Source organism: Muscardinus avellanarius (assembly GCF_963383645.1).
Source record: "Muscardinus avellanarius genome assembly, chromosome: 14".
NCBI classification, from domain to species: Eukaryota; Metazoa; Chordata; class Mammalia; order Rodentia; family Gliridae; genus Muscardinus; species Muscardinus avellanarius.
In genome coordinates, this window is record NC_137800.1 from 47270322 (window position 1) to 47558679 (window position 288358).

General features: G+C 37.4%; 2 protein-coding genes across 2 annotated transcripts; one reads left to right on the forward strand and one right to left on the reverse strand.

Annotated features, from left to right (window-relative positions):
* Positions 1–37583: 37583 nt before the first annotated feature.
* Positions 37584–240758, forward strand: TNKS (tankyrase; the record flags this gene model as incomplete). Its single annotated transcript, XM_080710638.1, has 27 exons — positions 37584–38256; positions 55787–56011; positions 83354–83449; positions 135596–135632; positions 136398–136473; positions 160329–160423; positions 162094–162160; positions 162660–162846; positions 166336–166457; positions 167663–167754; positions 167848–167926; positions 180252–180423; positions 189070–189149; positions 197712–197857; positions 200183–200348; positions 201947–202166; positions 202458–202567; positions 209633–209821; positions 212933–213170; positions 214091–214173; positions 228936–229056; positions 230386–230483; positions 231745–231819; positions 232309–232414; positions 233209–233395; positions 236264–236420; positions 240672–240758. 27 exons carry the CDS (start codon positions 37584–37586, stop codon positions 240756–240758), a joined length of 3984 nt encoding a protein of 1327 aa, XP_080566764.1.
* Positions 240759–254125: 13367 nt separating this feature from the next.
* Positions 254126–267192, reverse strand: DUSP4 (dual specificity phosphatase 4; the record flags this gene model as incomplete). Its single annotated transcript, XM_080710578.1, has 4 exons — positions 254126–254511; positions 255037–255256; positions 256203–256348; positions 266808–267192. 4 exons carry the CDS (start codon positions 267190–267192, stop codon positions 254126–254128), a joined length of 1137 nt encoding a protein of 378 aa, XP_080566704.1.
* Positions 267193–288358: the final 21166 nt, after the last annotated feature.

The window sequence follows — 288358 nt, forward strand, 5'->3', positions numbered from 1 at the left end:
ACTCCCAGACCTTTTTTATATTTTATTTGGAAACAGGGTCTCACTAAGTTGCTGAAAGCCTCACTAAGTAGCTGAGGCTGGCTTTGAAGCCGTGCGATCGATCCTCCTGTCTCAGCCTCCCAAGCGTGGGGATTACAAGTCTGCACCACCACGCCCGGCTAATAAAAAATATTTAACAAAGAAAATCAGCAAAGTCAAAAGTTGGTTCTTTGAAAACACATTGTACAATAATAGATATTGAGTACAACTGATGAGAAACACAGAGAAAAGATACAAATTGCAGGTACTGAAATAATAAAATGGTATTAGTATACATTTAAAAATGTTTAAAGCTGCTGGGCATGGTGGCGCATGCTTGTCATCTCTGCGCTTGGGAGGCAGAGGCAGGAGGACCACGCAGGTTCGAAGCCAGCCTCGCTGGCTTAAGAGACCCTGTTTCCAAATGAAAATATAGAATAGGTCTGGGAGTGTAGCCCGGAGGGAGAAGGGTTTCCAGAAACCCTAGTACCACCAAAAAAAATGTTTAAAGCTGTGAAAATATTATGAACAACATTATGCCAACAAATTTCACAATTTAGACAAAATATGCACATTCATAGAGAAATACAATTTAATAAACTGACAGAAATATAAATTTAAAATTTCAGTCATATATCTTTATGATTTTTAAATTCTTTTATTGATGCATTGTAGTCATACATCTTAATGGGATAAAAGATTTGTGGAGACATATATGCACATATCACCCAATTAGCCCTTACCTGATCCCCACCCCATTCCTTCCCCAACCCTACTTCCCATGCTTGGCTTAGTGAAGTTTCCCTCTTCCCCCACCTTCCATCCCCTCATTTAGGTCACCTTATTTGCTCCTCTATAGGATCTCCTTCTTCATTTAGAGTTTGTCCTGTTACCCATTTCTCCCTAGCTTTCACATATTAGAGAAAGCATCTGATGTCTTATTTTTTGTGACTGACTAATTTCACTTAGCATAATGTCCTTTGGTTGCATCCATTTTCCTGTAAATAATGTGTGTTTTTAATTATGGCTGAGTAAATTTTAGTGTGTATATATTCCACAGTTTTGTAATTCATTCATCTGTTGATGGACATCTTGGCTAGTTCCATAATTGGCAATGGTGAAGTGTGCAGCTATGAACATAGATATGCATGCATTAGTTTGATAGTTTGGTTTCCTTTTTTTGGGTACATACCCAGAAGTGGTTTTGTTGGATTGAATGGTAAGTTTGTTCCCATTCTTCTGAGGATTCTTCATACTGTTTTCCAAAGTGGTTGCACTAATTTGCAACCCCACCAACAATGTTTTAGAGTTCCAACTTCTCCACATCCTTGGCAGAATTTGTTGTTGTTGTGTTTTGAATAATTGCCATTCTAGTTAAGGTTAGGTGCAATCTCAGGGTAGTTTTGTTTTGCATCTCTCTGAGTGCAAGTGATATTGAGCATTTTTTCATGCATTTATTGCCCATTTGAATTTCTTCTTTTGTGACGTGTCTACTTAATTTACTTGCCCATTTTTTGATTGGGTTATTTGTTTTAGTAGTACTAAGTTTCTTGAGTTCTCTATATATTCTAGATATTAGTCCTCTATCAGATGGCAAAAATCTTATCCCATTCTGTTGGCTCTCTGTTGAGGTTCTTGACAGTTTCCTTTGCTTTACAGAAGATTTTTAATTTCATGCAATCCCACGTAATTGATTCACCTTTTAGTTTCTTGTGCCTTTGGGGTCTTGTTGAGAAAGTTTTTACCTGAGCCTTTGTGTTGCAGTGTTGGACCTATGCCCTCTACAAGGAGCTTCAAGGTCCCTTGTCTAATTTCCGAGACTTTAATTCTTCTTGAATTGACTCTTGTACAGAGTAAGAAATTGGAATTTATTTCCATTTTTCTCTATATGGTTAACCAGTTTTGCCAGTACCATTTGTTGAACAGGCTATCTTTTTTTCAGTATATATTTTTGCCCCCTTGTCAAAAATCAATTGTCTGTAAGTGTGGATTTGTTTTTGAGTCTTCTCTTCTCCTCCATTGGTTTGTGTATCTGTTTGTGTGCCAGTAACATGCTGTTTTTATTACAATGGCTTTGTAGTATACCTTAAAGTCAGGTATTTTGATTCCTCCTACATGTTTTTTGTTGCTGAGAACTACTTTGGCTATTCTGGGTATTTTGTTGTCCAAATGAATTTAAAGACTGATTTTTCTATATCTGTGAGGAATGAATTTGGTAATTTAATGGACATTGCATTGAATCTGTAGATCACTTTTGGAAGTATGGCCATTTTGATGATATTTATTCTGCCTATCCATTAACATGGAAGATCTTTCCATCTTCTAATATCTTCTTCAATTTCTTTTTTCAGTGTTTTATAATTTTCTTTGTACATGTGTTATAACTTCCTTGGTTAAGTTTATTCCTAAGTATTTTATTTTTTTGTGGGAAATCTTGAGTGGAAGTGTTTTCTGAATTTCTTTCTCAGTGGATTTATGGTTGGTGTACAGAAAAACTTCTGATTTTTTACATTGATTTTGTATCCAGACACTTTGCTGAATTTGTTGATCAGTTCTATAAGTCTTTTGGTTGAGTTGGTTGGGTCTTCTAATATAGTATCATGTCATCTGCAAATAGTGAAAGTTTTCGTTCTTCTTTCCTATATGTACTCCTTTGATTTCCTTTTCTTGCCTTATTGCTCTGGATAGAGTCTCAAGATTTGAAGAGAAGTGGTAAAAATGGACATCCTTGTCTTGTTCCTGTTTTTAGGGGAAATTCTCAAAGTTTTTCCCCATTTAATATGATGTTGGCTGTGGGCTTAATGTGGATTGCCTTTATGATGTTGAGATATGTTCCTTCTGTTCTGATTCTCTGCAGTGCTTTTATCATAAATGGATGTTTGATTTTATCAAATGCTTTTTCAACATCTATTGAAATGATCATATGATTATTGTCTTTCATTCTGTTTATATGATGAATTACATGGATTAATTTCTGTATGTTGAATCAATGTTGCATCCCTGAGATGAACTCTACCTGGTCATGGTGTATGATTTTCTTTTTTTTTTTTAATTTTTAATTGGTGCACTGTATTCAAACATCATAGTGGGATACATACTTTTGTAGACATACATGCACACATTGCCCAGTCAGCCCCCACCCGATCCCCACCCCATTCTCTCCCTATCCCTCCCTCCCATGCTTGGCTTAGTGATTGACATCTAGTATTATAGCAATTTATCAAAAATTAAAAATGATAATCTCACATAACAGTTTCATTTTTCTGATACCAAGCTTTTGATGACTTAAAGATAACATTTCAATATTTATTTTTGCTTTCTTTCTTACCAGAGAATCTATTTTTTCTATTTTTTAGGTGAAACTATCATATATTTATATATTTATTTTTCAGAAAAAAAAATCTATCCTAATATGGAATATGGACTCTAGGTACCCACAACGATCTTGAAAAAGAACAAAGCTAGAAGATGTATATTTTCTGATTTCAAACCATATAAAGCTACAATAATTGAAACAGTGTAGTACTATTCTAAAGGCAGATATATAAACCATTGGAGTTAAATAAAAGCCTAGAGCTAAATTCTTCCCTATATTGTCAAGTTATTTTTGACAAGGTTTCCATGAACATTTGGTGGTGGGAATAATAATCTTTTAACTAAATATTGTTGAAAAATAATAATTACATGGAAAAGAATAAAATTGGACCCTTACCTAATCCCATATACAAATATTAACTCAAAATAGATAAAAGACCTAAATATAAATCTTAAGACTATAAACTTTTAGAAGAAAATCTGGGTCATAAAATCTCACAACATTGAAATTGGCAGTGATTTCTTGGTTATGATTTCAATGGCACAGGCAACAGAAGAGTATACAAACTCCCTAAAAATTAAAAAAACATATTGTATATCCAAAAACAATGTAAACAGAGTTAAAAGTTACTAATAGAATGGGATAAAATATTTCCAAATGCTATATCTGAAGGTATATTAATATTCCAACTAGAAATCCTAAAAATTAACAATAAAGGCAAACAATACCCTTTAGAGATAGGTAAAAGACTAACATAAATAATGAATCTCCACAGATAACCAATCTTAGTTGTCTGTTGGATGGAAAATCTTGTTTCTCTAGTTCTGATGTGTGTTACCTATTTCTTCTTTGTAGTTAATCTCTTTGAGTATTTTCTCTAGCGCTGGTTTTGAAGACATAAATTCCTTCAGTTTCTGTTTGTCATGGAAGCTTCTTATTTCTCCATCTAATTTGATAGAAAGTTTTGTTGGGTAGGAAATTTTTGGCTGGAAGTTGTTTTCTTTCAGAGTTTGGAATATGTTACTCCAAGCCCTTCTGGCTCTCATAACTTGGTTTGGGAAGTCTGGCGTGATTCTAATTGGTTTGCCTCTGAATGTCACTTGGCCCTTTGCTTTTGTTGCCTTTAAGATTCTCTGCTTGGCTTCCACATTGGTCATTTTGACAATTATGTGGCGTGGGGATCCTCTTCTCCGATCCTGTCTAAAGGGAGTTCTATAAGTTTCCTGGACCTGTGTATCGACCTCTTGCTCTATGTCTGGAAAATTTTCTGCTATTACTTCCTTGAAGAGATTGTTGAGCCCTTTGGTTTCACTTTCTTTTCCCTCCTCTATTCCAATTATTTTTAGGTTAGCTCTCTTAAAATGGGCCCATATTTCTTCAATGTCAGATTCCTGCTGTCGGATATTTTTTCCTAGATTAGAAACTATGCGTTCATTTTTGGAATGAACATCTTCTAAGAGCGAGATTCTGTTCTCCATGTGTTCTAATCGGTTGTTTGTGCTTTGAATTGAGGCCTTTACTTCATTGATTGCATCCTTTATCTCTTTTTGGCTCTCTCTGAGTTCTTTTCGAAGCACCTCTATTATTTCTACAGTTATTTTCCTGATTTGATCTTCTAGAAATCTCTGATTTTCAGTTTTACCGGGTTCTGATGTTGTGGGGTTGTGAGCATTCATTGCTCCAGTATTATTCCTCTTTCCCATGATTTCGGAAGTTTGTGCCTTCTCTGGGTTCTTCCCTTGGGTCACTATGACTTCACTTAAGGTGCTCTGGATCTTGAGTCAGTAGTATCTCAGACCCCACTACTCCTTTACTGGGTTGTATCACAGAGTCTCCGACCCAGAGAGTCGATAGAGGCTGCTTTAGACTGTGGGGGGTGCCAGGTTGCACGTTTTCCTATGGTGTGATATCACTGCCACCGCCCCTCTCCCACTGGGTCAAGTCTCAGTGAGTACAGTACTGGGATTTCTCCGCTGTGGCCCACAATTTGACTCACTGTTCTTGAGTACGCAGATGTAGCTCTACTGAATTCGGTGAATTCGGTGCTGTTGCCGCCGGTGGCAATATGGCGCCACTGCTACGCCTTCGGCTATGGGGCTGGCGTTTTTTTTTTTCTTGGTTTTGATTTCCACTCTGAATCCCTGCAGCGTGTGCTGAGCTCAGCCACTGGAAGCTTTAGATGCCCTCTGCGCCGAGAAATCCCACCTGGCTGTTCCGCAGTGGCTCCCCTCGGCTTGCTGTGGCCGTCCCGTGAATTCGCCGGTGCCGCCGGCAGTATGGCGCTGCTGCCGCGTCCTCAGGCCTGAAGCCACGTCCTCGGGCGTGAGGATCTCCTCTGTGGCTCTGTTCTCAGTCCGCTTTCTCTCTGGAGCCTGGTGGTTTTTTTTGTTTCTCTGGTGATGTTGTTTTCTGGCTTTGAAAGGCACTGATTTTGTGGTAATGGAGATTTATTGTTAGCGGGGCTCTTAAGCCCCGCTTTTTTCGGTCACCATCTTCCTTGATGTGGTTTTTGAATGCGTGTTTGCTAGTATTTTGGTTAGCAGTTTTGCATCCAAGTTCATCCAAGATATAGGCCTGTAGTTTCCCTTCCTTGAACTGTCTTTATTTGGTTTTGGTATTAATGTGATATTGGCTTCATAGAAGGTATTTGGGAGAGTCTCATTTTTATCTATTTCATGAAATTGATTGAGGGATATTGGGATTAGCTGTTCTATAAAGGTTTATAAAATTCACTTGGGAAAGCATCCGGTCCTGGGCTTTTCTTTGATAGTAAACTATTTATTGCTGTTTCAATGTCTTTGTTATTTGTAGGTTTAAAGTTTTTATATCTTCTTGATTCAATTTAGGGAGGTTGTATTTATCTAGAAAGTTTTCAATTTCCTCCAGATTTTCCATTTTTTTGGAGTATACTTTTTCAAAGTAGTTTCTGATAATCCTCTGAATTTCTACAAGGTCAGTAGTAATATCTTCTTTTTCATCTTATATTTGTAATTTGGGTTGATTATCTTTTTTTTTTAGTTAGGTTGGTTAGAGGTTTATCTATCTTGTTAATTTTTTCAAGAAACCATCTTTTGGTTTTGTTGATTTTCTGTATTTTTTTTTCTGTACTTCGTTTACTCCACTCTGATTTTAATAATTTCCTGTCTTCTACTGGCTTTGGGGTTAGATTGTTTCTGTTTTTCAAGGGCTTTGAGGTGTGTCGTTAGGTTATTTATTTGATGATTTTCTGTTGTTTTTTTTTAAATGTGAGCACTCAGTGCTATGAATTTTCCTCTTAATACTGCCTTCAAAGTGTCCCAGAGGTTTTGATATGTTCCATCTCTATTTTTGTTTGTTTCTAGAAATTTACTGATTTACCCATTACTTCTTCTATGACCCAGTCTTCATTTAGAAGTGTGGTGTTCAATCTCCACATGTTTACGTGATTTCTCTGGGTCTTCTTATAGTTGATTTCTAATTTCATTTCATTATGGTGATTTTGGTGCATGCTAGTCTAGATCTCTGTTGGGCATGGAGAGCTCAGCCGCCACTAGCAAGATGGTGCCTCTGTGGCACCCTCAGACATGAGGCTGGCAGGTTTCTTTCCTGGTGTTGATCTCCACTCTGGATTCCTGGAGGGCATGATAAGCTCGGCTGCTGGATGTTGTTGCTGGTCTTTGCACAGGAAGAACTGAGGAATTACAACCAACTGATCTGCAGCTGTTCACTTCAAGTCCTTGTTTTCCTTTCTGTCTCTGGAGTCTGGTGCTGTGAGGCAAGATGGCACCAGCCTGGTGCCTACTGCCACAAGGCAGGCAGGTTTTTTTTCTGCTCTTGGGTTGGTCTTCTAGTCTTCGTTTTCTCTGTCCCTTGTATTTATCATTTTTATTCCTCTACTGATAGTATTTTCTGACTTTGTAGAGCATTGTTTTTGAGGCAATGAAGATTGTGTGTCAGCAGGACTCTTAAGCACTGCTTCTCTCGATCACCATCTTCCCGCCAGTCAGTTATCTTTATAAATACTAAAAATGCCCTAAATAAATGAATAATAAATTATATATATATATATATATATATATATATATATATATATATCAATTTAAAAATTTTTCATTATAAAATGTTAATTCTTTTACAATAGATATATAAATTAAATGAGAGACAAATAGAAATTCCAGAAATATTATTTGTGTGAAAACTGAAAACTATTTTAAAGTTTATATTAAAGTGAAAAAATATAGAATACCCAAGACCATCCTGAAAAACAAAGATGGAGATTTATACTTCTATATATAAAGACTTACTATAAAACCATAGTAATAAAAACAGTATAGTATTGTCACAAGAATAAATAAATAGATAGTAGAAAACATCATCTCTGAATAGAGAATCCAGAAATAGATCCACAACAAATACAATTATGTCATTTATGACAAAAGTACAATGGTAAAAAGGATGATTTTTTAATAAATTAGGTCAACTGAATAAACATTTTAAAATAAACACTTTCTGATTTTTACCTCAAACATATAAAAAGTCAATTATCAATGATTTCAAATCTAACTGTAGCTGGGCGTGGTGGCACATGCTTATAATTCCAGCATTTGGGAGACTGAGAATGGAGGATTGTGGTTCACGGACAGCCTCAGGTACATAGTGAGGCCCTCTGCAACTCAGTGAGACCATTTCAAAATTAAAAACAAAAAATTGGGCAGAGGGTGTAGCTCGGAGGTCAAATGTCTCTGGGTTCCATCCCCAGACCTACAAAAAAAAAAAAAAAATCTAACTGTTCAAGGCCAACCTCAACCACTTAGTGATATTTTAAAATAAAAAATAATATGGGTGTCGTGGTGCAGACCTGTAATCCCAGTACTTGTCAGTCTGAAACAGTTAGATCACAGGTTAGAAGTCAGCCTCAGCAATGTAGTATGACTCTCATCAATCTAATTAGACCCTGTTTCAAAAACAAAAAAATTGGGGTGAGGGTGTAGCTCAGAGGCAGAATGCCCCTGGGTTCAATTCCCAGTACCAACAACAACAACAATAATAATTTTGTTTTTATTTATTTTTTGGGGGGGTGGTACTGGGGTTCCTGGAAAACCCTTCTCCGGGCTACATTCCAAGATCTCCTATTTTATATATTTTATTTGGAAACAGGGTCTCTTAAGCCAGCGAGGCTGGCTTCGAACCTGTGTGATCCTGTCTCCACCTCCCAAGTGCGGGGATTACAAACGTGCACCACCATGCCCGGCTAACAATAATAATTTTAGATGATAGAATATTTCCATAATGCTGCTACAAGATTTCTCAAGAGGATACAAAAATTACTGGCTATAAGAGAATGGATTTTAAATTCCACTAAAAATGCCGAGCGTGGTGGCACACGCTTGTAATCCCAGCATTTGGGAGGCTGAGACCAGAAGATTGCGGACAGCCTCAGCTACTTAGTGAGGCCCTTTGCAACTCAGTGAGACCTGGTTTCAAAATAAAGAATAAAAAATTGGGCAGGGGGTGTAGCTCGGAGGTCAAATGCCTCTGGGTTCCATTCCCAGACCCGCAAAATAAATAAATAAATAAATAAATAAATAAATAAATAAATAAATAAATAAATAAATAAAAATAAATAAATAAATTCCACTAAAATTAGAAAACTGTGTTCATCTAAATATAACATTAAGAAAGAAGGCAAGATACAGAATAGGAAAAAACATACATATATGAGCATGTAAAATTTCCTATATCCAACATAAATAAGCCCTAAATCAATATGGTGAAAATTGGATAAAAAACCTCAAGTACATAGCTAAGACTCCGATTGACCAATAAACACATAAAAAAAAATAGCTCAACATAAATAGTCAGCAAGGAACACAAGACCAAAATGAGTTGCCAGGTATACATCAACCAAAATGGCTAATGTAAAAATTGACCTAAGCTACCAAGTGTTGGTAAGGATGCAAAGCAAATGAACCTCACTCTTTGCTGCTAACAATTTAAATGGACCCAGCCACTTAGAAACTGTTTGGCAGTACTTTCCAAAGTTGAAGAGACACAGAACTTTATGACCAACATTTTTACTTCTAGATCCACATCTAACAATAGCAAGAATATTTATAGACGTATATCCCTAAAAGCCAAAAATAAGCATAACTCAAGATCTGACAAAGAAATAAATTGGAATAAAATGCATTAATAGGAATAAATCAACTAACATTATGTACACTAACACAGATAGACTTCATAAGCACAGTGGTAAGCAAAAAAGAAGCCATATGCAAGAAAAAGAAACCATACGTGATGTGAGTTGTTGTATTTAAATAAAGCTTAAAACAGAAAAAAGACTCATCACAAATAATAGAAGACAGGGGAAGGAAATGATTGGGGGCCCTATAGGGGTGCTAGTGATGGTGCATTTCTCAGTTGGGATATGGACACACAGGTAAGTTGATTTTGAAAAGTGAGCAATTTCACCTATAGTTTGTGTGCTTTTATGTTTGTATATGTCAATTAAAATTTACTTGAAAATTCATGTCTTACTGATAATGGGTCTTAGAAATCCATGAAATTTTGCTGGGCGTGGTGGCGCACGCTTGTAATCCCCACGTTTGGGAGGCAGAGACAGGAGGATCGCGCAGGTTCGAAGCCAGCCGCGCGCGCTGGCTTAGGAGACCCTGTTTCCAAATAAAAATGTAAAAATAGGTCTGGGAGTGTAGCCCGGAGGTAGAAGGGCTTCCAGAAACCCCAGTACCACCAAAAAAAAAAAAAAAATCCATGAAATTTTTAAATCTAATGGATTTTTAGATTTGGGATCAAAGGGGAATTTTTGACCTACCCTTAACAGGGAAGTGGATAGAAATGTGGCTGGAAAGAAAAATTCAAGACACATTATGAAGTTCTCTCAATGCAAAGCTTGAGAATTTACTCAAGAGACCAGATTCAAAATTTGAGAATTTATTCATCAGATGTGGTGGGGATAGAATGAGACAATATAATCAGATCCACATTTATAGAAAAATTCTTAGAGTAATAAGTTGGAAGGAAATGAATAATACAAAGGAAAACTTGTTAATATACTACCAAAATTATAAGGAAAAATGAAAACCTAATATAGAAAAGATACTGTATATTTTCCCCATCCTTGCCCATGTATGTCCTTTTATCTAGACTTGTTTGGTAAAAAAAAAAGAACAAATTATACAAATATTGATTATGGCCAGGCGTGGTGGCACATGCTTATAATCCCCATGCTTGGGAGGCAGAGACAGGAGGATCGTGCAGATTCAAAGCCAGCCTTGCTGGCTTAAGAGAACCTGTTTCCAAATAAAAAATATAAAATAGGTCTGGGAGTGTAGCCCGGAAGTAGAAGGGTTCCATCCTCAGTACCACCAATATATATATATATATATATATATATATATATATATATATATATATATATATATATCCTGGAAAGTTTTCATCTTTCCATCCCAGGATTATCTTCACTTTTGGTGGCTTATAGAAGGGCAAGACCCTATAGGAGTGATCAACATTTGTGTGTTGGGGGGTACTATGAATTAAACTCAGGGTCATTCAACCTCCAAACTATATCCCATCCCTTTTGTTTTGTTTTGTTTTGTTTTGTTTTGTTTTGTTTTGTTTGAAACAGGGTCTCTGCTCTCTAGGTGACTGAGGCTGGCCTTGAACCTACTTTTCTCCTGTACTAAGACTACAGGCATGTGCTATTATGTCTTTGTTTATCTCTCTGGCTTTCTGTCTCACACTTTTTCTGTCAGCTATTTCTTCTTGTCTCATTCTCTGGCTTCCTGTTTCACTTTCTTGCTTCCTGTCTCTCTTTCTTGTCATTTTCTCTGGCTTTCTGTCTCTCTCCCTCTGTCTTTTTGTTTCCATTTCTGTCTTCCTACTTCCAACTCTATCATCAGTTTCCCTCTCTGGGTTCCTGTTTCCCTTAGCTTCCTGTCTTACTTTCTCTCTTCCTTTCTTGCTCTCTATTTTCCTGTCTACCTTCTTGCTTTCTGCCATCTGCCTTCATGCTCCACTCCCTGGCTGTCTTGCTCTCTTTCTGTTTCTTCCTCTTGCTTTCTGTTTCCCTTCCTGGCATCCAGCTTTCAGTCTTGTTCAGTGGTCTCCTGTTTTGCTTTCTGGCTTCCTATTTCCCCCTCTTCCTTCCTGTCACTGGCTTCCTGTCTCATATTCTGACTCCTATGTTGTGTGCTAGCTTTCTATTGAAGTTAAATTTTTCTTACTGGTCCTTTGTCTTTGGAAAATCAATAAATGAAGCCCAAAGATTGATGAAGAGTAGGCATAGGAGTATAGAGTTTATCTTAAGCCATAAAATTGGAAGTATAACATCCTATCAGACTATGGAAAGCATCGAGGGTCGGCAAGACCTTTTGGCACTATCCAGGAGTCGCCCAGACTAAGTGCCAGCAATGGCATGCTACTAGTCCCCAATGATCACTCAAAACACAGCCACAGAGGAAGAGAGAACAGTAGAGCTCCAACACAGGGGAGGTGTCCTGAAAGAAGAGTTGCCACTGAAGGCTCTCTGGGGACAAGTACTTATTCAATTTTGTCCCTGATTGGTCTGATTTGGATCATGTCCAGTTTCAAACTTTCATTTACATCTTCACTCTAAATGGACCTTTTAAAATCTAGTTTCAATCCTTAATTTGAATCCCATCTATCTTCTAGTTTGGTGGTCTCGTTTTCTGGCACAAACTGGCTCTGCTCTTTTGGTGCTGCCTACTATTCTTCCTCTTAATTTCTCCTGGAATCTGCTAATACCTGTTGTTGTAAGAATTTGGTCTGCAGGAGGGGTTGAAGTTTCCTTCTGACTTGTCACCTGAGGTCCTTGTATCGAACTGTCCCTGTCTTGTTGTTGCTGTATACTTCAAACTTCCTATATTTCTAGGTCCTTGCCCTAAACTGTGCAGCCATTTCCAATTCCTCACTATTTTACTTTTCTACTTCTTGTCTCATGCTCTGACTTCCTGTCTTGTGCTCTGGCTTCCTGCTTCTACCTCTGGCTTCCTGTCTGACTCTCTGGGAACCTGGCTTGCTCTCTGGTTTCCTGTTTCACTCTCTTCTCTACCTTACTGTCTCCTCTTGATTCCTGTCTCATTTTATGTCTGTCTGTCTGTCTGTCTGTCTCTCTCGATTCCTTTCTCATTCTCTAGTTTTCTGCTAATATTATAGGGTAACCACCTAGACCACTCAGAGTTAGTTTAAGCTGAATAGAAAGTCTTTATTAGGTGGTTGCAACTACACTGCAGAATGTTTAGTTCTAAGTAAAAGCCATTTCTTAGGGCTTCTTTTGTACTTCAAAATCACAAGCTCAGTAGTAAAGAGTTTAGGATCTCACAGATATGGGCAATTCCCAACAGTTTCTTTCAGTGGGTGTGTAAGACAAGCAGAAAGTACAAAAACCAGAAACAGCATTGTGCAGGAGCTCAACAACCCATGTCTGTCCCTTCTATTGTCCACCTTTTGATCGTTTTAAGGACAGAAAGTTTCTAATGGCCTTTTTCTCTGCAGGTACAAGCTAAGCAGGAATTACAGAAACCAAACAGGCAGTTTTGCATGACTAGAAAGTACCTGGTGACAAACTTTAGTCCTCAATCTGATGAAAATTAATGTCTTGGGGTTACCTAGGGTAACATCATGGAGTTGCTAAAACTAAGGCCTAGGCTCACTGTATCACACTATGAAACAAATAAGGATTGGAAAATGATTTCTAAGACAAATAGAGTAGAAATGTATATTTCTTGCTTTTACTTAGAAAAGCAAGATATACACATTTAAGGGAAAATGTGGAGCATCTCCAGAGTGAGAAAGATGCACTTGGGGGTCCATGGCTTCTCTTTTATAGAAAACTTTCATAAGGGGTAGGTACTAGTACATTAATGAGAATGACATCAGTTCTATAGTCATAAGATGATTCAGGATGCTTTGGTTATCTCCCAATTCCTGCTGAGGCCTTTAAGAACATATCAGACTCTTGTTATTTTGATTGCAATGAAGCTGGGCTTGCAATCAGGACAAATCATTCAGATTGCAACATGACAAGTGGAACTCAGGGTCTGTGGTCAGAACACTTACTCTTGGGACTCCCTAAAGCCTTCCCTGGCTGCCTCCCAGGCTAAACAAGGTACCACACTTTATTATTCTATTTCTTGTCTGGTATCCTAACTTCCTGTTTGACTCTATCACTCCCTGGCTTTCTGTCTCCTTCCTTGGCTTTCTGCTTCCAATTCTGGCTTCATATTTTCCTTGCTGGTTTTCTATTTTCCTCTCTGGCTTTCTGTCTTGATTTCTCTCTTTCTCTTTCTGTTTTCTGTTTCCTTCTCTAGCATCTGGCTTCCCTTTCTGCCTTCTGTCTTGCTCTATGGGCTCCTTTTTTTTTTGCCTTCTGGCTTCTTGTCTCACTTCCTTTCTTATACTCTGGCTTCCTATCCCTGGTTGTCTGTCCCTGGCTCTTTGTTTCTAACTTCCTGGTTTGTGCTCTGATTTCCTGTTTCACTCTGGCTTCCCATGTTATGTTCTAGCTTTCCGCATCACTCTCTTGTGTTCTGTCTCACTTTTTTTTATTGGCCTTTTGGTTTCTCTCTCTTCTTTTCTCTCTTTCTGGCTTCTTGTTTTATTTCTAGTTTCTTGTTTCACTCTCATTCTCTTCCTTCTTTCTTTTTTTTTTTCTTTTTCTTTTTGTAATGGGGATCGATCTCAGAGGCATTCTTTCTCTGAGCTATACACCCAACCCTACTTAAGTTGCTGAGGCTGGTCTGAATCTGTTATCCTCTTGTATCAGTCCCCCAAAGTACTGGAATTATAGGCGTGCACCACCATACCTGGCTCTGTTTCACTCTCTTGCATAATTTCCCACTCTCCTCTTTATCTTTCTGTCTTACTCTCTGGCTTCCTGATCCCAGCTCTGGATTCTATTTCTCTCTCTGGATTCTTGTCTTACTCTCTTGCTTCCTATATTGCTCTCTATTCTCCTGTCTAATTTCCTGGCTTTCTGTTTCCTATGTCTTCCTGACTTCCCCCTTGCTTCTTGTCTCCTCAAACAGAAAAAAAAAATGAAAAGAGAGAAAGGAAGGAAGAAAGGAAGGAAGAAGGGAAGGAAGGAAGGGAGAGAGAGAGAATACTAAACAGTAAGAAGAAAAATATAGGGGATACATTAGCTTGTTCATGTTTTTATATGTAACAAGAGTGTTTCCTCCAGCCCTCTGGATATTATATATTCCCCCTGGTTTATAGACAGGCTATATATGCTCAAGGATCCAGTAAATAATCAAAACTCCTCTCCCCAAACTCCTCTCCCCAAACTCATCCTTTTTTACCACCTTTTTTCCCTCTCTTTTCTTGGGTCATTTTCTATGCTTTATATAAAGTATATAATATCAGGTTATATGGGGAAAAGAATAAATGCAGCAAGTCTCAACTGCCGTCCTTGGAAAAGCCTGTTTATGATATTGGCCCTTGACTGATTATCTAAGAATTTAGGTTTTAGAAGTGTTTTCAACATTAACAGTGAATCATAGTGATTCACTGCCTAAATTTTTTGTATGAACAATATGGTTTATACTTGTATTAATCAAGGTTCTCCAAAAAAACAGAATCAATAGTGTGTGTGTGTGTGTGTGTGTGTGTGTGTGTGTGTGTACTGGAATTATAGGTGTGCACCACCATACCTGGCTCTGTTTCACTCTCTTGCATCGTGTGTGTGTGTGTGTGTGTGTGTGTGTGGAGAGAGAGAGAAAGAGAGAGAGAGAGAGAGAGAGAGAGAGAGAGAGAGAGAGAGACTAAGTCTAAAATCCTCACAATGAACTGGCAGAATGGAGACCCTGGCAGAACCAATATTGCAGTTCAAGTCCAAAGGCCATCTGCTGGCTGCTTACTTAGGGAAGACCAGTCTTTGTTCCATTTAGACCATCAACTAACTAGATGCAATCTGCTCCACTCGCGAGTCCACCAAATTAAATGTAAATCTCATCCAAAAATAGCCACAAGAAGACATTCAGAATAATGCTTGTCTAAATATCCCAAGCACTGGATCCTAGCCAAGCATGTAAGTCTGAAAATTTGATACATTACAGCCAGGAATTCTCTATATGCTCATCCCCCAGTGGAGCCTGTAATTAGAGCTTCTCTGGTAGATAACATTTCACAAGTATAGTCACAACTTTTTGCTGTGGAAATTAAACATATCTTGAGTGATTTCATTGGGAGAAGACCCTTGGAAAGTTGTCACCTTCATCCCATGTGACTTTTTCCTTTGCTGATTTTGCTTTGGATCCTTTCGCTATAATTAATTGTAGTTGTGTGTGACTAAGTATTGAGTACCATGAGTTCTCCTAGTGAATCAAACCTGTGGATAGTCTTGGATATCCCCAAAAGAGAGTATGACAGGAATCTATCTTATCCCTTTCTTTCATACAAAAGGCATTAAAAGTAACTCACATACTGTATCAAAGAACATTATAATGACTAACATAACTAAAAAGAAAGCTTAAAAGAAAGTAATAATTATATAGTACATTGGAAACATAAAGTATTGCAAAAATATTAAAATTAATCTAGCAAAATTATATTTTTTCATTAATTCCAAAAGATATGTTTATAGATTTTCACAGAAAACAAAATTATGTATGTCTAGCAAGAACTGTTATAAACCATTTGAGTAGACATAGAATATTTTTAGTGAAAAGATAAGTACAAAGATCCATTAACTGAAGGGGAAAAATGCTTGGGAACTATTGAATGAAATTTCAAGACTAATAGGTTTTGAAATTAGTTTATTTGAATTATAAGGATATATTTCATGTAAAATGCTCTCTGAGTTTGGCTTAATAGGCACAATAATTAACTTCTGAAACTCAATAAAAATCTAAGAAATTTACCTTTGTTCAGCACTTGACAAATAAATCATGTTAATTACATATTCACATAGCCAATAATAATTCTTCTAACTCAAGCTAATAAGTTAAGACTTCTTTGAGATAATTTTTATAAATCATATTTATAAGATGACTTCTACTGGTCAAAAGCTTTGAGACTCTGTGGCGCTATGGAAACAGGGGTTTCCTAAGTCTTCAAGTCTTTATTAACATCCTTCTATGTACAGCTGTAGTAAGATAAATATTCCCAGCGCACTATCATATATCCAGACACAGTCTGCAGGGGTTGAATGTATTGGTAATATGGGACTAGAGTTTTAGATTTCTGGATGTACTGTGCTCCACTGTTGTACAGGAAGAAAGGCAATATATAAAACTCCTGGAAAAGTCACAGGAGATTAATCAGGTAAGGGCTAATTGGATGATGTGTGCATGTATGCCTCTACCATCTTGTACTCCATTAAGATGTATGACTACCGCATTATTATTATTATTCATAGCAGCATTATTCACAAGGGCCAATGTTGAGAAAACTCAAATGTCCATCAACAAAAGAATAAATAGACAGTATATAGATACATAGCCAACCTTAAAATGCAATGAAACTAACATACATTACAGTATGGATCAACTTAAATGCATTGTTCTAAATGAAATAAGCTGGTCAGTAAAGGAAAACACTTTATTTCAGTTATATAAAGTACCAATAATAGGCAAATTCATAAAAACAGGCAATAGTATAAGATTGGGTAAGAAATAATTTTTTAATGGGTCGAGGGTTTCTATTTGGAATGGTAAAAAAAATTTTTAAATCAATCATGGTGATAGTTGCATAACATAAAGAATGTATATAATGTTACAAAACTGTACAATAGAGATGCCTCTATTGGAAAAAAATACTATATTCAGAACTAAAATATTTGAATATGAGACCAAATCTATCAAATATGATCAACAGGAGCTAGAACAAATCAGATTACTTTGATAATTTTGTAATTATCAAGTTGAAGAATACATGTTTTCCAGCTGTAGACAATCAAATGAATACAGTAGGATCATTATTAAAACTAGCACCAGTGATATTCTGAGAAATTTTCATCCAGCATGAGAAAGCAGAATAAGATATTAATCTTCAACCACTTAAAAAATGGGAAGGCTTCTCTTCCTCTCTTTTCCTACCCAACATAATGCCATTCCAGTTTAAAACCTCAATTTCAGAAATCCAGTCTAGTTTAACAATGGAGAACTTACTGACTACAAAAAGCACTCAGCATTTATAATGGAATTGGCTGAAAATGAGTGGGAATTTTGATGTTAGCAGAAAGATGGGGGCCATATGGTGGAGGAACCTATGGTCCAAGAGGAAGTAAAGGAAGTGGGGGCTATCATAGGAGAGCTAATATGGAGCTTCATCTTGTTTTCAATGGTCTACATTTGTGAATGGGAGAGGATGAGAGTCGAGAAATAACAGAACAGCTTCAAGTAATAGAAATAACAATGTTAAAGAAATTCTTCTCAGCCATGCAGAAATATGCAAACATGGCAGAAGATATCAGCATATGCAGAGAACCATTTTGTATAGATTGGATTATTTAATAACATGACTTTACTGTGGAGGAAGCATTATTATACAAGTATTTTGAGCATATTATTAGCTTTTTTTTGGTACTGGGGATTGAGCCCAGGGACTTTCTACCTCAAAACTATACCCCAACCCTATTGTATTCTTTATTTTTGAAACAGAGTCTCACTAAGTTGCAGAGGCCCTCACTAAGTAGCTGAGGCTGGGGAAAAACCTTCATCCTCCTGTCTCAGCCTCCCAAGTATGGGGATTACAACTCACACCACCATGACGAGCTGTTTCTTAGCTTTTTAATTGTTTTTAATGGTCTTCATAAAAGAAATGTGGAAGCATTCCGTGTGTGTGTAGCATTCCGTGTGTGTGTGTGTGTGTGTGTGTGTGTGTGTGTGTGTGTGTGTGTGTATCTTACTGAAAATTGAATCCAGCGGCACTCTGCCTCTGAGCTCATTTTGAAATACATCCCCAGCCTTATTTTATATTTTGAAACAGGGTCTCACTAAGTTACTGAATCTGTAATCTTCCTGTTGCAGCCTCCTAAGTACAAAGTCTACAGGTCTGCAGTACCATACCTGGCCCTTTTTTGATAATATTAATTTTTTAAGTTCAGGTGACCTGTAAAATCTTTTTAAAGATTTTTCTCCAAGTTTTGAAAAGTAATTAGCCAGGATAATAGTATATAAGACATAACACTTTGCCTTTTAAGAATTTAAGTGTAGAGTTAAGAAGCTGCTATACATCTGTGATTTAATAGAGTATTTCTAAAAAAAATTAATTGGCCGGAGATGTTGGGAGGAGATTTCTGGAGTAGAGTCCTAATGTCCAGGCTGAAGACATGGACCAGCCCTACGTGACATGATGGATGCTTCCATTTTCTTAGCCTTAAAATAGAAATTTGGGCAATATTATTTTTGTGATCATTTCAAGTTCTAGCTTTTAATTTCTCTCCAGTGAATATTGTAATTTTCATTGCATTTATAAAAGCTCTAGCATTCCTGAAACAAAGGCAACAAGAATGTAAAATAAAAACCTTTTTTTTTTTTTGCCCCTTTGGCTATGCTAGTCACTACTTTTGAGAATATTAAGTATGTAACCAACTCAAAAGGGAGGATGGCTGGCATAATTTTTGTAACTATCTTTATATATCTTTCCATTTTATTTTCCAAATTGAGTAATTACACACAGGTAGGCCCAGAAGCAGGTGGTGCTGCCCAGTCAGGAAACATTTTTGCAGGACTGCCAGGGCTTGGCTATACAGCATGCTCAGAACTTCAGCAAGACCACACAGCTAGAGACACTCAAGACAGACTGGCCTTTCTCAATACAAAATACAGTGGAATCTGATCTTTCGCCACATTTGCTGACTGGCAGCAGCAGCTAGCAAAGAAGGAATTCATTGACAGGCATAAGCAGCCCCAAAAGTCTTAGAACACATTTAGAAAGCAGAAAGAAACCTTAGAAAAGACTGGACTTCTTAATATTTTTTTATGGAACTGGGGATTAAACTCAGGGGCATTCTACCTTCAAGCTATGACCCCAGCCCTATTTTTTATTCTCATTTTGAAACAGGGTCTTACTAAGTTGCAGAGGGCCTCACTAAGTAGCTGAGGCTGACTGAAAACCTGTACTCCTCCTGTCTCGGTCTCTCAAGTACTGGGATTACAAGCATGTGCCACCATACCCACCTCTGGACTTTTAGAAAATGAACAATTAGAGTCATAATTTGTATGTAAGCATGTGACATATTTCATTGTCACTGGCCAAGACCTTTGTATTTCAAAATGAAATTACAATGAGATATGTTATCACCAAACACTCCAAACACACTTATTTCTTACAGCACTAACTTGTAATAAGTCACAATAGGAAAAGAGTCTTTGCAGCTGACTCAGTGATATATGAAAATCACTGGCAATATAGAGTCAGTATGTCCTAAGAAAAGTAAAATAAGAAAGAAAATAGGAAGAGCACAGATGTTGAAGGCAAATAAACTGAGAGGAATGAGCCAGGGTACTCAAGGGGGATCCAGAGGCTACATTTGTTAAGGGTACTTACAGAAGCAGTATAGTATGAACTCAATAAATGGATGCTAATAGTATTCTTATTATATTATTATAATGTACTTCTAAAAGAAGTTCTTTTAATAAATCCTTATTTTAAATTATTTACATCTGTTTTGAGTCCACCTGTTTAGTAAGTACTTGAGTATTGCTAATAGCTAACAAGAGCCACTAGGCTTCCTATATTAAGTCATTTCTCTGTCAACATGGAGTTCCCCACCCTTTGTAGCTACTCTTCTTCAGACCTCCTCCACCTCTCTGTGCCTGAATAATGATGATAAGTTCTCTGATGTTAATAGAGACTTGATTTTAATCCAGCCAAATCAATAAAATCTTGCTATAATTAAAGTTAAGCACCTCTTTTTATGCTTCAGAAAAACCATAATGATGCTCTTGCTCTTTAGAAATGGTTGGTGAAGTCTATAGATTTTCAATAAGTTAAAATCTCCATAGGGACTTGTTTCCCAGAGGGCCAAAGGAAAAACAAAATACAGAGTTCTGTATTGGCAAGTGTTGCAAAGATAATTATCTACATTAGTCACTTTTATCTATTTTATTTATCAGCCTTCTTTTTCCAAATAACTAGAAAGGGAATGCAATACACCACTTTATGATAATGGAACAGATCCCTCCATGAGCTGTAAGTACACTTGAAATAATTCCAAGTGATACTTGTGTAGCTGCCAGCATATGTTCACATATTCAGTTCAAGTTAGGTGCTGAGATGACACATTGTAAAGATACAGGTCCCTGGGGATTCATAATATCTTCTTCTTGGGTGCTCTTGGATTGGCATGGAGCTTTTCCAAGGGGTTGTGGTGGGATTCTGGGCACTCTGTTCAGAGAGTACAAACAACTATGCAACATTCTGTCTCCAGAGCAACCAGAGTAACCTCCCTCCTGAACCCTAAGTTTATAATGCCATCCATTGCTCCCTATGTGTAAAGAGACAGAGTCATCAATGATGGTACTTAATGGACATATACTGTACCATGTGACTGATTAGTATTTATTGGAGGTCTTTGATGTTTTCAGTGTTATACAAAATAGAAGAGTTATTGCTACTGAATGTGTGATTCCATGAAGCCTTCAACATAGCAGAATTGTATTTGCAACCTTCTAGCCAGGGATGATATTCAAAATATTTAATAACCTGGATGTCCCAGCCACTAATTAGTCAAGAGGTCAGCTAACAACTGATAAAACTCCACTTCTGTTTTTCAGTTGAGCATCCGTTTTGCCTTTGTTGAATTCTTTAGAATCTAAGTGCATTGAGTTCTACCATAAATTGATTATAAACCCCAGCACCCAAATGAGAAGTCCAAGTCATATTGAGGCCTTTTATCCTAAATGTAAGGGAGTGTACTGAGGTAGATAGAATAGTATATGTAGGAGGAGAGAGAAAAAGAGAGAGAGAGAGAGAGAGAGAGAGAGGTAAAAATTTGATTTTATGACCCGTTTTGAACTGTAAATTCTCAAAAGGACAAAAATCTCCTATCAGAGACAGACAGTCCCATTATAGCAAAACTGAAATTCTTTTTTTTTTTTTTTTTTTTTTTTTTGCGGGTCTAGAGATGGGACCCAGGGGCATTTGACCTCCAAGCTACATTCCCTGCCCTATTTTTTTATTCTTTATTTTGAAACAGGGTTTCACTAAGTTGCAGAGGGCCTCACTAAGTAGCTGAGGCCGTCCACAAACCTCGATCTCCGGTCTTAGCCTCCCAAATGCTGGGATTACAAGTGAGCGCCACTGTGCCTGGTACAACACCGAAATTCTAATCATAGAAGATTTAACTTAATGTATATTTTGGCAGAACACTTTTAAGGAAGATATGGGATTCCATTGTTACAGAGAGAACCCATTCTTCATAAAGCAGATGTTTAGGCCAGTCTGATAAGTTCTGCTATACCAGAGGACAGAGCTATGCTGATGTCACATGAAACTAGGAGTACCCATTTCCTTCCTGAGCACCCAGAAACTCTAAGAAATGGTGGGTACAGCAGGAAACTGGAGATGGAGCCAACTCCTCCTTCCTGTGATGCTGTGTAGCCAAACTGTCCAGTACTCTGTGATACCCATAGTCATCCTCACTCAAAATCAGCTTTACATGTATAGTGTGCATGGAGCTTCAGGAAGGTGCAAGGAAAGTGTGGGATGGGTAAAATTTTAGTCTTTTGACAGAAAAATTACATAATGACATTCTTTCGCACTGTAGCTTACCAAGAAAAATTGGAAGACCCTAGAGTGAGCAGCATGGTAGAGGTGATTGTAAAGCAAAATCTGTTCTGGGCAGGACTTACTTCCTAAGTTAGGCATTACAAATATTGAAGGAGATGCTTTTTGGTTGCTCCCGCCTTCTCAGAAATAAAGGGACAGATGAGATTAAAAAGCTTCTCTGATCCCCTCCTCAATCATGGGGGTACAAATACATAATGGGAATAATATTCAAGGATTTGTGTGTTTGTGTGTACATGTGTATGGTGATGGGAATATGAACCCAGGGGAATTATACCTCCAAGCTGCATCCCCAGACAGATTTTTATTTTTATTTTGTATTTGAAACAGGTTCTAGTTAAGTTGCCTGAGAGCCTCGCTAAGTTGCTGAAACTGGGTTTGAACATGTAAGCTCCCTGTTTCAGCCTCCCAAGGACTGGACTACAGGCATGTGCCACCACATTCAGTTATTTTTTATTTATTTAAAAAGGTATTATTGACGAGATAGATAATGATGTCATTTTAGAGCATAATAATAGTCTAATTTTATAGCATACATTAACAAAATGGCAAAGTCATAAAAAATAGAATCTGTTTGAAAGTTACAATTGCCCCTTTGCAGCTTGAGCCCACATTAGAAGCTAGTAGTGAAAGAAGAAAAAAGTATTGGTTCTTTATTTTATGCCCTAGTTCTTTCTTTTTTCTACCTTGCCTGGTTATCTCTAGGACTAATTTTATATCAATGTGACTGGTCTAAAAGGATGACCAAATAGCTAATAAAACATGATTTCTGGGTCTGTCTTCAATGATGTTTCTGTCATCTCATTCTTAAGGGCCTAGATAGAACAGATAGAGGAATGGTGCATATTCATTCTTTTTCTCTCTTTCAATATTCCCCCTATACTTAACATTTAGATTGTCTAAATTATTCCACCCACTTCCTTGGTTGTCCAGCTTGCAGATGGCAGATTAAGGGACTTCTCAGCTTCCATAAACATGTAATCCAATCCCTGTAATAAAACTCTTTGTTTTATGTATATATATATTTATATATGTATATATACATACACACATATGGTTTATGTTATATATGACTTCTATATCTATATCTATATATCTATATCTATACCTCTATCTATCTATCTATCTATCTATCTATCTATCTATCTATCATCTATCTATATATCAATGTTTTTTCTGGAGAACTCTGACTAATGCAGTGCCTTGGATTCTGAAGTCTCCAGGATTAATGCAGGAGAGGGAGGAGATGTAAAAGACAGAAAAAGGATGCTTACTTTTTAATTTCCTAAGAGCATGCAAAATTTTTTAAACGAACTTACCCTGGGTAGGCTGAATGATCAAAAGTGGCTTCTTTTCTAGGGTGTATTGTGGATTCTTCAAAGGCCCTACTGATAATACTGGACTTGGTTTTCTGTGCTTTTCTGGAGACTGCCTGCTTTCATTTTCTTCCTTCATCTCTGGTAATATATGGATGGGTCTCCTACCTCTGAGTTAGTGCTTTTGAGAGATTGCAAAACAACGCCAGGTCAACTCTCTTCATCTCCCAGGTCATCTTCCTCCTCGTGAAAAATCTGCCCAACTTTAAGCCCCACCCCATCCCAGTGCAGCCCATTGCATCTCTTTCTGCTCTGCCACTACAAGTGAGTAGTCAAAGCCTTCACATTCACTTCCTAAATTGTGTAACAGATATTGCTCCACTGTCTGAAGTGTATTCCATGGTCACATATCAAGCCCACTGGATGGTATCTTAGAAGAGAGAGAAGGGGGGGCACTCCAACCCTCTCTCATGAGAGCTAGTACTCACAGTCCCCTGATAAAACTCTCCAGAGAAATTTCTTTTTCTATTCCACATCTTGAATTACTTTATGCCTCTAAAATGGGTGTCATGCTAGTTTGTTTATAGATATTTCCTTTGAAAACTGAAAGATTAGTAGAGCAATTTAATTGGTATGATAACCTTTCTTTATAGTATCTTGCTTACTCAGCCAAAATCCAAACTAAAAATCATGTTTCTAACATACCATTGTAGTTATCACTTGACTAAAAAGAAAACTAAACAGTAAAAATGAACTAGACACAGCAGTATTTGACTCTTCAACTGTAAATTTCATACTTATTTCTACTACTTGCCACTTATTATTTTATGGAGGTCCAAACAGTCCAGAAAATATCTTCCCATTTTAAAGTCACTCAATTAGCTACCTTAATTCCATTACAACCTTAAATCCATTTTGCCATGGAAGGTAGAATATGCATAGATCCTAAGAATTAGGATCTGCACGTCTTTGAGGTGATATTCTGCTAACCATTGGCCTTTAATAGGATGTAACAATAATTTGGCAATGTTCTACTATTTTCAGTCTTTGAGAAGTTGGATTTGTTGTTTTCCTTTCATGTGGTTGGTCCTTCTCACATATTTGTGATTCATGGTCTGAGGTGAACCTACTGTTGTACATTTCTTTTACAAACTTCCTGGACTTCAGGGATTTCAGAAACTGTGACTGTGTTTGTTTCTCTTAAGGTGGTCTTGGCAAAGCATTGGTTGTTTTCTGCACCATGGTAACACTGGTTTCTTAGCACTGTGGGGTAGAATCTTTTGAGAGAACTGTGTATAGTTTGAGATTGAGACTCTTTTGCTGTCTCTACCTCCTCCCCAACCTGACTATAGCCAGAAGGAACTATTTGTACTTTTCCAAATATGAGAGGCTCTTTCTGTCTCCAAACTTATTATACCTTTCTTGAAGATAATATAAAGCAAAAGTAAAAGCATGTACAAGAAATTGCTTTTGAGATAAATAGGAACCTGCTTACTGTTGGGTTGGCAAAATGATGGATGCCTTTTAGCTTATCTTTTTATATTCCATATCAGAGACCTTCTCCAGTTCTTAATAATAATTACAGCTAACATTTACATGGCATTTATTATGTGCTAGATGATGTTTTAGGTACTTGGTATATATTAATTTGTAGTGCTTATCAATATTCCCACCTTTCAGATGGGTTTACAGTTAAACGACTTGCTATCTCTGTCAAGATTCTCACTCCTATAGTCCAAAGTGACTGACCATATAATTTAGAGGAAGGAAGATTTATTTGCTCAGTTTCCTAAGATTCTGAGTTCAGTCCATGTGAGGCCAAGGCCTGATTCTCAGAGCATGGCAGTGGGAAGTGGAGAGAGGAAAGAACAAAACTCGGCTCTTCCATCATGTAGGCCAGAAGCAGAGAAAGTGCAGAAGGAGGAGAAACCATGTAAATCTCCAAGGCCACACCCCAGGGACCCCTCCTTAGCAACCAATTCCTGCTTCCAACATTGCTACTTTGTTTCCCTGAGCGCTGGGAGGACATTCTAAATTCAAACCATTACACTATACCCCTTTCCCTCTAGACCTCATGACTACCTCACAGTGCAAAATACATTTAGTCCATCTCCAAGAGTTCCCAGAGTCTTAACAGTCCCAATAGCACTCAAAGGTCCAAAGTTTCTTTTGAGGCTCAAGGTAACCTTTTGGCTGTGAGTCCTCATAAAAGAAGAAGAAGAAGAAGAAGAAGAAGAAGAAGAAGAAGAAGAAGAAGGAGAAGGAGAAGGAGAAGGAGAAGGAGAAGGAGAAGGAGAAGGAGAAGGAGAAGGAGAAGGAGAAGGAGAAGGAGAAGGAGAAGGAGAAGGAGAAGGAGAAGGAGAAGGAGAAGGAGAAGGAGAAGAAATAATTTACATGCATTCAATGTACAATGTCTTAAAGTAAATATTTGCATTCCAAAAGAGAGAAGTAATGCCATGGAAAGCTGGAATATTAAAAAAAAAAAAAAACAACCCAGCATTGCAAACCACCAGGGCAAGCTGAATTTGATCCTACAGCTCTATTTCTGAAATCCAGGGCACATACAGGTGAGATGCTATCCCCAAAGGGCATTAGCAGCCTCGGACCTGTGGCCTGGTTGATGGCAATTGGTGGCATAGTAGCTGTTCCAGCCTGGCTCCAGGATTCATAGCATGCGGCCTTTCCTTGCCGTCTTTCCACATCTCTGGCATTTTTAAATTGTGAGGGGTTTTCTTGCATCTTTGGCTTCACTCTCACAGCTTCATGAACATTGTCCCATTTAAGCCTGCTTGCAGGGACTCTGACCCTGCCACATGTTGCCTGGCTTCTCATACCTTTTTTTGAAATATTAGGGGAAGACTCCATGTCTCCTTTTTTTTTTCCTTTTCAATCAGAGTATCTTGGCCTGCCTTTATCTTGACCATGGCTGAGGCTGTCCTCATTATGGGTAGTTCTGGGCCTGCCTCCATCAAGGCCACAGAAAGGCCATCTGAGTGCCTTTCTTCAAAATGGCCGTTCTTGTTCCTATGGTTACAAACTGCACCTGACCTCATTCCTTTGTTTCTTTTTTTATTTTATTTTATTTATTATTATTATCATTTTTTTTTTTTTTTGGTGGTACTGGGGGTGGAACCCAGGGGCTTTTCTACCTCTGGGCTATACTCCCAGACCTATTTTATACTTTATTTGGGAACAGGGTCTCACTAAGTTGCTGAAAGCCTCACTAAATAGCTGAGGCTGGCTTTGAAACTGTGTGATTCTCCTGTCTCAGCCTCCCAAGCACTGGGATTACAAGCATGTGCCACCACACCTGGCTTTTTCTTTGTTTCCAATCAAGGCTTTGGACCAACCTTCAGCCATCTTACTTTATTCACAGTATCATCTTCCTGGTTCCCAGCTTTACATATGCCTCTCTAACTAAATTGCACATTTGGTTTCTGCTCCTGAAATTTGATTTACAATTTGCTGAATATGGATGTAAATATCCTAATGCAGTTTGGATATTTTGCTGTTTTGTGATTTTTTTTTTTTTTTTTTTTTGCCAGCTGAATCAGCCCATCATCTTTAAACTTGACCTCATGAAAATTTTCAGGACACAAGGCTAAATGCTGGTAAGTTCTTTGCTAGATTGTAATGCATGTGGCTTCTACTCCATTTTCCTATGAAGTCCTCTTTACCCTCTGAAATCTCCTAACCACAGTTTCTACCATCTGCTTTTCTAGCTACATTTTGGCCCTACTGAATTTCTCTCAAAAAACAGTTCCAAAGACACAAAACACATAGTCAGAATTAGATATATCAGCAAACCCACCCCTCCAATAACAATTTATGTCTTTGTCAGCATTATCACTGATATAATTCAAAAGGACTGACTATGGAATTTTGAGAAGATTCATTTGCTCCCAGTTTTTTTTAAAGATTCTGTGTTCAGTTCATGTGAATCCAAGGACAGAAGCTCAGGGCACAGTAGCAGAAGTAGAGCAAGGCAGGGGGAGGAGGAACCATGTAATCCCCAAAGCCATACCCCCAGGGACCTCTCCTTAGGAACCAAGCCCTGCTTCCAACATTGCTACCTTGTTTTCCTGAAAGCTGGGAGTACATTCTAAATCCAAACCATTATACTTGCTCTGGATTGTACAATGTTCTGAGCAACTCAATACCTAAACAAAAACCAAGTAAGAACCACAAGCAAGAGGAGACAGTGGGCAGAAGGCAGGGATCAATGTCTGAATATTGACTAGTGCTTCTCCCTGTCTCAGCCAGAAGTTTGGTTTGAGTCTTTCTGCTAGCAGGTCTTTGCCCAGTCTTTACCAGTAGTAAAGGAGTTACCTCCCAGTCAATGTGTGGTTAGTGGGTAGCCTCAAGTTCTAATTGGTAAGTTTCTGCACATACCTCACAATCTATTGGGTTGAGGTAGCATCAACCCTATTTTGGTTGGCCATACCTAAAGTCACATAAGCCATTACATCATTATATATGCCTTATTGGCTAGTTATGCCATTCCTTACTAATTCATTGAAGAACTCTTTCAGAACTTTTCTAAACATATTTATTACTTTGGGAGATAGCAGGAATGTATCTTATTTTCAAGTGGTGTTGCCATATATTAGGCTTTACTGGAGTATACATGTTTGATTTTAATTATTTTAAAGAAAAGTGCTCAGAGGGAACATCACTTAAGTCTTCAATTTTTTTTTTTTTTTACTGTACTGAGGATTGAACCCAGGAGAATTCTACTTCCAACCTACACCCCAAGTCCTAATTTTTTATCCTTTAATTTAAAATAGGTTCTCGCTAAATTGCAGAGGGCCTCCCTAAGTACCTGAGGCTGGCCAGAAACCTGCAATTCTCCTGTATCAGGCTTCCAAATAGTGGGACTATAAGCATGCTCCACCATGTGTGGCTGTCTTCTATGTTTTTTAGTGCAAAACCTTGTTTACTATTTCTTTAAGCACAGCAAAGCAGTTTTTATTCATCTGTGTTAAAATACAGGATGTAAAATATTTTAATTGTACACAGGTGGTGACAAAACTAAGATTCATATACATGTACTGGACACGCAGAACGTACTTTTTTTTTTTTTTTTGCAGGTCTGGGGACGGAACCCAGGGGCATTCAACCTCCGAGCTACACCCCCTGCCATATTTTTTATTCTTTATTTTGAAACTGGGTCTCACTGTTGCAGAGGGCCTCACTAAATAGCTGAGGCTGTCCTCAAACCGCAATCCTCCGGTCTCAGCCTCCCGAATGCTGGGATTACAAGCGTGCACCACCACACCCAGCTTCAGAACATACATTTTTAACTATTTTACACCACCTCTCTGCTGTGACCTAATACTTCACATTGAACTGACTCCTGCCCAGTATAAAAAAGCCAGAAAGAGAAAAATCCAAACTATCGGAGGGCAGGTAAAGATCATGGCAAGAGAAAATTCAAATTATCAGAGGGCAGGTTACAAATGTCTTGGGAGTACCATCCAGCAGACCCTGGTATGTAAGAGATAAAAGCAACTGAAAACTTCAATGAGAAGTTGCTAAGAAAGTGATAGAGGGGAACCTTGAATACAATATTTTTCTCTCTTCTGATAAATTATTTTCATTTTTGAAAAATAAAACTTCCTCTGATACAATACAGTATTATTGCAGTTGTCTACCTATGGCTTTACAAGAAAATATGTATGTGAATTTCTTGATAGAAGTTTAGCTAAGAGAATGCAACATTTTACAAAGTTTGGTACTTGGCACCATGGACACTTCTGACTTGAGAATAACTCATCTTCAACTAAGCACGGTGGTGCACACCTTGTACTTGGGAGGTTAAAACAGAAGGATTCCAGGTTCAAGGCCAGTTTCAGCAACTCAGAGACCATGTTTCAAAACAAAAAATTAAAAGAGTGAGGTTATAGCTCAGAGATAGAATGCCTATGGGCCAATCTCTAGTACCTCTACCCCCAAAAAGAGAGAGAAAAGGAAGAAAAAGAAAAGGAGGAAAAGGAAGAGGAGGAGGAAGAAGAAGAAAAAATGACTTGTCTTCTTCAAAACTAAAGAGATGACATGACTGACATGACACTGCCTTGGCTAAACTATAGCTCTGGCTTATTCTTGCAGAATCACTTAGAAGGCATTATACAAGGTATCAAAGAATAACTGAACTTTTGATATGAACTGCTACCAGTAAATCTGGATCTGAGATAGAGCTCAGGAAATTAAAGAGAATTAATAAATGGGATGACATTAAGTTAAAAAGTTTCTTCAAGCACAGGAAACTATCAAGAGTCTAAAGAGAGAAACTACAGAATGAGAGATCTTTGCCATCTGCTCCTCTGATAGAGGACTACTATCTAGCATATTCAAAGAACTTAACACTATAAATCCTTTAAAAATGAGCAATTGAAATAAATAGATTCTTCAAAAAAGAAGAAATAAAGAGCAGGGTGTGGTGACACACACCTGTAATTGCAGAACTTGGGAGGCTGAGACAAGAGGATCACAAGTAAAAGTCAGCTTCGGAAACTTAGTGAGAACCTGTTTCCTTGCCGGGCGTGGTGGCGCACGCTTGTAATCCCCGCGCTTGGGAGGCAGAGACAGGAGGATCGCGCAGGTTCGAAGCCAGCCGCGCGCGCTGGCTTAGGAGACCCTGTTTCCAAATGAAAATGTAAAAATAGGTCTGGGAGTGTAGCCCGGAGGTAAAAGGGCTTCCAGGAACCCCAGTACCACGAAAAAAAAAAAAAAAAAAAAAAAAGAGAACCTGTTTCCAAATAAAATATAAAAAATATGCCTGGGGGTATAGCCTGGAGGTAGAAGGCCCCTGGAATCCACCCCCAGTCTCTCTCTCTCTCTCTCTCCTCTCCCTCTCTCCCTCTACTCTCTCTCTCTCTCTCTCTCTCTCTCTCTCTCTCTCTCTCTCTCTCACACACACACACACACACACACACACACACAGAGAAAAAATACAAGTGGCTGAGAAATATATGAAAAAATTCAACATTTTTAGCAATCATGAAGATGCATATCAAAACCACACTGAGATTCTATGTAATCCAAATTAGAATGGTAATCATAAAAAATATGTATAACAATAATTGGTGGTGAGAATGTGGGGAAATAGAAACCCTTACATACTGCTGGTGGGGTTTCAAATGAGTGCAGCTGCTATGAAACTCAGTGTGGAGATTCCTAAGAAAACTTGGGATGGAACCACCATACGATCTAGTTATACTACTCTCAAAGGAATTCACATCAGAATATTATAGTGATGACTGCATTTTCATGTTTATAGCAACAAAATTCATAATAGCCAAATCAGGAACCAGCCATGTTATTCATCAACAGATGAATACATTACAAAAATTTATTTATTTATTTATTTATTTATTTACTTTTATTTTATTGGTGCACTGTATTCATACATCATAGTAGGATACATACTTTTGTAGACATACATGCACACTTTTCCCAGTCAGCCCCTACCCAATCCCCACCCCACTCTCTCCCTATCCCTCCCTCCCATGCTTGGCTTAGTAGTTGACATCTAGTATTATGGCAATTTATCTAAAATTAAAAATGATAATCTCACATAACAGTTTCATTTGTCTGATACCAAGCTTTTGATGACTTAAAGATAATATTTCAATATTTCTTTTTGCTTTCTTTCTTACCAGAGAATATTTTTTTCTATTTTTTAGGTGAAACTATCATATATTTATATATTTATTTTTCAGAAAAAAATCTATCCTAATATGGAATATAGAGTCTAGGTACCCAAAACGATCTTGAAAAAGAACAAAGCTAGAAGATATATATTTTCTGATTTCAAACCATATAAAGCTACAATAATTGAAACAGTGTAGTACTGTTCTAAAGGCAGATATATAAACCATTGGAGTTAAATACAAGCCTAGAGCTAAATTCTTCCCTATATTGTCAAGTTATTTTTGACAAGGTGTCCACGAACATTTGGTGGTGGAAATAATAATCTTTTAACTAAATATTGTTGAAAAATAATACTTACATGGAAAAGAATAAAATTGGACCCTTACCTAATCCCATATACAAGTATTAACTCAAAATAGATAAAAGACCTAAATATAAATCTTAAGACTATAAACTTTTAGAAGAAAATCTGGGTCATAAAATCTCACAACATTGAAATTGGCAGTGATTTCTTGGTTATGATTTCAATGGCACAGGCAACAGAAGAGTATACAAACTCCCTAAAAAATAAAAAAAATATTGTATATCCAAAGACAATGTAAACAGAGTTAAAAGTTACTAATAGAATGGGATAAAATATTTCCAAATGCTATATCTGAAGGTATATTAATATTCCAACTAGAAATCCTAAAAGTTCACAATAAAGCAAACAATACAATTTAGAGATAGGTATAAGACTAACATAAATAATGAATCTCCACAGATAACTAATCTTAGTTGTCTGTTGGATGGAAAATCTTGTTTCTCTGGTTCTGGTGTGTGTTACCTATTTCTTCTTTGTAGTTAATCTCTGAGTATTTTCTCTAGTGCTGGTTTTGAAGACATAAATTCCTTCAGTTTCTGTTTGTCATGGAAGCTTCTTATTTTTCCATCTAATTTGATAGAAAGTTTTGCTGGGTAGGAAATTTTTGGCTGGAAGTTGTTTTCTTTCAGAGTTTGGAATATGTTACTCCAAGCCCTTCTGGCTCTCATGACTTGGTTTGGGAAGTCTGGAGTGATTCTCATTGGTTTGCCTCTGAATGTCAGTTGGCCCTTTGTTTTTGTTGCCTTTAAGATTCTCTGCTTGGCTTCCACATTGGTCATTTTGACAATTATGTGGCGTGGGGATCCTCTTCTCCGATCCTGTCTAAAGGGAGTTCTATAAGTTTCCTGGACCTTTGTATCAACCTCTTGCTCTATGTTTGGAAAATTTTCTGCTATTACTTCTTTGAAGAGATTGTTGATCCCTTTGGTTTCACTTTCTTTTCCCTCCTCTATTCCAATTATTCTTAGGTTAGCTCTCTTAAAATGGGCCCATATTTCTTCAATATCAGATTCCTGCTGTCGGATATTTTTTTCTAGATTAGAAACTATGAGTTCATTTTTGGAGTGATCATCTTCTAAGAGCGAGATTCTGTTCTCCATGTGTTCTAATCGGTTGTTTGTGCTTTGAATTGAGGCCTTTACTTCATTGATTGCATCCTTTATCTCTTTTTGGCTCTCTCTGAGTTCTTTTCGAAGCACCTCTATTATTTCTACAGTTATTTTACTGATTTGATCTTCTAGAAATCTCTGATTTTCAGTTTTATCGGGTTCTGATGTTGTGGGGTTGTGGGCATTCATTGCTCCAGTATTATTCCTCTTTCCCATGATTTCCGATGTTTGTGCCTTCTCTGGGTTCTTCCCTTGGGTCACTATGACTTCCCTTAAGGTGTTCTGGATCTCTAGTCAGTAGTATCTCAGACTCCACTACTCCTTTTCTGGATTTTATCACAGAGTCTCCGACCCAGAGAGTCGATAGAGGCTGCTTTAGACTGTGGGGGGTGCCAGGTTGCACGTTCTCCTATGGTGTGATATCTCTGCCACCGCCCCTCCCCCACTGGGTCAAGTCCAGGGAGCACAGTACTGGGATTTCTCCTCTGTGGCCCGCAATTTGACTCACTGTTCTTGAGTATGCAGATGTAGCTGTACTGGCCTCGCTGAATTCGCTGCTGCTGCCGCTGGTGGCAATATGGCGCCACTGCTACGCCCTCGGCTATGGGGCTGGCGTTTTTCTTCTTGATTTTGATTTCTACTCTGAATCCCTGCAGCGTGTGCTGAGTTCGGCCACTGGGAGCTTTAGATGCTCTCTGCGCGGAGAAATCCCGCCTCTCTCTTCTGCAGTGGCTCACCTTGGCTTGCTGTAGCCGTCCCGTGAATTCGCCGGTGCCCCCGGCAGTATGGCGCTGCTGCCGCGTCTGCCGCGTCCTCGGGCGCGAGGCCAGTGTATCTCCTCTGTGGCTCTGTTCTCAGTCCGCTTTCTCTCTGGAGCCTGGTGATATTTTGTTTCACTGGTGATGGTGTTTTCTGGCTATGAAAGGCGCTGATTTTGTGGTAATGGAGATTTGTTGTTAGCGGGGCTCTTAAGCCCCACTTTTCTCGGTCGCCATCTTCCCGGAAGTCATCTACATTACAAAATTATGAGGTATACACACAATGGAATTCTACTCGGTCATAAAGAACAAAATTATTTTATTTACAGGAAAATGAATATATCTCATATTATTATTATTATTATTATTATTATTATTATTATTATTATTTTGTGATACTGGGGATTGAACCCAGGGCCATTCTACTTACAAGATAGACTCTCAGTCCTATTTTTTATTCTTTATTTTGAAACAGGGTATCACTAAGTTGTAGAGGGCCTTACTAAGTAGCTGAAGTTTTCCATGAACCTGCAATCCTCCTATCTCAGCCTCCCAGACACTGGGATTCCAAGCATGTGCCACCACACCTGGCTCTCAAGAATGTTATGCTAAGTGAGATTAATCAGTCACAGAAAGTGAGGGTCATATATACTTTTTCATATGTGAAAACTATGGAGAAATTGGGATACAAATGAATATTTTATCCCAGATAAAGAAGAAACCTCAGTGGGGTGATGGAAAGGGTCTAGAGGTGGGAGGGAGAATTGATGAAGGAAATACTTCTATTGACCCTATACATTTGTATATTGGTACATGTACAAAATTATCAATACCATCCTCAATATCATGTGCAGGTAAGATGAGGGAAAGGGGAGTAGCTGAAGGGAAGCTCACCAAGTGCTGTATGTATGTGTTTCCTATCACTATGAACTTCATTATGATGTGAGATTACAATGCACTAATAAAATTATATTTTTACAAATTCCTTTCTCATGCTAAATGGTCATTATTTATTCAAATTCCTATCTTTAGGAATCCTGATCTTTGTGGGGAGAAAGTTTCTAATATGGCTGTGAAAATTTTTTTGTTGTTGTTGTTGGTACTGGGGTTCCTGGAAACCCTTCTACCTCTGGGCTACACTCCCAGACATCTATTTTTTATATTTTTATTTGTAAACAGGGTCTCCTAAGCTAGCATGGCTGGCTTCAAACCTGAGTGATTCTCCTGTCTCTGCCTCCCAAGCACGGAGATTACAAGCGTGCACCTCCATGCCCTACCAGTTGTGACACTTTATGTACATCATGTAAGAGAATAGAACTAACATTCAAGGAGTATTTACATAACATCTAGGCTTTTTAATCCTCCTGACAATATTCAATATAAATATCAGTCCACTGGGTAGCCAGGCCACTACTGGGGCCGTCAAGAGTGGGATCGGTACTTGCAATGCGGCATGCACAGAGAAATATCGCAGAAAATAAAAACCAGATCCTTCCCCTAACCAGCAATAACTAGGAGGAAAGGGGCAACAGAAAGAGGTCAAGTTATAGAAAGGGCCCTATAGCGAAGCAATTAAGGTGACCAGTCAGAGGGTATGGAATAGGGGAGGATGGAGCCTCTTTAAAACTCAGGAGGTACATAAACAAATGTATCAAAGTTAATCACCAAACAAGCATGGGATAGAGGGAGGGGGAGGGAATGGAATGGGGGCTGGATGAGGGCTAATTGGATGATGTGTGCTTGTATATCCTCTGAAGTCTTGTTCCAATGTGATATATGATTACAATGCACCAATAAAAATAAATAAATAAATAATTTAAAAAAGAAAAAAATAAATTGAGACTGACAAAGCTATCAAGATTAGCCAACTAGTAGTTGTCAAAAATGTGATTCATGGCCAAGTTTGTTTGGCTCCAGACTTTGCTTTTTTTGATGCCTTCCACATGGAATTGGGTTTAACCACAGATTAGGTAATGATACCATATAAGCCTATAAATTTTATAAATATTTAATGTTAAGTACTTTTACTACTCTCCATTGAGAATGAAGAAAGTAATTTCCAATTGATTGAATGCATTTTGAAACATGGTTTACCAGTAGAGCCATTTCAAGAAATTACATCTTATTTTTTCTATCCACCGGAGATTTTATTTATTTTGTGCTGATAAACAGACAAAATAGATATGTTTTGAATTAACATTTCTTCTTTCTCTGATATTGTGTAACTAGTCATTGAGGGACCAGATGAGATATTCCTTATGCTTCTTATTCAGGAAGAAGGCCATATTCAAGGGAGCAAAAGATGTGTTATAGATATCTAATGTATCATGTTCAGTCACTTCCTAGCCCTCAATGCTTCTGGTCCTCTGCATTAAGAAGTTAGGATTCTGGAGAGTGAGGTTGATTTGACATTCTACTCTGAAGTCATCATGAGCAGTTTCCAAATCCTGAAGAAAAAGAAAAAACTTACTTTTTTAATGCTGGTCATGACTGTGGGAGTTAACGGAGCCTAATCTTTTGTTGTATGTTCCTTTCAAAATGCTCATATGATTGATCAGTATTCAAAAATCCAGAGTCGTGGGAAGCTGTGGATCCTAATGTACCTCACGGTATACAATGATGAATCAACAATGGAAGCCCATTGATGAAATACAGGTCAGAAGGAGATGAAATGACCAGTCTTTGCTTCCTTCTTCCAAAAAGTACTATATAAATCTAGTGGAAATGTTTTTGCACAAACTATATTATGGATATTAGTGGGTAAAAATACTTTTGCTACATTTTGGGGCTTGCCTACATTCTTTATTCTAAAACCACATAGCCTCAAAATAACTTTGTACTTGTTACTGTAAATACAAATTTTGTATATTGAAATTTTATTTATGATGTCTGAATGTTTTCCTCAAAATTTATAAATATTTGTAAATTAGACTGTCATATGTAATTACAAAGAAAAAACGATTCAAAACCAGGACAGTGTGTATTGTGGCCTGATTTCAGTTGCATTGCGTTTTCTTACCCAGCCATAATTTTTGTTAAGTGTCTACTACAAAAAGTGACACAAATTTATAAGAAATGTTGTTCTGTGGTCCCAGATTCAATGAAAATTAAATGCCACTCATCATATTGTTTCTGGTCTTATTGCATTTATATGATAGTCCCAAATAAACTCTCCCATATATTGAAATGGGAATAGTAACATCACACATTTAATAATGAATGCATAAAACAATTATTACTTTAATATTCTCATGATCCCTCTAAATCTTGATTTTTCTTAGGACACAATCTCCACCATTTTATTGGAATAATGCTGTTTGTGTTTATTTCCTCAAGTTCTGCTTTGCTCTTGAATAGTAGGTATGAAATAGAGACCTCACAGAGATTATACCATTTATGGATAAACTTCTTTATCTCTCTTTTTCTGGAACTCGTTTTTTCTGCCTCAACTTACAGACATGAGACACTATGCCCAGCTGATACACCCCTTTTGGTGACAGTCAAAAAACACAGTAGAGAGAAAAGGCAGTTGCTGAAAATAGCATTTGAAGGTGCATGATAGCAGTCAGGTTTTTAATTTGGGAGGAGAGGGGGAAGCTGAGTGCGAGGAATGGAGGGGAGGAGAGGCTAAGCTAAAAACATAAAAAGGGACTATATTAATAATTATTTGAATTCAAATTAGGGTGAGATGACGAGAGTGGTGGTACATGCTTGTAATCCCAGTACTTGGGAGGCTGAGACAGGCGGATCGCAGGTTAGTGGCCACCCTCAGAAACATAGTGAGGCCTTCCGCAAATTAGTGAGAGGCTGTTTCAAACTAAAAAATTAATTAGGGCTAGGGGTATAACTCAGAGGTAGAAAGCCCCCGAGTTCAATTCCAAGTACCGCCCCCAATAAAGAAAAGAAAAAAAAATTAAGGTGAGAAACAGAAGTACAGAAATAATAGTATAGGAAAAATATAATTTTAGGAGACTGGGAATAGAACGGAGGAGAGAAAGGCAAGCAGGCTGAAGATGGAAAATGCAGAAAGTTTCCATTTTGTGCAGAGGCAGGTTCTAGCTTTCAAATCTCTTCAGTCAGCGCGCCCAGGCGTCACAAAGCCCGCCCCTCAGCCACAAAGCCACGCCTCTTCCCTAGACTCTCTTGGAGCTTCCAATAAGTCCCACCTTCTTTTTGACCCCTCGCTCTCAGCCCAGGATCACTTCCTGTGCGCTGGATGCTGATTGGCTCAGAGGTCGGAAGTGAGGGCGGGCGGTGGGGCCGTTGCCGCAGTGACAGACCTGGGGGAGTCCGAAGATGGCGGCGTCGCGTCGCTCTCAGCATCATCACCACCATCATCAACAACAGCTCCAGCCCGCCCCAGGGGCTTCGGCACCGCCGCCGCCGCCTCCCCCCCCTCTCAGTCCCGGCTTGGCCCCGGGGACCACCTCAGCCTCCCCCACGGCCGGCGGCCTGGCCCCGTTCTCTTCCCCGCGGCACGGCCTGGCGCTGCCAGAGGGGGATGGCAGTAGGGATCCGCCCGACAGGCCCCGATCCCCGGACCCGGGTGACAGTAGCAGCTGTTGCAGTACCACCAGCACAATTTGTACTGTCGCGGCCGCTACTGTGGTCCCGGCGGCTTCTGCTTCATCTGCCGTTGGGGTCGCTTCCAACCCAGCCGGCGGTGGCAGTAATAATTCGCCGTCGTCCTCTTCTTCCCCGACTTCTTCCTCGTCTTCCTCTCCATCCTCCCCGGGATCGAGTTTGGCTGAAAGCCCCGACGCGGCCGGCGTTAGCACCACAGCAACCTTGGGGCCGGGGGCAGCGGGACCTGGGGCAGGGGTCCCGGCAGTGAGCGGGGCCCTGCGGGAACTGCTGGAGGCCTGTCGCAATGGGGACGTGTCCCGGGTAAAGAGGCTGGTGGACGCTGCCAACGTAAATGCAAAGGACATGGCCGGCCGGAAGTCTTCTCCCCTGCACTTCGCTGCAGGTCAGAGACTTTTGAATTGTTTATTAAGGGTTTTCGGGTGAGGGGCGAGTGGTCTGTCTAAGAAAAGAAAACAGGTTTTTACCAGGAGACAAAATGGGGGCGTGGTTATGGTTCTGCAATACCTCACCGGAAGACAAGAGGTTCCTTTCTTTAGGAAGTGTCTGGGTGACAGGGGCGTGGAAAGGGGATGTGTGCGTCCATTCTTAGTGATTTGCACAATGATACTTGTACTTCTTCCAAAACCCTCTGTAGAGATAGTCTTTGGTTATGGATATAAACTTTTTCAGTTCGGAGTACCTAGGAATAACGTTAGATTTGGCTTTAGAGTAGCCTTGTGTGCTAGTTTGTTTTTATAACAAGGTATGCCCCTCTAGAAAAGTCCAGACCAAATAAAGTTTAATGTGACTCAACAAGTGTTTGAAGATCTAAGTAGCCTTAGTATTCGAATGAAAGACATAAATAGTTTCTGGAATTTTTCCTTTTTAAGGCGTTTACAGTCTAGTTGGGGAGACCAAAATATGTTTATGTGAAATACCTGGGCGAAAAATTATGTGCTGATGGAAGAAGTACAGGCTTTAACACCACTATTGTGTAAAAGACAATGTAACTTAACTTAGTTGTTTCAGTTTTCTCTTAGGCAGTATTATGCTAAAGTTGTGTGACAATACAGTGAGAAGCATCTGGCTCATAATTTTTCCAAAAACAGAAAATAAATAATGCAGAGTTCAAAACTATGGACCCCACTTTTTTCTTTTTTTTTCTGTTATATTTTAAGTAAGTAGCATACTTTTAAAAACACTTAAGATAATTTATAAAATACAACGAAATGTAAAACGAAAATAAAGGACCATTATCTTACTGTCTACATACCTTTTATTCGTATTTTTTAAAAATAAAGGTAAAATTATATCCATTAGAAATATATAACAAGTGCATAGTTTATATATGCTTTATAAATTCAAATAAGGTAGATATAAAATGAAAAGGCACCCCTCCCCACACACCAAAGATAACACACCACAAATACCCTGTATTAAGTCTGTGAAGTTTCTTGCTACATTTTTAAGGTATGTCACTCCTTCAGTTTGTTCTGTTAATATTAAACCATATGTTTAGAATTTTACATATTTGTACCATAACTCAGCAGATACTGTTATCCTAATTTTACAGATGATAAAAGTGAGGGACATACTGTTAAAGTCCTGATTCACTTAGGAAGTAGTGAAACTTGAATGTAAATTCAAGATAGTTTGATTTTAGAGCTTATGAAATCAGCCTTAAACTATAATAACCTATATTTGGGTTTAGGTCACTTTTTTTTGAGTAATTGCAGTGCTGAGTTTCTAATTTTTGGAGTGTTTTGGAGTTATTTACAAGAGTAGCTTTCAAATATTTTTTAATGCAACCCATACTTAGAAATACATTTTCCAGCCGGGCATGGTGGCCCACGCTTGTAATCCCCGCGCTTGGGAGGCGGAGACAGGAGCCAGAGGATCGCACAAGTTCGAAGCCAGCCGCTTGGCTTAAGAGACCCTGTTTTCAAATAAAAATATAAAATAGGTATGGGAGTGTAGCCCGGAGATAGAAGGGCTTCCAGGAACCCCAGTACCACCACCACCAAAAAAAAAAAAAAAAGAAATACATTTTACATTGCCTTACATATGTGCAACTGAGAAGTCTCAGGAAACTATACTTTCCCTTACATATGGTTGTACTCTGATATTTTATATTGTATTTGATTTCATTTTTAGCAAACGCTTCTTGTGTTCCACTAATGGGTCATGACCAGTGGTATGAAAAACACAGGAAACATTTCATCCATTCTTTGTTTATAGATGTTACTCTTAGGAAAGTAGTGAATTGATTCATAAATAGGTTTTCATTTAACTGGATATTTACTCAAGAGTCTTGCTTATTTTAGATGAAGTAGCATTTCTTTTTCTTAGGCTAAATGAAGGATCTAATTCTGATTTTATAAGTCAACCAAAGTTTTTTATTTTCCAAATCTGACTTTTAACATGTTTTACAAGTCTTGTCTTTTCTTACAGTACTTTTTTTTTATAACTAATTACTAACAAATTATAATTAGTTATATTTATTTATATATAATTTACTTGTTTAGGATTAGTCACATAATGCTTGTCATCCAAATCACATGTCTTTTATTTGCTACAAATTACTTTTAATTCTTTTTTTTTTTTTTTTTTTTGGTGGTACTGGAAGCCCTTCTACCTCCAGCTACACTCGCAGACCTATTTTATACTTTTTTATATTTGGAAACAGTCTCCTAAGCCAGCAAGGCTGGCTTTGAAACTGCGGGATTGTCCTGTCTCGCCTCGCAAGCGCGGGGATTACAAGCATGTGCCACCACCCCAGCCAAATTACTTTTAATTTTGTTTTAGAGTTTTGTGTGTTTCCGGATAAGTTATTAGAATACAAACAGTATGTTGTAGTTATGAGAACCCAATCTTGAACTGACATTTTTAGAAAGTAGTTTAGCTTAGCTGTGGGAAACAGGCAAAACAATAATAAATTCTCCATGATATATATATATTTGGTACTTGGGATAGATCCCACGGGCATTCTACCTCCGAGCTATACCCCCAGCCCTATTTTTTATTCTTTATTTTTTGAAACAGGGTCTCACTAATTTGCGGAGGGCCTCACTAAGTAGCTGAGGCTGTCTGCAAACCCTGATCCTCAGGTATCAGCCTCCCTAATGCTGGGATTACAAGCGTGCGTCACCATGCCCGGCAAAATTTTTTACTTTAATATTTGTATGCATAAAATTCAAGTTTTGTTCAATCTTGTTTCTATCAGGTATAGGCTGAGCAGTCAAAAATAATTCCCAGTTGACTATTAGTTGGTTATTATGATAATCATTGAGTTGTCATGAATCAGCTGTTTTATATATAGGAAATTGGTACAATCCCTTGAATGGAAAAGTTTAAAAATTAAAGTTCAGCCAGGCATGGTTGAAGCACGCTTGTAATCCCTGCTTTTGGGAGGCTAAGACAGGAGGAATCAACAGGTTCAAAGCCAGCCTCAGCTACTTAGTGAGGCTCTTTGCAACTTAGTGAGACCCTGTTTCCAAATAAAATATAAAATAGGACTGGGAGTATAGCCCAGAGGTAGAAAGCTCCTGGGTTCTACCCCCAGTACCACCAAAAAAAGTTTATTTATTGCATAAATATTTTATTACTGATATATATTAAAGTATTTAATATTTAATCAGATTAGATATTGGTACAATTTTAGAGTAGCTGATAATTCTCACATTATGGAGCTTACAATGTACTGGGGAAGTTTAAAGAACAATTAACCAAATCCCACAAAGTGTGTAACCTAGAACAATAGGAAAAGAATCTTGTTCTGTCTTTTGGAGTGTGTGATGGGCCTGTTCTGGGTTTGGAACAATTAGGAAGTTTTTCTAGATAAAGAGATTTTCTTAAGCAGGAATTTAAAGGATGAGTTCAAGCTAGCTAAGCAAGTGTTGGAAGGATTAATAACTAATGCTTTTATTTCTACCTTAAAATGAATTTATAATTCGGTAGCATGAAGAAACTATATGATAACTTGAGGAATGATATTAAAACATTTAAATCCTTATGACTTTAGTTATATTACTGTAAGGATAACCATATTCTTTTCCAGCAGTAAGTTTAAAAAAGGGGCTCTATTGAAGTCATCTTGTTCATGATAAGAACACAATCTTCATTTCCATTGTTGATATAAGTTCTTAAAATACTATTTTTAATGTTTTCCAAAATACTGTGTTCTTAATGATCCTGTTTTTTTATTGTTGACTAGAGTTCATGAGACTTTCTTTTAAGATAAGACTCTTGACCTCAGCTTTCTATTGTTCAAAGTATAGCCCTTAGCTTTATAAATACTACCAATTAAGAGTGATACTATCTTCTTAGTACAGTTCCTGGTAGTGACATATTTTTCTACGGGATCAGTATACCTCTGAAGAGCTCTCATTTTATAGAAAAGTCCAGATGAGGGCCTTAAAAAACGATTTAAAAAAAATTTTTTTAGTGGCACTGGAGATTGAATTTAAAGGCATTCTACCTCTGAGATACCTGATTTTATTTCTTTTTAGGAAACAGTATTTCACAAAGTTGTGGAGTGCCTTGCTAAGTTTCTGAGGCTGGCTTCAAATGTGCAATTCTGTCTCAGCCTTCCTATAGCCTGCCCCACCAAGCCTGACTTTAAAAAAAGGTTTTTAACAAAGCATTAAATTCTGAGATTTCATAGTATTTAAATGAAAATATGGATGCCTGTTTTGTTTCCTTTTAATTTGGATGGTATCTACAATACACACTTAACCCTACAAAGAAATTGCTAAACTCATTCTTGACCTTGATTTTTCTGCATGGCCATGCTTGACTTTCCCTGCTCCCCCCTCACATTTTTTTCTCTTACTAGTAATAAACACAATGGGTAAGAAAATAAGTCAGAATTGGTGGATAAGAGAGTAATTCCGAATTTCAGTCCTGGAAGAAAATCTTTTGTCATTTTCATTAAGGTTTAAACTTAAACATTTTCTTAAAACCTTATACTTTCCTTAAGGAACCTTTCTAAAAAAGGGTTACAATGAACTTCTGGTTAGAACGATGCATCAAGTGTTTTTCTCTTTTGCCTTAATGATATCACGATTGGGAAACAAATGATTTAAAGAATAAATTAGACAGTTGTAAGACCAGATACATTTATCTCTAGTAGTGAAAAGTTGGTAACATGCAAACTGTTAAACAATAGAAAAATGTTTACATAAATTAAAATATTGCATAATTTCTAATACATTCTGTCTACATATTCTTTAATTATTTACCATATCTTTTAAAAATTCTATTTTATTGGTGCACTATAGTCTCACATCATGATGTGGATCATGGTGACAATGACATATATTCACACAGTGCTTTGTGCCCCCCCTACCCCCGACTTCTTTTCCCTCCCTCCCAATACAGGGTATCCAGGTTACCTATGTTATATTCACATGGATTCACATATTCGAATGTATCTTTTCCATTAATTAACCCAGCTTTCCTCACCTACCCCTCCTTTTGCTGAGGTTTCCCCTCCATTATCTGGAGTCCCTCTGTTATCCCTAATACTCCCTAGTCTAAGCATATTAGAGAAAACACTGGTCCCTTCTCTTTCTGTGCTTGGCTAATTTCACTTAACATAATGTTCTCCAGGTCTTTGGATCTTCTTGCAAATGACATGATTTTGTTCTTTATTTTTTAAATGCATGTCAACGTCAATTTTAGGAATGTGCAGGTGTTTTAAGTACTCTCATATGCATGTTATTATCTGGCATTTATGTTTAGTATTTAAAGATTTGATCTATGCAAATCTATATGCATGTACATTCACTGAGTTTTGGCAGATGCAAACACCTGTGTAACTCAAACCTTTAAAGTCATCATAATCTCAGAAAGTTCCCTTGTGCCCCTTACCTTAATTTTTTCTCTGGTTGTCTGCCTCCCAGACAACCCATTCTTTTTCTACTACAGATAAGAGTTGCATATTTTAGAAATCCATACAAATGGAATCATACAATATTTTCTCTTTTCTGAAGGATTTCTTTCACTTGGAATGTTTTTGATGATGTATCACATATCAGTAGTTGCTGTTTACTGAGTAGACTTCTTTACATTAATATGCTATAGTTTGTTTAACTCTTCCATTGATGGATCCTTAGGCTATTTTCATTTTGGTGATTATGAATAAAGTTATTATGAACTTCTTGAAAATTCTTTTTGTGGATATATATTTTCTTTCTCTTGGACAAATACCTAGTATTTAGACTCGCTGGGCCTTAGTATATGTCTAGAATGTTAGCAAGATTCAGTTCCTTGAAGGTTGCTGGACTGAGCTGTCATGCAGTTTCATAGGGCAGCTCATAGTATGGGAGTTGACTGGCAAGTGAGAGAACAAAGGGTAAAAAATTAGAATCCAGAGTTGTTTTAAAAATCTAACCTCAGAACATATTATTGCTTTTGTTGAATTTTATTGGAAGGGGCCTGGCGTGGTGTCGCACGCTTGTAATCCCAGCACTTGGGAGGCGGAGACAGGAGGATTGCGCAGGTTCGAAGCTAGCCATGCTGGCTTAAGAGACCCTGTTTAGCCTGGAGGTAGAAGAGTTTCCAGGAACCCCAGTACCACCACCACCACCAAAAAAAAAAAAGAAGGAAATTAGTAGGCCCAGCCCATGCTCAAGGAGAGGGAGTTACACAATCACCTGTTGCTGAATGACAGGGAAAAGTTTTTTTTTTTTTTTTTTTTTTTTTTTTTTCCAGTACTGGGGATGGAACCTAGGGGCATTGTACGTTTGAGCTACATCCCCAGCCCTATTTTTTAGTGTATTTATTTATTTGTTTATTTATTATTTTGCCGTACTGGGGATGGAAGCAGGGGCATTGTACCTTTGAGCTACACCCCCAGCCCCTAATATTTAGTCTCTTTATTTTTGAAGCAGGTTCTCATTCAGTTTTAAAGAGCCTTTCTAAATAGCTGAGGCTGTTGGAGAACCGCGATCCTCCAGTTTCCACCTCCCAAATGCTGGGATTACAATGTGTGCCACTGTGCCCAGCTGGGAAAAGTTTTGAGAAAGGAATTATTAGGTGGTTTTTGTCATTGTATGAAAATCAGAGTGTATTCATTCATAGGTTAGCCTAATACACATATAGGTAATATGATTTAGTGTAATGTTCCTATGCTACAAAGCTGTACAACATGATACTACAAATACTGTAGACAGTTATAACAAAATGGTAGGTTTTTGTGTATCTAAATAGAGATAATGTACAGTGAAAATACTATATAAAAGATTGTAAAAAATAGTTTGCCTGTATATGGCACTTACCATGAATGGAGCTTGCAGGACTGGAAATTGCTCTGGGTGAATTGGTGAGTGAGTATTGAGTGATTATGAAGGCCCAGCACATTACTACACACTACTGAAGGTTCTATTAACACTGTATACTTGGGGCTACATTAAATTTATATTTTTTCTTTCTTCAATGGTAAATTCACCTTAGCTTACTGTATTATCAACTTCATCAGTTTTTTATTCTTTTATAGTAACATTTAACTTTTAAGTTTTTGATTCTTTTGTAATAACAGCTAAAAACACAAGCACAGCTGTACAAAAATATTTTTATTCTTCATATCCTAATTCTATAAATTACTTTTTCTTTGCTTTATAAACTTTTGTTAAAAACCAGGATATAATTACATTTATCAGCCTAAGTCTACACCTGGATCATCATTATTACTATCTTTCACTTCCACCTCTTGACTCACTGGGAAGGTCCTCAGGGGCAGTGACGTGCATGTAACTGTCATCTCCTATGATAACAAGGCCTTCTTCTGTAGTGCCTCCTGAAGGACCTGACTGAGCTGTTTACATTTCCTTTTTTTTTTTTAAATAAGTAGGACTACACTCTAAAATAATGATAGAAGCATAATGTAGTAAGATTGTACATAATTGTGCTGTGGTTTTATGTGACTGACAGTGGATCATACAGAATCACTGTAGGATTGTTTGTATCATCACCACAAAACACATAAGTAATGTGTACTATACATTGTGTTGGCTATGACCTTTCCGCAGAAATTAATTTCAAGGAAAAAAATAAGGGTCTGAGATGTCAAGAGTAACTCCCCTTACCTCTTTTTCTCATATTAGACATGAACTCTGGTCTAGAACAGATGAGGACTCACAGCAAGGTTTACAATATTAAACAGTATTATCTCTTTTAGTAATTACATTTAAAATAAGAAACATTGTCATTTTATATGTTAGATTATGTCAGTATGTGACATTTCCTAGAAATCCTTAAACCAGAGACATTCTAATAAAAACATTTTTTTTTCTCAGTCTGTTTATGTAGAAGTCCTTTTGGTAACTTTATTTTAGTCACGTGCCTTCTTTTTCTCCTATAGGACATCTTCTTCCCCTCAATGAATTGAATAGATCACAGGCCAGATATACCTCAGACCTGAAGTGATTTTTTGAGTTTAGTGGTTAAAGAACTATATCTAGAGGATAGAAAGCTTATCATCAAGGATCATGCTGTGAACATATGTTAAAAATGGTATCTTAACACCTAGAAGAAGAAAAATAAGGAATGTAAATGATTGTGAGAAAGTATATTTTATTATAGTATTAGGATTTGGAATAAACCATCAGCCTTGTGATGAGATGAAGGGAAAAACTTTTACTTTTAAATAAATATATTTAATACTCTTCTTTTACTTTACAGACAAAGTAGTCTTTTGGGTAGTTAGTTATAGAATATACCAATATAATCAAAGAGAAGGATTCTTCTTACATTTTTATTTTTCTCTTTATTTCAGGGTCCTTAATGCTACTTTGCCCTGTTCTATTTTTTGACAGACAAACTCAGGAAATTAGGGAGTAGCCCTTATCTTGGGAGATTCAGTACCATGTGCTTTGCTTGAATGTCCAGTGTAAAATCAGTGTTGAAATTTAACTGCCACTGTAACAGTGTTAAGAGGTGGGATCTTTAACAGGTGATCAGTTTTGTTATCGTGGGAGCAGATTAATTACTTTGGGAGTGGGTTCCTAAAAAAGGATGAGTTCAGCCAATTTTCTTTCCCATCTTTTGTGCATGTGTGTTTGGTTGCCCTTCCTCCAGCTTTTATTTCCACCATATATTCCTCAGTAGATAATGCCCTTTGATAATGTTTTTCCCAGCTTCCAGAACTGAGCCAAATAAATTTCTGTTTATAATTTAAATTTTTATTGTTTATAATCATGGTATTTTGTTATAGCAACAGAAAATAGGCAAAGATACCATGTATCAGTAATGTGGATTCATTACCAGAATTGAGTAGGATTAGTCAAGATCAACAGGGGAACACTAGGACTAAGAAAAGCCTCCCCTGCTGGAATTTTGCTAATAAACAAATTAAACATGTACAAGAAAGAAACATTTAGAAATGGGTTTTTAATGAAGTATTTTGAATAAAAAACACTACAATCTTAAAAAAATGAGTAGGGTGTTTCTTAGGGATTTCTACTAAGGCCTATGTGTTCAGGATAACTAATTTTGGATTTAGGATAACTAATTTTTAAGAAATCATTTTAATTTCTAGTAATTGAAGAGAGTTTTGAGTGTTATGTTTTCCAGTGTTCATTCTTGACAAGGCTTCATCAGATTCCCAAGATTGCTTTTCCCATAGTGAGTTGCTGGCTTTTGTGGAAACTTGTTTTGCCTGTTTGTTCAGGTTACCTGTTCATAGAACTAAAGCAGCATTATCTTAATCTTTTTATTTATCTTTTGAAGCTGTTTTTTGAAGTGCATCAGCTCCTCATTCAGTTTGAACAATGAACTTTTTTTCTTTTAAATGATATGAAAAGGAGAAATAAAGTGATATAAAGTTTATTCTCCTTGGCCTTTTCAGTGTAACAGACTAGCTGGTCGGCTGCAAGTGTTTTTCCTTTGTCTGTTTGGACTTGCAACTTTTTTGTATGTGTGGTAGATTTGAAAAAAATATTTTATATATGGTAGATTTTATGTGTGGTAGATTGAAAAAATAAGATGACTTCCGTTAACTATAAGAAAAAACTGATAAAAAGGTGTTGTGAACTTACTGATTAGTCAAAAAATCTTAGCGCTGTAGCTTTCATATAATCGGTTACATTTGACATTCTCAATCATCTTATTTTAGTATGTTTTATCTTTCTCCCTTTCCAAGTGCTCAAGTTTTCTCATGTTGACTGTGGATTTTTTTTTAAAGAAATGACATGTAATTGCAGTTAATGAAAACACCTCAACTATTTTTTTTAAAATGTCTTGAGATGCCAAATTACGCTTTTCTTCTTTGCAGGACAATATTCTCATTTTGAAAAAAATATTCTTTTGAACTAATTTTTAGAGGGAGGCTAGTAAAACCTTGGTTTCTCCCCCAAAATAGTACCCATAAAAATAACAATAGAAAGGTGTAACTGTTACTGTATTGGAATATTATGAAAGCAGATTCAGAATATATAATAAAATAATTTTAATTTAGTTAATTGCTTATAAGTGTTTGCTGAGTGGGCTTTTAAAGTCAACAGTTGTGATTTCTGATGTTCTTTAATATTCCTGGAAGCCCTTCTACTTCCGGACTACTTAAGCCAGCGTGGCAGGCTTGGAACCTGCGCGATCCTCCTGTCTCAGTCTCCCAAGCGTGGGGATTACAAGCGTGCGACACCACGCCCGGCCATAAATAATGATTTTTATATGTTAGTTCACTTTATTATTGAGATCCAAGGTCATATAGCTGTGATAGACAAGATTTAAACCCAAATCTGATCATCTTAAGATCATTTGGTTTGTACCACTCAAATAGATGGTTAGTAGCTGGGTGTAGTGGCGCACACTTGTAATCCCAGCGCTTAGGAGGCTGAGACAGAAGGATCGCTCAGGTTTGAAGCCAGCCTCAGCTACTTAGTGAGGCTCTCAGCAATTTAGTGAGACCCTGTTTCCAAATAAAAAATATTTAAAAAATAGGTCTGGGAGTGTAGCCCAGAGGTAGAAAGCCTCTGGGTTCTATCCCCAGCAGCACCAAAAAAAAAAAAAAAGATGGTGAGTAGCAATAAGAAATAAAATCTGTATTTTGAGTTATTTTATAATTTTGCCAGTTATTGCTTTCCCAAATTAGTTTTCTAAAAGTAATCATACAGCCAGGCACGGTGGTGCACGCATGTAATTCCAGTATTTGGGAGGCTGAAATAGGAGGATCACGTGTTTTCAGCCAGCCTCAGCTATTTAGGCTCTCTGCAACTTAGTGTGACCTTGTTTCAAAATAAAGAATAAAAAATAGGGCTAGAGGTGTGTATCTCAGAGGTAAAATGCCTCTGGGTTCCATCCCCAGTATTTCAATAAAAAAAAAAGTAATCACAGAAAATTTGGAAAAGAATAAAAAAAAGCAGTTCATTATCTTAATCCTCCAATGTAGCGAATAGTGATTTTGGTATATTTCTCTTCAGTCCTTTAGGCATATAAGGAAAACATTTTAGTAAGTAAGGTATTAGAACATTTCTATTTATAGAATGTTGGGCTATCATATCTTTTTTCAGTTGCCTTATAAATATAAAAGTTGTGGTTGTAAGTAGTCTTTGAAGGAAGTGAAAAGATATTTTAGCAACTTTTAAAAAAAGACTATTTAAAATTGTTAAAATCTTGAAGATAAATTTTGCTATTATTTTTCTCATAGATAAAAACTAAAATTATTTGAAAAATTAGTAAAACACATGGTAGTCACAACAGTTTGAAACTACACAACAGTAATGAACTGTACACTTAAAATGGTTAAGATTGTAAATTCTGTGTAATGGATATTTTGTCAAAATTCACATATAAATGCAGGTGTCACTATTGGACATTTTATTTTGGTCTCTCTGTTCTCTTTAGAACTAATTTCTTAATATTACCAACATGAAATGTTAAGGATTCCCTTTTTATTTCTTCTGTCAATTCTCACTCTCCTTCCTTCCTTCCTTCCCTCCCTCCCTCTCTTTCTTTCCTTTCTTTCCTTCTTTCTTTTTTGTGGTACTGGGGATGGAACCCAGGGGCATTCTACCTCTGAGCAACACCCCAACCCTATTTTTTTATTCATTAGTTTGAAATAAGGTTTCACTTAGTTGCAGAGGTTCATACTAAGTAGCTGAAGCTGTCTACTAACTGCATCCTTCTGTCTCACCTCCCAAATGCTGGGATTACAAGCATGCGCCACCACATACGGCTCAATTCTCATATTTCTAAGACAACTGTAAGAATTCTCTGGCAGTGTAAAACTTAGCATTAAAGAAATGCTTATGGGAATTCAAATGAACTTCATGCAAACTCTCTTAATTACAGCCATGAGGAGAGTTCCATAGTGTATCGTCCACTTTGTACCTCATCCTTTGGTCTCCTGTTTCTAAGGGATCTGGCATGAGCCCTAAAGTGTTATAGTAGTTCCGTTGGTAGAACAGTAAACAGTACTGTAAGGAGCAAAATGATGAGAATAGCATTATTTTCTGTACTTAAGGAAGCTTATAGCCAAAATGCAGACTCTCAAAATTTATGGTTTCAGGACTTTTTTATACTCTTAAAAATATTGTAGTTCCCCTTTCTTCAGGTAATAGGTTTTAAGATCCCCAGTGGATGCCTGAAACTTCAGATAGTACTAAAACTGTGTGTACTATGTATATTCTTATACATATACACCTATGATAAACTTTATAAATTATGTATAGAAATAATATAGAATAAGATGAACAATTATAATACAGAACGATTATACTGTAATAAAAATTATGTGAATGTAATCTTTTTTCCTCAAAATGCTTTTTTTCTTAGAAAGTGGAGAAGTTTCACCTTTTCCCTTAAAGGAAGCACTTTATAGCTTCTTTTGGGGATATCTGAATTGCCAGCACCACTTCTCTTGCACCTATAGGCTCTTATTTCATACAAGAGCTGAGATACTTGAATAGTTTAGATGGCTACTGAGTGACGTTTTGGTGGTACTATATATAGCATGGATACTCTGGACAAAGGATGATTCACATCCCTGGGCAGGGCAGAGTAGATAGACATGAAATTTCATCAGAGTACTCAGAATGGTATACAATTTAAACTTTATGAAATGTTTCTGTAATTTTCCATTTAATATTTTCAAACCATGGTTGACTGTGGGTAACTGAAACTATGGGAAGCATAACATGATTATAAAGGGAATATTGTAATTTAATGATTTTCTGTTAATGTGGGTTAATGGAGGTTTATTACTCACATTAGAAAATAAACTTTGAAATTAAAGTTGAGAAATAAAAGTAATAAACTCCATTATTTTTTAGAGTAAATAAGACATTTAGTAAAGCAGAAGTATTTTCTGAAACAAAAACTAATGAGAAGAAAGGTATTGTTTTATACTTTGCAAGTCAGTTTAATGCCTGACTTGAGAGAAGACATATGAATTCTCATCTTTTACCTGTCATTATTATTGTGATATATTGTTTGGATTTAAATATATGAAGAAAATCCTGCTTCAAACAGGTACTGTAGTTGAAAAAGGAGTGTTTTAATAGCATTTTTGGATAGTTTTTTTTTTTTTTTTGAGGGGGAGAATACTATATTCAAGCTTGATTAAGTAGTAGTTTCCTAAAGGTCACATGCAATATGAAATTTGAGGCCTTATCACTGTATTTTTTCATATTTCAGCTATTTTAAAATCCACTGGCCTATTTTATAAAAATGGATCTTACATCTGTACATGTTTTGGTTATTTGGAAAACACTGGTTCACTAAGCTATACAAATCTTCCAAATGTTTATGATGGTTTGACTTAGGATTTTTCAATTTAATACTGGTGTTAAAGTGATATGCATTTAATAGAAACCAATCTTTCTTTGAATGTTGATCTTTTCCTGAGCTTGTGATACAATACTCTCTTGTGATGCTGGGCAGTGGCACAGGCCACAGCTCCCAGCCATCCACATGAGCATCAGTGCAAACAATAGATACTCTATAGTGTAATATGGTGCTAAGCTAGAATCTTCAGTAGGTCAGGTGTTTTAAGTGCATTTTTACGCACTGTTTTTTAAAACCTAGGATGGGTCTAATGGAATATAACTCCATTGTAAGTAGAAGAGCATCTGTAATCTAGAAGAAAATAAAAAACAGTGTAGAAATAGGAAAGGATTTCTTAAAAGATTCCATAGAAAATGCAAATCATATAGGGAAAGATTGCTGTAATTAAGTTAAAATTTAAAGTGTGTTGGAATCAAACACATTGTAAGCAGTTTAAAAACAAGCCATAAACAGAGAAAAATACTTATGGTGCTTATTACCAACACAAGGTTAGTGTTCAGAATAAATGAATAATTTTAACAAACAAAAAGATAACCAGTAAAAACTTGGCCTAAGACACTGAACTGATAGCTGACAAAAGGTGAAACTTGAATGATTAGTGAATGTGTGAAGAGATGTTTGTATCAATTTGAATGAAATATTTCGAAACTTCAAAAAATAATGACTTAAAGCTTAAGTAGGTTTATTCCCCGCTTGATTATTCTGAAGAGCACAGTATTGTTCTGTGTGAATATTTTTATAACTCTTTTTAGGTTTTCAAGGTTAAAAGAAAGAAGAGGAAAAGGACTGCCCCCCCCATATCTTCTCTTGCTAGGGAGAAAAATCTTTCAACAAACTTCTTGAATTGCCCTTTTATCATATTGACAGTCACTCACAGAGAAGAATGAAATCACCTGACTGGTTTAGAGTAATCAGAATTCATTCCGTGGATTGAATTTGCCCAATTTCACAGCAAAATCGAGTTTCTGTTGGTTAGGAAGAAGAGGGGATAATTGCCACAGTTACTGACCTTTAATTAATATCAGGTGAACCATATGCTACTGACCATGATGATCTGAATATGAAATTTCTAACAGCATGAAATGGGAAATATGTAACAATACAAAATATATGTCTAAAGATAATATTATTAATATATAAGTTTATGGGTCTAAAAACACATGGGGTACAAAATATAAGAATTTGCCAGATATAACAAACAAGTCTTCAAGGTTATAAGGATTTTGTACTAATACTTTCATACAATAATTAAGATGTGCTTTCATCTGATAGTAAAAAAATAAAAAGCAAGAAAATAAACATTTTATAATCATACTACCTCAGTTTAGTCTTTTTCTGTTCTTTTACATTTTATATAAATATATATATATATTCTGTTCTTTGTTACATATGTTTTTAATCTCAAAGACTACTTCATCTTTAAAATAACTTTCATGTTTTCAAACTTGTAACCTCCTTTTTTATATAGTTTATACTTCTTTTATATATATACTTTTATATAGTTTATGTACTTTTATATACTTTTATATAGTTTATACTTTTTATTGTAAAATATGTAAAATAAAATTTATTACCTTAATTGTTTTTATTATGTAAAATTCAGTGGCATTGAGTGTATTCACAAAGTTCAACAAGATGATTGATGTATTTTTTATAAGAAAAACATAATTTACTTAACAAAGCCTTGTTAGACATTTAAATTTTTTTAACTTGCAAGAAATAAGGCTCTGATATTCTTGATATAAAATCTTTGTTTATATATGAAAAATTTTTATGATAAAGTTTGGAAAGTAATGTTAAGTCAGTATATTTGCTTAGGCCTTTCTGTTATTGTTGAGCACAGTTCTATTTTACCAACTTCTCCCTAATATATGGAGATTTAATTTTATATTTTAGATCTAAAAGTTTAGCTGGGCGTGGTGGCGCACGCTTGTAATCCCAGCATTTGAGAGGCTGAGACCAGAGGATCTCGGTTTGCGGACAGCCTAAACTACTTAGTGAGGCCCTCTGCAATTCAATGAGACCCGGTTTCAAAATAAAGAATAAAAAATAGGGCAGGAGGTGTATGTAGCTTGGAAGTCGAATGCCCCTGGGTTCCACCCCCAGACCCGCCAAAAAAATAAATAAATAAAAAAAAGATCTCAAAGTTTTAGTAAAAAATAAACACTAATTCCCGTTTTGTTTCATAGTTATTATAATGAGTACCTTTTAAAGTACCAACATATAAGTTAAAACATCTTTTTTTGTTGTAGTGGGGATGGAACTCTGGGGCATTCTACCTCTGAGCTACATCCCCAGCTCTATTTTTTATTCTTTATTTTGAAACAGGGTCTCACTGAGTTGCATACGGCCTCACTAAGTAGTACCTGAGGCTGTTCGTGAACTGCAATCCTCCTGTCTCAGCCTCCCAAGTGCTGGGATTACAAGTGTGCGTCACCATGCCCAGCCAAAATATATCATATGTGAACTTTGATTATTAATGAAGACAGGAAATTAGTTGTCAAACACTGTTACTGTACTTGATAGGAAAAAATAAGCTTGTACTCAGGGTTTAAGTCCAATTAGGAAGGAGAATCATTTAGTCTTCCTGGGTAAGGAAAGTAAGTACTGGTAGAAGGAGTAAAGTTGTGATTTAGAGGGAGAAGGATATTAAAGTTAGAGAATCACAGAGAACCTAACATCTATACAGCTCCTCAGTTATTAACAAAACAAAAAACCCTGGTGGCATTGTGACAGTTACTTCATCACAGACCCCATATATTAGCTCTTCAGTTACTCACTCAAAATTGACCTTTTTCACCCAAAAATTTCAGCTTAATTTGAAGGATATTTTTCTTGGAACCTAATTCTGATATAGTGATATATGTCTTTGGAAACATATCTTTTACTTTGGAGACTAGCACTTTCCTGGAATAAATGTATTTCTATGAAGAATATATATTGAATCTTTTTCCATACTATTTTCCACTGGTTCTCATTCATTTAATGTATGCATAAAATAGAAGAAGATAAGATTCCTTCACTACCTTTTTATTTTAAATACCATTTGCTAATAATATTACCCAGTAATAGTATATTTTTTAGTAATACCTAGCCAATAAGACCTAATGATATAGAAAGTAGGAAAAAAATCATTTATAAATGTACTAGCTTGTAAAGGTACAAATGCTTATATGTGCAGTTTTCTTTTGTAATACATTGCAATGTAGCTTGCCATTTTGTCATTGTACTAAAATCACTCTAAAATTATCATTGGCCATTTTTTCCTTCTCTGTTGATCCCACTAAATCCTTATAATGCTGTTACACATCATGTTGCTGCTATTTCACTTCTTTGATGTTGTCTTTGGTATTTCTTACCATTCTAAGTGTTTGTCTGGTCCTTTCACTGCTTCAGATCCTATCTGCCTCTTCCCCCCTCTTCCTGTTCTGTCTAAAAAATGATGCTTCTTACCAGGGTTCTGTTTCTGTTTTCTCCAATGCATGGATTTCCACTTAATTGCCATATAGTTTTCTCAAACTCAATAAATCCAAGCTTGAATAGTTTCACTAAACTACTTATTTAGTTTGGCCACCATGCTCAATAATAGATATTCTGGCATCATTTTTCGTTCTTTCTTTTTAGTATTCCCTATAACCAAATTGTTACCACATATATTTCTATTATCTTTCAATTTCCCTCCAGTTTCTCTAATGTAATGGTGAATATTATGATTCATCGTAGAATCTGTTGATAGTAAAGGTAGTATTTAACCCTTACTTCATAAAATATAGAAATAGAAATGAGTTTTGTACATGTAATTTTGTTTCGGAAAACTTGAGGGCAAATTGACTGCTGTGGACAGGAGACTTGCCTCATTTTTTTTTTTTTTTTTTTATTTCTGGCACAGTTACCCAGCCATATAACAAGTGAAAAGAAAAAAAAAATTAATCAACTGCCAACTTCAAAGGAAGAGCTTTCTTAGTTTTGGTTCTGTAAAATGAGAGGATTATTTTTAACTGAGCTAATGTTTTTGTTTGGCTTTTTTTACTATAAAGTATAGTACTGAAGTGCATATTTGTTTATAGTATTAGAAGTATTCTAATGGATCTTTTACAAAATTGTAAATTTTTGCTCCTTTTATAAAATGTATATTTTTCTGTTCTTTATAGGTTTTGGAAGGAAGGATGTTGTAGAACACTTATTACAGATGGGTGCTAATGTCCATGCTCGTGATGATGGAGGCCTCATCCCACTCCATAATGCATGTTCTTTTGGCCATGCTGAGGTTGTGAGTCTGTTACTATGCCAAGGAGCTGATCCAAATGCTAGGGATAACTGGAACTATACACCTCTGCATGAAGCTGCTATCAAAGGGAAGATTGATGTCTGCATTGGTAAGTCTTATTTGATAAATCTAAATTGTAAGTTCAACCTGATATACAATTTTAAATAAAGGTTTGCTCTTGTTTTATTGTGGTGTATATACACACTCTCAGAATAGTTAGGTTCATTGCTTCATTTAGGATAATTTTTACCCATAAAAGGAAAGTAGATGGTAATCTAATGATCGTTAGGAATAAGATTGACAATATTAACTCCAAATATATGCCAGGTGGTGTGAAACTATTTTGATGGAACTGTCAAATTTAGTTAACTTTATAGTCTCTTTATCAAATGACTTCAAGTTTTCATTCCTTCATCAAGACCTGTTGTAAAGTACAAATTCTTATGAAACTGGATGACATATTTGGGGCCTGTAAGCTGATTCAGAGAGTTACTTAGTACTAAAGCAATAGCATTTTCTTTAAGTTGTTAATATTAAACATCAGCCATTTTACTAGTACTGGAAAGCTTTGAGTATGTAATTCGAATCCAATAAGTCAGCACATGTAAAATGTGTCATAGTCTACAGAGAAAGCAATTTCAAGAAAATTAAACTTTTCAACCATTTTAAGTATCTAAATTATATGAATGTATGTTCAGCCAGAATTTCTTTCTCACTATATGAGAAAATAAGTATAGTCAGTTTTTTATTTCATTTATGCTATATGAAATATATATATATATATATATATATATATATATATATATATGTGTGTGTGTGTGTGTGTGTGTGTGTGTGTGTGTCATTTTTAAAGATGTATTGGCAGTATCATTATTAAGACTTTCTTTTAATATTGACTACAAGGCATCTGGGAATGGTGGCACACTCCTATAATTTCAGGGTCTGGGATGCTGTGAAAGGAGGATCACAGGTTTCAAGATAGCCTCAAACCCTGCTTCTAAATAAAAAGTACAGTAGAGCTGTGGATATAGCTTGGAGGTAGAATGCCCCTGGGTTCAATTCCTGGTACTATCTTCCCATCATAAAAACTTTGTGAAACTCTCTGCAATGTAGCAAGACCCTGTTTCAAATTAAAAATTTAAAAAAGGATAGGGGTTTAGCTCAAAGGTAGAACACCTCTAGTTTCAATCCCAGTACCACAAAAATAAATAAGTAAATGAATAAATAAATGAAAAATAAGTAAAATATTCACATTGCAAAAATACACAAAATTATTCCCTTCTCATTGTTACCTATATTCAATGTATTTCCAGTTTATTCAAATTATTGCTTGCCTGACATATGACTTCTACATGGTAGTCTGTCCTTGACCTTTGTAACTTCCCTGTCCATTGACTTGGCCTCTTGGATGTCCTGCTCTTCAGTTCCTGGCATCTCCTGTCTTCAGCTGATTCTGTTTCCTCTCTTTGCTCTGATGTCTCTAACAGAAACTTATACCAAGTTCTTGCATCAGAGAACTCATCCAGCCTGCCTCCCCTAGTGTAGACTTGCTGCTTTGCTCTGTGGTAACCACACTGACTGATGGCTGTTTCCCTCAACCTGGACGCCATCAGTGGTACCTGCATTGACTGGCAGCTGTTCCCCCCACCTAGACGTCATCTGTGGTAACCACGCCGACTGACTGTTGCTGTTCCCTCCTCCTTGATGCCATGTGTGTTAACCATGCTGACTGACTGATGGCTCTTCCCCTTCCTAGATGTCATGTGTGGTAACAATGCCGACTGATGGCTATTCTCCCTCTTAGACGCCATGTGTGGTAACCATGCTGACTCACTGACTGATGGCTGTTTCTCCCTCCTAGGCGCCATGTGTAGTAACCATGCTGACTGACTGACCCTCTTCTCCCGACCTAGAGGCCATGTGTGATAACCACATTGACTGATGCTGTTACCCCCACCTAGACTTCAGCCTCCAAGCCCTCATGACCTCTGTGTCACCTGGTCACAGTCATTAGAGTTTTTTTGTTTTTTTTTTTTTTGAAACAGGGTCTAAGTTGCTGAGAGCCTCACTAAGTAGCTGAGGCTGGCTTTGAACCCGTGTGATCCTCCTGTCTTAGCCTCCCAAGCGCGGGGATTACAAGCATGCACCACCACGCCTGGCGTCATTAGAGTTTTTAGTCATGGAATTTACACCGTTTTTACCTCCTGAAAATACTTTTCTTTATAGATTTCAGTGTTCTATTTTTCTACCTCTATCTCTTTGAATTTTTCAGTTTATGAGTAATTTGATATCTTACTGAAATTGATGTTCATGGCTTCTCTTAATTCTCCTCCCAAAAGTCCTAAAAGAAAGTTCTCCTCCATCAGCTCCACTACAGGTCTCGGGGCTTACCATAAGAGAAGTGCTCCTCCATGGGCTTCTCTGAGGACTGGCCTGGGGGAAGGATCCTTTACAGCAGCCCAATCCCTGTGCCCTCAGATTTGTGCTGAGGAAGGGAGGGAGGCTCCTTTGAAGCTGTAATCAAAATGTAGGTGAGATACAGCTGTACTAAGCCCACCTGGGAATAGTGGCTAGATGACTATGCACTTGGGCTGACCTCAGGCTGATTATTTTCAAATCTTTGGCAGCAGATAATTTTGTCTAGTTTCCAGTCTGGGTCTTAGAAAGCGTGTCTCAGGTGTTTCTGTGAAGCAGATTCTTACTTGGATCACTCTATTAAAGAATTTGAAGTGTTGTCTTTTTCTTTTTAATTGAGTCTGATAGTTTTGAGAGATTAGTGCACAGAATTAATTTCCTAAGGTTTTTGTTTCACTGATGAAGGATGTGCTGGTCTGAGTATTTTAGGGGTAACACTGGTGCAGGTGGAGGAGAAGAGCAGTGATCTCAGCCTTCATCCTTCTATTCCCTCCTTGTATAGCAGCAGCTGCTGCAGCAGCAGCTGTGTTCCTCCTCCCGCCCACTCCTGCCTGCTGCAGCTGTGGTAAGGCTGGGTCTCGGCTCCACTTCCACATTTCACTTGAGGCACAATAAGAGTGCTGTCCACACTTCACTGGATTGAGAGGATAGACAAGTGTGTAGGAGATGCTCAGAAGAGCCCCTGAGCCAGGTGTGGTGGTGCATACCTGTAATTCTGGGGCTTGAGAGCCTGAGACAGGAGGACCCCAAATTCACAGCCAGCCTCATCCAGTTAGGGAGGACTTCAGCAACATAGTGAGACTTTATTTCAAATTAAAAGAGAAAATTGGAGACAAGATGATTCCAGGTTTTTGGCCATCCTAAGCTTCTGAGTGAAGCCCTCCACAGCATAGTGAGACCCTGTCTCAAAATTAAAAATGAGCCGAGTGTGGTGGTGCACATTTGTAATCCCAGCATTTGGGAGGCTGAGTCAAGGAGGATTTTGGTTTATGGACAGCAGTCTCAACTACTTAGTGAGGCCGTTTGCAACTCAGACACTGTTTCAAAAAAATAAAAAATAAAAAGTAGGGCCGGGGATGTAGCTCAGAGGTAGAATGCCTCTGGGTTTCATCACAGTACCCCCCCCCCCACACACACACTACATAAATAAATAAAAATAAAAAATGAAATAGTGCTTGGGGCGTAGCTCAGAGGCAGAATGCCCCTGGCCCCTGGCCCCTGGCCCCTGGCCCCTGGGTTCAATCCAGCCTCCCCACACACAAAGAGAGCATCTGGTAAGGTACAAATTTAATAATTAGTAATTGCTACTCTTTTTAAAATTTTTATTGGTGCACTGTATTCATACATCATAGTGGGATACAAAAAACTTTTGTAGACATACATGCACACATTGCCCAGTCAGCCCCCACCCGATCCCCACCCCATTCTCTCCCCATCCCTCCTTCCCATGCTTGGCTTAGTGGTTGACATCTAGTATTATAGCAATTTATCCAAAATTAAAAATGATAATCTCACATAACAGTTTCATTTGTCTGATACCAAGCTTTTGATGACTTAAAGATAACATTTCAATATTTCTTTTTGCTTTCTTTCTTACCAGAGAATATTTTTTTCTATTTTTTTAGGTGAAACTATCATATATTTATATATTTATTTTTCAGAAAAAAATCTATCCTGTATGAAATATGGATTCTAGATACCCAAAACGATCTTGAAAAAGAACAAAGCTAGAAGATATATATTTTCTGATTTCAAACCATATAAAGCTACAATAATTGAAACAGTGTAGTACTGTTCTAAAGGCAGATATATAAACCATTGGAGTTAAATACAAGCCTAAAGCTAAATTCTTCCCTATATTGTCAAGTTATTTTTGACAAGGTTTCCACGAACATTTGGTGGTGGAAATAATAATCTTTTAACTAAATATTGTTGAAAAATAATAATTACATGGAAAAGAATAAAATTGGACCCTTACCTAATCCCATATACAAGTATTAACTCAAAATAGATAAAAGACCTAAATATAAATCTTAATACTATAAACTTTTAGAAGAAAATCTGGGTCATAAAACCTCACAACATTGAAATTGGCAGTGATTTCTTGGATATGATTTCAATGGCACAGGCAACAGAAGAGTATACAAACTCCCTAAAAAATAAAAAAAAATTGTATATCCAAAGACAATGTAAACAGAGTTAAAAGTTACTGATAGAATGGGATAAAATATTTCCAAATGCTATATCTGAAGGTATATTAATATTCCAACTAGAAATCCTAAAAGTTCACAATAAAGCAAACAATACAATTTAGAGATAGGTATAAGACTAACATAAATAATGAATCTCCACAGATAACTAATCTTAGTTGTCTGTTGGATGGAAAATCTTGTTTCTCTGGTTCTGGTGTGTGTTACCTATTTCTTCTTTGTAGTTAATCTCTTTGAGTATTTTCTCTAGTGCTGGTTTTGAAGACATAAATTCCTTCAGTTTCTGTTTGTCATGGAAGCTTCTTATATTTCCATCTAATTTGATAGAAAGTTTTGCTGGGTAGGAAATTTTTGGCTGGAAGTTGTTTTCTTTCAGAGTTTGGAATATGTTACTCTAAGCCCTTCTGGCTCTCATGACTTGGTTTGGGAAGTCTGGAGTAATTCTAATTAAAGGGTTATAATGATGGACATTTATTATTTTTTTCTTTTCCTTTTTGACTGAGTAGTATACAATTTCTCTTCTGATTTTTTTTTTTTTTCGGTACCAGTGATGGAACTCAGGAGCATTGTACCTCCAAGCTATACCCCCAGTCCTATTTTTTTAGTCTTTTTATATTTGAAACAGGGTCTCACTGAGTTGCGAATGGCCTCACTAAGTACCTGAGGTTGTCCCCAAACCTCGATCCTCTGGTCTCCACTTCCCTAATGCTGGGATTACAAGCATATACTCTTATCCCCAGCTTCCTTTTCTGAGTTTGAAGATTTAAATATTAAGGGGAGGAATACAGAATTTGGTAGTATCAGATCTTCCTTCTGCTTATTGGCAGCAAGGATGGACTGTGGTCAGACACTTCATTAAATAATGTAGAACTTAATTACCTTTGAGTACAAAGATTAAGACACATGAAGGAATTATTCCAAGCAACTGAATTTTGATGTAGTATTGGCAGTGACTCTGTATTCTGTTGTTTTTTAGGATTGGACTGTTAGTCCAGTTTAAGGTAGACATTGATTTTTATGATTCCCACTGACTCCATGCTATTTCTATGTATTTTATACCCTCTACCCCATTCTCTCCTTTATACACTCTGATTCTCTTTGGTGACCTCTTTTGGTGCCTCAGGGAAAGGACAACTTGCTATCTACTGCAACAAATAATTCTACACATAAATAGGGGTGTATGGTTTTCTAACCCATGTAGGATTCTTACTGTTTGGGATACCCCAACTTTTATATCTAAGTAAGCTAAATGAAAAATAATAGCCCATTTTAGCAAGAAGGGAAGATGGTGAGAATAATTAGCATTTATTCATATATAATATTCATAATATATATATATAAATTTATGTATATATGAGACTATTAATCAAATAAACACCTAAATTTAAAATTTTTTTTCAGTGATTTAAAGTATAATATAGAAGAAACTTCATGAGTCCCCCCAAACCTAATTGATTTCAAAGTAAAGTTCCAAAGAAGGACCATGTTGGTAGCTGTAAATATCATTGGTAAAGAAATATCCATAAATACAGGGCAAAAATATTATTGTATAGAAATCATGAAGAAAAAGTAACTCCAGGAAATTCAATACTATTATTATTATTATTGTTATTATTATTATTATTATTATTATTATTAATTTTTGCAGTACTAGGGATGGATTTTAGGGGCATTATACCTCTAAGTTACATCCCCACCCAGGCCTATATTTTAATCTTTTCATTATTTTTCTTTCTTTCTTTTTTTTTTTTTTTTTTTTTGCAGTACTGGGGATGGAATCCAGGGGAATTGTACCTCTGAGCTACACCCCCAACCCTATTTTTTTTTTTTTTTGTCTTTTTTATTTTTTTGAAACAGGTCTCACTGAATTGAAAAGGGCCTCGCTAAGTAGCTCTGAGGCTGTCTGGGAACCAGGACTGGTTGAAAGTCAATATTATTTAAAAACTACATGATAGGGGTTCCAGATGGAAAAGAAAAAAGAATTAACGAGAGATCAGTAATAAATCAACAAATGATAAACAAGAAAACCCCATCCTGATGTTAAAAAGGCTTAAGGAGTTGCTGGACTAGTAAGATATAGAAGTTGTAATCTGAAGTTGTGTAGGAAAAGGGTTTGTCTGAGAGAGAGAAAAAAAAAAGGATGGTTAAAACACTTTGTTGAAGACTACTAGAAGAAAAGATTTAAACTGTAATTCCTTTGATACAGAGCAGTTCTTCATCTCCCCTCCCCCGGCTTAATTAATTAATTAATTTATTTATTTTATTTTTATTTTTTTAATTGGTGCATTGTAATCATATATCACATTGGAGTACAAGACTTGAGAGGATATACAAGCACACATCATCCAATTAGCCCTCATCCAGCCCCCATCCCATTCCCTCCCCCTCCCTCAATCCCATGCTTGTTTGGTGATTAACTTTGATACATTTGTTTATGTATCCTGCGTTTTAAAGAGGCTCCATCCTCCCCTATTCCATACCCTCTGATTGGTCACCTTAATTGCTTCACTATAGGGTCCTTTCTATAGCTTGACCTCTTTCTGTTGCCCCTTTCCTCCTAGTTATTGCTGATTAGGGGAAGCATCTGGTTTTTATTTTCTGCGATATTTCTCCGTGCATGCCGCATTGCAAGTACCGATCCCACTCTTGACGGCCCCAGTAGTGGCCTGGCTACCTGGTGGACTGATCCAGACCTCGCTGGCTCAAGCATTGGCATTGCCTCATGGAGGCCCCGATTCTGGTAGAGGTCATTGATTTGAAGGTTAACCTTGAAAGGTCTTCTAAGATGATAGGGGAAAAAAAAAAAACCATTGAATTCTAAATTATAAGAGAAAAATAAGTGACTGAGAAAACAGATGTTTATAGAAAAAGACAATGCAATTCCAATTCCTGGACTGATCCAGGCTTCATTGGCTCAAGCAGCAGCCTTGCCTCATGGGAGGCCCCAATTCTGGTCTCGCCAAATAAAACTCAGGTTCATTGAGTCAGTGTAATGTACCAATCTAGTTGAGATCTTGGTTAAAAATAAAAGTTAAAAAGAGTATTAGATTATATTGTCTAGTTTATATGTAATTTATAAATATTTTACATATGCGTATATGCATTTATGGATGAAATTAGTGGCAAATAACTCAGTTGACTGACTGGTTAATTTGTGGGCTGGTAAAAATGGAGTTATCAATAGGGAAGACTGCACTTAAGTAATTGAGGACCATTGTCGTCTGCAGTAAGAAAAATGAAATAGGAGTCAGGGGATCTGGAGACTACTCTCAGATTTCCCATTAGCAAGCACTTTAGTCTGAAGCAGATTACTCTCTGTGCCTTAATTGCTTTGTTTATTGAATGAAAATAATGAGATTGTTGTATGTTTACCTTGTTGGAAATTTATAAAGTTATAATGAGGTATTAGATAAATAGAAAGTGTTGTAGTTGTACTTTCAAAACTTTGTTCAGATTATAAGAAGTAATATGCTATATATGGTTAATCTTCTATATCTGTGCATTCTGGTTTTCATAGAGTCAACCAACTGCAGATTAGAAATGTTTGGGGGAAAAATTGCCTCTGTACTGAATATGTAGCTATTTTTTTCTAGTCATCATTTTTTAAACCATACAGTAAAACAATTATTTACATATCATTTACTTTGTATTTGGTATTTCAAATAATCTAGAGATAATTTAGAGAATATGGGAAACATAGGTTATATGTAAATGTTGTACTAATTTTATATGAGGGACTTTATCATCCTTGGATTTTGGTATTCTTTGTGGGAGGAGTATCTTGAAACCAAAACCCTGAGGATAGGGAGGACGACTATATGTAGTACACAAAATAATGGCCCAGAAATGTGTACATCTTAATTCCTGGCACCTGAGGATATGATAGTTCATATAACAAATAGGAATTCAGGTTGTAGATGGAAATATAGTTGCTAATCATTTAAAGGTCTGCTTCCCTCCTGTTGTTTGTGCTTTGGTGTCATATCTGAGTATGTTGCTAAATCCTAGGTCACAAGATCTAAAACTATAGTTTCTTGTAAAAGTTTTAGCTTTTATATTAACTGTTTGATCCATTTGGCATTAATATTTATATATATATCATGAAGGGTCAGATTTCATATAATTTACATAGCTATTCAATTTCCCTCTCATTCCTTGATAATCCTTATTTATTTCTGTAAGCTTTGGGTAATGTAGCCTTTTTGGTGTGATTCTACTTATTTGAATAATCTTTTCTTCTGAACTGATTTAGCTATGAAATTTGTCAGTTAACGTATCTACTTGGTGGTTCCTTTCTTCTTGAATGGTGCTCCCTTGTTTCTAGTGTATGGCTGCTGTGAAGAGGACTGCTGGGAGCACTGTTAATGTGTGTGTTGGTGTGAACATATTATTTCTTTTTTTTTTTTTTGATAGATTCCGAGGAGTGGGATTGCTGGGAGGAATTAATATTAAGTGTATGTTGAACTATAAAAGGAGCTGCAATTCTCTGATGACTGAACATGTCCAGCATATTTTCATGTAATTACTGTTATTTGTGTGTAGTCTTTTGCAAAGTTTCTGACCTGATCTTTTAACTGTTTTTTTTTTTTTTTTGTTATTGTTTATTTGTTTTTGGTTTTCTTCTTAATGAATTGTGAGGATTCTTCTTGTATTATGGCTCTGTTCTAAGTTAGATGGTATGTTTGTGAATGCTTTCAATCTGTTTTACTTTTTTTTTTTTTTTTGCGGGTCAGGGGATGGAACTCAAGGGCATATGACCTTGAAGCTATACCTCCTGCCCGAATTTTTATACTTTATTCTGAAACAGGGTGTCACTAAGTTGCAGAGGGCCTCATTAAGTAGCTGAGTCTGTCCGCGAACCTCGATCCTCTGGTCTCAGCCTCCTGAATGCTGGGATTACAAGTGTGCACCACCACGCCCGGCTTTTCATTTTCTTAATACTGTTTTTAAGCAAAGCTTTTTTTTTGGTGAAGCCTAAATTTATTAATTAAAATAGAAAAGATACTTGTTATTTCACCAACATGAAATAATGTCAGATTTCTATTTGGCAGTTATTGTTAGGTTAAAAGCAGTTTATATTAAACTAATACTATAGTTTTAATTATAGAAATGCAGAAGAGCAGTTTTTGGGTTGAGAGTCTGTTTGAAGTGCTTTGTAATACTTGTTTAAGATATGCCTTTAAAAGTAATCAGCTCTTCTATATGAAAAACTGAGTATATTATGTGACTCATCTTTAAGATTTAACATTAAAAGTTAGGTGAACTTTTTAATTAGAAAATAATTGCCTAAAATATGCACAATTATTTCCAAGATCCTATTGTTTGCCCTTACTATTAGAAAGATCTAAACTGTAGGGAAATAGTTTATTTTTAAATGGGTGGTTGCCTGAAATCTGTGCATAAATGAAGGCTCACCAACAGTTAATTTTTTTGTTTTTGTTTGTGCTTTCCTTTAATATCTGTGAGCATGGTGGGCATTATCTGCTTTTCCAGAATCAGAAGACACACTGACATCTTTGAACTATTTCTTCATGTTATTAGCTTTGATGGATTTTGTTATATCTTCCTATATGCTCACAACATTAAGAGACAAGAAATATGATATCAAAGACTGATCTTTATAGTTCTAGTATAGTCTAAACCTTCATTTCTCATTGACATCTAAATGTAGATGCCAGTCCTCTATCCACTGAATCTATTTACTTTCTAATGCAACCATATGACCAAGTTCCAGTCTCTTCAACTGAATTGATATGTGAGAACTTGAGCCAAGTCCTAAATTGGTTAACTGCCTTTTTTATATGCTCCCGTAGTAATCTGCTGAGATTTTACTTAGTTCTTCTTTTGAGATTGGCAGTTCTCTCTGGTAGGGAACTAATAAAAATCTTCACTCTTATAGTCTCATTGCTTATTATAGTACTTAATCATATATTCAAATATTTATGTAGTGACAAAACAATTCACAAGAAGGTATCTTGGTTCTGCATGACTTTTTTATTTTTTGCATTAGTCTCTACTATAGACAAGGAAGATGGATAACTTTTACTTTCCTGATATTTTGAGTTTAAAGTGATGTGAATTTACGGTATGTAAAATACTCCCATGTTTGTATACAAATACAAAACACATTTTACAATGACATATAAATTATATTTATATTATCTACCATTTGTCAAGTAAGTGCTTATTTTTCAAATATTATCAAATATTGATTCTAATCATTCCTTGACTTTTGGTTATAGTAGATTTTCTATAAAGAATAGGGAGTCAAGCCTTTTTTGTTGTTGTTGTGACTTATAGATTAAACCCTTGAGTTGCTTCTCAGAGGAGTTGAGGTGTAGGGAGGTAGAAAGGAAAAAGTAATGGTGGTAAGTTTACTCAAAATTGCTGTGGATAGATGATATTACTAATGGGTTTTCCCTTGAGACATCTCAAAGTACTTATCCAAGTAGCTTTTTAATATTTATGTACTCTACATGAGGCACATGGTTTAGATTGCCAGTGAAGAAAGGAGAAAGTTAGCTCCTGTGCCATGGTCTGTAAAGCCGATAAAAAGTCTTTAAAATAGAAATGTTTTCTGGATTAAAAACTGAAGTCTCCCTCTGCTTAGTGGGATTTATTGAGGAATACATTTTAAGCATAAAGTCATTTTGTAAGACTACCACATTGTTTTTTTTAATTTAGCTTTTTAACCACTTGATATTTAGCAAATTTAAAGTTGGAAAAGAAATTTTACCTATGCTGTGTCAAAAACCACCAAAAACAAATGAAAAAATCTGTTCACTAAAATTTAAACCAACTTCTAAAATAATATTCTGTCATAATTTCCTTATAACTCCTTTTTATATCTGTTATCTATAAAAATATATATTTTTTGGCACTTTTGTAAAAAAAATCTATTGGCTATTAGTATGTTTCTGTATCTTTTCTTCTCTCTTCCATTCTCTTCCTTTGGTCTATGTGTCTGTTTTTGTGCCAATAACATGCTGTTTTTATTGTAGCTTTGGTATTATTTGATGTCAGGAATTGTGATGCCTCATGCATGGTTCTTATTGCTGAGAATTGCTTTGGCTATTCTAGGTCTTTTGTTTTTCCATATTAAATTTATGATGGATTTCTCTAGCTCTGTACAGAGTGGAATTGTTTTTTTTTTTTTTTTTTTTGTTTTTTTGTTTTTTTTTTTTTTTTTGGTGGTACTGGGGTTCCTGGAAGCCCTTCTACCTCTGGACTACACTCCCAGACCTATTTTATATATCTGAAACAGGGTCTCTTACGTCAGCGCGGCTGGCTTCGAACCTGCGCAATCCTCCTGTCTCTGCCTCCCAAGCGCGGGGATTACAAGCGTGAGCCACCACGCCCGGCCAGGAATTGGTATTTTGATAGGGATTGCATTGACACTGTAGATCACTTTTGGTAGAATGGCCATTTTGATAATATTCTGCCTATCCAAGGAAATGGGAGATTTTCCATTTTCTAAGATTTTCAATTTTTTTCTTTAGTGTTTTATAATTTTCATTTTAGAGGTCTTTTTCCTTCTTGGTTAGATTTATTCCTAGATATTTTGTTGTTTTTGAGCTTATTGTGAATGGAATTGCTTTCTGGTGTACATGATTCTGACTTTGAAAGGCAAATGAAAATTTTCTCATTTGAATGACACAGGGTGTTTATTGGGTTCCTATTAAGTGCCACAAAACAAACTAGTCACACACACGCACGCACACAGTTGAATTTGCCAGTGGTGAAGTAACTTGCTCAAAGTCAGACCATAAACAAGTACAGAACAGTATTCTAAAACATAGGCTTGCCTGAATCCTGGGACAGTATTTGTTTTATTCTCTAAGGTTTTTAGGTAGCAAGAGATACACTGTTATTGTGATTCTTGTGTTTATTCCAACATCTGTGTTAGTCTTTTAATAAATTGGGGTTTGTATAAAAAAATGCTGATTCCAAATCAGTGTGTTATGGCTTGCTTTAATTTTTTATTGCAAAAAGGACATAGTTGATTTTAGATATAAAATCCTATAATATATACATCTAGAATAATGTGTATCTAAGTTATGGCACATGTGATTTTACCTTTCTTAAAAGTCTTGTTTTCCCTATTTGTAAAAAGACAATACTAGTAACAAAAGTCAATTGGAGATTTTTTATTATTATGAAATTTTGTGCCAAAGTTTTAACATTAAGATCAAAGGAAATGCATGTAACTTATTAAATCACCAATAGAATTTTCCTATGTAAATTCAGTAAGATTTTATTTTTTGGACTAATTTCTTAAGTGAGTTATTAAGTATTTTAATACTTGTTATGTTCATATGCGTATAAAGTTCTTATAATATGCTTATAATATTCATATTATAATTCATAATATTAATATGCTTATAATATTCATATGCTTATAATATTCTGGGAATTTAAAAATATTCCAATAACCCTATTATGCAGTTACTATTATTAACACCTGATTTACAGAAGAGGCTAGGGGCTCACAAAGAGATGGAAAAGCTAGATCCCTGAGGTCCCAGAACTAATGGTGGCAGTATTGGGACTCTAACCAGTATCTAGGCTCTAAGGCTCCAAAGAGAGTCTGGGCTCTTAATTATAGTTCTGCTCTTAACCTCAACTATGGTATGTTTCCATCAGTATATGAAGCCAACTTAGTAATAAGAATACTTGATTTTTTGAAAAAAATTTTGAGAAATCTTATTTTTTTCCTAGTAAGTACATGGAAAAAAGTTATAAATGAGTATTCATGTAATGAGGCACATAAAAATGAGTTGTTCACTGAGATGAAATTAAATAATTATCACAGGTATGTAGTTGTTTTTTTCTTTTTGCGGGTCTGGGGATGGAACCCAGAGGCATTTGACCTCTGAGTTACATCCCCTGCCCTATTTTTTATTCTTTATTTTGAAACAGGGTCTCACTAAGTTGCAGATAGCCTCACTAAGTAGCTGAGGCTGACTGTGAACTGCGATCCTTCAGTCTCAGCCTCCCTAATGCTAGGATTACAAGTGTGTGCCACCACGCCTGGCTGGTATGAAGTTTTAGATATTGATAAAATTCTGAATTTTTATCACTTTTGTATTAAAGACTTTCCACAAAAATACAACTAAAACCCTGATTCCACAGCCTCTTTTGCTCCTAGTGGACCACATGGTGTTGAACCAACACTCAGATTAATTGAAATTCATGTATTTATCTTCCCATGAGGATACTTTGAGAATATCCAGGCACCATGGTGAACCAGTAGCTTGTACCTTCAACTAAGAATTATGTGGTCCCAAAATGTCAATAGTTGCAAAGCAGAAAATCTCTTCTAGAGTAGCACTAGTCAATAGAAATATGTCAGATATATATGTAACTTAAAATTTTCTAGTACCACATTAAGTGGTGAAAAACAGGCATGGTGGCATAAACCTATAATCTCAGTACTTGGGAGGCTTGAGACAGGAAAACTGCAAGTTTGAGGGAGGTTGAGATGGAATTGCAGGTTTGAGGCCAGCCTTCTTAACTTAGGCCTTCAGCAACTAAGTAAGACCTTGTTTCAAAGTAAAAAATAAAATAGGGTTGGGGGTTAGCTTATAGGTAGAACTCCCCGGGGTTCAGTCCTTAGTATCGCGCGCGCACACACACACACACACACACACACACACACACACACATACACAGTGATATCAATTTAATAATATACTTCATTTAACAATGTATCTAGAACATTATTTTATTATGTAATGTTTATAAAACAATGAAATTTGTTTTTACATTTCAAGCTAAGTTTCTGAAATCTGGTATTTATTTTATACTTAAAGCATGTCTCAGTTAAATAAAAAAATTTCATGAGAAATACTAGATCTATATTTGGATTTTATAAAATTTGCTACTGAAAAAGTAGATTCACATACCTAATTCCTAGAAACCGAATCAACTATTAATTTTTAAATTTAAATGAGCCAAAATTAAGTGTAACTAAGAATTCAGATCATTAGGTTCTCTAGACACATTTCAAGGACTCAGTGATCAAATGTGGGCTGCCACATTGGATAGCATTACTCTAGATTACTGGGAGTTATTAATCATCTTATTTTGTGGGTAAAGAGATGAAGCTAAGATCACACAGCCATTTCTTCACCAGAAACCCAGCTTGATTCCCTGTTCATTATGCCAGAATGTTTATTCTTAAACTTCATTTTGGAAGATATTTATAAGTGGGTCACATTAGGCTGTATATTATGTAATGAGCTTTTCAGATTCCTCCAAGGGATATTAATTAAGAACTACATTATGATTTGAGACTATAATGCACTAATAAAAGTATAAAAAAGAAAGAAGCTTACTTCACTCTGAATGTCACTAATCATTCAATGCAAAAGACATCATTGAGCATCAAATAAATGTTTATCTCATGTTCTCAAGAGAAACTTCCGTATTAACATGAGCATGTTGAGAGAGAACAGAATTGATTGCTCTTTTGGTGTCATGAATTTAATCTACTTTATACAGTCAGTGTTTATTTCTATGAATGTTAAAATTGGAAGATTTTAAACAAATAATGTATTCAGAGGTTGAAATAGTTCTATAAAATATGGATCTTTATAATTGAAAAGAATTTTAAAAGAAAATTGAAGAGGAAGTAAAATATTTTAAGTGCAAAATTTCACAAATAATATTACAATTATTTTTTGATATGGCTAATCAGACCTAGACCTTGTTTGTCTTGGTTCTGGCATTGTATAGAAATCCTTTAGCACTTATTTAAAGTATTTTGAAAGTATGTAAATATAATTGATATCACCTAAATTAATTTTGTCCTAAGAAGAGAAATACAGTGGCTTTGCAGTATGAAATAATTGGTGGTTTTATGCAAGTATATGTGTAAACAATTGTAATTAGTGTAAATGATTATAATTGTAATTTTTGAAAAGCAGTTCTTAATTTTGATAAACAACAGTTTATTAGTCATTTCTTTTAAAGTTCAAGCTCTTTTTCTTCAGTCTGAAAAATCTTTGCATTTCCCAAGGACATAAATATTTTTCTTGATGTTTTAGCTACATTTAAGTATGTAGTACCTTCTGAGTTAGTGCTTATGCAAGAAGGTCAGAACTATTTCATGGTTTTGTTCTTTTCTATAAAGATAACCAGTTTGAGCATAATTTGTTTAATAGACTTTTTCATCATGAAATTATGCCTCCTTTGTTGAAATATCAGTTGGCTTTATATATGTTAGTGTATTTCTGTGCTATATTCTGTTCCATTGGTCTATTTCTGTGCTATATTCTGTTCCATTGGTCTACATATTGTTTTGATTCAAATGCAGTGGCATCTTGATTATTATAGATTTATAATCTTGAAATTATGTAGTGTGAGTCCAACTTTTCAGTACTACAATTTTCAATTTGGTTCTCAGAGTATCTGTTTGCTTCTAAAGGCCATATTTTTTCTTTAAAATTTTAAATATATTTTGTTTAATTATTTGAATTTATTTATATTATTACTGCTTTAAAATCTTTTTAAACTAAATCCAACCTCTGAGCTACCTTGGGTATAGTTTCTAGTGACTAACTCCTTACTAGATCATACTGTTTTTTATTTTTATATATCTCTTTAATGTGTTTCAGTAGTGGGCATTGTAATAACTGCAGTATTTATTTTCATTTTTTATCTTCCTCTGAAGAATTTTTATTCTTGTTTTAGTAGGTAATTTAATTGCTGATTCGAAATCACTCTGATCTTGTGGAGGTTTGGTTTTAAGTTTTGTTAATACAGATAAAGGAATAACCTAGTAGGGTTCACTGTCCATACTGTCTCCTTTACAGATCTTGCTTGTGTTTGGTTTGAGACTTTATTTGTACATGTCTAGACATAGGCAGAAATTCTCAAATGTTTAGTCTTTCCATTCCTTAAAGTCGTTGAACATTTCAAAGAACTTTTATTTGGGTCATATATACTTTATTAAAGATATGAAAAGTAATATCTTTAAAATTTTACTAATTTTCCTTAGCAAATAACAAACTCATTATCAGTTAGTATTTAATGAAAAATACTATATTTTCCTAAGTAAAAATGACAAGAGTAGGATTGTTTTACTTTTATGCAAATTTCCTTAATGAAAGCTGGATTTTCATATTTGCTTTTTGTGTACAATCTGTTCTGATATGTTTTTTGGGTTGAAATACACATGTGAAGAATATTCACATTTATAGTTGGAAAAGTGAAGAGCATATTAACCCTTTAAAATAATTGTGTATAGTCTTCAATGCTTTATTTTAAACTTGACAACAGTAGTTTTGTAATGGTTAATTGCAATGTGGAATCTGAAACAAAATAAGAAAACTTTTTGTACTCTGTAACATCATAATCCATTGTTTGTGTTGCATTTTGAGAGGATCTTGTATCTGTGTATGATTTTGTAAAAATTTCCAGTCATTATTTCAAAAATACTGGTTCACTGAGTCAGACAGATCAACCAATGCATTGACACATTTTATTTTGCTATATAAAAACTACATTTGTTCAATTTTCATACCAGTGTCACAGAATGATTATGAATTTGGAAGATCACACTCAAATAGGCAAATAAAAATATTAACAAAATTCTAATTTTTGTTTGAAGACTTATATTTTACAATTGACATTTGAATAGCATGTCTGCCAAATACCCAAGTCTGAATAACAGTTTTTCTGTCAGTTGTCTTTCTAATTAAAAATAATACTTCATGACTAAAAGTAGTTGGTTTAGCTTGCAATTCAAATAATCTCTTTAGTATGTTTCCTTGGAACAACCACTGTATTTTAATAGGCAGCAGCAGTCCATTCTAAATTTTCAGATAATATTTTTAAAAAATGTATCCAAGAGCCAGGTGTGGTGGCGCATGCTTGTAATCATCCCCGCGCTTGGGAGGTGGAGACAGGAGGATCGCGCAGGTTCGAAGCCAGCCGCGCTGGCTTAGGGGACCCTGTTTCCAAATAAAAATATTAAAATAAAAAATAGGTTTGGGAGTGTAGCCCAGAGGTAGAAGGGTTTCCAGGAACCCCAGTACCACCACCAAAAAAAAAAAAAAAAAAGAGACCCTGTTTCTGAATAAAAATATAAAAAAAATGGGTCTGGGAGTATAGCCTGGAGTTAAATGGGTTTCCAAGAACCCCAGTACCCCAAAAAAAAAAAAAAAAAAAAAAATGTATCCAAGACTCAAGATTTAACAAAATTAATCATTTTTATCACTTCACCAAGGACTTTCTACTGTGAAACTTATTCTCTCTCTTACTACAAATGTATGGTAATAAAGAATTTAATGATCATTAGTTTATTTTGGTAGTACCACTTTGATGTTTGTTAAGTTACCAGCAGTTTTAGCCTCCATTGCTTTTGTACTGCAAAATATTAACACAGTGCAAATATTAATACAGTGAAAAAAAGGAATAATGTTTTAATGTTATGAAAATAGTTTTAACCTTGTAGGCCCCAATTCTGCTCTAGGGAATGATGCTTATTTTTTAAGTATATTTTTATTGGTGCATTGTAGTCTCACATCATATTGTAGTTCATAGTGATAGGAACATAAACACACACAGCACTTGGTCAGTCCTGTCCTCACTCCCTCTCCATTTCCTCCCTTTCCCCCATACATGATATTGAAATTGGCATTGGTAATTTCACATATGTATATAACTTGAATAGAAATGTTTCCTTTATTGATCCTCCCTTAGGTCCCCTCCTTCACTCCAAGGAAGTTTCTCTTCCTACCCGAAGTCCCTCTTGTTTCCTGATTACTGCCCAGCTTCTACATATGAGAGAAAACATGTGTCCCTCACTTTCTGTGACTGGCTAATCTTATGATGCTTATTTTATTTTTTAATTTAAGGTCGCTTTGTAGCTGCACCAGGTGTGTTAATGAGTTTATAAATTGTCTTTACTTTATCAGGGCCAGAATGTCTTATCTCTCAGCACTATTCTTCTCCAGCACCTCTTGACTTACACCAACTGTGTAGTGCTGTCAACCCATAGCATCTACTAACTAGTAAGCCTCAGGTATTCTGTTCCAGGACTAGTTCACATCTACTTTATCCTTATGATGAGGCATAGCCCTTAATATGGGAGTAGAGTCTTTGTTACAGTACTTTTTATTTGGGAGGTGGACTGTTTTTTTTTTTTATTTATTGCTGTTATCTTACCCCATGAAACATTGGAAAGACAGTTTATATTTTTATAAATCAAAAATTGACTTCTGAATAATGGCAGCATTCACACATGCCTTCCTTCTGGATTGCTTTAGCTTTTCAGTTTTCTGCTGGTTTATCAGCTCTTAGATGATTTCAGAAAGTTGTATTTTTTAAAAAATCTTGTTCTGTTTACTGTTTACAACTTAAGGGAGGTCCAAATAAGTCACACCGCCATTACCAAAAACAACATTTGTATCATATAAATTCTAAGATCAGTAAGCCATACTGCTGTATAAGATAGCAATGATTATTTGAATTTTCATGTTTGCTATTAGTGGTAAATCAGCTCTTGATGGTTAAAATAATACATTAGCTTGGCTATTTGAATGCCATAACAAGTAAAGTGTATCCTGAATGAAAAGATAACGAGTTTGTAAAGTTATCTATAATATATAAATATGTACAGTATTATAATGGCATAATTAGTGCTATTAGTATTTTACGATTGGAATATTATACATGTTTTTGTAGAAGAGATTGAATATGTTTTCACTTCAGGATATATATTTCAGTTAAAAAAACAGTTCATCTCTTAAAGCCCATGTATGTTGGTGAAAATCCTGTACATTGAAGATCGTTGGTTAAAATTTGGTCATTTCATGTTTTGGTAGACAATTTTGTTTGCTTAAGAGTAGCTAAAGAACTAGATTCTTTGTGTTATTCATTTTTTAAACTCAATCTAATAAGTGAATATCTGTGTACTCTTAAAGAGTAAGATACTTATAACTACTTGGAAATCATCTTAATATAAACACAGCTTTTAAAAATATTGTTTGCATGTCATGAGGAACAACTTTGGACTCTTACTACAGTTTTAAATTCAGATAAATAGAAAATATATATATATATATATATATATATATATATATATATATATATATATATATATATATATTTGGTGGTACTGAGGGTGGAACCCAAGGCTTTCTACCTCTGAGCTATACTCCCAGGCCTATTTTATATTTTATTTGGAAACAGGGTCTCACTAAGTTGCTGAGAGCCTCACTAAGTAGCTGAGTCTGGCTTCAAACCTGTGCGATCCTCCTGTCTCAGCATGGGGATTACAAGTGTGCACCACCACGCCCTTGAAAAATTCACATTGTTTCTGTCTCTTCTGTTCTATCTTAATTCAGTTAATAATTTCTGTGGTTAAATACAGTTTATCATAATAGGTTTTTGTGTTTTTCCAGAAATTTGACAGATTGAGGTTTTACATAAATACAGAATATTTTCTTTTTATTTGCAGAAATTAAAATGATGCAAGTGCTTAAATCTAATAGTTTTAAAGAATGAAACAAAACAAGATGGCTAAAGTCATGCTTTTTAAATCTGGCTCACTGTAGCTGAATGTCTGTACAAGAAATGGGAAAAAATCACATGCCTTTTTTACCAAAGTACATTTTCAAATAATATAATTATCCTACCTTAGTTTGGATTATCTGTCTTTATACCAGCTGTTATATTTTTTTCCCATCCCTCTTACTTCAAACAGAGATAAAGGAAGTTGTGATTCATCAGAACAGCTGGAAATAGACTTTGGCTTTGAGGTTTGATAATATCCCAGTTACTTAAAGGTAGCATAAGGATAGAAGAGTTCCTATTCCCATCTCCTCACCAGCATTTGTTGTTGTTTGACTTCTTGATGATTTCCATTCTGATTTGGGTTAGATTGAACCTCAGTATAGCTTTGATTTGCATCTCCCTAACTCCTGGGTATCTTTCCAAAGGTACTGAAATCAGAATATTATAGTGATACATGAATATCCATGTTTATAGCAGCACAATTCACAGTAGCTAAATTATGGAACCAACCTAGGTATCCATCAACAGATGAATGGGTTACAAAATTATGGGACATAAACACAATGAAATCTACTTAGCAATCAAGAACAAAATAATGTCATTTTCAGAAAAATTGACTGACCTGGAGAATATTATGCTAAGTGAGATTAATCAGTTACAGAAAATAAAGAGTCATAAATTCTTTCATATGTAGAAGCTAGGGAGTGATGGGAATACTAGAGAGACTTCAGATAATGGAGGAGAAACCTCAGGGGAACTAGTGAGGTGGTCTAAAGGAAAGGGAGAGGGAAGATCAACAAAATAATAACTTCCTTTGGAATTATGTACATATGTGAGAATAACAGTGTCAATCTCAACACTCTGTGTGGGGAAGGGGTGGGTGTAAGGAGAAGGAGCTGGAGGAAAGCCTACCAAGTACTGTATGCATGTATGTCACCATCACTATGGAGTACATGATAAGACCAAAATATACCAATGAAAGTATAAAAAATAGCATAAGGAAATTTTGAATGGCCACAGTATTCTTGAATTTATGTACTAGATGTTATGCATATTTTAGGGGCTTTTTTCAAATCTTAATTTGTATATTTTGGGAACATTGTTTGTAATATTTGTACTATTTAAGAAGTATCTAATCAGGGAGTGGTGGCCCATGTGTGTATTCCTGAGTGGTGGCCCATGTGTGTATTCCCAGTGCTTGGAAAGTTGAGACAGGAAGATCATAGGTTCAAGACCAGCCTCAGAAACTTAGTAAGACTCTCAGTAACCTAGGGAGACCTTATTTTGGAAAGAAAAAATAAGAAAAACGAATTGGGGGATAGTTGGAAGATAAAATGCCTCTGGATTCAATCCCCAATACCACAGAATCTATTTTATATTAATGTGCTGTCAATATATATTGATGATTTTGTGTGTGTGTGTGTGTGTGTGTGTGTGTGTGTGTGTGTGTAAGTAACCCAGAGGCTTTCTATATCTGAGCTATACTCCCAGATCTATTTTATATTTTACTTGAAAAACAAAGTCTCACTAAGTTGCTGAAAGCCTCACTAAGTAGCTGAGGCTGGCTTTAAACCTCTGCGATCCTCCTGTCTCAGCCTCCCAAGCACGGGGATTACAAGCATGCGCCACCATGCCCAACTTGATGAAATTTTTATTGCATTGTGTATCAATACATTTCATTGTTCACTTTGATGAATTAGAACTTTGAAAGCAAATTTTGAAGCATCAGCATTGAGTTTTAGAGAACCATTTTAAGTATAGCCTAGCATTCTTAATAGCTGTCATTATTACCTTTGCCTGCATATATGCTATTTTTTCGGTGTTAGAAAATAGTCTCACACAAATCTCCTTTGAGAACAGTGTGAAATACCAGCAGTTGATGTTTGATTTGAGGACTTGCTTGGGGAGTAGTTCAGAACATTTTAGTCAGTACTAAGTTTCAGTGGTTATAGTCTCAACTTGTAGTTTTGTTGTTTTTTGTTAAAAGCATCAGGATAAATAAAATGTTTTAAAAAATAAAAAAAGATATCTAATACTTCAGGTTTTTGGCTATAACTCTGAAGGTATTATCTGAGAACAGAAGCCTCATCCTAGAAATCTATAGATCACCTACCCTTCTAGTGCAGATCCTTTACTTGCTAGGCCTGGGAACTAAAACCCAGAGATTTTTATGTGTATCCTGTCTCAGTGATTTTTCACAAATTATCTATAGTAGAGAACAAGAATTTTTCTCTCCAATGCATGGTAGATCAATATTTTATAAAATATAAATCTAAGTATAAATGGAAAAATAATTTTAATTGACATAGTTTTAAGTGCTTACCCGTGGTTTCTGTGTTTATATCATTGTAGATGGGTTACAAACAGTTCTGGGAGCAAAATAGTCCATGGCCCATACTTCATACAGTGGCCAGGGTCAGGAATCAGCACATTCTGGCTAATAGCCCAGACCACTTACCCTCTGCTTTTGTGTGGCCTGCAAGCTAAATATTGTTTTTGTATTTTAAAATTATTTTTTAAATAAAAATTCTTGACTACACATAAAAATGATATAAAATGCAAATTTCATCATCATTAAGATTTATTGGAATATAGCTGTGCTCATCTGTTTAAGTACTGTCTGGTTGCTTTTGTACTCTAATGGCAGGTCCAGTCAAGGCAGGGGTGAGTAGTTGAGACAGCAACCATATGGTCCACAGAACTTAAAATATTTACTATCTGGCTCTTTACAGAAAAGGTTCCCTCACTTCTACCCTAGAATGAAGCATATAATTTTTATTTTTAAAGTTGAGAGGCAAATAGGGTCTGTCTTTTAGAATGTGCTTTAAGTATATTATTTGTAGCTAATAGGTATTCCCAGACTTCAAGCTAAGATCCTTTGCATACCACTTCATTTCCTGAATTACTCCTCTTAGTAGTCTTGTAACCATTCATGAAAAGTTAGTAAGTTTAGACCCCTGCCTGGCGTGGTGGTGCACGCTTGTAATTCCCGCACTTGGGAGGCTGAGACAGGAGGATCGCACAGGTTCAAAGCCAGCCTCAGCTACTTAGTGAGGCTCTCAGCAACTTAGTGAGACCCTGTTTCCAAATAAAATATAAAAACGGTCTGGGAGTATAGCCCGGAGGTAGAAAGCCTTTGGGTTTCACCCCCAGTACCACCAAAAAAAAAAAAAAGACCCCTGCCAGTCTAATTGCAAATATCTTTACTTCTCCTAAAACTCTTAATTCTACCTTGTTTATCATTTTAACTCATAACTGATAAATTAAAGATAGTTAACTAGCTCTAACATAGATTTTGTTCTCAGTATCTGCTTCAGAAAATTTAATTGCTTCTTTTCTATGCAAGATTATTCTATAGTGGATGTGCCTATGTGTTCAGATCCAATGAAAGACATAGGTACGAACTCAAAATGTTTAGAAAACATTTACTGCAAATGAATTATTACTTTTTAAATTCTGTTTATATGGGGAACATATTGAAAATGGTATACATTTGACTGTGCTTGGTGCCCTCCTCCCGTTCCCTTTCCCCCACTCCCAACAATGAATGTCCAGGTTAACTATTCTATATTTATACTTTCACACATATTCGAAAGTAACTACTTCATTAATCAACCTCAGCCTTCTTCCTATCCTTCCGTTCTAGCTTTGCTGAGATTTCCCCTCCATTATCTGGAATGTCTCTGTTATTCCCAATGCTCCCTAGTTTGGGCATATTAGAGAAAACATATGTTCCTTCTCTTTCTGTGTTTGGCTGACTTCACTTAATATAATGTTCTCCAGGTCTTTTCATCTTCCTGCAAATGACATGATTTTGTTCTTCTTTATGGCTGAATAGAATTCCATTGTATATATTTCCCATAATTTTGCAATCCATTCAGCTGTTGATGGAGACTTAGATTGGTTCCATATTTTGGCTATTACGAATTGTGCTGCTATGAACATAGGTATGCGTATGTTACTGTAGTTCTCTGATTTCAACCCCTTTGGAAAAATACCCAGGAGTGGATCATATGATGGATCTATTCCCAGTTTTCTAAGGAATCTCCACACTGATCTCCTTAGTGGCTGAACTAGTTTGCACTCCCACCAACAGTGTAAAAGAGTTCATCTTTCCCCACATCCTCGCCAGCAGTTGTTATTTGATTTCTTTATGTTTGCCACTCTGATACAAAGTCACATAAAATAGCAGCTAAACTGTAATGGCAGATTTTTATTGCAAAACAGGAAAATTATAATGGGTAAAATACTGATTACAACAAGAAGGATTGGACTTTTAGTTGATTTTTTGAAGAGTAGCCAGGTTTTTAATACTTTCCTCTACCACTCATTAAAAGCTACATTATAAAAGTTATCATCATATAATTATCAAATTCTGCAAAATAAAAACTTTCCTTTACCTTCTGTTTAAAAATAGGTTCTAGGCTGGGCGTGGTGGTGCACGCTTGTAATCCTCGTGCTTGGGAGGTGGAAACAGAAGGATCCTGCAGGTTTGAAGCCAGCCTCTCTGGCTTAAGAGACCCTGTTTCCAAATAAAAAATATAAAACAGGTCTGGGAGTGTAGCCCGGAGGTAGAAGGGTTCTATCCCCAGTACCATCAAAAATAAAAATAAAAATAAATAATAAAAATAATAAAATAGGTTCTGAAGTTCCTGAAATATGCAATAAAAGTTACTTTTCTTCATTTCTTTTATTTTTGTGTGTGTATGTATGTGTGTGTGCGTGTGTGTGTGTGTGTGTGTGCGCACGTGTATGTGTGTGTATGTGTGTGTTTCTGGGGATTGAACCCAGAGGCATTCTATCACTGAGCTATACCTTCAGTCCTTTTTTAAAATTTAAAAACTGTCTCACTAAATTACTGGCCTCATTTTTAAGCTTTCATTTGATTCTTTATGGTAAAGATGTTTTATAAACCAAATCTTTACATTGGAATTTCTTCCTGGAATTAAAAAAAAAAGTGTGACTGTAAAAATCCTAAATCATGATGAAAGAGTATCTACAGTTTGATATTGAGGTACTTGCTATTTTATTTTACTTAACTCAGTTTATAAACACTTGGAAAACAATTATGTTCATTGCTTATATTCAAATGAAATAATAAGGACTGCAGATGTAGCTCAGTGGTAGAGTGTATACCTAATATTCAGGAGGCTTTTGGTTCAATCCCAGCAACCCCTCTTCCCCACCAAAAAGAGACAAATAACTCTCTTACCTGTGGTGGATATATTCCAAGACGCACAGTAAATGCCTGAAACCAAAGATAGCACTGAATCCTATATATTATCTATGATAAAACTTAATTTATAAATTGGGCACAGTTAACAGATTAACAATAATAATTAATATAGAATAATCATCACAATATACTGTAACAAAATCATTGAGAATGTAGTCTCTCTTGTAACTTTAGTTAGAAGTGTGGGGTAGCATAACTAGCATAAACTTTTTCCATCTTCAAAATTTCAAAGATAAAGTTGTTGTCATGGATTTTAATAACTTCAGCATATATATTTTTTCTTTCCTTTTAAGTTGAGAACCTTCACTTTACAACTTGTCTGTAGCTTGTCCAAATTACTAGCATCTTTACTCTTGAGCTTTGGTGCCATCATTAGGTAAAATAAGAGTTATGTGAACATAAGCGGTGCAGTACTATGACAGTTGATCTGATAACAGAGATAACTATTATGTGATTAATGGATAGGTAGTGTTTATAGTAGAAACATACATGGCAAGCACATGATTGACATCCCAAATGTATGAAGCAAGACAGTGTGAAGTCTCATCATCCTACTCAAAGTATAGCACACAGTTTAAAACTTAATAATTTTTTATTTTTTGTAATCTTTAATATTTTCTGACTATAGTTAACTGTAGGAAACTGAAACCATAGAAAGCAAACCTGCACATAAAGGGGGACTACCATATAGAAGGTCTTTGTAAGATCTTATTGTATCTTCTCAACTCCTGGCTAGTTTTAATATACCTAGTCTGAAACTACCCAAGATCTAAGATGAAAATTTGAGGCTAACCAGTGGGAGTGGCTGTAATTGAATTGTACTTATTTGAACAACTTTTTAATATATATAATGAATATTCCTAATCTGAAATACTTGAGGTTAGCATTGTTTCACATTTCAGGGTTCTTTTTCCAGATCTTATATTATTTGCATATTATATAATCCCAAGATTGGGATCCAGGTCCAGACATGAAATTTATGTTTTATATTACCATATGTATAGTCTAGAGGTGGTTTATATAATATTTTTAGTGAACTTGTGTTTTGACTTGGTCTCTTACATAAGGTCTGGTGTGGAATTTTCCACTGTGCAGTCATATAGGTACTCAAAAATTTTTGCATTTTAGACCACTTTGGATTTCATATTTTGGGACCAGGGGTCCTCAACTTATTAGTTTAATCATTGGTTGGATAGTATTACAACAGTAATTCTTCCCCCCAACCTCCACCACCACCCTACCACACACATACTCATACACCAAATGGGGCTGAGAAAGGATTTGGATTAATAGAATATTACATCAGGATTTTATTTAAACAATGATTCTCTCTTTTGTAGGAGCCTCCATATCTCAGAATTTTCTATAGCTACTTTCTACCCAAAATAGCATGTTACATTCATTTTTTAACTATATATAACTGATTGAGAGTGATTGAGTTTTTATTTCTAAATTATTTGATGGAAAGATGATTGTAGAAGACAGTTCTTTTTTTGCAGCTCGACTGCAGAGGACCATAGTTGCATGCATTACTATGTCTGTTAAACTTCTTGGAAGCACTCCAGTGTGTTACGGTTTCACATGTGAGCAATGAGCCATTAAAAGGCTTGCATAGTATTACAACTATTCTGAAGAGAGGAAGCATTTGGAAATTCAGCAGTAAAGCAGCAGCGGCAGCAGCAACAAGCAGCCACAGTGGTAGTAAAGATAGGACAGGTTCACAGTTAGCATATTTCAGAGTGAGTCAGTGAGCACATAGATTCCTATACTGCTGCCTTAAAGAGACAATCCAAAATCTGTATATGCGAGATTTTTCTAGTTTTATATTTATGATGTCAAGTCATGTGATAATACTGTACCATAAGTTACCAACTTCGCTTTACCCTAGAGAAGATCCTTTGTTGCAGTGTTTTTTTTTCTTTTTCTTGATCTTCCTTTTTATTTTTTCTTGAAAGAGAAAAAATTTGTGCAATGTATGTTTATGCCTACACCATGCCGAGGCGACACTTACCAGTAAATAATCTCTGTATCCCCGAGGTAAGATACTGTTTCTGCTTTCCCTGCACAGTGCTGCTGCAGCACGGAGCTGATCCAAACATTCGGAACACTGATGGGAAATCAGCCCTGGACCTGGCAGATCCTTCAGCAAAAGCAGTCCTTACAGGTAAGAAAATAGAGCTAACAAATTATTTATGGAACTACTAGCTTGATTTTATAAAATCTTCATGCACTGAATTTTTTCCACTGATGAAACTATATAAATGTATGTCATTACTATTTTATTATTTACTAGGCTTTTGTTTTATTAATTGCTGTGCTGTCATGAGCATAAGTAATAAAATTTCTTATTCTAGTAAGAATTACAGCATTAAATGTAACATATTATTCACTCATATTTTAGTCATCTGTATGGTTTGTATTATAATTTTCCTATACCACATCCTTTTGTACGTTTCCTTTTAAGACCTTCATTATTGAACAGACAAAGGCATTTGTATAACTATAAAAGAAGTTTTGATTGGTAAAACAACCTGCTGCCTTATTACTTGGATCTATAGTTAAATAAAATATGTTACTGATGTTTCCTCGCCTCCTGTTTATTATATTTTTATTAATTAATTAATTTTATTATATTTTACCATGACACCCAAGTTATTTTTAACTGGGGCAATATATTATCTCTCAACTTAAAAATGCAAATTTTTTTACTAAAGTGTCAGTTTTGTTTAAAGCAAATGCCAAGAATCAGCAATGAGAAAATGTTAGAACAGAAAGGACCTCTCAACAATATAGAAAATGATGTTATAACTGATAATGATCTTGAGCAACTGTTTTCATTGATCTTCATTCTCAAAATGCTGCATTGGATCTATTTTTGTTTTTATTCTTAGTAGTTGAGTCCTGCTGTCTTTGCCCTCTTTTACTTAACTGACCTTTGTAATTTGGAGCTTCTGTATCACTGCAGTGCTAACAGTATTGTTTTAGGTTGTGTGAAAAGTAAATGACTTTTAAGTACCTTTTCAATTTGCTTGGTTTGAAGACAATAAATCTTTTGTTTTCATTTAAGTTTTGGAATCCATGCTGTGCATTTTAACAAAGATTTTGAGGTGGATGGAAAATGTACAGGAAGCTTTGAAAATATATGGAATTTTCCTTAATTACTCTGCATGGAAAGACAACTTCCCACTGGGCTAAAATTAATATAATCACTGCTATATCAGAGCAATATGATCGTTCTCAATTAATATAATGTTAAGTAATTCATTTGCTGATTCAAAGTAATATGCACTAGAGAAATCTATTTAAATCAGCATAGGTAAGTAGAAATTTAAATATTAATATACAATTTTAAGTAATGAAATGAAAATTCATAGTATCAAGCTTCTTTAGTTTCGTTAGCCTTTCATTCTTTAACAAAGCCATGAGCAATAATAGCAGCTTTAATAGCAGCTTTAGAGTGGTCTGTGACCAATGGAGAAATAACAATTCATAGAAACCGAGGTTCAGTATGTTATAAATGCTGAGCAAGACTGTCTCTGTATCTCAGTGTCCTCTTTCTGACCTTTCTTCCTGTACAACTCTAAATGCCTGCCTGTCCATTTGTTAGATTCATTCAATGTATTGTTGCTTTTAGATCCACTAGAACTTTTTAAAATAAAAGTTTAAGTATAGGTTATTAACATAAGGATATATCTTCTAATTTGTAATGAATTTCAGGAAGATAATATTGGGAAAGAACTTTGGCATAGTCACACATAGAGACTGAAGATTCCTCGAGGATAGATACCATGACTATTCAAATTGATTTGAGCCGGGCGTGGTGGCGCATGCTTGTAATCCCTGCGCTTGGGAGGCGGAGACAGGAGGATTGCACAGGTTCGAAGCCAGTCTCTCTGGCTTAAGAGACCCTGTTTACAAATAAAAATATAAAAATAGGTCTGGGAGTGTAGCCCGGAGGTAGAAGGGCTTCCAGTAACCCCAGTATCGAAAAAAAAAAAAAAAGATATGAAAGCCATCTAGCACTATTAATTTGCTAGATAGAAAAATAGTAATTTCTTCTTGGTCATATTAATTTCATTAATTTTTGCTTTCAAGAATGTCTGCTCTTTGGAAAGGATATACAGCTTTTCAGATATTTAAAATAAAAACAAAGTCACAAAGTTTAGTAATAGTTTTGTTGGAAATATAAACTTGTTCTGTTTAACTTTTCATATTACATATTGCAATGCAGTTAACAGGTGAACTGTATTCCAAAATATTTTTCTACCCATATAGGTTCTTTACTAAGCAATTCTTTCCAGTAGAATTATGATGGACATATTCTTCTCAAGATTAAATTTAAAAGATTAATCAATTTTTTTCCCCAGTACTGTGGTTGGAACCCAGGGGCATTCTACCTCTGAGCGACACCTCCAGCCCTATTTTTTATTCTTTATTTTGAAACAGGGTTTCACTGAGTTCCAAAGGGCCTCACTAAGTAGCTGAGGCTGGCTTTGAACCTATGCAATCCTCTGGTCTTCGCCTCCCAAATGCTGGCAGTATAAGTGTGCTACCACGCCTGGCTTAATCAATTTTTAAAAGAGAAGTAAGCAGCTCAGTGGTAGAGCATTTACCTAATATGCATGGCAAGGCCCTGAGTTCAATCTCCAGCACCACAAAAACAAAAAGAGGAGAAATTTTTAAAGTAATGTCTTTATTTAAAGTAATTAGACATTATTCACATTACTTGAGAGAGAAGCTTTTGTTCTTAAATATTTTCTCTTTGAGAATTTACAGGTTGAAAATCTCTTTCCAACATTTTATTTATGTCACTACTTTGGCAAATTAGCTAAAATGATGTATAGGTATATCTCCTTCTTAAAATTAACAAAGTGAAAATATCTTTTAATAAAATATTTAAAAGTAAGTGCTTGGAAGCTGGGCATGGTGGTACATGTCTATAATTCCAATACTTGGGAGGCTGAGGCTTGCAGATTCAAGGCCAGTCTCAACAACTTAGCAGGACACTCAACAGCTTTAGTGAGACCCTGTTTAAAAAAAAAAAAAGTGCTTGGTTAATGCTCTCATACATAAAGAATTCATGGAGTTTTACAGAGTTGAACAAAACTAACAGTATGGCCTTAGTTTTGCCATGTAGTCACTTTGAATAGTGTTCTTAGATATTCAAAAGAGGATACTTAATTGGAGAGACTGATTACATTTTTTACTGACATACAGTTTAAGGGAATGTTACCTTTGGGGGATGGGTGTTGTTTGTTTTCATTTTGCTAGTGACTTTGATGTTCAAGGCAATAAACTGAAGAACTTGGAAATATTCGAGGTTTTGTTTGTGCAACTAAGTATATAAGAAGTCTAAACAGCTTATGTAAATTTTATTGAAGAGGATGTTTGCTATGCCATAATTATACATTTTTAAAAGTAACATATTCTTTCCTTGTTTCTGGTTATAAAAATATGTTCAGAAAATGGGTAAATAGGAAAAATACAAAAAGAAGAAAACATACTTTTACAACCTAGAAATAACATTAATACCTTACAGTCTTTTTCCCTGTGTATACATGCCTTACACTTTTTTTTCTTTAATAAATAGCCTCAAATGTTACATGGTAAAAAAAAAACATATATATATATATATGAATATTTCTAGAAGACATTAAGTGTTCTGCAAAATCAGTATATATATATATTTTTATTTTATTTATTTATTTTTTTTATTGCAGTACTAGGGGTGGAACCCAGTGGCATTCTACCTCTCAGCTATACCCCTAGCCCTATTTTTTAGTCTTTTAAGGTGGTTTTTTTTTGGTGGTACTGGGGGTGGAACCCAGAGGCTTTGTACCTTCTGGCTATACTCCCAGATCTATTTTTTATATTTTATTTGGAAACAGGATCTCACTAATTTGCTCATAGCCTTCCTAAGTAGCTGAGGCTGGCTTCGAACCTGTGAGATCCTCCTGTCTTAGCCTCCCAAGCGCCGGGATTACAAATGTGAGCCAGCACGACCCGGCTTAGTCTTTTTAGTTTTTGAAACAGGGTCTCACTGAGTTGCGAAGGGCCTTGCAAAGTAGTTGAGGCTGTCCGTGAACTGCCATCCTCCAGTCTCTGCCTCCCGAATACAGGGATTACAAGTGTGCGCTACCATGCTGGGCCTAATTTATAATTATTTTATAGTATTGTTCTGTGGATATATTTTAGATTTTTGAGTGAATCCACTAGTGTTTAACATTTAGGTAGGTTGTTGTCAGCTTTAATTCTTTGTAAATTTAGAATCACTTAATAATTTCACTGAAATTGTGCTTCTTTACCATATCAGTCTTTGCATACATATGTACACATGATGGATATCTCTATTCTTGGCTGAAGAATTTGAAGATTTGGAGAATGAGGAACATCCTTTTTAAATGGCTGCATTGTATGTGGTATTATTATGAACCATATTTAAGTTAAAGGTAATAAGCAAAGGAAGGATGGGCTAGGAAGGATACTTGTTAATTATGTAAAGGGGTTTTTCTAGACACAGAGAAGAATAGTGGGTAATAGTGGCAAGTGGAGTCAGACAAAGAAGTAAGAGCAGATTGAGATTGGCATTTAGGGAAGGATAGAAGACAAAGAATTTGTCATTGGCAGGACCAAGGATGACTGCAATGTAAACTGGGTGAGTTTAGATAATAAGTTTAGATAATAAGATTGGTAGTAGATTTAGGAAGAAAGATGTATTTACATAAGGTGGCTCAACAGTCAACTTTAACCTGAATTTCTTACACTTCTGAGGAAATCTATGATTGTTGGGCAGCCTCCCAGTCTCTGCAGAAGTAATCAGCTGTGACTCCAACTCTCAATATTGAGAAGTCTGGTCTGTTTCTGCAGAGGCTGATTTAGTAAATCAGCAAACTATGTCTAGAATCCTTATCCCCCCACCCTCACCACTTATTGTACAGATGCTTCTGCTTTTCAGAAAAGCCAGAATCTTTAAACTAATCAGTGAAGGCTTAGATGATCTGAATCGTACTTGGCTAGGTTTGACTGCTAGGGTTGTTATTTTCTTTTTCTCACATTTGCATCCAAACTGTTGGTAATTAGGTCTAACTGTACTTTCAGATTACTGATCCAACCATTTCTCATAATCATCATTGCTTTAGTCCTGGTCTGCAGTATCACCTGTCTTTCACGACAGCAGTGTCTTCACAGGTCTCTTTAGAGAACCTCATTCAATTCTCTTCACTGTAGCTGGGGTTGTCTTTCTAGTCCCTGTCCCTCAGTAAAATCCAAATTCTTTAACCATGACCTATCATGATTGTTCCTGCCTTGCATATCTCTGATTCTATATTCTCATTTGATCTCTGCTTCAGCTTTAGCTGGATGCTTGCTGTCTTTCAGACAGATGGAGCCCATTTCTGTGTCTGGGCTAACACATTCTGTTCACTGAAGTGAGCACTGTTTCAGGGTTTTACATGGCTCATCTGTTAAATATTGGCTTAGATTTACCTCAGAGAAGACTTCTTGTCCCCAGTCCCATTAACTTACTTTGTCTTCAAGGTGGACTTACTGATATCTAAAATTGCATTTTTTTGTTGTTAAATAGACACTAAGTCTGACTGGTAACTGAGAGCAGCATATTCTCCTAAAAATACTCATTAACTATTACTTGACATCTCATGCCATATTTTAATAAGTAAATAAGTTTCTTAATAAATATTATACTTTATAAATATTGAATTGCTTATAGTCATGTACCACTTCTTAAACCATAAGTGCATTAAAAAGATATTCTAATTGATAAAATGGATGGCAGTGTAGCTCAGCTGTAGAATGCCCCTGGGTTCCATCCCCACTAACACACACACACACACACACACACACACACTTACATTCTACCTTTAGTATTATAGCAAGGAAGTTAAAACTTATTGTTGTTTAAGTACAAGTGTGAAGCCAGGCATAGTGGCGCATGCTTGTAATCCCAGCATTTGGGAGGCTGAGATAGGAGGATCATGGTTTGAGGACAGCCTCAGCTACTTAGTGCAGCTTTTTGCAACTCAGTGAGACCCTGTTTCAAAAGAAAGAATAAGCCAGGTGTGGTGGCGCATGATTGTAATCCCAGCATTAGGGAGGCTGAGACTGGAGGATCGTGGTTCACGGACAATCTCAGCTACTTATTGAGGCCCTCTGCAACTCAGTGAGACCCGGTTTCAGAATAAAGAATAACAAATAGGGCAGGGGGTGTAGCTCGTTGGTCGAATGCCCCTAGGTTCCGTCTCCAGATCCACAAAAAAAAAAAGAAAGAAAGAAAGAAAGAATAAAACAATAGGGCTGGGGATGTCTCTTAGAGGTAGAATGCCTCTGGGGTCCATCTCCATTATCAAAAAAAAAAAGAAAAAGAAAAAAGAAAAGTATGAATATGCAACTTAAAGATATACTGAAAATGTTAATCCTTTAATTTTATGAAAAATTAGCTTGATCTGCTTATAATTTTGAATAGAATATGAATAGGACAATTTAAGGTTTTATTATTAAAAGGCTTCTGAAATTTTAAAAAGTGAAACTAATTTAGGAGTGGAATGTAGAATATCTTTTTTAAAAGATTATATCTGACATAGGGCACATTAATTAAAATTTAAAAGGTTATTTGAATCTTGAACAAACAGGTCAAAGGCATACGGCATTAATATCTTCTTTTTAGCACCTATTTGTTTAATAATTTATATCAAGTTTTTTATTACTTATAGCAAGCTATATGCTAAAAGTTAAGATAGCTTTATGTCAAATATAACAGTAATAATAGCTGATACTTCAAAATACTTCTGTGAACCAGGCAGTATTCTATTTTTTTTATATGAACTGTAATCACTTTATTTTTATGTTATTCACTAGTAATTTCTATAAGGATGGCATGTGGGAAGAGTATTATTCACATTTTTATTTTCTAATTTATTTTACTTGGATCTTTACAATTTCTAGATAAATAAACCTTAGCATTGATAATGAGGCAGACAATATTTATTTTTTATTTTAAGCTACAACCCCAGCCCTATTTTTTAATCTTTATTTTGAAACAGGGTCTCACTGAGTTGCAGAGGGCCTCACTTAAGTACCTAAGGCTGTCCGCAAACCATGATCCTCCTGTCTCAGCCTCCCGAATGCTGGGATTACAAGCGTGCGCCCCCCAGCCCGGCGTCCCACTCTGATTCTTTTTTTTTTTTTTTTTTAAAAAGAACAAAGCTAGAAGATATGTATTTTCTGATTTCAAACCATATAAATCTACAATAATTGAAACAGTGTAGTACTATTCTAAAGGCAGATATATAAACCATTGGAGTTAAATAAAAGCCTAGAACTAAATTCTTCCCTATATTGTCAAGTTATTTTTGACAAGGTTTCCACGAACATTTGGTGGTGGAAATATTAATCTTTTAACTAAATATTGTTAAAAAATAATAATTACATGGAAAAGAATACAATTGGACCCTTACCTAATCCCATATACAAATATTAACTCAAAATAGATAATAGACCTAAATATAAATCTTAAGACTATAAACTTTTAGGAGAAAATCTGGGTCATTAAAGCTCACTGCCGCCGGCAGTATGGTGCTGCTGCCTCGTCTGCCGCGTCCTCGGGCGTGAGGCCGGTTATCTCCTCGGTGGCTCTGTTCTCAGTCCGCTTTCTCTCTGGAGCCTGGTGACTTTTTGTTTCACTGGTGATGGTGTTTTTTGGCTATGAAAGGCGCTGATTTTGTGGTAATGGAGATTTGTTGTTAGCGGGGCTCTTAAGCCTTGCTTTTCTGGGTCACCATCTTCCCGGAAGTGGCAGTATTCTAAAGACATCAAATCTTCACAGTAAAGCTATAAGGTAGATATTATCGTTACATCATTTTTATAGATAGAGATGTTAAAATTACACAAGTTCACAGTTTTAAGAGGAATTGCTGAAACTTAATTTAAAGCATTGCCACTACAGATCTAGCGCTTTTACATATGCAGAATTTGTTTTTTTCTTTTTCTTTTTGTAATGGAGATTGAACCCAGGGGCGGGGCGTTATACTGAGCTATGCTCCCTAGCCCTTTCTTAATTAAAAAAATTTTTAATTAATTCTCTAATGTACATGATACACATTAACAAACATATCAAAGTCAATCACTAAGCCAAACATGAGAAGGAGGGAGGAGGGAGGAAATGGGGCGGGAATTGGGTAAGGGCTAATTGGGTGAAGTGTGCATGTATGCCTCTACCATCTTATACTCCATTAAGATGTATGACTACAATGCACCAATAAAAAATTAATAAAAATTAATAAATAAATCCATTAAGTACTGGGGATTGAAACCTTTGAGCTATAGCCCAAGCCCCATTCTACTTTTTGTTTTGAAATAGGGTCTTGCTAGGTTGCTGAGGCTGTCCTAGAACCTCAGTGCTCCTGTCTTAGCCTCCCAAGTACTGAGGTTACAGGTGTGTATCACTATTCCTGGCCCCTTTTCTCTTTTTTACTTTGAAACAGGGTCTCGCTGAGTTGCTAAGAGTTTTGCTAAGTTGATAAGGCTGGCCTCAAACTTAAGATCCTCCTGTCTTAACTAACTAAATACTGCGATTGTAGGTGTGTACTACTATGCCCAGCTTAGAATTAGATTTTTAAATCTATTTACATAGAAAGATGTGGTCTAATGCAAAAATAAAATCAGAACAGCCCACAAACTCAGAAGTGAAATCCTTTAATAAATAATAAAACTTATTAATATATTTCTCTACTTTATTTTTTTAAAGATTCTTCCTTTAAAAAGAAAACATACCTATTTAGTAGTATTTGTAAGATTCATCATTGCATTATTCATCATTGTATTGGTTTAATAAAATGAATTTGGTAATAAATTATTGAGCTTTTTAGATGCTCTTATCTTTGTTCTCTAGTCAGTAGGCTTTATTAATAGTCACTTGATACCTTAAAAATATTTAAAGCCCATGATGAAAATATAGTATTTAAAATATTTACACTATTTGTATGTCAGAGGAGCTCAAATAATGTAAATTGGCCAGGTCTTATATGAGTTATAGTTGGTAACATACATATATATATATATATGTGTGTGTGTGTGTGTGTGTGTGTGTGTGTGTGTAATGTATAAACACACTTATATATAAAAATTTCTAAATGTCTTAACTTTCTGTTTAGATCAAACCAACATGATATTCAATTCATGAAAATGATGTATTTGTGAAACATAATTGTTAATGTATACCATGAGAACAGTTGTCATTTTCTCTAGTAGAGTGTAGCAGCTGTTTAACATTTTCATTGCAGTTTGGATTAGAGCTTTACTACCATATTTCTACTATTTTAAATGTTTTTTTTAAATATTAGAAAATACATATTACTGTTAATATTTGAGATCTTAAAATAGCACATAAACGATTGGAATTCATTGAAGTTTGGTATTATAATAGTTACCAGCTCTCTTTGAAATTTAAATTTATTTGCTTTAAATTTATTTGGAAACAGAGTCTCTTAAGCCAGCACATGGCTGGCTTCGAACCTGTGTGATCTGCCTGTTTCTGTCTCCCAAGCCTAGGGAGATTACAAGCATGCGCCAACACGCCTGGTGCTCTCTTTGAAATTTTGATTAAGGTTTTCTTTTGATATAATTAAAGATTCACACTATCTCTTTCTATGTGATTTATTAATTTTATTTAAACTTTGGCTAAACTCTAAAATTGGCATAGCCCACTAGCAAATATTTTCCTAGTTCATCTAATTTAGAAGAACTAACTTTCAAAAACTTTCAAAAGTCACAAAACATATGGCATAAGGTTTTTATTATGTAAAAAAAGAGATATTATTGAGTGGGTAAATTAAGGGAATTTTAATAATCAGGATTAAGGAAGCACCATAGCTAATTTATGAGCATACTAGCCAGCATGGTGGACACGCTTTTAATCTCTACATTTGGAAGGCTGAGACAGGAGGATCAGGGTTCATGGCCAGCCTCAGTTACTTAGTGAGGCCTTTTGTAACTCAGTGAAACCCTGTTTCAAAATAAAGAATAAAAAACAGGGCTGGGGGGTATAGCTCAGAGGTAGAATGCCATTGGGTTCCATCCCCAGTAATGAAAAAGAAAAGAATACACATTCTGTTGGAGAACTTACTAATGGAATTGTTATAGGGACTTCAGAAAATGGAGGTTTCCCTCAGCAAAGCTGAACTGGAAGGGTAGGCGACAAAGAAGGTTGAGGGTGATTAATGGAGGAGCTACATTAGAATATGTGTTGTAAAAATAGCCGGGAAGATGGCGACCTAGAAAAGCGGGGCTTAAGAGCTCCGCTAACAACAAATATCCATTACCACAAAATCAGCGCCTTTCATAGCCAGAAAACAGCATCACCAGTGAAACAAAAAATCACCAGGCTCCAGAGAGAAAGCGGACTGAGAACAGAGCCACCGAGGAGATACACCGGCCTTGCGCCCAAGGACGCGGCAGACGCGGCAGAAGCGCCATACTGCCGGCGGCAGCGGCGAATTCACCAGACGGCCACAGCAAGCCGAGGTGAGCCACTGAGGAACAGCTAGGCGAGATTTCTCCGCGCAGAGAGCATCTACAGCTCCCAGTGGCCGAGCTCAGCACACGCTGCAGGGATTCAGAGTAGAAATCAAAATCAAAAAGAAAAACGCCAGCCCCACAGCCGAGGGCGTAGCAGCGGCGCCATATTGCTACCGGCGGCAGCAGCAGCGAACTCAGCGAGGCCAGTACAGCTACATCTGCGTACTCAAGAACAGTGAGTCAAATTGCGGGCCACAGAGGAGAAATCCCTGGGACTTGACCCAGTGGGGAAGGGGCGGTGGCCGAGATATCACACCATAGGAGAACGTGCAACCTGGCACCCCCCACAGTCTAAAGCAGCCTCTATCGACTCTCTGGGTCGGAGACTTTGTGATAAAACCCAGTAAAGGAGTAGTGGGGTCTGAGATACTACTGACTTGAGATCCAGAACACCTTAAGGGAAGTCATAGTGACCCAAGGGAAGAACCCAGAGAAGGCACAAACTTCCGAAATCATGGGAAAGAGGAATAATACTGGAGCAATTAATGCCCACAACCCCACAACATCAGAAACCGATAAAACTGAAAATCAGAGATTTCTAGAAGATCAAATCAGGAAAATAACTGTAGAAATAATAGAGGTGCTTCGAAAAGAACTCAGAGAGAGCCAAAAAGAGATAAAGGATGCAATTAATGAAGTAAAGGCCTCAATTCAAAGCACAAACAACCGATTAGAACACATGGAGAACAGAATCTCGCTCTTAGAAGATAAGCAATCCAAAAATGAAATCATAGTTTCTAATCTAGAAAAAAATATCCGACAGCAGGAATCTGATATTGAAGAAATATGGGCCCATTTTAAGAGAGCTAACCTAAGAATTATTGGAATAGAGGAGGGAAAAGAAAGTGAAACCAAAGGGATCAACAATCTCTTCAAGGAAGTAATAGCAGAAAATTTTCCAAACATAGAGCAAGAGGTTGATACAAAGGTCCAGGAAACTTATAGAACTCCCTTTAGACAGGATCGGAGAAGAGGATCCCCACGCCACATAATTGTCAAAATGACCAATGTGGAAGCCAAGCAGAGAATCTTAAAGGCAACAAAAGCAAAGGGCCAAGTGACATTCAGAGGCAAGCCAATTAGAATCACTCCAGACTTCCCAAACCAAGTTATGAGAGCCAGAAGGGCTTGGAGTAACATATTCCAAACTCTGAAAGAAAACAACTTCCAGCCAAAAATTTCCTACCCAGCAAAACTTTCTATCAAATTAGATGGAGAAATAAGAAGCTTCCATGACAAACAGAAACTGAAGGAATTTATGTCTTCAAAACCAGTGCTAGAGAAAATACTCAAAGAGATTAACTACAAAGAAGAAATAGGTAACACACACCAGAACCAGAGAAACAAGATTTTCCATCCAACAGACAACTAAGATTGGTTATCTGTGGAGATTCATTATTTATGTTAGTCTTTTACCTATCTCTAAAGGGTATTGTTTGCCTTTATTGTTGTTAATTTCTAGGATTTCTAGTTGGAATATTAATATACCTTCAGATATAGCATTTGGAAATATTTTATCCCATTCTATTAGTAACTGTTAACTCTGTTTACATTGTCTTTGGATATACAATATGTTTTTTACTTTTTAGGGAGTTTGTACACTCCTCTGTTGCCTGTGCCATTGAAATCATAACCAAGAAATCACTGCCAATTTCAATGTTGTAAGCTTTAATGACCCACATTTTCTCCTAAAAGTTTATAGTCTTAAGATTTATATTTAGGTCTATTATCTATTTTGAGTTAATATTTGTATATGGGATTAGGTAAGGGTCCAATTGTATTCTTTTCCATGTAATTATTATTTTTTAACAATATTTAGTTAAAAGATTTTTATTTCCACCACCAAATGTTCGTGGAAACCTTGTCAAAAATAACTTGACAATATAGGGAAGAATTTAGCTCTAGGCTTTTATTTAACTCCAATGGTTTATATATCTGCCTTTGGAATAGTACTGCACTGTTTCAATTATTGTAGCTTTATATGGTTTGAAATCAGAAAATGTATATCTTCTAGCTTTGTTCTTTTCGAGATCGTTTTGGGTACCTAGAGTCCATATTCCATATTAGGATAGATTTTTTCTGAAAAATAAATATATAAATATATGATAGTTTCACCTAAAAAAAATAGAAAAAAATATTCTCTGGTAAGAAAGAAAGTAAAAGGAAATATTGAAATGTTATCTTTAAGTCATCAAAAGCTTGGTATCAGACAAATGAAACTGTTACGTGAGATTATTTTTAATTTTGGATAATTTGCTATAATACTAGATGTCAACCACTAAGCCAAGCATGGGAAGGAGGGATGGGGAGGGAATGGGGTGGGGATCGGGTGGGGGCTGACTGGGCGATGTGTGCATGTATGTCTACAAAAGTTTGTATCCCACTATGATGTATGAATACAGTGCACCAATAAAATAAATTAAAAAAAAAAGAATATGTGTTGTAAAAGTATGAATGTAGCATGGTTAACCTGGACACTCATTGTTGGGTGGAGGGGAGGAGAAGTAGAGGTAGGAGAGGGTACCAAGCACAGTCTGAATGTATGCCATTTTTAATATGATCCACGTAAAAATTAAAAATTAAAAAAATCATCTTTTCCTGCTTTACTGTATACAGTGTTAGTGTCCCTCTATTATTCACTTATAAAAGAGAAAACTAGAGCAAGATATGATACAAAATGTATGTTGACCTAAAAACAAAAACCTCCTTTAAACAGGTACCTGCTTTTATTTTTATGTCTGATATTTCCAGGCAAAACTGTCCTAACACCTATATTTAACACCTTCTAGCATGCTATTTAAGCAGATGTCAGTGAAGGAAGGTGCTAGCTGGTAGTAAAAGGCAAACTGAATTATACCTATTTGCTCAGAAGCCATTTAGGGAAACCTTGTATAGTTTCTATTTTTTTTTTCAGTCACTGTACTAGTAATTGCTAGCTTCCATATGAAATATAATTTAGTCTTGTGAAATGTGTAGGTTAGCATTTCTTGTATGTTTAGGTTATATCTGGTACTGTGCTGTGTGTTTTACTATACTGTAAGAAATACTCCTTTTTTGAAGGCTTCTGAATTTTATGTGTTGCATTTCAAAGTGCGTATAGTGTACCATAAACTGATGTAAAATTACCCTATCTAGTATTTTTTAGAATTTCATGGTTTATATTTGATTTTCTTATCTACCAGAAATATTTTTTGACAGAAAGTTATATTTCTATACCTTATACTTTATTTTACTCCAGTGGTTATCCATTTGTTGAATATACTGTCAACACTTCTTTAAAATGTCATATTTATTACTTATAAATTAATGTTCTAAGCCCTATTCTGTTTCAGTGTTCTATTAGCACTGGTATAAAGATCTGTGTCATTTTAATAATTACAAATTTTGATATCAGAAGAGGAGGCTTTTTTCCATTTTTATTCTTTGTGGCTTTGTAGCAGGCAAAAACATTTAAAATCATTAACAGCTTCTTTAATTCACCTCTTTAAAAACTATTTTATTTAAAATGAAATTTAACTTATTATCTGGTCCTGATCTACCTATCTGACTTTGTTTAATGCTTTTTCTGCTGCTGCTTTCACTTCAGCGACAATATTTCTTTCTGTTACTGAAATTATTTTCTGTCTTAGGTTCTTTTGCTGTCTTCTCTATTCCTTAAGAGTGCTTGTTCCTTTGTTTCAATTGCTTTTTTCTCAAATTTTCACTTAACTTTCTTTTGATAGTTAAGTCTCGAAAATCACTACTTCTGACTCCTTACGTAAACTAAGCTCTTCCTGATTCCTCATATAAACTAGGATCTAGCCTCGCTGCCAGTCACCAGTTTATATCATCATATGTCACTGTCTGCAATTTCTTTTTATTGCCTGATTCACACATTTGTCTTCTAATACTAGAAGCTAGAAGTACTAGAGTGTAACTAGAGCAGACAATAACTATTAGGAAAGTTTTAACATCTATTACTTAATAGGTACTAGAAGAGAAATCTCACTTCTTTGTTCATAGTTATGTTCCTATCACTCAAAAAATATTTAAATAAATGATCATTCAGTATATAGGACTACTTTATTATATATAGACGAGGACTACTTTATTATATATAACAGCAAAACATGACACAACTAAAACCAGCATACCAGCAGTATTAAAAGGTAGATGAAATAGCTAGCTGTGTTGGTGCACACCTGTAGTTCTGATACTTGAGGCTGAGATAGGAGGATCACAGGTTCAAAGACTGCCTCAGCAACTTAGCAAGACTCTGTTTAAAAAACGTTAAAAAAAAAAAAAAAGGAAAGGCTAAGAATAGAATGCCTTTGGGTTTAATTCCTAGAACAAAAAAGAGGGGAGGAAGAGGGAGGACGAGAAGGGATTAATGATTTATTAGTCAAGTAAACTGTAGTTGATAGTAGGATTTGGAAAGATACTTTGATAAATCATCTTCTCTAGAGGCTTGTCGATTGGTTGATTCTTTTGTTTCTTAAATCTTGGCTGATTTGTCATTTCAGAATATGTTCTACTTTCACCTGCTATTAAATAAACAAACGTAATCTTTAGTTAATTATTTTTGTGGCACTGGATTAAACACAGGGACATTCCCTCTGAGCGTCTTGCTGGGTTGCTGAGAGTCTCGCTTAATTGCTGAGGCTGGCCTTGAGCTTGAGATCCTCCTGTCTCAACCTCCTAAGTACTAGAATTATAGGCATGTGCCACAATGCCCAACTTAAATTATTTTTGAAAAGAAATTCTCATCACATTAGTGGGGAGAAAACACCTTTTGTATATATGTAAAATGCTGGAGAAAATTTTCTGTCATAGAGTATACAATGTCTGACCTGTACTAGGATATCAACAATAGCTTTTGTTATTGAAGAAAAATTACAGATAATGAGTTAAGTACATTTATAAACATATCAAAGCCAATCACTAATCCAAACATGAGAAGGAGGGGGTAAGGGAATGGGCAGGAATTGGGTAAGGGCTAATTATGCCTCTACTATTTTATACTCCATTAAGATACACGACTATAATACATCAATAAAAATTAAAAATAAAGATTAATTGAAACAAAAAAGTTGAGTACAGACTGTATTCAAAATTATTGTCATGTGGATTCTGTAGTCCAGACAGAGTTACAATTCTAGGTCATGAAATAATCTATCAAGTAAGAAATTTTAAAACTTTTTTTTTTTTTTTTGGTGGTACTGGGGATGGAACTCTCCCAGACCTATTATATATTTTTATATTTTTTATTTGGAAACAGGGTCTCTTTTTATTTTTTGGTGGTACTGGGTTTCCTGGAAATCCTTCTACCTCCAGGCTACACTCCCAGACCTATTATATATTTTATTTGGAAACAGGGTCTCTTAAACCAGCGAGGCTGGCTTCGAACCTGCGCAATCCTCCTGTCTCCGCCTCCCAAGCACGGGGATTACAAGTGTGCACCACCACACCCAGTAAAACTTTTGTATTCTTTATTGACTGCTCTAGATACATTGTCAAACTTTTTAGAGTATTTTATAATATTATCCAGATAATCTTTATACTATCTAATGTGTAAAACCTTTTTGCTATGTTGTTTTTCTTCCTAATGAAGCAGTATAGACATCCTCATGAGCTTTTCTAAAAAATGTATTCATTCATTAATTTATTTTTAAACAAAATGCATTGATTGTGTTGATTCTCATTGAAACTTCATTTTTTCTTCTGACATTTTTAAGTTTTTGTTTTTTCAAACAGGTCCTCGCTAGGTTGCTGAGAGTCTCACTATGTTGCTAAAGGTCTTTTCCAATCTGCAATCCTCTTGTCTCAGCCTCTCAAGCACTGGGATTATAGGTGTGCACCACTATGCCCAGCTGAGGCTCTTATTTTAAGCTAGTTATTGACTAAGTAGTACAAGCCTCATGCCTCTAAATGTGTACATTTCAAATATTTCTTTTAATAGTTAACTAGTTCATAAAGCAGATTCCTTAACTTTACTAACATCCTAAATTTTTACATAGTAAGAATCCTTGTGTGCTTCTGCAGGGTGTCTGAACAGATGTTTCATGAAAAACCTTCCTCAGTGTCTGCTATCTTAATAGTGAGCCATTTTAGGGCGTTTTAGGCTAGACAAAAGATTGAGAACTAACAGTAACTGAGAACGATTCTGTTCTATGATATATGATTTTTGTGGGCATAGTTGGAGTTAGAGATTATAAAATGTATTAATGAAAAAGAAGTCATTCCTATGTGTTTTATAATTTGTTACCTAGTATAGTAGAAGAAAATTTGTGAAAAATTAAACTTGTTGATGCTTCTATCATTTGTACTTTAATTATATCTTTTCTGTCAAAGTAATATCTTGACTTGAGCTTCATTTTGTAAAACTGCAATTGTGTAACCTTTTATGTGCTTGTATTTCTGTAAAGATAGCATTTCCTGGAAATTGTGAGTACCAGCTCCTCTCTGAGTATCTCCTTCAGCCAACAGCATAAAGATTGTAAGGCTATATTCCCACCAATTAGAGCACAGCATATAAGCCCCCTCACCGTCTGCTGAAAATAAAATGCCTAGCAAGTTTCCTCCATGTTTTTCTTATACTTCTGACTTTACTGGTGTCAGGCATCCCTTGTTGCAAAAAGTAAAATTTGCCTTGCCCAGCTGCTTTTAAATACATATCTTTTTTTTTTTTATGATGCCATGTAAACTTACTTCTGACCGTATGAACAAACTATGTTGATAGCTTGTTTGTTTTTAAGTAGACAATTAGATATCACAATAAAAAGATAAATATTTTGCATTAAAATATTATAAGGGGATCTACCTTTTATTCACTCCAATCAATACAGTTTTAAGTTTTATTTCTCTGATCTAGTCTTGTTTAACTTTTTCTCTCCTATTTTTTAAATTTTGATCTTACTCCTTCAATCAGAAAAAAACTTTTCCAAAGCCAACAACAAAATCTGAAGATGGTTGGTTGATTTTTTTTTTCTAAGAAAAAGCAATATTTTTAAGAATTTCAACATGGATCCAGCTATAGAATTCAGATATAGTAGTTACCATAAAATGGCACCTGAAATGTCAGTGGTTTACTTATTTAGAAACTTGTTTACCAGAAAGAAAGGAGAAAAACAAATACATTAGCTTGTATCTTAAAAAGTAATCAACTCATAAAAATCTTTGACAAGGTTTTGGGTATATCATTAATGGCAGTTTTATTTGTTATTATTGTTAGCATCCATAGAAAACTATGGTTGTTTTTTTTTTTGTTTGTTTGTTTGTTTTGCGGGTCTGGGGATGGAACCCAGGGGCATTTAACCTTTGAGCTACACCCTTTGCCCTATTTTTTATTTTTATTTTTGAAACAGGATCTCACTAAGTTACGGAGTGCCTCACTAAGTAGCTGAGGCTGTTCGCGAACCGTGATCCTCTGGTCTCAGCCTCCCAAATGCTGAGATTACAAGCATGCACTACCATGCCCAGCTGAAAACTTAATATTAAATGATGAAACTTATAATTAGACCTTTGATAACTAAAAAGATGTCAGAATTCATATATTAAAAATACAATGAAATTTTAACAGATTATACTATTTAAATCAAATTCAACTCTGGCTTTTACCTCAAAATTACTTTTTAACCCACCGTATAATGCAGTTGACTTACTAAAATTGTATGAGTCACATGTCATGGCCAGTATCAAACTCCCTACCACTACTTCCCCAAATTTTTACTATTTTGAAGAATGTACAACTTAGTTTAAAAAATGGTAAAATTAATACCTACAATAGTAGCATTTTTTCAGAATTGTTTTATATATATTTTTTGTATATATTGTTTTTCACCTTTCTAAGCCATTTTAATAGTTACATGTAGACATTGTGCTTCATTCCTGAATATTTAGTATCTCTTAAGAACAAGGATATTAGCTATATAACCAGAGTAAAATTATTATTCTTAGGAAATTAATCATCAATATAATACTATCTAATTCACAGTGTATCTTCTTACTGATTTATAAAAACATTTATTCTGTGACCTTTTCCATCAATAACAGGTAATTTCATTTTTTTAAAGAGATTTTGAGCCCCTTACATCTTTTCATAGACACTTAAAAGTTGACATGTCAGTTTTTCTACCAGTGTTCTTAGTAGTTACTGGAAACTTTGCCCTTTAAAAAAAAATCTTTTTGGTTTAATGACTTTATTCCTATCCATATGTTTTTTTAAAGAGATAGTTGGATGCAGGTAATAATTTGAACATTGTGTGCTTTATGACGTGACATAAATGCATTTTGAAACTGTTTTAAAAGTTGTATGAAGCTAGGTGTGGTGGCACACGCTTATAATCCCAGTACTTGTGAGGCTGAGACAGGAGGATCGCAGGTTCATGGCCTCAGCAACCTTGGGAGGCCCTCTATAACTTAGTGAGACTCTGTTTCAAAATAAAAAAATGAAATAAGGCTGTGAGTGTAGCTGAGAGGTAGAATGCCTCTGGGTTCAATCACCAATACCACACACACACACACACACACACACACACACACACACACACACACAAATCATACCAAGACTTTTTAATTTCTCTTCCAAAAACATGATTCTCACATTCTTAAGAGTTTAAAGCATTGGTGATCCAGACTAGATTTTCTAACACTTTATGATTTTCAACCATAAAAATATGTAAGAAATAGTATGTCTATTATTGTACTTGAAAAGTATTGAAGCTCATCTAAGTTCTTAAATATAGGAGATAGGTTAAATAATCAGTGGTACATGGACATATGTTTTAGTCACCATTCTCACTGTAGTAATCTAAATCCCTGACACACAAAACTTAGAGGAATAAAGATTTATTGGAGCTAAGGGTTTCAGGGGTTCCAAAGGGCTGGCTCTGAAGTGTAAATATTAGTGGCTAGAAGAGAATGTACAGAGGAATATTGCTCTCCCACCATAGAGGCCTGAAGCAGAGGGAACAAGGAGAGGGATTGAGTGACTTATACAGTCCTCAAGGTTACACTCCCAGTGACCTACCTTCTCCAGCCCACACTGCTGTCTAAGTTTCCACCCAGTAAGTCCTTTCAGATTACCAATCCATCAATCTCTCCACTGATGTCTCTCCACTGATGAACCTTTAGGGTTCAGTTATTTGAACTCTGAACATTTTTGCATTGCTAATATGTGAGCTTTTCTAGGGGACATTCTCTATTCAAACCATAGCATCATGAGAGAGAATTTCATATATATAAAATAATGAATCGAGCTGGCTAAAGATATAGCTCAATAGTAGAGTGCTGGCCTAGTGTGCATAAAGCCCTGGGTTTGATCCCTAGCACCATAAAAAAAAGTTCTTTATGAACTAACTAATGTATTATTTCCCAGTATATGCCTTTCATTGAAACAAATATGCCATCCTTTTTATAACAAGCAATATGTCTATAGTAAGATCCAAGGAGGTTCCTAGGCCCCTGTCTCTGTAATGTCACCTCCCATATTATACTAGAATTATTCTGTGTGATGGATAGCATACAGTAGAGCTGACAGTATATCATTTCTATGTGGTCATAGAAGACTGTGGCTTTTGTCTTGGACTCTGTTTTCTCCTTTTTAAAAATTATTTGCTCTAGTGAAAGGAAATTACCATGTTGTGATTTGCCCTGTAGAAAAGCTCACAGAGGACGCTACTAAAGTCTATGGCCAAATTCCAGTGAGGAATTGAGGCCTACCAACAACCACATTGGAAGCAGATTTTCTAGCCTCAGTTAAGTCTTGAAATATTGTAGCCCTAGCCTACAGCATAATTGCAAACTTGGGAGAAATGCTGAGCAGTATCTTTTAGCCAACTACTTCCCAGATTCCTGATTCTCAGAAAATACATAAGATAATATTTGTTCTTTTAAGCTACCAAGCATTGAGGTAATTTGTTAGGTAGAGATAGGTTATAATGGTAGTGTGTGTGTGTGTTTGTCATTGGGGATTGAACCCAGGGCCTCACACATGCAAGGCAAGTATCCCACCACAGAACTGCCTTTTCTGCTCTCTTATTTTGTCCAGGCTGCCCTGGAGTTTGTGATCCTCCTGACTCAGCCTCCCAAGTAGCTGGGATTACAGGAGTATATCACGAAACCTGGCTGGGACTTTTTTTTTTTTTTAAAGATTTAACTCTGTCTTGTGTTTTTCAAAATGGACACAGAAAAAAGATAAACCAAAAAAATTCTGAAATTAGCCGGGCGTGGTGGCGCACACTTGTAATCCCCGCGCTTGGGAGGCAGAGACAGGAGGATGGCGCAGGTTCGAAGCTAGCCCCGCGCGCGCTGGCTTAGGAGACCCTGTTTCCAAATAAAAAATGTGAAAATAGGTCTGGGAGTGTAGCCCGGAGATAGAAGGGCTTCCAGGAACCCCAGTACCACAAAAAAAAAAAAAAAATTCTGAAATTATTAATGTACAAGGAAGGTGACGCTTCAGAAAGGAAAATGAAGGGGAGATAATACATTACCATTTTAGTATTATTTTAATTTACAGAAGCATGTCATTGCTCTACTTACTGGGAAAATAAGATTAAATCATGGATAAAAGAAAAAACCCCTGAAATTTGGATGCAAACAGAAATAAGCCATTCATGAGGAAAGCAATTCAATGGTCATGATGTACTTAAGCTTATCAAAGCCACACACTGCTGAGCATGGGATGGTAGGGAGGGTGCGGGAGTAGAATGGGTACTGGTGTGGAGGGTTCAATGAGTGCTGTGTGCATGTGTGCCTCTATTACCCTGAACTATATCAAGATGTATGAGTATGTATGATTAAAATGCACCAATTAAAAAAATTCTGTTTAAGTACTAGGTATTAAACCCAGAAGCATTCTACCTCTGAGCTACAACCTCAGCCCTATTTTGTTTTTATTTTTAAACAAGATCTCACTGAGTTGATGACAGCCTCACCTCCTGGCTGAGATTGTCCTAAAGCCTGTGGTCTTCCTGTCTCTGCCTCCTAAGTACTGGGGTTACAAGTGTGCACCACCACACCTGACTGTATTTCAAAAAGCCATGTTAGAGGAAAGAACTAATTCAAGTAACTTCTGATCACAATATTTTGAGTTTATACTTCCAGCACAGGCACTAGAAAACAAATCTTTGTTTTTAAGCTTTTTTAAAAAATTTTATATTTTAGTGTTATTTTGCACATGTCTGTGTGTTATAGGATTAAGCAAATGAGTGATGTTGAGAACTAGGGCTTTTCCAATGGAAGAGGAAATATGCAAATATAGAATGGTCAAAGACCAAGGAGAAACTTTGTGTTCTTGAAGTTGTAGGTAACAGAATCACTGGGTAGGGGTTGTAGTTCTCCACAGAAAAGACGCTTGAAGCAGAAAGAACCTTAACAATGAAGCACACTTACTTTCCAGATCTTGGTTTCTACATGTTCTATTTGCTAATTAAAGGCACTAGAACTGGGAGGTGGGGATGGGGGCTGAATTTTAGGGATAAGACAAAAATGGTATCAAATGAGTCTGGAATATCTTATTCTGAGAAGTAGGTGGGCAAATATTAAAAAACAAAAATCAGTAATGCATGCATGGCATAAGAGCATGGGCACTCTCTTAAAGAGGCTCTTCCTGACTAAACCTGGGATAATTTGACTATTGAAATGAATAATGATAGTAAAGGATTGTATAACCCAGTTGATAAAATAGATGTGTTTACACATCTAAATTTGAATGGGGATGGGGTCTTTCTTTACTGTCGAATGCCCACTGTAGAATGTGGAGGGACTATTATAGTTAGAAAATGAATTTGTAACTCTTATATGAAGACTGGTTAGGACAAGAAATGTTAGTGCACACTAAATCTCAAGGGCCTCATTTACATGGTTCCCAGCAAGTCTGTCCATAGATTTATTATTGGGAAAAACAGTAAACAGTGGAGAAATCTAACAATATCTTTTTGAGTAATCAAAATTAACATCACAATGATAATAAAATGAATTTTCTGTGCTGACAGATATACCTGAGAAGATATATGAAAGTATCCTTGGTTTTAGGATATAAACATTAAATATCTAAGGCAAGAAAAATGATGTATTACAATGTATCAACATATACATGTACATATATAGAGAGTGTATGTGTTTGTGTGTGTACATAGAGAGATGGAGAAAATGTAAAGCACATGGGCAAAGAGTAAATAGGAATCCTCTACTAATTTGGTAAATTTTCTCTGTGTTTCAAATTATTCCTAATAAAAAGTTTTTCAAAGTTGTCATTAAGCAAAAAAAAAAAAAACAGTTTGATTTATAAATTATATAGTCTATAATAGCTTCTCTGTTTTACAACTTTATCTTTTCCTTTGGATTATTATTGTTTAGGGAAAGCTCATCCTTTTTTTCTTTTCATTTTATTTTTAACCACATTGATGGTCTTTTCTGTTATCTCAAAAATAAATGATTGTTTCTTTTCTGTGAATGAAGTTAAAAATTCTCTTGCCTTATGTTAGGTTAGGACATTTTATGGGCATTATTATAACTGCTACTCCCCTTGTCTTCTCTGTTCTAAAGAAAACTGTTGGGTGTTAAATTTGTTGAAGTTATTTTGAAGCAAATGCTTATGTGTACTTTTTGTTTCATCTTTTCCACAATAGAATCAATGTTCCTTGTTGGGTGAGAATTCACTTCATTCTTTGAGGTTACATTACCTTAATTGGACACTAGATATATATTAAACAGTTCCCAGAAAGCTTTTAAACCAAATTAGCTTTCTCAGCATTGTGCATATGAATGTGGTATGTGGGTGAGCAATATATTTTCTTCTCAGGAAAAGGGTCAGGCTTACTTAAATATCAATAATTTAGAGTTTTGTAATCTTGTACATTTTATCATCAACCTCTGACAGTTTGGAATTACGAGATTTTTTTTTTTTTTTTAATGTGGACATTGGAAGTTATCTGAATTGACAGCCTGACAGCATGGAAAAGAATACAGTGAATCATGTGTAATTCTTTTTTAGTGAAAATAGAAAATGTATTTTCAATGACTATTAGCATCATTTTAAATATAAGAGTTTTATTTAAAAGCTTTTAGGAGATTAATTAGATAGGAAATAATATAGACAGACTGTCAATTGATCTGTAGATTATCAGAACTTTGTCCTCTCCTGTTTAATCATACTGCTTCTCTTTCTGAAAAGAGTTACACATTCTATTTACCGGTTTTTTATGTTCTTTCCCTCAGGCATTTTCTTTGTGGAGAAAAATTTATTGTTCTTTATAATTCTGGTTATATATTTTTGGCTCCAGTGTTTGGAAATTGGCCCAGGGTAAATTAAAAAGAATCTTTTTTCTCTTTTGATGTCCTAATCTTCCCATATGTTGTTTTTCTATTATTCTATTACCTTCCATTGCACTGAAAACAAATGATATATTGCTTATGGAAAGACATAAAAATGACTCTTGTTTTTAAGAAGTTATTAGAATGCCAAGGGCAATGACAGACAGACCTGGGAGAGTTATCTCTTTTCTAGAAGAGCAACAAATTTTGCAAGCTTGTTTGCAAAACAAGTTTTCTTTTTTCTTTTTATTTTAAAAACCTAATAAGGGAGAATAAAATAACCTCTTGCCTATACTCTTAATACACGAAAAACAAACATATCAAGTAGAAATATAATGATGATTTATAGAAGAAAAGGCTCTTGAGAAATAGAGAAGAGAAAGAAACTCAGTTTAAAATTGAAGCAGTTTATATAGGGTATTTTATACTTAATAGTATCATATCAAAAGTTTGTGATTTATTTGCTCCCATCTTTCAAGAATATATTTATATACACACCCTTCTTGATATTTGAATTCTTAGAGAATATTTGACAGCTTAAAGGAATAAGATTTCATAAAAAGTTCTTAGAAACTTCTATATTTTTTCTGTGATTACTTTAATTATGACTCCCATTTTATTGTTACTCTCAGTTAACGTTAACACTAGGCCAAAAAGTGTGTTGAAATGTGGGTGATACTTTTGATTTAGTGGGTTTTGGACTTTCTAATCCTAAAATCAGATAAATTAGAGAATGAAGACTTTATCATTTGGAGAAGAAAACAGCTTCAAAGAAGCAGATCATTCAGCTATATCCATAGATACTCACATACACATTACATGATTTTTTCCTCAAGACATAATATTATTGAATGTCAGTTTATATATTTAGTTTCTGAAAGAAAAGGAATGAAAAACTGTCCAAGCATTTTTTACTTTAGATTTTTATGTGATGCTTTTCAAAGAAAAATGATTAGATAAAAGTTAAGGTGAAATTTTTAACCAAAAAAAATAAAAACGATAATTTCCACAGAAATATTTAAAATGTGAAGTAGGAAATTCTTTTAAACATATTAAAAATGGTAAGAGCCAAAATGAGATTGGCATGTATAATGTAAAAAACAGGATGTGGATTTTCAAAAGCCTGGTAAAAAGAACATGAAAAAAAAAGAACTTTCTATAAACTTAAAAAGAGATGGAAATCGAGATGGGGAATGTTCTAAAAAGTTATCTTAGAAAGCAAAGTGAATAAAATCCTTAGGAAGCTATGTCAACTACAAGAAGACATAAACTTACAAAATGACCACCTTCCAATAGAGTTTTTCCTCAAAATATGTTTTATCCACTTCTATTCTTCATTTTCTTTCTGTGAACCTCAGTATTGCTAGACTTTTGTAATCATTGGCATTGTATGATGTATTTAAGTATCATTATCCTCTATTTTTTATATAGAGAAAGTTTGAAAATGATCATATGGATTCCTGGAGCTTAAATGCTTGGAAAAAAACTAGTTTGTCTATAAAAATAAATCTATCTAGTTTAAAAATAAATCTGTCTAGCCAGGCATCATGGCACACTTGTAATCCCAGAATTTGGAAGAATGAGACAGGAGGATCCAGGTTCGTGGCCAGCCTCAGCTACGTAGTGAGGCCCTTTGCAACTCAGTGAAACCCTGTTTCAAAATAAAGGATGGAAAATAGGGTTGAGGGTGTAGCCCAGAGATAGAATGGCTCTGGGTTTTATCCCCAGTACCACAGTAAATAAATAATAAATAAATAAATAAATAAATAAATAAATAAATCTACCTTTAATTGGTGTATGAAAACCAGTTAAAGTTTCAAGGAGCCCACATTTATAAACTGTAAGTTAAATTTGAGACTAGCTTACAAAAAGTTTGCATAGAAATGACTAGGATCTGAGAGTAGCTTTCTTATCATTTTGACCAGTCATTTCTCTATGGCTAAAAATGAAGCGTTTTTATTGAAATGATAAAGTTTTTTATTGAAAGTCACTTTAAAAATTATGACTTTGTACTTTTTTTTTTTTTTTAGTGCTGGGGATTGAACTTTACCACTGAGCTATACCTTATCCCCCAAAATGGATCCCCCACTTTCACCATATAATCTTGTATATAATCCCCATTTTTCTTTTTTGTTTTTATCTAAGTACTTTTCAGTGAGAGACTATAACATCTATGTTTTTGAGAGACAGTAACATATTATCTATGGTTTAGGAACTATTTATTGCAGTTCAGTAACTTTTATATTTATCCCTTTTTTAGTGAAATGAACTTAACCACTGAGGTTATTCTTTAGAAACTATGATAAATTCTTGGTGTCCTAGGGTCTTTTGCTTTGTGTTATGACTATGAGGGGGTGAAAGATTGTAGGGAAACCAAAGGGCTTTTTTGAGTACTGACAGTCACTGTACTTAGAATTTTCACTCTACTAGAATTTTTCATTCATTTTCCCCCAAGATATTCCTTAATGCATATATCTTCTAAATAGTGTAAAACCTGATGATATAAAAGACCAATCAGGAAAGCTCAAGAGCAGTGGGAAATAATCTTTTACTTATTCAGCGAAGCCTAATTTATAAAAAAAAAAAGAAAGAAAGAAAGAAAGCATAATGAACCTCTGTTCATAATGAACATCTTTTTGCAGCATTTGTAAACCCTTTAGCTGAAAAGTATATACTTGTTAAGAGGTTTCACTGGTAATTTTGGCATTCTTATATGTTGCTTTTTATCAAGGTTAAGTTTATCTGTAACTAAGGATATACTGTTTGAGTTACTTAATGAAGAATTGTTCACCCACAGCACTTTTGGTTTGACTGTATATACACTGAATTGGAAAGTAAATCACTGCCTCCACCCATTATAGTTAAGACTCAGCCTTCCGTTCTGTGGATAGTAAAGGTTGAGGATTAAATTATTATTTTTTTGTGTGTGTGTGGTACTGGGGTGCGACAGACTGGCTCAATCGGGAATAATAAATCCAGCACTGAATATGGCCACTGAGTCCGTTCGGGACCGAGTTTTCTCAGAAAGGTGGACAAAGGTTTAGGTGGTAGTTCTGCAGCCACTTATCTGCAGCGATTTTTTCCCCTTTTATGAAATAAACTCCTTTAAGTTCCTATTCACGGTGCTAAAAGTGGAGATTCCTCGCCGGGAAAAAATCTGAATTGATTGACACGGACAAATGCCTCTTGTGCAATTGACCACTTTATTCTAGACACAAGATTTTTTGTACTTCCCTATTTTCCCGTGATTCCCTAGTAGAAAAGTGCAAACACCCAAAATACAATAGTGAGATATACATGTAAATCACCAACCCTGAACAAGACAAAAGTAAGGCCTGTGACATCACAGGTCTTTGTGATTGAAATCAGTCCCATGACACTGCAGGTGGGTCTTGTGCTTCAAGTCAGCCCCTTTGGCCTTGCAGCTGCAGATACTTTTAGTGGGCAAATTCCAGAAGAGCAAAAGTCACACCCAAAATCACTTGAAGAATTCAGTTTTTAAGAGTTTTCTTTAACCCTTTCGGAACCTTTTATTCCTAGGGCTTAGTCCAATGTCCTTCTCTATCTAGCAACCTCCTTTGAGCTGCATGGGGATGAAGTCAGAGATTCCAGCTTTCATACATGTAGTTGGCGTAGGGAAATCTATGTATATTTGTGATGATTTAGAGGATTTCGATGAACGTCTGCTGGATTTTGTTTGCAGTACCATCTGCTGTCTGAACACTTCACCCTATTAAACACTTAGAATATATTTTAGTAGACAGGGCCCAAAAAACAACATGAAGTTTTACATCTGTCCTTTGTTCTGTCATAACTATTTTAACCAGGTGGTGCCTGTCTCCAGGCAGTGCTATCACTAGGTGCAAAGGTCAAGATTCCTCCTAGCCCTGGCTCTATTGTAATGATTAGAATGAATGTCAAAGATAGGGAGGAATTCTGCATTTGTAATTGCTGTAGCAGGAATGCTTCCACAGTATCTGCATTCTCACTAGATTTGCATCTATGAGCAAAGCCGAGGGTGTTTAGAGGCTTAGACAAATTACTAGAAGATTTTCCATGGACTCAGTTTCTCCCACAGTCCTGATCTTACATCACCGGAGCAATTCGTGTGGAAAGTTAAAAGAATCATTTCCAAAAGAATAGTAGTTATGAAAGAATATCTAAGAGTGGGGGAGTACTTTGGCCAGAGACAACACTTCCCCTTGGGGCTTTTCTTCCTTTAAGCTTAGCCAATTTCCTGCTTGGGAAATATCTTCATGCAGATGCCGAGGAAAAGGAAGTAATGGCGGTACTGGGGTTCTTGGAAACCCTTCTACCTCTGGGCTATATTCCTGGACCTATTTTATATTTTTATTTAGAAACAGGGTCTCTTAAGCCAGCGCAGCTGGCTTCAAACCTGTGTGATCCTCCTGTCTCTGCCTCCCAAGTGCGGGAATTACCAGTGGTCACCACCACGCCTGGTTGAGGATTAAATTTGACCTAGTAAGAATACTCTGAAGACAGGTTCATAATATTAAAAATTTAAAAAATTTGTGTTCTGTCAATTGGTAGAAATAAAATATTCCTTTTGGGAAATAGTACCAGGAACTGGCCTGACAATGCTAGGGTATGTGTTTTTCTTCCTTTTGAGCCTGAGTTATTTCATGGAATACCAACATCAATCTAGGTCACTTGAGACCATTATTAAGCGAAATAAATAAGATTACTTCATCATTTTGTCTAAGCATGGATAAAAAGTCATGTAGTCCACAGTATACCAAGCTTTTTTTTATCATGTGGTCAATCTGAACAATAGCAAATTACCCCCATTTTTAATTTACCTTTTCTAGAACAAATCTCTGCTTCCTTAGACTCTTTCTTCAAATCTCCCAACCATAGCCCATATGCTACAATAGGTTCCTTCTCATACAGCTTTACTGAACTGTCCCACTGTTAACCCACAGTGTGAGCTTTCCCTCACTGTAATAAGTAATAAGCCTGATTTTTTAGACCACAGTTATCTTACTGGTGGTCCAAGGCTGGATGGCATTGGCACTTAAAGATATTTCTTAAGATGCAGATCACCCCCCCCAACATTTAGGAATTGAATGCTGTGTGTGTGTGTGTGTGTGTGTGTGTGTGTGTGTTCAATTCAGTATGTTTATTTACACTTGAATGTCAGACATTTTGATAGTTAAACACATAAGGAAAAATGTATGTTCCTTTTTTCTAGGAAATTTCAAAGTGGGAACATTTAATGTATTTCTGTGATAATTAAAGTGAGTCTGGCTTATTTATGAACCTCTTCCCTTTAGGAACTGTAGTTATTTTTACCACATTATAACAAAGCACTTAAAATTTTGTTACTTTTGTATAGAATACAGAATATAAATGTAAAATTTAAGTTTTATATAGGATGCAAAATTTGAATTAGCCTAATACCATGACAAAACCTCAAATCTTGAAATTCTTTCACAAAATCTATAGTACCACAGAGTATTTTTAAATGTTTTTATTTTTGGTGGTACTGGTGTGGAACCCAGAGACTTTCTACCTTCGGGCTATACTCCCAGACCTATTTTATATTTAATTTGGAAACAGTGTCTCATTAAGTTGCTGAGAGACTCACTTAAGTAGTTGAGGCTGTCTTCGAACCTGTGCGATCCTTCTGTCTCAGATTACAGCGTGTGCCACCACGCCTGGCTTGCCACAGAGTATTTTTAATGTTATTTATCTATGCTTTAAAAAAAAAAATTGGAGAATGAGAATGGATTTTTCTTCCATGAGTTTTCTAAGGGAGTAATACGTAGAAATTTACTCTGCAGCTCAGTCATTATGATTTGCAGAGAAACATCTGATGGCCAGTTTTGGTGATATAATATGTACCTTTCCTAAAAGAACTTTGGGATTACTGTTAGTTCCATCTTTTACCCTAGGATATTGTCGTCTCCGATGTCATTTTCTGTAAGATGTAAATGTTTTTCTACAGTCTTTTTCATAAAAACTGTAGATTTCACACAAAGTGAAAAATAATAGCTTAAAGGTAGAATCTCCCTGGGTTCAATTCCCAGTGTCACTAAATAAATGAATAAATGAGTGGATAAATAAATAAAAGGCTGGGATTATTGCTGAGAGGCAAAATGTCCTTGAGTTCAATCCCTGGTACCAATACACATACATACATACATACATACATACATACATACACACCCAATCTGGGTATGCAGTTCAGTGCTAGTACACTTGCCTAGTATGTGTAAGACCCTGGTTTCAATCCACACTTCATTGGAGTACAGGTTAGATTTTAGTTTAAGAAGCTTTAGTTAAAAATATTGATCCTTTTTTTAACCTAATTTTTCAAGTCTTTTTCTGGAGATATTTAAAATCTCTACTTACAATGAATTATATCTTCAGTAAAACAAATATACCATCTCTTTATGGCATATAATATATATATATATATATATATATATGTATATATATGGTAAAGAAAGTATTACTAAATAGATATACATACTTCAGTATCATAAGTCATGTAGACTCAAATAAAAGCAGGAAATTATTTTACATTTCTTGGAGGACTAATATCATAATATCAACCTGACTAAAAGTATATAACACTAAGTGACCAATAAAAAGATAATATATACAGTGGGGATATATTAGACAAAGGGATGATTCGTGTTCTTGGTAGGATAAAACAGGATGGTTTAGGATTACTGTATGCTACTCAAAATGGCATAGAATTTAAAATTCATGAATTATTTCTGGAATGTTCTTTTTAATATTTTTGCATGACAGCTGACCCTGGGTATAACTGAAACCACAGAGAGTTAAACTGTGGATAAGGGAGAACTGTTATAATTCTCTAGCTCAATCTTAAATAAGTTTCTTAATTTCCAAGTAAGTTTATTACATCATTCTAAATTTTAATACTTTATGAGATCTTATACTTTGAACTGACATGCAGTGTCTTGTAACTTTCTCCAGTATCAGTTTTATCCTTTGATGGCCTATAAATAAAAATCCTTTTGTACTCTGGCAGTTCTTCAAGTATTGGAAGAAATTTACCAGGAAACTTAAAAACCCTTTTCTAGCTTTCTCTGAAAAGAAAAAGAAAGAATGAGAGGAAGGAAGGAAGAATAAAGGAAAGAAAGAAGTATATGTTTTAGTATTTTTATTGTACAGCACAAAATTTTGATTTTTTTTTTGTTGTTTGCTTTATATTTTAGGCACTACACATGTTCTGGTTGTGTAGGATGTTTCTGGTTTATTAGCATATGTTTTATTTTAATAAAAATCAACAGATTGGGGACTTTGTGTACGTGTTCATACTATACAGCATGGGTATAGACTTCTTTTTAAGCTTTAGGAGGGATCAGTGATATGTGAATTTTTGTGTGTGTGCTTTAGTAGCTGATGGCAAGAAGGAAACAAAGATACCTAAACTAGAGCATTAGTTAAATGTGGAAAACTCTTACTTCCTAAACTACTAAATACCAAAATATCAATATTGTGAACAAATTGAAAAAATAAAAGGGTTCTCTTGGAACTTAGCTTAAGTAAGTTATTACCTATTACAATCTCCAGGAGATGGTTTTAGCATTATATGATTGTCCCTTGGTTGTTTCTTGGTATCTTTTAAAGGTTGGTTATAAGACCTCTTCATGGGCCATACGTAGTGGTGCACGCTTGTAATCCCAGCACTTGGGAGGCTGAGACAGGAGGATCGCATAGTTTCAAAGCCAGTCTCAGCTACTTAGTGATGCCCTCAGCAACCTAGTAAAACCCCAATTTCATATAAAGTATAAAAATAGGTCTGGGAGTATAGCCTGAAGTTAGAAAAGCCTTTGGGGGGTTCCACCCTCAGTAACACACACACACACACACACACACACACACACACACACACACACACCTCTTCATGAATACCAAAATCCAAAATCTTTGGATGTTCAAGTTCTTTATATAAAACAGCATAATATTTGCATATAAAGTACGCATACCCTCCCATATACTTTAAATCATCTCTAGAGTCTTTAAAATAACGAGTATGATGGAAATGCTCTGTAAATTGTTGTTATATTGTATTGTGTAAGGAATCATGACCAAAAATGTCTGTACATGTGCAATGAAGACAGTTTCTTTTTTTGATCTTTAGTTAGTTTAAACTACAGATACTAAACCCACAGATATAGAGGGCTGTGTACAAGTTGAAACTGTAAAAGTCAACAATCAGCAAATTAGTATACATTCACACACACACACAATCATATTTTTATCTTCTTTCTAGATAAATGTACTTTGTTTTAGCAGTTTTGCATGATCCTAATCACTTGATGCCTACTGATGGATACAAAAGAGAGTGCTATTTGGTAGTTACTGAGAAAAGGTAGAGAAATCTTATTTTTCCCTTTTGTTTAGTGTGTTTATTCCATTTATTTTACACCATGCAATCTTAGGTAACCAAGAAGTAATTGGAAAGTGAAATGGAATAAATTCTTTTTTAATGTATTTTTGACACTGTTGAGCAAAAGTATTGAAAAATAAAATATTCTAAATGGAAAAAACATACAAAAAAATGTTAGAAAATACTAAGTGTCTTATGGATAGAAAACAACCAAGGTGTAATAACTGCTGAGTTCTTAGCTTCAATAACTTTGCAGGGACCTAATTATTCCTTCCTCTGTGCTCCAAACATAAGAAATCATTTGTTTTCTTATCTGACTTGAAGTTAGTGACCATATCACATATTCATTCTTATATTTTAAGAATACTTAGTGCATTTTATTGAATAAAAAGGAATATCCTTCTTTCTTAATTTCTCATTCCTAGAGTTACATATCTTTTTTTTTTTTTAAAGAATGTCTTATGTAAGGGGAAACTCCATTGAAACAACAGAGGGGTCTGTTTTATCTATGCTAGACCTGAGAATGAAAATATTAAAAGATTACAGAGAAAATTTCTTGGGAGAAAACAGTGTAGAATTAGGGTATACCTTTAGAAAATAATGCCATAGATAAAACAATAAATTTGATGTGGCAGTTTGAAATTGCTGAGTGTTATTATTTTAAGTCAGTGAATAAAAATATTATAACCACATACATATGCATTTTCTTTTTACTACAAAATCTAGTCAACTCTACTAGTCTATTTTCTGTTGCTGAGGATGAGTAATTTGTAACAAAAAGCAATTTATTTAGCTCACAGTTCTGAAGGTCCAGGAGCATGGCACCAGCTCCTGCTCAGCTCTGGTGAGGGCTTGGGGTATTTGACATCACAATGATAAGAATGCAAGTGAAAATGATCACCCAGCAAGACAGAAAGCCAGAGAGGTTCAGAGGTCAGGCTTGATCTTTGGTAATCCATTCTTGAGGGAACTTACTCTGAGAGACCAGCATTAGTGTTTTTCTAGGGCCATGTTCTCAATGACCTACTTAACCTTGTCTTAAAGATACCACCATCTCTCAGCATTGCTGTTCTGCAATCTAACTTCCAGTATATGAATCCTGGGGCGAGAAACCATAGTGTCATCAAAGCTAAATTTATTTCACTTGTCTCCAAGAAGGACATAATCCAAAAGAGTTTTGAGAAGTAATTTGGGGCAGTTATGACAGGCATCTATATGGTGTAAACTTGTATTAGATGTTTCTAAAGAAATAGAGCAGTATAAAAATCCAGAAATATTTGTTCAGGAGGCAAGAGGAATGAAGCCAGGTTGGTTATGTTATCATTTAGAAAGCAAGTAGAAAAAAGAATTGTTATTCACTTTTATACCTGCTATATGGCCATGCATAGGGACATTTTTAAAATATATTTTTATTTATGCATTGTAGTCAAACACCTTAATATAATAAAAAACTTGTGGAGATATTCATGTACACATCACCCAATTAGCCTTTTCCAATCCCCATCCCATTCCCTCCCCTCCCTCGTTCCCATGCTTGATTTAGTGGTTGACTTTGATATGTTTAAGAACATCATGTACTTTAAGGAGTTTCCATCTTCCCCTCTCCCATACCCTCAGATAGGTCACCTTAATTGCTCCTCCATAGGGGCACTTCTTCAACTAGAATTCCTCCTATTAGCCATTTATCCCTAGTTTTCCCATATTAGGGAAAGCATCTGATTTCTTATTTTTTTGTGACATTTCCCTGTAAACGCCTGGTCATGCTGGGCCTCCAACACGCCTGGAACATTTTTCTTACAGAGTATGTTGTTAGGAATTCCTAAAGTCGGGCGTGGTGGCCACACTTTGTAACCCCAGCATTCGAGAGGCTGAGACTAGGGGATCATGGTTCGGTGACAGCCTCAGCTACTTAGTGAGGCCCTCTGCAACTTAGTGAGACCCTGTTTCAAAATAAAGAATAAAAAATATGGCAGGGGGTGTAGCTCAGAGGTTGAATGCCTCTGGGTTCCATTTCCAGACCCATTAAAAAAAAAATTCCTTAATATGTGCAGCAGGAACAGTCTACTTTCTGATCTCTTCTGGGATGTTCTTCAAAAAATCACTTTTCTTGTGGTGGCGGGCGCCACACAGCCATCTTGCCTCTAATTCCACCATTTTCCACTCTCTCTCTTATATTTTAGATAGGAAGTCATGACTGGAAATGTCTCCATATTTTGTCCCAATTAGATATTAAACCGAAATCTGTTGTTCAGGGTTTCTCAGAGGAATACATGTCCTATTTGTCACTGCCAGCCGCCGCCGCCATCTTGGCCAGAAGTCCCATTGTTTTTTAAATGTAGCCTTGTCCATATCCTGTTAGAAACAGTCATCAGCAATGCAGATTTTCATTTTCCTATTATTTAACATAGTATGTAATAGACACTACTTGTTCCCTGTTCTTGCCATGAAAAGCTACTGCTGATTAGAAGTCTCTTGCATGAAGTGACTCATAATCAAAATGATTATTTTTAGCAGAAACGTATTATTCTATATTGTTGTTGTTGTTGTTGTTGTTGTTATTATAGATGTGATGCAGTCGGGGCAAAGGCCGAAAAGGCTTCTGCTTCTCCTTCTATGAGCATCTTTTATTTTTTATTGAGAGTTTAAACAAAGCATTTCTAAAAATTAAAGTTAAGTTTAGGGACAAGCATCCATGGGTTAGCTTTAGGGAGAGGCAGTCATGAGCTAGGTTTAGGGAGAGGCAAGGTGAAACATTTCTGGGAGAATCAGAGGTTGTCAAAGTCCACCTAGTGGTCCCATCTGGTCCAAGGAAGCTTGTCTGCGGACTATTTCGACTCAGTGTATACTACATACCTAGCTGACCCAGTCCAAAATGGTGACCTCATCACATGGGCTAAGATGGCTACCAACAATGTGCTAATCCTGCATTAATTTTATTTTTAATTTGTTACAAACTTAATGCTTTAAAATGCTGACTAATGTGCATATTAACCTTTATTAAGTTTCATAAAATTTTTATGTTGCAGGATTGGCAGATTTGTACAATAGGAAAAAATATGCAACAATTGACATGCATTTCATGAAACTATATGTAATTTGAGATAAATGTAAAGCTTAAAATGAACAAACTACATTATGTATGAAACATAGAAACATCTGTTTCCATTATGGCTTGTCATTGCTGATACATGGATATAAAATAATTGCAGCTATTAGAAGTCAGTAGGTAACCAGTAAGGATTCTAAGAACTCTCAAATATGTGTAATAGTAACTTACTACCTGTACACACTTCTTTGCTTTAGAGGGAAGTTTTCTCTTTAACTAAGAAATAAATATTTATTCCCAGTGTGTTTCTATCATGTCAGTAAGGTTCTGTATTTTTAGTATAGAGGGGGAGGGGAAATTTATTTGCATTATTTTTCTAATTATCTTCTAATAGCTTTCATCTTCTGTTACAAATTATTTAACACTGTCTTTAATACTCTCCAATTCTTCCAGTAATTGACTAATGTGGGCTAGCAGTTTCTATAGCTTTTTCCTACTGTGATTCCAACTTTCTAGAGACCCAGTAAAAATTTTAGGATAGTAAAATGAAATGCTACTTCTCTTTTCATTTAAATAAAAGCCACTTTATTATAGAGAAGAGTTAGTAGGGAATGGAAAAATATTTTTCAGAATCTATTAAGTATTAGTTCTTTTGATAATTCTTTCATAGGCATTAATGTAAAAGAGTTTTTTCTTCCTAATGATTCACATGAATAAGCATGCATTAGTAAATCATATACTTAAAAATTTAAACCATAGTTTTTGTCATCATCATCATTCTTATCTTTAATTTGGAGTTTCCTATAAGTCAAACACTATTACATGTTTTATTTCTATTATCCCTGACCCTCAGAGCAACCTCATAAAGTTAAAGTATTATCTTTTTCTTTTTAAAAACAAGATGTGAAACTCAGCAAAAAGTTAAATGATTTGATTAAACTCACATATGTGATAATAGTAGAGACAGGGTGCATTCAAAATACCTGGTTCTAAAGATGATGTCTTTGTTAGAACTCAAAAGTGATTCCCAAGACAGGTCCAAACCATACTTCTCCAAGGGACATGGGATGGAGGGTTTCATGGCCATGTACACATATAGTGCCCATCTTTTCATGAAAGTTAAATCTAGGAGAAGAAAATAAATAAACCAGATTGCTATAGTGAACAGTGAGGTAAAAAGAAGATAAAGGGAAGTAAACAAAGCACATTTTAAACATTCATGAATTAAATTATTATTATGTCAACCGGATCTGTTGGTTAAGGAAACTACGTAAAGTCAAAGATAAGTTTGATTTCAGTGTCTGATGGATCCATGTACTCAGTCTTTATCATGTATCTGATTGTCATTACATCTCCTTTTTTTTTGTGTGTGTGTGGTACTGGGGTTCCTGGAAGCCCTTCTACCTCCGGGCTACACTCCCAGACCTATATTATATTTTTGAAACAGGGTCTCTTATTCCACAGCGGCTGGCTTCGAACCTGCGCGATCCTCCTGTCTCTGCCTCCCAAGTGTGGGGATTACAAGCGTGTGCCACCACGCCTGGCTTTACATCTCCAATTTACCTACCTTAATTTGCCACCTGCTATCTTCTAGTTTCCCTGGAACCTGTTTCTTTCTCTTCCTGTTTTCTTCCCCTCTTCTGGTCTCTGTCCTTTCTCCACTGCCAAAATATGATAGCCTATATGTCTCTATTTTTTATTTGCATAGTGTTTGTTTTTTTAGCTCTTCATGTATTGAAGACTGTGGCCATTGGAAGTTCTGAGACTGCAACCCTTTCGCTCTTATTATAAGATGTGTGTGTGAGAAAGTGAGAGATTAAGATTTCCCAGTTGTGTCAGGAAAAACAAACAAAAAAACAAGAGGGACATTGGGAAGAAGAGAGACCTCACATAAATAGAGACTCCAGTGGGGGCACTCGAGGGGGTTTAGTGGAAGGAGGATGGGAGGAGATGTAATGAAGGTAACAGTTTAAATAATGCTGTGGCATTATTTGTACAAAATTATCATTACCAATCTCAGTGACGTGTATGGGGAAGGGGAGAGAGTAGGGTTGTATTTTGAAACATGCCAAGCATTGTGTGCATGTATATTCGTATTACACTATTCCTTATTTTGATGTATAATTATAATAAAAGAAATATGAAATAAAATTTACCAATAAAAGCATATTAAAATGTTTTGGAAAAAAAGATTTCTGAACAGTTTAGGTCAAATATACCTGGATCAATCAGTGGTCTGCAGGTGAAGTGTGACAGTTGGCCAGGACTAAAGTAGAGCACTGTGATTGGGAACACTACTAGAGCTATATAATCTGAGTAGAGGAGGAGCATTTCCCTAAAATATGGGTAAGTGAGATTACCAGAAGTTTGTAATAGCACTTAGGGTAACAAAAATAGCATGTCTACTGTGTTTCATATTTGTTTCTTTTTATTTTATTTTTTATTTTTTTGCGGGTCTGGGGTTGGAATTCAGGGGAATTTGGCCTCCGAGCTACACCCCCTGCCCAAGTTTTTAGTCTTTATTTTGAAACAGGGTCTCACTGTGTTGCAGAGGGCCTCACTAAGTAGCTGAGGCTGTCCACAAACCGCTATCCTCCAGTCTCGGCCTCCCAAATGCTGGGATTACAAGTGTGCACCACCACGCCCGGCCTATATTTGTTTCTGTTTTATTTTTTACCTGGTCCTTATAGCTAATAGTATATTTCTTATGTTTAATAAAATGCTTTAATCAAAAATTTTAATTTTAATTTCTTTTAACTAAAATGAGGTACAAATGTAGATACTTAGAATTTCAGTGTTAATGTTTAACTTTCAAAATATACAAATGTTTTTATTGATAAAGATTTTTTATTTTATTACTAACACAAAATATTAGAATATCATATTATTAGATGTTCAATGTTTAGTTTTTCAAACAGCTTATTTTCCAGAAGAAGATCTTTGCCATGTTAAATTTGCTTCCCAGGTTATAACCCTAGGTGATACATTTCATGTCTCTTACTAAAAAAAATTCCTATATCTTAGCAACTATTTAATAGTATAGCAGTATTGTACCCCATAAAGATATATGACTATAATGCACTAATAAATTTTTTTAATAAAGCCAGCATTCCATGTTGTGTAAAAGTCCTTAATCTGCCATTTATTTTATTGTAAGTACAATAATGCACCCCCATGTCTGCGCACTCATCCCTAGAACTTGAGAATATATGACTTATTGGCTAAAAGGAACTCAGCAGATGCAATTAAATTAGGAATCTTGAGATGGGGAGATTATCTTGAGATGTCTGGATAGATCCAATATAATCACAAGGTCTTTATGAGAAGAATAAAGGAGTGTCAGAAACCAAGATGTGACCACAGAATCTGAAGTCCTAGTGATATATGGCCACAAGCCAAGGAATATGAGCAGCCTTTAGAAACTAAAAATGTCAAGCAAATGAATTCTCTATTTTATACATATGACCTTTAGAATTTTAAGAGAATAAATTGGCGTTTAAAACTAAATTTCTGGTTATTTGTTACAACAGCAGTAGGAAATTAGTATTTAGTTGTGTGACCTTCTATTGTATAGTTCCCTCTCTGTAGAATATAGTGGTAATAGTAAAACAAAACCTCAAAGTATTAATTGAGGATTAAATGAGTTGACTCAAAGAAAGTATATCAAATACAGCTGGTCCTCAACTTACAATAGTTCAACTTAATGACTTTTCTGCTTTATGAGGGTACAAAATAAATATATACATTCAGTAGAAACTGTATTATGAATTTTTACCTTTTTCATGCTAATGATATGTTATAAGATACTTTGTGCTGGTATTGAGCAGTGGCAGCTTGCAGCTCCCAGTTATCCATATGATCATAATAGAAACTGTTGATAATCTACATAGTGGAGGTCAGGGATGGGGCTGAAATTTCAACTTTTCTATCACACAATTGCTTCTCCTGGAACCCCCATCCAGAAACTATGCAGGAGTTCCCATTACTCATTACCATACAGAATAGGATTTTATAAGCTACATGCCAGGAAAGAACAAAGACCAAATACAGATTCTCCTCCACTTATGTTCCATTCACCCATTTGTGTTGAAAATGTATTTAATATACCAGACCAACATGGAATATTGAACAGCTGACCAGCATCATGCGAGTATTTACTAAAAATTGCTAGCCTAGGAAAAGAGCAAAATTCAAAGTATGGTTTCTACTGAATGCATATCTCTTTGACACCATTGTAAAGTTGAAAAATCTAAAGTTGAGAAGTCTTAAGTCAGGAACCATCTGTCTATATTTCTTATTATAAATTACACTGTCATACTATGTGTATATATATATCACATAAAATTATAAACTGAACATAGAGAATTGAAGGTTAATTTAATAAAGATGAAATAGTAAAAAATTTATATATGTGCAATTCAAGTTCACATTTAAGTAACAAGTATATAACTGTAATATAACGAAAGTCATACTGTATAATCATAGAATTGGAAGATACCTTAAATTTAGAGCTTAGCTAATCTCATTAGCCCATCAAAATTCTATGCTGTGGTATTTCTTTTGCTATGTTCATATGAGAATCCTTTGCCATTAGTAGCTCACTGTTAGATATTGAGTCCTTAGAACTATTTCTGTCCTGTATTAAGCCAACTAGAGTGTCTTCTTTTGGGAACCACATTGTATAAAGCTAAATATTTTTCTTCATGAGAATGATTTCTGAAACACTGACAATAGTATTCAAGACCTTTCCTATTACCATCACCTCTACTACCTTAGACTTTTGTGCTCTAGGCTAAGTAGCTCTGTCTCTTTTTTGTTTTTAATTCTGCTGGTACAGTGTAATTTTCATTTGCTATTTGGAAATTTGTCACATTGATTCACTGACCTTCCTGTCAAACTACCTTTAGAATAGTTTTATTGAAGCTAGTTTTAAATCAGGTTTGTCTTTTTACACTTATATATTTGAACAGTTGACTTTTTGTTCAAAATTAGGGGAATAGAATTCCCCTATTAGAAATAGCAGGACATCTCATTTATCTTCATTTTAAATATTCATGTTCTTCATGGAGCACTTAGTCATCAAGTGCTAGTGTTTCATCATTCTTTATCCTAACCTGAGATTCCACAAGACCAGATTTTGGTTTTCTATTATCTATTAGCCAAACATTCCCCCCCACCCCCGCCCTCCATATAGCATTTCTTTTAAGCTGGTAGGAAGAAATGATGGATTTACCAGTTCTTTTTGTCTCTTGCCTAGTAGTATAAATGGTCTGTATTTTTTCTGGTGAAGTCACTCAATTCTACAAAATTGAGTAAAAATTATTAGTAGTTTGATGTTTTAGGCATAGTGTCAGTCACTTTTTGTCATATGCATTTGAGTAAGGTAGCCTTTAAAAAAATAATACTAAGCCATGCATGGTGGCAAACACTTATAATCCCAGCATTTGGGAGGCGGAGACCAGAGGATCGCAGTTTGCAGACAGCCTCAGCTACTTAGTGAGGCTCTTCACAACTCAGTGAGACCCTGTTTCAAAAATAAAAAGACAAATAAAGGGCGGGGCTGGGAGTGTAGCTCGGAGGTAGAATGCCCCTATGTTCCTTCCCCAATTCTGCTAATAAACAAACAAACAAACAAACAAATAAATAAACTAAAAAATAGGACTAGGAGTGTGGCTTAGAGGTAGAATGCCCCTGGGTTCGATCCCTGGTATCACAAAAAATATAAATAAATAAATATATAAATAATAAATAAAATAATACTGCCTTGTTGTCTTTACTGAGTAACACTGGTATTTTTCTCTGGATACTGAAGCATGTTGCAGATAGCTTTCAGTTCTTAATACTTATGAATTCTCGCCATTATTGCATGCATCTTTAAAAGATGCCTTTTTACATTATATTAGTCAGATCACTGTGTCTTTATCATTCCCAGAGTTTGCTTACCTCCAGAACTTTTTGATTGTTTTCCCCTCCCTAACTTCACCCCACCTCTCTTTTATACTATTCTTTTTTATTTTTTCTTCTTGCTACTTCCCTTTTTTATTGTCTTTCCTACCCATCACTCCACTCCTACTAAATACATGTGCAGAAGTTATATTCTGAATTTCTGAAGTTCCATGGACCTGTTCTCTCACTCAGAGCAAATTTATGTGATAACATTTTTTTCCTGTTTACCAATTACTTTTACTCCTGTAATCTTCCAGCTTACCATAGTATAGATGTGCATTGTCCGAAAACAGAAACTACTAATCATATCTGACCACTGAACAATGAGAAATAGGTTTAGTACCACATGTTGGAATAATTATATTTAGGGTATATTGGATTAAGTAAAATGTGTTATTAAATTAACTTATCCTGTTTTCTTAACTTATTTTAATGTAGCTAATCAGAAGTTTAATATTACATATGTGGTTTTCATTATTTTCCTATTGTGTAATATTTTTAGACATTAAAAGTTAAAATATAAGACTCGTGTGGTAGCGCACACTTGTAATCCAGCATTTGAGAGTCGGAGACAGGAGGATCAAGATTCGTGGACAGCCTCAGTTGCTTTTGAGGTTCTTTGTAACTCAGTTAGACCCTGTTTCAGAATAAAGAATTAAAAATAGGGCTGAGGGTATATCTCAGAGGTAGAATGACCCTGGGTTCCATCCCCAGTACTGCCAAAAATTAAAAAATGAAAATAAAATAAAATGTAAGGAGATTCATTAACAAAAAGAGAGAAATGAATTATGTAGTTAAAAATAAGAAAATGCATAGCATTTAAGGGCCTTTTGACATCAAAAGTTAAAATGTAAAGAGATTAAAACAAAGGGAAAGAGAGAAATAAATTATATAATAAAAATAATAAAATTAATAGCATTCAGAAGCCTGTTTGGATAGATATAAACATGCCTGCAAAGTTAGTTAGTCAGCCCAGAGAGCATTGCTGTTTATTGTACTGTCTTGTGGAAGTCCATGGCAATTGACCATGAGTTGCCAAGAAATGTTATATTTGGAATAATTCATTTTTGACTACTTAGAAGAGAATTATTTAAAATATTTCAGGAAGAAATTTTATCAAGAACATAGAAATTAAAATGCTAAATTAACAGTTATGTTGAAAACCTGGCTATCTAAAGTGATTTAGCCCTTCAGTGTTTTAAGAAAGTTAATTTTTAAATAGCATCTTTTTAGTAAAGCTACGTAACTATTTTTGTATGAGGTGTGTTGTTAAATTTATGGGGGTAAAAATAAATTCACCAAAGAATAGAAATACCAAATACTTTTAATATTTGAAAGATATATTTAAAGATACTTTTAAAATTTGTATTATTTTTATATTGTTATATTAAAATGATTGTTTTAAAAGTATATTTTATTAAAGCAATATCCAAATCTTATCTCTTCATTTAAGAGGCTGTTTTGTGTATTGTACTTGTAATCTCAGAACTGAGAGGATACATGGACAAAGGATATTGTGATTTAAGGGAGCCATACTCTTAAGATATAAAAAGAAAATTACTTTCTTGTAGTCCTTGCTCTTACCGGGATGCTTTGCCCTTTCAATGCATCACACTACTGAGTTCCTGAAGTTTTATGAGATACCTATGTGAGGATTGTCAGAACTTTGCTTCTTATGACAAATATAGTCCTAAGGAATTACAGGCTAATATGGAAATACATGTAACTGCTTTTTTGAATGATATAAGAACTATCTTATTTTTGTTGTGATTATTGTGTGTGATTGCATTTTTCTATAATTTTTTCCATCAACTTATAAAAGTCTCTGAAAGATATAACTTTGAAATTTTGGTTTTCTCAAGAAGCACTCATTATAGCTAGGCATAGTGGCACATGCCTGTAATCCCAGATAGTAAGGAGGCTAGAGGCAGGAGATCTGAAAGTTCAAGGCCAGCATGGGAAACATACCCAAGACCCTTTCTCAAAGAAAAATATAAAGGGTTGGGGGTGTAGCTCAGTGGTAAAGCAGCTGCCTAGTTTCAGGAGCCCTGGTGAGTGTAGTTGTGTTTTATCTCTTTTGCTGCACATGTTTTCCTAATTATTTTTTTCTTTTCTCCCAAAAGTATCGTGAAATCTCTTATTTGGGGTTACAAATAATTGAATTTCGTGATGCCTGATTAATGATATTATCATAGACATATTCTTTATTTAAGCTCTTAGTTTTATACAATTCTTTTATTAGCCTTTGAATTGCATAATTTATTCATTCATTTGAATAATACATATTCAATATTCATAATATGCTAAGCACAATATAACAGTAGTACCATAAGTTTTAAATCAGTAGGGGAAAGCGAGATGGAATTAGAGCTGTCACACCAGGAATGACCCCAAATCCACAGAATTTTCTATTCAGTTAGCAGGCTGCAGTACACATCTATTGCTACTGGGAGTTTAGTACCCATTTGAACATCATTGGTCAGGATTGTTGAGAAAAAATGTTGAAAACCATTTTTAGGAGGCTACAGAACTATGCTCTTAAAGTTTGGAAGATTTTTCATTGATCAGGGAGGGCTGTGTGTGTCTGTATATGTCTGTAAATAAAAGATCCACATCATAGAAATGATAGTTCCTAACCAATTTTGGATCATGGACCACCTTAAGTAGCTAACAAAAGTATCTTTAGACTCACTCCCTAAGGAGAAAATATTCCACATATTTAAATATAAACTCAGAATTGTTTTCCTGAAGTTACAATTTTTTTTACAGATGTGTTAAATTCAATGCAATTGCCAGAGGTTTAAAGCCTCTGACCTAACACATTGGTTATAAATATAATCCTAAAATGGTCTCAGCAAGATAGACTAGTTCGATATCCTGATAGTCTGTGTGATTGAGTTAAGTCCCAGAATAGCCAGCCAAGTCATTTTCCTAAAATGTTAAAACTATATAGTGGCAAAACTAGGACTGGAATCTGTTCCTTATGACAATATTTTTTTTATTGGAATGACATGCAGTGATTTCATGGAAGTTCTACATAAGCATGACCAAACATTTAAACAAATGGAGATGGATTGGAAGTTTGACATTTATCAGCATGAGCCAATCAGGAAAATGCAAGCAGTATTTGGAGAAAGTGAGTTGTACAGAATTTGTGGTATGTGTTGGGAAGGTGAGGTAGAATAGGGAACATTGTACAATAAAATTTAAAAATAAATTTAGTCTGTATTTTGAAGGGGTTTTGAATGTTAGGAGTTAAATATTATTTTGTAAGGTGAAAAACAAGGGACATACTATATTCTAATTTTTTAAGCAGCAGAATATACTAATTAAAGCAGAAATTAGTGTGGTTGCTACGAATTAAAATAGAAATATTAGGAATTAGTTATAAGGTTATTCTAGGAGGAAAAAGCCAGGGAAAATTACATAAATATGGCAGCAATAAGAATGAAAAAAAAAATTCCCGGGAGTGGTGGTACATACTTGTAATCCCATACTTAGGCTGAGACAGAAGGATTGCAGTTTCCCAGCCAGGCTCAGCTACTTAGTGAGGCTAAGGTAACTTAGGTGAGACCGTGTTTCAAACTAAAGAATAAAATGAATTGGGGGTTATCTTCTGATTCTCATTGCTAGGATAAACTTCATACTTTACTTATTTTTTATCCCACTTTATTCTAATAAAAATATTTCTCTTACCTTCTAATTTCCAGCTAAAAGAATGCATATATCTCACAATATAATACAATCTTAGGGGGGTAGTTTGTATTTATTTTTATGTCCCCAGTTTTAATAGTCACCTCTTGATATTAAAGGGGCTGGTTCCAGTCTTGTGTGTTTATGTATGTATGTATGTATGTATGTATGTATGTTTGTTTGTTTCCTGTGTTTCATAGTGATATGTTGTTTGGTAGTTAGTGGACTGGAGAGAACATAGGAAGTTTTGGAATGACATTAAAAAAAAAAAAGACCGAAAAGTGGTTTATTAGAGCAGAAGATGGCTTCTTTAAATAGTCATTAAAACACTATCAAATTGAGATGGGAATGTAGTTCAGGGGTAAAAATGCTTGCCCTAATATTCAAGAGGCCCTAGATTTCATCTGCAGCATCACATAACAACAACAAACACCTATGGCTCCAAAGTTGCATGGTCCAGTTAGTGTTTTTAACCATTCTGTCTCAGCACTATCAAGTAACACAGGCACTAGCCTAAAATATGACTAGTGTGCCTAAGGAATAAAATTTTATTTTATATAATTTTAATGTATTTAAAAGAAACCACATGGGAGTTGGGGATACTATATTGGTAAGTGTAGTTTAGACATTAAATTGGTTTTAAGCATAGTTGATGTTTAATGCTGGCTCATGTTACCTAGTTAAAAAGGTCAGAGTTGTAGGAGACAAGAGAAGAAAAGGAATTCCACCAGGAAAATCTGTTAAAGACCCAAATTAGCCGGCATGGTGGTGCATGCCTGTTATCCCAATATTTGGTAGGCTAAGACAGGAGGATCATGGGTTCAAAACCAGCCCCATCAACTTAGCAACCTAGCAAGACCATTTCAAAAAATAAATCAATAAAAAGGACTGGGGGTATAGCTCAGAGGCAGAATGCCCCTGGGTTCAATCATTTATGCCACAAAAAAAAGGGGGGGGGATTATTCTGTTTAGAAAGGATGTAGAGTGTTCAGTTTGAAGTTTGGCAATGATTCTAGACTTAACTGATGGTATGGAATTTGAAGCCAGTATGAAAATAAGTTGGAAGATTTGATAAGATTCCCAGGTACAGAGAAGACATTAAGAACTCTGGCCAGGTGTGGTGGCGCACACTTGTAATCCCAGTGCTTGGGAGGCAGAGACAGGAGGATCGCGCAGGTTCGAAGCCAGCCACGCTGGCTTTCAAGAGACCCTGTTTCCAAAAATAAAATAGGTCTGGGAGTGTAGCCCGGAGATAGAAGGGCTTCCAGGAACCCCAGTACCACCAAAACAAACAAACAAACAAAAACCCCCCCCAAAAAAAACAAAAAAAGAACTCTGCTAATTTTGCAGTTTTCCCCATCGTCCTGCAAATATTTATGAAAGATTCCATAGTGAAAACAATAATTCAAGTGTTCCAGGGGAGACTATGTTTACATGTAGTAGAATATCAGTCTGTCTGGAAATTTCTTTTGATGGAAGACCTTACTTTAACTTCTTTAGATTAGATTATGTCCTAGTGCTTTATCTAAATTCCTTCTACAATCACATAAATGGTTCTGAATTTTCAGTGTATTACAGAAAACACAATGGAATGATATGTCACCTAAATTAATATTTTATTCCCCCAGTAGGCTACTAGTTTGTCTACATAAGTCAATTTTTTATATTTCCTGGTAAATTGATAAAAGCTATTTATATTAGAATTATCAGTCCATGGTACTGGTTAGCACTTAGCAACACTAGGGTCCCTACATTAACTTAGTAATTGAGATTCTTGACCAAAGTCTTTATATAGCTCTTTCCCTGAGATGCCTAATACATTCAGAAATTAAAACATGCTATGGGAAATGTAAAATGGAATTGATCATTTGAATAGATCCAGAATGAATTTTCTTCATTCCTTTTCTCTTGGTCCAGTGGCCCAAGTTTAAAAGCTCATCTGAAAGTTCAAAAGCTTTAAAGTAGTTTGATGGGAAATTTGGTTTGTAATATGAATATCTTTCACCTGTTTAAAGTTAGTAATTGCTTTTTATTTTAAAAATTGTCTCCTGGCTATTACTTTATTCCTCTTCTCTTTTGTTGATACCACTTCATCCAAAACTCAGATTTGGGTAGTTTGGGCTCACATGAAATTGGGAGTGAGGTGATAGCAGAAGGGTGACTTTTGAATTACACTCCCCTGAATTTCATATAAAGCAAGATGTTACAAAAAAAAAAAAAAAGCTAAGAACTAATAGGTTTGTATTATCTGTGGCTTGGAAGTAAGGAAAAGAAAGGTCAGAACTCTTTATTGTTTTTGCTTTAAGAATTTCTCAGTCCATTTTCATAATCTTTCCATGGTCTTCAATCTCAACAAAACCAGATAATTCATTTTCTACAGAACGAAGTTTAGCTTGATCCTCTTATAGTGCTGAAATTGAGTAAAGTCAGTAGTCATGACTTCTATTTCATTTATGTAAGTTCTCTCCATTTTTATTCAAAAGTTAATTTTGCCTTTATAATAAGTAAAAAAGAAGTTGTTTCTAATGACTTCAAAGAAATATAAAGGAGAGGTTTTTGTAACCTTCATTCTTGTAACATAGCTTTTTAACATCAGCTTATATATCTGTATAGGTGTGTGTATCTTTGCATATATTATTTGACTAATAATGACAATTAGACTTCAGAAGATAAAATTCATACCTTGCTTATGTTTATCCCACTTTATTCTAATAAAAAATATTTTAAGCCATCTCTTTTCTCCATTCCTGAATGCTGTTATCTTGATTATAATTGTCTGGTTTGTTTTCTAGCTGATGTATTGCCAGTCTTTTTCTAGATGTTACTAAAGAATATAAATGCTCTATAGTGCATCATAGTCTCAGCTGGAATATTTTCAGTTTTTCAACCAAAATGAAACAGATCTAGTAGTTTGGCTGTTAAATAAATAGTTCATATTTATTGTCAGAGTGTCTGATGGGCTCTATATTTATTGTATTAGTTGTTCCTGAGAGGTAGCATTTGAAAAATGGCTTCAACTGTTTGTCGATTGTGGTCCTTGGGCACCAGATAGTGGATGTTGGAATGTATTGCAGAAAACCTGATTAAAGTACTAGGATCTCCAACATAAGAGTGAAAAGCCATTTGTAATACTCTGTTTGCTGCATTTATGTATTTGCTTTTGAAAGCTTTGGTTTATTGTCAGCTTATCCAGGAAGGAATAAAATTTTTGCAAAAGTGTGCCTTTTGGTAAAAATGTCAATAAGCTATGCATGATGAGACATTTATGAAGGTAGACTGATTTGAACTTTCAGGATCCCAAATACTTTGCAGTTTTATTACCTAGCTTATTGGAGTCATGTTTCACTTATGACTTAATTTCAGTAGTAGCTAATTCCAGTTCACAATGTAGATTTTTTTTTTTACTGTATATCAGAGAATTCATGCTTACTAAAAAATAAATTGGGTGAGAATTTATATTTCCTTCTCTAGCTATCTTCCACACCAACAAAAGTTTAACAGAGTATGGAAATGAATTATGTAATCACAAAACTTACAAATCATTAAATATACGTTACACTCCCCTTTTTACAATATTTCAGTACTTATTGCTTTCAAATAAAGTTCAAACTTTTTGCTTAGAGAGCTATTCAAAATCTATTTATTTTCTGCTTCATTCTTACCCCATTTCCCTGCAAGTGTCCTTTGCTTCTGGTTTGCAGAGCTACCATTTTCCTTCTCTGTGTGTGTGTGTGTGTGTGTGTGTGTGAGAGAGAGAGAGAGAGAGAGAGAGAGAGAGAGAGAGAGAGAGAGAGAGAGAGAGGCAGACAGACAGAGACAGGCAGATAGAAAGATAAACACAGACACACACACACTAGGCATTGAACCCAGAGATTTTCTACCTTTAAGCTACACCTCTGGCCCTAATTTTTTTTTTTTTTAATTTTAAATAATCTCACTAAGCACCAGGCGTGGTGGTGCACGCTTGTAATTCCATCATTCCGGAGGCTGAGACCAGAGGATTGCGGTTTGCAGGCAGCCTCAGCCACTTAGTGAGGCCCTCTACAACTTAGTGAGACTCTGTTTCAAAATAAAGAATAAGAAATAGGGCAAGGAGTATAGGTTGGAGGTTGAATGCCCCTGGGTTCCATCCCTAGACTCGGGGGCGGGGGGGGGAATCTCACTAAGTTATGGAAGGCCTTGTTAAGTTGCTAAGGCTAGTCTTGAACCTGCAATTCTCCTGTCTCAGCCTTCTAGGTACTGGGATTATAAGTATGCATCACCATGACTGGCTCTCTCCCTATTTTATTTTATTTTATTTATTTTTATTTTTTGGTGGTACTGAAGGTGGAACCCAGAGGCTTTCTAACTCCGAGCTGTATTCCCAGACCTATTTTCTATTTTATTTGGAAACAGGTTTCACTAAGTTGCTGAGAGCCTCACTAAGTAAGCAAGGCTGGCTTTGAATCTGAGCGATCCTCCTGTCTCAGCCTCCCAAGTGCGGGGATTACAAGTGTACGCCACCACGCCTGGCTTGGCTCTCTTTTCATTTCTTTTCCTATAATTGTTTCCCTTATTCACCCAAGGATCACATGTTCTTCCTTCAGACCTCTACTCAACTTTCACCTCTTCTTGAGGCTTCTTTCAACCACAACTACTCTGCCTCTTATTAATCTCATGTAGACAAGCTAGTAATCTCTCGGGATTTCATAAGAGTTTTTTCATACTCAAATCATATTTTTACTTATCTCCCTTAATTGATTGCTATTCTAGAGGTCAGAAATGGTAATGTCTTTTTTCTTTTAATCTGGCATGTAGATATTTCAAGTGAGAATGAATGAATGACTTTTATAGATATATTTCATAATTTTATTTACTTAGATATTTATTCTTTAGGTATTCAAATGTGTGGGTTATGCCACTTTCGTTACAAGGGCTTTTTAAAAATTACTTTCTAACTCCCATATTATTACTTAAAATGCTTGACTTCTATATTGCTACCTTAACTATTTAATAAAGGTAGATGTTTAGCTTTGAGCCTTATTTGCTAGGCTATAATAATGTGACTTTTACACTGGTAGTATTTAAAATATAAAATGTAATTTATTGGAAATTGGAAAGATCAACTCTATGATCATGAATTTATACATTCTAGCTTATTGATGTATATTTTTGAACCTATTTATTAATGTATAAAATTCACTTAGAAGAGAAAAGCTATGTAACTTTTCCTTACTTGAAAATGTCTGGTTATAGTTACTAGATTTGAACCTAATCCTCCTCCTCCTCCTCCTCCTCCTCCTCCTCCTCCTCCTCCTCCTCCTTCTTCTTCTTCTTCTTCTTCTTCTTCTTCTTCATATAGTTACTAGATTTGAACCTCCTCCTCCTCCTCCTCCTCCTCCTCCTCCTCCTCCTCCTCCTCCTCCTCCTCCTCCTCCTTCTTCTTCTTCTTCTTTTTGGTGGTAATGGGGTTCCTGGAAACCCTTCTACCTCCGGGCTACACTCCCAGACGGGGTCTCTTAAGCCAGCGTGACCCTCCTGTCTCTGACTCCCAAGCGCGGGGATTACAAGGGTACACCACCACACCTGGCGCTGAACCTAATCTTAATTCAAGAAACAAGACAAGGCCAGGCATGGTGGTGCATGCTTGTAATCCCAGTACTTGGAAGGAGGAGACAGGAGGATCGGGGTTCACTGCCAACCTCAGTTACTTTGAGGCCCTCTGCAACTTATTGATACCCTGTTTCAAAATAAAGAATTAGCCGGGCATGGTGGCACGCTTGTAATCCCCGCGCTTGGGAGGCGGAGACAGAAGGATTGCGCAGGTTCGAAGCCAGCCACGCTGGCGTAAGAGACCCTGTTTCAAAAATATAAAATAGGTCTGGGAGTGTAGCCCGGAGGTAGAAGGGCTTCCAGGAACCCCAGTACCACCAAAATAAATATATAAATAAATAAATAGAATTAAAAATAGGGCTGGGGGTGTAGCTCGGAGGTACAATGCCTCTGGGTTCAACTCCTAGCACCACACACACAAACACACACACACACACACACAAATGAATGAAAAACAGACAAGGCAAAATTAAATATAAAGAAAATCTGCTAATACTAGGTTATAGAATTTAAATCTTTGTTTGGTGGTCCTGAGATATCTTTATGGTATTTGCATCAATATAGTGCATTCTGTAACAAAATAAAAAAAAGTGAAGAACCTCATAGTTATATGTAAACCTTAAAAATAAGCTTATTTCTTATTAGAAGTAAAACTTTTATGTAATCTAAAATTTTTTCTTATATGTGAATTTAATATTTGTTTTTATATAATGATTTGCTAAGACATTGTATAATTGTTTATTTAATGACATAACAAATGGAGTCAGTGTTTTGTAGCTGAATCATAGTCCTGGCTGTTCTTTTTATTTACTGAATCAAGAAACAAATCCTGTCTTATTAAAATTTCTTGTCCTTTATTTGAGCTTGCAAAAGAAATTTGTAAGATCTTGAATAACTTATGATATTGGTTATGAAAGATTTTTAATATTTCTATTTTCAGTCTGTAACATATTGTGAAAATATAGAAAGAGGAAAACCTACCCACATCATGACATTTGGATATGTGCTCATTCTTAAGACTCTAACCTCTTTTTAAAAAATATATTATTAAGATTAGTTTGCTAAAATGGGAATTGAAGTTGGATAAAGTGTAAAGGTTAAAGCAAGTTAGAATATTATAGCCATTTTAAAATATATTCCCTGTTTTGGCTTTGGAGCACTGCCTCCAAGAGGTTCATAGCATTTGGTACGTAGTTCACGTATTTCTAGTCTACAGACCTTCTCTATCAAAGCAGAAATTTCGTGGTTTTGATATTTGCATTTTCTACTGCTATAAAGCTCAGTAATGGTAATTAATTAAAAACTTTCCGTGTCATTACAAATAAAACTGAGTCTTTTTAAAGACTGGTAATTTGTACCTTTAAAGAGCCACATTATTTTGCTTTTGTCTCAGAATGTATTATGCTTCCCAAGTATACTGTGACAGCCTGAATAGAAAAGGGGGGAGGGGACATTGTCTTCAGCTGGCATGCTGTTATCAGAGGGAATGTGTTTCTGGACATGAGATTTAGCATTCATTGGTTGTCTGAAGAAAGCTATTTCATTTGAGGATTGGACAAGAAGCTGCGTCAGTTTGCTGCCCGTCTCCAAGGCACTGGTGATGCTGCCTTCACAAGCTGGCGATCGTCACGGCTCCATCACCCAGCGGGGTGTGGACTCTCTTTTTCTGTTCTTCTCTATTTAATTCTCTATTTGCTGCCTACTGCATTTCTTAATCTGTCTTCTGCCAAATGCTAACAGCATGATATTTTGCAATCATCTAGGTGAATACAAGAAAGACGAACTCCTAGAAGCTGCTAGGTAAGTGATTCCATTCATTTTAAGTGGGTATAGTGCATTTAAAGGAAAGAATGGGGAGGAAAGGTGGAGGACTATAAAAATTATAACCTGTTATTGTCTTGCTTGAATTTTATGCAGTAATGTAGATAAGACCTGTACTAAACCTTAGAATGCTTGATTTTACATGATTAATATATAATGATAAAAATCTTTCACCATGATGAAAATTATAGGTTAATTTTATTTCAAACGTTGCGTTAAGCCACCTGCAAACCTTAGTTACCCAGCCTTTCAAATGATATTATTGGAGCATTACAATGCCTCTATCTTCTTTTTCTTCTGAAAATTTTCTAGTAAAGCTTGAATGAGGGCATTAAGTGTTAAAGCTTCATCTGTTTTGTTTTTTTTTTTGTTGTTGTTGTTGGTGGTGGTGGTGGTCATATATAGTTTAGTTAATTAGCTCTTTACAGTATTTTAATGTATTTTTAACTACAGTGTTTTAGTTTATTTATTAGAATAAAGTTTGTAAATAAGTAAATGACGTTATATAGCTAAATAAAACAAAATGTAGAAAGCTATACTATCCAAGATAGAGTACTAAAAGATGATTAACAGGTATTAGTTAGAAATATTTTAATTTAATTTAATATTGCAAAAGAGATTCATTGCAAATTATATAAATCAGAGCAAGCCCTTACTATTTGCCACTTTCTTATGAAAAATATTTATAAATAATCATAAGAAGCTCTATAATTTTATAGAAATTTACTTACTACCTTTTTATAGGAGTGGTAATGAAGAAAAACTAATGGCTTTACTGACGCCTCTAAATGTGAATTGCCATGCAAGTGATGGGCGAAAGGTAGGTTATTTAAAATATAATTTCCTTCAATAATTTCTTCTTGGTTTATACTGAAATTTTTTGAAGTAGGCATACATATGAATGTATCTATTTCTACATGAATATGTGTATATATATATATATATATATATGGCTATATTTATACTGGCATCTTTTGACTGTAAAATGAAAAGCTGCTCCGTTATTGGCAGTTGTAACATATCCATAGAGCCGGACCTTAAGAAAGCTTATTCTCTTAAATGTCAGACACAAAGTTGTCTCATGAAACTGTAGCATTGTCAGTGATTAATAATTAAAAACATAAATTGTTTTCTGTATATAATAATGGAAACTGGGAATATTTGTGTCCTATTTATTCTTTTTTATTAGTACATTGGAATGTTTTATTCGTTATTTGGCAGATATGTGTGCTAGATATCAACACTTTTCCACTAAAGCTAATGTTTTTTAGATCTATGAAACAGCTTTGCTTTTTAATTATTATTTTGATCGGCTGAGTTTTGATTGAGGCATACTGGAAGAAAATAGATTAAAAGAGGAATACTCTGCATTAGTATACATTTATCATAAATGTAAGGTAATGTGAAAAATGTATCGCTGGCAGCAGCAGCATCTGCATTGTCTTCTTGCTGTATATAGAGTGAAATGTAATCCTTTACAGCCTATGGTAATTGACTGTAAAGTTTTGCAATGATTTACCTAATAGACTGAAAACAAAGCATCCTATGGTACTATAAACTAGCAAAGATTTACTCAGTACAGTTGGTTACTTTGGGGAGGTGTTTCTAAATGGTAACTGCTCATTTTTCCTTCAGTTACAAAGTTGCTTTGGGGTTTTCACACTCTTGTGTATACTTTGAGATCCAGATTTTATTCAAATAAGTAGTTTTGTCTATACAAATAAATAGTTCATCTCAGTTGATAAAAGTGGCTTCTATCATTGCAGAAAAGGGCCATCTTATCTGCAGTAAGTACAGCTCTGGTGTTGAAATACAAATCATTTAGTGCTTAGCCTACTTCTGTTTTCCATAGCCATTTTAATACCATAGATTTTATGTGAAATTATTACAGCAATAATGAATTCTATCCCAGGTTCATTCTTTCATTCTTACCTATAATTGACAACTCCCTTTCAAGAAATTATAACTATTAAGAAGCATGATTGTTGATACCTAAGAAATGATCTCTTCTTTTGCTTCATCTCCTACATAAATGTATAGAACTTCATTATTTTTTCTTCTTTCCAGAGGAGGATACACTCGCTTTCTTTTAACTGGAACCAGTATATTCTTTCTCCAAATTCTATGGCTCCTCCTCTAAATTACTCTATGGCATTTGCCACAGGCTTCTTTAAATTTTAGTTATTCATACATATCTTTCTTCTTCTGTTAGTTGTCTTTGTAACTTGCACAGGACCAAGCCTGGCACTCTGCATGTAGCAGCAGCATAGACTATAACTCTCTTGTTCCCTGATAAACATCTGAGTGAGAAAATCATCTGGATCCTGCCATTTATAATATTAAATCAGAAGAATGTGAATGGGGATTTTTTTTTTTTTACTATTGCTAGTATTAGTCTACTTATTTCTAGGTAAATGTAACAAGAGAGAAATGTTTGTTTAAACATGTAGAACATTTTCTAAGAACATACCTCAGACATTACACTGAAGGATTCCCAACAGAAATAATGCAGTGACTTTCCAAAGTATGTTCTTATACTTTTTAGATTGTTTATCAAATTAAATTAGATAGAAAAGAATTATACTTAAGCATTTATTAGGTTTTATTGCCATACATATATCACAGGAAACCATTCACAGTTGTCATGTGTTGTGCAAGCTGCAAATAGCTTTATAATTTAAATCAAATGATATTCATATTTGGATTTTATACTAATGTATGATACTAAGTGATTTTAATTAAATCTGCCAGTTGTGGTAAGGCCACAAAATGGTGTTTTCAATGCTAGTGGAGATTGGGATAAAATTCTATAATTATAGCAATATTTTTATTTTTTGCAATAATATTAAAAAATACAGAAGAAAAATCTAGCTTCTAAATCATAATATTTCTCTCTCAAATATTTAGTTTTTTTAGACCATTTGCATGTGTTTATATAGAATTAGAAAGTGAGATTACATGTTAATGAGAGGATAAAGGTACTTTTTCATATCTAGTAAATTAGTCAAATATATAAAGTTTGACTTCTTCACTTTCATTTTAGAACATGTTGCAGGATCTAGTCCTTTATTAAGAGGTTTTCCAAAGGACTATTTTATTGCGGTACTCAGTTCTGTACTCTTAATTTTTACTACGTTTCTTGGTTTGTAAATTTCAAAAGTCCAGGAAAACTGGGTATAGTGGTAATCACCTGTAATCCCAGGTACTGAGGAGGCTGAGGCAGGAGGGTTGCAAATTTGAGGCTAGCCTGGCAACATGGTGATACTCTGTCTCAAAATAAAAAGGGGAGGGGATATAGCTCAATGGCAGAGCACCACCAGGTTCAATCCCAAGTTACCACCAAAGGGGGAAAAACAGGAAATATTAATTCTGTAATGTTTTGAGATAAGAAATGTTCCTTATACAGTGCTTTGTAGGTGGAGAATTTGCCTAGAGATATGTAGAGAATTGGGACTTGAGTATTTCTTTTTAATATAATGTGTGGGGCTATACAACAAGAATATAAATTTTAAATAGTCTCTTAATTCTATACTGTCACTTGGTGATTATCTAATTAGGTAATATGTAAGTGATTAATATTCTTATTTCTCACATAAATTTGTTATTTTACACATAGATTTCTGAAAATAGTTAAGTGCTAGTGAGATTTTATATACTTTATATTATTATTTATGCTTTTATATTTGTCAGAAGACAAAATTATAACAAATCTAGCTGAAAGATCTTATTTGCCTTTTTTGTGATTCTAGAAGTGGGCAACACCTCAATCTATAAAATTGAAAATATTTTATTGGGATTATCTGAGCAGAGGAAGTTGGCTTTATAGACAAAAAAGAGTTGAAGAAAACAGAAACGGACAAAAACCAGATTGGTCTTTTCAAAGTTACTTTTTTTTGTAAAGATTGAAGCAGAAGGGGCTTCTTACCATGCCAGCTAGAACTGGGCCTGTTTGGAAATTTGGCTTTTTTTTTCCCTCTTCTTCCTGATAAACAACCTCATTTCAACATGGCATGGACCTTCAATGTGAATAACTCCATTTTGGTTTGATTGATTTATTTTTTATTCTTTTTATTTTTTGTGGTACTGGTGTAGAACCCACCCCCAGCCTATACTCCTAGATCTTTATTTGGAAACAGAGTCCCACTAAGTTGGTGAGAGCTTCACTAAGTAGCCGAGGCTGGCTTTGAACCTGTGCGATCCCCTGTCTCAGCCTCCCAAGCACTGGAATTACAGGTGTGCACCACCATGCCTGGTTCTGGTTTGATTTATTAGACCTAATACAGGAGCTCAGTCCAAACCAGTATCTCCTATAAATTTTATTTAACATTTTTTGTGTAAATCAAAATTGAAGCGTGGCTTTTCTAGAAATTTTATTTTTTCCTAATAAGCAAAGGAAGAAAATTTTTGAAATATTTTGTTCTAAAATGCTACTTTCGTACAATTATATATTACATACTTTTTCTGATGGTTACTTTATAAATATACGGACATAGATAGAATTTACTCTTCTGTCTCTTGCTGTTAAGAGTAGCCATTACATCTCACAATTTCTAGTTACAGTGAAGCACAACCAGAATCTTTAAACAGATTGTTTCCTTTCTAGAATACCTTATTCTTCTTTTTCAACTTAATTTCCAGATCATGAATCTCTCTTTAGAATACTTTCTACCAATCCAGATGTTTTATTAACAGTTATTCAAATGTTCTGTTTTCACTTTATGTCTAAGCTTACAGTGAAAATATTCTCTTCTTTTTCATTAATTTTCATTAAGTCTTTCTTCTATAGCAAATAAAAATGAATATTTAAGTACATCTCAAATGTATTCCAGTACTCAACCTTCTTGATAGTTCTTTCTGTTCTTTTTTGTGTGTTATTCTTACTTCTTGCCTTTGTTTATTCCTTTCTAAAAACAGATGCCCTAAATTCATCTCTTCCATATCATAACAATTAATAGGTGGGAGTTAGGGATTATTGTACATGTTCTTAAATGGGAAGAATATATAAATTGCATATATCCACTATGCCTGTTACTACTTAGATTATGTGTCACAAGATATTGACAATAACTATTATTCAATGCTCTTTTATAAATTGTTCAATATAATTTCTAGTATTTTAGATTTCTTTTTCCTTCTTTCATTTATTCATTAAACCAAACTCAGTATCTAACATGTGTAGGTCATATGTCATAGAAGATAAAAATATTGTTAATAGTATTGTTCACAAGGAGTTCAAAACTGATAGAATGGTAAGGACTTATCAAGGACATTGAAGCTAAGGTGCTAAAAAGATAAAAAATATTTCTTGCTTGTAATCCTCGAGCTTGGGAGGCTGAGACAGGAGGATCACACAGGTTTGAAGCCAGCCTCAGCTACTTAGTGAGGCTCTCAGCAACTTAGTGAGACCCTGTTTCCAAATAAAATAGAAAATAGGTGTGGGAGTATAGCCCGGAGGTGGAAAGCTTCTGGGTTCCACCCCAGTACCACCACCAAAAAAAAAAAAAAAAAAAAAGATATTTCTTCTGCCATGATACAGTTATAAAGTATAAATTTAAGGTGAGATGATTTTGTGTTTTTATTTTTAAAGCATTAATATTTACATATGTATGTCTTTCTATTAAAAAAAACTTCAAATTTAGAACAGGCAATTGTAGGAACATGATTTAATTCTGAAAAATTAACTGAAAGCTTGTTTTAAATGTCATATTTCTGCTGTGTAAATATTTAATATAATTAATAATGAATAAGGCTGAAAATAGAGTTGTTTTATTTTTGTGGAGATGGAGCCCAGGGGCCTTCAACTTCTGAGCTACACCCCCTGCCCTAATTTTTGTTCATTATTTTGAAACTGGGTCTCATTAAGTTGCAGAGGGCCTTACTAAGTAGCTTAAGCTGTCCGGGAACCGTGATCCTCCAGTCTCAGCCTCCTGAATGCTGGGATTACAAGCGTGTGTCACCATGCCTGGCTTGAGTTAAGTGTTTAAAAAAGTATTTTCACATGGAAATCAGTCAAAAATAAAGTAGAATGTAGTGGTATACACTGAAGACATTGTGAAGAAACTTTGTGATGTGCTTGAAAGAGCAAATAGACTCTAAGGGCAAAGAGATTGGGTTCTATTCTTGGCTGTCTAGAATTTTCAATTTACTCATTTATAAATGAGGATAATCACACCAATTCCACAAGGCATTTGAGAAGATTGAGTAAAATAATGTGATCAATGTCCCTGGTAGTTTGTAGCACATAGAATTGCAGTTACTAAAATCCCTCCTTTTCTGATAAAAATTTTGAGTATTTAGAATATGTTTCCACTTAAAGTGTTCTTAGTCTAAGTTTTCCTGGTTGACATTTGGATAAAATAGGTTACCAATATTGTAGATTACCAAAGCAATCTAAAAAGTAATAAGTGAATTCATTTTTTTTTTAATCCTCGGCCTTCCCTTTTCCCAATTCAGTGTAACTTTTAATAGAGTTATTTAATGCTGGGCGTGGTGGCCTACACTTGTAATCCCCACACTTAGGAGGTGGAGACAGGAGGATCACGCAGGTTCGAAGCCAGCCTCGCTGGCTTAAGGGACCCTTTTTCCAGATAAAAATATAAAATAGGTCTGGGAGTGTAGCCCGGAGGTAGAAAGGTTTCCAGGAACCCTAGTACACCAAAAATAATAAATAAATAAATAAATAAGTAAATAAATAAATAAATAAAATTGTTTAAATTAGCAGCTTAAAAATTCAGAAATGTATTCTTGTGATATGTACTCACCCAAAATTAACATTTGGCTGAAATAATACTACAATATTAATTTAAGTCTCATAAAGTACCTTGAGTGAAGCACAATAAAGACAGGACTTTTGTAATATTTTGCATCTATATTTTAAGTTTATAGGTTGCATACATCTGTCCTTCTATAATATAAGTAGAATTTCTCGTAATTCTTGATCAGTAGCCCCCCCTCAATATAACTCCTCTAAATATCATGTTTTGAGCAGGATTTTAATAATCCTTATGTGGCATATTGTTACTTTGAAGACCCTTCAATGAACCATAGCTCTTATTACTCATGCCCTTGCCTAGTATCTGCTACACTGACTTTGATCTTAGTCTAGAGCTGCTTTGATGAATAAAATTAGGCAGAAGTGATGCTGTATTCTTTCCAGGACAAGCCCCTGAACTGTCCTGGCAGCTACTAGCTTCTCCAGTTTGGAATGCTCCTTCTTGGAACGAAGCTGCTGTGTTATGAGGCAGCTTAAATAGCATGTGGAGAGGTCCACGTGGAAGAAAATTGAGCCAGCAGATCCACTGAGCACACAGTTAGGTTGGTTCATGATTCTAGCTGTGTAGGTATCACAGGCATTTGAGCTTCCAATCCATCCTAGCACCATAGCTTCAGCCACATACCAGAACTGCCCAAGTAATTTGCCATAGTGGGGATGGGTTGCTATATAGTGACAGATAACTGAAATACCTGACTACCAGAAAATAAAACACAGTGCTTATTATCCAATAAACAAAAAAAAGATATCTTTTTTAGACAGATTGCTGAAAATGATGCTTTCGTAACTACTTTAAAGAATAAATGGGAATCTGTAAATATCAATATATATTCACTTCTTAAGATATGTTCCAGAGCTGAGCATGGTGGCACACGCTTTTAATGCCAGCATTTGGAAAGCTGAGACAGGATCGTGGTTCGAAGACAGCCTCATCTACTACTTAATGAGGCCCTTTGCAACTCAGTGAGACCCTTTTTCAAAATAAAGAATAAAAAATAGGGCTGAGAGTGTAGCTCAGAAGTAGAATATCCTGGACTCCATCCCCAGTAACACACACACACACACACACACACACACACACACACACACAAAAGATATGTTTCATTATTTTTAGTTTTTATCTTCTAATATTGCCCCACAGAAAAAAATAATAATAATTTCAGGTACATCTTTGGGGTCATAATATTTTGGGAAAAGCAGAAACTTAAAGTTGGACTAAATAGCATTTTAAATGTTATGAGCTATGCAGTTATGGCAAGTTTTTTTTTTTTGTATATTTGTCCTCAATTTTTTTCAATCCTAAAAGTTAAGGATTTGGGTTATATGAGCTCTAAACTACTTATAATTCTAACATTTTAAGACTGTAATTTATTTTATTACTTAATTTTCAGCCAATAGTATTAACTACCAGTAACACCAAGTTACATTGCTTACAGTCTGTAACATCACACTGGAGAAAACACTCATGATTTCTGGAATAAAGTTTATGTAGAGCCCTGTACCCTTGGAAGAAAGCATTAGCATTAGCTGGGGGCACATATCTTAGTGCCCTTTGTCATCCTCCTCATTCTTGCCAAATCTTGGTAGATAAATAGTCATACCATTTTAAGTTTCTAGCTTTTATGGACCTTAGTTTAGGCTTAACTTGGTATTAAAGAAGGTTAAAATGCATTAAGTCTGTATCATGGAACTTTTCAAGAACTTCAAGTTTAATTATATATAATCAAATAACTTCTTTAGCACATGCCTTGCTAAACAATGCATATCTTACTATAATGCAGAATTCCCTTTGCACATTTTTCTTAGCTACTTAAGTTGACATATATTGTATAATCTTTATGCTTGTATATATTCATTTTGTAACAATAAGTGCTTGAAGATGTATTTTTATTTTTTATTAGGGAATCAGTTCTACTAAAACAATCTCTATTTTTCAAGCATGACATTTTTGGTGGTAAGGATTATTAGTACCTGTGCCAACTATGCTCTTTCTCTTTTTGAGAAATAAGTTTTTTAGCAGAAAGGATTAGTGTTAAATAGTAAGTGGTAAACTTAGTTGTCCATTTTACGTTGATTTGGCTACTCTTAGCTTTGAATTCACCTGTACTCATTTCCAGTAGCATAAATTTTCTGCAGTTTTCCAGTTTCCTCATTGAGGTATAGGAAAGAAGTAAGTACTGAATCATTTGGCTATGAGTATAATTCATTAAGAAAATTTTATTTGGTTCAAGGCTCAGTGCCTAACTTCCTTATTCCCAGTACTTTGGAGGCTGAGATAGGAAGATCAGCCTGGGCAACTTAGCAAGACTCTTTCAAAGTTTAAAAAAAAAAAAATTAAGAGGTATGAGAATGTAGCTCAGTGGTAGAGAATTCATATATTCAATTTTCAGTACTATCTGTATAGATTATATATACATACACACACACATATATATGCCAAATTATAAAGTTAACATGTAAGCAACTTTTTAAAAATATAGTGCATTGTAATTATATATCATATTAAGGTTCAGAGTAAGAGGAACGGAGTCTAAGTTTAAAAAGATTTTTTTTCCTGCCTCTGCAAGTAAACCAAACTATCTTATTAAGGTAGGTGTGTGTGTGTGTGTGTGTGTGTGTGTGTGTGTGTGTGTGTGTGTGTTACTGAGGGTTGAACCCAGAGGCATTCTACCTCTGAGCTACACCCCCAGCCCTATTTTTTATTCTTTATTTTGAAACAGGGTCTCACTAAGTTGCAGAGGACCTCACTAAGTAACAGAGGCTGGTCTTGAACCTGCAATTCTCCTGTCTCTGCCTCCCAAGTGACTGAGATACAAGCATGTGCCACCTTGCCCAGATCAAAGTAGATTACAACTAAAGCAGTAACTGAAGAAATGTCCATCTGGCAGAGTGGCAAGGGTGAGGCCCAGGAAGAAGCAAGGTAGTTTGATGGTTATTGTTGACGTCCTAGTTCAGTTGAATGGAGTAGTAATGGTACTGTTTATTTTATGCTTTATAACTTACATGTTTTATGTATCAAATATTGAATGATAAAGATGATTTGAAATATTCCTGAAATTATTGATTTTTGTACTCTCTTGCTTAAACACACAATTCAGTTATTACCATTTAAAAGTAAAATATTGTAAAAAAAAAAAAAAGTTCTTAATCCTTTAACTAAAGGGTGAACCTTTCTGTGTAAAAAGCCTTGCTCCGGTGGAAAGAGAGTCTGATTTTAGGAAATACTTCCTGATGAGAAACAGCAAAAATAAAGGTAATTGTGGATTTAAGAAAGTTAATCATGGATTTAATGATTATGAAATTACCTGTAGCTTTTAACTATGAAGATGATTGTTTGGCCACAACATAAGCTATTAATTTCTTGAGCCAGGCATGGTGTTGCATGCTTGTAATCCCAGCATTTGGGAGGTTGAGACAGGAGATTGAGGTTTGAGGATAGCCTCAGCTACTACTTAGTGAGGCCCTTTGCAACACAGTGAGACCCTGTTTCAAATAAAGATTAAAAAATAGGGCTGGAGATGTAGCTTGGAGGTAAAATGCCTCTGGGTTCCATTCTCAGTACTGCAAAATAAAAAATAGAAAACTATTAATTTCTTAATTTGTTATGCATCAGTTACTTGGTATCATAGTTTGAACTTGCCATACTTAAGAAACTTGCCTGCTTAAGAAACAGGAATTTATTTCTCACATATTGGAGGTTGTATTCTAATATGAAGGTATAAGCATGTTTGGTTGCCAGTGAAGGCTGTCTTTCTGGCTGCATTCTTGCTTTTGGTTCACCTTGTAGAGAGAAAGCAAGCTCTGTAACTCATGAGGGCACTAATCCCATCATGAGATTCCCACCCTGATAACCTCATCTGAACTTCATTATCTCCCAAAGATCCTATCTCCAAGTATCATCCCATTGAAGATTAGAACTTCAACATATGAATTTAGGGAATATAATTATTTAGTCAGTAATACTTGATTATTTTATATCATTGCCTTTTAAATTTTATTTTAAAAATCATTCAAGAAGTCTACTTATCTCTCCTTTTCCTCCACTTAATTTCTCCTCATTTGTTTTCTCACTTGTTCAATTAAATTAAAATTGCAAATAAAATTTCAAAAAATATTAGACCTTCATAATATGCCTTTTTAAAAAATGTTCAGTAACTGGTAAAAGGCATTTTTCTGTTCTAAGAATGGCATAAGTAGTAAAACTTTAGAAACACAGTGTAAATAACATGGATAATCACTTGAAATGGATATTTGTGTAGCCAAACTAGTACATTTGAAAACAGATTCTCAATGTGAAATGTTTCATATTTTGATTTTCCTCCTGTAAAGATGTTTTAATTTTTAATAATAGTACGGTAATACTCTTTGAATACCATAAAAATGTCCATTAAATAATCTACTTTCAGAGAGGTTCAGTACCTGTTAAAACTGTGAAAAGGGCTGGGGCAGGAGATAGAAACTAGAGATTTCTGCCCCTGGTATCAATTATCTGTTTTACTTGTATGTGTGAATCCAGAATTACCAAGGACTTTACCACTGAATGAACTTTAAGGTTGTAGTATGTCTCCAAAGTCCTAGAGATCTTAACCACATTAATACCAGATAAAGGAATTTATCAGTCTCCTGTTTATTGTTAAAATGACTACCTAGTAGTAATCTAGGGTACAATGCTTCCTTCTACATTATCTATAAATGCCAATCCCAATCTTTGAAGTTTAGAAGTGAAAAACCTAAGATTGCGAATATTCAAAAAGAAATTCATGTAAAGTTTGGGTAGTATGAACATTTTTTTCTCTTAAACTGTGACACAAGCTGCTATCAGACCAGGAAACTTGTTTTCCATAAAGTCTACCAGCTGTTTCTCATTAAATAATGAAAAAAACTAATGGCATACCTTGAGAATACTAAGCATTTTTTTAAATATGCAAACTCTGTTCATTTGCATGTACACATTTCAGTTGTTTTACCAGTTCTGGAAGCTAAGGCTAGAAAAGAAGAACACAAATTATTGGTCATTGAAGAATCCCATGGAGTTTTAACAATGATAATGTTAAGTTAAAGTTAAATTAAGCTGGCACTCTGAGCTTTATTCTCACAAAGGTTACCCTATACAGTTGTCGTTGTTCTTTGTTTCCTTTCGCTTCCTTTTTTATCCCCCCCCCTTTTTTTCCCCTGTGGCACTGTTGAATGAACCCAGGGCTTAGCTACACTCTCACCCCTATTTTAGTTTTTATTTTTGAAACAAGGTCTCACTAAGTTGCTAAGGTTTTGGATTAGTGTAATATGAACTTAATACCCAGTTTAGGGTATCAAACTTTAAGAAAGCATATTGACTAACCAAAGGGTGACTAACCAAAAGGTAATCAAGGAAGGTAGTCGGGACATTATTCTTTATGAAGCCATTGAAGCAGCTGAAAGGGTTCAGTGCAAGAATAAACTGAATGACTCTCTCTTAGAACTGGGAAGCATATTTAATTAAATTTAATTAATTAATTAAAATTTTAATCCTAGGATTCTTAACCACTTTTAGCAGCTTCTTTTTTTAAAGAATCTCACAATTTGGGGGTGATTGTTCTATGGTCTGGTCACACTACCAATATTGATAGAATTCAATGCATGGTGACCTAGCCAGAACCAAGGAGATCCCTGCCCACCAATAGTAATTCTTTTTGCCACACAGGCATACTGGTTCATTTCTTAGCATCCTGTCTATAACCTGATCTCCCTGCCAGAGGAAAAAGAAGGAAGGTAAAATGAGAGTTCAGAACTCAGATTTCCTGGATTTGATCCCTGGATCTGCTATTAACTTTCTATTTTTTTTATTTCTTCATTTGTTCTATGGAGGTAATAGTTTCCAATCTGGGGAGTATGCTGTGTAAACAAGCCAATACAACTAATTTGCTTTGTAGTTTTTTATAGTAGCCTAAGAGTTTAAAAACTTCAAGAAGATTGTATGCTTTTCATTATGGTATTACTTAAAATATCCTTTCAAAGATGGGCCTCACCAGTGAGATATATTTACTTACATGGATTCATGCCCATATTGATTCTCTTTTGATTTGCTTAAATTCTGATCTAAGTATCACTGTGTCAAAGAGCTTCTTAGTTCTTTGCTCCTTAGCTTCTTAGCAGAAATTTAATAAAGCTCTGATTGTGTTTTTTTGTATTTTCCTAGGAATTTTGTCTTAATGGGGGATATAAAAGGGAAATACTGATCTATCTTAACTGAATAGTAGATCCAAATGAGATATATTTTGATATCATAGAGCAAAAATTAACCGGGTGTGGTGGTACATGCCTGTAATCCCAGTACTTGGGATGCTGAGACATGAGGATCACAGGCTCAAGGACAGCCTCAGCAAGTAGTGAGACTCAACAACTTAGCAAGACACTGTTTCAAAATAAAAAATAAAATAGGGCTGAGGGTGTAGCTCAGTGATAGAATGCCCCTGAAATAAATTCTCAGTAACACACACACACACACACACACACACACACACACACACACACGATAGAGCAAAAATTGATCTACTTAAATAACCATTTGTAGGCAATTGGCAAATAATTATGGTACAATCACACAATAGAAATACTATATAGTGATTACAAAGACAGACTTCTTTGGAGTAAATACTAAGAAGAAAAAAGAAAATTGCAGAAGAATATAATACAGTCCTATTTGCAGGACCAAAATAGCAACAACATGAACCTGAGGAGTCAGCACAGTAGCATGCACCTGTAATCCCAGCTGCTTTGAGAGACTGAGGCAGGAGGATTGCAAATTTGACACCAGCCTGAGCAACTTTGTGAGACCCTGTCTCAAAATAAAATAAAAATGCTGGGGCTGTATCTCAGCAGGTTTGAGGTCCTTGGTTTAATCCGAGTACTGCAAACAAAACAAAACAAAACCTCAAGACAAATATAGATTCATAGACATCAGGAAATCTTTCAAATGATACTTTAAAACTGTAAACAGTGATTACCTTTGAGGAAGTGTCATGTTGTACTATTTGAAGAAATGTAATTTTTTTTTTTTTTTGTGGTACAAAGGATTGAACCCAGGGGCATTCTACCTCCAAGCTATGCTTCGAGCCCTATTTTTTATTCTTTGGTTTGAAACAGTTCTACTAAATAGAGGAGAGCCTCACTAAGTAGCTGAGTCTGGCCAAAAAACTGTCATTCTCCTGTTTCAGCCTCCCAAGTACTGGGATTACTAGCCAGTAGCACCATACCCAGCTGAAATGTACTAATTTTAAAATTTAAAAAGAAGCTCTATTGAGGAAAAAATGTTAATAAGTATGAAGTAATTGCTACTTAAGACTAATTAAAACTGATAAAATGGTATATAGTACCTCATTTTTGAAGCCTTATTTTGAAGCATGTTTTAATGTCTGAAAAAAGGAACTTTTATGTGATAATGGCTTTTGTGTTCATTTATATTTATATATCATTTTCAAAGAGAAACGGGAGCTTAGGGATATATTATAATCCTATTTGTATGACAAAGCATTATAAAAATTATATAGATTATATCAGACTCATGAGTTCATAGAGCTAGTACTTGGAAAACTCATGGTTCATTGAGCAAATGTATCTCTAAAAGTAGACTATCCAAATATGTCAGCTGGTATGGTACTCAAAAGTACATAGTACTACACGTGAAATACTGTTGTCAGAAATTTCATTTGAAGAATGAAAGTTAAATTCCATTTTACAAGCAGTATCAATGTAGCTGTAAGTTAATCATACAAGAAAGAAAATAGATCATCTAGAACTTTCTTCAGCAAGTCTTTTTTTTTTTCTTCTTCTTATTAAGTTGTGTTTTGGTGACATTGGAGGATTGAAACCAGGGGTATGCTACCTCTGAATTTCAGCCCAGTTCCATTTTATTTTATTTTTTGAAATAGAGTATTGCTAAGTTGCTGAAGGCCTCACTAAGTTGCTAAAGTCCTTCTTTATCAGCCTTCCAAGTTCTAGTCCATGCCTGGCTTGACAGATTAGTTTTCTGAAAAACTGAAAAATAAGGATCGATGAAGACCATTGTAGATTCTAGAAACTTAAAGGTACAAAAACAAATGTATTGTTCTTGATTTCACAAACTTTTTTTTTTCTGTACTGGGGATGGAACCAAGGGGCATTCTACCTCCGAGCTCTACCCCCAGCCCTATTTCTTATTCTTTATTTTGAAACAGGGTCTCAATGAGTTGTAAAGGGCCTCACTAAGTAGCTGAGGCTGTCTGCGAACCACGATCCTCCTATCTCAGCCTCCCAAATGCTAAGATTACAAGCATACATCACCATGCTTGGCTGATAAAATTGATTTTTAAAAGACAATTTTTGAAACAGAAAATTTTAATATTGACATGGACATTAGGTAATAATAAGGTATTGCCTTATTATTATATTAATATTGAAGCTTTGAAAGAAAATTTTCATAACACTTAGAGACACCTATAGAATATACAGAGGTACATTGTCACAGTATCTTGAATTAGCCTCAGAATATTTCCAGAGGAAAAGTAAGACAAAAGAGATAGGAGAAGCCAGTGTAACAAAATCTTACTAATTAATGGTTGTTGAATCTAGCAGAAAAGTATGTAACTGTTTTGTGTGTGTAGGGGAGTATGTGCTGGGGATTGAACCTCGGGGCATTCTATTTCTTAACTACAGCCACAACCCTATTTTTATTTATTTGGAAACAGGGCCTTGCTAAAGTGCTAATGGCCTTGCTAAATTGCTGAGGCTAGCTTGAATCCTGCAATCCTCCTGTCTCAGCCTCCCAGTTACGGGGAATACAGGCACATTCCACCATACCTGTCATGGTGTTTTATACTTCTTAAACTTATTCTTAATAAAGCAAAGAGTTTTGTACTCGTAATCATCAAACAAGAGTCTGTTCAAGACTTTGAATAGTATACTTTATGCTGAGCTTGTGTAAAAATGAGAAAGACTACACTTGAGTCTTTTGAAGAAACAAAATTAACATATTTTATTATCTTTAAGCCAACTTTTCTTTATAGGATTCTTCTCCTAAGTTGGTAAAGGAATAGGTGCTCTTCAGCATGCAGATATACACATGCACACACGATTTTCTGACTCAGGGTGACTCTAGAAACAGAAGCTCATTAGCATTTACCCTGGCTAGTTGGATGGCTATCTCATTTTGCCTGACATAAGTGCGAAAGTCCTGGGCAAACAAGGACAAGTTGATCACCACAATTTGAAAAGCCTGAGAGAATTTTAATCTAGGACAAACAATCCTCATTTTAAAGAAAAACAAAAGACTACTATATATCATGGATTAGATAGCTGTCTGGTGACTTATAGTTTCACAGTTCCTGAGGAATACATTAGAAATCACATATGCCTGTGTTGAAATATCAGTATATCTTTTATACAGATTTGAAGTCAAAGTCATTATGTTGGATTATCCATGTTCTCTGTTTCTTTTAGTAATTTAAATCAGAAGTTGAAAATAATTTTTGTTAATTCCTTTTTAAAAAATACCCTACTATATATGAGGTTTGCTATGCTTTAGAAACATAAAATTAAGATATATTCTTTGTTGTTAGTGAATTTGTAGTGGATTAGAAGAGACAGACAAATAACTACTTTATTTTTCTAACAAGTATTACAGTAAAGTATTGTGGTAAGTTGTTTTAAGAACAATGTTGGCGTGTGTGTGTGTGTGTGTGTGTGTGTGTGTGTGTGTGCATTGCAAAAGTATTGTCCAACAGCAGAACAAGAGGAAAAGAGATCATTATTTGAAGTATTTTCAGTCTCATTTTAAAATCTTATTTAAGGAAAGAAACAAAGTTTATGCTTTATTTTTTAATTTTTGTTTTTTTTATTGGTACATTGTAATCATACATCTTAATGAAGTACAAGATGGTAGAGGCATACCTGCACATATCACTTACTTAGCCCTTCCCCAATTACCACCCCCATTCTCTCCTCCTCTCTCTCCTTCTCATGTTTGGCTTAGTGATTGACTTTGATATGTTTGTGAATAAACATCATGTACATTTTTCTCTTCCTCCATTTCACAACTCCCAATTAGTTCCCCTTATTTGCTCATCAGTGGTTTCTCCTGGATTTCCTTCCATGACCCTTTTTCTCCCTAACTCCCACATATTAGGGAGAGTATCCAATTTCTTCCTTTTTGTGACTGACTAATCTCACTTAGCATAATGTTCTCCAGTTCCATCCATTTTCCTGTAAATGATGTAATTTTGTTCTTTATGGCTGAGTAAAATCTATTTACTTTATAAAAATAGAATAATAAGTGTCTTAAAGTAATAACTTTTATGTATTATGCTTTTTGGTAAAAGTGTTATTGAGGTCTGGCTATTTTTTTTGTGTGACATTCAACTTGAAAAGCTTCTCCAGAATTATTAGAACAAGAAATCTGTTTCTCTGTACCCAGTAGTCATTTGTGACATGGCAATATATTTTTCCTGTTAAAATGTAAATACTAAAATTCCATTGGAATTGGATGTGTAATAATACATCTAGGCATATTGATAGTTGTCATGATTTCTTTGTTCAGTGTAAAGAGAGGTTGTAAATATTAAATGTTTAATTCTAGACATAACAAGATATAGATTTTCTAAAGTTAAATTGTGTACTTAGGATAATTTTTTACTTTTGACATGAATTCTCAGGAATATTTTTGCCTTTTGTTATTATAGTATTCGTTGGATTTATTAAGAAATGTGTGAAGTTTAAGTTAGAAAAGATTTTGTTACTAGCTTTTCATTTTGTTCCAAAGGTACTTCGCTTAGTATACTCTAATTATTAATGATTCGATCTATCTAATAATTATGGCATGTGAGCTATATATTGTGTAGAATACAGTAAACAAGAGTGTATAGAAAAGGATAAGGTCAGAAAGTGGGTAATATAGATTTTCTTGGCTTTCTAGGTCATTATAAAAATGCTTTTACTTACAGTGTGAGGGAGAACCACTGTGAGATTGTGATTAGAGAACTGGCCATAAAGTTTTCCCCCTGTCTTCAGTTTTAATTTTTTATGCCTTTATTGGTGCATTATAGTCTCATATCATAATGTAGACCTTTCTTCAGCGTATGTATTTGGCCCCTTTGTCAAAGATCATTAACTATAAATGTATGGGTTTGTTTCTCTGTCTTCTGTTCCATTTGTCTATGTGCCTGACCAATACCATGTTGTTTTAATTACAATAGCTCTGTAGTATAATTTGAAGTCAGGAATTGTGATGCTTCCTACATGGTTCTTATTGGTGAGAATTGCATTGGCTATTTTGGGTCTTTTGTTCCTCCATATGAAATTTATTACTGATTTTTCTAGGTTTCTGAGGAATGACATTGGTGTTTGGATAGGGATTGTACTGATTCTGTACATCACTTTTAGTAGAATGGCCATTTTTATGTTATTTATTCTGCCTATCTAAAAGTAAGGGAGATCTTTCCATCTTCCAAGGTCTTCTTCAATTTCTTTCTTTAGTGTGTTATAATTTTCATTGTAGAGGTCTTTTACCTCTTTGGTTAGGTTTATTTTTAGGTGTTTTATTGGTTTTGAGGTTATTGTGAATGGAATTGCTTTCTGTATTTCTTTCTCCATGGATTCATGGTTGGCAAATAGGAAAGGTACTGATTTCTTTAGGTTGATTTTGTATCCCAATACTTTACTTAATTGGCTGATCAGCTCCAGTAGTCTTTTGGATGAGCTTTTGGATCTTATATATAAAGGATCGTGTCATCTATAAAGATAATTTTTTTTAATTTGAATTCCTTTGATATACTTCTTCTGTCTTACTGCTCTGGCTTTTGTAAAGGAGTGGTGATAGTGGACATCCTAGTCTTGTTCCTGATGTTAAAGGGAATACTTGCATTTTTCCCTGTTCTATATGATGTTGGCTTTGGGGTTATTGTATATTGCTTTAATGATGTTGAGGTACATTCCTTTTATTCCAACTTTCTGCAATATTTTTGTTTTGTTTTTGTGGTACTGAGCATGGAACCCAAAGGCATTCTACCTCTGAGCTACACCCCCAGCCCTATTTTTTATTCCTTATTTTGAAACAGGTCTCACTGAGTTGCAAAGGACCTCATTAAGTATCTGGGGCTGTCCGCAAACTGGGATCCTCCTGTGTCAGCCTCCTAAATGCTGGGATTACAAGTTTGTGCCACCACACCCAACTTCTACAGTGTTTTTAACATGAATGGGTGTTGGGTCTTTTCGAATGTTTTTTCAGCATCTATTGATATGATCATGTGATTTTTTGTTGTTGTTCTCAGTTCTATTTATTTAAATAACATGTATCTTTTTTTATGTGGATCATATTGAAAATGGCATACATTCAGACTGTGCTTGGTGCTCTCTCCTCCTGCCACTTCCCTTTCCCCCCTCCCAAGAGTGAGTGTCCAGGTTAACCATACTACATTCATACTTTTATACATTTTCGAATGTAGTTCCTCCATTGATCAACCTCAATTTTCTTCCTCTCTTACCCTTTCATTCTAGCTTTGATGAGGTTTTCTCTCCATTATCTGGAGTTCCTCTCGTATTCCTAATACTCCCTAGTTTGGGCATATTAGAGAAAACATATGTTCCATAAGTTTGGGCATATTAGAGAACATATGTCCCTTCTCTTTCTGTGCTTGGCTGACCTCAGTTAACATAACCTTCCCCAGATCTTTTCATCTTCCTGCGAATGACATGATTTTGTTCTTCTTTATAGCTGAGTAGAATTCAATTGTGTGTATATCTCATAATTTTGCAGTCCATCTGTTGATGGAAACTTAACTTGGTTCCATATTTTGGCTATTATGAATTGTTCTGCTATGAACATGAATATGCATATGTTACTGTAGTTCTCTCATTTCAACCCCTTTGGAAAAATACCCAGGAAGATGTTCAGCATTATTAGCCATCAGGGAGATGCAAATCAAAACTACATTGAGATTTCATCTAATCCCAATCCGAGTGGCAAGCATAAAGAAATCAAATAACAAATGCTGGCGAGGAAGTAGGGAAAAGGGAACTCTTTTACACTGTTGGTGGGAGTGCAAACTAGTTCATCCGCTATAGAGATCAGTATCGAGATTCCTTAGAAAACTGGGAATGAATCCACCATATGATCCGCTATACCATTCCTGTGAATAACATGTATTGACTTGCATATATTGCACTAGCCTTGCTTTCCTGGGATGAAACCAACTTGGTCATGGTGTACAATTGTCTTGATAGGGCTTTATATGTGCAAAGCTAGTATTTTGTTTAGAATTTTACATATGGGTTTATTGATGATATTAGTCTGTCTGTAATTTTCTTTTCTTCAGATATCTTTATTTGATTTTGGTATTAATGTAATACTGGCCTCATAGAAGGAGTTTGGAAGAATACCATCTCTTTCAATTTTATGCAACAAGTTGTGGAGTATTGGGTTTAGTTTGTCTCTAAAAGTTTTTAAAACTTGGAAACCCATCTGGACCCAGGATTTTCTTTGATGGCAGAATTTTTAGTGCTTTTTCTATTTCTTTGCTTGCTATTGGTCAGTTTACATTTTCTGTATCTTCTTGGTTCAGTTTAGGTAGGTTTTATGTGCTTAGAAATTTGTCAATTTCTTCCATTTTTCCAGTTTATTGGAATATAAATTTCCAAAATAGTTTCTGATGATTCTCTGAATTTCCCCATCTCTGGTTATGTCTCCTTTTTTATTTCTGATTTTAATACTTTGAGTTGATTCTCTCTTTCTTTTGGTTAGGTTGGCTCAGGATTTGTCAATCTTGTTAATCGTTTCAAAAAACTAGCTTTTTGTTTTGTCAATCCTTTGTATTTTTTATTTTCTATTTTATTTATTTCTACTCCAGTGTTCATTATTTCCTGCCTTCTGCTGGCTTTGAGATTAGACTGTCGTTCTTAGGGTCTCCCTCAATCTTGTACACTACGTTGAATCACTGATTTTTATTTTCATTTCTCAAAATTATATACTTCCTTTGTTTTCTCTACCTTTTTTGTTTCCTCAGCTTTTGTCTTTTTTGACAAAAATAATTTGCATTTCATTTAGGGACTTGTTTTTGAGGAATAAGAATATCTCTAAGAGAAAAGTATTGTGCTTTTCTTAGTTACTACACTATTCCTAGAATTTAATATACTCTCAGATGCATGGTAGATGCTAAGATACTTTATATGAATGCCTGAACCTCTTCTTATCCTGTATTTATAACTCAAGGTCTCTGACATTACCACTATAGTATCATATAGACACTTTAAATTGTATATACCTAAATCTCCAATTCTTTCCCTTGGGGTTTCTTCTCTTCTCCTTTCCTTGGTTCTTTTCTTCATCATTGTCATGTTCAAACTGGAAAGTACTATATCCTTCAATATCTACATCAGTCAGTTATCATTCTATCAATTCTGCTTCCTAATTGTTTTTGAAACTCTTTACTGAGGTTCATTTTTTTCACAGCCACTTTATTTCAGATTTTCTATCACTTTCTGCCTTGTTAGTTAGAGCCTCCTAGTTTATCTGAATTAAATAAATTTCAAGCTTAAAAACTAAATATATAGCCGGGCGTGGTGGCGCACGCTTGTAATCCTCGCGCTTGGGAGGCAGAGACAGGAGGATCGCTCTGGTTCGGAGCCAGCCTCGCTGGCTTAAGAGATCCTGTTTCCACATAAAAAAAAAAGTAAAAAATAGGTCTGGGAGTGTAGCCCAAGGGAGTGTATCCCAGAGGTAGAAGGGCTTCCAGGAACCCCAGTACCACCAAAAAAAACCCCTAAAAACTAAATATATAACCATTTTTAAGCATTATAAACATTATAAATGGGAATCTGGAAATTCGATGATTTTTCTTACATTTTGCCCTTTAAAAAAATGATTCAGCCGGGCGTGGTGGCGCACGCTTGTAATCCCGCGCTTGGGAGGCGGAGACAGGAGGATCGCGCAGGTTCGAAGCCAGCCGCGCTGGTGTAAGAGACCCTGTCTCAAAAATATAAAATAGGTCTGGGAGTGTAGCCCAGAGGTAGAAGGGCTTCCAGGAACCCCAGAACCACCAAAAAAAAAAAAAAAAAAAGATTCATATGTGTATATTTTCATTCATTTAGGGAATTTGTTCATTTTCAGAAGTAAAATGCATTGAATCAATTCTATATGAATAAAATTATTTAAGACATTTTATTAAAAGAAAAATCTTGCTGGGTGTGGTGGCACATGCTTGTAATCTCAGTATTTGAGTGGCTGAGATACTAGGATCATGGTTCGTGGCCAGCCTCAGTTACTTAGGCCCTCTGCAACTTCGTGAGACCTTGTTTCAAAATAAAGAATAAGAAATAGGACTCAGGAATAGCCTGGAGGTAGAATGCCCCTGAGTTCCATCCCCAGTACCACAAAAGTGAGCCAAGATGGTGTAAAAAAGACTAGATTTACCTTTTTTCCAGAAATAGCTTTAAAAAAAAAAAAACAGACAAAATAGACAAAATATATAAAAAAAATAGTTTTCAGACATTGAGCATTAAGCAGTCCATGGCAATGATCCCTCAAAAAAGGCAACAAATTGCTAGGCGTGGTGAAGCACACTTGTAATCCCTGTGCTTGGGAGGCGGAGACAGGAGGATCGAGCAGGTTCAAAGCCAGCCTCCCTGGTTTAAGAGACCCTGTTTCCAAATAAAATATTAAATTTAAGTCTGGGAGTGTAGCCTGGTGGTAGAAGGGTTCCATCCCCAGTACCACTTAAAAAAAAAAAAAGGCAACAAATAAGGTGAGCTGCATATATTTGCTGTACTTTACCTCCTAGAAAGAATTCCCAGGTCTAAATGCAGATCTTGATGTGAGGAAAATGTGGGAGACCATGGTGGTGAACAAGCACAGGATCCCTTACAGTTTTCAGATAGGACTGATTAACACATATATGTGGAAACCTCTGAAGTGATTACAGTCCTGGGATTTTTGTTGCTGAAACAATGCAAGATATAAGACAGAGAAGCAGCAAAAATATCTTTGGAAAATGAAGATAAAGTAAGAGTATTAGAAGTAGTACACAAATTTTACTTCTTTTTTATATATGGTATTTTGTATTTTAAAAGTGTTTATGTATGTGCAAAAGCTTTATTTCCAGAAGTTATTGAGGTAGGATGGATGATTTTATTGCTATTTTACACATGAAGAAGCTGAGACACATAGTATGGCTTTCATATTCAGAATTCTCCTAATTTATTTCATCTCCTCATTGATAACTGTGTATTGTTTAAAATATTTTTAAACTTAAAGATTTTGAGAATACATAAAACTTATGGAATATTTCAAGAGAAGTAATAGCACAGTATGTAGTAATTCTTTTGTATCTTGAGATTTGGAATAGGTGATGAAAGTAAATTACAAGTCTTGTTAAATCTCAAGATACACTAAAAATGAAAGAGAATACATTAAAGTATATTAGAGCCTTATGAAAAACTATTATAGTATTTAAACTTTAAATGGACAAAGAGAAAATTATCATCATTGTAGAGTAGTTTTTAATTAAAATGAAGTTATTTTTGATTTTTTTAAAAACGATGGAAAGTTTGACTACTTTAATTTTTAAAATTTAGGAGAGAGCCTCTTAATAGCTTGGTTCATATTAAAATGTGGTAGGATTTAGTTAGGAAGAAACCATACTTTTCTCTTGTATTTATACTGTATTTGTGGTACAAAAAAATAGAAGATTAAAGCCACACATGGTGGCGCACGCTAGTAATCTCAGCATTCGGGAGGCTGAGACCAAAGGATCACGGTTCATGTACAGCCTCAGCTACTTAGTGAGGCCCTCTTCAACTTAGTGAGACCCTGTTTCAAGATAAAGAATTAAAAAATAGGGCAGGGGGTATAGCTCGGAGGTCGTATGCCCCTGGGTTCCATCCCTATACCCCCCCAAAAAAATAGAAGATTAAATACTACCTTTTCATATTTCATTACATTCATGTATTAAATTAGTTTTGAGCCATATTAAATGAATAATGCCCTTTTGGCTTCCACTCAAGTTTCTTCAAATCATTTTTTTGGGATGCTAATTCAGTCTTTCCTACTAAAGAAATTTTGCAAATTAGATCTTTAGATAACATAGATAACGTTTTATGATAGAATTGGGATTTAAAAGTTAAAAGTGTGGAAGGACAGGGACTTAAATGGAATAAAGAAGAATGTTTCCATTTATAACGAGAATGATTCCTGATATGACTTCCCAGGAGAAAAATAATGGTTCATATTGGAAAAAAAAAGAGGTAAACATAGGGTAGGTGTTGATCACTGAAGGCCTTGAGAAACAGCCATGAAACATAGATGGATGGTGTCTTAGTACATTTTTTGTTGCTAGAGCAAAATACCTGACTCTAGGTTATATAGAAAGACAAGATTATTTGGCTCATAATTCTTCTGGACAGAAGGTCCTAACACGAACAGTGGTATCCCATGGCAGAAGCATGAGTGTGTGTACGTGTGTATATGTATATGGAGAGGGGGTATTGAGACCACATGGAGAGAGAAGAAGAGATTGAGCTGAGACAGCCATACTTGCTTTATAATAGCCTGTTCTTTTGATAACGAATTCAGTCCATCCAGAGCAGTAAGTCATTTCTACAAAAAAAAAGTCTCCTCTTAAAGGCTCCATCATTTCTTGACTCTGTTGCATTGGGAACCAATGAGTTTTTGGTATAGACAGCCCAAATTTAAACCATAGCAGGTGGCCATAATGTTAGGATTTTCAGCCAAGTACAGTGAACTATGTCTCATCCAGGTATAAAATGTGGATTTGGGGCATTTCAACCTGATATTTTTTATTATTAACTTACGTAGTATTTAAATCTAAATAAACATGGATTAAATAGAAGTTTTATTTAAATCTAAAGAGATGTTTTGTTTTGTTTTGTTTTTTCCTTTTTAGTCTACTCCTTTACACCTAGCAGCGGGCTATAACAGAGTTCGGATAGTTCAACTTCTTCTTCAGCATGGTGCTGATGTTCATGCAAAAGATAAAGGGTAGGTATATTAATCTATTTCTTTTTAATGATTTATTGTATGGATTATTATGCTTTTTTTGATCAGATGGCATTCTAAAATTCTAAGCTCAAAGAAATCATATCCCATTCATTAAGAATGTTAACAACTTTGATTTCAGATTTTATTTTCATGTACTTATGAAGATTCTCATAATAATTTCCTAAATCAGTTAATTTTATTGCAGTTCTATTATTTGAAGCTAAATTTTATGTCATTGCAATAATTATTTTTCAACTCTTAAGTTGCATTTCAGAAAGATAAAACAAATTAAAATCTAATTTAATAGATTCTATAATCTATTAGTAGCATAGCTAATAGCATAGCTATCATATTCATCAGGTACTAAAGGGTTATCTCTGATTAATAAACCAAAATCATAACTACATAATATTCTAATTTGTAAGGGGAGGGGGATTCTGATGCAGTCTTAGACATCTAAACTGAGAAGACCCAGAAGGTCCTTATGAAGGTTGATATGGGCAGAGAAAGGCTGGGAACCAAGAAAGTAGTTATGTCGTTGATTTTATGAGTAGGTGAATTTTGGAAAACTTTGTGCCAGTTTCCTATCTGGCCTCTAGGGATATTTGAATATGGGCTTGCTATCCTATAGGAAGGGCTAACATTTCTCATTATCTCACCTTAAGATCTAAAAGGTAAATGACTACTCAAGCAAGGTAAATTATACTTTTGTTATTTACAACATAAAAAAGAGATGCCTTGAAGAGGGGTTTCTTTCATTTTATTATTATTATTATTATTATTATTATTATTATTATTATTATTATTATTATTTGGTGGTATCGGGGTTCCTGGAAGCCCTTCTACCTCCGGGCTACACTCCCAGACCTATTTTATACTTTTTTATTTAGAAACAGGGTCTCTTAAGCCAGCGCGGCTGGCTTCGAACCTGCGTGATCCTCCTGTCTCCACCTCCCAAGCGTGGGGATTACAAGCGTGCGCCACCACGCCCGGCGGTTTCTTTCATTTTTGCCCCCTTTTATGTTAGGAAAAAGAAATGAACTTGGTTCTTAAAGGCACTTATAAGAAGAAGAATTAATGCATTTATCTACTTTTCTCGGTGCTGTTTCTCCCTTGCCTGTACCACTTTTGTGCCATATGTGTATGGTCTCTCAATAGTTTAGGAACATAGATCCCTGATGCTTTTATACATATTTATTTTCCTGTACATGTTTAAAAACAGATGGGAAGTACACCACAAAAACGTTTCTGTTTTTACTCAGAATATTTTGATATGCAAGTTTCAAGTTTGGATATTTAATTTTTATTCAGGAAATCACCATGAAAATGAATTAAAATGTTAGCATTTAACTCACTACCAGTAAACATTTCTTGTAAATAATTGATATATAGGGCATACAATTATCAAATAGCATATAAGTATCTTTTACCTAACTGTTCTTCTTATTGATGTTTTTATCATTCTCTTTAAGGATTATACAGAAAATAAACTCAAAAAAATAAATATGAAAGATCCTAACATAGCCATGCTTTGAATTCTATATTAAGTATATTAAAATGTTTTAATATAATTTTGTTGAGATTCACTAGGTTTTGTTTCTGAGCACTTCATAGATAAGGGACGGTTTGATGTGTAGAATTTGTGTTTTCTTTTGCCTCTTTCCATCTAGTGGACTTGTGCCTCTTCATAACGCATGTTCCTATGGGCACTATGAAGTTACGGAACTACTGTTAAAGGTAAAAAAAAAAGCCAAAATATGCTTTTCTTTATACATGCCACTTTGTGTGTTTTTGAACAATAAGAGTTTTTCACTATTTGTATACTTTAATTGGTGCATTACAGTCTCGCATCATAATGTGGTTCATACTGATGGTGATGTACATGCACACAGCACTCGATGAGCTTTCCTAACTCCCTCCCCAACCCTCTTCCCTTATATGCAACTGAGATAGGCATTGGTATTCTTAAATATGTACAGAATGTCACTTGAAGTGACTCCTTCATTGATCCTTCCTCTTACTCCCCCGCTACTGGAGTTTCTCTACCATTATCTAAAATGCCTCTTATGAGAGGAAACATGTGGCTGGCTAATAATATTTTTAAATCTCTTAAAAACTGAAATTAAAACAATCACTTTTTTAAAGTTATAACTAAAATTATAGTGAAATAAATGCTTTCTGAGTTTGATTTCCCCAGTGAAGTGCTTTCTGATCTAAAACATTTTTCTTGATACAGCATGGAGCTTGTGTTAATGCTATGGATCTCTGGCAGTTCACCCCACTACACGAGGCTGCTTCTAAAAATCGTGTAGAGGTCTGCTCTTTGTTACTTAGCCATGGTGCTGATCCTACGTTAGTCAACTGTCATGGCAAAAGTGCTGTGGATATGGCTCCAACTCCTGAGCTTCGAGAGAGATTGACTTGTACGTATTTCTATCCTGGAATCAATATTGCTAGTTATAAATTGAAATATTTTACTTCTATTTAGTTTTTACAGCTAATATGTTGTCTAATTTAGATAAACCTTCCATGTTTACAAATTTACCTACAAGTTTATAATCCTCATTTCTAATTATATTTCATGAACTCAACAGGAATCTTAGATATATACAGTATATTTATATTTTTCAAGTTTAATTTTTATTCATATACTTAGGCTCTTTATTTTTAAATTATTTTTTATTTTTATGTGGATCATATTGAAAATGGCATACATTCAGATAGTTCTTGGCGCCCCCCCACCCACTTCCCTTTTCCCCCCACAATGAGTGTCCAGGTTGACCGTGCCACATTCATACCTTTACACATATTCAAATATAGCCCGTTTTTTTTTAGGCTAATAAGGATGAGTCAGTCAACCAGTATTTATTGAATACTTTCTACACATAGTAGTGTACAGACCAGAACAAACCTGTTAGCTCATAGAATTTATATTCATATATTGGCAGTAATACATGATATCTAACATCAAGCACTCATTTTTCCCCTAGCTCTGCAAAGTTGCACTATCCTATTTTTATATATTATGTGTGTCATGGCCAAAGAATAATCATTCACCCAAATGTGAGATAAGATTTATGATTTGATAGAGAAGATCTTCTCAAATGCTAAAATATATTACCCACATATATGTATATATGAATATATTTTTAAATAAATTTTTGTATTAGTTTTAGATATACAGAAATTTATGAAGGTAGTCTAGAGAGGGTTTATTTTTTTTTTTTTCCTTTGGTGGTACTGGGGTTCCTGGAAACCGTTCTACCCCTGGGCTACACTCCCAGACCTATTTTATATATATATTTTTAAAATTTGGAAACCAGGTCTCTTAAGCCAGAGAGCCTGGCTTCGAACCTGCGTGATCCTCCTATCTCTGCCTCCCAAGCACGGGGATTACAAACATTCGCCACCACACCTGGCTGTATAGAGTTTTCATATGCCCCATACCCAAGTTCTTGTATTATTAGCATTTTATATTAGTATGGTACATTTATCATAATTAGTAAGCCAATATTGATAACATTATTAACTAACGCCCATAATCTATTTAGATCCATCAGTTCTGCCTAAGGCCCTTTTCTGTCTAGAATCTCACCCAGTATGTCACATTACATATTGTTGTTATATCCAGTACTGATCTATATTTAATTCAACATGTGGGAATTTCAAGTTTTTTTTGCGTATAATTACAACTTTTTAATTTTTTTATTGGTGCACTATAGTTATACATCTTAATGGGTTAAAAGATGGTAGAGGCATACATGTACAAATCATTCATTTAGCATTTACCTGATTCCCTTCCCCCTCCCTGCTTCTCATGGTTGGCTCACCTATCTAATTTTTATTTTGTGTAGTGGTCTGTATTTTTTTCTTATATCTAGTATTCTAAATCAGAAACCTAGCTGGTGCACACTTGTAATCCCAGTGTTTGGAAGGCTGAAACAGGAGGATTGTGGTTCGCGGACAGCCTCAGCTACTTAGTGAGGCCCTTTGCAAATCAGCGAGACCCAGTTTCAAGATAAAGAATAAAAAATATGGCTGGGGGTTAATAATAATAATAATAATAATAATAATAATAATAATAATAATAAAATAGCTTGGAGGTAGAATGCCTCTGGCTTCCATCCCCAGTACTGCAAACAAACAAACAAACAAACAAAAAACAAACAGAAACCACCTAAGAAAATCTTTGCTAAGTGATAAGAAAAAAATGTAATAAAAATGGTGCTGGTATAATTTTATTTAAACAGGTTTTAAACTAGTTTATGTTAAATAGGAAGAAGTTGTTGCAATTTTTATCTTAAGTGGAAATTTAAATTTATTTTGGTTTTCAAATAAGTAACATCTTAGTGCTAGATGATGAGACTACCACAGTAAATAGGATATTGATGATATGTCTTGTGATAAAGCTAAATGCAATGCTGTGGACTTCAGCTCTTAGTTAGGAATCCTAACACAATAATGAGGAAGGTCAGGAAAAAAGTAAACTAAGACATTGAACAATGAGCAGTAATAAATAAGACATGCTGTATTATGCACAGGTGTCTATGTGTCTCTCCTATCTTTTGAGAGAAAAATGTGATGGGACTCTCAGAAGACATGAGAGAGGAAAAAGAAAAAGAAAATTGTTATGTAATATATTATCGTATACCACTTGCATCTTTTTCTTTTCTTTTTTGGTTAATAAGATGGTATATTAAAACGTAAACCAAATTTGTAAACTGGAAAATAAGACTGTGTGCTTAATAATGTGTGCTTAATAAAAAAAGATTGCTAAATTTTTATTTATATACTTAATTTAGATTTTTAAAATTTTTCTTAATTATGAAAATAATAGATGTCCCAGCATCCTATATATAGGACACCTATAAAATTAACCTTGATTTAAGTTTTTCTAAGTATTCTAAATATAGAACACCAAGACATAATTGATTAACAGCTCTTTGAAATTTTTTCAAACTGTAGTTTTCCCATATTTCAATTCTTCTTTCCTCTGTTAAATAGTCACTCTAAATTTCTATTTTTTTTCTTTTTTTCATTTTCTTGGTAGTACTGGAAATTGAATCCAGAGGCACTCTACTTCTGAGCTATATCCCCAGCCTATTTTATTTTTTAATTTGTTGCTAAGGCTGAATTCGAATCTATAATTCTCTTGCCTCAGCCTCGCAAGTACTGGGATTACAAATATGTGCCACCACACCTGGCTTATATGCCTTTTTTTTATTCCATTACTTGTATTCACTTGTGGTGGCAAGAATAGTAATATTACATAAAAATTAGATCAGCCTATCCTTTCTCTTTGGCTACGTGTGTGTGTGTGTGTGTGTGTGTGTGTGTGTGTGTGTGTGTGTGTGTGTTTGTGTGTGTGTTACTGGGGATGGAACCCAGGGGCATTCTATCTCCAAGTTATATAACCAGCCCTGTTTTTCATCCTTTATTTTGAAACAGGGTCTCACTAAATTGCAAAGGGCCTCACTAAGTAGCTGAGGCTGTCCTCAAACCCTGATCCCCTGTCTCAGCCTCCCAAATGCTGGGATTACAAGCTTTGCCACCACGCCCCGCTTGGCTACTCCTTAAGAGTCATAAAATCTTCCAGTGTATGTGTTCATCTATTATTTAACTGGCTTTCTTTTGGCAAATATTTACCTTGTCTATTTTAAAAAAACCTTGTTGTCATTAGTATTTCTGTATGTGAATATGTATGAACTTTAATAGTTTGAAACAGTCTTATTCCAGGGCATATATTTCAAAGTTTTTCATTAATCTACTTTCATCTTTTATATTATTATTGTCATTACTGGTTTTGATGAAGTACAGGAACATGTAAAGTTAATAATTTTCCTACTTATATATAATCATCCTAAGGATTTTTATACATTTAAATTTATTACATGACATTATTTTATTGACAGATGAATTTAAAGGTCATTCTTTACTACAAGCAGCCAGAGAAGCAGACCTAGCCAAGGTTAAAAAAACACTTGCTTTGGAAATCATTAATTTCAAACAGCCACAATCTCATGAAACAGCACTGGTAAGATTTTATTATTAATTCATTCCTTGGATCAGTAACAGTAGTGCAATCCCAAAATAATGCTTTTTATTTTAAAAACCTTCAAGTAACTTTACTATCTGGAATTCCAAAAATATAAATTTTAATGTTGGCTGCATAAATTTTTCAATTTGTTTATGAGAAGATTCTTTTCAGGGTTGAAAGAAGAGATATTTACCCTACCTTGATTTGGAAATTATTTTACCTCTGTGTTTACCCAATGATATTATAACAAATCTACCTTTGTGGCCAGTGCTTTCATAAAATGTAAGATGTGATCTTCCTAGTAGAACCTTCTTTGCTGTGTGTGTTGGCTAGATAAATACTTTTATATTTGTTTTCTGATGGACATTAAAGTGTGTTTTCAAAACTAATTATATTATTCTTTTGATTAGTTGTACTTAAATAATTGATTATATTCATGCTGAAAAATGGTGAGGTTATAGTTTATTCGAGAATATACCGATTTCCCTTAAAACTATTTATTATTTCTCAAAATTGCTTCAGGTTTATAACGTTCTTGCCAATAACTGGCCATATGTGCTTATTTATTCTCCTGTGGTTTGGGGAGTATATTAGTGGAAAAGTTTGAGAAGTACAGACTTGTATAGCTGTTATCCATATGAAGGCTTGAATAATATATGTTTCTGTAGCTTCAAGGAGGCGTGTTCCACTGCTTTTAATGGAATATATGCTGAATAATTATTTATTAGCTAAAATAAAAAATAAAGTATCTTAATGCCTAACTAAAAGCATAATTTCATATTGCTTTAAAGACTTATATTTTATACTTACAATGTTTAGAAAAGGAATATTGCTGGGCGTGGTGGCGCACACTTGTAATCCCAACATTCAGGAGGCTGAGACCAGAGGATTATGGTTCAAGGACAGCCTCAGCTACTTAGTGAGGCCCTCCGCAACTTAGTGAGACCCTGTTTCAAAATAAAGAGTAAAAGATAGGGCAGGGGTTGTTGCTAGGAGGTCGAATGCCATTGGGTTCCATCCCCAGACCTGCCCCCCCAAAAAAAAAAAAACAGAAAAAGAAAAGGAATACTCATTGTCTCATATGTATAATATTATGTTTGATGCTCTTTGAAATGCTAATGTTCTAAATGGTCAACAGATGCTATTTAATTCAGAAATGTACTTTTAAATAGTTTATTAACTTAGTTTTGTTTACTTTATAGCACTGTGCTGTGGCCTCCATGCATCCCAAACGAAAACAAGTGACAGAATTGTTACTTAGAAAAGGAGCAAATGTCAATGAAAAAAATAAAGAGTAAGTGCACTTACAGGAGTTATTCATTTCTTAAGGAGGAAATGCAGTAAAAGCTAGAGAGGAAATTACCTTTTCCTTTTCTCCTCGCCATAGTTTCATGACTCCCCTGCATGTTGCTGCAGAAAGAGCTCATAATGATGTCATGGAAGTTCTGCATAAACATGGAGCAAAGGTAAGGCACACACAGAAAGTAACTGCTTTTTAAAAAAGCTCTAGAAAATGTTCTATGACTTTGTTAAAAAATAGTATACATACTATCCATTATACTACATAATTTAAAAACATAAAAACGGAATTTTCTATCTTTTTTTAGGTAGAGTTTTAGGGATTTTTGTTGTTTTTCCTTTTGGGGTTTGTTGTTGGTGGCACTGTTTTTGTTATTGGTGTGTGTGTGTGTGTGTGTGTGTGTGTGTGTGTGTGTTATTGGTGTGTGTGTTTGTGTGTGTGTGTGTGTGTGTGTGTGTGTGGTACTAGAGGTTGAACCCAGAGCCATTCTACCTTTGAGCTATACCCCAAACCCTATTTTATTTTTATTTTTATTTTTATTTTATTTTGAAACTAAGTCTCACTAAGTTGTAGAGGACCTCACATTGTTGCTGAGGCTGGCCAGCAACGTGTGATCCTCCTGTCTCAGCCTCCAAAGTACTGGGATTACAAGTGTGCACCACCACATCTAGCTTTAGGTGTTTTTGGTATTTTATTTTTTTGTGTTACTGGAGATTGAACCCAGAGGTATTCTACCTCTGAGCTACACCCCAGCCCTGATTTTTATTCCTTATTTTGAAACAGGGTCTCACTACGTTGGGGAGGGTCTCACAAAGTAGCTTAGGCTGGTCACCACAAACCTGTGATCCTCCTGTCTCAGCCTCCAAGTTAGGTCGTGTGTGTGTGTATGTGTGTGTGTGTGTGTGTGTGTGTGTGTGTGTGTGTGTTTAACAGTTTAACATAGTAAAAACATTATAATTCAACACCTCCAAATAACTTAGCCAGAACATCAGGAAAGATGGAATTTTACTTGCAGAATTTTATTTAAAACCTTGGCATAATTATTAATCACATTAAAATAAACATTGTAACTGGGCATGTTGGCATACGCTTGTAATTCCAGCAATCGGAAGGCTGAGACCAGAGGATCGCGGTTCACAGACAGCTTTAGCTACTTAGTGAGGCCCTCTGAAAGTCAGTGAGACTCGGTTTCAAAATAAAGAATAAAACATAGGGAAGGGGGTGTAGCTCGGAGTTTGAATGCTCTTGGGTTCCATCCTCAAACCCACAAAATAAATAAATTAAACAAACAAACATACATACATTGTAGTTTAGTATGAACAATTAACAATGCATTTCTTTCATTAACTCCACACATCTATGTGAAATCTTTTCAGCTAATGTAGCCATTGGAATTTCCCTTCAGAATTGAACTCAGAATCACACTACCAAATTCCTGTATTTTAAAAATAGTTTTAAATAGAACCAAAAGATATTTGGTACCATAGCAATTAATTTTTTTTTAGTTTTAGTTATTTCATCTTTTTCCAGTTCTTTGTAATTTCTCTGCTACTATGAGTTTTATATGTATTTATAATATACTATTTTAGCTCATCTTGGTTATTTTACAAATGAACCATGTATATATACTTTGAAAGGATTCTCAAAACATTATTACTCACAGGGTATGTGATCCAAAAATTCATATATGACTGCTTTAAAAGGACATTTAATGCTTTTAATTAAAAAATCAAGATGAGCTAGAATAAAAGGAAATGGTTTTTACAGATTTATTACCTATTTTATACTGCTAATACATTATTACATAAATAATTTTGTCTTATTTTGCCAAGCTGAAAGTGCTAAGTGGGCGTTCTGCTATACTTACAAATACCATGTTTATCAGTGAACTATTTTTGTAAATATTTATGGCATTTATAATACTATTGAAAAATTATGAAAAATGCCCTTTGAGAAAAATATCTTTTTATTGTCTCCCTTTAAGTCATTTTATTTAAGAAAGATTAAATGAAAAATAACATTATTTTATAGCCTGTCTTAGTCAGCTTTGCTCTAGATTCATGGATCTGAATCTGTGTACCTGAGCACAGTCAATAACATCTTCGTTCATCTGTGGAGCAAGTATAATTTTAAATACCCTGGCAGTGATACAGAATGACTTCTAGCCTGGCATATTCTCCATAGTCTTTAGGAGAATTCTTGCTGTTGAATATTTAAAAATGCGAAATAATCATACTTTTAAGCCAAAGTAACAAACCAGTAAGTATGTTTACCATATCACCATGCTATAATATGCTGTCAGTCAGTTTCATATGCCCTATCAACTTCTTAGGGTGGTGCATCCAATGATTAATATGTTAGTAAAAACTTTTGGGCCCAGCTTTTGCTTGCTTAAAGTTTTCTTTCTGGGAAACTTGTCTATTTGATTTTCAAGCAACACATGATTTCTTTTTACTCTAGAAATAATACCTTTTGAATAAGCAGCATCACCCTTTAATTAAGATTCAGCCCTTTGACATGGCATGTACCACCCTATGTTTTCCCTTCCTCTTGAAGAGTAGGTTTCTCAGAATAAGGAAGAAGAATTGGGAAAGGAAAAATCACCATAAATAAATTTGTTTTACATAGAAAATCTTAGTAATATTTTTATAGATTGAAACATTTTTTAGGCCAGATGTTGATGATAAATATAAATTTCAGGTTCATTTTGTACTGTGCATGTTAAAGTAAATGTACTGAAGATATAACCTAGATGGGCATACTTTTGAATATGTAAACTTCCACTTTCTAGGTTTGCAACCTTCAATTAAATTTCTTGGAGCCTTGCAAAAATTTAGCAAGACTTATATGTCAAATCCGTTTATTTAGTTTTGATCCACCTCAATAAATATTAGCATGCAAAATGATCAAAATTGTTCTGCATACTGTGGAAAATTCCATTTTGGAGGCAAATACAGTTACTGAACGTGGTATAATCCTTAATGAATTTAATGATATTAGTAATGAAGAGGGAAGAAAACCTGAAAATCGTTTAGAAAGGATTTTTTTTTTTTTCTGTTACTGGGGACGGAACCCAGGGGCATTCTATCTCCAAGGTACACCACCAACCCTACTTTTTAATTCTGTACTTTGAATCAAAGTCTCACTAACTTTCAGAAGGCCTCACTAAATAGCTGAGGCTGTCCAGGAACCATGATCCTTTTGTCTCAGCTTCCCAAATGCTGGGATTGCAAGTGTGTACCACCACGCTCAGCTCTAGGAAGGAATTATTTTATGACCTATAAATGAATTAGTGTTAGAATGTAATTAGGAAATTATGGTACAAGTTGGGTGTAATGGCACACGCTTGTAACTTCAGTACTTGGGAGGCTGAGACAGGATTGCAAGTTTGCAGCCAGCCTCAGCTACTTAGTGAGGCCCTGTGCAACTTAGTGAGATTCTGTTTCAAAAAATAAAGAATAAAAAATAGAGCTGGGGATGTAGCTCAGAGGTAGAATGCCCTTGGGTTCAATCCCCCAGTATTGCAAAAAAAAGAAGTAGAAGGAGGAGGAGAAGGAGGAAGAGGAGGAGGAGGAGGGGGGGGGAGGGAAGAAAAGAAAAGAAAGAAATTTATGGTACAATTAATGGAAGTAAGAAAACCTGAAATACTGGTTTCTTATGCCTTCATAATTTTATACTTTTTGAAATGATAAAGGGACATTTGGGTACAAGCAGCTGCTGAAAATATAACATTCAAGTATAAAAAAGAATTTAAGATTAGAAAGCATGGAAAGATGAATTCAGAGTTAGAGAAATACTCATTAAGGATTCCCAATGTTTATAGATCAGTAATTCCTAGGAAGAGAAAACAGAAGGGTTTGTGATATTGTCTACAGAGTGCAGTGGAAATGTGAAGAAGCAACAGGTGATTAGTACTACAGAGAAATTAAAGCAGATGAGAAAACCTAATTTGGAATTTTTTTTTTTTTTTATGCAGGCTTTAGTAGCTTTTGAAAAAGGCGTTCTAGAGAGATAAAAGTAGAAGTTTAGCCGGTTGTGGTGGCGCACACTTGTAATTCACGTGCTTGGGAGGCAGAGACAGGAGGATTGCGCAGGTTCGAAGCTAGCCGCGCTGGCTTAACAGACCCTGATTCCAAATAAAAATAAAATAGGTCTGGGGGTGTAGCCCAGAGATAGAAGGGTTTCCAGGAACCTCAGTACCACCAAAAAAACAAACAAACAAACTCATTAAATGCCACTTACTTTTGTCCAAACATCATCTAACATACAATATAAATCATATATATATATATATACACACACTGATTCAACAGAATTAGCTTTTTAAGATTTTGGTAAGAGAGGTGATAGAGAGATAATATTTATCTTTAAGCAAAAGGTTTTCATTATGCCTATTACCTGTTCCCTAGCTTCTAATCTCTGTCCTCCAGGAATGAACCTGTTTCAGATTCCTATCTTTGGTTCATCTTTCATGGATCTATTAATGATTATTTTTTATTATTTTAACTTTCAACGTGTCCTGGTTTACAAGGAAAAAATACAGTGCTACTCTTGCTAAGGTAATATAGACCATTTCCAATTCTGAGGTTATTTGAAATCAAGCTTTAGATTGAGGCATACATATGTTTACAGTTAAGGAAAAGCTGTGATGTGAGTTGACAATAAATGCTGAAGTACAGAAGTCACAAAACAGCTCATGATTAATTACCTAATAGGTAACATGAACAATGATAGCTTTAAGCTTAGGCAAGAGTGATTAGTACAGCCTCAGAGTTAGGTGTTTGAGGTCTGAGTATGTACCTCACTGGTAGACCACTTGCCTAGGATGCACCAAGCCCTGGGTTTGATACCAGCACCTCAGCATCACAAAATAAAAATAAAATAGAAAATTAGGTGTTTGAGACTATTCGGTTCATTCTGTTAAGAATATGGAAGTATTTTCCTTGGGCATTTTCTTGTAATTTATAAAATTGTTTTGGATTTTTTTTCAACTCAGTATTGTTTTACTTCTCTTTTTTGCATTTTTATATACGTGTATGAAAAGTATATATGTATATGTACATATATACATATATATCTTCATGGAAACATATATACATATAGATAAATATATGGAGATATATACTTTTATTGATGCCTTATAGTCTAACATCATAATGTAGTTCACAATGATAGGGACATGCATGCTCATAGCACTTGGTGAGTGATACAAGATGAAATTGGGAGATTCTCTAAGAATATCACATTTCTTTTTTTTTTTTTTTTGCAAGCTTAAGCAAATTTTACTTTTACAAAGGTAAAAAGAAGGGACAGAGCTATAAAGCAGAACTATAAAGCACTGCATCAGAGAGAGGGAAACAGTAGAGTGCCTTGAAAGTAAGACACTGAAGTTTTTGAACATAGAACAGTTTTTATAAGATTTTATTATCTTCCATCCACTTAACCAGTAGTCTTTCTATCTCCTCCTGACCTAATGCAGGTGCAGGCCTACCCATTATCTCCAAGAGCAAGCCTTTGATATGATTATAAGGATTATCTCCCATCCTGATTGACCAATAGTCTTTTTACCTCCCCCTGACTTAATGTAAGTGCAGGCCCACCCATTATTTCCAAGTGCAAGCCTTTGTTATGACCAAGATGTGTTACTTGGTTAACAAAGTCAGGAGTCATGTGGTATATGTCCTCTTTGATGAAGGCCTGTTCCATCCTCCAGCGTCCTTATTTCTTAAATAAAATGAAAACTATAAAGAGAGAGAAGGAAGGAAGGAAGGAAGGAAGGAAGGAAGGAAGGAAGGAAGGAGCAGAAGAGGAGAGGGAGGGATGAAGTAAGTAAATAGTAAATAAGCTAGTTCTGTGTTTTGCCATTTTGTTTGAATAATAATGTTAGGTCCTATATATTTATCATTTTGATTTTATATAATTATACTCAATTTTTCATCTTCAAAAAATTGTTTTTGCTACTTAATGTACAAATAGATAACATCTCTAACTATGGGGAAAATCTCTAAATATGTTTTGCTTCCACAGCTGCCAGGTATCTGTTGACACCTTCTGAATATTTAACTCAAACAAATCATAAGTGTTTAATTACCACAGTTGAAATGTAATATTGAATGTAGCATTTTCCTTATTTGAGGTAGTTTTATACTTTAATGAAATGATCTCTTTAGATGAATGTGAAGAATTTATGTTGACATTCTTCATCATATTCTCTGGTAAAGATTATGATGGAGGAATTAGAACTGGGTCTAAAAAAGACTTAATCAGAAAAACTTATCTAACATTCTGAGATTTCTTTAGTAAGTATGTTTGTTGTTGGCTACAAGTAATACATATAATCAATTAAAGACATAGCCGGGATCGGAGCCAGCTGAGGGGTTAGGCCAGTGTCAGGGCCAGCGAGGCCAGAACCGGGGCCTCCCATGAGGCAAGGCCGCTGCTTGAGCCAGCGAGGTCTGGATCAGTACACTAGGTAGCCAGGCCACAACTGGGGCCATCAGGAGTGGGACCGGTATTTGCAACGCAGCATGCACAGAGAAATATCACAGAAAATTAAAACCAGATGCTTCCCCGAATCAACAATAACTAGGAGGAAAGGGTCAACAGGAAGTGGTCGAGCTATAGAAAGGGCCCTATAGTGAAGCAATTAAGGTGACCAATCAGAGGGTATGGAATAGGGGAGGATGGAGCCTCTTTCAAAACAGGAGGTACATAAACATGTATCAAAGTTAATCACCAAACAAGGATCAAGGGAGGGGGAGGGAATGGGATGGGGACTGGATGAGGGCTAATTGGATGATGTGATGTGTGCTTGTATATCCTCTCAAGTCTTATATTCCAATGTGATGTATGATTACAATGCACCAATAAAAATAAATTTTAAAAAAGACATATATTTTTATAAGGAAGAGATCAGTGCTAATTTATATCAAATACAACCCGTCAAGTATGTTTTAGGTCGATAGGAACTTATAAACCATAGTACATATATATGTGTGTATTTCATTTTAAAATTCTTAGAAGAATCCTTGTAAATGGTAATATTCATTGGGTTAGTTCGGCTTGAATGCCCATTTACGTACTTAATATTATATGTATAATATAATAATAATATATGTATAATAATATATGTATAATACTATATTTTCTGGCTTGTTTAAAAGTTTTATTCTTAAACATACAAAATATTTTAAATTTCTCATGCCTAATTTTGCTTTTATCTTAATGAAAAAGACAAAAAGCAAAATTTTTTCTATGTCAAAGGAACAAAAAATAATATCATTTCAGCCAGGTGTGGTGGTACACACTTGTGATCCCAGAACATGGGAGGCTGAGACAGGAGGATCGTAGGTTCATGGCCAGCCTCAACGACTTAGGCATTTTCACAATTTAGTGAGACCCTGTTTCAAAATAAAAAGTAAGGCTAGTAGCCAGGCCTGGTGGCACATGCTTTTAATTCCAGCATTTGGGAGGCTGACAGGAAGCTCTCGGTTCACAGACACCCTCAGCTACTGCTTAGGGAGGCCCTTTGCAATTCAGTGAGATCCTGTTTCAAAATAAATAATAAAAAATAGGTTTTCTATTTTTCTAGTTTTGGTATTCTCTTTGTTTCTTTGGTTGGAAGTTTTTTTTTCCAGGGTCTGGATCACATCATACCAGTCTTTTCTAGCATTCATGACTTGGGTTGTATAGGATGGGGTGGTTTTTATTGTTTTGCCTCTATATTTCACCCATTCTTTTGTTCTCACTGCTTTCAAGATTCTTTCCTTGGCCTTTCTGTTGGTTATTTTGATTATTACATGGCATGGGGAGGTCCTTCTTTCATCTTGTCTTAATGGTGTTCTATATGTCTCCTGAACGTGTAAGTCCAAGTCTCTTTTCATGTTTGGTAATTCTCTAAAATTATTTTTCTGAAGAGATTATGAATGCCCTTGGTCTGTACCTCTAGCCATTCTTCAGTGCCTTTTATCCATAAGTTAGGACATTTCATATTGTCCCATAGTTGTTGGATGTTTAGGTTTTGTTGCTGTAATGACTTCAGTATGCTGTTGACTGTGCTTTCAGTTTTGAATGAACTGTCTTCTAATTGTGATATTGTATTTTCCATTTCATCTAATCTTCCAGAATTTCTTTCTATTGCTGTCTTCATTTCATTTACTGGCTCATTTCATTCCAGACCTCTTTCTGATTCTTAGTGTCTCTATTTCCTCTTTCTTTTTCTGTACACTTGCTTTGAGGCCTTTCATTATATTTTAGATCAGGATTCGGAATTCTCCTTCTTGCATTTCTTATAGATCAATATTCATGATTTCCATTATTTCTTCACTATTCCTAGTTCTCATATTTTCAAGGTTCTCAGGCTTGTTTTTCTGATGTCTTGGCATCTTTTGTGGGTATTATGTCTAATCCAATCTTAGTAGTAAAAATTTAGAGGTGTCAGCAGGTAAACAGTGCTTTTTCTAATGGTGATGGTTGGGTAATAGGGGAGGAGCTGGGATTATGGGTACAGGAGTCAGGTAAGGTAGAGGATATGATTAGGTTGAGTAAGAATTTAAGTAGGATAAGGTAGTATTTGGTTGAGCATGAGAAAAGTTTAGATTGTTGGACTCTTGTAGTTAGTATTTACATATGGAGATATGAAATACCTTGAATATTAAACAAGGAAATACAGTAAGGGGAAAAAAGTTTTGGGAGAAGAGAATAGATAGGTTAGAGAGAGGAAATTTGTAGAAGGAATGGGGGAAAGGAGCAAACAAACACGAATGAAGTAACAAAGCAAGATACAAAAAGTAACAATTACACATCAACAACAACAACAAAAATAACCAAAAGGAAAAAAAGGGAATAAGATAGAAAAAAAATCATGGACAAAAATAAAATAAAAAGAACTAGCGACAGTGTGAGACAACAAAGCAAAACAAACAAACAAACAAAAAAAAACAAATAAAAGAAAGAAAAAAAATACTCCTACAAATTTACGAGTTTAGGGCTGGGCCTGTATATCTGTGTGTTTGATCACTGTGGTAGATTCTGGACTACATTCCAATGTCTCTTATTTGCTCTATACCCTATTGTCAGCTATTGAACCCACACTCTGGGTGTTTGCAACCCTCTCTGACCTCTGATAGCTTTGTATTTAGGTGTCAGGGCATTGGGTGTCACTGTTAATGAGTTCTTTGTAAGTCTAGGATTCTGTAATTTTCCAGCCTGTGGTCTACATCATCAGGCCTCTACTCTCCACCCTGGGCTCAGGCCTGTGCTTCCCTGTCCACACTGATCCTGCACTTCCCTTCTGACTGGGGCGGAGGGCATCCAGTGTAGTCTTGGAGTGACCCCCTGTGACTCTGTGCAGGTACCGTGCCTTGAGCACCTTTCTTGTATCTCTGGAGGGTCTAACTGGACTAGCCTGCCAGGTCCCATAGCTTCTCTGAGCAATCTTCCACCAAGTACTGAGTAAGCAAGCAGTTATCTGGCTGCCCTGCTCCAGGTCTCTGGAGGGCTTGCTGTGCCATGTGGTTGTCACCTCTGGTGAGCGCACAGGCTTTTGGGTCTTCTTCTGCATCCCTGAAATGTGATGTCGGGTCTTTGCTCACCGCTGAAGATGTTGGAGTTCTGTGGACACTTTCAAGCTCTTGGATTACTTTTTTTTATTATTATTATTTCTTTGGGCTACCACACCATTGTTGGCCATAGCTGGGAGTCACGATTTGGACCCACAACCCTGATGGCACCAGTGGCTGGGCCATGTCCACAGCAGGTCCATTGTACACTTAGGCTTTTTGCAGTAGATCTCGTATTTCCAAGTACTGGATTCTTTCCGCCATGGTGCCTTGTCTGGTTTGGTTTGTGAACTGTATTTATTTTGTTTATCAAGACGCTGCCTTCTCAGTCGTTGAACTCTATTTGTTTCAGCTACTGAGATGTGCTGCATCCTACAGTGGCCGTTTTGAATCTCTCCCCCTCTGTTTTTTTGGAATGAGCACTTTTATCACATTCTTTGACTTCTTTTAGTGCTTTAGCTTTGTGGCCTGTTAAAGCTCTATTTAGATATTCTCTTGTTGCTGATACTTCTTAGTGTTTTTTTTTCATTCCTTTTTTTTTCTTTTGGCACCCCAGATGGGACGCAAACCCACAATTCCTGGCTTAGGAGGCCAGTACCTTATCCCTTCTTAGTGTTTTAAAGAAGAATTATCATAACTTAAAAAATGCATATTTTTTGAAACAAAATATTTGTTTTACACTGATATATTAAATACTTCAAGGAAATTCAATTATTTGCAATACTAGAAAATAAAGTACCAACTATAGGGATGTTATTCATGTGTATCAATCATAAAGATGAGAAGATTATACTTTATTATATGAACAAGTTGTTGGTTTTTATAGTTATCAGTTAATCCTTACCAAATGTATTTTTTAGGTAAACTACAAGACTCCTTTTATAAATTAATCCAAATTACCATTTGTACACTATTCTATTTTTTATTCATTTGGAAGGCATGAAATTCCCCTGGGTGAGTGAGAAAGAAAACAAAAGTCTGCTCTTTTTTATTTTCTACTCAGTTCTGCCATATATATTTATAGAAAGACTATCTTCTTACACATAAAGTATTTTTAATGTTTAATGATTTGAGGGTTCTCTTACTATAATTGAATAATTTAATGTGTTTCTTACCTAATTTTCAGAAAAATATTAGTTTAGGATGTTTGAAATTTTAGGATTTTTCTCCTATGATGAAGAAGTAGCAAACATTTATAGAAAAGCTCTAGATTGGTGGCTTGTTTTTTCTACTGGTAAATGCTAATGGCTGTTCTTTTATATATATATGTATAAAGTTATTTTTTTGTTGGCAAATGTGAAATAAATATGTTGGTATTTCATAGTGAGTTTTATTAAAGACTATTTAGAATATAAATGAATCTGGTGGAGGCGGTTACTGGAAATGGAACCCAGGGACTTTCTACCTCCAGGCAATACTCCCAGACCTGTTTTATATTTTATTTGGAAACAGGGTCTCACCAAGTTGCTGAGAGTCTTGCCAAGTAGCTGAATCTGGCTTCAAACCTGCAATCTTCCTGTCTCTCCCTCCCAAGTACTGGGATTGCAAGTGTGGGCCACCAAGCTTGGCTAAATAAACCCATTTTTGGAACAGGTGTCATAGCTTTACTGGTAATGTTGAAAGACTGGAAACAGGGAAACTGATGGTCTTAGATTATTTTCCCCCCACTAGCCCGTTTGGGGCTGTATAGACGTTTTTAACAGCATATATTTAAGAATTTACTATGTTCTCATAACAAGAACTTTTCTAGAGGATCTAAGAAATCTATGTATTATAGTCCATATTCTCAATAACTTTAGTTAACTTGATTAAAAACTACCCAAATGTTATAATTTTAAAAATTCTTAAGTGCTAAACTGACATAGATGTTCAGAATGGCATTAATCATTGAGACTTCAGGAAATCAAAGACTTAGAGCAGGGGAGGTTTTTGTAAAAGGATTCTCGAAAAGAAGCAGCACATAAAATGAACATGGGCTTTGGTCTGACTAGAGTACAGAATGTTTATTGAGATATCCTAGAACATAAGTAATAGTTAGGTTTGGCTAAATTATGAATATGACCCCAAATTTTAATATTCTTAGTCTTAAAAATAGCTTAATTACTTTTTCTGTGCAAACTATTCAATACTTTAAAAATGAAACATTTGACCCGGGCGTGGTGGCACATGCTTGTAATTCCCCCGCTTGGGAGGCGGAGACAGGAGGATCATTCAGGTGTGAAGTCAGCTGCCCAGGCTTAAGAGACACTGTTTCCAAATAAAAATATATATAAATAGGTCTGGGAGTGTAGCCTGGAGGTAGAAGGGTTTCCAGGAACCCCAGTATGACCAATAAATAAATAAATAAATAAGAAACATTTGAATCTTCCAATCATTTTTCACTTAAATGTATATGTAAATAATTTTATATTTGGATTTGGTTCCCATCACCAGGATATCTCATTATGTACAGGAAAATATTCCAGAACACAAAAGAATTTGAAATCCAAAACACTTCTTATTCCAGGCATTTCAGATTAGGGATACTCAACCTATATAATAAGGCATTTCCTAAAATTAGAAAAGAAATATAATCAAATACTTTGATAATACTTGCTTTATATTTTGGGAACAAGTATGGTAAACCAATTAACTCAAGTGTATTTGATAAGTGTCTTCCATGAGGCAAGCAGTGAATGCTATACAAGAATCCCTGTTTGCACATACTTTACATTCTGATTATCAAGAGTGTAAGAAATTGAAGTGGAGAAGATGATCATTTAGGAAAGGAAAGGCTATATTATAAGAAGATATTTCTTTTACACCACTGAGCAAGTTAATATCTAATGCATTTTTCAAAAATATTTTCACAGTTGATTTTTCTCATAAAAGTGTATTTGCTAAGGTGTGAGTGGATGTTCAATTTCATATGCTCACCCAATTATTTTACAGATGAATGCACTAGATACCCTTGGTCAGACTGCTTTGCATAGAGCTGCCCTAGCTGGTCATCTGCAGACCTGCCGCCTCCTGCTGAGTTATGGCTCTGATCCCTCCATCATCTCCTTACAAGGCTTCACAGCAGCACAAATGGGAAATGAAGCAGTACAGCAAATTCTGAGTGGTGAGTTGAAATACAAATACACAGTGTACTTTATGCTTTCTATCCTGAAATACTCAAACTTCATGCAATTTGTTTTAAGCAGTTCTTTGAAACAGTCTTGTGGCCTGAATTCTTTTTTCCATAACTTTCCTTGTTTGAACTTTTGGACTTTCTTCTTCTCTTTTCTGGTGGATAAGGGAAGTGTCATGAGAAGGAGGCAAACACACTTTTAAATTGTTTTAATCTGAAATCAAAACTCTGACTCATGGGTGATTTGATCAAACATGACTTAAAACTATATAAACAGTGTGTAATTAGGGTAGCTCTAAAATCTATCAGAGAAAGAAAATTAAAAACCATTCTTATGGTAATGACCTTTAATTGTTTCTAATGTAAGTTTCTAATATTCGGACATATTTTTGTTGTTCTTATCTTCATTTACACTATTTTATGAAATGATCATCTTTTCCTGGCTTAAATATAATTACAAAATCTTATATGTCACAGTAAATTCCTAGTACACTGTGAGATATACTTTTTCCTACCTATAAACCAATAGATGTTAACTCTGTTAGGTACAATGCCATATATATATATATATATTTTTTTTTAAGTTGTACTGGGATTTTAACCCAGGTCTCATGAGTGCCAGGCAAGTGTTCTTTATACCACTGAGCAACACCCTTAGCCCTTTTTATTGTTTTTATTTTGAGACTGGAACTTGCTAAATTGTGGAGGCGGCCTCTAACTTGCAATCCTCTTGCTTCAGCGTCCTAAGTAGCTGGAATTACAGGCATGTACTACTAATTTCTTTACTATCCAGAAGTGAAATTCACAGATAATATGACCTAACTATATACAAATAGCTTTTCAAAAAAAAAAAAAACTATGAAAATGCCTCAACTAGCTGGGTGTGGTGGTGCATGCTTGTAATCTCCCCACACTTGATAGGCGGAGACAAGAGGATCACGCAGGTTCGAAGCCAGCCGCGCTGGCTTAAAAGACCCTGTTTCCAAAATAAAGAAAGTATAAAAATAGATCTGGCAGTGTAGCCCAGAGGAAGAAGGGCTTCCAGGAACCCCAGTACCACCAAACAAAACAAAACAAAACAAAACAAAACAAAAAACTCAACTATAAGGTGCAAAGAACAATTATAATAAAATAATTTATAATTATTATGTAGTAGCTTAGTCATTACTACACTAGATAACAAAAATTAATCCCACAAATTGCTAAAAGGCCCCAAGAATTACAGCACAGTTGGTAACCAGATACAGTCTAGTTGAGATTCTGCTATCAACTGAACATGGAACCTTCTATGACACCTGGAGATCCTAACAGGTGATACTGTTAAAGCCGGATCAGAGCTGATGGCAATGATTCTATTTCAATCTTAGATGGTAATCTGTAGACAATATAGGAAAACTCATATAGAGCATCTTCAGTATCAAAATGAGTAAGTTTTCCCTGAAGGAACTCAATTTTCCATTAGAGGATTTCAAGCTTCAACTATTAAATAATGGACTTTTTCTATTCTTTTCGTTTCTTTTTCTTTTCCTTTTTTTTTTTTTTTTTTTTTTTTGGTGGTACTGCGGATGGAACCCAGGCAGGGACATTGTACCTCTGACCTACACTCCTAGCCTATTTTTTTTTTTTAAACAAGGTCTTGGTAAGTTACAGACAGCCTAAGTAGCTAAGGCTGTCCGTGAGCCACGATCCTCCTGTCTGCACCCTGAGCAGTGGAATTACAAGCATGTGCCACCACACCTGGCTTAAATACAGGACTTTTACTTCCTCTTTCTATAGAGCAATGTAATATTTGCTTGAGGATCATATTGCTCTAACTAGGAAACATTCCTACCTTCTCAATAAATTCTAATATTTTTTTTTAATTGTGATTTTTAAAATATTTTTTAATTGGTGCATTATAGTTGTGCATTTTAATGGATTTCAAGATGGTAGAGGCATGTATGCATACACTTCCCTTACTCAATTTCCACCCCATTCCCTCCCATCTCCTTCCTTCTCATGTTTCACTTACAAATGACTTTGATATGTTTGTTAATGTACGTGATGTACATTATGGAATTTCCCTCTTCCCCTTCCCATCTCCCTCAATTAGGTCACCTTACTTGCTCATCTATGGTATTTCCTTCTTAGTTTAGAGTTTCTCCTATGACCCATTTTCTTCCTAGCTTCTACATATTTAGGAGACACTCCATTTCTTATTTTTTGTGACTGACTAATCTCACTTAGCATAATGTTCTCCAGTTCCATCCATTTCCCTGTAAATGACGTAACTTCCTTCTTTATGGGTGCATAAACTTCCATTGTGTACTTAGCCTATAATTTTGTAATCCATTCATCTGTTGATGCACATCTTGGCTGGTTCTATCATTTGGCAATGGTGAATTGTGCAACATAGATATGCATGCATTAGTTTAGTAGTTTGGTTTCCTTTCTTTTGAGTAGATACCCAGAAATTGTATTGCTAGATCATATGGAAAATTCATTCTCATTCTTCGGAAGATCATTTATACAGTTTTTCAAAGTGGTTGCACTAATTTGGAATCCCACCAACAGTGTCTTAGAGTTCTCACTTCACATCTTCACTAGCATTTGTTGTGTTTTGGATGATTGCCATTCTAATTGGAGTTAGGTGAAATCTCAGGGTAGTTTGGATTTACTTCTCTCTAATTGCTAATGATGTAGAGCATTTTTTCGTGCATTTATTGGCCATTTGAATTTCTTCTTTTGTGAAGTTTCTATTTAGTTCACTTTCCCATTTTTTTATTGGGTTATTTTTTTTCTTAGTGCTGAGTTTCTTGAGTCTGTATATTCTAAATATTAATCCTCTATTGGAGGATTATGTGGCAAAAAGCTCCCATATTGTTGGCTCTCTGTTGAGGTTCTTGATAGTTTTCTTTGCTGTATAGAAGCTATTCTGTTTAATTCAATCCCACATATTGATCTGCCTTTTAGTATCTTGTGCCTTTAAGGTCTTGTTGAAAAAGTTTTTACCTGTGCCTATGTGTTGCCATGTTGGACCTATTCCCTCTGCAAGGAGCCTCAATGTCTCTGGTCTAATTTCCAACTCTTTGGTCCATCTTGAATTGACTCTTGTACAGGGTGAGAAAGTGGGGTTTATTTCCATTTTTATGCATACAGTTAACCAATTTTGCCAACACCTTTTGTTGAACAGGCTATCATTTTTCCAGTGTATGTTTTTGTCCCCTTTGTCAAAAATCAATTGGCTATAAGTGTGCAGATTTGTTTCTGAGTCTTCTGTTCTGCTCCTGGGCCTATGTATTTGTTTTCAATTTTTGTTAAAATATCCAGTTTTTATTGTTTTTATTTTATATTTTCTACTGAAAATCATTTAACACTGAATTTTAAATTAGTTTTTGTAAGTTGTAACCATAAATCAGGAAAATATGGCCATTGCACCAATATTTCTAATAATATATAATTTTTAGAGATGGTTAACAAAATGGAGAAAAGTTTAGTAAATCAAGCACATTAGATCCACATAATGCTTTTTAAATGTCTTATAAATAAATGCAATTAGACTATATGACTTCTTCTAAAAGAAAACTATTGAATCATAAATGAAATATTTTTTTAATTTTGATTGTTCTGCTCTAAACATTGATTAGTAAAATTAAACGTAGTAATTATATGCTTAATTTAAGATACAGCAGAACTTTTTAGTTCAGTTTTTCATATTCTTTGTTGGTCTAGACAGATAATGTAAATAATAGAAATATATAATTAAATAGTACTCTTAAGAGGATTTTTATTCTTACATGGGAATTATTTCATGTCTGAAGGAGGATTTATTTTTTAAAGTAATACTTCTACCAGAATCATGTATTTTAGAGGAATGAGGAAACATGTGCCAGTTGAAAACTTTATTAAATTCATTAAGTCAATTCCAAGTTATATCTGTAATAACTTCTACAAGAATACTTCCAATCATATAGGATATGTGTTGTGGTTATTTTCTGAATTTATTTTAAAGATTTATTTAAATATACTTGCTAATATCATATTTAAGATCCACATTTCAAACTCATATCTTTAAGTCCTACTTTGTTTGCCTTTTTATATTAATAAAATTTAGTTTTTCTATTTATATTAGTTTATATAAATTTATATAAAATTATATTTATTATATATTTACATAAGTATATAATATATTCATATTCTACATATTCAGTCATTGCACATGACTAGAGGCTACCATATTAGAAAGAATAAATAAAACTATTTCTAATATCACAGAGTTCTTTTGGGCAGTGTTTTAGCCTATATCTTGACCTTTTAAGTACTTTGTATATTCTAGATAATTTCCTGAGCTTTGAAAGTTTCATTGAGGAAGTTCCTACCAGTACTTATATGTTGGAGTGTTGGGCCTATGCACTCCTCTAATAACTTCAAAGTTTCTGGTCAGAACTAAAATATTTGTTCAGAAATCTATAACCTTTGCATGACACCTTGTAACATGCAAAGGCTCAAAATGTGTCTCTGGTAATAAGGTAATGCATTTTTAAATCTGAAAGAGATTTCAAGGGAAACTAGCTCTATCTTCTTTTGTGGTACTGGGGATTGAAGCCAGGGGCATTCTACCTCCAAGCTAAAACACCGGCCCTTTTTTCTTATTTTATTTTTTATTTTTAAACAGGGTCTAACTAAGTTGTTGAAACTGGCTTTCAACCTACTATCCTCCTGCTCAGCCTCCTCAGGACTGGTATTGCAGGCATTCACCACTATACTCAATATTAGCTCTAACTTTTTAACTGCAAAAACTAAACTATTACATGATTTGTTCAAAGTTACCTACATTAGAGCCCAGCCTAAAATCCTTATCTCCTAGTGCTCAGTACCTTTGCATTACATGTGTATACTTATTATTATTATTATTATTATTATTATTATTATTATTTTATTGGTGCACTGTATTCATATATCATAATGGTATAAAGATAATAAAGACATACATGCACACATCACCCAGTTAGCCCCTACCCGATCCCCACCCCGTTCCCTCCCCATCCCTCCTTCCCATGCTTGGCTTAGTGGTTGACATCTAGTTTTATAGCAATTTATCCAATATTAACGATGATAATCTCACATAACACTTTCATTTGTCTGATACCAAGCTTTTGATGACTTAACGATAACATTTCAATATTTCTTTTTGCTTTCTTTCTTACCAGAGAATATTTTTTTCTTTTTTTTTTTTTAGGTGAAACGATCATACATTTATTTATTTATTTTTCAGAAAAAAAATCTATCCTAATATGGAATATGGACACTAGATACCCAAAACAATCTCAAGGAAGAACAAAGCTAGAAGATGTATATTTTTTGATTTCAAACCATATAAAGCTACAATAATTGAAACAGTGTAGTACTGTTCTAAAGGCAGATATATAAACCATTGGAGTTAAATAAAAGCCTAGAGATAAATTCTTCCATATATTGTCAAGTTATTTTTGACAAGGTTTCCACAAACATTTGGTGGAGGAAATAATAATCTTTTAACTAAATATTGTTGAAAAATAATAATTACATGAAAAAGAATAAAATTGGACCCTTACCTAACACCATATACAAATATTAACTCAAAATAGATAAAAGACCTAAATATTAATCTTAAGACTATAAACTTTTAGAAGAAAATCTGGGTCATTAAACCTCACAACATTGAAATTGGCAGTGATTTCTTGGATAGGATTTCAATGGCACAGGCAACAAAAGGGTAAACAAACTCCCTAAAAAATAAATAAATATTGTATATCCAAAGACAATGTAAACAAGGTTAAAAGTTACTGATAGAATGGGATAAAATATTTCCAAATGCTATATCTGAAGGTATATTAATATTCCAACTAGAAATCCTAAAAATTAGCAACAATAAAAGCAAAAAATACAATTTAGAGATAAGTAAAAGCCTAACATAAATAATGAATCTACACAGATAACCAATCTTAGTTGTCTGTTGGATGGAAAATCTTGTTTCTCTGGTTCTGGTGTGTGTTACCTATTTCTTCTTTGTAGTTAATCTCTTTGAGTATTTTCTCTAGCACTGGTTTTGAAGACATAAATTCCTTCAGTTTCTGTTTGTCGTGGAAGCTTCTTATTTTCCCATCTAATTTGATAGAAAGTTTTGCTGGGTAGGAAATTTTTGGCTGGAAGTTGTTTTCTTTCAGAGTTTGGAATATGTTACTCCAAGCCCTTCTGGCTCTCATGACTTGGTTTGGGAAGTCTGGAGTGATTCTAATTGGCTTGCCTCTGAATGTCACTTGGCCCTTTGCTTTTGTTGCCTTTAAGATTCTCTGCTTGGCTTCCACATTGGTCATTTTGACAATTATGTGGCGTGGGGATCCTCTTCTCCGATCCTGTCTAAAGGGAGTTCTATAAGTTTCCTGGACCTGTGTATCGACCTCTTGCTCTATGTTTGGAAAATTTTCTGCTATTACTTCCTTGAAGAGATTATTGATCCCTTTGGTTTCACCTTCTTTTCACTCCTCTATTCCAATTATTCTTAGGTTAGCTCTCTTAAAATGGGCCCATATTTCTTCAATGTCATATTCCTGCTGTTGGATATTTTTTTCTAGATTAGAAACTATGCGTTCATTTTTTGAATGATCATCTAAGAGCAAGATTCTATTCTTCATGTGGTCTAATCGGTTGTTTGTACTTTGAATTGAGGCCTTTATTTCATTGATTACATCCTTTATCTCTTTTTGGGTCTCTCTGAATTCTTTTTGAAACACCTCTATTATTTCTACAGTTATTTTCCTGATTTGATCTTCTAGAAACTTCTGAATTTCTGTTTTATCAAGCAAGTTCTGATGTTATGGGGTTGTGGGCATTCACTGCTCCATTGTTATTTCTCTTTCCCATGATTTCAGAAGTTTCTGCCTTCTCTGGGTTCTTCCCTGGGTCACTACAACTTCACTTAAGGTGCTCTGGATCTCGAGTCTGTGGTATCTCAGTTAGCACTACTCCTTTACTGGGTTGTATCACAGAGTCTCAGACCCAGGGAGTTAATCGAGGCTGCTTTTCACCATGGGGGGTGCCAGGTTGGGCGTCCTCCTATGGTGTGATATCTCTGCCACCACCACTCCCCCACTGGGTCACGTCCCTGGGAGTGCTGTACTGGTATTTCTTCTCTAGGGGCCACAATTTGACTCACTGTTGTTGAGTGCGCAGATGGAGGTGTAGTGGACTCAGTGAATTCACTGCTGCTGCCGCTGGTGGCAGTATGGCGCCGCTGCCACGCCCTCGGCCGTGAGTCTGGCATATTTCTTTTCTGTTTTTGAGGTCCATTCTGAGTCCCTGCAGGGTATGCTGAGGCCAGCCTCTGGGAGCTTTAGATGCTCCCTGCGCCAAGAAATCTGCCGAATTCCTCCCGGCTGATCTGCAGCGGCTCACCTCGGTTCGCTGTCCGCCGCTCCTCTCTGGAGCCTGGTGGGCTGTTGAGTGCGGTCGTTTGGAGCTGTCCATTGAGCTCGCCGCTACCGCCGGCAGTAAGGCGCTGCTGCCGCGTCCTCAGGCGTGAGGCCAGCCTATCTCCTCTGTGGCTCTGAGCTCTGTTCTGAGTCCCCCTCCTCTCTGGGGCCTGGTGTTGCAAGGGAAAATGGCATCTGCCGCTTTGCGCCGTGGCTTCAGCTGCAGCACTACGGTCTGGTTTCTTTCTGGTGTCTCATTTTTCCAGCCCTCTTTTTCTCTGTCACTTGTAATTACATTTTTTGTTTCTCTGCTGATGGTTTTTTCTGGCTATGGAAGGCGCTGATTTTGTGGTAATAGAGATTGGTTGTTAGCGGGGCTCGTAAGCCCCGCTTTTCTCCGTCACCCCATTTGTATACTTTTTATAAAAGTTTCAAAAAAAGAAAAAGTGCCATTTAATGTCCATAATCATATTTTGGGTAATAAATTATAAACTGTTTTCTTTAAAATTCTGTTTCATTTAGGCAAATGTGAAATGGGGTTTTTTTTGTTTATATTGAATCAATCAAAATACCTCATTTGTCAGTCAAACCCAGCTTAATTGATGTCATACTTTTCAAACATATAGTTTAAATTGTATTTCCCTGAAACCATTCAGTAAATATGAATTTAAGTGTCTTCAGGAGGCCTTTTTTGTTTACTGATTACATTTTTCTAAGATCATTTTGACTTCAGGAGTAATGCCTTATGTTTCATATTGATGGAATTGAAACTAAAAAGAAAAGTTAAACAATATGTAGTAAAAGTCAAGGGGCTTCCCTGGGTATACAAACAAATCTATGAAAAAACTTTGCTACAACACTTTACAAAACCAGTGTATCATAAAAATGTTTTTAATCTCCTGGTACTAGGTTTCCTCACTTCCCTTTGTCAAATTTTTAACCTGAAATTTTGATGGATAGCATAGGAGGGAGAGAGAAGAATTTATGTATATGAGAATTTATTTAAATTTAACAGAAGATGAAATAGGTATATAGAATGAAGTAAGAAAGCATTCATTTCTTCTCTGAAAAAGATTGTGGATACCCCTATATTTTATCTCAAAAATTACCAACCCTTTAATTTCTTTCTACTCAACAAATAACTTTTCCTTATCAATTGCCTTGTAATTTCCCAAAACTAACAGTAATTTTTCTTTCTTTTCCAAAGAGAGTACACCTATTCGTACTTCTGATGTCGACTACCGACTCCTAGAGGCATCAAAAGCTGGTGACCTGGAAACTGTGAAGGTAAGTCTGTTCCTTAAGTGTCAGAATGTCAGGGGTAGCACTGTTGAATTTTGCTATCCAGTTCATTTTTATATCTAAGTAAAACTACTCAAATTTTTTTTTTTTTTTTTTTTTTTTTTTTTGGTGGTACTGGGGTTCCTGGAAGCCCTTCTATCTCCGGGCTACACTCCCAGACCTATTTTTACATTTTTATTTGGAGACAGGGTCTCCTAAGCCAGCGCACGCGGCTAGCTTCGAACCTGCGCGATCCTCCTGTCTCTGCCTCCCAAGCGCGGGGATTACAAGCGTGCGCCACCACGCCCGGAAAACTACTCAAATATTTAAAAAAATTTTTTTTGATGGTCAGAGTAGATCTATAGACAAGATAAGTCTTTTTCCAAATGGTTTGTCAGTATATTCTTAATAGCAATTAAGCCACTAAAAAATAGAGATGAAAAGCTAGGGAGAAGATGGTTTATAGGACAAACTCAGACAAAGGAAGAAATACTATAGATGAGCAAATAAGGCAATTTAACTTAGGGAGATGGGAGGGGGGAAGAGGGAAATTCACAAACATATTAAAGATATACATTCACAAACATATCAAAATTAATCACTAAGCCAAACATGAGAAGGATGGAGGAGAGAGGGACTAGGATGGGATTTGAGTAAGGACTAAAAGTAGAGATAATATATAGATAGATAGACAGACTTTTTTCATCATTTTCTTCAGGTTACATTAAAGCACTTTTATTTTTACTTGTATTAATTAAACTGTAATTATTTGGGGCCACATTTATAAATATGTAAACAATTTCAAAGCACGGTTTTAGGATAACTTTTGAAAAGATATTGATCTTTTTTCCAGAGATTCTCTCATTTATTTTAGGAAGTCATTATTGTGTTCACTCACCCATTGGGGATTATTTATATGCAGAGGATAGATTTTCTCTTCTATGAGACTATTCTTATTGAGAAAATTTTATCACACTTTATTTGTGGCATAGAAACAAAGTATATTAATTTTTTCAAATATAAAATTGTATTCTAATATAATGACTTTTGTTTTTATTTTATATTTATTCATTTATTTATTTAGGTGGTACTGGGGTTCCTGAAAACCCTTCTACCTCCAGGCTACCCTCCCAGACTTATTTTATACTTTTTTTTAATTTGGAAGCAGAGTCTCTTAAGCCAGCGTGGCTGGGTTCGAACCTGTGTGATCCTCCTGTCATCACCTCCCAAGCACAGGGATTACAAGTGTGCACCACCACGCCCAGCTAATTTTTGTTTCTATATATCATTACTTGCAGAATAATAAATTTTAGTTATACTTGAAATGTTGAAAATTGAACTTGGGAGTCACGAAGGAGGTAAACACCAGCCGAGGTTTCAGAAAAGCTGCTTTAATCAAAACCTGGTATCTTCGGGGCGAAGTCAGCTGGCCACGGGGGAAGGGACCAATAAGCTACACCTTCGGAGAGTCATGGGTAGTCCCAGTCAGCTGGCTGAGTCACACGTGGTAGGGCAGAAGTGACTGTTTTAAGCGGAGGTTTTAGGGAGTGTGGCTTACAGTGTGGCAACGACAATTATCTAACGGCATCTGGTGCCTCACGATGCCTGGAGCCTGCAGCAAGATGCCTGGAGCCTGCGGCAAGATGCCTGGGATCTCGTGGCTCCTGGATTCTTTCAATATCTCCGCTCTGGCTTCTGGGGTTCCACCTCCTGTCCCCGCTGCAGGGTCACGTGGGGGAACCAAACCTATCATCCCAGCCTTTTGGTGATACTGGGCGGAGACCAAGTCCATAACTACTTCCTGCTATTCAGGGTGGGACGTCATTAGGGGCCCCTTGACCAGGAGATGTTGATTCATTCCGGAGTGGGCAGCGGGAGTTGATTAAAGGTTAACCTGGAAAGCTCAGTAATGCCCATTCGAATAAACTTTAACAATTGAGGAGCTATTAAAAGAAATGGCAAATCAGGAGAATCGGTTCCAGGAGGGGAAGGAGCTCAGCAGCTACTGGCTCTTGGAGCCCTTCCAGATATGAGTTAGATTGTCAGTATTGTGATTTTAGATTTTTGCTTAACCTGGTCAGAGTTTACACCTCCCTTTTTAGCAGTTTTCTTCATTAGACCAGAATCATTAATATAATAGTAACATTTTCCCTGAGAGAGACACACGCCACTCTTTTCAGCAGTGAGTGGGTATACGTCAGTCTGGTCAAATGCAAAGCATGCTATTGGATCAGGAGCATCAGTCACTGAATTTAGAAAGTTTATTACTTATGGCTGTCTGACATCCAGAGAGGGAGAGCACTGTACTTTGTAAACAAGTGGACCTGCTGAAATAAAAACATTTAAAGAGAATTATGCTGAGAAAAGTTGAGTTTCGTGGGCCCCAACACTGTACAAGAGAAGTTATCATGAGGCTATTGTAATGGAGCCCTTTTTAGCCAAGTAAGCTGATGCCAGTTGGGGTTCCCCAGCAGTTTGGCTACAGTATGTGTGGTGAGGATTACTGTAAAAGGTCCAGTCCACCATGGTTGGAGATGTTTCAGTTGGAGCGACTTGAGGAGGACTTGGTCCCCTGGCTTAAGGCCTTGGTTGCCAGGTGTGGAGCTGCTTTTCAGTCCCAGTTTGGGGAAAGATATCAGCCAGCATGTTCCCTAAGAAGGTGCCTGAGAAAAGATACATAAGGGAAATAGGAAGCCAAAGGAGGGGGATATGAAGGGAGAGTGTGATTAAGCAAAAAAGGGTGACCATACAGCAATCAAAGGGGCTCATGAAGGTGGGGCTTCAAGGGGGTGGCCCTCACACAGGCCAGAGCCAGTGGTAGGAGTTCAGGCCATGATACCCCCAGCTCCAAGGAAAGTTTTATAAGATGGTTTTTTTGTTTTGTTTTTTGGTGGTACTGGGGATGGAACCCTGGAGCCTTCTACCTCTGAGCTACACTCCCAAACCTATCTTATATATTTTTTTGGAAACAGGGTCTTTTAAGCCAGCTAAGGCTGGCTTCGAACCTGTGTGATCCTCCTGTCTCAGCCTCCCAAGCACGGGGATTACAAGCGTGTGCCACCACACCCAGCTTATAAGGTGGTTTTTAAGAATCCCATTCATTTTTTCTACCTTTCCTGGTGACTGCAGTTGATGTGGGATGTGGAGCTTCCAAGAAATGCCAAAGGTTGTGCCACCTGTTGAGTAACCTTAGAAATAAAAGCTGGTCCTTTAGCAGACTGTAAGGAATTAGGGAGTCCAAACCGAGGTATGATATGTCTGAACAAAGAACACTGCCCTCCAATGTTGGCTGTCTCATCCTTTGAGGGAAAAGCTTGTACCCACCCTGTTAGGGTATTGACTCTCATTTGGTGGGTAGGAAAAGAGAGGCAAAGGCCTCCTTGGGGAGAAACAGCAGCGCAAGTAGAACAGGAGGCACTGACTTTACTAATCAGTTGTTTCAGGGGAAGAGAGTAAAACAAGGGGCTTAGGAAATGCTTAAGCGCGTGTGGTCCCATGTGTAGGGAATTATGTATTAGGCTAATGACCTCTTCGGCCTGAGTCTCAGGCAGGGCAGTTTTGTCCTGTAAAAGCGGGCCTATAGTGTGTGGGCAGGAAAGCTTGCCATCAATCCCCTGTAATGAGATCAGAAAAGAAAAACTAGGACCTGAAAAGGATGGAAGAACTGGTTAGGCAACCAAAAATGAGATTGGCTCACCCTGTACCTTGAGAGTTACCCTGGGCTGGCAAGGATGATTGAGGTTGAGTAATATAGAAGCCTTCAGTCTTCATCCAGGCCATGTAGGGCCAGCGGTGGGGCCTGGTCTAGAAGGGTGGGCCCCCTGTGTTGAGGCTTACTGCTTATCCAAGGGCACTATTCCAGTGGCCTCCTGGCCACAAGCTTGGCATGGTCTGATTGGTGAGCATGGCCTTGTCGCACTTGAGGCAGGCTCCTGGAAGTAGTTGTCATTGCTGTCCTCCACCTTTTGGTGGCACTCGTTGCCCCATGGGCTGAGCTTCCTCTGTCAGACACAGGGCAGCTACAGGCCTCGGGCCTGCAAATCTGCCTTCTGGCGAAGTCAAAGTGTATGTTCCACCTCCACCTGTTCTTCTTGGGAATTAAAGACTTTGAATGCCATGTTCACCAAATCTCAGGCATTTGAGGACTGTCCTCAGCCTTTCTTAATTTTTTCTGAATATCAGGGGCTGATTGTCCGATAAAATAAGTTGCCAATACCAGGTATCCTGCCTCAGTAGATAGATCTAAGCAGGTATAGAGGGTAAAAGCCTCCTGAGTTTGTCCCTTAAGGGAGGATGACAGGGGGTAACGGAGCAGGTTAGAGTGGGAGGCTGTCCTGGGACAGAGTGGTGGCTGGGACAGTGAGGAGAGATCCTGTGGATCAGGGTCCTCAAAAAGCGGCGCCTGCACACAGCAGGGTCAGACACTGGCAGCCATGTGTCGCTACAAATGGTGACTGTGCTGGTGACTCAGCCAAATTGCAGGCTGGCGTGGGCCAAGATGGCGACCAAGTAATGTCACAGGTTGCAAATGTGTGACATCACAAGATGGTGACTGTGACGTCACCAAGTAGTGACTACCTGCCATCACAAAATGGTGGCTGACAGTAAAATGTCGGCTGAAGGGGGAGAGTGTCTGGAGGGACAGGAGTGCAGGAAAAAGAAAGCCTGGACACAAAAGACTTCCAACCATGTACCAGACCGATTACAAAAGTCTCAGGCCACCGCAACCCATTATCATATCGAGGCCAGACAGATGCTCAGGGCATAAGTCCTCCACTAGTTTGGAGGTTTGACTTCCTATGTCTGGTCAGTGGGCATAAACGAAGAACAGGAAACAGGCATCTCCATTTTCCCGATCAGTCATTTGGAAATAGGGGTTAAGAGATCAGGAAAGATGTCTCAATCCCTTTTCAAAACCGGAGGATGACCTGGTCATCTGGGGGACAATGGGTCACCATACACTTGGATTTTGGGGCCCCAGTAGACCAGCAGAGGACCCAAATCCTGAGCAGTGGCAAGAAGCCAGTACCCACTGACTAAGGAAAGGGGAAGGAGCTTACCTCGTTTGAAAGACCTCTGCAGGACTCAGGAGCATGGAGCTAGATCAGCAATGGTGGGTGTGCGTTCTCGGGGTGCACATAGGGGCGCCAGGCAGGCGGAGGTGCTGGCCAGCTCCAGCAGCTGTGGCCTTTGCCGGAGGTTCCGGCAGTGACAGAAGCTCCGAGCTGTAATGGCAGTGGCGGGCACATGGCTGGATGTTCCGGCAGCACCTGCACGGAGTCTGCATGGATTGTGGTGGCAGAGCTGGTGCTGGCGGTTGTCCAGCGGGCAGAAGTTCCTGCTGCAGCAGCTGTCAGAGGTTCTCGCCATGGCAGAAGCAGCAGTGGCGTGCAGAGCCATTCCTGCAGGCTGAGCGCCAGCCCAGGACCTCATGATCGAACAGCTGGTGGGTTAGAGAGTCCAGGGCTCAAAAAAGAGAGAAAAAAGAAGGAAAAAAATAATCCTTCTGGGTTTCTGCACCAAATGAAACGTTAAAAGTTGAGCTATGGTGTCACTTTGAAGGTAAACACCATCCAAGGATTCAGAAAAGCTGCTTTAATCAAAACCCGGCACCTTCGGGGCGAAGTCAGCCAGCCATGGTGAAGGGACCGACAAGCCAGGTGTCCAGATAGTCGCACATAGTCCTAGTTGGCTGACTGAGTCACACGTTGCAGGACGGAAATGTCTGTGTTTTTTTGTTTGTTTGTTGTTTTTTTGGTGGTACTGGGGTTCCTGGAAGCCCTTCTTCCTCCGGGCTACACTCCCAGACCTATTTTATATTTTTGAAACAGGGTCTCTTACGCCAGCACGGCGGGATGACAAGCGTGCGCCACCGCGCCCGGCAAATGTCTGTGTTTTAAGCGGGGATTTTGGGCGGTGAGGCTAACACTGTGGCAATGCTGATCTGGAGCCTCACTCATCTGGAGTCGGCCTCCTGGTGCCTGGGATCTCTTGGCACCTGGATTCTCACGATATCTCTGCTTCTGGCTTCTGGGGTTCCTCCTTCTGTCCCTGCTGCAGGGTCACATGGGGAAACCCAACCTATCAATAATTACAACTGGGGAGAAATTTTGAAATTATTAAAATTTTAAAACTAATATTTTTTAAGTATTTTATCATTTGAAATGTACCTTAATTTAAAAATTCTTAAAAATAACATGATTAGGATTTTTTATTATAGAATAGTCATCATTTGCATTGCTATATGTGCTTATTAGATTTAATATTCACATTTCAAATTTATTAATTTTATGTTTTGTATGTAATAAAATATATATTAGAGCTTTTAAATTTTCTATACAACATATTCATAATGAAAGCTAAGCTTATTTTTATCAATGGAGTGCAAGTGTCGAAAGAAAACAATGCGGTGCAAATTAAGTGAGAATTAGGCCTGGTAAATTGCTTTCCCAAGGGGTTTTAGAAAATATTAGAAAAAAGGGCTGTTTGCTGAGTGAACTAGTTGAAATTGTGAAAAGTAGGAAAGATGTAAAATTGCTTGGCATTCAAAAATAATTGAAATAAATTAGAAATTAAAGAACATTACAAATTAGAAAAGCAAACCTTTAGTAAGCAGGATGGGCTTTTTCTTTTGTAACCTTCCAAATGGGTTGTGTTTCATTTCCTGCTTTGTCCCTATTTTTTAATATTCTTTGTAAAAATAATGATTGTTTAGAATGTAAAAACCAGGAAAAAAGCAACATCAGGGAGCAGCTTCTTCAATCATGTAAGATTTCATAGCAGATAGTTGCTACCAATTTTTGCATTCTTTCTTGTGAGTATATATATAAATTTATTCATGTTCTTTTAATTATGTTCATTATTTCTGTTATTCATGTATTAATGTAGCTAAAGACAAGATTCTTTTTTACCTGGACACATGATAATGGCTTTAGATTTTAGATCTTGGTACATTTCTACGAAGAGTTGAGTTTATGGGCTCTCCTTTACTATCCAGACTTCCTCCTTTACTGTAAAATTATGCCACCAAACAGCTCTTGTTTTTAATCTTACTAGTGTAAATGTGCCTTGTTTTAGTTCATTTGTGCTACTATAACAAAATAACATAGATTAGGTAATTTATAAACTGTGAAGTTTTATATATCACTTTTAGAGGATGGGGAGCCCAAGATCTAGGCTTAAGCAGGCTGGTTCAGTTCTTGTGGGAAACTGTCTTTATGCTTCCAAGATTATACATTGTGACAACATTGCTTGGAGAAAACAAAGGCTGTATCTTTACCTGGCAGAAGGGCAAAACGAACAGAATGCTGTTTGTAGCCTCTTTATAAAGTCTTTACAATCATGAGAAAGAAGTCCTCATAACCAAATCACCTCCTTAAGGCTTCACCTCACAATACTGTCACATTGTAGATTAAGTTTCAACATGAATTTTGAAGGGACAAACTATAATACCCCTACTTGGTATATAATCAGAAAGAGTGATCTTTTAGATTCTGGGTTTCTTTGTGACAATAGCTTATAGTGGCAGAAATGATAGCAAGATTGAGCAAGGCCTTGAAAGCCGCCACCATCATATCCAAGAGAGCAGAGAAAATGCCACTGTGTTTCTGATTCATGGAACTTTTCTTCTCTTCATTACCTTTCATCTCATCACTTACCTACACTTGGATAATGAAAATAGTGAACAATGATACATGATTTGGCAAAGAGATCAAGAGATTAAAAATCAGTAAGACAGGGTTTGAGTCATCATTCTACCCCCTAACAACTATTTGAACAGTATGAGTCATTGAACTTCTCTGAGCCTTGTTTTATTAATTTGTAAAATGGAGCTAATCACCTTTACAGACAGGTAAAAATTCCCTCACAGAAAGAATATGGTGTTTTTTTAAACTGGAAAATGTTATTCATATATTATAATTGTGATTCACCTATCACAACTATGATGCAGCCTCTCATTCTTTTCTTTGCCTTCTACTATTTTGTAAACAAACATAATTGAGCTTATAATTCATATTGTGCTGAAACGACAGCATTCAAAGAGAATTACAAAGAGTTAGAGGAGATTTGGAGGATATCTTGGAAGGAGATGGAGGTAAAAGCCAAACCTTTCCATCAGTAAGACATTGGTGATTACATGTATTTGCTATAGAGGATTGAAGAATCAAATGAGTGATCCAAACAGAAAAATAACCCTGTAGTTCTGTAGTCAACCACAATTGGTCTTATTTGAGCAAACAATGACTACAAGAAAAGCAGTCTGAGGGAATTATGTCATACAAGGTGAAAAAGGAAGGCTTCATTTGAGGGATTTACATTTAATTGGGATTTGGGCCAGGAAGTGTTGGCAAAGAGTATACAGTATTCTGTATACAGTAAGAGTATCTGTAGTCAATGTAAAGATAAGCAGAGTGCTGATTTTAAACATAATTTATATTCTTTGGAAATATTCATTAGAAAATTAGAGTATATTCCATATGCTACACTATTTTAAAGAAAAATCTTTGAATAAATACTGATGTTCTTTTTTTCTTGTTTTATTTTGTGCCTGTGTATGCACCATAAAAGCAACTTTGCAGTCCTCAAAATGTGAATTGCAGAGATCTCGAGGGCCGCCATTCTACACCCTTACACTTTGCGGCAGGCTATAATCGAGTGTCTGTTGTGGAATACCTTCTACACCATGGTGCCGATGTCCATGCCAAAGACAAAGGGTATGTGTTACAGGTTAGATGGATGGAATTCATTTTCTTCATACTTTTATTTTGGTGGTGGTACTAGGGGTAGAACCCAGAGGCTTTCTACCTCCGGGCTATACTCCCAGACCTATTTTATACTTTATTTGGAAACAGGGTCTCACTAAGTTGCTGAGAGCCTCGCTAAGTAGCTGAGGTTGGCTTTGAACCTGTGCAATCCTCCTGTCTCAGCCTCTCAAGGACTGGGATTACAAGCGTGCATCACCATGCCCGGCGATTTTCTTCATATTTTATAAATATTTCTTTAATATTTTTGAAGTCTTCGATTTTTAGGCTATGGAAAGAACCTAGCAAGAACCTGTCTCAAAATAAAAAAGGTTAGGATGTAGAACATTACAGAGTTCAAACCTCAGCACCATACACACTAAAAGAAAGTTCTAGACCAGCCAGGCAGTAAAACCTCTTTAAAAAAAAAATTAATATGCCTTGTGTTTTTTGCTTAATTCATAAATTAAAACATAGAAATGTAGAGAAAGTGAAAATTTCATCAGCCTATCCCCTACAAATCCAACTTAAACATTTTTGTATGTAATTCTCCAGCTGTTTCAGATGTGTGATGCTTTTTAATAGAAATGATGATGATGCCATTCTATACTATATTCTATGCAGTTTACTTTTTTCATCCAGTATTATATCTTGAATATCTTTTCTTCTCGTCCCTTTATTTAGGATTTTATTAGTTTGATAAATTATTTGACTTTATCTAGACAAAACTTAAAACATCCATGGAAGAGAATTTTAATTGATATAAATGTCCATATTCTGAGTTAATTTGTATTTCAAAATAAGCAGCACCTTTCTGTACAATTACATAGCAGAGTGCTGCTGATTTAAACTGCACAATTTGGGCTTCAGTTAACCATTATGTGTTTATTTTTTCAGGGACATATCATACATGAATATTCAATAACAATATCACTGTCTCTTTCAAAATATTGTTGTGCCTTGGGACCAACCAACATTTGTTTCTATTTATTTAGCACCTGATATATTTCATCACAAAACCTTTTTTTTTTTTTTTTTCGCGTGTCTGGGGATGGAACCCAGGGGCATTCTACCTCCGAGCTACATCCCCTGCCCTACTTTTTATTCTTTATTTTGAGACAGGGTCTCACTAAGTTGCAGAGGGCCTCACTAAGTAGCTGAGGCTGTCCACAAACCATGATCCTCTAGTCACAGCCTCCCGAATGCTGGGATTACAAGCATGTGCCACCACACCTGGCTACAAAACTTTTTTTAAAAGACACTTGCTGTCTTGTTTTTGTCATGTCCTAAGTGCAACTTAAATTTATTCCTTTGATCAACCCTTTTTTATGGGGTATCTTTTTGTACTTTTAAAATGCCAGTTGTAAGCCGGGCGTGGTGACTCACACTTGTAATTCCCGCACTTGAGAGGCGGAGACAGGAGGATTGCGCAGGTTTTGGTTTAAGAGACCCTGTTTCCAAAAAAAAAAAAAAAAAATAGGTCTGGGAGTGTAGACCAGTGGTAGAAGGGTTTCTGGGAACCCCAGTACCACACACACACACACACACAAAAATGCCAGTTGTACCAGGCAAGGTGACATACCCCTATAATCCCAGTTCTTGGGAGGCTAAGACATGAGGATCGCAGGTTCAAGGCCAGCCTAGGGAACTTAGTGAGACTCTCAGCAACTTAACAGGACCTCGTTCCAAAATAAAAAATCTAATCAGAAATTAGAATCATTTCACAATCATTTGCTTATATGTTGAAGCAACTAGTTTTTTTTTTTTTTATCTGACTAGGATTTATAATCATTGTCATTATTTTTCTTCGTAACTACCTTTCTGCATTGTGAATATTCATTGTGAAATGAGAATTGCATTGTATAAGTAAGCATACAGTTTTCATTAGTAAAACCTAAATGTGGAGAGATGATAAAACCAAAATTGTGACTTAATTATTTCTGAAATTAATTTGTAAAATAGATCTTTATATTGCTAGTATGAAAATCTGAATTTAAAGTATTATAGTAACTTTATTCTATCAGTGTATTTTTATATGTATTTTAAGGATGATGACTGCTATGACATCTCCAAGAAAAGAAAAAAGCAAAGGTCTCTTCTTTTAAAGAGAACATTTTTAAAAATGTTAATTCTTATTTAGAAGTAGATTACTATATCTTAAAGACCAAAGAGGAATTATTTATCTTTAAGTGGATGTTCAGTAGTGTCAGTAACATAGAAAAATGCTGTTTTTATTGTAAGAAACATTTTAATTCAAAAATGTGTTTGGTGATTTTAAAAGAGTTTTCTTTTCCTTAGTGGCTTAGTGCCCCTTCATAACGCCTGCTCCTACGGACACTATGAGGTAGCTGAGCTTCTTGTGAGGCATGGGGCTTCTGTCAATGTAGCTGACTTATGGAAATTTACCCCTCTACATGAAGCAGCAGCTAAAGGAAAATATGAGATCTGCAAGCTCCTTTTAAAAGTATGTAGTTTTAAAATTATAAATATAATGTAACTATATTTATTCTTTGTTATTAATTGAAATTAAATCGGATCATTTTGTCCTATTAAGAATAAGAAAATGAACTGCTTTCATTTTCTCTTTAAGAGAGGAATATTTTAAGTGTAATATCATGATACCTCTAATAGTGCCTGATGTATCTCTCAATGGATTTAAGATAATTTCATCACAGTTCATCAAAATATGTTTTGGAGTTGATTTAGTTCCATTGCTTATATACTATTTACAGTATATGTTAGTGTTATAGAGAGCAACAAGTTTTTCACTTAAGTTGATTTTTTATTATTATTAACTAATTTATTTCTTAATATTAAACATTATTTAAATGTATATATATCTTCTAAGAATTTATTTAATATCACATTTTTATTAAAAATGTAAGTTAACCTTGACAGATGGATTTTGCGGATATGTATAAAATAGTAGAAACCAGTCATTGTATGAAACTAGTAATAATTTCCAGGTTTGTTGTTACAAGAAATAACTTCTATTTTCTTGCTTGAATTACCCCTGATTTCCATAGTGAGTCAACAGCAGTTTGTATCCGGCCTATAATAAAAATTCTTGACTTTTTTTCATAGGTATATAAATGATTAAACTTTTTAAATCTAAAGGTAATCTTAATACTTTTGTGCCTAATTCCATGATAGCTGATAAGACTTAATGATAATATAAAAATATTACCAAGCACCGTTTTTTCTACTCCTGGCATTTTAAGATTAAGTACTTTTTCTACCTATATGTCTTTTTTTTTATTATACCTACTAAATATCTTTTTTTGTGTGTGGTGCTGGTGATGGAACCTCCCAGGGGCCATTGTACCTCCAAGCTACACCTCCAGCCCTTTTTTTTTAGTTCTTTTATTTGTGAAACAGGGTCTCACTGAGTTGTGAAGGGCCTTGCTAAGTAGGTGAGGCTGTCCATGAACTGTCCTCTGGTCTCCGCCTCCCAAATGCTGAGATAACAGGCATGCACCACCACACCCAGGTCCTACTAAGTGTCTTTATGCAGTTAAAGTCTTATCAAAATTAATATTCAGACCATTTTTAAAAAGAAAAGGTTTCCAAAGACAATTTGAAGGGGCTGAGATGTAGCTCAGTGGTAGAACACTTGCCTAGCACGTGTAAGGCTCTGGGTTCAATTCCCAGCACTTCTGAAAAAAAAGAAAGAAAGAAAGAAAGAAAGAAAGAAAGAAAGAAAGAAAGAAAGAAAGAAAGAAAGAAAGAAAGAAAGAAAGAAAGAAAGAAAGAAAGAAAGGACAACTTGAAGTGTAAGAAAAAGTATACTCTATGAAGAATAAATGGTGTTCAGCACCCTCCCTACTTTACCATTATCATTGATCCTGAGGTTTTGATTAAGTAGTAGTTAAGAAGCTAATCCAGTATATTGCTTAGTAGGGCATTTGAATAATAAAGCAGGATGTGACTGCATATAGAATAGATATATATCCTCTTCAGATGAATGAAGGTGTAGTTAAATATGCACATACTACCTACCCAACCACTTACAGAAATATACTACAGAAAATACAAATCCAGTTTGATTTTCCTTCTTTATAGCATGGAGCAGATCCAACTAAAAAGAACAGAGATGGAAATACACCTCTAGATTTGGTAAAAGAAGGAGACACAGATATTCAGGATTTACTGAGAGGTGATGCTGCCTTGCTGGATGCTGCCAAGAAGGGCTGTCTGGCAAGAGTGCAAAAGCTCTGTACCCCAGAGAATATCAACTGTAGAGACACCCAGGGCAGAAATTCAACTCCTCTACACCTGGCAGGTAAGCAATAACAGTCTGTCCAAGTTCATTTGCTTATCTTAGATACCTAATACAGTTTACCGAAAGATGAAAAAAATGCTGAACATAAAGGGAACTACTTAGGAAGATACTTTTGATTGACATAATTTATGTAATTTCTTATTGTAAAGGCTATTTATTATGCCATTATAGTATTAGCTTTTGAAGCAAAAAGAATTAAAACATTAAAATTTTCTGATCCATATGCCTATATGCACATATCATTTCTTTTTATTTTTAACTGACATATATTTGCATTTTTTACTCTAATAGCAGGCTACAATAACTTGGAAGTAGCTGAATATCTTCTAGAGCATGGAGCCGATGTTAATGCCCAGGACAAGGGTGGTTTAATTCCTCTTCACAATGCAGCATCTTATGGGGTAAGCATTCTAAAGTTAAATTCTGGAAGTTTCCCTGGCACTTATTACTGTATTAAGTGTCTAATACACATTAAGTAAGTAGATATCAAGCCAACAACACAATTATAATCTTCTACTTAGGTTTTGTTTCACCTTCCCAGTTAAGCTTAACCATTATTTTGGCCAGCAACCATGGTTTTTTCTTAACACTTTTTTTTGTTCTCATTATTATGAAGAGGTTTTGGTCTCTCATTTTAAGTTATATTTTCTGTTTGATTCATGTTTTAGTTCTCCTTTACTTAGTTGTTCTTAATGGAAATTTTCCCTTCTCTGGGTCTGGAGTTTACTTTTTCCAGCTTAGTGTCATGAATTATTTTAGTTTATGTTTATCTTGGAAGATTTTTATGTCTCAATCAATTTTGAAAGATAACTTTGCAGCATATAGCTTTCTTTGTTGGAAGATATTTTTTCAGGGCTTGAAATTCATCATTTCAAGCTCTGCTGACATTTAGAGTTTGGGTTGAAAACTGTGGAGTGATTCCTAATAATTTAACTTTGAATGTGACCTTGCCTTTTTTTTTTTTAATGCTTTCCAGATTCTATTCTTGACCCATAAATGTTAGCCTTTTTTTTTTTTTTTTGGTGGTACTGGGTTCCTGAAAGTCCTTCTACCTCTGGTCTACACTCCCAGACCTATTTTATATTTTTGAAACAGGGTCTCTTAAGCCAGTGCGGCTGGCTTTGAACATGCATGATCCTCCTGTTTCCGCCTCCCAAGCGCGGGGATTACAAGCGTGCACCACCACACCCAGCTAATGTTAGTTGTTTTGATTAGGATGTGTTGTGAAGAGGTTGTTGTTGTTGTGTCTATTTTTGAGGTTCTGAATGTCTATTGTGTGTGAACGTTCATCTCATTTTTTAAGTTTGAAAAATTCTTTGATAGTCTCTGGAGACATTATCTGTGCCCTTGGTTTGTACCTCTATACCTTCTTCATCGTCCTTTATCCTTAGGTTTGGTCTTTTGGTTGTGTTCCATATTATCTAGCACTATAATATAGGCATATAATGGATGCTCAATATTTACAGACACAGATATTATTTATTAACTTTACCTCAAGTGGGATTAAAAGCTATAAAATCCAGGAGACTTCTCTATAGGCATGAAAATTATGGTAGCTTTTGTTTATCAGCAGCATCGTAAAAATGTTCATGTAAATAATTGAGCCATTGGTATTCATAGTTTCATAGTTTGAATGGCTAACTAAAACTCCCACAGTAAAAATTCAGAGTCATTCTTTTAACCACTTATGATTACAATATCTGTATCTCTACATAATCTGTAATCATTCTCTGAAAGAAAATTGTATTGTAATACCCTGGTACCATTTATCAGAACTCAAATGACTCAAAGTAACCAAGACCTACTCAGGCCTGATGCCTCATTGCAATAAGACCAAAGCAAGTGCTCACTTGCTTGTTTCCAAATGACCCTCTTGGGCAATGAAATTCCAACTAACCACCTTGATCTCCATATTCTCCCCACCCTTCTTTTCCCTTACCCTTTGTAATAGCCTTGTTTTCTAAGGCCCATTCTGCAAAGTCCAGTATTTAAGGGCGATGAGAAAATTGAAAGCTGAGTGGGAGTCTTGGATACCTTTTTTTTTTCTCCATGTAGTACTAGGTATTTAATCCAGGGGTATTCTGTCTCCTAGCCTTCTTTTATTTTTTATTTTTGAAACAGAGTCTCATTACATTGCTAAGGGGCTGGCTAAGTTGCTGAAGCTGGCCTCAAACCTGTGACCCTCCTATCTAAGCCTCTGAAATACTGAGATTACAGGCGTATACCACCATACCTTGAGGAATACTTTCAGTGAAAGCAAACAATCCACTTTTGAGTTGAACAAATAGGAAAGAAAATTACTTCCAAATATAAGTTCATTGAAAGTTAGAGTTAATAAATATATTATTGATACAGAAGTTTTATTGAAAGTATCATATTTAAAGTTTTCTTTCAAGTTGATTAATATTTCATTAAAATTGTCAAAATTTAAACTGGACCTGGTGGTGCACACTTGTAATCCCAGCATTTGGGAGGATAAGACAGGAGGATTGTGGTTCGCCGACAGCCTCAGCTACTTAGTGAGGCCCTTTGCAACTCAGTGAGACCCTGATTCAAAATAAAGAGTAAACAATAGGGCTGGAGGTATAGCTCAGAGGTAGAATGCCCCTTGGTTGCATCCCCAGTACTGCAAAAAATAATAATAATAATATCAGAATTTTCTTTTAGCCTTCATACACAAAGAATTCTCAATTTCACTGTACAACAGATATTTCTATTTGAAGCCTCATATGCTAAATATTGGTTGCTAACATACCACATATACATTTTTGTATAATTATTTTACCACTAAGTTATGTATGTCATTTGGAGACTTATTTGTAGCACTATCCTTCTCTCTATATTTTATTAATCCCTTTGCTAAACTTCAATTAAGAATTTATAAAACTGATGGGATTCATAGAACTTAAAGGAGAGTCTTTTATATTCAGTGTAAACCTTCTAATAAATAGAGATAAGTGGTGGCAGCAGAAATACAGTAACGATAGTATATAATAAAACTTGCATTATTAACCAGGTAGATTACAACTGGCCCCATACATTGTGGATATTGATACATTTTATCCCATTAGAGTCCTCTTACAATGTTCACAGCTGTCCCCAAAGATAAACAAAACTAAAATTTCTGTTAATAAAAGGGTAGATATGTTATCTGTAAATACATTTTATATTCTTTTTATTCATGCTATACACATACCTTATCTGAATATTTATATGGAAATATAGGACTCCATTCCACATTTGTTTGTTAGGATGGAAACATACTGGTTTTATTACATTCATCTCAGTGATAATTGAACTGGCTTGGCTTTGTAGTATATATGATACACTTGCCCTGAAAAAAATGATTTTGTGGAGTAGGTTTTTGCAATACTGCTTTGCAGTACTTCATCTGGAATAGAAGCATCTGTACTAAAAATAAAACAACTTGTAGAGCAAGTAGTTTTAGGTGCTACATTACCCAGTGATGTCTACTTAGATGGTTTCTCCCTACTACTATGTTGTTTTCAGCTTATCAGGAAAATGGCTCTTGTATGTTAGTGTAGCAAGTGCCTGTGGGCATCTGTGATGTCATGAAGAGATCTGAACTTGGGATTTGAACATTCAGGATATAGTCGTTCCTCTTCTTCCCAACAGCCTTCAACAAGTGCCTTAATCTTTCCTGTGTTTAGTTCTTTTAGTAGTAAAGGTTGGATGCTAAGACCATCTTTGCAGGTTTAAGTGTAATGTTTGAGACAGTGTGTGTAAAAAGTGCATTTTTTGACCTAAATTGTATATATGCAAGATAATACCACTGTCACAGCGTAACTTTCTTCCTGCAAGTGATATACTAAGCCAGTAAGAATAAGGGCTCTGTGTCAGTCTTATACCTCATACCTTAGAATAATCCATTTATTAGAAGTTGCAAGTATTGTGATAGTTTATATTAATGGTTATATGCCTTATTTTGTTTGGTGTTCTTTATATTTTAATGTCCTATATGTGCGTATATGTTTACACAGGACAGTTATTTTCTCTGCTATTCTATTACCACAGAGGTGTGTGGTGTCATTTTCTGTTGTAAGAGCAGATAAATTGCCTGGTTAATTTTCATTGTCAACATTTTCATTTTCCAGTGTTTTTCCTAAAATGTATAATATTTGAGGGAGTTCGTGACATCATTTTGCTAAAACCCAGTATAACTTAATTACTTTAGCTGGAACCCAAGCATGCAAGCATGTTCTCTTAACCTTACTTCCTACCTTTCTAAAATTAAATCAAAGCCTTCCTGATCTCATTAAGTTGCATTTGGCATTTAAAGTATTGTGTGTCTCAGCTAATTTCTGAAACCCTACTTAATTGGCTCTTTCTCCCAGAAACATTTTAATAGTTCAATTTCTTTTCTAGACCTCCCAGTTCAGTACTTTGCCCTTATATCGTGAATAGAACTGAGCTGCCACTTATTTACTGCATTTGTCAGCTTTAATTTTCAGTTACTATATTTGCTCTAGTGGTATAGCTACTTAAAAGAATTAAAGAAATTAACAATTGTGTTTTTAGTCTACTTGGGCAGTAATATACTCCTTCCTGTTCTTTGCTCTTTCAGACACAGGTCAGCAAATTTAACAAGCATGTAATTGGTTTTTTAAGCATAAACTATAAATTCAATGTAAAGAAAGTTTAGTAATAGATACCAGCTATATAATTTATTTTATACACACATGTATATACAAACAATTTTTCTTGAATATCTAATTTTGGAAGCCCATCCAAATTTGGTTACCAAATTATATTATTCTGCCATTAAACATAAAATAGAATAAAATCAATCATCAGGGACACAGTTTAAAGAGCTTTTAAACCCACTCTGGAAAACCTGAAATTTATTCCATGATTTTGAATTAACTTAACAAAATTTGCTTTTTTCAACATATATCCTTTTAATAAGGAATTAAATTATGGAGTTTTGTTCTAAGTGATTTTGATAGTAACACTGATAGTACCTCTATTTTTATCTTCTATCCTAGAAAGTCTAAAAATATTTAAACTATAAAATTAATTTTATAATGATCTTTTAATTCTAAAAGGATTATAAAACATAGCCTGTCCTCAGAAGCTCTGGTCTGATTATGCTACCCTCCTCCCTTCATATTTTCAGCAGTGGGAAGTTTTTCTGAGGAGCTGACTGACCTGTACTTTTCCTTAAGATAAATTTTCTTCATTTTGTTTTCTCAAATTTCATTTCCTAAAATAATTAAATATTTGTATTATATTTTTAAAAATTAAGTACTACCTTAGAAAAAGTGCCTGTTGAACTGGGCATGGTGATGCACACTTGTAATCCCAGCATTCAGAAGGCTGAGACAGGAGGATCATGGTTCGCGGACAGCCTCAGCTACTTAGTGAGGCCCTTTGCAACTTAGTGAGACCCTGCTTCAAAATAAAGAATACAAAATAGGTCTGGGGGTGTATCTTGGAGGTAGAATGCCCCTGGGTTTCATCTTCAGTACCACAAACAACAACAACAAAAAAGTTCTTTTTCAAAATGAGCATCTTCAGGGAAGAAGAAAAGACTGTAAGGAAGACATGAAATCATGATTGAAATCCTACTTTCTCCATCTCTTCCCATTCTCAAAAATGCCAGCCTCAGAAAGTTCAATGTATTGTTGTTGAGTAACAGCATGAGTTAGAAATGTATTCTCAGGACATAACTTGCTTCTTAATTTATTGTCAAAAGTAGCCATCTTATCAACAAGGAACACAAGTAATCATATTGCACAAAATGATAAAATATTGAAGTTAAAATGGACTTCAGAAATACTTTTTGGAATATAGCCAGGTGTGATGGTGCACACTTGTAACCCCAGTACTTGGGAGACTGAGCTAGAAGGATCAAAGGTTCAAGGACAGCCTTAGCAAACTACTGAGACTCTCATCAACCTAGTAAGACCAATTTTCAAAAAAAATAATAAAATACAGCTAGAGGCATAACTCAGACATAAAATGCCCCTGGGCTCAATCCCCAGTATCCTGCCCAGAAAAGAAATACATTGTGGTAGCCAGCCTAACATTTCTAAGTGTGTTTATAAAAATATACAAGTAACCTTTATAAAGATTTTGCTACATAGAACTCTTTTATTTGAGAAAATCTACTTTCTTTGGAATTTCTTCCTCCTTCATTTTAATTCTTCTAGTTACTTCCCTTTTGTCCCCTCTGATGACTCTTCTGACACTCTCTTTTACCAAAATATCGTTGTTCTCAAGAATCTATCCCTTTTGTAATTATTTTTATGTATTTTTTTTTAGTGAGTTCATTTATCAAGTTGCTACAGTTGTAAATTCAATATCCCATTTTATAATCTCCCCAGAGTTCCTACCCTCCAATGCCAGGCTCCTACTGGATGTTCAGCTCATGTCTGTTTATTGGCTGAGTGGGTAGAAGAAGGTAATTGAATAAATAAATGATGCCCTCTTATCTATGCTCCAACTTTTCTATCAAAACATTTATGCAGCATCATTTGTATGTTTTACCTCAAATATCTACCCCAAGTGAATTTTGCCTTTCTTTTTAGTTTCATAACTAAACTTTTGCTACCCAATGTCTACTAAAAGTTATACCTTTGCTTTTAATTTTCTAGGCCCCCCCAAAAAATGTAGGGTTTTTCAAAAGAAAAATTGACTTTTCTTTTTCCTTTGTCTTCAAATTCAGTTGTGAATTTGTTTTTCTAAGCCCAATTCGTTTCTCTTTAAGAATTAGCCCTAAGTTTTCATTTTCTGTAAGTATCACAATTAAGAGTTACATTCATGACCCTCATGCCCAGGTTGCTAGTGTGGCTGCTGTCACATTTTCTCAAAAGCTCTTGGATAAAAAAAAATTGAGAACCCATGAGATGGGTGTATTAATAAATAGATCTCACAGTAGGTTAGACAAGAAATGGGAAGTTTAAAACAGAAGCAAGGGGTATAGAATGCTTGTTTGAAAAGTTTAACAGATAGATTAAACCACTGATAGATAATCCAAGGACCTGGTATCAGGCACAAGTTCATTTTATATATTTGTTCTTATTTTTTCTTAAGGTAGACCTGAAAGTGATGGAAAGCTAAAATTTAAAAAATAAATAAAGCTCATGCAGAATCCAGGGTAAAAGAATAATTGTAGAGTTGAGATTTTTGGAGAAAGCAAGATTTTTGGAGAAAGCAATTTATCTATTGCTAAGAGATTGTTTTATAACACTTAGTAGTTTAAAATAATGATTTATTATTTCTCATGATACTGTACATTTACTTGATGGCTCGTATGTTTAACTCACCTGGGGTCACTAATGCTGGCAGAGGGATGAAGTAGTCTTATTTTTAAGAAGAAACTTCTATTTAGGTTAAGAATATAGATATGTAGAGTAAATTGTTAAATTAAAACAAGCAAACATAATGGAATTGTTTTAGACTGTCTCATTCCTAACTCTTTGCATCCTTTTGTTTTTCCTCAGCATGTTGACATAGCAGCATTACTGATAAAATACAACACATGTGTAAATGCAACGGATAAGTGGGCATTCACTCCTCTTCATGAAGCAGCCCAAAAAGGAAGGACACAGTTATGTGCCCTGCTCCTAGCACATGGTGCAGACCCAACAATGAAGAACCAAGAAGGTCAGACACCTTTAGACCTGGCAACAGTAAGTCCTCACTTCAGATATTCATAATTGTTCTTTATCATTTTAGAGATGACATACATTCTACAGTTTGATGGGTTTCCCTTTGGCAGGGTTTATTTTGCTTAAAGTAAGGACAATACTGGATTTTTTTTTAAGTTCACACTTCTATTAAATTATAATTTAAAATTCTGTTAAGATAAACTACACAGTAAATTGGATTATTAGTTGTTTTGTCTTATTTAACTTGTGAGATGGGGGGACATGAATCACAGGAAAACATTTCTAGCATGTATACTCAAAGAAGTACATTTAGTAAAATACCTTGTACCTTCCATATTCGGCATAGGATTGTAAAGTAACAGATATTTATGGTAATTTATCTTAGTCTATGAGATAGTCAAAGAAAATTTTACATATATAATTATAAAATGAAAAAGTAAATATACTGTTCAAGTATTTACAAAAGAAGAATTACATTTTTGTGATATTTAATTGCTAACATTAATCATTGTGTCTTTTTCCCTCCTTGAACTTTCTGAGAATCAGGGAATTACTTAATACTCACAATAATTTATGTTTTAACTGGAAATATTTTTCCAAATTATGTTCTTATTCATTTATCTATTACTAAGAGATTGTTTTGTAACAGTAGTAGTTTAAAATACTGATTTATTATTTCATGATTCTGTACATTCACTAGGAGGTTCTTATGTTTAACTCACCTGGAGTCACTAATGCAGCTGCTGCTTACACCTGGTGGTGGCTGAAGCAGGAACATAAAAATGTCTTCCCTCATATGCCTGGAGCCTTGGCAGAGGTGGCTATAAATGTGGAAGCACTCTTATCTGTCTCCACATGGTGTCTAATCACTAAGGTTTTTTTAAATTTTTTTATAGGAAAATTGGATCCTATGAGGGGAAAGGCAAAAAGCTGCCATTCCTCTTAATGGTGAATCCTAGAGACTACTGCCACTCCCATCAAATTCTGTTTTGCAAAGAAAATCATAACCAGCCCACATTTCAGGAATGAGGAAATAGCTTCTACTTTCTCTGAAGAGAATAGCAAAGATTGTGTAGCCCTCTTTAATCCACCATTGTCCTCCTTGTGGTCACAAATTATTTAGATTTTTTTATATGCATACTATATTCATACCTATCCCAAGAAGGGGCAGGTAGCTGTCACTCTTCCTTAGGGATTTTGAAGTTCAGTCAGGTGCATGTTATCATAGCCATCTACTCTGAAATCAGAGAATGGTCTTAATTAGAACCTACTTTGTCCCCAGGGAGTGGTTTTCTGGAACTTTTGGCTGTGCCCACTGAATCATCTACGCCTGCCACTAGAAATGACCAATATGGACAGCTGAATGGCTTTCCTAGCATACTTCTAGGAATTTGGGAACCCTGGGCCTGTCTTGACCTTGATCATTCTGTCCCTGTTAGTCTAAACTAGTACAATTCCTTTTGAGTTTCTTACCAAGTTATAGGCTACTCCACCAGGCAGAAGCCACACCAACAGCTTTTCATGGCAAGCCCCTGTCTAATCTGGATTCCAAGTCGGGTGCTATCTGGCAGTACCCTTAAGATTCTTAGAAATTCTTTCATCTCATGAAGAGTTCACAATTTCCCACCTTAAAGGTCTTGTTAAGCCTTTTAGGTAATATATCGATACCTCTGAATTGATTTTGACTCTGAAGCCATGTTTTATTGTTAGCACTCTGAGTTTGATCTTTTGTCTTCTTATTTTGAGAAACTTGTAGGTATATGACTGAAGATGATGCATAAGTTTATTTTTTACCCTAGCAAATCCTGAGTAGATATATTTCCTTAAGGTGAACTGAACAGTTACTTTCTTAGTTCATTTCTTTCTTTCTGTACTTTATTGTCAGGAAATAAAACAAGCCAGTTCAATTGGCAGTCAGCCTTCTTCCCGGAAATCTCCTGAGCCAAAGCCACATGTTTATTAGGTTCATTTTCCTTTCATAATAGCTCATGTCACTTTTGTCAGACATTCTAATGAACAGCAGCCCTCCTCTTTCTTAAGCCTTCAATAGCAATTACCTACCTTCTAGCTTCTACTAATAGTCACCATGCCACCCTTTGTGCCTCAGCTAGAGCCCTTTTTCTTACAGCAGCACCTACTTCTAGTTACCGATTTCTATGCCTTAGTATACATTAAAGAAAAAATTACCGCCACTGGGGCCTCCGAGGCCGGGATTGGAGCCTGCCGAGGGGTTAAGCCAGTGCCGGGGCCAGCGTCGGCATTGGAGCCTTCTGTGAGGCAAAGCCGCTGCTGAGGCCTCCAAGGCCAGGATTGGAGCCTGCCGAGGGGTTAGGCCAGTGCCGAGGCCAGCGAGACTGGGATCGGAGCCTGCCATGAGGCAAGGCCAGAGCTGGGGCCTCCGAGGCCTGGATCGGAGCCTGCCGAGGGTTTAGGCCGGTGCCGGGGCCAGCGGCCAACATCGGAGCCTTCTGTGAGGCAAGGCCACCACTGAGGCCTCCGAGGCTGGGATCGGAGCCAGCTGAGGGGTTAGGTCGGTGTCGGGGCCAGCGAGACCAGAATTGGGGCCTCCCATGAGGCACGGCCACTGCTTGAGCCAGCAAGGTCTAATTCGGTCCACCGGGTAGCCAGACCACTACTTGGGCCGTCAAGAGTGGGATCGGTACTTGCAACGTGGCATGCACAGAGAAATATCGCAGAAAATAAAAATCAGATGCTTCCCCTAATCAGCAATAACTAGGAGGAAAGGGGCAACAGGAAGAGGTTGAGCTATAGAAAGGGCCCTATAGTGAAGCAATTAAGGTGACCAATCAGAGGGTATGGAATAGGGGAGGATGGAGCCTCTTTAAAACACTGGAGGTACATAAACAAATGTATCAAAGTTAATCACCAAACAAGCATGGGATCTAGGGAGGGGGAGGGAATGGGATGGGGGCTGGATGAGGGCTAATTGGATGATGTGTGCTTGTATATCCTCTCAAGTCTTGTATTCCAATGTGATATATGATTACAGTGCACCAATAAAAATAAATTAAAAAATTAAAAAATAAAAGACTGGATTATAACAAAAGAATAAATTATAAAACTTTCATACTTAAACTTATATTATTTTTGTGTTTTCATTACTATTTTTAGGCTGACGATATCAGAGCTTTGCTGATAGATGCCATGCCCCCTGAGGCCTTACCCACCTGTTTTAAACCTCAGGCGACTGTAGTGAGTGCCTCTCTGATCTCACCAGCATCCACCCCTTCCTGCCTCTCTGCAGCTAGCAGCATAGATAACCTCACTGGCCCTTTAGCAGAGTTGGCAGTAGGAGGAGCCTCCAATGCAGGGGATGGTGCAGCTGGTACAGAAAGGAAGGAAGGAGAAGGTGAGTAAGCCCTGGGAATGCTTGCTTGTCAACACCCTCTTTTAATGGGACAAACTCATTAGCAGTTATTGAACACTTCACTTAATGATATCCTGTCTCTAATTTTTTACATATAGCATCTTATAAGAAATACCTAAGCAGAGCTTGATGGTGCACACTTTGTAATCTCAGTATTTGGGAGGCTGAGACAGGAGCATGGCAGGTTTGTGGCCAACCTCAGCTGCTTAGTGAGGCCCTCCACAACTTAGTAAGACCCCGTTTCAAAATAAAAAATAAATAGGACTGGGATATGACTTAGAGGTAGAAGGCCCCTAGGTTCAGTCCCAGTAGTACAAAAAAAAAAAAAAAAAAGACTGCCAAATTCTCTGGTATCTACATTGTTTTGTTCTTCTTTATGTACACCATATGTCCACTGCATATGTGTATATGTGTATAGTACATCCATTTCCCTCCATAGTATCTTTATGGAACTACTGAGTTATATGATTCAAATTATATCAGAAAACAACTGAGAAGTTATTTAAAGAATGAAAATTTTAAAAACACTACTACATTTGAATTTTTAATTCACTAGAAACATTATCCTATATGAAATAGCATTTTATAATATTAGAGTTATTTTATTAAAATGTTTTGTACTTATTATATAATATATAATTCAATTCTATATTCTAATTCTATATTTTGTTATTCTATTATATAAATACATTGATAAAGATAAAACACTCTGCTTTTACTTTTCAACCAAATTCAGAGATAACTTGGTTTGAATTAGATTTATGTATTCTGGATTATTTTATGCTATGTAAATTTATCTGCATGGCCAAGAGTGTCTGATAGCCATAGCTTTGAATAGATACTTATACTGCTTTATATTCATAAAATAATTTCTGAGAAATCTTAATGTGTTTTTGTTTTAGTTGCGGGTCTTGACATGAATATCAGTCAATTCCTAAAAACCCTTGGCCTTGAACACCTTCGTGATATCTTTGAAACAGAACAGGTAAATTCTTTTGTATGTATTTGAATATTTTAATTAAATATTAAGTTATTATTTTCATCTATCATTTCTTTTTTGCTTCTTAACAGCTAACCTAAAAACCATAAGTATTTCTATAGAAACCAGGGAAGCCCTATATTTTATACTTCTCCCCAAAATTGTTTAACAATTCAAAGTATTTCATTGTAATTTGTTTTCTCTTTATAAGCAGTCTTGTTCTATACTTTTTATCACCTGTCAAAACTTATATCATGAGAACTGCTAACATAGGTCAGTGGTAAAGCACTTGCCCAGCATGCACAGACCCTGGGCTCAATTCCAGCAACACACACACACACACACACACACACACACACACACACACACACACTAACCACACACAGAAAAATAAAAAAACTAAAACCATGGGACCACCTCAAAAGAATGTTTCCAAAGCTATCTTTGATTTTTTTTTTGTTTGTTTCTAAAATATATTGACATTTATTGACTCATTTCAATGTAGTTGTGTTTATCAACTAGGTTTCTTCTGGTTGCCCTGATGTTTTTTACATTGTATATTGAATTATTAACTTAATATTGCATCTTTTATTACCAGATGATAACTATCTGAGTTTAAGTTAACCATTATTGTACATAGAAATGTTAGAATGGGAAAGGTATTGAGAGATCATTAAATTATTCTCCCAGGTTCAGGAATCACCTTTTACAACCCATGTCAGTCCTCCAGGCAGGGAAGATAATGTGTTACAATTTGAGGAAAAGTAATAGAATTCTTAGAACATATAATATGCCAAGATAGGCCCCCCCCCAATGTTTAACCCATTTGTTTCAGATTTATGTTCACCCTGTTTTGCACAAAAGTTTGTTTCCTTAGAAATCTAAAATCAAAATACTGTTCAGGGTTGCACACCCTACATAGGCTTAAGAAAAGAAACCATTTCATGCCTCTTCTAGCATCCTTGACTTGCAGCCTTCTCCTTTATCTGTCTTTTCTGTGTTTCTCTTATAAGAACATCTGGCATTGAGTTTAGGGCCTACCTATATAATCCTGGATTATCTACTCATCTGAGATACTTAATTACATTTGAAAATAACCTTTATCCAAATAAGGTAACATTCACAGGTTCTGGGAAATAGAACATATACATCTCTTTCTTTTTTTTACTTTTTATTTATTTTTGTGTGTGTGTGGGTCTGGGGATGGAACCCAGGGGCATTCAACCTCTGAGCTATACCCCCTACCCTATTTTTTATTCTTATTTTGAAACAGGGTCTCACTAAGTTGCAGCGGGCCTCACTAAGTAGCTGAGGCTGTCTGCGAACCATGATCCTCAGGTCTCAGCCTCCCAAATACTGGGATTACAAGCATGCGCCACCATGCCTGGCTTTAGACATTTCTTTCTAAGGACCACCATTCAGCCCCCTACAATATAATATAGTCCTTCATATCATTTAAAAACCTAGTCAGTTTATCATAGACTTTATCCTTCCAAACTACCCACATCTTTAAAAAAAAAAAAATTCCCCTATTTTGGCATAAATATACTAACTTTTTTTTTTTTTTTTTTTTTTTTTTTTGCTGTACTGGTGATGGAACCCAGAAGCATTCTACCTCTGATCTACACCACCAGCCCTATTTTTTTTTAAGTCTTTAATTTGAAACAGGGTGTCACTGAGTTGCAAAGGGCCTCGCTAAATAGAAGCTGAGGCTCTCCGTGAACCCAGATCCTCCTTTCTCAGCCTCCCAGATGCTGGGATTACAAGCGTGCACCACTGAAAAAGTCTAGCTAACTTTTTCAGTTATTCTTTCTGAGACATTTTTTTTTTCCAAATTTTTCTCTGGCTTTTAGCCATTCTGGTTTTACTGTAGGCTTATAGTCCATTAGAAATTAAGCACCACAAGGTCTTTTTTTTTTTTTTTTTTTTTTTTTTTTTTTTTTTTTTTTTTTTGGTGGTACTGGGGGTTCTGGAAGCCCTTCTACCTCTGGGCTACACTCCCAGACCTATTTTTACATTTTTATTTGGAAACACGGTCTCCTAAGCCAGCGCACGAGGCTGGCTTCGAACCTGCGCGATCCTCCTGTCTCTGCCTCCCAAACACGAGGATTACAAGCGTGCGCCACCACGCCCGGCCACCCCAAGGTCTTTTTTCTTTTTCATATCATTTATACTGTTAAGATTTTCTCCTGCTTTTTTTTTTTTTACCATTTTAGTTAAATAATTTTTAAATATTTATTATGGCTTATCTGCATTGGACTAAAGACCTTGATTCTAATTATATCTTTCTTACTAGCTGTATTAAACTGATTTAAAAGATATTAAACCTATCATTTGCCTACCTGAAAAATATAATACTTGCAAATATCCAGATAGTTAAAATTCTTAGTCATATTTTGCATTTCATCACATGGGTCTTCTAAACAGAATGACTTAAAAAATGCTACAAGAATTTCCTTTTCTTACCATGTATGTGTTAATTCTCTAATTAAGAGATTTCTTATGAGATTATTGTAAAGAGTAAGAATTATTCTCTCTCATTTCCTTCTTGAAGTCATTTTAAAAGCATTATCCTCCACTATAGGTACATTACAGCTAAAGCCCTTTATCCCAAATCATATCCATAATTTTGAAAATTAAAAACATCTTTACTAAATAAACCAAAGGCCCTAATTCAAACAACTCCAGTTGGCTATGTAAAATTTTTCTTAGAACTTTAATTTCTACTCTTCTGTCAGTTTTCAGTTTTGTTCTGGGTATATGGTTTTTATTGATTTTCTTTTGATCAAAATGATTTCTGTATCTTTTTTAGTGGTATGTTTACTATGATATTTAACGTTTGTTACCTAGCATAGTTCCTTTCCTCTAAACCCATGATATACCTTTCTTTGTAATGAACTATGTTTTACTAAATTCTGACCTTATCATCAAGCAATCAAGTTTTATTTTTTATTACAGTTACAGCTATTATTTATCTAGCATTCAATTATAAAGTAATAAATTCAGTAACTCTTTCTATAACTTACCCTGAGAATTTTCAGACATTTTGTAGCAGGTCAGTAATATGTGATGATGGTCAAGATATTTGCATAGTAGGGGAGCACTGAGGGTACTCATCATGCCCTCTTAATTCATCTGTTTAGTTTAAGCTAGGGAATCATTCTGCTTCCTGAAACTTTTCAGAGCATCATAACCTTACTTTTGAAGATTTCACAGTTATTTTCTCAGAAGTCTCTAAAAATTGTCTTCTTTCACAGATATTTTACCAAGTTCTGGATTAAATAACATATACCTGTATTCCTTATAATCAATTAAACATAGTAGAAGTATAACTTTTGTTCTTTGTTTATAATGTAACTTCCTACCTAGAACACTTTTTCTAAGGGAAAAACAGATTTGATTTATGCTGCAATTCCTGGAACATAAATGTATCAACTAGAAGACTATGAATGTATTCATGGTCAACCTATATATATTTTCACCTAAATGACCATATAAATTTTATTTCAAATTATTGAAGACAAAGGGTTAGACTCATTGTGAACACATTTGTAAAGTTATTATTGCTGTCATTCTAGCCTGCCACTTTTTAAACCAAAGTAAATAAAAAGATTTTCAATTAAAACAAATTTTCTTTCCCTGATCTAGGTAAAATCAAATTTTAAAAGCAAGAGGCAGCCCTACCAGACCAGAAGTGACTTTTTTTATATGTAGGATGGTTTTAGTTTCTAAATGCCTAATCTTTATCCTAAAGATTAGGATCTTCATCCTAAATATTACAGTTATAATGTGTACTAGATATAAATAACTAGTCCAACAAACATGGCTTCCTGAATATAACTAAGTCAGGGCTTAAAAGAAGAGTGAGTTAGCGCTGGACGTGGTGGCACATGCTTGTAATCCCCGCACTTGGGATGCGGAGACAGGAAGATCATGCTGGTTCGAAGCCAGCCTTGCTGGCTTAAGAGACCCTGTTTCCAAATAAAAAAATATATAAAATAGTTCTGGGAGTGTAGCCCGGAGGTAGAAGGGTTTCCAGGAACCCCAGTACCACCCAAAAAAAAAAAAAAGAAAAAGAGTTATAGATAATATTCAGAAAGCTATTTCTAGTAGCTCATAGGGCTCTAAAAGCAATCCTGAAACCACATGTCTGAAATCCAACTAACTTGCTTTCCTTCCAACTTATTTTATTGATACAATAGTCTCATAGTCACCCCACTTAATTAAGATCCTTAATTACTTCCTTTTTCATTTTAAAAATCATTTCTCTTTACTAGTCTATTAGTTCTGTCATTGAAATTGCTCTTGGATTCATTCCACATTTTGTTCCAAGTTACCTTTCCTTCCAAGTCTGCCTTTCATGATACCACCAATGTCATACTCTTAAAATATAACTCTTTGATTATGTTACTCTGCTGAAAAGATTTCCCAGGGTCTTTTTGATACCACCTAAATACGGTTTCTTGATATGTAGAGCCCATTAACATCTGTTCTTTGCCTGCTACTCTGCCCTTTCTTCTTGATTCCTTTATACGCATTATATTCTAGCCATTTTGAACTATAGTACTTAGAATCCCGCAAATGTTCTCTATTCTCATAACTGACTTCCCCCTTGTACGTGTTATTACCTCTGTCTTAATCACCCTTCCCTTTTCCCCCTGCCTCATTAACTTCTGTTTCCTAGATGAATTATTACTTTCTCCTAAGAACCTTTCTTGACCTTTCTGTTTCTTCCCAGCCCTATTTGAAGCCCTAAGAAGGTTATCTTCACACAACTTCCCATAGAAATACCCCTAAAACAGTTACTAATCCTCTCCACATTTTTAACTTATTAATTAGGCCATTTATTCAACTTTCTGAACTATAGTGATTATTTAGAATTGAGTAAAATTTTTATTTTTTAGAAATATTTAACATAAAGCCAGGCATGGGTGGTGCGTGCTTATAATCCCAGTACTTGGGAGGCTGAGACAGGAGGATCGCAGATTCGCAGCCAGCCTCAGAAAACTTAGTGAGGCCATGTTTCAAAATAAGGAATAAAATAGGGGTGGGGGTATAGCTCAGAGGTAGAATGCCTCTGGGTTCAATCCCCAGTAAAACACACACACACACACACACACACACACACACACACACACACACACACAGGAAGAGAGAATGAGAGAGAAATATTTAGCATATAGAAGGTACTTATTAAACATTTTATATATAAATGAATGAAAATAAGTCATCAAAATTTCTTAGCCAGCTATTTAAGGCTTTCCAGTGCCACTGCCTGCTAATTTTGGAGGGGAAAAAGAATGGTATCATGTAAGTCAAAGCAACTAAATTTAATGTTTAGTTACTTTATCTGTCAGTCATCATTTTAAGAAATATGAACAGAGAACAAAGATATTGGGTGGCTATATGTCTTAGCTCATCTCATATTTGTCAAAGAGTGTTACATGTCAAACATATTGGACTTCTTTTTTCTTTTTTGTGGTGCTGTGAATGATCCCAGGGCCTCACACATGCTAAGAATGCACTCTTACCACTAAACTAAATCTGCCCTCTCAGTTCTTCTGTGTACTATCTTTATGATTTCTCTGAGGCTCATTTTTCTCATAAGGGTATTAACAGTACTTTCATAGATCATTGTGGGGGTTAAATGAGGTAAAAAAGACCTTCAAACTATACTTTATAGCAAGTACACAACAAATATTGGATGGATGGATACATGGCACTACAAGAATAGTGTATTTTTATCTACAGGTATATAAAGTAATGCTATTCCCATTTTGTTTTTCAGATTCTGAATGTTACTGTCTTTTGATTCCGTAGATACAACCTAACTTTGTTATATTTATTCTTTCTATTTGACTATAAGCATCAAATTGGCTAAATGTCAAGATAGTATAGATACATTAGTTATCTACTGCTGAATAGCAAAAATTATTCCAAAATCTCATGCCATAAAACAACCAGCATTTATTACACAGCTTCTGTGAGTCAAGAATCCAAACATGGCTTAGTTAGGTATCTTTGTCTCAAAGTCCCTCATGAAGTTACTGTCAAGCTGTCAGCTAGGTATGTCTGCAGTCTCGTCTGGAGATTCAACGGGCAATGGTGGAGATCGACTTCCAATCTCTCTCTCCTTGTTCACTATCCTTGATTCTTCACTTAAGGGCTTCTCCATAGGATGACCTTATAACAGGCATATTACTTATCTCTCACTGCTTGACAAATGACAACAAACTCAGAAGCTTACAAAAACATGTTTTGTGGAACAGGAATCTATGTGCAGCTTAGCTGTGTCTTTTGCTTCAGACTCTCGCACAAGACTACAAAGTATTAGCCAGGTCTGGTATCCCACCTAAAGACTAAACTGGGAAAGGATCCCCTTCTGAGTTACATGGTTAGCGGAAGGATTCAGTCCCTTACAGCCTGTTGGACTAAGGCCTCCGTTCCTCACTGTGTAGACCTAAGTGACATCTTTGTTTATCAAAGCCAGCAAAGGAGAAGTTCTACTAGTCAACATCCCATCACCATGGCTGTGTTTTCTTGGTTAGAAGCAAGTCACTAGCCAGGCACACCCTTCAGAGAAGGAGATTACACAAAAGTATTAATATAAGAAGGTGGGAGTCATGAATCTGTCTGGCACAACAGCTCACTTCGCCCCAGGTGAGCAGTCCATAGGAAAGAGCACCCACAACAAAAGCCACAATCTCTTAATGACCCAATGTAAAAGTAATCTGCCAGACTTGGTGGCACACACCTATAATCCTATTACTTAGGAGGCTAAGACAGGAGGATCACAGGTTGGAGGCCAGTCTCAGCAATAATGAAGCCTTCAACAATTTAGTGAGACCCCATTTCAAAATAAACAATGAAAAAAAGGGCTCAGGGTATGAAATAGAATGCCCCTAGATTCAATCCCCAGTACCACAAAAAAAGAAATTCCTTCATTTCTGCTATATTTGTAAGAAATGAACCAGTACATCTAGCCCATATTCAAGAAAACGGAAATTCAGTCAGAACACAAATTCTAGAAGATAAGGGCCTCCAGGAGCCATCTTAGAGGCTGCTTTGCATAGTAGGAATAGAGGCCTACTTTCCACACTGCTTTCTAATCTAAATGCCTTGGTATCATTCTATTGGGGGGTAGTGGTGATAGTAGTAGTTTGGACTGGGCTTTTTTTTAATTTTATGATTGAAACTCTTCAAAGAACATTGTTAAGAATAACACAGGGTTTTGTTTTGTTTTGTTCCAACCTAGTTTCTACTTCCTTCAGATATGCAGTATATGTGTCAATTCAGTAAAGAATTAGTAGTCTTTGAGTTGAAGTTGCCATATTTAAACTGAAGTTCAGAATATTTAGAAGAAAGCTAGGATATTGATAACATGGTTTACAAATTATATTAAAATCTTGTCTAGCTAAAAGTGTAAAAAAAAAAGAAAAAATATCCTCTGGTAAGAAAGAAAGCGAAAAGAAATACTGAAATGTTATCTCTAAGTGATCAAAAGTTTGATATCCTTTATTTTGTGAACAATTCTGTTTGAAAGATATATATTTCAGAATTGTTTTCTTTCTTTTTTTCTTTTTTTTGGTGGTACTGGGGGTAGAACCCAGGAGCTTTCTACCTCCGGGCTATACTCCCAGACCTATTTTATATTTTATTTGGAAACAGGGTCTCACTAAGTTGATGAGAGCCTCATTAAGTAGCTGAGGCTGGCTTTGCAATCTTCCTGGCTCAGCCTCTCAAGCGCGGTCCTGTCTCAGCCTCTCAAGCGCGGGGATTACTAGCGTGTGCCACCATGCCTGGCCAGAATTCCTTTTAAAAGCTCTACTAAAAACTTCCTTTGGGTGACTGAAAGTGAAATGTCCATTTTGTGCAATGGAGTAATTATTTCTTTTTTTTAATTTTTTATTGGTGCACTGTATTCATACATCATAATGGGATAAAAACTTGTGTAGACATACATGCACACATCGCCCAGTTAGCCCCTACCCAATCCCCACCCATTCCCTCCCCATTCCTCCTTCCCATGCTTGGCTTAGTGGTTGACATCTACTATTATAGCAATTTATCCAAAATTAACAATGATAATCTTACATAACAGATTCATCTGTCTGATATCAAACTTTGATCACTTAGAGATAACATTTCAGTATTTCTTTTTGCTTTTTTTCTTACCAGAGGATATATTTTTTTTAAGGTAAAACTATCATACGTTTATTTTTTTTTTCAGAAAAAGTCTATCCTAACATGAAATATGAACTCTAAATACCCAAAACAATCTCAAAAAAGAATAAAGCTAGAAGATGTACATTTTCTGATTTCAAACCTTATAGAGCTACAATAATTGAAACAGTGTAGTACTGCGATAAAGGCAGATATATAAGCAGTGGAGTAAAATAAAAAGTCTAGAAATAAATTCTTCCATATATGGTCAAGTTATTTTTGACAAGGTTTCCAAGAACATTTGGTGAAGGAAATAATAATCTTTTCACTAAATATTGTTGAAAAATAATAATTACATGAAAAATAATAAGATTGGACCCTTACCTAACACCATATACAAATATTAACTCAAACTAGATAAATGTAAATCTTAAGACTATAAACTTATAGAAGAAAACCTGGGTCATGACACTTCACAACACTGAAATTGGCAGTGATTTCTTGGATATGGATTCAGAGGCACAGGCAACAAAAGAATAAACAAATGTCCTAAAAAATAAAAAAATATTATACAATGTAAACAGAGTTAAAAGTTACTGATAGAATGGGATAAAATACTTCCAAATGCTATATCTGAAGGTATATTAATATTCCAAATAGAAATCCTAAAAATTAGCAACAATTAAAGCAAACAATACAATTTAGAAATACAATTTAGAAATAGGTAAAAGACTAAAATAAATAATGAATCTCCAAAGATGTTAACCAATAAACACATGAATATATTCTTCTTTGCTTAGTTGTTTGCTGGATGGAAAAATCTTGTTTCTCTGGTTCTGGTGTGTATTACCTATTTCTTCTTTGTAGTTAATCTCTTTGAGTATTTTCTCTAGCGCTGGTTTTGAAGACTAAATTCCTTCAGTTTCTGTTTGTTATGGAAGCTTCTTATTTCCCCGTCTAATTTGATAGATAGTTGTGCTGGGTAAGAATTTTTTGGCTGGAAGTTGTTTTCTCTCAGAGTTTGGAATATGTTACTCCAAGCCCTTCTGGCTTTCATGACTTGGTTTGGGAAATCTAGAGTGATTCTAATTGGTTTGCCTCTGAATGTCACTTGTCCCTTTGTTTTTGTTGCCTTTAAGATTCTCTGCTTGGCAGCCACATTGATCATTTTGACAATTATGTGGCATGGGGATCCTCTACTCCGATCCTGTCTAAAGGGAGTTCTATAAGTTTCCTGGACCTGTGTATTGACCTCTTGCTCTATGTTTGGAAAGTTTTCTGCTATTATTTCTTTGAAGAGATTATTGATCCCTTTGGTTTCACTTTCTTTTCCCTCCTCTATTCCGATTATTCTTAGGTTAGCTCTCTTAAATGGGCCCATATTTCTTCAGTGTCAGATTCCTGCTGTCTGATTTTTTTTTTCTAAGTTATAAATTATGCATTCATCTTTGGAGTGATCATCTTCTAGGAGCGAGATTCTATTTTCTATGTGGTCTAATGAGTTGTTTATACATTGAATTGAGGTCTTTACCTCAATGATTGCTTCCTTTATTTCTTTTAGTCTCTCTCTAAATTCTTTTCCAAAGTCCTGTATTCTTTCTACAGTTATATTCCTGATTTGATCTTCTGGAGATCTATGGATTTCTGTGCTATCAGGTTCTGATAATATGGGGTTTGGGGCTTTCATTGCTCTATTGTTGTTCCTCTTTCCCATGATTTCAGAATTTTGTGCCTTCCCTGGGTCATTACGACTTCAGTTAGGGTGCTCTGGATCTCAAGTCTGTGGTAATCCCAGCCACCACCTACTCCTTTACTGGGTTGTATCTCAAAGTCTAATACGCAGGAAGTTAATCAAGGCTGCACAAGACCATGCGGGTGCTGGGCTGGGCGTTTTCCCACAGGGAGCTTCGACTAGGTTGTGGTATCTCTGCCACCGCTACTCCTTCACTGGGTTGGACTGCAAAATATCCGACCCAAGGAGATTATCAAAGCTACGCAAGTCCCTGGGAGTACAGTACAGGGATTTCTCCTTTAGGGGCCACAATTACACTCACGGTTATTGTGTGCACAGATCTGGAGCTGTGGCGGGGCACGGTGAACTCACTGTTGCTGCTGGCAATGTGGCGCTGCTGTCACCCTCGGCCGTGAGGCTGGCACTGCTGGCAATATGGCGCCGCAGCCACACCCTCGGCCATGAGGCTGACATATTTCTTTTCTGGTTTTGAGCTCCGTTCTTAGTCCCTGGAAGGCGTGATGAGCTTGGCCACTGGGAGTTTTAGCCGTTCTTTGCTCTGAAAGAACTGCTGAATTACACCCGAATGATCCGTACCTGCTCACTTCAGCTCCTTGTTTACCTTTCGTCTCTGGAGCCTGGTGCTGTAAGGGTAGATGGCGCCGCCGCGGCTCTGCTGCCGCATTGAGGGCTTGATTTCTGGTCTCTGGTTGTTCTTCTAGTCTTTTATTTCTCTGTCCCTTGTGTTTACATTTTTTATTTCTCTACTGATGGTGTTTTCTGGCTATGAAAAGCTCTGATTTTGTGGCAACAGAGATTGAGTTTTAGCAGGACTCGTAAACACTGCTTTTCTCGGTCGCCATCTTCCCGGAAGTCAAGTAATTATTTCTTAAATGGCCACTTAGAAGCAATATAGTAAATTATTTTAGTGAGTGATATATGCTCATTGCACTGAGATGATCAGACTTATTATGTAATATTTCATTCTGATGATAAAAATTATCCAGTCTCCAGGCCTAATTTGTCAGTTTTAAAGCATAAAGGTAGAAAAATCTGAGCAGATTAAATATACATATGCGTGTATACATATATATATTTGAGTTATAAAAAATTTTCTATAAGATAATCTCTCAGTTTTCTGAGGTAAAAGAAAAATTAAATGTGAGTCTTAGCCAAGTGTGGTGATTCACACCTATAATCCCAGCTATTTGAATGACTGAAGCAGGAGAAATCACAATCAACTTAAACTCTGTCTCAAAATAAATAATAAAAGGCTGGGGGTGTAGCTCAGTGGTAAGGAATCCCTGGGTCAATACTTAGTACTACTGGGGCTAGGGAGCTAATCTCATAGATTGGTATTGTCTACAAATACTATCCTGGGAAGTTTCAGTTCTGCCCTCAAGCAATGTGGCTGTCCAAGGTTTCATCCTGTGCATTCAGAACACTGTCACTGGGTGGCAGTAGAGTCACAGTTACTTTTAGTCCTCTAAGGTATTAGTTAATTTTGAGCCAAATAATCATATCCATCTGCAGGGATGAATAACCAAAAATTAAAAACTGTTTTTAATAATAGACTGTGTATTAGAAGCAAGGATTAATTTTTTTTGTGTTACTGGGAGGTGGAACCCAGGGCCTTTCTACCTCTCGGCTACACCCCCAGCCCTATTTTATAATTTATTTGGAAACAGGGTCTCTCACTAAGTTGCGGAGAACCTCAATAAGTAGTTGAGGCTGAATTCAAACCTGTGCAATCCTCCTGTCTTAGCCTCCCAAGCACTGGGATTACAAGCATGTGCCACCATACCCAACAACAGCAAGGATTATTAAATCTAAAAATTTATGAGCTGAAAACCCATCTACTCTCTTTTCTTGTCCAAATTAGAATTTTTTTAATTTTTATTATTTTTTTATTGGTGCACTATAGTCTTACATCATAATGTAGATGATGTTGACAATAGCATAATTCACACAGTACTTGGTGCCCTCCCCTCCCTTCCCCTTTTCCCTTCCTCTCAGTAATGAGTGTCCAGGTTAATAATGTTATATTCACATGTATATACATTGTGTGTATTTCCCATAATTTTGTAATGCATTCATCTGTTGATAAAGACCTAAGTTGGTTCTATATTTTGGCTATTGCGAACTATGCTGCCATGAACATGGGCATGTATGCGTTACTGTAGTTCTGATTTTAATCCATTTGGAAAGATACCCAGTAGTGGTGTGGCTGGATCATATGGTGGATCCTTCCCAGTTTTCTAAAGAATCTCCACACAGATCTCCATAGTGGCTGAACTAGTTTGCACTCCCATCAACAATGTAAGGGTTCCTATTCCCCACATCTTCACCAGTATTTGTTATTATTTGACTTCTTTATGCTTGCCATACTAATTGTAGGTTTTTTTGTTTTTGTTTTTGTTTTGTTTTGTTTTTATTTGAGTGGTACTGGGGTTCCTGGAGACCCTTCTACTTCTGGGCTATATGCCCAGACCTATTATATATATATACTTTTTTTTTTTTTTTTTAATTTGGAAACAGGGTCTCTTAAGCCAGTGCGGCTGACTTCTAACCTGCACGATCCTCCTGTCTCCGCCTTCCAAGCACAGGGATTACAAGCGTGCGCCACCACGCCCTGCCTCTGATTGTAGTTTTGATTTGTATCTCCCTGATGGCTAATGATTTTCAACATTTTTTCATGTATCTATTGGCCATTTGTATCTCTTCTTTTGTGAAATGTCTATTCAATTCAATTGCCCATTTCTTGTAGACAAAGACTTTTGCTAGTGTAGAGTCTTTGAGCTCTTTGTATATTCTAGATATTAGCCCTCTATCAGAGGGGCAAATTAGAATTTTTATGTAGCTGCATAATGGTCAGTAATCTAACTTAATACTTCATATCTAAATCTCACTACTTTCTATGGCAGCCAATTTCTGGCTTGAATATTTCTTAGCACTGTAAAGTTTCTTACTTTTACCTAAAATCTGTTCACCTAAAATTGCTTGTTCCTTTTGACACTTCTGTTTATTGTACCAAGCACTTCTCCCTTTCCCTGCTCATTCTTTTCCACTATCTGCTGGATACTAGGATCTGAGATTTCCCCATTTTCAAGCTACTAATCCCTCCTACATGTTGAAGCAAGCAGAAAATGGTAGAATTTAATAATCAAAAAGAAGTATGGCAGAAATTGTTTTTATATTTTTAAAATATTGTGTCCTTCCTTTTTTGATTCCCTATTCACTAAAGGTAAATTAAGGAGTTTTTAATTTTTCTAATTTTTTTTATTGGTGCACTGTAGTCATAACATCTTAATGGGATAAAAGATGGTGGAGACATACATCCACATATCACCCAATTAGCCCTTACCCAATTCCAGCCCATTCCCTCCCCATCCCTCCTTCCCATGCTTGGCTTAGTGATTGACTTTGATATGTTTCTTTAAGTACCTCATGTGCTTTAGAGAGTTTCCCTCCCCCCACTTTTATCCCCTCAGTTAGGTTGCTTTATTTGCTCCTCTATAGAATCTCCTTCTTCATCTAGAGTTTCTCCTGTTACCCATTTCTCCCTAGCTTTCACATATTAGAAAAAGCATCCAATTTTTTATTTTTTGTAACTGATAATCTCACTTAGCATAATGTCCTCCAGTTCTGTCCATTTCCCTGTAAATGATGTAATTGTGTTTTTCTTTATAGCTGAGTAAAATTCCATTGTGTATATATCACACAGTTTTGTAATCCATTCATCTGTTAATGGACATCTTGGCTAGTTCCATAGTATGACTATGGTGAATTATGCAGCTATGAACATAGGTACACATGCATTAGTTTTTCAAGTAAGCAAAAGCTAAGGTTACCCAGGCAACTTTAAAAATATTATAAGGCAGTCGCTGCGGGAGCCGGCGGGCGCCATGTCCTCCGCGGGTCTTGCGGGCTTGTTGGGCTGCGTCCCGGCCACCGCGCGGAGAGCGGCAAGATCACCTCTTCTGTGTCAGTCTTTGAGGGCAAGGAGTTTGTCTCAAGAAGGACAGTCTGGGCCTGTCAAACAGTCTCTTAAGAAGCCAAAATTACCAGTAGGTCGTTTTGATGCACCAGAGGATTCCCATTTAGAGAAAGAACCACTCAAGAAATTTCCAGATGATGTTAATCCAGTTACCAAAGAAAAAGGTGGACCCAGGGGCCCAGAACCTACCCTAGATTGGGGACGAAAAGGACGTTGTATTGATTTTTAAGTCATATATTCTTTAACTTCAGTACCATTTTTTGAACATGTACATCTGAAATACTTATTTCTGATTATTTATATTCTTCTAATTTCTTATACCAATCTAATTTCTTTCCTTTTCATTCTTTTTTTCCCCCCTGAGCTGGGGATTAAACCCAGGGCCTTGCTAGGCAAGCACTCTACCAAAGGATAATTAGAGCTATAGACCTTTACTTCATTTTTTAATATAATCAATTGCTTATAAAGTGCATGTGTAAGTAAAACAATATTTAAATGAAAAAAAATATAAGGTTATGCTTATAAAGGAAACAAGTTGTTTGTTTGTTTGTTTGTTTTGTTTGTGGTTTTTTGCGGATCTGGGGATGGAATACAAGGGCATTCGACCTCCAAGATAAATGTCCTGCCCTATTTTTTATTCTATATAGGGTCTCACTAAGTTGCGAAGGGCCTCACTAAGTAGCTGAGGCTGTTGGTGAACTACGATCCTCCAGGCTCAGCCTCCTGAATGCTGGAATTACAAGCATGTGCCACCACACCCAGTTCAAACAAAAGTATTTTTAATTTGTATTATAATCATAGCATTGCAGACAAATAGAAGAAGTTGTGTCCTCTAAAGAACTGCTAAAGATTTAGAATCTTTTTTTTTTTTTCCAGATTACACTAGATGTGCTGGCTGATATGGGTCATGAAGAGTTGAAAGAAATCGGCATCAATGCATATGGACACCGTCACAAATTAATCAAAGGAGTAGAAAGACTTTTAGGTGGACAACAAGGTAAGCTATTCAGAAGAAAATTTCAGAAACTAGTGACACAAAATAAATGTCAGGGTTGGCATTTGAGCTTAGGCAGTCTGATCCTAAGGCATGGAATTGCTATAGTGTCTCCTGCTATCTCCATCTCAGTCATTGGTATCACACTCCTGCAAGCTAGAAAAATATGAGTTATTCTTCCTTCTTTTCCTATACTTCATATATTCAAAGTTTCTCAAGAATCTCTATACCTCAGCCATTCCCCACTACTCTCACCTTATCCAAGCCACCATAACCTCTCCCCCAGCTGTTACAAGCATTTTCCAGCTTACCTCCAACCATCACCTTTACCTTCCTCCACTATCTTCTCTAACCAGAGGACTATTCAAAATGAAGAATTGATCATATCACTCCATTGCTTACCCCCTTTTAATAGAAACCTGTTGTATTTACAATAAAAACCAAACACTAATAACCTAGCTTTTCATAATTGGATCTTTATTTCTTACCTCATCTTGAACTTTTCTTTATCCCTCACAACTATCAGCTATCTTTCTTTGTCATCCTTTACCATTACAAACTCTTTTCTTTGCCCTTCATGTTTATCAATTTTCTATTTATAAAAGTACATTTACTATACTAAAGCAAGGAAAGAGAAAGGAAGCAACTTCAATTAGTCAACCTGTAGAGTTGATAAAATTGCAAGAGTGACTTGAAACTAAAAGTTAGGAAGGGTTTTTTTGTTTTTTGGGGTTTTTTTTTTTTTTTTTGGTGGTACTGGGGTTCCTGGAAACCCTTCTCCGGGCTACACTCCCCTACCTATTTTTATATTTTTTTTATTTGGAAACAGGGACTCCTAAGCCAGCACAGCTGGCTTCGAACTTGTGTGATCCTCCTGTCTCTGCCTCTCAAGCATGGGGATTACAAGCGTGCACCACCCCGCCCGGCTCTATTTATATGTATTTTAAACTATCCATGCATTTAACAAAAATAATGTATTATAAAACTATTGTAAATGACCATTTCAAGGTTTTTGGAAAATGATTCTTAACTAATACATTGCAATTTCAGTGTGCATTTCTCTTTTGTGTCAGACATCTTCATGTATGTTCATGATTGAGTTCTGTTCAACAAATACTGATGTATACAGGGAGTTATATAAAATCCATCCACAAATATATCCACAAATATATTTTTCTTGGTTATTTTTTAAATAACCTTATGTATGAGGTTCAAATTAATAATAGTTTAGACTTATTCCCAAATGCCAGTTATTTATCACTAAGTTTTCCCTAAAATAGACCCTTAATAGTCTGAATTTTTTTCTTACATGTTAACTTCTCTCTCCTACAGGCACCAATCCTTATTTGACTTTTCACTGTGTAAATCAGGGAACTATTTTGCTAGATCTTGCTCCAGAAGATAAAGAATATCAGTCTGTAGAAGAAGAGGTAACGGACATCAAAAAATTTATAATTTTCTTTTCCTGAAACCTGTAGTTAAACCTATTTTTCCAGAAGACATAAGCTCATCTTCCCCTGCTTCGTGGTCACTTGCCTATTATTCAGTCTCCCTTAGTTATTGTAGTGAAATACTGCCAACATTAATAACGTCTTTGGATTAGAACTGTGCCACATTGCTTTCAGGTTATCGTTAAGCCTAAGGTATCTGATGTGTGGGGAAGATTTGTCTTTTTAAGCCCTAGAGTCTTTCTTGAAACTCATACAAGTAAGGATCCTATTAGAAGTATTTTCTTATATTAAAATGCTACCTGAGGATGATATGAAGTGAGAATCTTGCCTTGTAGTTAGCAAGTATCTTCTAATATTTAATTTTATTCAGTTATAAAGTAAAATTCTTTATTTTCACATATGCCTCAGAGATATGCCCATATAATTCTGCATCATATTTCTTTTCTCAGTAACTGTTATTTCAAGGCCATTTATAGGAAACTCTTGGGAAAATGATATGAAGATTCCCTCTCTACAGATGACTCATGCAGTAACTTCTTACCTATAATAAATGTCTAATTTCATTATTATAAGTTAGTTGCCCAATTCCATTATTATGCAAATTCCTAAACAGGAAAAGGTATGCACTTAAGTTTGCTTGCTTAAACACGGGGCATTCGACCTCCAGCTACACCCCGAGCCCTATTTTTTTTTTATTCTTTGTTTTGTTTTGTTTTGTTTGCGGGTCTGGGGATGGAACCCAGGGGCATCTGACCTCCAAGCTACACCCCCTGCCCTATTTTTTATTCTTTATTTTGAAACCGGATCTCACTGAGTTGCACAGGGCCTCACTAAGTAGCAGAGGCTGTCCGTGAACCGTGATCCTCCAGGTCTCAGCCTCCTGAATGCTGGGATTACAAGCATGCGCCACCACGCCCGGCTTATTCTTTGTTTTGAAACAGGGCCTCACTAAGTAGCTGAGGCTGTCCACAAACCACGATCCTCCTGTCTCAGCCTCCCGAATGCTGAGATTACAAGCGTGTGCTACCACACCAGCTTTATTTGCTTTTTAAATTAATGCTTATATTATTTCCATCCCTATGCTATTTATTATTGCCATCCCCATGCTATTTATTAGTACCGAGTTAGAATCATCAGTAGAAACCATATAGGAGAATTGAAATATTGAAAGCAACAGAAGGAATGTCTTTACAATTATACACCAGGGTACTCTTATTGATCTACCTATTTTGTTCTATAGATGCAGAGTACTATTCGAGAACACAGAGATGGTGGTAATGCTGGTGGTATCTTCAACAGATACAATGTCATTCGAGTAAGTTTAAAAGTTTTTATGGTAAAAATTGGATTACAAGGCTTTACCTGAAAATCAAAGTAAATGTTTTGAGATGAACAGAGTCTGTGGAGAAATAGCTTAACCCTGTGAGCTAAGACTTATGGAAATTATACTGATATACTTCAAAAATCCCCAGGGATTTTTTTTTAAGTACTGATTTACAGGTCCCCCATCTTATTAAATTCATTGATTCTAGAGAGGCCTCTAAGAATAACTCATTTATAAAAGAAAATAGAGGAAGAAAAAGTCTCTGTCATGAGTTTGAAATAACATACATTGTTTGGTACATAATAACAAAAACAGTAACAAAAGTGATGATAATAAAAGCTAGCATTTTAACTCAGTTTCACATTTCTTAATATCTTAGGTAAAAAAAATTTTGAGCACCTCCCTTTAAAGGAAAATATAGTTATTGTTTTAAATCATACTTATATTTTACTGATAATATTTTTTTCTTCATCCATAAAGATTCAAAAAGTTGTCAACAAGAAGTTAAGGGAACGATTTTGTCACAGACAAAAGGAAGTATCTGAAGAGAATCATAACCATCACAATGAGCGCATGCTATTTCACGGTGAGTAGTATGCAATAATTGTAGATGTCTCTATGAGCTTTTACAAAATTACTAAAATGAAAAAGCTATGTGATTAACTATATTATGGTTCTGTTATAGTGCCTTGGTTTTTTGTTTTTTTCAAATAATTGTTGGTTTTGGCTTTCTAATGCAATACTAACGTTAGAACAGGCTTTCCCAGATATATGTGCAATGAAAATAATTTATCTAAAATTAAGAGCCAGGTGTGGTGATGCACGCTTGTAATCTCAGCATTTGGGAAGCTGAGACAGGGATCACGGTTCAAGGACAGCCTCAACTACTACTTAGTGAGGCCCTTCACAACTCAGTGACACCCTGTTTCAAAATAAAGAATAAAAAATAGGGCTAGGGGGTGTGGCTCAGAGGTAGAATGCCCCTGGGTTCCATCCCTCGTACCGGGAAAAAAAAAAATGATAACTTATGTTGCAACTTGAGCCTCCTAGTAAAAGCATATTTTTGTTGTAGTTTAGTTTGTTTTTATTTATCACATGTAAGATTATATGTAAAATAGTTGGTATTTTCAGAGCCACATGCACTTTGCTCTCTAAATCTCATGTCATCTGCAAAATCCATGTAGTATCCTTGTTTGACGAACACTGAGAGTCACTAATAGGATTCTAACAGATTACAATAACTTGAATAAGTCATCTTAGAAAGTATACTTTTTATTTATGCATTATTAATAAACATTAATCTGCTGAGTGAAAATATGCAGCTAATTGAGATTCTAGAAAAGTACTAAAAGACTAATCTTTCTGTTTTTATATTTTTAGGTTCTCCTTTCATTAATGCTATTATTCATAAAGGATTTGATGAACGACATGCATACATAGGAGGAATGTTTGGAGCTGGGATTTATTTTGCTGAAAACTCCTCAAAAAGCAACCAGTATGTTTATGGGATTGGAGGAGGAACAGGCTGCCCCACGCACAAAGACAGGTCATGTTATATATGTCACAGGTGAGAATCCTGCCTTTAGGGTAATGGTTGCCACCCTCAACTAATCAAATTAGTTTCATGGGTGCTGCAGAAACCAAGGGTTATCCTCAGTTTCATTTCCTAGCAAAATGGATAGCCTTAGAGGTTGGGTAGAACCAGCTAACTACCTTCTGTCCTAATGGGAGCAATGATGGGAAAATTGATACCAGTGGTATAAACCAGATACATCTGTACCAATCACAGGTTGTAATGAAATTCCCTGCATCTGGGCTTTTCCCCTGGAGTTCACATGCCTTGTTTCATAATCAGAATAAGAAAATGCTAAGAATTATTTCTATGAACAAAGAACCTTTAGTTCTGATCACATATGCACTAAGACACACAACTTCTGTGTGCAAATAGACTGTTTGCTTCTGATGTTGCTAATGATATTCACTTTAAGGCAGCTTATATACTTTGAAAAATCCCACTTCAAAAATCAACTTAGGGCCGGGCGTGGTGGCACACGCTTGTAATCCCCGCACTTGGGAGGCAGAGGAGACAGGATCGCACTGGTTCGAAGCCAGCCGTGCTGGCTTAAGAGACCCTGTTTCCAAAAAAAAAAAAAAAAAAAAATAGGTCTAGGAGTGTAACCCGGAGGTAGAAGGGTTTCCAAGAACCCCAGTACCACCAAAATAAATAAAAATAAAAATAAAAAATCCATATAACCTTGAAATTCCTTATAGCCATTGACATTAAAATTTCTCTCTCTGTTGTGTTATGAAAAATAAAATTCTACTCACCATCAGTTCTAAGATGGATGCCAGATGTTCCAAAGGAAGCTTCTTTCCATAAGGACTTCTGTGGTTAAGAACACACAGCAATTACTTAAAATACATACCATGCAGAAGTCATGGCATGCAGAATTAGATCGCTTTAAACATACTAAGCAATAAATGTGAACCTAGATTAACAGTCATGCATTAAAATTAAACAAACAAGTTTATGCCTTTAGCTAAGATTTTTTAGAAAACAGCCCGAAGCAAAACTATGTGATTAGTACTTTAATGTCAAGTGCAATCCCAAGGAAGCAAGAATGAGGTCACAGAAAGGTGCAAGGTGGAAGAAGCAGGCAGAGAAAACATAGTGATATATATATATATGGGGAGCTAGCTAACCAAAGTTTTATAACAAGTACAATTGATTGCTCAGCCCATGAGACAACTTCAGAGAAGGTATATGAACTACAGAGTAGTAATAATACCAGTAAGAGACAAGGATGAATTTATCTACTGGCTCTTGGCATTGGCCAACATTTACCTCCCTGGGCACTGGAACCCCTGCATTTTTGGTAACTACATTATGCACCACATTTCATAAGGCAGGCAGGTGAGCAGACATGCACTGGCAAACTCCACCTGCCCATACATAGCCTACAGCCTCTGAGGCTGGCTGGTAGGTTTTGCCTCTTCTGTTTCACTGAGAACAGGAAAGCCCTGGGTCAAGAACAGAAAGCCAGAAGCCAGGCCTCTCAGGTCAAGTATTGTCACATAAAAGAGCATTCACAGATTCTAATGACATCATATCACTGCCACAATGAAGAAATAGAACTCTTTAAAAAGCTAATTGCTAATGTGGAAAAAGACCCTTTACTCTGGGCCCTAAAAGAGAATACAGTTGATACTAAGCCAGTATCCTAGAGGACTATCAATGTCATTCAACTAAAAGCCAATCCAGGCAAGACCCAGTTATTCTAGGTCCAGCACAAATTTTACTTGACTCAAAATGAAATCTCCAAATGGTCATAATACAAAGATTATACTCTATTACTAAAAACTAACTATTTGGTTGAATGTAATGATCTCACTAAGTTGCTGAGGCTGGTCTCAAATTCACAATCTTCCTTTCTCAGACTCCTAAGTACTACACCGCCATGCCCAGCTGTGACTTTTTCTTTAAAGGGCTAGATAATTATTTTAGGCTTTACAGGTCATATGATCCTGTCACTGTGACTCAATTCTGTCCTTGTAATGTTACCAAAGTCAGTCATTGATAATATGTAAATGAACACATGGCTTTGTTCTAGTAAAATTATATTTACAAAACAGGTAGCAGAATGGATTTGACCCAAGGGCTATAGTGTATATAATATTCTTTCTTTACAATCAACATTTCTTAATCCTCTGTGACATTTTAATATCTCTCCCAATTAAGTTTCACTAGGTTAGTATGATCTCTAGCCATATGCTTAAGCTAAGTGTTTTTGTTAATGACTCTGTGGGGCACTTGGGGATAATAGGGAGTAAACTCAAGGCATTCTACCTTTGACTTGCACCTCAGCCCTGTTTTATATTTTATTTTGAAACAGGGTCTCACTGTGTTTCTGGAGGCCTTGCTAAGTTGCTGAGGCTGGCCTTGAACATGTCCTCCTGCTGTCTCAGCTTCCCAAGTACTGGGATTACAAATGTGCATCAGTATGCCTGCCCATGATTCTCTTTTATTACCACTACTTAGCTCATCCAAGTTTTTACTTTTTCCCCATAATGAATAAATCCATTCTTAATTTCAGGTGCTGTTTCCATCTGCTTCTTTCCCTACTTTCTACCTATTCATTCATGCAAAACTCAGTTTCTCTCGTATTTCCTTCTTTCCATTAGACAACTTTATATCAGGTCTTTTCTGTGATTAATTCCTAAGTCACACCAAAATTACTTTATAACTATTGAGTCTGGTAATTGTGTATAGTAAATCAGTAAATCAATGCCCATCTCATTTCTACCTCTAAATTCAATAATGACATAAATTAGCTTTGCCTTGTGTTAAATTTTTAAAAAATTAATAAACTTAACAGTTTTATTATTATAAGATTTATCACTTCCTTCAAAGCATTCCTTTCCCTTTTTTCTTTAGACAAATGCTTTTCTGTAGAGTGACCCTTGGAAAATCCTTTCTGCAGTTCAGCACCATGAAAATGGCCCATGCCCCTCCAGGACATCACTCAGTTATTGGTAGACCAAGTGTCAATGGGCTGGCATATGCTGAATATGTCATCTACAGAGGAGAACAGGTATGTTACTCATCAGACAAGCATAATCAAGTTACTAAATGTGTCAATACGGAATATAGAGACCACAAAACATTTTAGAAAATCTTTTAAGGAAATACCCATCTGATAGAATTAATCACTTAAGATATAAAATGAAGATATCACAGAGATTTTTTGACATCAGTATTGCACAGAGAATCTACCTGTCAGCTAAGTAATAATGTAAACAAAGGCATCTAAAATAAAGGCTCTTCTGAATTGATGCCCTGTATTGCTTTATGCTCCAACATGGCAGTGAGGAACTAAAAGCAATTGCCATTTAATGAGTCTAAATGGATGTACTTACCATGGGCTGGCCACCAGAATGGAATCTCCATAATCTGATCATAGTATTATAATGTTTTGAGTCATAAAATTACAGTAGTTTTAATTTTGTCAATTGTTTTGAGCTCCAAAATAAAATGAAAAAGAGTATATATACACACATACATACATATGTATGTGGGAAAAACATAGAGAAATATATACATATAAAAAAGACTTTAGATTTTTTTATTTTTTGGTGTTTTGTTGTTGTTGTTTTGTTTTGTTTTGTTTTTGAGGTACTGAGGATGGAACCCAGGGGCATTCTACCTCCAAGCTACACTCCCAGCCCTATTTTTTTAATTCTTTATTTTGAAACAGGGTCTCACTCAGTTGCAGAGAACCTTACTAAGTAGCTGAGGCTGGCTACGAACTGTGATCCTCCTGTCTCAGCCTCTCAAATGCTGGGATTACTAGCTTGCACCACCACACCTGGCTTCTTTCTGGAATTTTTAAACCAGTCCTTAACTCTTACAGTACTGCTAAACGTCTTCCAGTGTGTTTAAAAACAAAAACGAATTTTTTTTAATCTTAACTGAATTTCAAGTGGATATCATGACTACTGAGGGAGAAGAGAAAAATAAGATAACTAAATACACATAACCTATTACTACATGCCACCTGTCTTGGGCAAAACAGGGTATGTAGTATGGGGAACAATTGCAAAGAAATCCTATATTCCTTTTAATAATTCTATTGATTACAATAGTATAACCAAAACTATTAAACTCTTTCATGTATATTGTAGGATTGATTGAGCAAATAATGTATTGATTTGGGGAGCTTCAGTTTTCACTGTAGAAATAGACTTAAAAATATGGAATTGGGAGAAGGTTAAAAAAAAAATGCCAAGCATGGTGGTGCATGTTTGTAATCCCAGCATTTGGGAGGCTGAGACAGGAGGATGTGGTTCTCAGACAGCTTCAGCTACTTAGTGAGGCCCTTTGCAACTCAAGTGAGACCCTGTTTCAAATAAAGAATAAAAAATAGGGCTTGGGATGTACTTTGGAGGTATTATGCCCCTGGGTTTTATCCCCAGTACCGCCAAAAAAAAAAAAAAAAAGATCCTATAAGAGATGGACTGAAGTTATAGATGTTGATATGAACTTGGTGTCTAATATATGTATCTATGTTCCTGTTTATAAATATGTATGTTTGGGTTTGTGTGTAAGCATAAATGTAAGTTCATGTGTGTATATGAGTATATATGTACATCTATGTCTTATCTCTATCTGCTGAAAGCAAATAAACAAAATAGCAGTAAACAAAACTGGAGCATAGTTCTTGATCTTTTATACCATTCCCAGGTAAAAGAAATCACGGTTTCTTGAAGAAACAGCTAGTTCCAAGGCTAGAGCAAAATTAGGTACAAGGTGACCTTCAAATATCTTGTTATGCCTGGAAGTAACGAAGTACTCAAAAAAACATAGGGAAATGTCATAAGGGCATAGAATCCAGCATGAGAAACCCCCTCTGCCAAATCTGATACAATTTAAACACCAAAATAAGTACAGTAATGAATTTTAAACTTTTTTTTTTTCAGTACTGAGGATGGAACCCAGAAGCATTCTGTCTCCGAGTTACAGCCCCAGCCCTATTTTTTACTCTTTATTTTGAAACAGGGTCTCACTGAATTGAAAAGGGCCTCACTAAGTAGCTAAGGCCGGCCACGAACTGTGATCCTCCTGTCTCAGCCTCCCAAATGCTGGGATTACAAGCGTGTGCCACCACGCCAGGCTAATGAAAATTTTAAACAACCTAAATATTCAACAAATTAGAATGACTAAATAATTTTAACCTAAACATATACTTCTTATTTAAAAATGTGTTTTTATAGTATATACTAAACATAAAATCAACCAAAACATAAGAATAGTTATTACTTTATATTGAGATTATAGGTAATTTTAGTTTTTTACCGTTTATTTAAAAATATATTGTAGGTTGTCTATAGTAAATATTTCTTTCATATTTGGGTTGAACGAAATAATGAGTACTTAGAAAATGTTTTAAGTTCTCTTTTCTGAAATGTATTGATCATTCAGCCATTTTCCAAGTAAAATTCCACTTGCTAACTTGTTTAGATTCTCTTGCTCTAAGAATTTTTGAGAATAATGTAGTATACAGATCTTCTTGGAAAGGGAAAAAAAAGTGTCCTGTAAAGTGAAACTCACTCAGCATTTGTTTTATTTCAGGGAAAACACACTTGTGTTTTTTGGTTTTTAAATACTTGCCAAAACTTTTTACAAGGCACTTTTGAATGATAAGAATAATGGCGACAATAATATTAATAGTAATAACCAAACATTGGATTTCTACTATGCTAAACCTATCCTAAGACCCTTTGTATTTAATTCTCACAAAAAATCCTAGCATGGTTACTTCTCACATTCAGAAAGAAAGAAGGCTGAAACACAGATATATAACAATTTCTACCACCCTAAGAGTGAGTTGTATTCATTATAAAGAAATTCAGACTGAGTTCTTGTTGTTTTGGTGGCACTGGGGATTAAACCCAGGGGCATTCTAACTCCAAGCTACAGCCCCAGCCCTATTTTATTCCTGTATTTTGAAACAGGGTCTCACTAAGTTGCAGAAGACCTCACTAAGTAGCTGAGGCTAACCACAAACTTGTAATCCTGCTATCTCAGCCTCCCAAGTACTGGAATTATAAGCATATGCCACCATGGCTGGCTTTTGGCACATACTTAAAATTGCAGCTACTTGGAAGGCAAAGGTGAGAAGATGGTGAGTTCCAGGATAGCCTATACAACATAATGCACCCTCTACCTCATATTTAAAAGGGGGGGGGGATCAGTATATCTACCCCAACTTTATTCTTGTGTTTTAAATGTTAGTCCAGTTTTTTTTTAATCTTTCATGCTTTTTATAATCTTAGTCTATATGTGTATACAAGTAATTTGTAGGTCAGAATTCAACAAATTATTTGGGGACCCTAAAGCACTTTGCCTACCAAGGAGCATTATTTTGAAGTACTGAGTCTAGCTTTATCATCAGTCTATATTTAGGGTTGAGGAACTCCTACCTAGTATATATATATAGGTTTTGTGCTCCCCTCTCTCTACTTGCTGTCTTCATAGGGATTTCTGTTTAAGATTTTTAGCAACTTTCTCTGGTCAGCCTTCCTTTACCTGCTCCCACCAAGAAGCACTCTTTCCATTCTAGCCTCTGAACTTTTTTTGTTATATTTATTGCAAGAAAGAAGAAATAAAGAGAACAAGCAGTCGGTGAGGCATGTCTAAATCTGAGCCATTGTCTTTCTTATGAAAGATGCTTTTACTGAGGTTAACAATGATGACCAAGCTGTTGCCTCTAGATTATTGGTGACTCAACACATTTCACCCCTACTCTTCCAAGCTCAGTGGTTTTCTATTATTAATTTGAACTCTATTCAGCAAAATTGTTCTTCTTTCATTTAGCAAACTTATTGGCCACAATATGTGGTAGCACTATACCTAAAGTGAAGAAGACAGATAGTTGTACTGTGTCATATCTTTGTTTCCTTGTTTATAGTACATGGCTTTCTAATAAGTGATGAATTCAGTGTAGCTAATTTACATATTCAAAGTAGAAATTAGGGGTTAGGGGTTTGGTTCAACAGTGGACTGCTTGCCTTGGCATGTTAGGTTCAATCCCCAGCACACACACAAAAAGTAGAAGTAACATCCAAACAATTTTTTAGATTGTAGAATTTATACATGTTTTTGTACTTATAAGTAGGCACCTCCCAATTGTGGAGACACCTATTATTATACTGGATTTTGCAGGCTTCTAGGTCTGTATAGAATATTGTTTAGGATCAGTAGCCTCTGAGGCTTCCACATTAAGTAAGATGTTAATGTTTCACCTACCTAGAGAATGAATTGTTTCTGTTCTTGTCCTTTCTAGGCATATCCAGAGTATCTCATCACATACCAGATCATGAAGCCAGAAGCTCCTTCACAGACCGCAACAGCCGCAGAACAGAAGACCTAGTGAATGCCCACTGCTAAAGGCCAAATTGGATTTGAACCTGGGACTGGATTACTGTGGATTGTTCCCAACAACAACAACAACAACAAATCAAGATTCTATAAATCTCCGACAGCCTAGAAATAAGCTGTTTGTCTTATAAAGCATTGCTATAGTGATGAATATAGTATGAGTAAGTGATACATACTCAACTGCTACTGTTCCCTTTGAGGAAATGTTTACAGGGGCGGCCTTTTACCATATCTCAGGCTCATTTTCATTGCAGTTAATCCATTTCTAAAGCAAGATTTCTTTGATCTAGACTTAGAAATGGAAGAATAGCAAATATAACCAATACTGTTGCAAATGTTCACAGTTCACACACTACATTTGCTTTGTTAGGTATGGCACATGTATATAGCAAATATACAACTATGACAGGCTTGTTTTAAATTTTTTTCCAAATGTGCATCATTGACGCTGGGTTTTTTAATTCTGTTTTTGTTTTATTTTGTTTTGTTTACTTTAAAGATGAGCCAGAGCCTTCCTGAGGATATTTTGCACACAAAGTCACACTGAGTAAAATCATTAACAATACAGCCTGAGCTTCTGGCTGAACAAGATTTGTTTCCATGTTTTTGTCATTGTTTAATTTTGTATCAGTGCTCCTTATTAACATCAATTGAGATGAAAAATGAAAACATCAAGGTTAGTTTTCTTTTATGAATGAACCCATCTTACAAGGGAGCTCCCAAATTGAGAGAAGTCAAAGCTAGGGATGGCCACTTGGCTCTTTCTGATACAAGCCTGCAGCAAGTTTGTTTCAGACCATGCTGCAAATTCCAAAAGAGCCCTTTTGGGGACATGTGTGAATGAGGAGACTTCTGTTCCAGGTGAGCACCGGTGAGGCTGAGAAGGAAGAGAAGCACTAAAAACAATGAGGAGCATGTGGTTTTGTATCATGGTAGCCCAGAAGGATGGACAGGCCTCCCCGAGGAATAATACTTCACTTTAATCTGTACCACCAAAATTGTCGCCCCCCCCCAAATTAGCAGCTGCCTTATTTCCAAAGTCAGTGGAATTATTGTACTTCACTAGAGTCCCAAAAATTATTATTTTATTGTCTCGTTAGTTTAGAAAGCTAGGATTTGTTCTGTGTAGTTAGATAGATGAACATAAATACGAGAATTGTTTTTAACTGTGGATTTGGGATTTATTTTCAGTAGCATGCTTCAAATGGTTTATAAAGATCCCTACACTAAATTTTTGAACCATTTCTTCAAACTTCTTAATATATTTAGACAAGGAGGACAAAATTAAAACCAAAGCCCTTTCAGTTATTTTTTTAAGTGAAGATGATAAATACCATACTGTTCTCTTTATGAAAGTAAAGTACTGCTTATTTTAATGAACATTTGCCAAGTACACATTGACACTTACAAAAAATTGTCTTATAGTTCTTACACTTGCCCTGTTTACCTTAACTGAATATTGAATTGAGTGCATTACTTTATTTACTTGAGCTGGTGTGTGTGCATCTATTCAGCTTTGGAGCAAAGAAGCAAAAGTAATATAAACATGGTACAAAAAGTGCAAAAACAGTGTGACACAGCTTGCCATTTTAGTTTAAAATCCTGACAACTAATTTGGTTTCTGTTATTTTTTTAATGCAACCTAATTAAGCTGTGATCTTTAATCTCCAGAGGTGATGTAAGATGGTTACATGCAAAAATTCCAGCAATACACTTTTGAGGGGAAGAGGCTTGAGTCTAATTTGAATTTGTAGCTCAGTCTTGCATGGGTACTCAACATTTAATTAAGAATTAACCTCAGTTCCTTCTATCAAAGTTTCAGTTACCCAAGCTGGGTGTTTGTGTCTTGCTATGTGTTTGATAGCACTAGACGTCCATAAAAAGCTTCAAATTTGATGTGCATTAAGGGTTTGTTTTTTTTTTTTTTATCCTTTCCTCTTTCTTTATTCCCTGTGTATAGCAAAGGGTTGAAGAAATTGCCATCTGTGTAGTTTTCAGTAGCTGTGAAGGGTGTATTACTTGCCCCCCATCTCCATCATAGTCTAACTGGTAAACACAGGTGTGATTTTAATTAAGAGTTGATATGGCTTCATTAAAAATGTAAAACACTATCCATCTGTGCTTTATGTTGTGTCATTCCCATCACACTAAATAGATTGATGGATGTGTGAGTCTTAAACTTGGACCTCACACTTGAGAAGGGGAACTGCAGTGTTAAACTGCCCATGTTCCATGTCTGGTGTTCCATGTGCCAAGGAAAGGTGCTATGTAGGGAGGACATTTGCAGTGTTTCTGGTCTTGTAGTCATTCCAGTATGCAGTAGTTCTTGAAAGAATGTGTATGTGTTATTTGCTAAAGAGAGAGGGCTAATGGATGTATCACAGGAGTCAAGTACATTTTTTAGAACTTGAAAGCCAGAAGTCCATGAGTGTACTCAAATGTTGGCAAAAATCAGTTGTGTTTGGAATTTTCCACTCCTTGCTCTGGGAAAAACTCTCTGGAATATAACAGCATGGGATTAATTTAATCCAAAATATATTTAATTTCTTGTATATTCATTCAGTATTTAGAAACACTAGCAAGTTTGGGACACCCTGAAATGCCCTCCTCCCTTGCAGAGTGATACCTCTGTTTTCTAAACCAAATGCAAGAGAGAATCCAGACATCACCAGCTTTGCCAGAGTTTGAATCAAAAGGCTTCTCTAGATCTAATGGTTCCAGTGTAGCAGGTTTGGGCTAAAAATACTTAATCCAAGCATAAATTAAGTGTACTTGGCTTTTCTAGTCTGAAACTAAAAATAGCTCCTAAAATTTCTTGACCCCACTCATCTTTCTTCTTTCTTCATCTTGGTTCTTACAAAAGGAATCTAGGTACCTCTCTGTTTTCATATCACAACCAGAATTGGTTAGGGCTCATACTCTCTGCTTAGATGATTCTGCCACTTTGATAACAAATGACAGCATGGAACCCAGAGTTCAATTCTATGCAAAATATTAGTAGTACAACCAAGATTCTTTTCTTTTTCCTTCTTAGAGCTTAGAATTTCTAGCTCTTTAAACAACATAAGTAGTAGAATAAATAATACTGGTATATTTTCTTGAAATAGCATCCTGTGTTCCTTTGAGCTCGATGTTAGTGATCTCCCCTTGCTCTCAAATTAGCAAAGTGCATGGAAGTATACAGAGAAACTCCTGAATATGACAAACAGTAATATATATATATAAACATTTTATTATCATTGAAATTATGCAAAATATAAATTTTTTGTTAATGCTGGAAAGCAGTGTTAGAATGCAATAAGCTACGTAGAGTTTTCTCTGTTTCATTATCTTTCCCAGTTTCATAAAGGGTTATTGGACATTTTTAAAACATGTGCATTATCTGGATTTCTATAAATGGCCTTGCAAACAGACATGGTATACATTTTTAAGCACTTTCCCCCAGTGTGTCCACATCCCATTCTATTTATCTATGATAAATAGCCTTCTTGCTCTGTTTTCTGTCAACATGATGATCTTGCACAGAGCTATATAGACTTTAGCCATTCAGCAAATATTCAAAACTGACATTAAAATAGGGTTTCATGTGTCAGAAATTAAAGACTAAAGAAAAGTTTTATGTCAAATCAATGACAAAGAATTAAAAATAATTGTGAAAGTAATATTTGAGCTATTGTTAGATGCATCTAGCATATAAAAAGGAAATGCATTAAAAAATACACTCTGAAAAATGAGGCTTCTTCAGGCAACTTGTGCATTCTGCAATTAGGAGGCAATTAATCTTAAGAAAGCCTTAACTATGGTAGAAACTTTTTTACCTTTTATAATTCTAATAAACCATTATAATTCATTTTCTTAGTGTTTGAAAGGTATCTGTGAGCCAGGCATATCTCCATGTATTTCATCCCTGTTGGCCTATTTTATGAGAGTACATTTCATCATCTCGCATACAGTGGAGCTGATGCAGTCAATCTATTCCAATGCCTCTGCATCTGAATTCCTCAGCTGCCAGATTTCCTGCTTTGAGAAATGTTAGAAAAACTTTAAAGCCTGTTATCTGTAACAACTGTGATACCTTATACAATTTGAGTGATATGCAAGCTGTTTTTTAAATCATTTTGAAATATAAACTGATGTATTATACTAAAACCCCATAGGAAGCTGAAGATTTTATATTCTCTAAGACCAAATACAGACATGGTATGACCAACTTTAAACTTCTGCCTAGACTCTAGCCTCCTGTGAAATAGCACTCACACTGTGGAGACGTTTTTGATTCTTCATTCTTCCACCTTCTCTTTTCTGCTTTACATTTCGCTTCTCATGTCCACACCCGCCCAACCACCATCCTTTCAGTGAGTTTTCTCTCCTGCTCCAGAATTCAGATTGTTGTGTTGTTTATTACCTGTCTACCCACTTCCACAGGCAGCCCTGATACCCTTGGTTGATTGAGAGCCTTTGCAGAGAAATGCAGGTAAGCCTTGGTAGTGGCATGTCCCTCACACACTTGCTCATCTCTCTGAGTTCAGGGTGAGAAGCTAGAAAACACTATGATGAAAATAGGTTAGAAGGGAACCAAAATGATTGGGGCAAAGAGCCTAGACCTAGAAGGCATCTTGACCATACACCATTATGTTCACTACACAAAACACATAAACTCCATGTGCATGTAATACTGCTTCTGCTCCCATTGCTTTAAGCTCATCTCTGTGATAGTAATATTTGTCTTCAATACCTACAAAACTGAAAAGGTACTTTGGTCAACAAGGTTTCTCAAACACATACAAAACCAGCTTTGAGGAAATCTAGAATGTTTCCTGGCAAAAGCATCTGGAGTAGTAATTGTATATTCTCATTGTGATGTTAGTCTGTGTAAGTAACCACTGTAGTGCCCTTTGGTTTTTTATTGGTGTTGTTTTTATTTTTAGTTTCTTAGTGATCCACCAGTAGCAGAAAATTCCAACCTCTGCCCCTTCTTGCATTTGTCTATTCATAGGATTGTCAGATAAAATTCAAGATGCTTAGTTAAAGTTGAATTTCAGACAGTTTTTTACTTAAGTATGTTTCGTGAAATATTTGGTATATCCTGACAGTAGGAAAAAGTATTTGTTATTTATCTGAAACTCAGATTTAACTGAGCACCCTTGTTTTTGGCTTTATTTTACTAAATCTGGCAACTCTACCAGTTTGGTCATGAAAAGTCACTTACGGCATGTAAATTCTTCCAGTCTCCATTTTCTTTTGCCTGGAATGGAAGACCTTTTTTCTCTTACCCTCTATTTCCAAAAGAGGACATCAAGGAACTTTAACATGCCTCCATGGTAGGTTTCTATTTAAAACATCTTTGTGATTATATTTAACCTGTAATTGTGCTTTGGCTTAATGTCTAACTTACAGTACTTGTAACTGATTAATATTCAATAAAACCATTTTTAAAGTATATCGTGTGTGGGTAGGAGTTAGCTCTTATGTGTTTCTAGCTTGCTGTCTGTTCATTTTAGCCTGGCCAGCCTCAACACAAATGGCCTACAACTTTAGATCAGAGTTCACATAACAGCTCCCTTTTCTTTTCTAGATCTGGGTTCTTGATGACTTATCTTCATCTCTAAGCCTATGTGGGAGTTGCAGGAGAATAGCAGTGGCTGAAGAAATAGTTTCCTTTTAGAAAACCTCTCTTAAAGGGCTCTGGAGTCAGACCTTACCCCAATTCCCAGGGAAGCTCATGCCTCCACCCACTTGCCTCTCAGGGACTCCCTCTGTCCACCCTCATTTTGGAGGAAGAAGCAGGGAAGAACACCTATAATATACAATGATAAATACTTTGTGCCATGGTAAATACTAAAGATGCAGAAGAGGAAAGACATTTTCCACTTTTCCCTCTTGTCTCCATACCTAATGATCCATTAAGTAACAAATGTGATGCTAATATTTTATCCATAACCTCTTTGCCAGTGGGATTGTCAGAAACAACGAGGCTTGGAAATTGAATAACTATACAGATAAGCCAGATGTCTTATGTACATTGTCTACTAATTGCACAACACTATATTTTCTTTCTTTTTTTTTGGGGGGGGGGTTCTGGGGATGGAACCCAGGGGCATGTGACCTCCAAGCTACATTCCCTGCCCTATTTTTTTTTATTATTATTCTTTATGTTGAATCAGGGTTTCACTAAGTTGCGGAGGGCCTCACTAAGTAGCTGAGGCTGTCCACAAACCGTGATCCTCTGGTCTCAGCCTCCCAAATGCTGGGATTACAAGCATGCGCCACCACGCCCGGCTACAACACTATAAACTCACCTTTTAATCCCCATTTTACGGATGAAATAATTTGTTTTTTTTATCTCCCAGAATACTTTCCACTATAAAACTAAATACCAGTTGCTATATACTAATTCCTGACTATGTATGGAGTTTAGGTGCAAAGGTAGGGATGAAAATGCAGGATTGACACCACTCTATGATTTTATGTCATCAGTGTCTCATGAGAAGATCAAACTAAATGCCTGTAGACCCAGGTGTTCTCGCCTTTGGTTATTGTGTTTGAAAATAAAAATTATCTTGGACTAGGGATGTAGCTCAGTGGTACAATATTTGCCTAGCAAATGGCCCTATGTTTGATCTGCAAGGAAAGGAGGGAAGGAGGGAAGCGATGGTCTGAATTATGTACAGAGAGCAACTAGAATATAAAATAATAAACAACTTAGAATTTCAACAACTTGGTTTGCTTCATTGTACAGAGGTATCTCTTTTTATACCTTGAACCACTGTGGGTGGTAGCTTAGTCAAAGTGGAGAGGGTAAAGTTAAATCTCATGCTGGACTGGATTTATTTTCTAAAGGAAATTAATTACATTTCCTATTTACTTGTAAACCTTTATCATTTAGCTTGGTTAACTTTTCCTCCTTTTGTGAACATAAAATAGCACAAAAGGCCTCTGTGGTAAAGGAGCACCTGATTCTATACTGTAAGTAACAAAGGAAAGAGGTTATCCGGTCGCACCAAGTTAGGACCTAACTGACAGGTTTTCTGGTTGGCATCTGCTTTGAAAGCCTGTCAGAAAAAATGGGAGAGAAGTGGGGTATATGTCTTCATTTTGACCGATTTCCACCTGTCCTGTAATGCTAATAAAAAGCCTCAAGATAACAGGAATGTGTTCATTTTGTTAATAGGATTCTTCCCATACTTCCCCTGGCCAAGAACTGATTTGTAAAGTAAGCCTATTCATCTTTATTTTCTTAATTCTGCTCTCAAGTCAGCAGTAATACAAAGTATAAAGTACAAGGTAACCATGGATATGAGTCCTTGGGGTATGTAGAGGCTGAAGTTGTTAGGAGACCAGTGTCTGCTGTAAACTACTAAGCCGCTTCATAATGGGAAGGCTGTACACCTCTCAATTTTTATCTGTGAAGTAGAAGTAATGCCTGCCAAATGGTTTCTTAATAAGACTATAAAAAAGGTATAAGGTGATAACAAAATCAAACACTTGAGGTGCTAGGAGAAAATGGAAGTAGAACAATGAGAACTTCAGTAACTGGGTAAGTCTATTAGTGCAACTAATTTGCTGAAACATTGTATAGGATTCAGAGACCTCCAGCTCTGCCAACAGGCCCGAGTCCACAGCCTAGCTCTGCTACTCACTGACCATACAATCAATCAAGGGCAGCTTCTTATCCTCCCTGTGCCTCACCCTCATCTTTAAAAGTATGTTTATCACTACTGGCTCACAGAATTTTCTGAGGATAACATGGACTAATTTGTATAATGTATTTTTTTTTTAGTCCAAAAACTGCCTCCATTCCCCATGCCTCAAGAAAAAGCACATATTGGTTCAAAAAAGGGTTAGAAGAAAGCAAATCTGTATGACTGCCTTCAGACTCCTCGGGTTCCTGGAAGCCCTTCTACCTCCAGGCTACACTCCCAGACCTATTTTGTACTTTTTTTTTTTTTAATTTGTAAACAGGGTCTCTTAAGCCAGCACGGCTGACTTCGAACCTGCACGATCCTCCTGTCTCCGCCTCCCATGCGCGGGGATTACAAGCGTGTGCCACCACGCCCGGCTTGCCTTCAGACTCTTAAAGAGCTTTCTGATGCACTAGAGCCCAAGATGCTGTAGAGACAGCCATCCAAAAATTAGCCTAAGATGGTGGTCACTTACTGATGCGGTATTAAGAAAAGTTTCACAGGAATTTACAACTGTAACCTCGTCAGAGTCCCAGCAAAGTCTGAAACAATGATCAAGCTAAGATTTTAGAAGACTGACAACCCAAGGCATACTGTAAGGGAAGGATCTGTGGGAGGGGTCTAACATTCAATGGCTAAGAGTTCAAGAAGGAAACTACCCAAAATGTATTAAAGTAACCACACCTCTGATAATGGAAAGACTCAGTCAGTTGAACATTTTCTAAAATTTGAGCAATAAAGTATGGCGGAAAAGAAACAAATTGATATCCCAGGACCTGGCATATTTCTCCAAGTGACATTCTCAACAATCTTGGCATGTTCCTCCCAAAAATCCTGTTGATTGATCTGTCACATTAAATGTATAGGTTATGAAGAGTATCTTTCCAGTATTGGGTCTTAACCAAGAACACAGTGTTCACATGTTCACAGTGTTCACACAATGTCCCTTGGCAGGGCTTCACCATGTCCATTGTATATCTTATCTATTTCCACCAAAGCTTATTATAGTTTATACTTGAGTTGCCATTGTAAAAATCTACAATTCCAGCTATTTGATGTTTTCATATAGAAAAGCTCAATTTTTATATTTTATAGTTAACCACTTTCTGAATTCCTTCATTTCTGATAGATTTTAGATGTTTCTCTCATTTTCCAGACACATACCATTTGCAAATAATTTGGCCTTCCACTTTCCAAACTGTATACATTTGTTTCGTTGGCTAATAACATTGGATAATCCACCCAGAATAATGTCAAATGATAATCAGGATACAATGGGAATGCATGTTTACTAATGTTTTGGGTTTGCAATTTAAAAAATCATACCAGTAAAATCCAATACAAATGATCCATAGCTTAGCACTAGAGAACAATAGTTTATATAACCTTGATTACCTGATTTCTTTAGTCTGGCCTTCAAAAACATCAATGATCCCAACAGAATAGAAAGTCAGGAAAACTTCCTCAGATTTGGTGTGCCAGGCTGAACCTTTTTTTTTTTTTGGTCTTTTATTTTTTTAATTTTTATTTTTTTATTGGTGGATTGTATTTATACATCATAATGAGGTAAAAAAAAAAACGTGTGGGCATAAATGCACACATCACCCAGCCAGCCCCCAGCCAGTCCCCACCTCCCTCCCTCCTCATCCCTCCCTCCCATGCTTGGTTTAGTGGTTGACTTCAATATGAATTAATACATCGTGCACTTAGAGCGTTTCCCTCCCCACCTCCCAACCCCAGTTAAGTTGTCTTATTTGCTCCTCTATAGGATCTCTTTTTTCACCTGGAGTTCCTCCTATGACCCCATTCACCCTAGCTTTCACATATTAGGGAAAGCATCAAAAGAAAGGAAACCAAACTACCAGGCTGAACCTTCTTGCTCGGTAATTCCTTATATACTTGTTATTGCCTTGATCACTTTGTGCTCAGCTGGCTAAGCCCAACCTCTCCAACGAGAAGCTGTCTTTATCTCCTTATCCTAAGCTCCATACACAGTGGAATCTCAGATGAACCGGTTATCTCTGCTACTGGAGAAACACATTCTTAAGGGATTAGTTTATCAGCTTCTCCTCCCACCTGCCTCAACTGGTGTTCAGGCCGGAAAGATGGGCTCACTGCTCTCACAGGCTACTCCGCCGCAGACGCTACTAGGTGTGCAAAATTCTTAAATGTCCTAAATGATCTTCCCTCCCCTTCAAGTCATGATAGCATCACACTTTTCAAGGAAATGTTAAAGTAAGACAGGTGGCTGAAAACGTATTTATTTTTCTTCAAATGATTTTTCAAGCAATAAATAAACACACATTTACTTTTCTAAAAAAAATCTAAACTATATACATCCTACAGAAATACAAGCATATCAAATGTAGAAATGACCACTGAAAGATGGGGCTATTTACACAAATTACAAGTATTGCATTGCTGTCTTTAAGAAGTCTCTTGAATGACTCAAACTCTAAGGAAGGGCAGGGTCCTGGAGGTAGGGGATGGGAGCCTTTAAAACAAATACTTTCCAGCTTTCTTGTGGGACAAGAAAGTTTGAAGGAAAAACATCAACACCCAGACAGTGCTCTTGGAGGAACAAAAGAGAATGCTCCGCTCTCAGAGGTCCCCAGAAGAAACACGATGTCCCTCAGCTTGGTTGGGACTGGCAGTAAGACTACACTGAACCCCAACCATTGTTTCTGGGAGACAAGCCAGCTCTGTTAGTAACACCCAGCCTCTAGCAGCATCTTCCCATCCAAGGAACAAGGATCCCCCAGGCTTGGTGGCACATGCAAAGCACCCAGGGAACTTAGAAGCATACTGGGTCCCACCCTCAGAAATTCTGGTATACTGGGTCTCAAATAGTCTGAATACTGGGATTTACCAAGTCCCCCAGGTGATTCCAATATATTGTCAAGATGAAGTACGACAGCTACGTGGCCCCTCCAAATCTCCAGCCCTCTTACTTTTGGAGTCAACCCAATGTATCAACTTCCTTCCTTCCCTCCATTTTCCCAAGAATTTACTTTTTTTTTTCTTTATGGCTTCCCAACCTTGTTGAAAACAAAACCTAAGCAGTTTTAGGAAGGAATTGCTGGAGCGGGGTGCTGCCACCCACCTATTCACAAGTGCTTCTGAGAATACTGCTGTGGGAAAGCTGGTCCATTTCCTATAGGGCCCCTCCAGACACCGAGGGGGCAGATGAGAGTCCCTCATGGGCAGCATTCTTTCTTCTCTCTGGTGATTAGCCAGTGAGCCTACTGCCTTCACAGCCAACAGCAAAGCTGGCAATCAGGAAGGCGGGCAATGTTTTTCCACCATTACAAAATTCCCCATCACCAGAAGTCAGTTCATGGGAAGGGCAGCTGCCTATTGAAACTCAAGGACCCTTTGGACTGACCCTGTGGTAGTATCTCCATTAGAGCTATTGCAAGTCATCAAAGAGGCTTCTGGTGGGAGAACAACAATAAAAAGTCCCAATCAAGCCAATGTCCTATTTTATTTCTATGAGTTTAAGGGACTCATGCTGTTATCAAGTACAAAGGAAATGACTTTATAAATAGCCATTTGTCATTGTGATAGAAGACTTGAATTGGGAGGTAAAGGAAAGACCTTCAGAGCTAGTCTTGAGTCCCCACTGTCCATGTGACTGGGGTCTAGTCTTGGAAAACAGGACAGATTTGGCAAATGTACACTTACTGTATAAAAAGTGAATATGTTCTGCAGGCTACCTGCTCCCCCCCGCCCAGGACCTCCCCACTTTGGGAATGCATGTTTTTTTCAGCTGCAGAACTCATCTGACCTCATTCTTCACCAAACATGAACATGAACCCCAGGAATCAAGGAAAAAGTGAGAACGTCTGACTCTGCTGTTTCTACCTGGCTCCACTGTCTGGGAACCCAATCCCACACCTCCCTGTAACTGCTCAGCCAAGCAGCTTCCGGAGAAGCAGGGCACCCCTGGCTTTTCTAACAACAGGAAACTGGAATATTGGCCTCACCCAAAGGCAGGGCTTTGACATAGGCTGGCAGAACGAACCACACTAACAGATCACAGAACAAACTGTAATGAACCTGGGGTTTGTCTGTGATGCCCAATGAAAAAGGGCATCCCAACATGATGCTGACATTTAGGCTTGAAGTAATTTATGGGTGAGCAAAGATGCTCATTGGGGTCTATTTTCAAAGGGCCAAGAAAAAAATGAAAAGCATGCTCTCTTTTCTAGACAAGTCTGCAATGACCGCTAATCTGGTACCCCATAACAGCACTATTCCACAATACCACAAAGGAAGTAACACATGGCTTTTTCCCTCTTCCCTCCCCCCAATCCCTCCCCACAGAGAACATATCTTTCTCCTTCCAAAGCCATTCCTCCATCTAGAAAGACCCCTTAAAATAGCATTAGTCCAGGTAAGAATCCCAAATGGCCCCAGGATGCACTTCATAGGAACCAACAGCCAGCCACAGGCAAGGAGTCTGCCTTGTCTCCACTGTACTACTAGACTTCAAGACTCCAGGAGACTAAATGTGGCATCCACCCTCTTTCTTATTCAAAAGCGGGCCTTTAAAAACATTGACCCAACAAGAATTTTAATAAAACAAGAACTTGCTGGAATACTTCAAGTATACTCTCTAAAACTAAAATCTCCAATTTTTGCAAGAGAGAGAAGATGGTGCTTGAGATCACAGAAGGATTTGTTTTGGGTACATCTTTAGTAATCTGGCTTCCCCATGTTCTTCCCCCACATTCTCATGGTCCACTTTGAGAAAATCTAAATTGCACCCAATTTCCCAGAAGCACCTTATGTAATATGGCAAGTATCAGACATATACCAGTTTTAGGCAGGCCTATAAGGAAAACACTCCAATTACCAGACTGATCATCGGAGCAAAAAAGTTATATGGTTGTGATGTGCACAGGAACCGGGTGCAAAAGTAAAAAGCATTCTCTTCCTTTCCTTTCTTCTCCCACCCCATCCTGCCCGTTTCCAATGACAACAAATTCCAGTTAGTTGGTCATTGTGTGAACTTGCACACACCTACAACACAAAATTTGCTTCCTGGTTTTGCGTGCCACTGTGCTCCACTGCTTGAGATCCACATAAACATACTCTAAATTTACTGTCACTAGACTTCTTGTACTTACATACTCTGAAGAATTCTTAATAAATACTTTTAATTAGATTTAAAAACAACATTCTAGGAGATTGCTTTTAAAAAGCAAAATTTCTGTGACTGCAATTACCAACAATGACAAAAAATAAAATAAAAAGGGACAAGCACACAGAACCAGGCACTTCTGGCAAACTTGTTTTCTCTTTCTCCCTTCCCCTCCCTCCCCCTTAATAAAACTGGGTGGGCACATTTGCCAGGACCTGTGGGTTTCATAACTTCAAGCCTTACTGCTTTAAAAAAATGAGGTAAGAAATTTCTACCTGAAAAGTAAAACTGACACATAAACCAAACCAAGGTCTCAACCCCTGGCTGCTGAGGCAGCCATTATTGCTCTAAGTTGGAATATTTTGTTGGTTTGCTTCTGATGTATATTCAGTCCTTATTGCCATACTAGCTGGCCCCATGATTGGCCGAGGAGAAATGGAAGGGGGCGGAGCCTGGTCACCCGCCAGGGCTGGTCCGTCCCCACTTGCTGCCCGCACGGGCAAGCCTGGCTTCAGGGTTCCAAGACGAGCTCTAACAGCTGGGGGAAGTGGTGATGGGGCTGTGCAGGTAAGACAGGCTGCTGGGGGCCGAGTGCACACCCACTGACACGGGGAAGCTGAAGACGAACTGCGAGGTGGGCGTGGGCGTGGCCTTGCCCCGCTCGCACAGCGGCCCCGATGGGCTGGCGGCCTCCGCGGCGCAGGACGTGGCCAGCACCTGCGACTCGAACTGCAGCAGCTGCCCCATGAAGCTGAAGTTGGGCGAGATGATACTCCGGCGCTGCTTGACGAACTCGAACGCCTCCTCCAGCCTCACCCGCTTCTTCATCATCAGGTAGGCCAAGCAGATGGTGGCCGAGCGTGAGATGCCGGCCTGGCAGTGTACCAACACGCGCCCGCGGCGGTCCTTCACTGCATCTGACAGAGAGGGCACACAATTAAGCCGTGGGAGGGCTTCCTGCTTCACCCAGCCGGAGATGGTAGGCCAGGACCTAGGGGTGGCATGCTGGACTAGGGAGGGAGAGGAAAACCCCAGAATCCCACCCATTCCCAGATTTAACCAAAAAGCACTGGGCTGGGCGTAAAGGGACTATTACATGCTAGAGCCAGGAAGAGCCCATCAAACAATCCAGGACTTCCATTTGCAAAAAGGAAACGGTGACCCAATTCTTTCTTTCCATGCAAAATGTCTTAGCATCCATGCATCTGGAGCCATGTCAGGAAAACGTTACTGACTAGACAGACCCAGCTCTCTGAGCCCAGCTTGGGCAAAGGAGTTTGTCTTCCCATTCCCACCCCATACCACACCTAACCAGCAGGCCTTCCTGCTGGGGAAGAGGGGAAATGAGTCCCACCCATAAACCACCAGAGAACTCCCTCGTTTTCCTCTCATCCTACCCCGCCTGGTCCTAGGCCCCACTCCTCATGCCTGGGCCACCCTACCGATATACTCAATGGCTTCCATGAACCAGGAGCTGATGTCAGCCTTGTGGTTGTCTTCCACTGGGATGCACTTGTACTGGAAGTGGCCTTCAAAGTGGTTGGGGCAGTCCGAAGAGACATTTAATAGGGCTGTAATCCCCAGGGCATCCAGCATGTCTCTCCGGGCAGCATGGTAGGCACTGCCGAGGTAGAGGAACGGAAGGATCTCCACAGGACCCCCCTGCACCAGAAAAGGGACACAAAAGTGGCCAGGCAAATGTGTTAATAAACAGCAGGGAAAAGACTGAAACACTTGGGATGGGAGCAGGGGCAGGGCAGGGGGGCAGTCCAAGGCAGGCTCTCCAGCCCAGGGGAGAATGGCCGCTGGACACGGCTTCTCTGCCTCCCCCTTCTGCTCCCAGGGTCCCAGAGGGGATGTCCAGGCTTAGCCAGACTTCTACAGCCTTTTACTCTGCTGGTGCGCAGAGGAGCCTAGACAGCCCCCGGCCCCTGCCAGCTCGGTCAGCCCACCTCTAATCACCAAGCTACTATGCATAGGTTAGGGACTTATTTGGTTAGCTCTATCTTCAAGACCTAGCACATGAGAGACAGATGCCACTTTAGCCTCACACCGAAGAGGAGGGTCATGGCAAAATTAGGCAACACTGGCTTACATTCATGTTGAGATGTGTGGGGCAGAGTTGGAGATCTTGTCACTCTACTTCTGTTCATCTAACTAAAGGACTAACAGGAGAGGGTGGGCTCAGAAGCAATGTCAGTGCCTCAAGATGAAGGCAGTTGACCCACCGCATCTACGGTTGGCTGGCACTGGGGGACAGCCTGACAGCAGGGGGACCAGCTTCAGCCCATGGCCTGCTCCTTCCAAGCAGTCGTGAACTCAACTTCTCACATGCCAGGTCCTAGCAGGCCTCTAGGCTCATCTGTTCGTCACCCTGAAGGCTAAGCTATGGGTAATGTCTTTAAATTGTTTCTTAAGTAAGGCTGACAAGAGGGAAGAAAAGGAATCCTAAAGAATAAACAGACCCTCCCTAATATACCACCCTCACTCAGGGTTCACCATACTCTGAAATTGGAAATTTCACAACTCTGAATAGCAGTTTCCTCCTTATGCCTCCACACTGACAGTCGCTCGTTCCCCTGCCCCCAGAGCTCTGTGCCTTGGTTACCTGGTCGTGGAGGGGGGTCCCACAGGAGCTGCAGCCCAGGTCCAGGGACTCTGTGGCACTGGGGGGCACAGGAGGTGGGATGGCTGCCAGGGCCTTGGTTTTGGAACAGAATTCTGGGTATTCGGAAGAAAACCTCTCATAGCCACCTGTAAAGGAGAAAGAAGTTCATGTTAATGGCGCCACTAAGCCAACAGGACTCCAGAAAGAACTCCAGTCCTAGACCATGCAGAGCGCCCCGGACCCTTGGGGATGTTACTTCAGTTAGCGCCACTAGATGGTGCTGTGGGCCTAGAGATAATTGCCGGGAAGCCTGCAAAGCAGCAGAATTGAGTCAGGCCAGGCCATGTTAAGACTACAAGTATTCATTCTAGAAGGCTTCAGGAGAGCTTCAGAAACAAGACTTCAGTTTAGGATGAAAACACACAAAGAAAGACATGCAGGGCATTTGCTGGAAAGAACTCTCCAGGACGGGTCCTTGGAGTGAAGACAAAATGTGGGAAACGGAAGGAAGGCATCCTGGGTTTCCAGGGTACAGGGAAGCCTGTGGCTCTGCCTGGGGCCATCACCCAGAGACCCAGCTGCCTAGGTAGAAGTTCTTAAACATGGGAAAAGAGGACAAAAAATTTGCCTGGCAGCACCTGGGTCTCAGAAATGGCCTCATAAACTGCTGTTCCAACCCCAAGAAGCCACAAAGGACAGGGCACCAATCTAAAAAAATCCCTCCCTCCTGCCAGATACAGGTGTGGAGCAAGGGAGGATCTCCTGACCTGAGAGTTGATAAGCCCTGGAATGGCTAGCTGTGTGATGTCTTCCAGGAAGGAGGTTTTTAAAAAAGAAAGATAAAAAGGGCCAACTTCTCTGGGACAGGGGTGGTGCTATGGGGAGAAAAAGAAGAGGAACAGAGAAGCACTCAGAAAAGAAGACACCCAAGCCAATACCTCTAGATTTCTTGTGATTTCTGGGACTTTGCTTGAGGCAAATTCTCTATTTTTTGTTTGTTTTTTGTTTTGTTTTGTTTTGTTCTTGGTACTAGGGAATGAGCCAGGGGCTTCCTACCTCTAAACTACTTCGCATCTTTTATTTTTGAAACAGGGTCTCACTAAGTTGCCGAGGGTCTGCCTAGGTTGCTGGGGCTAGCCTCACACCTGCAATCCTCCTGTCTCAGCCTCCTAAATACTGGAATTTCAGGTGTGTGCCACTGCACCAGGCCATATATTTATTTTGTAGTTTCTATTGGGCCAGGAATTATATTAACTCATTAGGATCTCCACGTTGGGGAACAGTGAACAGAACCATTCACCTGGCTGGCAGTGCCCTGGGGAGCCAGCCCAGCATCTCTGTGGCTGTGATACGGGTGCTGCTCCCTCAGGCCCTCCAACAGGGGCAACAGACATGCTGGTCAGTCAAGCATCTGCCCCCATCCCAACCCTACAAGATGGCTCCCTACTGCTTCACAGAGGACAGGAAATGATTCTTGGCCACATGATAAGGCTTACAGAAACAGAGCATCCATTTTTCCCTCTGGCCTGAGGCTTCTCTTCCCTCCATCTGGATATAAATGGTATCTGTGGTCACTGGCACTCCTTCCTGCTGAGTCACAGTGACCTGCCTCCCTGGGGCTGCCAGCTCGGGACATGCTGGTGGCCATCACATCCCAGGTCACCCGCCCCCATTAGGATCCCCACCTGCCCCTTTCTTCATCAGGCTGCTTGCACTAGCACCGACATACAGATGGAGTCAGCAACTATGTGCAGCCCCAGGAGCCCAGGCTCCTCTGCCCAGACCGCTCCAGTCAAGGGCTGCCGCACCCTCACCCAGAGAGTGGGACCCTTATAGCAATAGCCACCACTCTAATTTATTTGTGTGTGGTACTGGGGGTGAAACCCAGGGGCCTTCTACCTCCGGGCTACACTCCCAGACCTATTTTATATTTTATTTGGAAACAGGGTATCACTAAGTTGCTGAGAGCCTCACTAAGTAGCTGAGGCTGGCTTAGAACCTGTGCGATCCTCCTTGTTCCAGCCTCCCAAGCAGGGGGATTACAAGCGTGTGCCACCACGCCTGGCTAGGATCTGAAAAATTTTTTAACAAAAAGATCTGTGTCTATTACATAATTACAGCTATCAAAACACAGTGAGCAAGTGTGTGTGTGTGTGTGTGTGTGTGTGTGTGTGTGCGTGTGTGTGTGTGTACTGGAGATAAAACACAGGAAGACTGCAGCTCCTTTCATTATTTTGAAAACAGGGTCTCACTCTAGGTTACTGAGGGTCTCACTAAATTGTAGAGGCTAGCCTCCAACCTGTGATGCTTCTATCTCAGCCTCCTAGGTACTAACATTATAGGCAAGTACCACTGCGCCCAGCTACATTTCTTTTTCTTTTTTTTTTTTTTTTATTGATGCTGTAGTCAGGTTGAACTCTTCAGCTGTGCAGCCTGTACCCATCATCTGACCTCCAGCCCTGTCTGTAGAAGGTGCTTATTTGCCCCTTGTACAGAGTTATGGGAAGATCCAACTGCGCTGGGCCCTGGGCAGACACAGTGGGGCTTCCTTTCCTGGCATGTACATGGAGGTATCCCTGAGCAGACCAAAGGGAAGCCACATGACTGTGCCACACTGTGCCGGCAGCTCCGCGGATCTACTGGTGTGTCCAGGGAAGGTCTGGAGAGCAGAGCGAGGGGGCAGAGAAAGGGCAGGTGCCTTGCATCCTGAACTTCCCTTCCTCTTCCAGGACCAGCATCCGCCATCCCTGGGGATGTCAATTAGCGGGCTCAGCAGAACCTTGGAGGGACCCAGAGCCAGCTGCTGACCAGGGCGTGGGAGGCAGGGAGGAGTGGCAGCTGGGTGGATAAGACCAGTAGCCATAGAGGGGAAAAAAAAGAGGCCAGACCAGGCCTGGGGGAAGAGGACTGGGTCATCTCCTCCAAGGAGATGGTTAACAGGACAGAGTGACAGGGACCTGTTAGTTGGAGCAGAAACACCATTACTGAAAAGCCAGTTTTCTCAAGGGGATATGAAAGGACAAGTAGAAAGGGGAAGCAGCAGCTTAGCCCCAGGCACAGGAGCAATGGGAGCTTCTGCCTTCAGAACTGCTGTTAGCTTTGGGGCTGTTCTGAGGAGCTGAGTGCCAGGGAGAGCTCACCCTCGAGATGGAAGAAAACCACTTAAGTCCAGAGGCCATGCCCTCTAAATTGTTTCCGAGCATCATCTGTGTTAATAGCAATTGTAGCCACCCTGAAGAGGTCAACCAGACTCTAAGCCAAACTCGGCTTGTGTGTAACCCACCCCTGTGGGAAGCGCATTTGTTTTGCTGAACTGGGGATGGACCCCAGGGGTACACCTCTCAACTTCAGCCCCAGCCCTATTTTTATTTTGGTTTTTTTTTTTTTTTGGTTTTTTTTTCTTCTTTTTTTGTGGTACCGGGGTTCCTGGAAGCCCTTCTACCTCCGGGCTACACTCCCAGACCTATTTTTTATATTTTTTTATTTGGAAACAGGGTCTCTTAAGCCGGCGAGGCTGGCTCCGAACCAGTGCGATCCTCCTGTCTCCGCCTCCCAAGCACGGGGATTACAAGCGTGCACCACCACGCCCGGCCCTGTTTTTATTTTGAAACAGGGTCTCACTAAGTAGCTGAAGCTGGCCATGTACCTGCGATCCTCCTATCTCAGTACTGAGATTACAAGCGTGAGCCACTACTCCCAACTAGCTCGTTTTATAGAATAGAAAATCCAGGTGTAGGGCAGGCCAGGAAGCTGCCTGGCATCACCAGGAACCACACTCGGCTGGTCTCAGAGGTAGAAATCTACTCTTGCCATCAGAAACCTACGCTGCTCTGCCACCTTGGCCTTCGTGGCAGCCCTGCTCTTCCCTTTTTCACGACCTGCTGGCTTCATCAGGAGAGACACGGATTTTTGATACAAAACAGAACATAGTTGGAACAAAACAATGCTGACGTTTCACTAAACTCTGCTCCTATACAGGGATGTCCAGGGGGGTCATTAAGAAGGTATAACCAGTATTTTAAAACAAAGAAATACAACAGAAGAGGAGCTAGCAGAGTGCATTGCATTCAGAGAGTGAATCTTTCATGGAACTTCTGTTTCAGACGTACATATACTCTTTGCTGGATCATGATGTAAATGTGACGTATTTCTCATTGTGGTTGGGAAGAGTGTTCCAAGATATCTGCCCCTCAGGCCTTCCTGCTTATCCCCAGCCAGAGTTCCTTTGGTAGGAGCCAGGTTTAGATTGCTAAATTTAATCCAAAGGCATTTGTTTCTATCATATACACAGAGGTTGCACTCTATCCTGCACCTTCCCCAGGTAACCAAGGGCAGGTGGAGCCAGATCTCGGCCAGTCCTAGCTCTTAGCTGTAGGGACGGACAAGCATCTTCCCTCCTAAGAACTATTTTCCCCCCATTCTCAAAATGGAAATATTTCAGGCTAAGTTCCAATACTATGTGATTCTAAATACTCAAGATTTGCTTATTTCCTAGTCAGTTTTGCAAGCCCCAAAGCATGAGGCACCTAAAATCCACACTTCCATCTTCTGAGTAAAATTTCCTAAGGCATATGCCAATGAATTTTGACTTGTTTTTTTCTGTCCTATTGAGTGTAATTCACAATATACTTCTTACAAATTTTGACCTGTTTTTTCCAATGTTCTTATTGAAGAACATAGTTCCTATTGAAACAGGGACTTGCTATGTTGCTGAGAGCCTTGCTTGACTTTGAACTTAAATTCAAGAAGGCCAGGCATGGTGGCACACACTTGGAATCCCAATACTTGGGAAGCTGAGACAGGAGGATCACAGGTCCACAAACAGTCTCATATAGTTAGGCCCTCCACAATTTAGTGAGACACTATTTCAAAATAAAGAATTTCTTAAAAAAAAAAAAAAAAGAGCTAGGAGTATAGTTCAGAGATAGATGCCTCTGGACTATATCCCTAGTACAAAAAAAACAAAAAAATTCAAGGAGGAGCCAAATGTAGTGACGCACACTTTGTAATCCCAGTATTTGAGGCTGAGACAGGAAGATCACAAATTCTAGGCTAGCCTTGGCAACTTATCAAGACCCTGTTTCAAAATAAAAAATAAAATGGGGCTGGGGGTGTAGGTCACAGGAAGAATGTTTCAGTACCAAAAATAAAAATAAAAATGTCAAGAAGGAAGAAAAGGAGAAAAGGAATAATTTTCATCAGGCTGACTGAGAAAGAACTATATCTGCAGTTTGTCCTAGGTGTTTTCCTTTTTTTTTTTTTTTTTTGGTGGTACCGGGGTTCCTGGAAACCCTTCTACCTCCAGGCTACACTCCCAGACCTATTTTATATTTTCTTATTTGGAAACAGGGTCTCTTAAGCCAGCAAGGCTGGCTTCAAACCTGCGTGATCCTCCTGTCTCTGCCTCCCAAGCGTGGGGATTACAAGCGTGCGCCACCACGCCTGGTGGATGTTTTCCTTTTTAAACACAAGATATTGTGTGAACTTGTATTGGTTCACTGTAATTGTACATCATAGTGTGCTTCTAGTCATACATTAATACATACACACAGCTTGTGGTATATTTGAGATACACCACCAACCACCACCACCACCAGCATCAGATTCTTCACTTCTGCTGCTGGTCCCTGCAGTGGGAAAGATAGTATATATAAACGTGACTTACAAAAAGCAAACTATTAGTACGAAAAATACCCTAATTAGTCTCCTAGAGGAATGCAGAAGGTGAAGACTGTCTTGAGGTGGTACCAGTGGCTGTGGATCTTAATGGGGCTGCCACTTTTCTCCAAACACCCTCTCAACACTCAGAATATCACCTGTACCCAGACAGGCCCGTGGCCTTGCTCTGGGCCCAGCTAGAACATCTGGCTTATTTGAAGGTCATTTGCCTCTGGGAACTTTGTGTGGGTGTAAGCACCCGCATAAATGCTGGGCAGTCCTTAAAATTTATCTAAGTGGGCTTCTCACCTTGGAACTCTGTACTCAAGAGAGACCTGTAAGTCCCAGGCCAGCTGGCTGAGCCCCAAGGTGCTGAGCCTGGACATTATATCTGCAGTCTCTCGCAGTCCTCCCTATTCAGCAGACTGGCTTCCGATGGAAAGTAAACTCATCTTCCTGTCATGCTTCCTCTTTGTTAGCCTGAAAATACCTCCCAATAAAGAAAAGGGCTATCTGGTTTCAAATGTTCTGACTTTTTAAAGAAATTTCTTGGCTCCTTAAAATGGTCCCCTATCCCTCAGTCATCTGTGCAGCTGATGCTGGAAGGTATAGCCCGCTCCTTCTACAAGATCAAGGACAAGCCCAAAGAGGCCGTGATGGTCTTTTGAAAGATGAAGCACTTTCAGAGCCGGGCGTGGTGGCTCACACTTGTAATCCCAGTACTTGAGAGGCTGAGACAGGAGTATCGCTGGTTCTCTTCAACCTCGGTTATTTAGTGAGGCCCTCCACAACTATGTGAGACCCTTTTTCAAATTAAGGAATAAAAAATGAGGCTAGGGGTATAGCTCAAAGGTAGAAAACCCCTGGGTTTCAATTCCCAACACTGCAAAAAAAAGTTTGCATTTTCAATTTACACCTTCACCCCCCTTTAGTTACTTTTGTTAGCTGCAAACATCAAATTCACAATATGCCAAAAGCTGTCAGTTTGTTTCATTTGTTGTAATCATGTAACCAGTGACAATAGGGGTGGAAAATCATCTTTAAGATAATTTAGAGCCCAGCATGGTGGCACAAACCTGTGAGCCCAGTACTTGGGAGGCTGAAAGGAGGACCAGAGCTTCACGGGCAGTATAATAATTTGGCCAGATCATGTTTCAAAGTAAAAAATAAAAAATAAGGCCGGGCATGGTGGCACACGCTTGTAATCCCAGAACTTGGGAGCTGAGACAGGAGGATCTGAATTCATGGCCAACTTCAGCTACTTTTGTGAGGCCCTTTGCAAATTAGTGAGACCCTATTTCAAATAATAAAGACTAAAAATAGGCCCAGTGATATCGCTCACAGGTAGAACGCTCCTGGGTTCTATTCCCAGTACCACAAAAAAATAAAATAATAAAATAAAGCTAGAGGTGAGCTCAGAGGTAGAACTTTCCTAATTTCAACCCCTGAAAGAATGGGTGAGAGATTAATTTGGACTTTTATAGTTCTTGCACTCCTACTCATGCCTCAGCTGTCAGAAAACAGAAAGGAAGGCCAGTCATTTTCCCTTTTGATGTAAAAGTTGTAAAACTTGGGCCTGACTTAAGGCTGTTGTTGGGGGACTGCGACTGGGGGAGATGGGGATAAAGAGGAGTCACCAGGGTTGCAAGGTGCAACCCTGCCCCAACCCCACCCCCCACCCAGCCTATGGCCAGGCCCAGGGACCTTAAGGAACCATAAGGTACCAACCCAGGAAAACCCAAAATACCTAGATGAAACCTCCAACAAGCACTCCAAGGCAGCTCTGCAATCGAGACCTGAATAAGAACTTACCACAGTCAAGAGGACTGTGTTTTTGTGTAATGGATTAATTTGTTGTCTGGGTTTACAGGAGACAAAGAATGATTTTTGCAAAGCAAGAAGTAATCTTTTTTGTATTAAAATACCAAGAGAATCTAAAACTCCAAGAATTCGTGACATGAAAAAAGGGATTTCAAAGAAGATGTGTACAGTGATAAAATCTGAAAAACTTACATTTCTAAACTGTCTCAAAAGATGCCTTTAAAGAGTAAGTTAAAGGGGCTTTTACAAACGACTTGGAATGAAAATCTTTGACAAAAAAAGAAAGAAAATATTGTAGGATTTTAGCTATTGCTTTTAGTAAAACAGGAAGCATTAGGATTCATACAGGAGAAGCGATGCTTTCGTGGTATTCAGTAAAGTTTACTCCTGTCTGTATGAATGTTTGGTTGTACAGTCAGTAACTCCCTGCCAGTCGCCCTTCAAAGTGGCAAATACAGGAAAACTGGCCTTTGATTAAGATGCGGTTCATTAGTAGGATTAGGTCAATTTGGGCTGATTAAGACGGCATTGCTCCTGAAAATGCTCTTTTGTTTTTATTGCCCCCGCGCTGCCCCAAGGATGGCAGACCCTGTCTTGAGGCCTTCCACTTACCGACCCCTTCTGCGACATCCACCAGCCCACACCACAGGAGACCCACATTAGCACCCTCTTTCCTAGCTGGAAAATAAAATGAACAACTCCAGCGGGAACCGATTTACCCACGTCTTAATCAATTCAGGCACTTTCTTCTAGGGGCTTCTTCTTCCCTTGGGTCCCAGTGTTTCCCTTTAGGTCCCCCGCACCGAAGTCCCTACCCGACAATTCCTGCCCTTAGCTGTCTTCTCCACAGGGAACCCCTGGCTGTCTTCCCCAGATCACACCTGCTACAGGGGTGTGGCGTAGATGCTGCTGCCCCTTTCTCTCTAGAGATGCCTCTCATTGGACGAAGATGAAGAGGAACCAGGTTAATTATGTAGCTATTCGGAGCAGACGAGGATGTAAGCTAAGCTAGACAGAACACCGCTGGGTTACACTAGCAGATGTTGGCCCCACTACAAAACAGGCTGGAAGATTCTCCCCACCCCGTCTCAAATTTAGGCGCTATCTTCCTTTGGGAGCTGAACTTCCGGCTGCGGTAGGGGGGAGGAGGAGCCGGCGGGTCAAAGGGAGAGGACACTCTGGAGACAGGGCCTGAAGTGGCAGGGGCTGGCTCCCCAGCCCTATCCAGACAAACTGCGAGAGGCAGTCAGGGATGGCCCCTGATAAATGCTTCTGTTCTGTAAGCTAAGAGCACTGCCCACCCATTGGGTGTTGACGTTCTGCTCAGAGGCCACCTCTCCCACCCAGTCTTTAGGACAGTATTTGTCTCCCTCGCCGAATCTCCAGCGCTGAGTCGCTCTCTGAACAGGGCTGGCTTGGGATGGGATTCAGCAGAGACTGGGAGCTGTCAAAGCCTGGAAGGTAAACCTTAAAAATATGCTTACCTCCCCGGGAGCGGGGCCTAAGCGTCTGAACCCCCAGAAGCCCAAAGGCCAAAGTGTCAGACCTGCCGCTCCAGGGCAGTCCCCTCCGGATTTCTTCCAGAAAGAAAAACAAAACAAAACAAACCTTGACTCCACGTGGAGCCGAAGCCAGCCCTGGCCCTCCCGGCGGGTCCCAGGTCCCGAGGCCGGGAAGAAGAGAGGGGCTCAGCCTCTGCGTAGGCTGGGATGCCCGGGCTTCGCAGCACACCCGACCAGCCGCGCCTCCCGAAGGGTCTTGCACCCAGGGGGATTTCTCCTAGCCCCCGACCCCCGCGCCAAGGCCAGGCTGCGGAGAGCCAGCGAGGCCTAACAATAGCGTAGGCTCCCACCGCACCCGCGCCTGGCTCCGGGCTCCGGCACAGCGCGGCGCCCCCGGCAGGCGAAGCCGGCCATTCCTGCCCAAAATTGCGCCTAAAGCGTTTGGGAAAGAAAACTGGGCTCCACTGGAGGTGCAAAAGGCGGCCCTCACTAAAAACTAACAGAAAAATCGCCTTAGTTCAACCTCGGGTCAACAGCGGCATTTTCCCGGCAGCTGACAGGTCAAATGGTCAGGAAACAACTGCGGAGAACAAAGCCCCCCGCTGTTGGACAGGGGCGAGCAGCTCGCCCGCCCTGGGCAGTTCTTCGGAGCTTCTTGGAGGGGGCGGGAGCGACATTTCCGCCTCTTCCACTGGGGTGAACAGGTCCCGAGAGGAGGAGGGGTCGAAGGGCGCCCTCCGGGAAAGGAGCGGCTCTTTGATGGCTGGGGGGGGGGGGGTCAGAAACGCCTCTCCAGTCCGCGGGCGCGGACCCAACCCGGGCCAAAGAATGCGCGGAATGCGGCCGCGGAGGCAGGGGCGCAGCGCGGGCGCCCCCGCCCCACCGCCCCGGCTGCAGGCAGACCCAGCCCGGCAGGTGCCGCCGCCGGCCGCGGCCTCGGACACTCGGGGCCGCACGCGGTCCGGCCGGGGTCCTGACTTCCAAATCTGACGCCTCCCCAGCTCGCGCCGCCCCGAGTTTCGCTAGGGTTCACACACACCAGGCACACGCCGCCATCAGTCCAGGACGGCGTCTGAACAAAAGGTCGACCTTCTCCGCAGCCGGGTTACGGAGCAGAGGCGCCCCCGATGCCCGGTCCCCCGGCCCCCCGCTCCCCGGGCCGGGTCCAGCCGGGCGGGGGGGGGGGCTCCTTCCAGGAGCGCTCGGCGTTGGGAGCGGAGGTGGCGACCACGCCGGAAGGTCTGCAGCCCAGTCCCCCTTCCCACGGCGGCCAGGCGCGGGCTCCGCTCCCGCGGCGAGCCCGTCCCCCCCGGCGCTCCCCTTCCTCCTCTACCTCCCCCACTTCTCGGGCCTCGGACTCAGACTCGGAGCAGGGCCGGTGCGCGCCGACCCCGGGGCCCCCGCGCCCTCCGCCGCACGGCGTCCCCGGGGAGCACGTCCCAGGACTCCGGGATCGCCGAGCAGAAAGTCGCTCCGCCGTCCGAGCCAGGAGGAGCCGCGGCTGAGCAGGAAGGCTCCCGCGCGGTCCCCGAGGGCGCGCGGCCGGCACGCACTCCGAAACGCGCCCGAGCCTGGCCCGCCGGCGCCCTCGGAGCGCACAAAGGGCGCCCCCGCCCGCACGCACCTTTGAGCAGGCAGATGTCCGTGCGCTCGGCGTGGCGGCGCAGCGCCCGCACCACCAGCGACACCGTGCTGTCCTCGCGGAGGCCCTCGGCGCGCGGGCTGCGCTCGTCGTAGACCACGACGGCCGAGTAGAGGCCGGCGCGCAGGCGGGCGCGCACCTCGTCCTCGGCCGGCAGGATCTGCTCCAGGCTCACGGCGCCCTTGGCGCGCCGCCGCACGATGGTGTTGCAGCGCACGTTGACGGAGCCGCGGATGTAGCCCGCGCTGTGCGCCAGGAACGGCCTGCAGTCCAGCAGCAGGCACTTGCCGCCGCCGCCCTCGTCGCGGAGCATCAGCCGTTTGAGCACGCCGCAGTCCATCTCCCGCAGCTCGTCCATCGTCACCATGGTCGGCGGGGCCGCGGCCGCCGGAGCGCGAGGAGGCGGAGGGCGCGGGGCCGCGAGCCCGCGGCCAGGGGAGCGCGGGCGGGAGCGGAGCCCGCAGGGGCGCGCGAACTCGGCCCCCGAGCCGCGGCGGCCGGCCTCTTCCTCCCCAGGCGCGGGTTACATGGCTGTCGCGGCGGCCTCGGCGCCCCGTTCGCGGCGGGGGCGGCGGAGGGGAGTGTGTGACCGGAGGGGGCCGCCGGCCGTGCTGTCGGGCCTCTGCGTGCCTGGCCGCGGGGCCGCCACCCGCGCGCCGCCGCTCGCTCCCCGCGCGCCGCCCGGCCGGCTTCCTCCTCGGCTTAGAGATTTATTAAAGCTCCGGGCTTCCCGGGAGGGCAGACTCTTTACTACCTCGCGAGGCCCCGCCCCGCCCGGCCCCGCCCCGCCCCTCGGCGGCGCGTGAATGGAGCGCGGGCCGCCCGCGGGTCATGGGGACGCCACGTCACAAAGAGCGGAGTAAACAGGGCGCGCGCGCGCCGCCGGGCCCATTCATAAAACAGACCCGAGGAAGCGCGAGCGGCCTCCGACCCGCGGCCGGCGGACTTTGTGAATGGAGCGCGCCCGCGGCCCGGCTCCCTCGCCGCGCCCCCTGCCCGGCAGCGCCGCGCGCAGCAGCAGCCGAACCGAGGCCGGGGCTGGGATTGGAGGTTTCGATCCTCTTCCCGGTCTCCCCGGACGCCCGCCTGGCCGGGCCTGGGACCTGCTGGCCCCAGCCTTGCGGTGCGCCATCGGCCCAGCCAGACCTTGTTGTAAACGCGATTCTTGAAACGTTAGCTTCGGCATTAGCGTGATAGATTTTCATCTTAAGTCGTTAAATCAGCTTTATAGCTTCCCGAGGAACGTGGGTAAGTCCCAGCTCAGAAGATGAAAGGACACGACCTCCGCCCCCAGCCCAGTCATAGAAGTGAGGTGTGGGGATTGTTGCTTTACCACCCAGAAGGGGGTACTAATTGCTGGGCTGTTGTCCCTTGGAGGAGGACCTGGCAGCATTCCGAGCACGCTTCCTAAAAGATGTTTATTTAACCCTAGTGGGGAAAGCCCGACGTTGGGGGCTTGGGAGGAAGTCCTAATCCCATCTTGCACGCTTTCGAATTGTCTTCTCAGGAAATGGCAGTTAGGGTCCACGTTTGGTGTGGAGCTAGACCCTGAAACCTGTAAGCGCAAAGAATGGCCTTTTGAAAGGATTTAATGAGCGCTGGGATTCAGGTTTCTTTGCATTCCTCTTTCCAGGTCACCTACCCCCCCCCCCCACACACACACCCAAGTTTTACTTAAGCGTTGATTTCCCAGAGGGCGCTTTTGGCAGGGGGTTGCGCCCACGCGGTGGGGACCTTACAGAAGCCCAAAACTGTCCGCTCGACATCTTGCCAAGTCTTGTTAGTGAGAATTAATCACGAAGCGAGGAAATTGCACGACTCGGTCGCGAACTCTGTGGCAGTGGGATTGAATATTCCATTTCACGTGGTGAGTGGAAGCCGGGCCGCTGAACCCGCCGGCCCCTCCCGCCCCAGATAGCCCCTCCCCACTGTCCTTCTGTCCGTCCTTTGCCTTTGTTCTGGGCGGAGCAGCTCCCGCAACTCTCACCCCAGCCCCCAATGCCACCGCTGCTCTGTGCTGGTGGGGCCTCCCTCCCCTTTCAGTGCACCGAGATTCTCACCACACCAGCCCTGGGTCCCGCGGGCTGTGAGGCGCTCGCTCATCGGTGGGGAGTATTTCCATTTGCCTAGTATTCCAAATGGCTCAGTAAGGCATTGCAGCGATCTTGTCTTTGCTTTATATTTAACATTTTGTTTATCGTGGATATTTTGCATCAATTTAATTTTTAAGCATTGTGTTAAGATATTTAAGACTGACATTATTTTTGGTGGGTCTGGAGATGGAACCCAGGAGCATTCGACCTCCAAGCTACACCCCCTGCCCTATTTTTTATTCTTTATTTTGAAACAGGGTCTCACTGAGTTGCGGAGGGCCTCACTAAGTAGCTTAGGCTGTCCTCGAACAGCGATCCTCCGGTCTCAGCCTCCCCAAATGCTGGGATTACAAGCGTTCGCCACCATGCCCGGCTAAGACTGACTTTTTAGCAGCACCCCCCTCCCTGTTAAACCTTGCGCCCAAGGCTCGTCTCACCCTAACCTTGGCCCTAGAAGGGGCCACCACCTCAGACTGACTGGGTCTATCTGTGGGATGTGGAGGCTCACTTTGCTGCCTCAATTGTGGGAAGAGCACAAGGGGCCTAGGTCCAGTGACTGGTTGTGCTGGGGTAGTTTCCGTGGCTCTGACTCTAGTACCTCTCTTTCTCCAAAACACCAGGAGTGCACCCTGTCCAAGGAATCTCCCTCCCGTGACAGCCTAGTCCAGCTACTGGGACTGCCATACTGCAGCTGGGAAGTGGCACCGTGTTAAGCCCCTCCAGGGGAAACTGGCTCCTACACAAGGGCTTTGAGAGTACCTGGGCCAATTTCACACGTGTCCTGTCATAGGAGCTACAGAGATGTCCCTGGGCGGCACCTGCCAAGCTCTGCAACCCTTTGTCTCCCGAGAGCTTTAGGGCCTCCGCGCAGGCCGGACCTGGGCCCTGCGTACACGTGGCAATAAATAACGTCAGAAGGGGGGAGGAAAATGCCCTCGGAACAAAGAGTTGCTTTCTGCACCTGACAGTAATCCGTGGTGGGGAGGCCTGTAAATCCCGCTGGCGAGTCACAAGGAAGGGAGTGTGGGCGGGCATGCGTGCTGTGTGTGTGTGTGTGTGTGTGTGTGTGTGTGTGTGTGTGTGTCTGTGTCCACGTGTGTGTGCCCGCGCCTGCGTGCTTGCTCCCTGAAAAGGGGGCAGCAACTTCGTACTTAGAGCATTTAAGCCAAAAGCTGCTTTCCTTATGAACAAAATGCCTTGATTTTTAAAGTGATTAATAAAACAAGCACCCTTCCACCAACTCAAGAATTAGCCTTCAATCCTGTGAATTTCAGCAAATGGGCTTAAATTGCCGTATTGTACTTATCCGGATACTGTGTAAGCACCCAATTGTTTCTGTTAATTGAAGTGTGAGCCACTGGGTCCACAGCAAATCGAATACCCCATGAAGCTGCCCTCTGGCCGCCACAGGGACACCTCAAACTTGCTTCTGCAGGCTGGGAGAGGAACACAATCAGTTCACACAGGAACCTTGTCAGTCAGCTTGTCAATAAACAGATCTTGCAGAAAACAAAGGCCTTTGAAAGAAGACAGTTGCTTGAATGTCATTTCGAAGTTAATTTAATTAACTAAAGCATATCTGCAGGAACTGGGATGGGATTGCCCAAGGAGAGGTATTTTATTTATAGTCAGCAGTAAACCTGGGGGTGGAAATACTTTTAAAAATTCACTGTGACATGTAATCCAACTTCTCTTTCATCAGATAGTCCTTAGGCTGACCTTATTAGTCACTGTCAGGCTCAGGCAAAAGCCATGCTCTTGTTTAAGAACATTTCTTTCCAATTAGAAAGCTGTGTGATCTGGGAATTTCAAGGCCTGAATAAAATCCCCAGAGAGGACTATGCCTTCTGATCTGGTTTTAATGCCGACCTCTGACTCACTGCCCTGTCCAATGTACCTGAATAAAACTTGTCTGAAAAATCACTAATGAATTAATAATCACGGTGGAAATGGAAAGGGAAGTCCTGTGGCTTCCGGTTTCCTCAGCAGGGGGTGGGGAGAAGGAGGGGCTTGTTTATTACTCTTATCTGGAACAGGAATGGTCATTTTTACGTGGACCTATATCCCTCTGGTAGTGAGAATCTTAAAAACAACAGCAGCCGGTCGTGGTACCCCACACTTATAATCCCAGCATTTGCGAGGCTGAGACCAGAAGATCATGGTTCGCAGACAGCCTCAGCTACTTATTGAGGTCCTCCGTAACTTAGGGAGACCCTGTTTCAAAATAAAGAATAAAAAATAGGGCAAGGGTATTAGCTCGGAGGTCCCCCAGACTCAAAATAAATAAATAAATAAAACCAACAACAACAACAACCTGGAAGGCCGGCTCATGTTAAAAGCCAGACATCTTAGCCGGGCTTGGTAATCCCTGCTCTTGGGAGGTGGAGACAGGAGGATCGTGCAGGTTTGAAGCCAGCCTTGCTGGCTTAAGAGACCCTGTTTCCAAATAAAAATATAAAAAGTAGGTTTGGGAGTGTAGCCCGGAGGTAGAAGGGTTTGAAGGAACCCCAGTACCACACACAAACACACACACAAAAAAAAAGCCAGACATCTGCCTCCACAGAGTGTTCTTACACAACATTTATACATGGAATCTGAAAACGTCTATCCTTCCCTGCACATCTCTGCCCAGAAAGTCAGGACTCAAAAGTGGTAGGAAGTCTTCAGTGTTTAGACTGAATATCACCAGAAACTCTCAAAAGCACAACCCAGAGACCTGAGGTTTTGTCTGTTTTGTTTTTGTTTTGCAGTGCTGACTTTATCACTGATTAGTTTAGCAGGCTCCGTTATCTTTTATGAGAGATGCTCTAGTACTTACAAATGATCTATGAGGCTGTTTCTAATCCAGGTACACTGCAGAAAGGTTTTATGTTGATGATCTTTTTGTTTTTGTTGTCTTTGTTATATTGTTTTTGTGGTACCAAGGATTGGATCCAGGTGTACTCTACCCACTTCATTACCTTTTATTTTGAGACTGAGTCTTCCTAAGTTGCCCAGCCTGGCTTATCTTGCTTCATCCTCTGAGTGGCTGAGATTACATACCTGTACCACTGTGGCCAGCTTGCAGAAAGGTTTTAATGCATGGCTTCATTTACTATTTTATGTGAAAATTATTTGATCTAGGCTTGGCCACTATTTAGTTTACTGGCCTTAGTCAAGACATTCTTTCTTGCTGACAATTTCTTTATCTGCAAAAAGAAGAGTTTGGGCAGCACAATTGTAGGTCTGGTACATTTTCTATATGATTCTGAGCAGGAGAGCTCTTATCAGTCACAAACCCAAGTTCACTAACTTTTGCATCTTTTTCTCCCCAAAACCAAGAACACTAAAATGCTATATGGAAAGATTGATCTCTAACTCCTCTCTTTCCCTCCTTTAGAATTTGAATTCATGGAGGGAAAAGTTCTTAGTTTTAATTTATTTGTTTAACCAAACACTAACATCTCAAGCATTCTGGTTAACTGCTTCTGGTTTTCAAAAACAAGTTTGGAAACAGTTATCCAAACAGAAGATAAAAATGGGCTCAGCCTTCTTTGGTTGCTCTAACTGTGCACATTTTCTTATCCATTTATTCATTCATCTAATAAACATGCTGAATCCAGTGGGGAAAACAAATTTGACCAAGACACTGACTGTGCCTTCTCACAATTGGTCCAGACAGGGTGCGATTGCCAATGTATGTTGTTGTAGAGTCGGATCTAATAAATGTCACTAGAGAACAAATAAAATGCTAGGGAGATATTGATGACAAAGGGATCAAACTGCTTGGTGGGATTAAGTGAATAAAAGTGCATTTCAACCACTTAAATGCTGTTCTTGAAATGTCCTTGACTTTGCTTTAGGAGCCCTTTTTTTTAACTGTTATCTCACCTCTGACATTTCTTCTGCTCTTGTGTCTATATTCTTTCCCTTTTATTTGTTAGTGTCTCTTTTTCCCAGTAGGTTTGGCTGCTAAAAATAGGTGAGCAATTGTCTGAAACTACAAGGGAGCCCGGATGATGCAAGGGCTCTTTAGAAAATCTACGCTATGGACACTGAGCTGACCTAGATGTGAGATGATCCAGGTATGAGCCCTGCTCAAATTTTATTGTTATTTTAAGCAGGTCATTTGTCCTATATGTTAATTTTACCAACTGTAAAACTAGGGAAATAACAATGTTGTTTACTTGTTTAAAGACAACAAAATGTCTAAATTGTCTTTACAAGAATCCAGTGATGCACTGATTTTCCAAAACAAATATTATAGAACATGGTCAGAATGGATTTCTTTTGGAAACTGAGAGTGTAGATCAGTGGTACAGTACTTGCCTAGAATGCACAAATCCCTAGATTCGATTTTCAGCAAAAAATCAAATTATTTTGGATCTATGAAATTATTTGTATAAAAATTCTTACCAAAATTTAAACATAAAATCACTTTACTTTTAGGTTTACCAAATCTTCTTTCATTGAAAACAGTAAAACAATCTGAATTCAAGTCTATCAGAGAGAATCATGAACTTCAGAGCATTATTTCTTCACTGATGAAACAATAGAAGACACAAAGTTATATAGGACCTGTGATGTCTGCCCCTTTGCTCCCACAGCCCCAAGTCACCATTAAGACTGATATCTTTACACTGGTTCTGAAACGGGGTTTCTTGAGAAGAAACCCGGCATTTCCTTACCGGATTCTTGTCTGCGGTGAGCGAAGAATGACACCCGCAGACGTCTAGGGAAAAGTGGCCGAATACCCCTAAGGGCTGTCGGAACTTTTGATGTCCAGCAGCTGCCTTCAGGTCACTACCCGAGTGTAGCCCGGGTCAAGTGCCTTCAGTTGCAAGCTGCTTTCTCCCAAAGTCCACGCTATCTGCCAGAAAGGAAGTGCAGGTCACCCCTAGGGGCCCTGGTCGGGCTTGATTTCCAGCAGAGGCCTTCAATTGCACTCCACCTTCTCTCAAAGCTAACGTGACCTGCAACAGAGAGAGAAGCCCCCCAACGGGGAGGGATTCCCGGAGTGGGTAACCGTCCTGGCAGCTGCTCTAGGGGTTTATATATGCCTGCATGTCCTCTGTTGGTTGGAGTCTGGGAAGCCGTTCTTATAATTTGCATAGGGTATTTGCATGTCCTTTGAGGGGTCTCCTTTCAGTAGGGGTGTTATTTGCATGTCCTTTGAGGGGTTTCCTTTTAGTAGGAGTGTCAGACTTGCTCCAGTGATGTCTCCTGGGTTTGTTGATAAGTAAACAGATGGTTTTGTGAAGCTTTGGTTGTTCTTATCTCTGAACCTTGGAAGAGCTGGTCTCTTTTAGGAGCCTTGGAAGTTAATTAGTATTCGTCGCCCCTCAGGAAATTAAGTTTTTCTACCGAGGCCTCTTCCCTATCTGCCTACTTCCTTTCTATCTCCTCAGTTCTGCACAGGGTCTTAGACATGGTCCGTGGCACCACCCTATGAACTTGAGGGCACATCCTGTCATTCAGGTGTTTGAGCTGCCCTTCACTTGAACACACTAGCCTCATCCAGGGTTTGTTGTATAATGGCCATCTAACCCTCACTGTAACCACATCACTGCTTGACCAGGAGCTGGGCAGTGGGCTAGAGAGGTCAGAGCCTTCAGTTTGAGCTTTGGTGGATGAGGAATAGGTTCTACCCAGCAAATCAAGTGGCCTTAGAAAACCTATAGTTTTTTCCCAACCCCCACAGTTCTTACTTCTGAGTTTTCAGGTTTACTAAGAACCAATGATTTTTAAATGAAAAATATCCACCTTTAATGGAAATGATGGTTTTCTGAAGTCAGGGAATTAAAAGCCTCTTTCAGCTGGACTATATACTTAGATGAACAGCCCTAGAAAGGAAGAAAAGGAGAAGCAAACGTGAGGAGGTAAATGAGGACCCAACCCCACCCTACCGGAGATTTTTGGTGGGTTTCTAAATGACCCTTTTACAGCCACAGTCCCACTCCTGAACCCAGAGCTGCATAGTCCATCTACATCTTAGAGCTGCTCCAGAGGATCGAATCATCTACATAATCCAGGTTTTTACTTCAAAAATTGACTTGGGTTCCCCAGAATCAGTATACAAAAGGATTATAGTACTATGCTATATTCGTGTGTGTGTGTGTGTGTGTGTGTGTGTGTGTGTGTGTGTGTGTGTGAAATACTGGGGATAGAACCACTCAGGGGCATTCTACCTCTGAGCTACATCCCAACCCTATTTTAGTTTTTTATTTGAAAAAGGGTCTCACCAAGTTGTGGAGAGCCTCACTAAGTAGGTGAGGCTGGTTGCTAAACTGTGATCCTCCTATCTCAGCCTCCCAGGTACTGGGATTGCAAGCATGTACCACCACACCTGGCTTGAGCTATATTCTTTTGCAGAAAAAAAAATAGTAGATTCTTGATTATTTCAGTTGGAATTAGTATAATAATCCCTAAGAATTTACCCATTAAGGGAAACACCTAAGGTCCACTAACTCAGCAGGAAAATGCATCCTGCTCTCTGTTGTATTTATTAGAGGTTAACTAATTAGCACCCAGACATCTCCTTTTTTTTTTTTTGTGGTACTGAGGATAAAACCCTTCTACCTCCAGGCTATACTCCCAGACCTATTTTATATTTTATTTGGAAACAGGATCTCTTAATCTAGAGAGGCTGGCTTCGAACCTAGTGATCCTCCTATCTCTTCCTCCCAAGCACAGGGATTATAAGTGTGTGCCACCATGCCCGGCGACATTTCCATTTTTAATCTAATTTATTTCTCTGTCTTTCCCTCCTAGAATCATAATGTATCCTCTTTGAATCACTCCTTTTTTTTTTTTTTTTAGAAGGGGAGACTGAGCATTGAACCCAGGGGCATTCTACCTCTAAGCTGTACCCCTAGCCCTATTTTGTAATTATTTATTTTGAAAAAGGAGCTCACCAAGTTTCAGAGGGCCTTACTAAGCATCTGAGGCTAGCCATGAACTTACTATCCTCCTATCTCTGCCTCCCAAGTACTGGGATCATAGGCGTGCATCACCAGCAGGCATATATCTGTTTAAGTCTTTCCATTTGTTGGGGTGAATACTGCAAATTAAATGGCTTGATCGCAAGGTTAATTCTGGGCTTAACTTTTTGAAAAACCACCTCTTTCATCTTTTTTTTTAATCTCTGTTCAATACTCATATGTTCTATTTATATTCTATGGCTGTTTTTCTTATATTCTATAGCAAAATTAAATATTCTTAAATATTGCAGCCAATTCACTTTACTGCCCTTGCTCAGAAACATTTTAAGGTCTTTTCTTAAATGTTGAGAAAACTCTTGCAATCATCAGGTTAGAGGTATCCATAGAATATTTAGAACCATGATATGTGAAATTATTCATTAATATGATTTTATGTTCAAAGAAAATGTGAAAAGCTCTGTGCTTAACATTTCAGGATCTCTGCTCCTCTGTCCCATCTGTGTTCTTGGTTTTCTTCCTTTTCTTGTCTTATCTTTCCTTTCTTTCTTTCTTTCTTTCTTTCTTTCTTTCTTTCTTTCTTTCTTTTCTTCTCTTGTTTTCTTTTTTCTTTTTGTATTGGCCACTGAACCCAGGGACATTGTACCTATAAGCCATTCTCTGGCCCTTTTTATTTTGAGTTCTGAAACAGGGTCTCACTAATTTGCTGAGAGTCTTGTTAAGTTGCTGAGGCTGGTCTTGAGTTTATATTCTTTTGAATGCTCTGGAGGCTTCACCTGCCCCATCACATCATTGCTGTGGCTGGCCACTATTTTCTGCACCTTTTCTATGGTTTAGATGTTTGCCACCTGGACACCCAGTGCCACTGCACACACTCTGGAGATCCTACAAGACCCCAGCCTCTGATGAATGCACTGGGTGGCCAAGAGCCCTTGGGCTCCCTCTGTTCCATCAGCAGCCCAAGAACTGGACTCACTTGCTCAGCCTACACCACAATGGCAGGTTTAATCTTCTCATGCACTTCTAACCAAGCTAGCTGCTTCTGTTCAGCTGAGATGCAAGAAGGTGCTCACACTGAATGCTTATGCATCCATGACCCTTCAGAGCAGAATCCAAGCTAAAGGATTACTGCTTCCTGGCCTAAGGCATAAACACTACACACACACTTTTAGAAGGGATATTTTTCATGCTTATAACCAAGTGTGGTTACAACATATTATCTTCTAGAATGTGAGGTCAGGCAGAGATATTTTTCTTCTTTTGTTTTATACATATGAATAAAGATGAAATAAACAAAACATGCCATTAAATATTTTACACAGATATCAGTATAGATGATTCTAAAGTTTTTCTGGTTGTTTGAAAACAAAGCATTAGGCCAGGTATGGTCACCCACACCTGTAACCCTAGTACTGGGAGGCTGAAACAGAGGATCATAGGTTCAAGGCTAGCCTCTGCAATGTGGGGAGACCCTTGGCAACTTAGTGAAACCCTGTTTCCAAATGAAAGATAAAAAGGGCTGGGTGGAGCTTGGAAGTAGAATGCCTCTGGGTTCCTTCCCCAGTACCAAAAAGAAAAAAGAAAACACTTATTTATCATTGGTTCAGGGTGGAAGATAAAGGATTAAACTGCTTTTCATGGACCCTTTATGTCTTTAGATTGAGTAAAATCCAGAGAAATAAGTTCTAAAAATGATCAAATTTCCACTTGGAATTTATCAGCTTTAAAGAATACCAAACTGCAGCCTGCTAAAAATAAAGATTGTTTTTTCTTATGTATGAGAGTTCCTGTTCCAGTGCTTTCTTTACACTTGACTGAAGAATCAAGAAAAACACTGGAGATGAGCTTAAACCTTCCCTACAGGGGAAGCTCTGGCTTAAATACCTCTCCATGTACAAAATTCCTTACGATCAAGATGCAGAAAATTCAGTGTGTGTGTGTGTGTGTGTGTGTGTGTGTGTGTGTGTGTGTGTGAAATTTATTCCTCCTCCTCCCCTCCCTCTCACCCTCCTCCCCTTCACCCTCCTCCTCCTTATCCTCTTTCTTTTTTTTGTGCTAGAGATTGAACCCAGGCCTTGTTCAAGCTAAGCACATACTGTGCCACTGGGCTACACCTCCACCTATCTTTTTCTTGAAAAACCTTTTTCCAGCCTTCTCCTCTATCCTTGAGTTCATTTTCTAAAACCTCTGGTTCCTTTCCCACCCCTTACCATTCAAAAGGGCTTTCTTCTTCACCCTCTCTGTGGGTGTTAACTCATGTCCACTCATGACAGGATGTACTTAGATGAATGCTCTCAAAACTCAGGGACTGACTTCCTTCTGCCTTCAATCTGGTTTCCCATTTGTCATTCTTCTTTGGCCAGTCGTGAGTGCCGCAGGTCATCAGCAATCACCAGGTGATGGTGGATGAGCAGGAGCAGGAGGACCGGGGTTCAGCTGGGAGTGGAAATGTTATGTTTCACTGTGATTATTATAAAGGAAAAATGCAGTTGCTCAGATTGGGCTGCCAAGTGAGGCACCTGGTGCCCGCCCCAGTGAGAGCCCTCAAGGTCATCTCGAGGCTGCTGTCATCAAGGGTCAGTGACTTTTGCTCAGAATGGTTATTGCCAAGATAATAAAAATAGAAAGATAGAGGCATATGCCACATACTGAGTTTTATAAAAAGGATACAGAGAACAAAGGGGTTTTGTGGACACCTGAAATTCCTCAATCTCCTTTCCTACCTCTTGAGTGGGATTCCATTCTGAAAACAACTCCAAGTAAACACCCTACATAAGCTCTAGAAAACAGAACACTCAGTAAATGAAGATCTTATATTGGTCTGATTGGGCTACATTATAAACCACCACAGGAAGGGTGGTTTAAAAACAAAAGCTTATTTTCACATAGGTCTGGAGGCCAGAAGTCTAAGATCAAGATGGCAACAGGACTGGTGTCTTCTGAGGTCCCTCCTTGGCCATCTTCTCCCTGTGACCTCATGCGGTGTCCCTCTGTATGTCTCGTCCTAGTCTCCTCTTATAGAGATGCCAGTCATATACTCCATGACCTCATTTTAATTTAATGCCCTCTTGAAAAGACCTTTTTTTCTTTTCATTATTTATTTTAAAATTTATTTTTAATTTTTTGTGTGTGTGGTACTGGGGATGGAACCCAGAGGCATTCTACCTCTGAGCTACACCACCAGCCCTATTTTTTATTCTTTATTTTGAAACAGGGTCTCATGAGTTGCTTCCCTAAGTATCTGAAGCTGTCCACAAACCAGGATCCTCCTGTCTCTGCCTCCCAAATGCTGAGATTACAAGCGTGCACTACCACACTCGGCAAGACCCTGTCTGAGGTACTGGAGATTGGGACTACGACATATGCATTTTAAGAGAATATAACTTTTTTTGTTTACTCTTTCCCAGAAAGAGGCCTGAACTACTCAGCTCTGCTTTCTTGCACTCCCACGGGAGGCAGTTCTGTGGAATAGAGCCAGCTTAAGTTCTAGGTGCAGAAGAGTCGGCATTGGACCCAGCTCCACCCTTCCTAGTGTGACCTTAGGTCCCCTACTGAATGTCTCTGTTCCAGTGTGTTCTGCTGTGAAATGGAGACCAAATGTGCCACCTGAGGGTAAGCCTGAGAATGCAAGGCAATGTCATAAAGAGACATTGGTACCTGGCTCAGGACTCAGTTCTCCTACCTTGACTCTAGACACAGGAATGCACGCTTGCTCATTTCTCTGAGGTCTCCAAGGCCACACATCCCCCAGATGAGCCACATGTGTGTACTTCTAAGAGGGTGAACAATCTCTCCTCCACCAATTGTTTTTGCCCAGCACCTGACCTCTCTCAATCTCCAAGGAACAGCTCAATCTCCTCAGGACCCCAACTTTTCTGAGTTCCCACCAGAAGATCTGAGGCTTGGAACAGGGGCAGGCTAGGGAGCCTCCATCCCCCAAAGGCACTTGACCTAAAACACATGCAGGGGGAGGGACAGAGGCCTGGGGAAGCTCTCTGAGTGGACTTGAACTGAAATAGGATAGACTGCTCCAGTCTTGTATTGAGGCCAAGGCAAACACCACTAGCACTCCTTGTCAGATTCCAGTGATTAGCAGTTTCCCAGGCTGGGTAAAGTGACCTGTTCCCTCATTGGAAGAGTCTGAAGCAATTGCTGAGAGCAGATAAAGAGATGAGGGAGAGGTGAGAGTGCCACCTGCTAGGCCCGGTGTGGAGGACCTCCCTGAAGATGGATGGGGAAGGAGTTTCCCAACCTTCAGGGCTGCCTAAACCAGTGCCTGCCAAGGCCACCCTCTACACCTCTGCGTAGTTTGCCTGCCCCACTAGGATGCTCCTTTGGGCTGGGTGGCTCTGGTGGGCAGCACCCTCTGCGGAGGCATGCCTGGACAGTGGGGAAGAAGCCTGCCATGTGAAGGGCAGCAGACAGCGCTCTCGGCCCCGCAGCTGCGCAGGGCAAGCCGACCTCTCCTGCCTCCCTCTTGCCTTTTCTTGGCCTTTCACTGCTGCTTCCCATCTCCTCCAGAGGTGCCTTGAGGGAAAGAGGTGACAGAGAAGCAAGCTTGTTTTGTGTATCAGGGACAGCTGTGTTAGAGATATTTGGGTATTGCATACTCAAAGCATCCTCTTTCTTCCCAATACAACAGGAAACAGACCAAAGTTAAGCAAGCATTGGCCAATCCATAGCCCAAACATCTGCCTGAAGCTTTGCCGGGCAGCAGGGAAGGGAAGATTGGATTGGAAGCGGGCTTTCCAGACCCCCCCCCCCAGGTTATCCATGAAGACGCTTAGCCCTGCTGCCCCTCAGCCAAGCTTGGCTGTGCCGGAGCCCTGCCTGCCAGCTGGGGCCTGTGGTTGGCTTGGTAGCCTCACACGGGATTGGCTTTTGCCAGGATTTCCTAATTCCTGCTCCAAGTCCTTCCTGGGTTTGGGTTCTTGCTGCCTACATCTTAGTTACTTGGCTGGGTCTGATGGTCAGGACTCTCCCAGTTGTGGACACCACCTCCTTGATAGGGGCTGCTCCATCTGGCTGAACCCTCAGGCCCTGAACCTCCAGAGTGACCCACAGTGTCCACTGGGGGCATGTTGAGCCTGGCCACACTGCCCGTTGACCACTGGGATTTGCATTTCCTGCCCTTCCTTCCCTTCCTCCCACCCAGTGACTAGTTACACCAAACCAAATTAATCCCTGCAGGCCACCAACCTGTCACCGAGAAGCCTGGCTTGCTTCCTGGCTGGCCCAAGCCTCCCAGCTGGGAGAGGTGCTGAGGCGAAGCTGTGTCAGTGGATTTCAGACTTGTTTTTTTCTTTTTTCCTCTTGTATTGGGGGTTGAACCCAGGGATATTCTACCTTTAGGCTACACCTCCATCCCTAATTTATTTTTTATTTTAAAACAAGATCTCGCTAAGTTGCTGAGGGCTGTGCCAAATTGCAAGGGCTGGTATTGAGCCTGCAATTCTCCTGCCTCAGCCTCCTAAGTACTAGGATTACAGGTGTGTGCCACAGTGCCCAGCTCCCCGGAGCCTTTTTGAGTCCTGCTTCTTTTGACATCTCCTGAAAAGCTTGCCTGCCTGTCTGTCTCCAACTTGAGAATTTATTGCCAGTTGCCTGGACTACTGCATATGTCTCCCCTCCAGTCTCCATTCCCCCAGCTCTGTCCTTGATCCCTTCCTGCACATTTAATGGCCCTCTGTTGCTTACCATATTGATCAGGTCTACAGTTGACCTCCCTTCTTAACATCTACCCTCCTCTGGAACCACCGTTTGCTCTGCTCCCTTGAGCCATGTGTCTTCTTGGATGCACTCTCTATTTTTTTTTAATCCCGAACACTTTGGCTCACACTGTTCTCTCTGCCCCAGTGCCCTTCTCCTGAATCCCTTGAGATAATTCGAGAAAGATCTTGCCAAGCTTTAAGCATGCACATTTGCATTTGCCCTCAGTGTCACTCCTACTACACACAGCCTTCTGCAAATCCCAGACCTGCCTGAGAATTGCCCCATGCCTCAGTGATGCAAAACCAGAGCCATGCCCATCTCAAGAGAGACTTCATACTTACCTTTTGAATTAATTGGAAATTTGAACAAAACTTCTTTTCCACATTGTATCTGATCCTTTCGCTTTTAATTCAGGGAGACCTGTTGACTTTGTCAAAGATGTGATGCTCTTTGCCACATCAGCAATAATTCATGTCTATAAATTTAGACTCAACAGGCTATCTTTATTCCATGACATGATCAAATTCCATGTTCTCTTGATATTCCAGCCAAAAGTTATTTTAATTTTGAATTCCCTCAACATTGGCTGTTGTATTGAAGTACTCTCTCATTTTTATTTATTTATTTTTAGGGATGAGCTTTATACCGCCAGCCCTTCCTTATTATTTTTTATTTTGAAACAGGATCAAGCTAAGTTGCTAAGGGTCTTGCTAAGTTCCTGAGGATGCAATCCTCCAGTCTCAGCCTCCAAAGTATGGGGATTATAGCTGTGCCCCGATTATTCATTAATTGTTTTGTTGTTGTTGTTGTTATTTAGTTCTGGGGATTGAATCCAGGGGTGTTCTACCTTTGAGCTACACTCCCACCCTATTTTTTTTTTTTTAAGCAGAGTCTCACTAAGTTGCAGAGGGCCTCACTAACAGTTGCTGAGACTGGCCATGAACTTTTTATCTTCTTGTCTCAGCCTCCCAAGTACTGGAATTACAAGCATGTGCCACCACATCCAGCTTAGTCATTAGTTTAAGAAATAATGGGCCTTCTTGTTATACCAGGCACTATTATTTGTACTGGGCTGTGGTAATGAATGAAATTGAAAAATATAGATAAAAATCTCTAACCTCATGAAGTCTATCATTTATAAGTAGAGAGACAATAAAAATATCCAAGAAGTTGTACATATATTATGTTAATTGTTGATAGGCTATGGAAGAATATTGAAAAGAAATAGGAGCCATGGGAAAATACTTAAAATTTATAACAGGAAGGTCTTACACACTTGACCTAAGCCAGTTTGAATATGCAGAATTATTAGGGTGTGTGTGTGTGTGTGTGTGTGTGTGTGTGTGTGTAGTGCTGGGGATTGAACTAAGGGGTGTTCTACCTCTAAGCTATACACTCAGCTCTTTTTATTTCTTGGTTTTGAACAGTGTCTAACTAGGTTTCTAAGGTCTAAGTTGCTGAGGTTATCCTTGAACCCGAGATCCTCCTATCTCAGCCTCTCAAATACTGGAATTAAGGCATGTAATACCATTCCTGGGTTCTTAGGTTCTTTTAGGTAACTAATAGTAGTCTCTAAGAAGTTCAGCATAAATGAAGTAATGAGCCATTCCCCCTTATTGTGGACCTCAGAATAATCAAAGCCTCTCTGAAATGGGATTCTGTGGATGATGTTTATCAATAATTATCAGTAAAACAGGATCAAATTTGTCTGTACAACCTGTTCCAAATTCTCATCTCTCTTTCTACATTTCTGAGGTTTTGTGCTTTCTGGTTGGGATTATATAGCCACGAATCTTTCCAAACAAACAGCTGGGCACAGAATAGATCAGGACCAAGTAGCTCCTGCTGTTACAGCTTTGTTGATTCTCATAAGCTGTTTATGTAAGAGTGGAGGTATCCTTACATTATTGTAGCCAACTACTTGAGCCAATACACAAAAATGATTTTAACTTACCCTAAGAGTGGTTTTATCTTTCACCAACTAATTCAATATGTTTTACTAATACAGATAGAGTTTTTAAATTTTGTTTGTTAATTTGCAAAGCATTGGCTTCTACTTGAGATGTGAATAGCAGAAATTCAGAGCCACAGCCTCTGGAGTGTGTCCATTTTGGTAGAATGCCAGCTGACCTGTGTAGTCCTGATTGCACATTGACCATCTTTAGAATGAAAGCTTCAATGAACTGGCACATATATAATACCCCACTGATCATCACAAAGTAGTTTAAGTAAATTACAAACATTTTAACAGGCAGTTGGGAAGGACCATACTTGAAATGACTTGAGGGTGGTGGGGAGAGAGCTGTGCATCCTTTGGAAAGCACGCCAGGCTGAGGGAGCAATGTCCACAGCAAGCAGGCCAGCACGGGTGGCCCGGCCTGTCCGAGTAGAGCGAGAAGGCCAGCATGGCTGCAGCCGTGAGACTATGAGGTTGGATCACATGGGACCTATAGGCCACTGTGTGTGACATGGGAGACACTGGAGAGTTTTGCACAGAGGAGTGACATGGTTTGGCTTAGGTTCAAAAGGTTGCCATGTGGAAAACTAACTATTGGGCACAGGGGTCAGAGTGGGCAGACCAGTTAGGAACCTAATGAAATAGCCCAGGTGAGACTGACCAAGGCAACAGGGTTTGACAATAGAATGGGTTTGGGTGTGAAATAAATGGGTTTGGGTCCACTCAAAGCTCACTCAAGATTTTTGGGCTGGCTGGGTGTGGTGGCTCATGCTTCCCAGTACTTGGGAGGCTGAGACAGGATTATTACAGGTTCACAGCCAGCCTCACCAACTTAGTAAGGCCCTCAGCAACTTAGTGAGACTCTGTCCCAAAATAAAAAATAAAGTAGGGCTGGGGGTACAACTTAGAGGTAGAATGCCCCTGGGTTCCGTTCCCAGTAACACACACACACACACACACACACACACACACACACACACACGAGATATTTGGGCTGAGAAATCATAGATTGGACTTGAAATTCACTGAGGTAGAGAATATTGCTGGAGAAAGGTGTTGGGTGAGGGGTAGCTCAAGACTTCCCTTGAATGGGCTTGAGAGGTAGAATGGTGATAAGAAGTAACCGTAGAAGAGCCTTAGGTTAGAGAGGGAAAAAGTGGCAGGAGTTATAAATTTAAGAATAATCAGCATAGAGATAGCATTGAAGCTTTGTGTCAAAGCCTTGTTACCTAGTCTGCTAGCTAGTCTAGAGAAACAAGAAGAGGTCCCAGGAGCAAACTTTAAGACTTTACCATTCAGAGGTCAGAGACATGAAAAAGAGCCAAAAAAGAAGTGTGAGAGGAGTCATCAAGGAGATGGGAGGGACACCAGGAAATTTTTGTGTGTGTGTCCTGAGATTCGGGAGAAGCAAGAGATCAGAGGAACAGAGCAACTATGGCCGATCAAAGCAGAGCTCTGACCACAAGGTTAACAACAACACAGTGGTTACTGGTGCCCTTGATGAGAGTGTGCAGGTCAAGAGTAGGTTGGAGTGAAATCAAGAGAATAAATAAAGAGCAGACTGGGAGGCAGAGAGTACAAACCACTCTTTTGGTTGGTATTGCTAAAAAGGGCTAGAGAAAAATGAGAGGTAAGTCCTTGAGGTTGGGATGCTGTTGCAATAAGCCAATTCCATATTTTGTGGTCATTTCATACACACCAGGATGTACACTACACCAACAAGGCTGGGGTCAAAACCCTGAGGATCACCATCCACCCAGCAAAGGTGGCCTACAAACAAAGATGATTCAAAGTAACAAAGATTCTAACAAGGAATCCTATGGGAATGTAGACATAGAGATAAACTTGGGGCAGATCCAGGGAGGTGGCATTTGAGCAGGTTGTAAGGAAAAGATGATAGTTGCCAGGTAGACATGGAAGTTGTTCCTGGCAGGAGAAAGAATGTGTCAAAGCATGAGATGCAAGATGCGCAGAAGGTGTGCTGTGGAGGGTGTGGGGAACCATGTCTGTTAGTTTAAACCATTTTTTTTATTTTTACTAGTACTAGGGATTGAACCCAGGGGTGCTCTTCCACAGAGCTACATCCCCAGCCCTTTATTTATTTATTTATTTTTTTGAGACAGGGTCTCACTAAGTTTCCTAGTCTGGTCTCAAACTTGCAATCCTCCTGCCTCAGCCTCCTGTGTCACTGGGATTACAGGCCTGCACTGCTGTGCCTGACTATTGACCACATTGATGAAGGCCTGATGTGAAAGTTGAACTTTTATCCTGTAGACAATCAGAAACCCTGTGAGTCTTTTTAAAAATAAATTCATTTCTAAGCTTGACAGATAAAATTGTATATATTTGTTGTGCACAATATGATGTCATAAAATATTTAAACATTGTAGAATGGCTAAATTGGGCTAATTAGCATATGTATTGCATCTCATGCTTATATGTGTGTACATGTGATGAGAACCCTTAAAATCTACTTTCAACAGTTTTCAAGAATGCATTGTTAATAACTACAGTCATCATCCTGTCTAACTAAAATGTTGATCCTTGGACCAATATCTCTCCATTCCCTCCCCAGTCCTCTGCCCACCTGGCTCCCTACCTCTGGCAACCACACTCTTACTCTCTTCTGTTTCTAGGAATTCAACTCTGTCAGATTCCACTAGAGGAGTGAGATGAAACACTGGCAATCCTTAGCTGTTTTATTTTTTTTCTTTGTGCAACTAGGAATTAAATCCAGAGGCTTTCTACCTCCAAGCTATAACCCCAGTCTTTTTATTTTTTTATTTGAAACAGGGTCTTTCCAGGTTGTTGATAATCTCATTGCTTACTAAGGCTGTCCTCGAAACTGCATTCCTTCTGTCTCGGCTTTCCAGCTGGCATTTAGGTGTACATCACCATGCCCAGCTGGCAGTCCTAATTAGAATGACAGATCTAACTTGTACTTTGGTAAAATGTTCCTGGTGTCTTGGAGGTAGAGACTAGAGGAGTTTTGCCATTGTCTAGATAGGAAACAAAGGGGCCCAGGTCAGGGCAGTGGCCTGAGGAAGTCTGGGTGTGGGGTGGGGGACATGTCATGGGGCACAGTGTGTTCCTGGTGTCTTGGAGGTAGAGACTAGAGGAGTTTTGCCATTGTCTAGATAGGAAACAATGGGGCCCAGGTCAGGGCAGTGGCCTGAGGAAGTCTGGGTGTGGGGTGGGGGACATGTCATGGGGCACAGTGGCTGCTTGGGATGGGGACCGGGAAAGGGGCAGACACAAGTGATTCAGAAGTTTCTAGCTCCAACTAAGCAGATTAATCAGTGCATCTCTTTTGTCTTAATGCTTAACACATGACAAGTTAATGAAAAAGATTTCTTGGTTGTTTGCACTGGAATATGAAAAACCTACAAGTGAGTTTTAAAAATCAGTTTGTAAGAAATTTGGCCTGGAGAGTTTTGGAAGGTTGTCAGTGTGACTGGTAACAGTGACAGTACCTACTCTGAGCTGGATTATCACACTCTCCCTAAGGAGCAAAAATAACCACACAGAATAACGGAAGTAATACTTAGGAACAAAGACCTACTGACTGTATTTGATGTGATCAAGATGAGACTTCCAGCAGTAGCATTAGGACAGGTGTAATAATGACAAGAATTTATCATGCATTCGGTTTGTGCCAGGAGCTGTTCTCAGTGGGATGCTAACTCTGTGAGTCCTTACAACAGGCCTATAAGGTGGGTCCTCTGATTGTGCCCAATTTACAGATGAAGATAGTGATACCCAGGGCTTAGGCTGCCTCTGAGGAGTCCCTAAATGGGGACTCCCCAGCTTCAGGGCCAGGACTGTGACTGTGATGTGGGGGCTGGCTCTAGACACTCCTGGGCCTGCTCTTGAGCACTCGCTGACCTATGCAAGTACAAGGGCAAGGAGTGTACTTCAGGGGGCTCAGAAGGAAAAGGGAAGAGTTGGGGGTGTGCATGCCTCAGTGACTGGTGTGGAGAAGCCACACTGGGCAGAGCAGGTGAGCTTTGCTAAGATGTTGGGCACCCCCAGACAGTTGATTACAGAGGGGAAGTCATTCCAGACCACAGAGGCCTTGAGGAAGAGCAGGAGGGAAGGACGCGGACAGGCTGCAGTGAGGGGCCACAGCTCCCAGGTGCACCACAGCAACATGGAGAGCTTAGAGGGCTTAGTAACCTGGGCCCCAGCAGAGGGCACCTCCCAAGGAGATCCAGCGGCTCAGGGCCAAGGTCAGCAGGGCTGGGGGAGGCGGGGCTCATGTCAGCCCCACCCAAAGGGCCTGAGCCAAGATCACAGTGTTGTCTCCCAAGCTCACTGAATAGAACTTCTTTCAGCAGCAGTTGATTTTTCCCCTGCCTTTTCATCACATCCTCTGGAGTCAAAGGAAGAAAGAGGACCCAAGAACAATGCAGCACAGCGTGGGAGAAGGTGCCCAGGGCAGCAGGCCTTTGGTCTCCTCTGCTGTCTGTTACATAACTGCACTCCTCTGTGCACTCCTCAGCCCAGGCCTTGTATGTGTGTCTGGCTGCCAGCAGCTGCCCAGAGGGGCCTCTGGCTATGTTGCAGCCTCTTCAGCTCCATGCTGAAGGCAGAAGGACTCCTGACATCCTTGGCTTTGAGAACCCAGCCAGTTCTGCCTGGGTCATTCCTTTGGCTGCCTCTGATGGTCGGAACAGAAGAAGAGCACAGCCTTTTCTGCCCCTTCAAACAGGCAGGCCAGGTCAACCAGGGCAGGGGGATCCCAGCTGGCCTTCCAAAGAGGGCAAAGCAGTGTTAATACCCACTCATGCTACGAATACTTTGTAGCTTACAGATGGCTCAGGTGTTGCTCTGGGTGGGAGAGAATAGCAGTAA